This window comes from Ammospiza caudacuta, chromosome 5 (assembly GCF_027887145.1).
Source record: "Ammospiza caudacuta isolate bAmmCau1 chromosome 5, bAmmCau1.pri, whole genome shotgun sequence".
NCBI lineage: Eukaryota > Metazoa > Chordata > Aves > Passeriformes > Passerellidae > Ammospiza > Ammospiza caudacuta.
Window position 1 is genome coordinate 55649839 of NC_080597.1, and position 243793 is coordinate 55893631.

Below are 243793 nucleotides of genomic sequence, written 5' to 3' on the forward strand. Positions count from 1 at the left end.
ATGATTTTCTCTGGAGAATAAATGGCAGTGGATTAATGTTTACTTATTTGAAAATCAGTTGTCTTTTTTCTCATTTCATTGTTATTCTTTAAATACCTACAAACTGCTATTAATAATTTAATTCTGATTCTTACAGGTAATCAAAATGGCATATTTTTATAATTCCATTCTACCCTTTTCAAAACTGGAAATATCTTTGCCATATCTTTGGATGCTGTATCTTCTCCATGTCTTTGGATGCTGTGATTTCTGGAAGAAAATCCAGGTTTGGGAGTTGCTCTAATACCCTTAATGAGGAACTCCCAAAACCGAGAATAACTAAAATATTCTCAAAGCGTTTTGAGCCTAGATTTTTACATCTGTTTTTCATTTTAATTATTTTGACCATATAGAAGAACTAATTTTTTGCTGTGTTTGAAATAAAAAAGACTTTGAATTTCTCTGCTCATTACTTCCTTCCCTTTACTGGTAAGGATTTAGCTCATTCTTTCATTTCACTTTCATTTACTTCTAACATATAATTAGAAGATTTTCTTCTTGTCTGTTTACTCATTAGTCACTTAAACTTTCACATTCCGTTGTATGCTCTGAATCAATTGGATTTTTAATAACGATTTTTAACAGTAATAATGTGTCTCACCTAACTCAACCTCCTGGCTCAATTGCATCATTACAGATTACTTCTACTTTTATTCAGCCCCAGGGACTTTCAGCAGATTGGCTTTTGGTTTCTTTGCAGCCAACACGTTAAGCCTATTCATTTTTGATTGATCACAGTGTTATATACTATGTGTTTTCTGACATTACTACTTAGCCTGTTGCTCGGGTACTTACATGAAAGAGAACAGGAGATTCTTGTGTCCTAAGAAGGTGGTGTTATAGATTATGGTGATTAATCATCATAAAAATCATAAATATACTAAAAATGAAAATAAAAAATGTGTGCTGTTTTGCAATTTTCTTGTTATATGAAAAGAGAAGCTATGTTGAACATCTATTGGCACACACTGGAGAATTACTTTCATTGTAAGATAAAGTAACTTCCTGCACAGTGAACTGGTCCTCTTTCTCTTCTGTTGAGATTCCCATTCCCATGAGGAAGGAAAGCTGAGTGCCTTTTGTATTCTCCTGTGCCCTGGACAGAAAGCATAAGGTCTTGCCTGGCACAAAGGAGCTGAAATAAGTAGACAGTGTATGCAGTGGTGGCCTCTGGGAATGGTTTCAGGACTTTGTATTTCCTAGTTATTTTGTGCCTTTTTGTCAAAGGGTAAACAATTCAAGCTAAATTATTCAGAAGGGATTTAGGAGGTGTTTTCTTTAAGTTCTCCAGAGTTCAAATGTGTGGAGAGAAAGAAAAATCAAGCATTCTGCTTTGGTTTTGTGTTTTTGTTCACTGGTCACACTGAGATCTTTGAGGAGAAGGATTGTATAGATGCCTGGGGTAATCCAGTTCCCCCCTTTCCTGAGTAGTGCTTTCATAGGAAGCCACTCCAAACCACTGCTGGAAGAGGTCTATCTCAAGTCTAGTAAAGGAGACAAAAGAAAAACCCTGGCAGATGAGGAGCCATGATAAAATCTGAGGGAATTTTCTGCCAAGACCAGTATGTTAGAGGTATTTCTCCAGCTAAGAGAAGACACTGAGTACTTTTCAGGAGATGGCATTATGTAAATGCGTGGTGTACTTTAGCAGTGCAATACCAGCACAACACCTCAGAGTGCAGAGTGAATTCAATTTCCTGAAAAAAATACCTTCTTTACATGTAGGTGGAGGAACGTAATTCCCTAAAGGTAGAAATTGAGGTAGAAGCCATCTGCTTCTGGATTCTCACATTGACAATACAATATATGCACACACATAGATGTTTGTCATTTAAACAAAATCTAATTGGTAATTACTAGAACCATGGTATGCCTCAGTACACATAATCTGCATGAAGCCAGAAAGAAACTGTTTGACCCCAATGTAGGGAAGCCTCCCCAAGGACTGCTGGAAATGCCATTTTCCAGACTTGTGCTTCCTGCAGTACATGGCAGCAGATGGCCAGCCAGCACTCTGGGATATGACTGACTGTAAAACAGTGCCTTGACTTTATTCTGCCATCTTAAGGACTCAAAATTTTAAATGTATGTATTTTGACAAAGTTGTGAGAGTGATTAAATGGGAGGTAAGAAACAGTGGAGTAAAAATTGTTTCTTTACAAGAGATTGTGCTCTCTAGAGAGACTAAGAACTTGAGGCTTGTTTATGCTAAGTAACCTGCTGAGCCCATGTGTCTTGATTAGGTTAAATAACACTGAATGTCCTCAGTGGGGTCACCATCCTTCTCCAATATTCCCACAGTGTAGTTTGAGTAGTAAAAGAAATAGTAACCCCAGAAAGCTGTGACCCTCATGGCATACTGTCCCCAGGAGAACAGAGGATGGCTCTTTTGAGACTGGGCATTTTCGTACTCTGGCATCCATCCATGTTGAGCATTATTCCACTTATCTGCTGTTATGCATTGGGCTTAATTCTATGTGATAGAGGAGCATGCCTTTATATTTAAATATTGTGCTGACTGCAGTACAATTACTGTTAACAACTGATCCCAGGAAATCAGTTCTCTTTCAAAGCATTGTTACAGCTATTTTTGTAATGATATTTTTTCATGGTTCACAAAGTTGTAGGTGACAAGTTGCAGGCAGGCACCAGAAGTTGTGAAGGTACTGACTTTTGATACATGAGGTTCAAGTGCACATCCTTGTCCTCTGTCCTCTGTCTCAGCATGATCTATGACACCTTATGTAAGATTTTTCAAGCTAGGACATCTATTTCTGTGCAAGTTTCAGCTACATAAGTGTAACAGACTAGTTTGAAACCTTCTTCACTTTAACCTTATGAAAATAAAATACTGCAAGAGAGTATTACTCTTCTTGGGCCTAAAATTCAGTACACACTTAAGAACCTCACTTACCTGGAGCTTGTGAACAAGGGTGCTCCAGACCCAAATTAACAGTAAATGTAAAGTACTTATGACAGGGCTCCAATACAAAATGTGGCATTGAAAAATAAGGATGAACTTGGTACACAGGAATGTAAATGCATTTAATTCTCTTTATGATATAACATATTGTAGGTTTGAAATGTTTTGACATTGAAAAAAAATTTGAAGAATGTTAGGGATGTTTTCAAGGAAATAATTAAGTCCTAATTTGCATAAAAAGGGATAAGGTAAGGAGAGAGGAAGACCCTGATGACTTTTGAACCTTGAAGTTCTTCTCCATAGGTCAGTGGGCAGAGATGTGAGACATGAGAGCTTGGCTGGAGGTGAGTTAGAATCACTTCTTGCTGTTTCATTTTTTACCATTGACAATTTATTTCCAGCCCTGATATTAAGAATTTAAGATTTTCTTTTGCTCAAATAAGCTTTCATTAATTTTCCCCATCATCTTTCCAGTGCCACAGTTGAGGCCAAGGGAAGCTGGCAAATTTGGCTCACGTTCTGTCTCTGGAGGCAAAGCATGCAAGCATCAGTCTAATATTCCCCCCATGAGGTGCACCTGACATGGTGCTAAATGCTCTCAGCCAGGCTGGAAGGGTCAGCCAGGGCCTGGGAGTGCCAAGCACTCTATTGAAAATGTAGTTCCTGGCAGACACAGAGTACACCCCTGCTTCCAGCACCAGGTAACAAAGAAAGACCCCTCACTGCAGACTCCTGGGGAACCTTTCAAATCAGCCCATGGCTTCAAGGGGAAATGTTGCAGCTTCCAGCACAGGAGAGAGGGCTGAACTAAATTAACCAAGAGCAAATGTTGGACAGTACTGATTTGTGAGACTGTGTTTGAAAAAAATATTTACAAACAGTTTCTGCAAAGTTGATTACTATTGTAAAATATGCAATAGATGGTGTTTTCATGAGAATTATGAAAAGAAACAACTCTTTTGATCTAATAAATTCCAGGAAATCCATTCTTTACTCAATCCTCTGCCCTCAGATGCTGTAAAATACAGGTTTATTCTACCTATTTTGAAAGGTACTGGAAGTTATCTAGTAGTTTTCTCACTCCAGTAGACATTGCAACAATGCAGTTGTTTTTATCAATTCAACCCATAAGGCTTCTCTCTGTGCTGCCAGGCTCATGCCTCAAGAAAGTCACTGGCAAAACCTGCTTGAAACTCTGCTTAAAGCCCAGACCCAGGGTTTGGAGGAGGTCATTAATGCTTAGAAGCTGGCTACCAAGGGAAAATGTTTCCATGAAGCTTTCATGAAGACTGCAGTCTAAAACCTGATATTCTTCTCAGAGTTAAAAGCTAAACAGGATGTGGGGAAAGTTTCTATTTTATCCTCCAAAATAGGTGACAATTGCCCTGATGTTATTTTATAGCTATTGTTGGATTCTTTCTTATGTTGAAAACAAAACAGCAGGTGCAAAAAAATATGAATATATTGGAAGAGACACATACAGGAGTGCATATCTCCTCATGTTCCCATGCCCCTAAAAATGCTTGTATTCCACTCTAATGAGATGTAAAGAATGAGGTTATTACAGGTAACTCAAGGAACTGTCAGGGTATGCAGTCCCATGTTAAGTCAGTGTTAAAATAGAAACTTGAACTCTATATTGTCTAAATGCAATGATGGGAAATGTTTTGGGATTGTCACAAATCAGATATCACCAATACTATCAAAAGGAGATTCTATGTAAGAGCTTATCTGATATTTTGTGTGGTACTATGAAAAAGTGCACATTGTGCAGTAAAATAAACACCACTGCCATTCAAAATCAGGGGGGAAAAGGGGGAAACCAGGCTACAGAAAACTGCAGAGTGTATTGAAAGCACTTTTAAGTAAAGCCTTTCAGAGATCCTAAGAACTGCCAAAACAACCCAACTTCATTTGGAAGAAACAGAAAGCAACTGTGTGGAGAGAAAACCCATGGTACATAGAAGAGATTCAGGTGCAGAACATAGGGCCAGAGTGATGGTAATTCCATCCTGAAATGGTAAGTATCACAAGTGAAAAGGCCTAGCTGGAAATAACAGTGCTCCAGGTACAGGTCTCACACAAGGTCCTAATTAAGCTAAAGAGATTGCCCAAGAGTTTAGCATCAGGAAACAGCTCCAGCAACCTGAGTACCTGGCATGTAATTGATCAAATATTAAAGGGATGTTTTTAACCCAGCAGCAGCCCAGGTTAAGTCATGCACTTGTGAGTTAAGCATGTATCAGTGAAACATCAGAAGCTAAGTTTTGCCCATGAAATACACACTCACAGAGAGGTTCTCATCCACAGAGCAGGCACACACCTACTGAAAGTGGGCAGCCGTGCATGCAAAATCACCTCCTGCCTGTGAGCCCAAAGGAGCTGCTCAGATCCCTTCTGTGTCCATAATGGGGGCCAAAGGAGAGACAGCTTGGATACTGTATTGCTAAAAACTGAAAAAGGTGCACTGGAGCCTGCATAACTCACTGCAACAGAAAGGGCTGTAGCAATGCCTGTGAGGAATACAGCAGAAAAAAAAATTAAAAGGAGAGAACACTGAGCTGAGGAAAATAGTTCATACCCTTCCTCTTTAAGGCTTTTTCTTACAATCCTAATTAGACATGAGCAAATAATTGATTTTTCAGTTTGGTGGCTGAACCTAAAAAATACTTTCTAATGTGTTTTAGATAAACCTGAACTGATCTCTTTTGCTAACTGCTTTGGTTAACACAAAAAGCAGCATTAACAATATTTGATGATGAAGCACTTCTACACTGACAAAGATAATTTTGTATCTGCCTTTTTGTTCGTATTTAGTTTGGTTGGTTTTTCTCTTAATAAATGAAGGAGAGTTTGACTTCTGCAAGGAATGATCAATAAATTTTTATTTTAAAAAATTGAAATTTGATCCCAAAGTTCATAAATTACTTTGATAGACCTAAAACCTTTCCTTTCACATGAAATTCGAATATGAATGCAGGCAAAATGTCCATTATTGAAAGACTTTATTTTTTTTCCCCCTAATTTCACATTACTAGAATTAATTCTGCCCTCATATAAGTGCAGCAATGTAGCTCTCACCACCACAGGGTCCTGAATCAGCAAAGAACCTGAGTGTGTCCTTAATGATAAGGAACCTGAGAAGACATTTGTATTTCTTTTTGAAAACTAGGTCAACTAAAAAAAAAAAAAAATTCGCTAAACATCATTTCAGCAGCTTACTCCTGCACTCTCTTCCCTCTTATAACTGTGCAGTAACTTCCCTGTATTTCCAAAGTCCTCTCTGTGCTGTTGAGGTTCCTGTTACACACTGTAACTGTAACAGCCCGTAAGCTCCCAGTCTGCATTGCTGACTCCTAAATGGAGAATTCCTCAGGGTGATTCTGATCTCCAAGGTCTAGATCAGTTCTTCTGCCACAAGTATTTTTTATCTTAGGCTTATCCCTGCCTCTAGAGCTCTCCCCACACTCATTATTGTGTGGATGAGATCCAGCCATATGGGCGAAATGAGACCCAAGGAAGACTCAGGTGGAGCTTGCAGCTCCTGTATCTGGGTGAACCAGGGTTTCTGAGCATTCCCAGAGTGCACATCTGCAGTTTGAGGAGTTGGGGACCACTCACAGCCCACCATCACCCGAAGAGTTAACTCCTTACCAAAAAGAAAAAACAGGAGATACGTAGTAAGACAGTAATTGATTGTATGAGCAATTGAGGAAAATTGACTGAGTCACTTGGGCAAAATGAGTAAGCTGAAGAACAGGAAGAAAAAAAAAATACATGAAATGAACAATTCTTTAGCAATCTTGGCTGCCTCTGGCATCAACAGTTTCCAGGACTTTTTAAGAGGGATCTTGACTGCCACACTGCTTCAACAAGTTGTCCAAATGACTATATTCTTTCCGTTTCTTTACACTTTTCCTTATTTCAGTTACTCAGGAATTGTAGCTAAAGAGAAGAGTAAAAACATTTCCGTTTATTTAGGATGTGCTGGAGGAACCTCAGTTGAGAGCACTGAAATCACAGCCAGATCCAGAGTCCTTTGTCAAAACCTGTTTTTGGAGAATCCTGTCCCCTGCTGCTGAATCTTTTATTTGATGTTGCCTCTTTTCTGTGCTGCTGCTCTTGGCAGACTGGGCCTCCTCTCCCCTTCAGAGGGATAATCATCATATTCAGTCTGGGAAATCCCTGTTCCTGGGAAAGGGATGAGGCAGTTCTTGCTATCTGCTCTGCCAGCTCTGTGGGTAGTTCCTATTTCTCCTCTCTGTCTATTCAAGTTCAGGTATAGAAGATCTTTCACCTAAGCAGAAATGGTCCCTGCCTAAATACAGACCAATTTAAAATAACTCTAGTCTCTAAAGCTCTCTACTGAAACTACACTGACCCTTTTGGGAGACTCAACACCTAGCAAAGTTTTATATGTGAACACATGGGTTTAAGTGTCTTAATCTGAGAGTTCTAGGTTGACTTTATGAATCTATGGCCTTTTATTTCACAGCAGCTTTACTCTGGCAGGCAGGACAGCCCAAGCATTTAAACCCTGTGACTAGAAATACTTTGAACCTTGAATTTAGAGCCATATAGGCTTAGATCTGAAGACCAGCTAGTTTAGGAAAGCTAGGCTGACAGAATCTAGCCATCATTTCTGAATGTTACAAAATCTAAAATTGTCAATTAGAATTATAGTAAGTAGGATCAGATGAGTTTCTGTAGTGTCCATGTACAATGATCCCAGTGTTGTTGCTGCGCAGTGAGGTTCTCTCAAAGGCAAAGGGTGCATTCAGCTTTCTCACACATAGTTTTTGGAAGGAGGTCCAAGAGACACCTGTCACTGATGCTTTTACTCATCCTTGCAAGTAAGGTCTGAGTCTCATTCACTAGAGATTGTGTAATGACAAAAAATTGTATCATCTTCCCAAGGTGTTTAATACATTTCTCCAACTTCTAGATTATCATTCTGATAGTCTTCACTGGAAAATCAATGCACATAAAATGAATACATACAGAAATGGCAACAGCATTAAAAGAAGCAGAGTGAAAAGACTTTGAAAAAAATAGATTATATCTGACAAAAATATATGTGAGTTTTGAAATGACATTTGAAAAGACATCAGAGGGGCAAGGAAAATGAGGTCTTTTCTACCTGTTCTGACTACAACTCTACTGCAAAAATTTTCTCTAACACATAATAATCGTAGCAAAAATCAGCTTTATAAAGCTGATCAGCTTCACCTTGAATTCCTTCAATATGATGGCAAGAATTTTTTGCAGGTAAAGATACAAGTGAGAGAGGTAAAGACCTTTAGCATGAAAATCTGTGGCTTGTTACAAACAGACTGACATTTTTGTAGGAGAAAATCATAATTAAGTTGCAAGATTCTTTTCCAAAACAGAAAGACCTTATTCTACAAGTGAAAATTACATAAACCAAGTAGTTCATCATGTTACCTTTAAGTTCAACTATCAGTAAATTCAACTCCCACTACCACCTCAAAGAGTTTAAATTTGAAAAATATAGAAATGAAACTAACACCCAAAAACTGTGGTAGGGAAAAGGGTGGCAAGATTACAAGGGCAAATGAAACCATGCAAATCATCAATGAAATCCAGTGTCCTGAGTTTACCCAGACAGCTTTACAGGGTTTGTACAGCCACAGGCTGGTTTTATCTCAGGCTTATGTCAGGCTGTGGCGAGGCAGGGCAGGCTTAGCCCCATGCTGTCCCCCAAACTGGGGAGGTCACTGGTGATGTTCCAGGCCTGCAGAGAGCAGGAGCAGCACCCACACATAAGACTGGACTCCAGGATTCCTGGTGGTGATGGCCCAGGCTAATTGCTGCCAGAAACCCCCATCCCAAGGCTTGGTCTGCCAGAAAGGATCCCTCGGTCCAGCAGAGATCCTCTGCACTGAAGCAGTCACTGAAGAAGTTATGAGCTCCAGGCAAATAAGGTAAGGGTGACAAAAGAATGTTCAAATTTTAGTGAAAAGACATCTATGATCCAGGCAAATTGCAGAGGAGAAAGGAGCTGGGAAAAGAACTGGATAATGAGTTATAAAGAAGAGACAACTCAGCTGCACAATACTAAAAGACAAACATCGGCTTTAGAGGAAAATAAAATTTTGAGGACAGAAACATTCCTGCAAGTCATGGGTCAGTGCTGCCTGTGACAGGAAAGAAGAATCATTCTTGCTTTGAGACCTTGTTCTTGCCCCTAAGTACTTTTCACAGCATAACAGTAGGAAAAAGTTATAAAATGTTCAAAACAGCTGCTGCTGTGCTCTCTGCTGTCTCACAGCATCCTTTGATCACCAAAATATATAAGCAGAGGCCCAGGTTCATTGCTAAGCAACAGGCTGCTTAAACATACACCAGAATTCAAGTGTGTGACAAAACTCCTATCAGTAGGACAGAAGCTTGTAACTCAGTTCAAATTCACATGAGTGTCTTGTTGAAGGGGAATATGGAGGTGGTAATGTGCACTCTCTGCCCAGCACCTTCAATGTCAAAATGGAGGTCACACAAAGCTAAAGCAATACCAGACTTCAGCTGCTTTCTTGACGCTGCTTTTGCACTCAATGATCTTCATGATCTTTTCTAATCTAAGTGATTCCATAATTTGGTATCAGCCATTGCCATTTTGTGTCTGTTGATTCATTTTTTGCAGCAGTTCAAGAGTTTTCCTTGCTCATGAGTTGGGAGTGGTGCAGCAAGAGGGAAACATGCAAACGCAGCACCTGGAGGGATTGCTGCACCATCTGATCCCATTACCACTGTCCTGGGACACCATGCACTAATCTTGCAGCACCAGGAAGGTTTTACAGAACATTCACTCCCACACTGTAATCATGGTTTATAGGTGTTATGGGTTAGAGTTGGAAGAGACATTCCAGATAATCCAGCTCCAACCTCCCTGCCACGGACAGGGACTCCTTCCACCATGTTGCTCAGAGCCCCACCCAACCTGACCCTGAGCACCTCCAGGGATGGGGCAGCCACAACTTCTCTGGGCAACTCTTCCACTGTCTCACCAGCCTCACAGCAAAGAGTGTCCTCCTAATATCTTGTCTAACCCTACTCTCTTTCAGTTTGAAACCATTCCCCCTGTCCCATCACAACATGTCTTTATTGTAAGCTCCCTTCAGGCAGTGGAAGGCTGCAATAGGGTCATTCCAAAACCTTCTCTTGTCCTGGCTGAACAATCCCAACTCTCTCAGCTTTTTCTCATAAGAGAGGTGCTGCACCACTCTAATCATCTTCATGGCCTCCTCTAGACTTGTTCCATCAGGTCTATGTCCTTTCTGTGCTGAAGACCCCAGAGCTGAACACAGTACAGTTCTTCAGGTCTCCTTCTTCTACAAGGCATGGAACACAATTTTTAGATATAAGTATACATGTATATGGGGTTATGTGTGTGTACAAATAACATATGCCATGAATACATTCAGGTATGCATTTACACAGCTACTTACTTTTGAATAAAGCTGCTGAGAAAAGGAAAATTAATGGATCTTGCTGCTGTAGGACTTATTCTTCCTTACCCAGTATTGTCCCTACTATTTGTTACATTCAATTCTCACAACACCATAAAAATGAGTTGGTAAGCATCTAGAACCTGAGAAATGTGGTTCTGTTCAATCTCCCAAATGAATAAATAATTTTAGTTGATGTTGAAAATCTGCAAAGAAATTACTTGCTATAACAGCCACTGAAACTGTGTTAGAAATTTTGGGAAAAACTGACTCATGATATAAAGGTATCACATACATTCAAAGTTATTCTCTTCATGTTTCTAAGGTCACCTAAGGAAAGGTGAAAAAAACCTCAAGAGGCAGTAAAATTATGGCAGTGACAGCCAGCTGGGTTCTGGGCAAACACCTTGATGACTGGGAATGGCACCAAGGCTTTTCCAGCCCCTCTACAAGAAGCAGGAAGAAGAGCAAGAAATACAAAATCTCCCACAGGTGGGATCCTCTGCACCTCACTTCAGATGTCTGTAATGTAAATGCCTATGTTTGAGGTAGCCATCCCCAGGTAATTTCACCTGGAGGCAAGACATCTTTGCATTGCCAGATCCAGGGATCAGCCTGACTCATCAGATGCAAGCCATGTGCAATTTTATAGGCTAATTGTGGTTGCAGTTAATCTGGTTTAACTTTGTTGTTTTAAAGTTTGGAGATCTGTTCACTTGAACCACACCTGTTCAGGGAGCAGTTTTGAAATTTTGCCTCATGCTTTTATTTATTGACATAATGATCATAATTATCACCCCACTTCAGTTAGCAGTGGTTTTGATGTGGCTTCTGAGGGCTCAGAGTTGAGTGTATAGGGAACAATATTCTTTCCAAAAAATGCTGATTTTGGCTTATGTAAAATGCTTCACACAAACATGAATGTCTTTCTGGAATAATCATTCTTTTCTTCTTGCAAGTAAAAGATACATCCAAGCAACCTCAATAAGAAAAAGAGTGTAGCTCTGATCAAAGCTAATCACAGTGTAGTAGAAATGTTTAATTATTTTCCTCTACTTTCAGTGCAATTCCAAAATTATCTAATACTCACTTCAACAGATCTGAAATATATTTCATCTTGATCAAAGGCAAAAAAGTGCATTTTCATGTCATCATTTTAATTGTTAGCCTAAACTAAATGTTAATGTGTATTCTATCACAAAGTTAGAAACAATTATTTGGTTTTATTAGTAGACATGGCATAGGAATTAGCAGTTTAACCTATCCACACAGACCATTTTCCATGTATGAATATGAAACAGCACAAGGAGATGGATGCAAATTTTTCATTTTTCAAGAATTCTGAAATGTTTGGCTCCTTATCCCATTTTATCTCTAAGAATGCCTTGAGAAATGGAAAGTCAGATCAAGTCTGATGAAGTTTTATGAGGGAAGGTAATATTCAGATGCTCTGAAATATTCTGAAATTCAGCTACAATCAATTGGATGAATCATGAAGAATTATTCTTTCTAAAAATTGGATGGATTTTTTTAAGTTGTGTGTCTGTGGGATCCCACTAAAAATCCATATGATTCAAAATAAAAATAAAACTCCTTTAATAATTACTTTTACTGAGAAGGCATAAAAATCCTGTGTTATTTGCACAGAAATAAAGAAAGAGATGATGCTTCATTCAGGTCTTCTCTCTGAATATATCAAAATGACTTGGAAAGATAATAAATTTAAGTCTCAGAAAGATCAAACCATTATTATTTTCTCAGTAATTTTAGAGAATGGGAGTGGAAAATGGGAGTGGAAAATGGGAGTTAAATGGAAGCACTCAGAACAAAGTACTTAGATGTTATCTCAGACTCCAATTATGAAGACCAAAGAGCAAAACCTTCCAGGTATTATTAGCACCACAGGAGATCTTTTTACCAAGCTCATTTAAAACACAGATCTGCTCCTAAATCCCTTCTCATGAAAAACATCTCTTCTGTCTAAAATTTCCCTGAAGCATAAATGTTGAGGCACTGGTGTGCAAATGGAGCAATTAAAAGGAAGATTAAAAGAAATTTATAGAATGTATTTCCTTCACAACTACTCTTATTACTATTCTGAAGCCCCTCAGAGTCTCATTTGATTTTCCCAATGGATTTTTAGTCTTTTTCTAGTATCAATATCAGTCAGGATTGCTCCCTGTAGAGTAACACATCTGTTCTCAGGGAAAAGAAGGCCAGACAGATTTCTTCTAAATCAAGCCAGGATTCGTTATGCATTTTTTCCCTCATGCATTCCTACAGCCATAGGAAAGACATAGCAGGTAAGGTACTCACTATGGAGAAAAAAATTACGAAGATTATAAACTACAGTGAAGCCATGTAGTTCTCATGGAAATCTGATGTGTTTAAATAAGCAGAACTCACTTTTACTGGGGGAAAAAATATTGATTTTTTTTTCCAATGATAATTTAGGACTTTGCCTTTTTTTTCACTGGGAGTAACAAAATAAATAATTGCTTTTAAGATTGAAGTGATCCAAATCAGCTTACAGAGTTAGGGGATTTTTCAAAAGCAAAGGCTTTAGGAGGAAAAATAGCTTTATATGTGCAAAAGAATGGCCTTATTTATTTGAAAATGTAATGGCTTTAATCCTCGAGGACTTACCTGATCTTTCAAATTTCTAAAAAGCAAGCTATATGCAAGGAACCCAGAACAGATCCTTTTTGACTTTAAAAGCCCTTTATATCTCTCACTCTTTTAATTTGAACATCTCTGTTGCTGCTGAAAGAGCTTGGTCAATATGATCTCTACAGCTGTCTCAAATACAACTGGCAGCTAATGGAAATAGACAACAGCTAGGATTTTACTGAGAAAACACTTTCCCAGCTGGATTAACCAATAATAAAAGGTGGCAAAACACCTTCTACCATCTTTTCTGGCCAAACTCCTTCAATCCACCTCCTACAAAAGGTTACAGTCACAGCCATACATGTTTAATTTCTCCTACTTGGGTCCAGATACTGAGACAAAGTGAAACCTTCACCTCACATTGGCTGCAGGAACTCATGTCTGACAGGTGTAAACTTTGAGAACACCTGAGGTTCAGGACTTAGAACCTGCACTTGTCTCCCTGCACTTAAAGACCTACTGATACTGTGGGCTGTTAAATATTTGATTTATATTCAGCAGCCTTATTTAATTGCCTTTGAATGCTCCTGTATGAGCAATTGCATAGTCACTCTCAGACAATTCAACCTGTGGTGGCCAGGCAGTACAGAGGAAAAGAGAGTTCTCCAGCTGGTTTTGTGAACCAGCAAAAGAGAAAAGTGAAAAACCTGGACCATTCTTGAAATAGACTATAAAATATGTGCAAAAGACTTCACAGTATTTAAGAATTAAGGAAAACATAGGAAAAGATAAACTACAGAATAATGCACAAAAATCATTCCAAGAAAAAATACAGAGAAGCAAAGATCAGTTTACCATTGGCACTGCTGAGCAATCCATGGCTAGAATATGGAGTGAAATCACTTTACTCCTTTGTTACTTCTTGAATTGCAGTTCAACTTACGTTTGCTAATCTATTACTCTTCAAGAAAAAGTTACACGACATTGTCTTACATGTCTTGGAAATTAAAATCAATCTGTGCAGTTTGAAAATTTAGGAATATGTTTTCTATCCAAAAGTAACAAAATAAGAATGGTTATCTTACTAAATTCATGGTAATTTACAAGACTTTAAAGAAAATCAGAAGAGGCATTTACCCTAAATTGCTGGATGGAAAAATACCTCAATATTGTTTTAGTTTCAAGACGTGACTAAATCACATTTCATGCTTTCCTATCTTCTAGATAGTTTATTTAAAACTTTCAAGAGTACATTTGTACTTTATTAATAAGATCTTAAAGTTCCAAACTGCAGCTGTATGAATGCACATGTAGTGCACCTTTTTACTGAGCTGTACTTCTGTCCCTTTGCCAGCTGTGGATGGAGCAGCAGGCAGTTTCTTCTCAGGAACTTCTAACCATTTAGGATGGGAGAAAAGAAATATCATGTTTATGATAACACAGAGAGAGTAGTAGTAATTTGTGAGGTGAAACATGACATTTTAAATACACTTCAATTCAAGGCATTTGTGGGTTTGTGGATACTGCTTAGCACCAGACCTGGCAGTCTGGGCTTTGGGCAGTCCATTCAGATGACTGTATTGTTTTAGCCTTTGGAAGAAGCATTCAAGGTAGGTGGCTTCATGCCCTGGACAATAACTTCCAGCTACAGTAAATGGAAGCTGAAAGTGATGTGGTTAACATTTACAGAGCTTATAATAAGGACATGCCCTATGAGACATTGAGATAAACCTCCCTCTTTCCCAAGCACCAGCATGGCTCTCAACCATCCAGCTTTCACTAGCTCCATATCATACTTCTGACAGGCATTGTAGCCCTTGCTCTCAGTATGCATGGCTCAGTCAGTTTCCTCATTTCAGTTCTCTGGAACAAATAATTCTCATTTCCTTTTCAGAGCAAAAACCCACATAAATTTGGATTTCAGTCTACACAACCAGTGAATGAAGTGACACATAGCTTCATGATCACCACAATTTGGCAGTGATCTTCAGAAAGTATTTCTTCCTCCCTGTACTACACTCCTGCATCTTGGCATCATGGAATGACCTGAGTGGAATGGACCTCAAAGATCATCTGGTTCCAACTCTTGTACAAGGACACATCTTACAAGATCAAGTCACTCAGAATGTTATCAAAAATAGGTAAAAATAAAATTCCTTAACACCAATGTAGCATTAAGAAGCAGGCATTCTTTATTCTACCAGATGCACAAGAGGATATGTCCTCTGAAATATCATTCATCCTGAGTACAGAAAGAGCTTCCCTTTACATATTGTATTTTACATACATATTAATTGATTTTCCTGGAATAAACAATAAATATAATAATAATTTTCTTAAAGATCATCAACATATGTTCCCTCCCCTATGCTCACGTGTTCTTCTGTTCTGGAGATCTCTTTGGTAGTCTTGGGTAGTCAGTGATCCCTAAGTCATACTTGACTGTCTAATCAACGGAGAAAAATAAGGCATAACTGGGCTGGATACTCTCCAGTTCTTCTTCTTCCTCAATGCTTAACATCATCCTACAGATTAAGCATTGTGCAGATCCATAGGCCAGTGGTTTATGAAGAATAAATGTTATATTAGTCCATTGGCGAAATCAATTCTTCATCTGGCAACAAGAGCTCCATCCACCCTGCCCTGAAAACTTCCAGGGATCATCCATAACTTCTCTGGGAAACCTGTTTCAGTGTCTCAGCATTCTCATAATAAAGGCATTTTTTCTGAATATACAATTTAAACCTACTTTCTTTCAGTTTGAAGACATTCTCCCTCTGACATATAGTCCTGTCACTATATGCTCTTGTAAGAGGTCCCTTTGCATCTCTCTTGCAATCTTCCTACTGGAAGATGACAATTAGGTCACCTAAGCCCTCTCTTTTCAGAGGGGCAGAATCCCCTCCCCTGACCTGGTGGCCACACTGCTTTTGGTGCAGCCCAGGATACAGCAGGCTTCTCTCAAGGCTCCCAGTATTCCCATTACACTTGTACAAGACATACACCTCCACATCCAGGTGCTCTGCTTTTTGTCTCAGTTTTTACCTTCCCACTGGAATGCAAATACTCTGCTTTAAAAGAGCTAATAGCTCTCCAGCTTGAGGAACTACATATTCTCTAACCAAATTCAGAAGCTTCATTTCCACGGGATTTGCAACCAGCTAGGTGCTGAATTCTATGAATTACTTAAGTAAACTAACAATTCTTCAGTATTCTATTCAAGTCTGCCTTGAGTCTTACCTGCTGCTACAATCATACTGATGTTCTCATGTGACTGTGTTTCTGTGGATGTTACAGTGTGTTGAATTTATGACTCATCTCCATTTTACAGATAGTCAGTATGCACACATACACAAAAATATCTAAAGGTTGTCATCACTTCACCATTTCAATTCTGGTTTATAGGCTATTTGATGTAAAACACAGAAGGCTTTTCTATCATAAATGGTGAATAATACTGACCACAACTAATTTTTGAAGTCTCATCAGGGAAGGAAGGTTGAATCAGAAACTGCTTACTTTTTTGGTGATGATCTAAATGTGTAGCAGGTATTGCTTAGAAAGTGGTGTGAGGTGTAAATGAAGGAACATCCTACTCATTCATTTATCAGACCCTGTGTCAGTGAGATAACGGCATCCCAACATATAAACCATATTTCAGAGAGCATATCAGATTTGACTTGAGTTGATGGCAACTGCATGTGCAAAGTGTGTTCCAAAACTCAGATGCCATGATGCATTCCTAAATCTACTGAAGACCATGAGAGGCCCCTCTTTCCAGTGGAACAGCTACCAAGTCCTATGGCAATTAATATTAAAATTGTACATTTCTCGAGATCAAAAAATTCTGACATTCCATTAGTAATTTTTCCATAAATTAAAATTTAAAACCATCAAATGTCAGAATTTTCCAGCGACCACATTTACTTCCCCAAAATTCACCACATTATGTTCTGCATTTATGGCTTTTTATTCATTTTTGCTTTCATTCTCATTATAGAATGATGACTTGCATCCTGAAAATAGCTACTTGACAGAAGTGCAGCCATGGACATTGAGTTTCAGCCTAGACAGAAGAGCACAGATGTCTGAAGTTAGGCTGGATTACAACTTTTGTCATTCAGACATCATGAGATCTGAGATGTATAAGGCAGGATGACCATTGCCCTGCACAGACTACAGACCATTATCCAGTGATCCTTTCCCTAACCGAGAGAGAGCTGATAAATAACTGGTATTCCACCTGTTGAATAAGCTGAGAAAGCCAGGGATAGGCAAAATAATATAGAATATCATGGATGATATAGAATCCCTTGCTCTAGAACCAAGAAAACAGATCACTAACACCACTACAGTGAATAAATCTGTCTCAAGCATACCAGCAAGGATTGATGTTTGAGTCAGGCATCATTTCCCTAGAAGTTTTGTTCCAGCTAACACACAAAAAAAGCTAAAAATATATACCCTCTATCTAATTATCTGGTTTAGCCTCTAGATACTGTTTGCTGTCTAGATTAAAGACTGATTGCATCTACTGATCTCTCTTTTTTTAATATACATATGTATGTTTATATTTTTATAAATATCTAAGTAGTATCTTGATTTTCTTTTGATCATGGAAATAAATTATGAACAATTACCTCACTGTAACATATGAACACTTGATAAACTCTTACTTTTTTGATAAGAGGCGGCAAATGTAATCTGCTTTAATGTAATATCTTCACTGTGAGAAGATAAAAATAGAAGTATCATACCCTATTTTTTGCAATGGAAGTTTTAATATTTACATCTAGCTCAAATGGTAGCAATTAAAACTCTAGAAAACAGCCCTTAATAGGATCAAAAAGGTCTTTTTCATTTCATTCCTTCAAATGCACATCAAAGCCTCCAACTCCCTGGGTAGTGCCGTTAAGCTGCTCTATAAATATGTGCTTTGTCATCTGACAGTAAGGAACAAGGAAATTTTGGCCAAATAACAGTTGAGCTGCGATGTGAGCATTGCAGAACACAGTACTGTGGGGAAAGAGAAAGTTTTACTGTGAAGGCATCATGAAACTCAGCTGAGGCAAATCAGCTGAAGAATTCCCATCCTGGTATTAAGAAGCCAGGCGTCCAAACACATCTTTTGACTCATGGAATATGAGCATGAAAATTTAGCCCACAGCCCAAAAAAGCCTCTCACAATGTCACCTAAAAGCAGAATTGGATCATATTTCTGCCCTTAACTGTTGGAAACAGTCATGTCTGTCAAGCAACAAAAAACATACTTCTCTTTTAGATCTCTTATGGAGATCCTGTGAGAGCCTCTTTTTGAACCTACCTACGTCCCCTGAAAGGCTGGACTTACAATGAAGTTCAGATCTGAGAGGAAGAATTTTTGCTGGTTCTTCTACTCAAAAGGAAGTATTAATTCCATGCTGTTTGATCTTTAGATGTGGTCTCTTCAGGATTTGAGACATACTGACTTCCATAAATCCACAAGATTTATGTAAAACTTGAGTAAGGTAAAAGATAGAAGTTACTATTCTCTAAAAGAACACCAAATAGGAGTACACATTGTGCTGGTCAGCCAGTTTGAACTTCCTGTGCATGAAGGGCAATAAATAGTTCTGTGCTTGACATAAGTTTTCCAAATAGCACAGAATATCTGGTGTTAAATAAGCAATGGTAAATTATGTTCTACTACACTACACACATGTATGAACAGATTGTTTCATCTATTAAAACAAAGGACAACTAATTGTTTGCATAAATTAAGACTTCATTTGGACACATTGCCTTCATTCCTTTTTCTTTCCAAGCTTCACCATGGTATAACAATTCCTATCACCTAAGGGAAAACAGATTGTTAAAGACTAACATAACATTGTTTCAGACCTCAGCAGAAGCCTAATCACACAATCAGCCTGGAATGCCTTTCCCTTTATGGGTAAATTAGATCATGGATTTCTACACTCTTAGAGCAGCTATATAGAACTTTGAAACTACTGGTCCTAACCAAAGTTTGCATTTATTTGAACATAATTTATGAGGTGCATAGCAATATCTAGATATCTAAATAGTTATCTTTCTCTCTAGCAGAGTAAGAGAATCACCTGCTACAGGGTCTATAACCCTTTCATTGCAAATTGACAGGCATCTGAGATGAGGAAAAAAGGGCAAACTCAACTGATCTCTGGGCTCCAGACACTGGAATAGAAATATCCAACATCCTGATTTAGGTATCTGTTTTCCTTACTAGCTATACCCATGGAATTCAACTTATCACTTAAAAACTCCTGGGGAAATGAAGACTTCCTTCTATCTGAAGAATTTTTTTCTCCTTTCCAGATACTACATTGCAAAGAAGAATTAGGGATTATTATCATGAGGACTTCAGTGTGTATAGATCCAATAGCAAAATACACTCTTCAGCACAATTTAAAAGCCCAGGATAGATTGATTCCTGTGAGCTGGAAGGAATTATCATTGCTTAAGGTAAATCTTCAGAAGTGTTTCAATTACTTAGGCTGTTGAAGTCCCATTTTCAAAAATGACATACACACTTAAAAACATAAATCCAATAGAAGCCTAATCATTATTGTAGCCTAATAGTTATTTCATTGCAGGTGAGCAGCCATAACTGCTATACTTAACCTACTAAGATCTGCATATGAGGCTTAGATGGCTCTTCCTTTGCAGGTTAAGTACAGTCAAATTTTTCTTACTTCCCATGTAGCAGGCAGGCTGCCTATTATGAAGGCCTACTTGACACGTGGCAGAAGATTAAGTCATAGTAATTCAGGATTAGCAAAAATCAAGGGACCTCAGAGCTTATGAATATGTAAATTCAGCTCATGAGAGGTTTTTGACTCATAGCCTAAGCAGAACTTCATCCAGAAGTTCCTCCAACAGTCCCACAGCAGCTTGCTGAATGGATGCATGGATTCATTTTCTTGAAATCTTGCTTTATCCTAAGAAATAGCTATAGATTTTTCAATTCTCTGAAATAGTATTCCAAATGTTCTTTCACAAAGGTGTGTATTTTAATATAATTCCAAAGAGAAAGTTTACTGAGAGCCTGTGACTCTTTATATCCCTTCTTTTCTTTTACCTGTGTCGGGTTACACAAGTTTTCAAGGAGCTGTGTCTCTTCTTGGTGCACACACACACACACACACATGTGTGTGTTACAACTAAAAATTGTGAAGAATGCACTAGGAAAAGATACACTAACGGGTTAATCATCCATCTAAATCTGTGTGTGGGTGGCTAAATAATTCATTTGAAATATAACTCACTTCTCACCCACTCACAAAGGTGTTACTGAAGACATGAATTCTCTTTCATACTCGGGAACAAAACAAGGCTTATTTTTTGGGTTTTGTAAGAAATACTAAAACCAATGTGAGAACCCATCTTCTCAAATACACAGAGTTCCCACAAGCATTTACACAACATCTGCTGCTGTGGGCTGAGGCTAGTAAACAGTAATGTTAATATGAACTAAAGATATAGTATTGCTAATAACATAAAGTAATAATGAGTTTTTACTGCTTAGGGTATCACAAGTGTATAATCTAAGGCAAAGCCTGCTTTTCATCTGGAGAGGGAGAAAGAAGACAGTCACCTTTTTACAGCAGTAAATGTCATGCTTTGTAGAATTTCTGCTTCTCTGCTGCAATGTGATTCTGTAGATATGATGAATTCATTTGTTCTACATCTATTGCTGTGTACCACAGAATGGATGCTGTGATCCAAAACACATGAATGAAGAATCACTGGACTGATTGAAGAACCACTCTATTTAAGTGAGAATATGCTGGATGTAAAGACTTTGTTTTCATTAATATGGTGAGCTTTTCCGTCAAACTAGCTGTAACTGAATATCCTGCTTTAATAAAAAGTACACACTATTCTCTATTTACAGAACATTATTGTTTCCAAAATGCTGCTCCTAGATAGCAAAAGCTTGTAAATCTTTTCTATTCCTGTGTAATAAATTTCTCACTCAAACACACTTTAACGGGAGCAACTTATATTTGTTTTGCTTTTCAGGTAAATATATATCACACGCAATAGGAAGCATGGGTATCATCCTGGCTTTTCCACCTTCTTTTATGCTTTTTAGGTGTTTTAAGTTTAAAAAGAAGAGCCATAATATTCAAAAGATACGGGAAAAACAAATTCTAAACCTCATGGCTTTACCATTTTAGAATTGCATTGATAAATTCAGGAGAATACCTCTGACACACTCTGCTTAGCCTTCACATTTAGGGAAGTGCTAATTTAACTGCATGGAGAAGCAGCCCTGAGGCATTCTCCTTCAATAAGACACTGTCTTCCCGGCAGTCACTGCAAGATAAAAACAAGCTCAAAGTGTTTTTTGCACAAGGGTTGACATAATACAATTCCCCACCATACCTTATTATGGTATCCCTCTCATCTGTTCATAAGGTGGGCACAGTGCACAACTGCAAACCTGACTTTCAGGATATCATTTTCTGGTTGACTCTTTCTTTACTCAGACACTCAGTTCTCCTCTACCTATGCTAATAAACAAGGAAACACACTGAACTATGTATGTAAATGCAGCCCAGACCCTTCATTTTTTATAAGTCCAGCTACAGCACAGATCCAGTTCAAATCTAGCTGGATTGAAAGGGAGACTTTTCACTTTATTTTAGATCAGGGTATGCATCCTGCCTTGGACAACTCCTCTTTCTGTATAAAAGCCCTTCCAATTCCTTTCAAGTTTACTTTTATAAACATCTTTCACTTCTATGAGAAGATATTCTGAAATATTCTCGTTTTCTTCATGCTGTGAAATTACAGTATGTGGTCTTTATGGGCAGTGTATGATGCAACTGGCAAGTGTTAAATGGCTGGCCACCCACTGTGGAATAATAGTGGACGGTAGCAAAAGCATAGTAAAAGTCCATCAAATAAAGGGCCAGAATTCCTTAGACAACAGTTAAAACCCCAGGGATAAAGCAGTCGAGCATCACTTCCTGCTTAAGATAGATGACATTAGTGTCCAATGAAAACAGACCTAGACACACAGGAAAAATGCAGAAGAGATCCTGAGATCTAGATGTGAAGGCACCCCGTGAGCTGCACTTGTTATCTGTCCACAAAACAGTTCATAAATCTGTAATGCCTCCTGTTTGGGAAAAAACAAAGAACTATATAAACCAGTTTATAATTTTTACAGTTCCTCATTGCAGCTGGCTATTTCTAAAATAGATGATCTCATAGTCTGCTGTGTGGCTGCCAGATAGCTTGCATGCAGATAGATGCCTTTGTGCTGCAGACCATAGAAACCTGCATAAAATTGGCCTTCTTTCCTTAATAGAGCTGCATGAACAAAGATGAGTTTGTTGCTGACCAAGAACTGAAAGCTTTGTTTTATAAGACTCTTTGAATGTATTGCACTTTGCCAAAGGGAAAGGTTCTCTATTAAAAAGGAGAAGGAAAAAGAGAAAAAGAGAGAGAGGGAGAGAGAGAAAAAGAGAGAGAGGAAAGAAAGAAAGAAAGAAAGAAAGAAAGAAAGAAAGAAAGAAAGAAAGAAAGAAAGAAAGAAAGAAAGAAAGAAAGAAAGAAAGAAAGAAAGAAAGAAAGAAAGAAAGAAAGAAAGAAAGAAAGAAAGAAAGAAAGAAAGAAAGAAAGAAAGAAAGAAAGAAAGAAAGAAAGAAAGAAAGAAAGAAAGAAAGAAAGAAAGAAAGAAAGAAAGAAAGAAAGAAAGAAAGAAAGAAAGAAAGAAAGAAAGAAAGAAAGAAAGAAAGAAAGAAAGAAAGAAAGAAAGAAAGAAAGAAAGAAAGAAAGAAAGAAAGAAAGAAAGAAAGAAAGAAAGAAAGAAAGAAAGAAAGAAAGAAAGACAAAGAGTGTGCACTTTCTGTGGTGAATATTTGTGAGTAAAGTGGGCTGAAACCCTTTTTTTTTTCTGTTTTTTTTTTTTGAATAGTGGTCACATTTTTTGAGCTGAATAAAAATGAAAGCAAAAGGAACTTTAATTAATGGGATGCCTTTTGATTTGTAGAGCAAAACTGCCAGAGCAGATGTATCCAGCAAAGAGGATTAGATTGTCCCTTCCCTGACGCACTGAAAATTTCTTTTTCCCCTTGTAGTAACCCCCATTGAGGAGAGGCTGTCTTTAGTGTCTAAAATTCAGCACTGCTAAAGAAACTGTTGTATTTGGGCACAATGGGCAGCTCTCACAAGACTAGACAGAATATGTGAGGAGAGAGCTAATATTCCTTTAAATCCAAGGTTGATTCCAGTTCAGTATTTAGAGTAAGCCTAAATAAAAGAGAATTTCTAAGTCTGAGTTCTTTCAAATCTCATCAAATATGTATTAAAGTGAATCCTGAAGCAGTCATGATGAATGTTCACCCTTTTTAAAAGGCTGAAGTAACTTAAAGAAAGAATCTTGAATTTGTTTTTAATTTATATTAAAAGTCCGTCAATTCGCCTACTTCTGAAATCTTTGGCTTAAGTTCAACTTTGAGCAAGGTGGAATCATGGAGTGTGAATGCAACTGATGAACTTTATACACAAAAATTAGGTTTGAGAAACAAATTCCTTAGATATTTGATTTTTGCATATTTTAAATGGTGTTTTTGAAGCTCCAGTTTGAAGAAAAACAGATCTCCACTTCTATTTATTTAACTTCCTTTGCACTAGCTGTGAGATAAGGCATACAATAAAAATTCTTTTTATCTAGTGCTTGCTTAGGTTCATTTTAAATTTCTTCTGTATTGAGAAGATTGCTTTGGAAATACATAACTGGCTCAGTGGTGGACATGCTAAGGTGGTGAATGTACAGAAGCCTAATTTATCCAAAGAGAAGCTAAATGGCTGCAGGAATCAAAAGAAATACCTAATTTTTTTTTCATATATTATATTGCACCTATAAACAACACATATTTACTAAAGCAAATGTGTACACAGAAAAGAGGGGCAATGATACATTTTTAAGTTTACACTGCTTATTTCTTGTCTTTTTGGATCACTCCTGGAATGGACCATGCACAGGGGGCTTCAGTTTACATTTTCCTTCCTTTCTAAGGGACAGTAACTCTGGCCTGCATTTATTCCTGCCTTATTCAAAGGCTAACCTTTCATGAGGATGCATCCCAAGTCACAATTTTGTTACTTACTGCTTGGGTAAGTGATAAAAATTACTTTTGATGCACCATTTCCATCATGTTTACTCGCCCAGAACAGTTTCTACTGCCAAATGTCAAACAAAAATCAAAGCTCAAATGTTTCCTTTTGTTAAAAAAGGCTTCTTCTGGTGCAGAACTTGGCCATGCACTGCTCTCCCACTGGGTAAGTTACTACATTGTTTAGGCTATGATCCTGACAAGTTCAAGTCCTAAGGAAACATTTTAAATGTGTTTTTTCTTCTTGCAAATCACAGTATAGATTATACTTGGCATAGCACTCCTGCTGCTACTGTAGTGTCAGAAGCTTTATATTGGCATCAAAAGTATGTACAGCAGCAGAGACCTACACCTCAACAGTGCACACATCATTGCCAAGGAATCAGGACTTTTATTTAGCCAACTGTGAATCTTGTAGAACACAAATCAAAACAAAACTATCAAGTTCTTTTACCAAACTCTCCAACACCAAGATTTTGGATGGGATCCTGTGATGGTATGACCAGCCTACCATTAGACAAATCATCTCCAGGGAAGGGCTCGCCAATATCAGCTGTTTCCCATGTGTGCCTAATTAATCTACAGTCCCTTTTTTCCACACTTATTTTACATAAAAAACAGTGGGTGAAAATAAGCACATGGCTGTTTACCAGGGATGCACTGCTCTTCCCCTCCCAGCAGGAAATTGCTTGATTGTATTTTCAACCGCTGACCCTTACATCCAGCTTTGTTATGCAAGGGGCGGGGTGGGGGAAAGGCAGGAGCTTGAAAGTGCTAACTTTCGGCAAAAAACAAGATGGGTATTCTATGGAAATTGTATGTCCTCTGGACAACTGATTCTTAAACTGTTCATTCTGAAACTAAAACAAAAATCCAAGATAGGCAGAGGTAGGGATTGCAGTTTATACAGTGCACAGGGGCAAAGAACAAGTACGCAGACTCATTTTAAGACCTTAATAACATAATCACTAACAAAATTATAGCTGTGAAGTGATCGTGTACTAACAGTGTGATAATGATGAGAAGCAGAAATTTCAGGCAGGGACTGAATTTTCTTTTTCCATAGAATTTGCTATATATCAAAGATGCTGTTTTAGTTTACTCCTCTTTCATTTTCAGTATGAATGTTAATGTGCAATTTTATTGGTGGATGCTTCAAATTTTATTTTAATGCAGTATATATTATTCATGGACATAAAAGAAATTGGCTATAAAATTGTGGTTTTGTTTGTTTAGCTGTAAGTATGGCATTTATTAGGAAGCAAGATATAGCTTTATAATATCCAACTATCGAAAGACCGACAAAACACGTCGTCCTTTATACTGGTTTTGTTATATCTATAGTGATAGGACAAAACCCAGCAATTTGGGCTTGTGCATGGAAATTGAATTAGAAACAGAATGTAATATGAATGGGTTTATCACATACACATTTATATAACAGCACTACAAACACTTTACTTGCACTTGCTGTGTAATTAAACTCATGATTCAGCCTGTTTTGTTAAATTACATCCATGCCTACATATGCAAAGATCTGATTCTTTTCCCTTTTTCTTTTAATTCTGGAGCAGAGTAAAGAGGGAGCCAGTTAAATCAATGCTTATCTGTGAAGCATTACACTAATTCTTCAGTCCTTGTATTACTTAATTTTTTAATTACACCTTCATTAGTTTGTAATAAACCCACTGCCCTACTCCATTACCTTAGCTTCACTATCGTGATTTTTTTTAATGTACAGCATTTTTTGCTATATTTACCAATGGAAAGATAAGGTAATGAATTATTTTTCTACTGATAAGTTAACAGTATCTAGTGATAGAGTAATGCAGCCCCTTTATGTGTGCTTCCCCTGTGTGTTTCTCCAAATAATGTTGCTCACTTGTTGTAGTCTAAGTACTAAACAAGATACCTTCTCCTTTAAACATCCCTCAAAAACTTGCCTTGTTGCAGACATCTTTTTATGAAAATTCTTTCCTTGGGATTTTTTTTCCTCCTGAGAAGCTGAGAGGCCTCAGGGACAAAATGTAAACAATGATTGTCTGCTACTGTGGAATGCAACAGGTGGATTGTTGATTGGCTCATTTTGGATGTTTATAATTAATGGCCAATCAAGGCCCAGCTGTCTCGGACAGAGTCCGAGAGAGCTGCCTTTTGTTATCATTCTTTTCCTTTCTGTTCTTAGCTTAGCTAGCCTTCTGAGATGAAACCTTTTCTTCTATACTTTCAGTATAGTTTTAATGTAATATATATCATAAAATAATAAATCGAGCCTTCTGAAATATGGAGTCAAATCCTCATCTCTTCCTTCAACATAAGACCCCTGTGACCACTGTCACATTGCCTTATTTGGTTTCCTTATATTCAGCCTCATCCCAGTCTTATTGCCAGCACTTCTCCATGAAACAAATTCCAGACATTTCAATTCACTTTTAAGTTCAAATCCCATTCAGTTATAGTTCCATCATTTATCTAAAACACAGAATATCCTAATTTATTCTGAAATTACTTGTTCTGCAATTCATGCCATAGCTGCTAAAATAAACTTTTTCTGTAATATAGCCTATTGCTTTTCTTTTGCTCCTCCCATCAAACGCAGTTTTGCAGGGTTTGTGTTTATAGATTGAAAACTAAGAGGTAGGTAAATTGTGTGCTACATTATTTTATTGAGGCACTGTCCTTGATAATTTGTGCCTCTTGCCAGGAATCAGAAAAAAGTTGACCAGTAGGCCTGTAGCAGAGGTGTTCTTGCCTCCTTACTCTCTGTGACATGAGCAAACTAAGACTACCCCTCTCCAGCTGCATGGTCTCAGCACGGCCACCAGAAAGCGAAGAGACATCAAACAGAGATGGAAATGTGCATCCATGGAAAAAACTTCACAGTGGCTCTGGCTGTGACTTTCAAATCACTTTGCAAAGCACAGTCAAGTGTTACCCTGTGAACAGCGAGGTGTCCAGGCAGGCCTACAAAAGCAGCTCTTGAAGGCTGCTGCTCTCAGCTCCTTAGGTAGAGCGAGACAAACAAGAAGGAGGTGTGGGCAGTAATTCCCAGGTAAAGGCTGAGGCAGAATTAGTGAGAGAGTGAAGGGTACCACAAGAAAGGCAAACAAAGCAGGTGAGAGAAAGATCAGAAATGCACTTGTGTTGGTATGTGATGACAAGACACAGAGGAACAAAGTGAAGCTCTTTGCCATGCACAGCTCCACTTAAATACTGCCATAGGAGGGCTAATATACTCTTTGGATACAGAGTGTATCCCCTTGCCCTTTTTAGTGGACAACAAACGCAAGTGAAGGATGTAATTCAGGCATAGATGCACTTCCACTTGGGGCACCTGCCAACAGTAGAAAGGAGCAGAAGAGGAGCACCTCAAAGGGGAAGAGTTCTGTCCTTCTACGCAAAGAAGATCATTTTTGCTTGCCTTCTGCACCCTGCACAGCCTTTTGCACCAAGCAGCTCCAAGGGAGCCGAGCACTCTGGTATCCAGGACACCACAGCACTGCAGGGCTGGTCAGCCTGGAATACGGTCTGAATGAAATCAAATCTTCCTCAGACAAAGAAGACTTGCATTCAGGGTTTCCTGTTTCCAACAATAAATGGCAGTGTATGATGCAGAGGACATGACTGCTGGTTGAGGTTCACAGAGGGAAACAGTTACCTGTCACCTCAGCATGAGGGTAGGAGAGTGTCAAGAAGGTTTTTACAAGCTTTCCTTCAATGACATATCTAGGAAGATTAGTGTTTAAGGGGATAGGTAGATAGCAAAGCTGAAAAGATGTTACCCTGCTTCATCTGTCTTTCACAAATAAAGTTTTATTTCTATTTATGACAAGATCCAATTCTAACATCTTAAGTGTTATTGAATAATGCCCTTGAATTACAAAAAAGTCCATCAAAATCAATTGAATTTTCTCACATACTGAGGTTGAATTCAATATAACCCAGAGTAACAGTCATGGTCTTCAAGAAAATATGATTCATTGTTACCCCCCTCCCAAATAAAAACAAAAAAACAGAAGCAAAACAAAGACCCCCGCTTATCGTACACTTATTATAAAATCTTCTTTTTAAGGGCAAATTATTCTGTCAAATGTGTCTTAAAAGAACTCTGTCATTTTCAAAATTTGCAGTTGCCATAAGGATACTTTATATCCCTGCATGAAAGGTCAAGAGAGATTCTAAATTTGCATCAATTGGCAAAAATCCATGTGCTTCCATGGAGCTGAATCTATTTACATCAAATGCTTTCCTGGCCTTTTGAGAACAAGATTTTATTGTTGTTATTATTGTCATTTTAAAGGCTACCAAGACAGCAAGGTTTACACAACTTTTTTCCTGAAACTTGTGTTTGTAAAAAGAAAGCGCCCTACTTTCTCTTTAGTAATTTTCTAATTAAATCCACATGGAGATAATCGCCACTTTAAGAATAATTGGGTGTATATTCTTGTTCTTGGAAGCATGAAAAATTTTTCAGCAAATACAACATCATGAAATGTCCTTTATAACAGGCTCAATGGCTCTCACAACTAATTGTGACATTATATCACAGGAAAAAGTCCGTAATGCTCCTCAGCAGTGAATCAAAGAAGCAGACATATTAATATATACACAAAATTTATCCTCAAGCTAAACCCTTGCCTCATGCTCAGTGCCTGAATTTGCTGCTGTGCCCACGTTGAAAGGAACAGAATCCACATCACAACAACCATGTTTTATCCAGAATGGATCAGGGGCATGTATGGCTGTTCCTTGGCTCCTGCATATAGAGATTTTGGGATTTACTCCCACACTGCAGCCTCATGGTGTGCATAAAATGCCATTTACTCTGTACAGTACTAACAGAACTGTGTCCATGCTGCCTGTGGAGTGAGGACACCCTCACTGCTATGGCAGGGTTCCTCCTGATGACAAACAAGTGTCTTGCTCTTGGGTTGAATTCAATGCCTGCTCCTGCCCAAAAGCAGGACAAATTAACACTGGTCTGCAAGTGCAGGCGCTCACTTTTAGACAGACTACCAGTTTCCAGGCAACACAATGACCCTTTTTGTTTGGAGGTATTGCTTTGTTAGGTGTAATTGTATACACTGTCTCCACTTTAATCAGAGACACCTACTAAATTATACAGGGAAGCGTTTTACAGAGTGGAACACTGGCACCCTGAAAAACTCCAGCTGTTTCTCTGCAATATTTATTATTCATATGCCAGCCCCATTTTCTGTATGGGGCACTTCACATTGCAACAAAGCAGAAAGCAAAGGTGCTATCAGCTGACAGCTTGCAACTCTGGATCTAAAAGTTTAACTGTTCAATCCCACGCCCTTCAGACTGGTTGCTCCCCACTTAACTTGTGGTTTTGCTTCCTGGTGAATAGTTTACAGTACAGGATTAAACAAACACAAGAAATTTTCTAGTCTAATAATAGGCTACATTTTTCTAATGGAGATCATTACATCTACACAGTAAATTCTCTCTTGTTCTAAAAACAACATAGCTACACGAGGTTGAGAAAAGTGTTACTTTCCATTGACAGCCAAAAGCATGTACCCATGTGTCTGATCCAGTTGTGTTGTTAATGGAGGATATTGGCAGAAGAAATGAGAGATCATTACAGCTCATTGCTATTTTTGTACATGGAACAAACATAGCAAGGAACAATAACAAAAAGGTAGAAGAATGAGAGGAAAAAAATCAAATTCCCCTTTATTTCATTCTCATCCCTGAGTGACTTCTACTCTGGGTGCTGTGGTACTACAGAAAAGCTTGAAAGCCCAGAGTCAGATAACCCATCCACCTGCCCATAGCACCCTGACATCACAGGTTTTAAACAGAAAAAAAGACAGACTGAAAGATGAGCCCAGGTGACCTCCAGCCTATTTGATTTCATGGCACATCATATTGAATGAACCTTCCCAGCACAGTTAAACAAATGATCTCTGATATTTCTCTAGGATATGCTTTATTGAAAACTGAAAAGATTTTCACTTTTCAAAGATTGAAATGAAAGATTTGCACTTTTCAAAGATTGCACATTTAGTGACATCTTTTCGCCCACTAATAAGAGCTTTGCAGTCCAGGTAAGGATGGGTGTAAAGAGGAATATTTCCCATCTACTGCAGAAAATGAGGGATGATTGATTAAAAAAAGCTTGCAACACTTTAATTAAGCCTTTAGGTTTGTGGAATAAAACCATTGGATTCATGATTAACAGCCAGAACACATAACATTCTCTTCAAAGAACAAAGTGATGTACTAGTCAATAACACTGTGGATATTAGAAGAGTGGGCAGAGCTGTGGTAAGTGGGAATTATGGTGCCATATGGCAGCAAAGCCCACACAGACACAGCAGCTGCAAATCCACAGCAGCAGCAGCAGCTGCTGGAAGGGACTGAGGAATAGCAAACCCTCATAAAAGCCCTGGAATAGAAAAAATGTCATGATGTTGGGAAGGCCCTTGCAGCTATAATTCTTCTTAGAGTTCTGAGCATGGGTTAATCATTCCTGCTAGACGCTGCAGTGGAGTGCTGAAGGGTCATGGGAGTATTTTCCTGGTCATGACTCTTTTAACCCACAAGAACCTCTCATCTCTCTTGGTCATGTTTCTGTCCTCTGCCCCTCCATCCTTCTTAAGATATCTACTGTGCTCTTATGTCAAGAAAATAACTTTGTAAAGCCAGTTCTGTACTTAATTTGAAAGGTCCCTATATATAGCTCTGTGATTAGGAGGTGGTTTAGGTGTGGCACACAACAAGCAGTAGAGCAAAGGAGCCCAGAGTCAGTTCTCAACCTCCATTCTTCAGTCCCTCCTGGCTGCACTGACTTGTGGTGAGGGGGAAAGGGAGATACATGCAGACCAGATATTAAAAAACAGCATTTTACCAGACTGTTGCTCTACTCAAATAAACATTGCAATAGATTCTTTTATAAGTACATAAAACCAATTACATTTCTAGCACCACAGACCAAAAAAAGCCAAAGGAAACACTATGGTAATTAAAACACAACACCGCTCCTACAAAAGGAGATTTTTAGCTATGATTTTCTATCTGAATGTTTCCAAAACTTTTAGAAAAGCAGTTTATCTTCAAGAAAATTCCCTTCAAAGGCAAATTCATTGAAACACTGAAGAAGTTGTTCCTCTGCTTAATTAGCCCCATCATAATATGCTAATCAACAGTAAATAACTGTTTTTTAATAGTTACCACTCTATAAGGCCTTTAATTACCCACAACCTTCCTGTAAGTCATAAACATCGCCAACCAAGCAGTAACATACTCAGTAATAGCTCTGAAGTTTCATAAAAATCTTTGGTGATTTGAGTATCTAATTGAAGAAACTCAACCTTGTCCTTCCAAAGCCAGGTACTCAAAGCAGCTCAGCATATTTGGATAACCAGACAAGAGATGGGGATAAAGGCAGGTTTCACCCAATTTTACCAGCAGAGTTTGAATTTTACATAGCTGTTTTTCTCTTTTGCTTAAAAAACACATTTCATTTGTGTTGAAAAAATGTATGTCCCCATTTCATTTTGTATGTAGTACATATGGGAAAAGGCTTCCATGTGGCAGCAGTGATCTTAACAGATGCTCCCCTTTGGGCAAATGGGATTTAATGGAAAAAATGCTGAGCAAGATGCCAGTACCTTGTTCTGATGGAGCAAAATCATTCTGAAATGAAAGTTTTGTTTGTCTCCAGTGTACTTGGTTTATGATGTCAGCCGTTAACTGTTATCCTTCATCATAAGCAATGTTTAATTTCTATGTATTCATATCAGATATAAAAACAGAGAACTGGAAGTTAAATCAGTTATTAAGTACAGTCCATTAAATTGCCAACATAACCCATTAAATGAGAGAATATAACTGCAATTTATTTTTCATCTGTCACTCTTAAGGGAAATGATTGTTGCTTTCTACATGGAGTCATCAGTCAGACTCATGGCTGCCTGATGAACTGTGATGATTTGAACCTAGGAAAAATAAAGAGCCAAGTCATTCATTACTTTCTCTTGTACACCACTTGTAGACATGGTGCCAGCTGCAGGAAAATCTCTCTCTGCCCCACACTTGAGTTGCAATAGGCCTATTATTCAATGCCAGGCTATGGTTTCCTAACTTTTCCGGCATCAGCTTAATAGTAGCGTCAGCTGGGCATCATGCCATGCACATCAGCTATGCCTCATTTACCCTCCTGCTCCCAATTAGCTTGATCACGATGATAAAACCACGAGAAAGACCTTTGGATAGAAGGCACATATTTATTTGGCCAACAGTCTAGTAAAAGGAAGGAAGGATGGGAAACTCATAAAGGGGAGGAAGCATGGATTGTGATCTTGGCTGTTCTGCAAACGCTCTGCGTGACTGCCACTTCTCTCGGCTTTCTCTTATTCTTCTTCCCACAACTGGGATCATTCTTTGCTTTGCTCATGGGAGTTTTCTGAGCCACTCAGACAGCACAGTGGCAAGATTCAGAAATCACTATAAATGAAGGATTCCAAGAACTTTAAGTAACCCTGGTGTTCACAGATCTACGGTTGTTGCTGATGTCTCTTAATCAAAAATCTTTGCTGAATTTCTTGTGATTCTATTTTGTTTGCTGTGATTGCTAGGCCATGAAGCTGCCATCTCAGTTGTAATCCAAAAGCTGAATGTGATTATTTTGGGCAAAGGAGTGAAATTTTCTACTTTAAGACTTTTGTGCAAGATATAAGCCACAGCAATCTAGTTATGAGAGAGAAAGCTCTCTGATTTACTCAGCAAGTGGTGTTTGTGCTAGCACAAGGGAGCAGACACCCCTAGATCTCAGATACAAGCAGGGCTTACAATATGCTGGACAGGAAAGGAGAATTTGCAATTTCCTGCTGTTGAATCCATGGCATTATATGGCAGTAGAAGAAGAGATAATTTAAATGTGAAGATCCTGTGTCTCCCTGTGATCTCAGTTCCAAGGCAGAAAAATTGAGGAAGAGTTGCTAAAAATCTTTCCAACAACTACAAAGAAAATCTTTACCTAACAATCTTAGGAGCTTAAGATTTCCTTCATTTTGATCTTTTGGCCCATTTTCTCTAAGGTGTTGCTCATCCTATGAAAGATACTTTCACCTACATGATTCATGGTCTCCTGAAGCGAGATGTTCTTTTTTGAAGATAATGGAATCAAATTAATATTGTGTGAAGTCCTTCGGGAAATCTGTACCCAGTGTAGTTGTGATGAGCATTCCAGGCTAGCATAAGCACTCTGGGAGTGCCAGCACCCAATACAGAACATATTGCAGCCTCAGAGCATGGAGACATAGGAAGAGATAAGGTAAAGGTCCTGTCAAGACCAAATGTCTGTCCATTACACGTCAGGAAGGAGTGAAAGTCAGCTGCTTATCCCATCTGTAGTTCCTGTCTCTTCCCACCATCATTAAAATGGTCAACTTCAGACCTGAAATGAGTCTTGTTTCCTCATCTGGGCCTCAGACATTAGTCATGTGTGTGTCATTTTGGCTGTGACCCTCTATTCATCAAAATGAGTGACAGTGGAATTGAAAGAGGGAAAGAGAGAGATCAACATGTGATGCCATTTTATGCCATCTGCTACTAAGTATGGGGATGCATATGGGAAAACACTATTAAGAAGGCTTCTTAAAATGTTTACCTACAAAGACCTACTACTTCACTGCTGCAATCTTTCCTAGCAAGAATAATTCTCAGAATGATTATATCCTCTAAAGCTCATGATAGCATTTACACCGGCATTATTTAAAAGGAATGTCCATGTTCCACCTGAACAGGCTTTCTGTGGGAGGTACTGAATAGAGTGTAAATAGCTTACAATGCCTATGTGTACTTGTACGTGACTTTCATTCTCCTGATTCAAAGACTTTGAATTTGTTGCTCACAGCAAGAAGAAATCCTATTATTTAACTTCACTGAAAAACTTCAGTTATCCCTGAAAGACTAAATGTAAATCAAAATCAAGTCTGTGGGAATTAATTTCATCTGCATCATAATAAAAATCTTTGCCTCTGTTCACTTTCATGTTTCTTTGCAAATTGGAACACTAACATATTTTTTTCTTTCCAGCAATCATAATTCCAACCAAATTAAAAATTAACCCCTGCTTTCTTCAACAGTCTTAGGTTCTTATCCAGAAGACTGATTTTTCATATCTGGAGTGTGCTTAGAAACACATTATCTCATTCTAGGAGTCATGTGACCCCATTCCTCTTTAAAGCAACTATCCAAAAGCTATAACCTGTGATGTTTTGGACATGTTCCTAACTTTTCTTGAACAAATTAATAGCATTCACTTCATGTTTGTAGAATTGGCCACTGATTTTCTACATGACTATGCAATTTAAGTTTAAAGCCTGCAGCCAACCATTAAAGTGAATAGATTTACTTTGCTAAAGATAAATAAGGCTATTCCTCTTATTAATGCCCCAAATCTTTATTTTGCTACTGTGCAGAAGATAGTATGTCGGTGGAAAAAAGTACATTTCAGTTTGACCATTATTTTGAGTGCTTTTCATTTTTCCATCTGTAGACTTTCCACCAGGGCACTGCAGCCCCAAGCACTTTGTCGTAATTCCTCAAATAATTAACAAGGAGATCATTTAAACTGAGCAAGTCTCTGAATACACCCATTGCTCTCTAACATGGGAACTTCTACAAAACGGGATGGTTGTGCAATGGCATTTGTACCCAATATTAAGTAATCTGAAGCACCATATGAAGAATATAGCAGAAGTCACTGACAGGATCTCTCCTTGCAGCCAAAAGAAAATGCTTGTTTTCAAGTGAAATACGAAGTGAAAAAAATACTTGCTTTCTTAAAAAAAAAAAAAAAAAAGTACTTTGGTGCCAAACATTTTAGAGATATTGTTGGGGAACAGTCCTTCCTCACATAGAGGTTATCCCTGTGGTGCTGCCAAGTTTAGGGTCTGAGAGGATGATTTGCCAAGTAAGTGCCAGTTGTGTAATATATGCTGTAGCAGGCATGGAAGCAGATTTTACTTTCACACTCGCCTTCTGAATTGGCATTCTTTGACTCTTTTGTGCCAATATTACTCCTCTTTTCCATTCTGTGCCCTCCTATTTCACTGGAATGCCCTTTCCTCTCAAGTATAAGCTGAATGTCCCGTTGTCTGCTAGAAAGCAAGAGTTGCTGAATATGGATTTCAGGAAAGTCACTCAGGAAAGACAGACTGCATTACTTGCTACATACCTTATTCACATGGTAACCCTATCAGGAGTACATTATTCAAAAAGAAAAAAAACACTTATATTTTGTCACATGTAGTTGTCTATCTTATATAATGAGATATTTCTTTCTTTCTCACACACCTCTTCTGTCTGAATGACTGTTTAAATTTTGCTTCAATTTTTTCTCTCCCAAATCTTTATTGTCTTCATATGTATTCCTTTGAGTTTGCAAATTTCCACTGTTTAGATAAATATAACTACCTAAATAAACCTACTCTTCAGTTCTTAACCATATGTTTTTAGTCAAGTCTCTTTAACAACTCCACACAGAGCTTAAGCACATATTTTCAAATGCTGACACTTATGTGTGCCCTCTCAAGTAGTAAAACTGGATTTTCCAAAGACTTTGCAATCAAGCCTTAGTAAGCAGGTTTATGCAATAAATTATAGAAATAGTTGCACAATATTAGAAAGTTTCTGCAAGTTAAAGGCAACTCCTAGTTCAACTGGAACCAGAATCCTGTTTGGTGTATGTTGCTTTAAGTCCAGGGCTGCTTTAGACCACAATGTTGCTCTTCTTTGTTATGGAAGCAGCAAGGATGAGCAGGCTGAACAGGGACATCTTTAATGTCCTTCACCTACCTGCCAGTGGCCAGAGTAGGATATCAGCCTTGCATCCTTTGAAGTTACAGAGGACTCCTTCCAAGAACCAAGAAGGGACTGGAGGACAATAATCACTCTGAGAGTTTGGATTTACACAGAGGTTGCATCAGGTGCTCAGGTCTTCACTTGTCAGTCAAGCAGTTGTATTAGTGAGGATGTAGGCTCTGATCCTGGGGTAAACATTAGGTGTTTCAACTTAGATTGCATCCTTTTCTTTGTGGCAAAATCAAACTCAAGTTTCTTTTCCCTCCTATTTCAGGATGTGTGTATAATCAACTACTGACACTCAGCCAGTGCTTGGTCAAACATTAAATATGACATGATGGGGTGTGGAATCTCTGAGTCATAATACTTTTACTGAATGTGTCTAAGCTGGACCATTTAAACTGTTCCCTAGCTCAGGAAAGACCCCAAATATCAAGATACTGAGTAGAGTATCAAAGTGTTTTGAGTACATCTTTTAGCCAGAAGAAACAGAAGGGACCTCATTGTGTAGGACCTATCAAACCTTCAGGGACTGGTGAGATCCAATTAATACAATTCAAGGGTGGTTGATGCCACTCCAGAGTGACTGCTCAGCAGTCTTACACCTGGCACATGTAGAATTCTTTGGAATAGAACAATTTTGTCATGAGGAATTCTACTTAGGAGATTTTTTCTTTGGAGGAAAATATTAGTTAATTATTTATTAATGTCTGCTACCAATTAATGTCCACAAACATGTCTCCTTTATTAATGTCTATAAACAATAAAGACACCCTGAAAAAAAAGTGGGGGAAAAGACTTACTGAAATGCCTGGACAAAGTTCTTTTTAACTTTCTGCTGAGAGTAATGGCTTCATCTAAGCATATGTCTAAGTAAGCTGTTAAGAAAAAGTGGTTAATACTCAGTTTAGACTCCCTGTCAGATTTCTCCATTTCAAGGTTCATGAACACACAGAAACATACAAGCACTGAGTACAGCATTCAAATAGGGAGAGAAGGGCAATTATTAGAAACTCATTTATTTCTTTGGAAATGCTATTAAAATGTAGGTCACCTCTTTTAAAAGGGAGGAGAAAGTCTGCAGATGCTAATCTTTGGTGTGTTTTGAATCACACTTTCCCTTGTGAAACCCTGGTAGATGCACTTTGCTCTAACTGAAATCAGAAGCATTGCAGATGTAGCCATCTTCTATTCTTTTCAGGACTCTGAGACAGACAGAGTCCCTGAACAAGTTTCTCAATATTTCTGTGTAGAATTTGAATGTACAACAGAACCTCTAGCAGTTTAACTAAATTTGGAGAAAAAAGAAAACCAAACCAACCCAAAACTTACAGGACACATGGGAATGTACTCTTGTCTATGGCAAAATATATTTTATTCTGATTTAAAATAAGTTAGTGACTTACTTTCTTAGTGAGATATTTTATTTCTCTAGCTCTTTCTACAGCAAATCAGTTCTTCTTTTTTAATAACCGTTAATTGTTAACTTCTTTCTTACCATTGTAACAGGATGCTCAAATTATTTTATTCTTCCAGAGACTGCACTTAATCAGACAGTTGGCTATATCTCATTATTTCCATGGTTATATACTCGATTTACTTAGTATCTATGTCTGATTTGTTAAAGTGTAGTGCCATGCATTGGTGGGCTTCATAAATAAAAAAAAAAAAAAAAAGAATACAGCTAGATTTGTGCATTTTCTTTATTTTTGAAATGATTTTGTTTAAATTCATGGGATGAAATAAAATATTTAAACCTTTAAAATACATTTAAATATTTGTAAAACAGGTTTTTCACTGCTAAGGAAACCAACATCTTTCCTGTAACTTTTCTTAGCTAGACTTCATTGTTTAACACCCAGCTCCTTCTCTCTTCCTCCCTTTCTCTTATCCCTCTGTTTCTCTCTTTTTATTTTCCTCTTCCTTGTTTGCATCTTTATCCTCATCATGTTCCTTGCTCTTGTCCTCATCATCCTCTTCCTCTCCTTCTCCCTCATTGACATCTGTTTTCCTTATTTTCTTTCTCAAAGCAGGTTAGACTCCATTTATGTCTAGGACCCATGAAGCTCTCCCAACCTTTAGGCAGCCAAAAAGAGACTCAGTGTGAGCCAAATTAAGAAATAGGATAAATGTCACAAAAGGAGATAACTGTCCACAAGGCTTCTGTGTGCTGACTCTTCCAAAGCTACAGGCCATGCCTGGAGATGACACTGATTTCTGTCTTATTACATCCCAGTACCAAAAGGGAAACTGCACTTACAGCTGGACTATTATTCTCAAAACCTGAAGAAAATTACTATAGGATATATCTAGGTTTTTCTTTGGCTAATAAGTGCAATCATTTTATTTTTTTTTAAGAGTTGGAAGTTCATTTAAAGTTAAATTAATTGGGATGTTAACCACAGAGGTTGCAAAATAATTATTTTAGAAAAATTATGAGAAAATCTACTTGATCTAATGCTTGCTGCTACGGCAGCTGTGCTATAGGCAGCTTTCTTCATAAAAAGAATAATTTATATTTTGCATGCCTGGAGTCTGCTCATGTTATTATCTGAAATGCAATAGTTGAAGCATAGGGAAGTGCAGATGTGAGGTGAAAAATTCCTAATACAATTCATTGGTGTATCTAAGCAACCAAGTGGAGGACTGGATGTGCTGTCTCATGGCCTTCTGAAACTTTACAGTACCTGCCACTCACCAGTGTGGCCCACTCTGACAACAGATACAAAAATGGTAAATAAATTTAATAAATCTGACTTCAGGAGAAGCAACACAATTAAGCTGTGCTTTAGCAAAATAGACCCATCATATAAAGTACTCAAAAGAACTGCTACAGGCTGAGAAGAATAAACTTTCCATCTCTGCTTCATTCACCATGATGGGCCTCTCACTGCTTTCTTCTCTTCTTCAGCCCTAATTTCCCCTCCTCCTTCCCTTTTCAACTCCTAATTCTTTCACTGCTTCCCATTCAGGCCTTGCCCTCTGCATTCAGTTTCTGCTTCTCATTCCCCTTTGCCCGCTACCCGCCCTGCCTGGTCCTTTTTGGGTTCAGTTCTTCTCACTTCAGGCTTTTATTTCTCTGAGGGATTTGAATAATCACTCCTTCTTTTTTATCTCATTGTCATCTCAAAAGGTCTTGCTGCCTTCCACCCTCTCCTCAAAAGGTAGGTTTCCAATGAAAGTATTCATTCCAGACAGGAGGAAAGGGACCTCTGAAACTCACTGACCCTTCCTAAATTGGATGCCCCATTGTGCATCACAAAATTAGGAATTTTTCTATTGTATGACAATGTTAACTTTGTTAGTGAATTTCTTTTTTAATGAGCACATTAAAATCCTCCTTAGCCTTACAAAGACATAACTCTGTCTACTAGTCTATCATTATTAATTTCTATCTCCAGTCAGCTGAGGGTGAGCTTTAACAAGGCTGATTTAGTCATATATTAAATTTTATGTAAAACATCAGGTGAAGGAGTCTTACTAAAGGCTAAATAAGTGCTTTTTTAGTATAAGAATTGGAACCCCAAAACAAGGCTGACACATAATTGACGCATACTCCTGACCATATTTTTAAAATGCCTCTCAAATCTAAAATCTGCAACTGAATGCCCTTGAAGGCAACTGTACAGCTGAGCATCTAATCACACTGCTTGAGCAGAGAAGTCTTTCAAAACTGTGCTTGATCTATATCATGGGTCAGACCAAAGAGCCAGACACAAAAATCAGGTATTCCAGGAAAAAATTACTGTGGTACTTCAGAGTCATAACTCCTGCAATAAATTAAACAACAAGTCAAAAAATAAAATAAACAATTTTGCAGCTATTATCAAAGGCTTCAGCCTTTCACTTTACCACATGTAAAAAAAAAGAAATTAAAGAAAATCCTCAGTAACATAGAGAAGGCCACAAAACAAGAACACCTTGAGCCAAACTTCTTGAAAGGTCAACCATGTAGGCATAATGTATTTAGTCAAGCAGGTCATATATTTTGCTCCTTATGCATTCTTTCAATGGCAAACCACTGCAAGTTTGCTACAGACCTTGTAGCTAGGTGAGGAAAAGTTAAAACATTCCTTTTTTTCTTGCAGCACCCAATCACCAGGGTACTAAACAAGCATTCCAAAATAAAATGAATGCAGAACCATATGGTGAGTTTTGCAGGAAAAAAATCACTCATGCTTCTGTTCTGTACTACAGATGGTTCTGATGGACAGCACATTTTTACTGCCTAGAAAAAATGTGAAGAAAATTCTGAAAATCTATTTATGGAACACTGTCCTTCTATTAGACATAGGGATAAGTAGCCAGAGGGTATCTTTAAAGAATTACCATTTCTGTTTTATATTCTGCTGCATTTGTATTATCTGATCATGCAAATGCCTTAGAAAGTCTTTGAAAAATGCATTCCTGCATCCAGTTTTAAGACTAGATTTTCTTCTGTTACTTTCATCTCACGTCCCAGAATTCTCACTTCTACCTGTAACACTGAGCCTATTGTTACTTGACCTTTTTGAGCATCAGTATGGGTATTTTTTCTTCTAAACTTGGTACATTTGACTTCCTGGTCTTTTGAAGTAGTAGTGGTCTTTAGTAGTTGCCTAGTAGACACATCTGACTCATCACCATATCTGTGGGATGTTGACTAGATTCAAAAAAAGAAATTGTCAACAAAAATAAGTGAAAGATCTCTTTTCCTTTATATTTACAATTCCCATATATCTCAACAGTTTTCTTATTCGTGGATAATGTAAACCAACAAGAACTTTCAGGTTTTCATTTGTTGTTTTCTTAACTACAGGACAGTAATGTCCAAAATGTTCAATCTACAATTATCACAATATTGACAAATTAAATTGTATTGCAAAACATACAAATTTAGATAAAATGTCTCAAAATGATCTCTTCACAAAACATAGGAACATTCATTTAGCAATATAAAGAATCATTCTCATGTCATCTGACTGTGACCATAATATTATGAATTTCAGTCTGCTCTCCATGAACTCAGAGGAAGAGAAATCCAGCCCATTCTCCCTCCTCCTCCTCTTTGTCCTTTGCAAGAATTTAAATAAGACTTCCATATCTACTTTTACCGCTTACATTCTGTTTCACAAATGAGTGGATTAGTGTAAATACAGATAGCACACGGTCACAGGCATTCCTGTTCTACATTCAGTTTCGAGTAGTTTGCATAATTTTCTCTTTAGGGATTCTTACAGCAAGTGACAGGGGGATGGAAGTGTGTTTTTTTACTCCTCAGCCATGAATTCCATCTGTTGTCATGGCACTGAACCCAGTGCTGAATAGCAGCCAGCATTGCTTTTGATGTTCTGTAGGATTAGTAGAGATGTCTGAAGTTATTGTGTAACATAATTCATTGGAATAGCTCTACTGAGCTATATGCAAATGTTGAGTTGCTAGATTAATAAATAAATATGGTATAACACCAAAGTTCACTTTCTGGGGGCAATCTCTTGGACTGGCACTATTTCTCTAATGACTCACATACATTTTTTTTCAATTATTCTCATTTCTATAAAGACAAGTTAAATGTCTGTAACGTTTTGTTAAAGGCAGCTGAAAAATAATATGGCAAATGAAATATAACTGATGATCTGTAGCTTGTGAAATGATGAGGCAAGTTTTATTCTTGTAATCTAATAAAGATATTCATGATTTGGCTCTGCTTTTGACTCTGATATTTTCTACTGAGCTATTGAGAAAGTTATCATTGATCCTAAATTCAGGAGGAGTCAAATATTCAACAATTAGAGATATTATTCAATGCTCAGGACATACAGGTTGTCCTATTTCAGATTCTCAAATCTCTTGACATACACAAAATTTCAGAAAAGCCCATAAAGTTTGGTTTTGTTTTCTTATAAAGATGAGTCTCAGTGCTGTATAGGAGTTTCTTCTGACATTTCCAAAGAAAAACTAAAAGTTGTCAGTCTAACAATACCTTGTCTTTTTATGGATAGACTTTGGGAAGATTTCCAAGTTTAAAACAGAGTTTCTGGTCAAAACAGAGAATATTTCACCTTGGAATGAGCTCAGGAAAAGGACATGTAAAAAGCTTTCTGCAACAGGTAATACCAGGGTAGCACATGAACAGAACTCTATTGGTTCCTTTTCTGTCTCTCAGAAGCCAAGTTTGCTTCTGCTTCTCAGGGAGCAGCCAGGTCATGGGGGCAGCGGCTGGGGGAAGAAGAGGCAGCAGCTGGCATCTCCTGTCCTCCCTGGCCCTTCCCTGCCGGAGCAGCAAGCCAATTCACTGTGCTGTTCCCTGGGGAGGAGCAGTCCAGCATTCCGTCCTGGAAAGGAAGAGCTCAGTTTTGCCTCTGCAGCTGAGAGGTTCTCTCTCAGCTCTGTCCAGGAGAGTGGCCTGGTGGGTGGCTCTTTCCAAGAGAAGACATAGGTCTAGGATGCAGGGCAGACTGTGTGGATTTGGTACCCCACAGCTACAGCCAGTGCCTTGCTCCTGACTGTGCTCCATGGCTTCAATAAAATGTTTTAGAAAATATTACTGGTTTGAAGACCCTTAGATTTATGCTGTTTCTAAACAAAAATAGTTCTTTTTTCCTTAAATTCATTATTTTTGTATCAACTGTTTGCACAGACTATACAGATCTGAGAATGACATTGGACTCTTACAAGTGTTTGGAAATTACCCCAGCTTTTCCACATGTGACCCTCTATGCAGCCAGCTCAGATAGTGTTTATGTGGAATAAATCTACTTATTTCAGTAGTAGCATCCTGAAGCTACTTCAGTGCAAATTAATATGTTATCAAATTAATTAATCAGCTTCTTATTTGAAATACAAGTATAGAAACAGATACATTGCCTTAAAGAACAACAGAAGTCTTCTGATACTCGCCAAGGGAAAAGGATAAGGAAAACAGGACTTCTCAGGATATAGGATGGAACACAGAATGAAAGTGTGCTCTGCTATGCAGGTGGCTTTCACCTGCTGACGTTTTGCCCTCCCTGGTGAGCCAGTAAGGCAAAACTTCAATACATGTAGTGAACTGAGGGAGCTTTAAAACTGCAGCAACAAATGCACAAAAAAAAACACCTGCTGCAGAGTTAATAGAGGTAATTTCTTGTTTATTTTGAGGAAAAAAATAGCACAATTTAGTCTTTTGTGTGTGAACTGGTAAAAAGATATATCTGTTTTAAAAGAAGAAATCATCATGGCTCACAGTACTTTTTCTCCTTTCTGTAAAGGCTTTTCACCCATATCTTCATCTCAGTCTATTAAATGCATGTTTCTTTTGTAGCTGATGTATCAATGTCTGTACAAATGCAGTGCAACACGTGGATGATTGAGAGCAGGCTGGACATTAAATTGGTTTGGAAGAAGCACAGCTTAGGCACTGGTGAGACAGAGCCCAGACTGTTATTTCACCAATACTTGAATCTCATTTTCGTGTGGTGCCTCCATCCCCAGCAGCTACAGCCTGCAGCAGATGTGCAGCATGGGAATGGCATCAGCCTGGAAATTCTGCTGAGCATCAGCTGCAGCCCTGCTCACCTCTCACTTCATCCTCTGGCAGATGCTATATGCTCAAATATTTGCTGTATGGGCTCTGTGTCCCCAGGGCTTGACCACACATCCTTCAGCAGGACAGAGTGAGTACCATAGCTGGAGACAGGGGTGTTAACCCTTGCTTTTCAGTGAAGAACAAACCACTGCTGAAGTAAATACAAATTGCTGTGTCTGGAGATGCTCTGCTCTGTTCTGCTGTGGGAGTCCCTTCTGCTGCTCCATACAGTGAAGAGAGTGGCAGAGGACTGAGAGTGAGAGCACTACAGTGACCCTGGGCCAAGGTCAGTCATGGCTGGTTTTCTGGTTCTTATGTGCACAAAGAAAGGGGAGAGACAGAGAGGCCAAGAATCCAGAGTTCATTTGCAGGTAAGAGTGAATCTCATTGAGGGGAAAAACCTTTCCTGATATCACAAATACCACTCAGTCCCTATATTAAGTATTCTGTGAGGAGCATACAATACAGACACATTTCATTTGTAGCCTGTAAAATTAAAGATTGCCTTTTCACTGATAATTTAGTTCACAGAACACATCCATCGTAGGTCCCAGTGCAGAGGTGCAGCACTGCTACCTGAACATGAGCCCACGAGCAGCGTGGTAAGGAGCAATGCATATGTAGTAGCACCAGGCTGTATCAGTGAAATTGCTTTCATTCTTCACTGTCATAGTCCTGTGTGCTAGACTGAGCTGTCCTTCAGGAAACAGCCAGGCTTGGTTCCCTGTGCCCAGAGGAAAGAGTCTCATCTAGTAAATAAGTGTCATGCTATCTAATTGTGTGAATTTTACTCAGTTTCATTTTTAAGTTGTTATTATCTCAGGTACCCACAGATAAGATATCACTGCAGGAGAAACATTTGGTCCAGGGCCAGAATGATCCTGTCTTATTTAAGGACTCTCCTTGGCCACTAAAGCTTGAATCCTCCTTAAGGAGATCCAAGAGCTAGTCTCTCTTTTGAAAAAAACAAAACACACAAAAGAGTTGTTGAAGCACTGTTTGGGTTTGTTTTTTTTTCAGGGGTTTAGTAGACTCCACTGTATTGTTTCCATTTTATTTGGCTTTACAGTGCACTGAGAGTGTCTTCAGAGACAGAAACCTCTTTGATAAAAGGCACAATTGTCTAATCTGTGTCACTCATGCTGATGGACACTGTAGATATCTTGATATTATGGTGCTTAGTATTGTCAGATGGAACTGAAATATCAACATAGAATTATATTTACAATGAAGCTGAGAGCAAATGGAAATTAATATGTACAGTTAACAGGCTTTCAAAAAGTGGCAGGAAGTCTACTGAGCTCTCTTTTTACAATGTATCAACAGAAAAAGTTTTATAGATAACCTGTTTTCAATAAGCAGAGAGACAGCAAGACAAGAAGACAGAGATCTACCAAAGAAAAATCATTTAGGGCAAGATTATGAAGTTGTTGAGCACTTACATGTCAAATCTCATTGACTTCAACTTCTCATTAGCATGAGAAAGGGTTGCACAGTTTGGCCTTTAGTGAGACAGTAGGCTTAAAAAATACACATTTGTCAACTTTCAGCTGAAGCATCTCACTGATTCTATTCAGACTACCCAGCTGAAAGAAAATTGAATTAAGTACCTGCATGGGAGGTTTTTTCTATGCATTGTGCATTTTCTGAGCATTTGTGCACACAGAAGTGAAATTCTATTCAATTTATAGAATATAACTTTTACTCTAAGATTTTCAAAAAAAGATCACTGTCTGCTGTATTTTATTCCTCAAAAGCTGCTCCAATCTTTCTAAAACTCATTACAACTTGGAATCAGTTGCTGAAATGTGCACAGATCTCACAGATATCCTGAAATATTTCTTTCATGTATAGAGAAACAGCACAAGTATTACCAACAACTGAATATTCTTGGATGAAAACTGCCTTTAATGATTTTGCACAAGGAGAAAAATCTGCTTCTTGACATAAAAATAAATTACAGAAGGCTTTCCTTTACTCAGTAAGAATTAGTTCTTTCCTAAACTACTAAAGATTTTAAAATTACATGATGCACATATGTTTTTTGAAGCCACTCAGGCAGTAGAGGGAACATGCTGATTCAAGAGCTCCTTTTTTGAGGGAATATCCTTCTTCTTAATATCCCTGAAGCTACTATGTAGACCAGACAAATTACATACCAAAGCCTGAATGTGTACTGGGCTAGTCAGACATTTTCTGGGACCTCATCTGTTTCAGTAATCCCATGTTTTAATACATGAACCCAATTCAAGATTATTTTTTCCTCTGAGGATTTCCAGAATCGTTTTGGAAGGTCAGTATACAGGTCCAGTCATTTGTGGACAGAATCCAATCACAGCTAAAGACACAATAATAGAGGCATGGCTCTAGATTAAAACAAAACAAAGCCAAACTAAAAACAAACAAAAACAAACCAAACAAAACACACATCCAAAACCACATAAACAAACAAAAACACAAACAAAAATCAAAACAAACTTGATAGAATTGTTTGTCTATGGTATTTAAGAGATACTGGAGAAAAAACCAGGCCCATTTCAGGGGGGCACAGGTGAGGTTATGTTTGATGATACACCTTTAAATCATTCCACCACTGCTTTGTTCTAGTCTTCCTTGCTTATCACTGTTTAAAAAGAACAGCATATCTCATTATGTATTATTTCTACTGCATCTACTATTTGCCTTTCAAAAACATTTGTTTTCCACATGGACTCCAAAGGCAGAAGGAAGTGACAGCATTTAAAAGCATAAGGGCAGCACCAATTCTACTAACGATTTCAAAGCTCAACAGGAGTCTCCAAGTACTAAAGAATTTTAACCTGTAGCACACAAATGTATTTTATAAAGTACAGGGCATTAGATTTAACCATGAACTCTCAGAAACAAGGGAATTGTACCACTGAGTCTGCTAAAGGCCAGGGTTTCATCCTCATTGTATCCCATAAAAGATCTATAAATACAATCTGAGCCTGAATTTTCCCTCTGTAAAGATTTAAAACTTTTATTTGAATGGAAATTAAGACAGTTTTGGAGGGGGGAGATCCAGTGCAAGAGCACTGTCAATCCCATAACTAAAACATGTGGTGCATTTTTACAGATATGCCCTGGGACTGCACAGGGACTGTCTTACCCACATGTCTCCTGCCCTTGTCATTGTCCTACCTGAATGCTGTGAGAACATTCCTCACAAGGAAGTGGCTATATGGGGGTTATGCAGATAATGGAGGAAATATTAGGAAGAGAAAGGTGATATGTATTTTCAGAGGCCTTCTGATTCCAGGCTTGACTTAGAGGAAGCACTACAAAGCCTATGCCAGAAGGACTGCTGGATTTTACAACAGTCATCTAGTCGTAAAACATCATACACCGGGTATCTGGGCCTTTTACTTTTTCATACTAAAGTTCAGTTCAGAAAAATCCATCTGTACAGAGGAAGAATAATTTTTGTGCCTCCCAGAATAATTTGCAGCAGATCCTAAGGTAGGGCAGGCACAGTCCAATGCTACAAAATTATGTTTTAAATTTGAACTCACCTATATGACAAAAGTGCAGCAGTGTCGCATTTTAAGGCATCACAGTTTATGTTACTGTAGTGCTTCACAGCCATCTGACTAGTGCAGCAGTCAGGTATGCCCTAGAAAAGTGGAGAGGACAAAAAAGCTGTGAGATGAAAACCCTTCGTTATTTAATGCTCTGATTACAGAGAAACTGAATGCAAAATATTTCAAATTCAGTCATTTACTTACAGTGTGTACCAAGAAAATCTGAAACTGTAATTTCAGTAAAAAAACGAGATATTTTACAGCTACAGCACATTCGTTGCCTGTGTCAATTGGACTTAATCCAGCCCCTCCAGATCTGAGTTACAAAAAAATATCATTAAGTTCATTACAAATATGCTTGTTGGTATCAAAAATTGGTGGTGAGACTTACCTACATCCTAATAAAAATCATTGGATGTGTGACCCTGTTTTTGGGTATTCTGATATCTGCATAATGTAAATTGTGCTTTTTCAGTTGATTTGAGCAGTTGACAGAGTAAACCATGGATGCTATTCCAGTCTTTGGTTTAATTGGAAGCTTTCAGTACGTACTCAAAGTATGGGCAAAGAGACCTGTTTTTCACAGTTATACCTATTCTAGTTATGGAGTTTTTCACACTGTTACACACAGCAAGTCCTTTAAGGCTACTTCCAACTGCAGGACAGTCAGAAGATGGGGAGGCCTTCTCAAGACTGACTGCCCAGCTCAGCACCCCTCAGAGTGACCTGGAGTGCAAAGGCAGCTCACACCATGCCAGTGACATTGGTCACAGCAGAAGAAATGTGCAGTTTTGCCCAAATATTTTTTTCCATATTCTTGATTGTTTCTGGAGTCTGAAATCTAGTTTGAGATTACAAAATTCAGAAACAAATAAATAGTGTGGGAGTTTGCTGTACTACTCACAGATAAACACACACACGTACACATACAAACCTCCACCTCTCTCCCCACCCTCCCCTGTTAAAGTGGGTATCTTGCACATCAAAGGGTGAAGGTTATTTTTGGTATATTCAAAAATCACTCAGGAGATGAACAAGCTTATTTGTTCCAAATGATGAAAGTTCAAAGTATTTCATTTATGCTAACAGTTCATTAGTGTAGCCACTCGTGTGCTAATCCTACTTATTAAGCCTCCCTGTCTTCTATTAATAATAATTTAGCTAAATGGGAGATGTTTCAACAAGAGTATTCCTATTTTCATATATAATTATCCTAGATATGGGTATAATATCTTCATAATAATCTTCCTTTTCACAAAGACTTTAATCTAAATAGAGCTTGGAGTTGCCACAAACGACACTAAGTGCTGCACAGGCTGTGTTTGTCTGAAATACTGTTACTGAGCTGTCTCCAAAAATCCCCATGGGAGCAGATTAGCAGTGGTATCTCCCCTGAGCAGACAGAAACCTGTACAGTAGAAAAACACTGGAGTAGAACCCACAAAACCACTCATGCAACTTAATGGGTCTCAGGATCTTCAGGCAAGCTGTGGCAGTGAAGAGGCAGCAAATGTTGCAAAAGTAATGGAGGACCTGAGTTTCCTACTATTGCCTATGTGAGAACTTCAGCTAGGACACAAAGAGCAGCAATTTCCCCCTTCAGCTCTTTCCAGAAGTGAGCTAATTGTCTGTTCCTTGAGAGATGACTTAGACAAGACAGTTAAACCTTGGCAGCCATGGGGCCAGATCTGTTTGTAGGACCTTTGTTCACCTCTGCTACAAGCAGTCAATTTCTTTTACCACCTAAGTAGACAACTTTATGCTTCTCTGCTCCAAGTCCAAGAATAGCCCATTTCTCACTCCTTTTCCTTTAAAGTATCACATCTTTTTTTTTCCCCAGCACATCTTTGTCATCTCATTGATGACATCTCAGTTTCCACTCTCATACAGGGTAGATCCCCTTCCCCACACACAGCATTTACACAGTCAGTCCCCAAACTGCACAGTGCAGAAAGTCTGCCTTTCCTCCATCCTCCTATTTCTGGCTAAATCAGACTACCTGCTTTCTCTCCCAGCTGTCTTACAAGTGCCCAAATCCTGTTCTGCTAAGACCACAGCAGGATGAAAGATACCTCCTCATCTCCACCAGGGAAGAAGGAGAAGGCCAAATAGAAGCACGCATGTTCCTAAGCTCATGGAAGGACTGCATCCTTAACTGTGCATGGACAACAGGCCAGTCAGTCCTGCAGGGAGGTTAGGTACTTACTTGGAGCAAGAGGGAATATCTGTCCACCCCTAACCTCTGAGAGGTGCAGAACTTACCTCAGCCCATGAATCTTTCTCCAACAGCCAGACACCTGAAGGCGATATGGGATGAAACTCAACACCCATGCACTAACACTCCTTTGGGGATTTAGCTCCTAGCAGTTCCTGGAAGGTGACAAACCAGGGAGACTATCCAGCTTGAAGATGATAACTGAGCACATGTACCCATGTATCTGATCACACTCAAGGTGCTTTATGAATAAGTTTCATGCTTACAGCTGTAAGTCTCATCCAAGTCCTGAGGCCAATCTAACAGAACAGTGGGCAGGTCATTGAGGTTCTCAGATTCTCAAATAGCATAAATGCCCATATTTAGGAACTTGGATTGAGCCCTCAGAGGTCTCCATGTATGTTTTCTAAGTTCTCACAATCAAATCCCAATTGAGCCCTGTAATGGCACTCAGAGAGATATCCAACATGTCCTGCAAAGCATTCAGTGATACTTGGTCAGAAAAACCACAGATATTTGGCCAGTTCTCCTTGTCCTGTATTTGGAGCACAGTCATATTAGAGGCCCTTACATTTACATGTCTTTTCTTGCAAAATATAACCTCCCCATCAAGACAATACAACACAGAACAACAGAACCAAGAATTCAGCATGGGTTTTACAAGGATAACCACAAAACAAGGAAGATTACTGATGTAGGATGAAATAAAGTAATCTGGCACTAAGGATTGACTCCAATTTTTTGCCCAAATCATTTTATGCAATATTTCAAAACAGTGAAAGATCACAATAGAAGTCATAATCCTGGAAATCCTATGGGTCTTCACACACTTCTGCTGATTCATAAAGCGAACTGGGAATGTTTCAGTCAGCTTGAACAAAGAAAAAAATACATATTGACCAACTATCTGCTCACACATGCAAGCATGTTCATGCTCCTCAACAGTATTTTCCCAAGCACATTCCCCCACCCTCCTCGATCCTTTCCTTTCTTCTCTGGCCTTCCTCTAGACAATAAACCAACCCTCAGGTATTTTTCCCCATTTGTCCCAATTTTACTATATATGTATTGAAATTTGCTGGTTTTGATAGTTACCTAGGTAATCTTGACCTTACAAAAATTTATTGATACTGTTACCTAGGCACTGCTGACATTAGGATTTCCTCTCTCCAAAAGAGGCCACTATTGCCCACCAATTACTGTGAATTTTGGTCAGCCCTCAACTCATGCAACTTACCCTTAACCAACTGTGAAACAGCCAACCTTTGCAGTACTACTTCTAACTTCTGACAGCTTCTCACTCTGCCGCTCATTATGTCCCACAAGAAAATGCCTTGGGCCACATTCAATTAGTTGAACCTCAAGCCAGGGCTCTGTCATCTCCCTGCATACCTTACACTAGGCTGCTTAGCTTTTCACTTGGTCCCTAATCCTTACCGTAATGATAAAACTTACTTAAGGATTTAGCTTTTCCTGTAATTTAGTTCCATGGACATGTTTACATTTTTCAGATACATTTCAAACTGAGCAAATGACATTTGATAAAAGCATAATCTAATGGCACACCCTTTTATTGCAGTCAGAATATTTTGATGATCTGATGGTAAACACCATTTTTTTTATCCCAGCATATTAAAATACACCATAGTTTCTGTCATCAACCAGGGCCACACCCATCATCATCAAGACCTCTAAAGGTCTCAGCTGTCTGCTAAGAGTGAACCTATAACAATGTAATCCAAAAGTGTCACTTGGCTCAGAGAAAGTAACTCTTCTTTCTCCAGGGGTTAGGAGGTCCCCACAAAAGAGGAAAAGAGGACTGGTACACAATGCTTCCCCCAGGTAACCTGCAACCACTGATGAATCCTGAGTTCAGATTTACTAAGGCTGATGGTCCATGAACATTTAGTAACCTTCTAAACTCTTGTTGGTCAGTCCTTGAACTCTCATCAATACATTTGAAACCAGAACACCGTTGCCAAGGATTTTCACAGGCCTGAATCTAATCACTGAGAGAACTTTGGGGTTGGAGTCTTTTCGAACTTGGCTCACACTGGATTCATTTGCTGCCAGCAGTTCTTCCTGTTGGCCAAGTGAGCAGTTCCCATCTTTGCTCTCCATGGTCTGATCTGGTTCTACAGACCTTGGTCATGGGATGTCTCTCTCTTCCAGAATGAGGAATCTCAGACTCTTTTATTTTCCCCTCAAATGTCTTCCTTCTTGTTCCCTAAACATAGAAGCCATCTCACCTCATCTTTGAGGTGCTCTTTGGAGAAGGTTGCTGCTCTTAAGAGAAGAAAATTTTGGTATTTGAAAGTGTGTGGTGAGGAAAAAAAAAAACCAAACAGAACCTAAGGAGTTTTTAAGGAGAACTTTTTTTCGGTCATAATTAGAAGCATCAACCAAGGAGAGAATTTATAGAATTACATAAGTAATGATGTTCTCTGTTTTATTCTCTAGTAAGGATAGTTTTGCCAATTTTTGACATCTATCAAGTACTGAGCAAGACTCTTCATACAACTGTCTATCATAACCCCAAAGCAAATAGTGATTGGCAAGAGCAATCTCAGATCTCATAATTTTCCTTTAAGATATAGAATTCTTTTCTATACATGTCCCATATGTATTTTTATATATTAAATTCTTTTCTACTTCAGTTACCACAGTTGATAGGTAGCTCTGCAGTTTTAGTAGCAAACTAAGATAAGTCTATGTTTTCTGATATTATTTTGTTCAAATATCAGAAGTTTCTTTTTCTACAACAGAGGTTCTGAGATCCTGAAAGTCTTTACAATGGAATGACTGCCAGAAATGCTTTTAGAATTAAGAAGGAACATTGTTTAATTATTCCTTTCCTTAATTGGGAAACTTGGGCATTTTGTTTCCATGTACTAGAATCCAACAGGTCTGCCTCTGTTTATTTTTCCTATCAATGAAGTAGCAAAATGTGGTACTGTCAAAAGAAGGAGGAGATGTGAATTTATTTTGTGGATACCTTGAATACTGACAAATAGCTGCTATTTTTTATATGGGCTATGGCATCTCAGTATACTTCTGTTGCCATTTTGTGTACTTTTATCCCCAGTTGAATAATAGATTTCAAACATACTTATATTTTAAAACGATGAAAATAATAGCAGTCATAATATGCAAATTTATTTCCATAATCTATTTATCTTCTTATTCCAGCTAAAATTGAAACATATATTACAAATGTGCTTCAATTTGCTATAAGGAAAAAAAATAGGAATAAAATTATAAACATGCATTTAAGGAAGAAAACTTCCCATGCTTCATTTTCCAGCAGTAAACGATTCCTACCATTCAATACGCATTATTTGAAAACTGCTCTGTGCAGCACCATCAACAATGTTTACTGGAGCATGATGATTATGATAAATTGTTCCAGGGAGTTCATATCTATTGTGGTTGTAGGTCAGCACTTGCTGTAAGAAGAATGCCACCAGATTCATAAATAAAAGAGAAAAAAAAAAAAAGATAAATGTGACATCAGCATAGGAAAAACTGTTTGGTAAGGTCTGTGAATATGCCAGCTTGCTTTTGGCTGAATTGACCTAGTAGATCTCAGCTTAATGGCTTGTTCCAGGAAGATTTATTTCTTTATTTATTATTTGCCATTAAATGGGATTTCATTAAAGCCTGCTGCATATATAGGAATGGGGTTTACTCTGCATGACCAACTGTTTGAGTATATGCATGCCTTTAATACATAACTTAAGCATGCACTGGAGTTTTGCATTTTGGATTGATGTTTTTGAAGGTATACATTTGGGGTTTGTGTGTCCAAATTTCCTGCCAGGATGTACATTCTCTTTAAAAGTAGGCAGCAGAAAAAGAGCCTTTTAATCATCAACAGCACTGAAAACAGTGCCTTATTCTGCAGTTACTGACGGAGAGAATTTTCTTCACTGGCACAGAAAATGCCTTTTTCCACTCTGCAATGACAGCTATACCAGCAGTGAGAGCAGGAGGAGAAGGGGTGAAATTGCAGGCACAGCCCACTGCTTGGCTGACATGAAGGACAGGGGGTGCCTTGTGTGTCTCAAAGTGAAGGGCCTGGGTAGGCTGCAGGGGGCTGGGAGAGCTCTGCACACTGCCACTGTCCCCAGCAGCAAGGCAGACCTGGCCTTCCATAGAAAGTTGAGCAAAAGTTAAACGTCCCAGGAGGTCACATTACCTTGTGTTTGGAGACTGGGAGGGAAGTGGATGTTAAATAATTCACTCCTGCTCACTCTTCTTTTATCATTTCAGGGTTTAGATCCAGCCTTATCTGTCTCTGTGGGAAACTACTGTGTTGCTAACAGGTAACCAGGCAGTGGGATGATATGACAGTGTGGTCAAAGCTGTACTTTCTGTTCCCAGTTTTACATTTAAGAATCTGAGCAGAAATTAATAGGAATGTTAAAACAGGAGCATAAAATATTATTTTCATTTCCTCCTTCCATTTCTTTGCTCCATAGCAGAATGGAAGATAACCAAATGTCCCTAGAGGCATATCCATTAGTCTAGAACATAGGAAGAGATTTGCAAGTGGACTAAGAACATTTTTACAACATGGCCATGGCTCCCACAGAGATGAAAATACAGTCAGAAACTCAGCCAGGGGTGCATCTTCCTTTACAGAGAGGTTCTGTGTAGAAAAGACAGAATCAACCTTCAATAAATATGTTGGAAACACTTGTTCATAAGAGGTGTTGAGTAGCAGCAGTGGGTGTCGAGTAGTAGTGTTGAGTGCCACAGAACAGAGAGGTAAATTGTGATCAAACAAATCACAAATCTGACAAAAAACAAATCACAAATCAGACAGCCAAAAACAAGTAAGAAGGAAATGTAGACAAATTTGACTCAGTGCTCATGCATGTATGTATGTGTGTGTGTGTGTACATAAATATACATTAAAAATGTTCAAATTTTGCCTTTCAGTCCATCATTGCTTACTCCCTACACTCAATAATCACTCTGCTCCAATACATAGTGGGGTTAGAAGGTCATTCTTCAGCAGACTTAACAAAGAACAGCTGTTTTGGCACATAAAGAATTAGCTAGTCAGAGACTAGTTTTGCCAAAAGGACAGAGTTGGTAGGGGGATGTGGAGTTTATTTCACAATCACATGGTAAAGGTGGGAGGAAGCAATATACAAGATTTTTAGCCCATAAACCTTTGCTTTGCTTTGCTTTGCTTTGCTTTGCTTTGCTTTGCCAGAAGACATGGTGTTGAAGCCCTTTCCATGGCTGGGCCAGACAGATAACTGTCTAAAAAAACAGATTTAAACCCTCCTTTTTTTAGTGCATCTAACAGTTCAGCTTTTTTCAACTGGTTCTTACAGGGAAGTAAAATAATAAAATCAGATTATGTGAATAGACTTTGTCTCTCACACAACCCTTCCAAGGCTGTGATGGCACCTGGCTCCTGTCAAACTGTCAAGTTTTGATCTTTTTCTGAGAGGAAAATTTATACATGTACTACCGTTTTGCTTAGCTTTGAAAACCAAATTGGGTTACATCTTCTCTTTTAGGAAAGGGACAAAAAAGGGCATTAAAATCATAATTTTTCTTGTCTTTTTGTGTTCTTGGAGGCAGTTGAATTGGGAAAATAATGCCTCAGCCCAATTAAAAAAATGAAAGTAACACTTGGTAGAGTGCAAAAATGGAATTCATTTCAAATATGAAAAAAAATTATTTTCCTGTTAATAGGTTTTGAATAAACTTGAAGCTCTAAAATGCTGAACAAAATTGAAGTAGACAAAAATAGTAGGTTTACTTTCATTTTGTATCTTAATATTACCAAAACAAAAGTTTGAGATTCTGTGCTAATGCTTCTTCATGTAAAGGGGCATTCAATATTAAACACCCATGGCAATAACCAAGTGCTCTGAAGAAAACCAGTATTTTAACTTGACACATCTGACACATTTGACTTCAGCATGACTCCTAATGAATTTGGGTTTTGATTTTGTATCGTGTAACTGAATGATATTCCCAATGATAGTAGTGACAGGATAGCACGTTTTAACACAGCTTTTTAATATTTTGAATGAAAATGTGGGTTTCTCCAGAGAAGAGAAGAGAAGAGAAGAGAAGAGAAGAGAAGAGAAGAGAAGAGAAGAGAAGAGAAGAGAAGAGAAGAGAAGAGAAGAGAAGAGAAGAGAAGAGAAGAGAAGAGAAGAGAAGAGAAGAGAAGAGAAGAGAAGCTGCATGTAAATCTAAACATGGATTTGACAAATATCAAAGACATTATTGAAAATGAAAACAAGAAAAGAAGATAATGCTACAAGAAACTGACATTATTGTGAAAAAACACCCATAAAACACTCAGAGCTAGAAAAAAAAAATTAAAAGCTGAAGGAACTATGGAATGACTCATTCTGGAAATTAACAAGGTTGTCACAATACAAAGGAAACAACAGTATCAACACTGAGAAAAAGTTCATTTAGCCTGACACAAAATGCTGAAATTGATAAAAAGAGACAATTTGAAGAAAATATTTAAGATTGGGGGGAAAAGAAAGTTGAACATTAAAGAAATTTGAAAACAAAAGGGAAGGCCTTTCAAAAGGAGAAAAGTTTTGAACAGTAACTAAACAGGGAACAGTTTCTCATCAAGATTTGCTTATTTTTCCTAAAAGTACAAGTAGAAACATTGTGTACTAAAAAAAAACTTTATTAAAATCTCCAACATATCTACTATACAGTATAGTGAGGAAAATAAGTCATATTTTCATTGCTAAGTCATCAATAAGAATAGTGAGTTTTAAAGAAACAGAAATCTGTAACGTTAGCTACAAGTCCATTTCATATCTGGTTGCTCCTGTGACATGTTTTGGGTTATTTATACCTCATAGAAAAGAGAGAGGAAGCAGTAATACAAATCATGTTTTGAGCTAGTTAATTATTTTCTTTACACATTTGTGTATTTCCAAACTAATTTCTGGGAATTTGGCTTGTCACAGTACAAGCTAAAACATCATGAACTGACAGCTAAGGCAAAGATGAAGCGTCACCCTACCACAGCCAAGCGCTCCCTGCACCATAGACAGCTCTCTCCCCAGCCATTCCTCAGCTCAAGAACCAGAAGGGAATTGTAGAACTTGGCCTCTGTCCTGTGTATTTTCTAAACCACTGACACCCATTCAAAGCAGCTGTAAATTATAATCACAACAGGATATTATAATTTAATTCTTATTCTGGCCAGCTATACACACACACACTGAAAGGCCAGAGATGAACCTTCTAATCCATCCTAATTATCTCTGCATTATAGGCTATAAAACTGCAGATTAGTTGCTTACTGTAGGCATCTGTGGCCATGCTTTAAGGACACTATATTTTGATGTAAATGTTTGAAATTATGGAGAGTCTAACACATTCACTGGTGGTCTGTCTTAAAAGTTTATCATTCACCTCATAAAATATCTTATTACCTACTGAAAGCTAACTGTCAGCATGACAGTTTCAAAATCAGAATCAGTCCAGATTTTCCCTGTGTAGTAATTTACTGTGGAAAACTAGGAAATAGTAGTGCCCTCTGTGAATGCTGTACTTACCCTTCATTGTGGACGTGTTCAAGATGGGTAATTTACTCATGGCACAAATAAAAGGGAATTCTTAAAGGAACCAGTAAGAAAGAAATACACTGACCTATCTAAAGCTTTTCCAGCACATACCTGGGCAGCTAATCATGTTAGCAGCTGTTAAGAGGAGGTCCTTTAGTCTTGTCAGTCACAAACCAGGGAGCAGCTGGCCACAGCTGAGCACCTGGCAATTAAAAAAACTGCTCAAAAGTTGGTTCCAACATGGGTAGAGGAAGAACCTAGAAGATGCTGCAAGTTCATGCATACTTAGAAGCAACACAACCGAGTTACATCTACCTATCATCTTGAGAGAGAAGCCAAGCAGAGGTATAGTCTGAGAGTCAGGCATTACTGCAAGCTCTGGCTTTATACTGTACATTACAATGATATATTGTATATTACAATATATTGTATATTACAATAATACCTATGCATACTGCTATGCATTGTTGTATTATTCTTACTCCTACTGAATAACTAAGCCAGTTGCAAAATGGTGCTGGAGCTGGAGTTTATCTCAAATATATTAACTATTTGTATATAGTATCTTGTCTTCCATATGTGTATCAGTGTGTTTGTGCATGCTTGTCTATGCATGGGTTTGGAAATCACTGTAGCTTTTTCCTGGCATTTAGGTTCATTCAATAAAATTAAAATCAGCTGATTAAAATCTTTAACATTTTCCCTTAGGACAGTCCTAAAATAGTTTTATATTGGTGGAGCTCAGCACATGAAGCTTGTTTCTTCCCATGATGCTGAAAGTCCATTTAACATGAACTGTCATTCAAGTTTTCTCCTAATGAACCAAGCCCTATTGTATTTACACTGTAGTACCCTGGAAGATGCTGACCTTGCATGAGAAGACACACCTGCAAACTGCTTTCCAAATACAATTGACTGCTTGAGCATCTTGGCACTTTCTCTCATAACTTTTGTTCACTCTGAAATTTCTGCTTTGTTTAATGTCAAGATAGCTCATAACATCCCAAAAAGCCAGGCAGAGCAGGTGGAAATTGAAATAAGAGACACACAGGACGTTTGGTTTTGGGGTTTTTTTTTCCTGTCTTTTTTGAAGGACAAGCTGGCAGATGCAGCCCCTGTGCCTGAGGACTGAGAGGCTCGGTGGAGTAGGGTACCTATAATGCACCAAGTGTTTTTACACTTAAGTTGCCCACCATTAAAAGTCGCATCACATCCGTGCAGAATAGGCCGTTTCACTCGGATGCAAACAGTATCACAAACACAGGGACCATTCACACGGCTCCTGGGCTGCGCTTCGGCGGGCCTGGGATGGAGCCGAGGACCGTGTGTACCGTCGAACGCTCCCAAAATCTCTTGTGTTTGTCAGCGGTGTTTCCAGCCCCCACTTATCTTTCCCACGAGAGCTCAGGCCGTGGGAAGGCAGGCGCAGCTCGGAGGGCCGGGCGCCCCCCGCGCCGGGTCGGGGTGCGGGCAGGGCAGGGGGGCTCAGCTGGGGCCCCGCTCCACGCGTGCTGCTCTGCATCCCCCGGCCCGCTGCTCGGCCCGCGCTTCCCGATGCGCGGGACCTGGTGTTTCTTTGCCTTCACGTTTCACTTCTGGTTTGGATGGGTTTTGCTTTTTTTTTTTTTTTTTCCCTGGTCTTGTTTTGACTTCCCGCAAAAACGGTGCCAGTGCCCGCGCCCTGACCCACTTCTCCGTCGGATAATGATATTCCGCGGCTCCAGCCCCTTCCCCCGCTGCCACTCCAGTTCCCAGGGAACACGCAAACCCTCCGGTTCCCGGGGCAGGGAGCAGCCGGCAAACAGCACCTCCTTGGAGGCGGCTCCGCTCCCAGCGCCGCCGTGCCCCGTGCCCGTTCCCACGGCTGCCCATGGCGGGGCGCGCCGGCAGCGGGCCCCGAGCCCCAAACCCCGAACCCACGGCCCGGGGACACCGCTTCCATCTGTGTCCTTCCCGACAGCTGCTCTCCGTGTGCTCCGGGCTGCGCCGGCCGGCCGCGCACCTCGCTGACCTCGGAGACCTCAAGAAGCCCAGAGCCACCCCATATCTCCGCCTCTTATAAAGATCTTGTTAAAGAAATAAACTTTTCTTCCCAAGGCAAGGGCGGGCTGGCGCTGTCTGGGGGGCTGCTCCCGCGCGGGGCCGCTCTCCCTCCGCCAGCGCCGGAGCTGCGTCCCAGCCCTCGACCCCGGGGCCACGCTCTGCCCGCGGCCGTGTGAACCCCACTCCGTCCCCAGGCCCCCGTTCCCTCCCTCCTGCTTTTTCGGAGGGGGGAGAGGGTTCTGTTCCTCCCGCCTGCGAGTGCGCACCAACTCACTCGCCGCGCACACACACCCCCACCCACGAGCGCGCACACACACACACATATACACATCTACACACACTATCACACGCGCACATACGCACTCACACACACACTCTCACACGTGCGCACACACATAAACATATACACACACATACACATACACATATACACATACTCTCACATATCCACACTCTCACATACACAGACTCTCACACACACTCACATATCCACACTCTCACACACACAATATACACACACACACTCACGCACACGCACATACACACACAAACTCGCATATCCACACGCTCTCACACGCGCGCACACGTGCGCGCCCGCCCAGCGGAGCGCGGTCTCCGCCCCCCGTGCGCACACACATACCCGGCGCGCACACACACACACACGCACACATACACACACATATCCACACGACACACGAACAGCCGCGACAGACAGACACATCAAGCGGACAGCCGCGCACTCGCAGCCGCCCGGGCACAGCGCACAGCCCGCGCTCCCCCGCAGCCGCTGGCGGCCCCGCCATGCGCTGAGCGGAGCCGCGGCCCCGCCAGCTCCCAGCGCCGCCGATCCCGCCCGCGGCGTGGGGGCGGCCGCCGGGCGCGGTCGCGGCGCGGAGCCGGAGCCCCGCGAGGGAGAGGCGCAGCAGCCCGCGGAGGCCGGCGGGCGGGCAGGAGGCTGAGACAGCCGGACAGGCAGACAGGCAGTCGGAAAGAGACGAGGGACGATTTGGACATGCTCATTCTCGGGAGCTTGGCTGCCTGCATCCAGCTCATCTGTATCATCAGAGTGGGTGAGTGATCTCTACATGAATTCATCTTCGGGCTTCGGAACAACTTTTCTCCCCGGGCTCCGGTGGGTTTTTGGTCTCTCTGATCCCTTTTACACCGATATGCAGGCGCAGTCCGTGCCTGTTCCACACCGCGAAAAGACGCTGTCAGCCCCACGGGTGGGAGCGTTTCTCCTGCTCCTTTACCTCAGCCGCCGGGCCCCGAGGATGCGCGGTACCCACGGCACGGCCGGCGCTGCTCCGAGCGGGGCTCGCCAGCCCACGCTGCCCCGGCTGCCCAGCGTGCCCCGCCGAGCCCTGCCGCGGTCCGGCACCCGCGGGGAGGGACCGGGTGTGCGCCGGTGACAGGGCGAGAGAGAAAATCCATGGCCAGCGGCGCTGATATCGATCATCTCCGGGGACGTGGGATGTGAGATGTTACTTTAAGGTCTCGCATGAACTGTTCGAAGAGAAGGGCATGGTGCAAAATTTCGCTTTAAAATGACTCGTTCTCCCTGAACGGGTAACGTCAGGGGTTGCCCTAAACCGTGTAAAATATGAATCGGTCATTCACGTGGGACCCCGCATACAGAATATGGATTCATATATAGATGTTAGTAGGACTGCTTACATAACCAAATTCATTTTCAGCTCGTGCAGACCTATGCAACTGGAGTGCATCCTAAAAATCATGCCGTTCCCTGTTACATGATAAGATGGTTATTATAACCAGTGTGAGTCACTTAACGCTGTTAGAAGTGCTTCATCAAATAAACACTAACAGCTTTTGTGGTCGGGTTTGTATCCTGATGGATGGTCGTTTGGAATTTATAGGTTCTAATTAAATAGATTACTAGAAAATACCAGTTGGCTGCTTATATTTAAGTATGAGGAACTTGGGAGCTTGGGAGCCTTGTGTACAAAACCAGCCTTACAATAGGTCTGCGGTGACAAAGTAGTCACTAACCTACATTTGTCACCCAATAGGTGGAGCTGCTTCTGAAACCATGCAGCTCTATAAACAAAGATCGGGGTTAGGTTTCACTTCTGATTTAGTACCAAGTTCTGCTAGTTAGGGAAAACTACTTTTTTTTTCTTTTATGGGAAGAATATTTTTGCCTCTTCAGAAAATACTGTGGAATGATTTAACTATAAATGTCATGAATGTAACTGATTTTCAGTTAAAATATATCATATTCGTAAGGGCATTGATAACATTTTAATGTCACTTTTAAACTAACCTATTCCTAAAAACAGCACCTAAAAAAGGTGCTTACTTCAATTCTCTTACTTCAAATAATTCTCTTATACTATGGCAAAGAATGGTCTGTTATAAAACTTTTGATAAGTTTTAATAATGTCTTACATTGACAACCTGTTTCCTAAAATCAGATGTACTCCCAAGTCTGTTTAAACACAAAAAATTAGCAGGTGCTTTTACAGATATATGAAAATGTTTGAGAACAGATCAAGTATATGATAATATCATCATAATGTAACACAACTCAATTACATTTTGGAAAGAACTTCCCTATTCAGGTGATCCTATCACACTGGAAGCAATGCAAGACATAAACATAATTTTGCAACCTTTTTTGTTCATTTGTTTTGAATAATTTCATTTAGCATCTTATTAGAAATAAGCTGGTTTTATGTAATATAATGTTGCACATATGTATGCTATATTAATGAATTTACAAGATCTGACAGGATGGAAAAAGGTTTTCTACTCACACTCAAGATTTAAGTGCAGCTACTTTTTGTTTCTCTAGACAGATGTACTATTGTTTTCAAACCTGACCTGGAGAGGACCCCCTTTCTAGATGTGATGGATTGATTTGGTTGCAGTGGTGCATCCTTCTGAAGACTGATGAGCTAGACTTGTCAGTGTGTTCAACACTATGATTGTTTCCAAGAATGAATAACCTCAACAGGCTATTAAATTGCTTTAATCAGATTTCATTTGAATATGTTCCTGTTGGATTACCTCTCTGTAACAAATACGCTATGTTTTTTTTTCATACAATATAAAATAAATTATTGCATACCACAATGTATGGTTCCAAGTGTTTGGTGAGAGAGAAGAGCTGGATGGGATTGGCTTTTACCATTAAATATTTCTGATGCAGAAGAAGCGAGACCCAGGACTCTGTGAAAGGATTGGTGATGGAGAGCATGGCAATCTGCCTTTGCATTGTGGAGCCTATGCTTATTAGTGTGAGGCTAGGCAACATGGAGATCCCAGCCTCATTTGCTTGTAGTTTCAAACAATGTTGTTGAGTCCTTAGCTGGTCTGGTACAGAGCTTTATCAGTGGTTCTTTCCAGGGAATCTGGTTGGGAGATTGCTGTTGACATTGGGAGATTCATCAGGGAAATCTGTCTCATATGCGTCCAAAAAAGACAAGGCAGCCAAGTCAGCCTCACTGTTAGAGCAGATGGAGGCAGAAAGTTCTGGGAATGACAAGACAGTGACAGTTCATTCTTTGCCTTACTGAAGAAATGCTTAGGAGCTTAATTCTAATATCCCTGCTGAGTTATGGACAGCACCTTCCTTCACAGTGCTACTGAGGCCAAGGAACTTGATTACATCAAGTACTGATGTAATTATTTATGGAGCAGGGCATTAGCTGAGTTCTCTCAGTGAGTGCTGTTCAGTGAAGTCCAGTGAAACCTGTGGAGTGAGATGCTATTCAGCCACAAGAGCTCATAAGAAATCCTATGCCATTGTTTGTGAACACAAACAATGTGTGGTTAGAGATTTCCTACTAAGTTCTTTCTTTTACTGAGATTAAAGGGAAAAAAACAACCCTATATGGACAATTCACTTGTTTTTTTACATTTTTATTTTAAATGAGAAATTTATGAATCTGTAATCTTCAGCCTGCGTGTACCTCAGACTGAAGCTACTCTTTGAAAATCTGCCCTGGCTTGCTGATGTGTTCCATATAACCTGAAAGTCGATGAGGTGTGTCCTTTTTGTGCCTTTTGTTGCATTGTTCCTATGGAAATAATATCTGGAGCCTTTTCAATAAGTAGACTATTTATGAATCTGTGTAGGCAAGAAAATGTTTATAGAAAAAGGAACATATTTTAACAAATTAGACTGTAATTGTGGTTAAATTTGGGTAAAAGAAGTGTAAATATTTAGGCAAGAGTTAAAAATATTGCATGCTTTCTTTAGCAAAATGTATGGGTAATTTCCCCAAATAAAGTAAAAACCATCTCTAGTATTAGCTAATCGGCATCTTACTGCTGTCACTGTCCAGCCTCAGCCAGGGTTTTACCTCTCAAAATGCAGCTCATTAATCTATGAATTGCTTAATTAGTTGTGTCTCAGTTTAATTTCTCACTATCTAGAAAAGATCTCTTATTTTTAGTTTGTTTCTGGCATCCCTGTGCCATGACGTTACGCACAAAGATGGTAATAATTCCCTAAATAATCTTATTTTTCTTACACAACTGACATCAGGGCAGTATTTCCAAGCTGTCGGGCAGCAAGCACCTCACTATCAACATGAAAGCAACTTCTCTGCACTCTCTACTGGAGGGCCACTATGAAAAATTATGAGACTCTGAAGCAGAGCATCCCTTTGGCTTCCCAAATCCAATCACGCTTGGTGTTCATTCTCATGTCCACACGTTTGGATTAAGTAAGCCCTTAGACTATTAAAGGACTGTGGGATCAGATCCTTCTTTTTTGCACTGATGTCTTATTTTGGAAATATTTTTGTAGACCAGTTATTTGGCACACTTAAAACTGAATTACATCACAGTAATATTAATGTGTATTACTTCAAATGCTTTAGCACATTTTATCTTAAGATTATGTGTTCCTATGGATGATGATACATAGCTCCTGTGGAGACATTTAATCCTGCCGTATCTAACATATAAGAGCTAAAACAAAAACTGAAAATTTTAGAACTGATTTATTTTCTACTTTAACCACCTATGTTGTGGCCATATATATGTTATGCATTTTTTTACCATAGAGATTTATTTATATGTATCAAAATCTAAATATACAGTATGGATTTATTTTAGGGTCAAATTTTGGCAGGTATGAAAAGTGACAAAATTAATGGCATTTTAAAATGAATGTCAGTTTAGCCAAATATTTACTTAGCACACTAGTCATCTGTAGGACATACCTAAAATAGTTATGTAGTTTTCAACATGGAATCAATACAATTTATAAGGAGAGTTTTTTTTCAACTGGATTTGGCCTTACTTCTCTGAATTTACTCTTTTATCTGGATTCCTGGAGAGAAATGAAATAGTGTGTATAAAACTAAGATGGTAATCTTAAAATATTATCATTATAATGTGTATTGTAAATTAGGATTTTAATTTATGAAAATAGGCACTTGCCCATTTCTTAAGGAAGGCTATTCCCTAGATATTCAGTGCTCATCATTTAAGTGGCCACTTCCCACTATGAGATCTCTAATTAGGAATTTAAGGGTGAACAGATTCTGTTCTTTCCCTGACAATTTCAATTCCTCTTCAAATGTGCTGTGCTTCTCAGTATTCCCCGTAGGGCCTGGAAGTCTGTGGCAGTTCCGGAGCCCCCAGCTCCCATTTAACAGCTCAGTTCTCACAGCTTCTTGCACCATTTATGTGGCTTTCCTGTACAAGACATCCTTTGGCTATTCAATAAGCTTCTTTTCCCATAAAGACAAAAGTTACCTTTCTGAATACATGTCAAGCCTTCTGTATTAGAAAGATGAATCTACAGGAAGAAAAGGACTTAGAGTATTAAATAAACAAGATCCACTAAATGAAGGATAGCAAATATTTCAAAGAGGCTGGGACTATAAATGAAACTTGGCTCCTGCAGGTTGTTGAGGAGCTGTTGGCGGCAGAATACTTTTGTAGGAAGGTGTGGTGCAGGTTTCTTGTCGAATACAAATTACTGATGTTTGTCCATTCAGTCATGAGGCTAAACTGGAAATAACTGGAAATTTTAGAAACAAGGTGAGGGTTTATTTGCATCACTGCCTGGTAATTATGGTGCTATCTGATAGAGGTGAAATAATAGACTTTTTAAGTAAAGCAGACAGTGTGTGAGAGTGTCAGATTATTCTAGATGAGGCAGGTCTCTCGAAAACTGCTATTGCCCCTATATGGCTTTGGTTTTCATTCATCCATTGAAAGTAGTTATATTTCACCCTACAAATCAATATTTTTCATTACTGTTTGAAGACCCCAGGAGCTATTGTTTGAGTTAGCTAATTTCAGATCTCATTATTGTGGTGAAAGTCACAAGGATGGTGAAAGTGCCATCCTACATCTGCTCAGGAATGCTTGGCAATGGAACTAGGATGCCTGTGGAACTCAGGTGTCTCAACCCAAAATTTTAATAAAAATTTTCCCTGACTCAGCTTGTACCTTGATGGCTTCCAGGAAGTTTTCAGGCAGCTACAGTTCCTCTCCTGCATGTGCCTTACCTGACCTTATTGTGTGCATCTCAGCACCTCTTTCACTCCGAAGTATCATTGGATCTACATGCAAATGTCCTTTCAGGTGACTTTCCTGAACCTTAATTCAGTAAGGCTTCCTTAAATATCTGCTGACAGAATCAGGTGTCTTGATCTGCGTTGCTACTTACTTGTGTTCAGGACAAAGGACAAGGTTGTGGCTGTGCCACCTTCTCAGGTTGTGTAGCCCAGTCACTAAAGCCTTTTAACCAGACAGTCTAGAGAGCAGGCCTGATCTGAGATAAAGGGATTTGAACCATGTCTTCTGTCTCCAAACATTAGGCTTTGTCAAATCAGAAGACTTTTCATACTTCTTGTGTAATAGGAAGCAATTAAGTTTATTTTTCTAAACTAAAAAAATAAAATAAAATAAAATAAAATTGAGAGGATTCTGGGCAAAATCTTAAAAGAAGGTTGCTAAGCAGTTGGAAACCACATCTATTTCAGGAGTTTTTGGAGCTGGAAATGGAACCTGGGAAAGTTTGCAAGAAAATTTTCCAGCATATAAGTTTGCCTTTTTCTCACTGTTCCTTAAGCATCCACTTCAGGCTTCTGAAGTAAGGACTCTGAATTAGTATGATGCTACAGCAAGACAGGAAGTATGAGTTCTTATGCCTCCTCCTACTCAGTATTTCATTATCTACTTGCTGGATACAATGCATAACTCACTATCCCTGCCTTTTCTCTGGTTGTGCTCTGAAAAAGATCAGATTTTGCTCGTTTCTTTAATAGTTCCAGATACTTATTCAAAGAAGGGAACTCTAGGTTGCAGTTTTGAAAGACTAACCTCTCAAAGGTGAGCAAAGCTTGACTCTTTTTTCAGCAACTCAGCATTTTACATCAGCTGTCCTGGTGAGCTGGGTACCACTTGGGCAAGCCAGTTGCTTGTCACTGCACTCAGCTGCTTAGATCACCTGATGCAGTGGAGCAGCCTGAACTTCAAGGCCCTGGAGCCTGCTGCTATTGCCTGGAATGGGTAATTCTCTTAAAGCTGTCTTGCACTTGAATTTTTTTCTAAGCCAAGGCTGTTGAATACAACTATTGCCCCACAGTTTCAGATTCAGCTGCTAAAAAATAGGCTAGATGTACTTTGGCCACTTGCCATATAAAAAGCACTATCTAGAGTTTTCCAGCATCCAGTTAGACATACAAGGTGACATGTTTGGGTTTTTTACTTCCTTTATGTTTCACTAAATGTAAAGAATGTAGTTACTTTGAAATTTTCTCTGTGATATTGAAATATTAAATATCCTAATGTGCAGGTAGCATTCAGCAACTTATATTTCTATATGAAGCTACTAGGACTTCTCACCTGACCAGTGAGAGATTTCATTTGAAGTTTTTAGGAGCACTATATCTGTTAGTAATTTGGCTGGGAATTGTCGTCCTCATTGCCAAAAAACTTCTGCTAAATATTGGATTACCTGAAGGCTGAAATATAAAGTAGATAACATTTGAAAAGTTATCCATCTTCACTGCCTCATTTATCTGTTTGCTGAGGTAGGATAAAAGTAAAGCAGGGAAGAAGAGGTTAAATGGTAACATCAAAAGGACAAATAAGAGACATTAAAAGCACTTTAACTGTGTTAAAATCATGTTACAAAAAATTGGTCTTCAAAATCCCATAAATTAAGAATGTTGTATAAAAATAAATAACATCAAATGTATCTTAGTGAAAGACAGTTTTGTAAATTCTGTAACAGAATGTAACAAAGAATTCCTGACTAATTTAAAATTTTTTTGTCATGCTAAGTTCTTTAATTAGAACAGATTTTTTTTTAATAAGCTATCCAAACCACATGAAATATTTTCCTAAAGAAAATGGAAGGATTTATTGAATTCATTGAGATTTAGACTGGTTTGTATCATAATGCCTCAGAATACACTTTTCTAAAAATAATGCCATTTTTCAAAGCTTAAAAAAAATCCTTAAAAAAGATAAATCTGTGATGTTCTGCAGGGGCAGCATATACTGAAGAAACAGAAAGCTTTTTGAAAGCTACAGCAAATATTTTGAGGAAAAAATAAGCCTTTAAAATCAGCATTTTAAAAAAGACTTGATTCTTCAATTGCTTTATATGCTGAACTCCATAATTTCAGCAGAAGTTCCCAAAAAGAAAAACATCTGCTTGCTGAGACTAAATAGCTAATGATCAGAGTAACAGCTGGCTTTATAAAAGGGACCTAATATTGCTCTGGGCAATTTTTCTTCTGGCTCCATCCCCAAACTGACCAACTGTGTTTGATCTATTTCTAGTCATTTAGAAAAGTCATTTAGTTTCAAGCGTATTCCAGTTAGTTCTTTCAGTACCTTTTGTTAAGTCTTATTCTGATAGGCATGTCTAAGTATGATTACTAACAAATATGTCAGGCTGGGACTTCCTGAGTGGCCCAAGAGCCTTCTTCCAGCTTCTTGGAGCACTCCAGTTGGTTGTCTGTGATGTGCCATTCCAAATGGTGCACTGGCCACACAACCCATGCACCTGCCATTTGCACAGAGGTTGGGGAGAGTCTTGTCTGATCTGTGCCTACCTCTTTCTTCAAAGCTTTGAGTTTTGGTCACTACCTTTGCATTTCATCTATCTTGCAATGTTGCAGAAAAACTGACTTTCTGTTGGTTTTGGGGGTTTTTCTAACACACTTGAAGTTTGTGTTAAAAAAATGAGAGAAGGTTTTAGAATACCTATACAAGTTTTAGGGTAGCACTAACCCTAAAACCCAAATGACTGTAAACTGGCAATGTGAAAATTTATACTGAAAACTCAGAAAAGGTTCCTAATCATGGGAGTGGGCAAACAGGAGTGTGGCACATCCCTGAGGACATGGCAAAGCAGTTCGCACAGGGAGGGCAGGCAGGGCTGCAGGTTTCTTCCTGCTAGTGGGGTTTTTAGTTTGTTGTTTGTTGTGTTTTGTTAGTTGGTTGGTTTTGGATTTTTTGTTAGTTATGGTTTTTACATGATGAACGACTGCAGTTTGTAAAAATGTGCATAACAAAATAGAACCCTCCAAAAAGGATCCATCTGTTCAGACCCTTGTCTGTGGCGGAGTGTTTGAGCCTGTCTGTGGTACCAGGGGGCATTGGAGGAGAAGCCTGCCTGAGGTGTGAACAGGTGAATGATCTCCTTTCACTGGTGGCTGAGTTTAGGGAGGAAGCTGAAAGACTAAGGTGTAATAGAGAAATTTAAACAGAAATAGATGGGTGGAGTTCAGCCCTTCCATCCTTGAGGGAGGTCCACCAGGAGTCAGAGGACTCCCATGCCTCCCACTGTCAGGCAGTAGAACACCTTGTGGATGGAGGGGATTGGAAACAGGTCCCTACTCTGGAGGTAATAAAACCAACCCAGGTGCCACTTCAGAATAGGTATGAGCTCCTGAATCCAGAGGGTCAGCCAGATGATGGAGAAGAAAATGATCTGCCCAGTGAGCCTCCCAATTATGCTTCAATCTCTAACATCAAAAAGAAAAGAAGGGTGGTTGTAGTGGGTGACTCCCTTCTGAAAGGAGCAGGGGGCCCCATATGTCGAGGGTCTGCTGCTTCCCTGGGGTCAGGTTATGGGATATTACCAAGAGACTCCCTGGGCTGATTCAATCCTCTGATTATTGCCCACTGCTGAAACTCCAGGCTGGCAGTGATGAGATTGAAAAGAGGAGCATCAGGGCAATTAAAAGGGACTTTAGGGCACTGGGTCAAGTGGTTGATAGGGCAGGAGCACAGGTAGTGTTCTGCTCAGTCCCTTTGGTGGCAGAGAAAAACTATGAAAGGAATAGGACAGCTCACATTATCAGCAAGTGGCTCAAGGATCAGTGTCATAAGTGGACTTTTGTGTTCTTTGATCGTGGGGCAACTTTTTTGGCACCTGGCCTGCTGGAACTGGATGGGCTCAATCTCTCTGTTAAGGGCAGAAGGATTTTAGCTCATAAACTGGTGGAACTCATTGAGAGGGCTTTAAACTAGGTTTGAAGGGGAAAGGAGATGCAGCTGGGCTGTCTGGAAGCAAGCCCAAGGGTGGTAAGCCTGGTTTAGGGGTGAAATCAGTACCCCAGCTGAGGTGTGTGTATACCAATGCATGCAGCATGGGTGACAAAAAAGAGGAGCTGGAAGCCATGGTCACCCTCACAGAAATATGGTGGGATGACTCACATAGCTGTTGTGCTTCACTGGATGGCTACAAGCTCTTCGGGACAGACAGGAAAAGGAGAAGAGTTGGAGGGGTAGCCCTTTATTTAGGGGCATTTTGATGCCATGGGTATTAAAACTGGATGGAGTGCCTATGGGTAAGAATTAAGGGGAAGGCCAACAATGCTGGCATGCTGCTGGGAGTTTGTAATCGTCCACCCAACCAGGAAGAAGTGGATAGCTTATTCCATAAGGTGGAGAGTGCTGGAGAATGTTTCAGGATCACCAGCCCTTGGTTCTTGTTGGTGACTTTAACCTACCAGACATCTGCTGGGAACTTAATGCAGCAAAAAATAGGCAGTCCAGGAAGTTCTTAGGGTGTGTGGAGGACACCTTTTTGTTACAGCTGGTGAGTGAACCCACCAGGGGAGGGACAACAAATAGAGATGGGCTGATGGGAGATGTTGTGGTTGGAGACCACTTGGGGCATAGTGATCATGAAATTACAGAGTTCTCAATATTTAGTGAAATCAGGAGGAAGATCAATAAGATTTTTACATTGGACTTCTGGAGGGCAGACTTTGGCCTATTTAGGAGACTTATTCAGAGTTCCTTGGGAAGCAGCCCTTAGAAACAAAGGAGTCCAGGAAAAGTGGGCATGCTTCAAAACAGAGATCTTGAGGGCATAGGAGCAGACTGTCCCTGTGTGCTGAAAGATGAGTTGATGAGGCAAACGTCCAGCCTGGATGGGCAATGAAGTTTCAAAGGAACTTAGGAATAAAAAGAGGGACCTGACCCTCCTTCCAATTGTCTTTGGAAGGAGGGTCAGGTCTCTCAGGAAATATTTAAGGGGATTGCTAGGGTATGTAGGAAAAAAATCAGGGAGGCCAAAGCTCAGTTTGAACTTAATTTGGAAACTTTTGTAAAAGATAATAAAAAATGTTTATACAAATGTATTAATGGCAAAAGGAAGGGTAAGACCAGCCTTTGTTTTCTACTGAATGGGAGGGAACTGGAGATGAGAAGGCAGAAGTGCTTAACACCTTCTTTGCCTCAGTCTTTAGTGGGAAGATGGCTTGTCCTCAGGACAGCTGTCCTCCTGGGTTGGTGGATGGTGCCAGGGAGCAGAATGGTCCCCCTGTTATCCAAGAGGAGGCAGGCAGAGACGCTTGGATGTTCATAAATCTATAGGCCCAGATGGGATCCATCCCAGAGTGATGAGGGAGCTGGCAGATGAGCTTGTTAAGCCACTCTCCATCATTTACCAACAGTCATGGCTCACTGGTGAGGTTCAAGGTGACTGGAAGCTGGCCGGTGTGACGCCCATTCACAAAAAAGGTGGGAAGGAGGATCCTGGTAATTATAGGCCTGTCAGCCTGCCCTCAGTACTGGGTAAGGTTATGGAACAGTTTATACTGAGTGTAATCACACAGCACTTACAGGATGGCCAGGGTGTCAGACACAGCCAGCATGGTGGGTTTAGGAGGGGTAGGTCGTGTTTGACCAACCTGATCTCCTTTTGTGACCAAGTGACCCACCCGGTGGATGCGGGGAAGGCTGTGGATGTTGTCTGGACTTCAGCAAGGCCTTTGACACTGTCTCCCACAGCACACTCCTGGAAAAGCTGCAGCCCAGGGCTTGGACAGGAGCACTCTGTACTGGGTTAGGAACTGGCTGGATGGCCAGAGGGTGGTGGTGAATGGTGCTGCAGCCAGCTGGGGGCCAGTCACGAGGGGTGTCCCTCAGGGGTCTGTGCTGGGGCCTGTTCTGTTCAATATTTTTGTTGATGACATGGATGAGGGTATTGAGTCTTTCATCGTAAATTTGCAGATGACACTGAGCTGGGAGCGTGTGTTGATCTGTTGCAGGGTACAATGGCTCTGCAGAGAGACCGGGAACAGTTGCATAGATGGGCAGATGAAGTTTAATAAGTGCAAGTGCCAAGTCCTGTATTTTGGCCACAATAACCCCCTGTAATGTTATAGACTGGGGACGGTGTGTCTGGACAGTGCCCAGACAGAAAGAGACCTGGGGGTGCTGGTTGACAGCAGGTGAACATGAGCCAGCAGTGTGCCCTGGTGGCCAAGAAGGCCAAGGGCATCCTGGCCTGTGTCAGGAATGGTGTGGCCAGCAGGAGCAGGGAGCTCATCCTTCCCCGTACTCGGCACTGGTGAGGCAGCACCTCGAGTGCTGTGTCCAGTTCTGGCCCCTTCCCTCCTTTGGGAAGGACGTTGAGACACTGGAGCACATCCAGAGGAGGCCACGAGGCTGGAGAGGGGCTGGGAACACAAACCCTGTGAGGAATGACTGAGGGAGCTGGGGGTGTTAGTCTGGAGAAAAGGAGGCTCAGGGGTGACCTCATCACTGTCTGCAATTCCCTGAAAGGTGGCTGTAGCCAGGTGGGGTTGGTCTCTTTCTCCAGGCAGCAGCTGACAGAATGAGAGGACACAGTCTCAAGCTGTGCCAAGGGAAATAGAGGTTGGATATTAGGAAAAAGTTATTTACAGAAAGAGTGATAAAGTTCTGGAATGGCCTGCCCAGGGAGGTGGTGGAGTCTGGACTCACCATCCCTGGATGTGTTTTAAAAAGACTGGATGTGGCACTCAGTGCCGTGGTTTAGTTGAGGTGTTAGGGCGTGGGTTGGACTCTATGACCTTGAAGGTGTCTTCCAATCTAGTGATTCTGTGATTCTGTGATTACAATAGTGGAATCCTGAAAATAGTTTCCAATGTGGGAGCAAAAGGCCAACCTATTTTTCTGGTGGTTTTTACTTTCTTTTTAATTGTAGAGTACTATGTTTTTTATAAGAGCCCGTGGCACCTGAAGCAGGAGAGAGCCCTGTCAATGATCTAGCAGTTCCTGTCAGTGAGTAGCACAGCACAGTTTCAAACTGTGCAAAAAAAAGCAGAGTTCATCTGGCTGTGCCAGCCAGCTGCCCACCAAAACAACATAAACCAGTCATTCCTCATGATGGACTGGTACATTTGTAAGCTGAGGTACTGAGTGCTCATTTAGCATCTCAAGTACCTCTCAGCATTTCAAAATACGTACAGTAAAAGAAAGAAAAATATAAATAGGAGGCTATATATCATAAATACAATATAAAACCATGAGACTTAAAAATTTACATTTTGAGTTTGATTATTGTGTTTAGAGGCTGTTGACCATTTGCTATTTTAAATACGATTACTTGTAGAAGTATAAGGTAAGAAACCTCCTTTAAAGGAAAGTTTTGAAATTGCTCGTGTGGTTGTGTGACATCAGGGGCTAGAGGTAGAATTAAAATATTAGCCAAATCTTGGAGATCTGGCATTGTTCTCACTCCTACACCCGATGCAACCATAGGAGATTTCAGTTCGTTTTATTTCAGTGTCAGATTTTGCATTGGCTGAATTCTGAGAGTATTCTCAGGCTCATCTGCCCATTGCTCATTAATCCTCTTCATGTCCACCTCTCATATTCTCGTATAAGTGGTTTGGCCTCTCTGTCAGCCCCATTTCTCATTACATGCACATTTTGCCAAAGAAACAGGCAGTTACATGGTAGTTTACTCATGTAAAATTACTCCAGCAGCTTTGTCAGGGTTCTGCTTGACTGGTTTCTGCACTCCTTTTAAAGCATAATTCTTACATACCTGATGTAATTCTTTTCCCCTGTTTGTTCCTCCTCCTTTATTTGGCATGAAGAAAAAGGGATTTCTGTTTTGCTTAGTGCTTTCTCTGTATAATTAAAAATTAAGGACACATAAATCAATATGTATTAGAACTAACCAAACATCGGTTAAAAATGTGAATTCCTTATTTTGTTTCTCTTTGAGTTTTATTTTCTGCACTGTTGCCTAATCAGCTTCAAAGGTTTATTTTTTGGTATGTCTTTATGAGAGACAGAAAAGATTTCTGTGTTTAGAAGTTATGTATGTATTTGACCAGTGTCAAGACAGTATTACATTCAAGACAATTCATTCAAGAATACTTAAACTAGAAATTATTCTTTTAATCCATTAGTGAAAAATACCTCCATGAAAAATTCCTAAGGATTATGCAAAGATATCCTTTAATCTGAGTCTTTTTCAGTATTTTCTGGTTTTTGCTATCCACTGTGGGATTTTTAATGCATGAATCAGCAGACAAAGTATGTTTCCATGTGGCAGTAGTCATCTCTCTCTGTATGGGAAGTTCCAAACTTTTTGTGTGAGTGGCAAGACTGTAACACAAAATCTTCTAATGATTTATCTGAGCAGTGGCTGTCCTCATGAAAACAGGGTTTAGATTAGATATTATAAAAAATGTCTTCACTGAAAGGGTGGTCAGGCATTGAAACAGGCTGCCCAAGGGTAGTTGTGGAGTCACTGTCCCTGGAAGTGTTGAAAAAAATGTGGAGGTGGCACTAGGGGATGTGATAAAGTGATGGACTTCATGGCTGGACCTGATCAGCTTAGAGGTCTTTTCCAGCCTTAAGGATTCTGTGATTCTGTGAAAAATGACAGCAGGAGCAGATATGCCCTATTGTTAGGAATATGTGTGAGTCTTACATGACCTGATTAGCTTTTGCAACTATATGTTTGTTGTAGAAAAAGAGATTCAGCATAGTAAAACATATTGCAAGTGCACTTTAGAGCAGATTAAAAATATCCTTATTGCCCTGCTGAATGGAAGAAGACAGGTTCAGCTAAATCTGCTGAAGGCAATAAGACAGTGATGAAAAAGAAATAGTTTCAGGTTACGTGTAGTCAAGTGAAATACAGGAAAATGTATATGGAGCAACCAGAAAATCAAGTCCTGTTTTTGGTGAATAAGGTAATATGAGGTAATCAGCTTTTTCTAATATGATCTACGTGTTCTATCACAATTGTAAAGAGTGCATTTGAACAAAACTGTAATACAGGTTTTCATGGTTTGCTTCATTAGTTAAATAATTCCTTGGATGTGCAAGAGCTTTCCAAAACACATGCAGCCCTGAAATCTGTTGTTCACTTGAAAGAAACAGGAAATTCAACCTACTCTGAGTATGATTAAATCAAAGAGGTTTCATCATCTTGCAGTGGAACTCAAAATGCTGGGTGTGCATAGACTGGGATTCACAGCAGCCAGCATGCACTTTACTGGGACATGCAAGCTTGGGTGGCAAAATAAAGATCAGTGTAGATAGCAAAATGTGAAAAGAATAACTAACTGGGATATGCCTCTCAGGGACACATATTGGGAATAATTATGCTGACACATCTTGTTTAGCTGGCTAGATACATGGAATTCTCAACTGTTGATCTTACTACCCCTAAACCAGCTATATGATGCTGATACTGGACACTTTGCATCATCATCTAATAATACAATATTTGCCAAAGAAACGGGAGATGGCAATCCTAAACACTTCCCACATCCTGGGATTTGAACCACAGCTGTGGAGGGCAATGTGCTCCACAGTATGACAGGGCACAGCAGCTGGGGATGTGGACACTGCTGATGTGTACCAGGCTGAAGGTGGGAATTGTAGAGAAGTTTGAAAGAGAAAGCCTAACTATCCAGTCCAATGGGTGGGATAAGGTGGTTCAGTGCATCATTTCCAGGTGCTAGACTAGATCTTTGCCCTCCCTTCTTCACTGCAGCCCTGCTGCCCTGCTCCAGAGCAGCAGCTGCTGCTGTGTGTGAGCAGCAAATCCCAAGCAGCAAATCCCTGGTCTCTTCCTTCTGCTGTGGCTCCCTACCATCTCCCCCTGTACACCCCCACAGCACTGTCACTCTGTGGCTGCAGTAGGGATCTCTCTATGGAATGGACACCACAGATGTGCATTTGGCAGCCTGTACTGCTGGAAGGGCTGCTGTGCAATGGGCAGTGGGCAGGAAAGTACATTCTGTAGCTTGGTTCAAAGCCTTGGGTCAGCAGTTGGCCCATGCTGGGTTGTGTCTGTCATAAAAGTAGTGATACATAGAATTTCAGATGCTGTCTCTTATCTAGCTGCTATCCAGTGTAAAACCAGCAGGATTTCTATTGTCTCCTGTAGTTTTGAAACCTGATTAAGAATGTTGCTGTTATCCCCTGGTCAGGTGCTCAGTCTGGTACTTATCTAGGTCTTCTGGGTATCTCTGAATAGTCACCTGCTTACCCTGCACCCATGAAGTCCCTGCATCTTTTGGTCTTGGACCAGGTGCTGATTTGTTTGTGTTGCAGAAGGTGAACCAGTTAGACACAAAAGTGCATTGTAACTCTCCCAGAAAAGTGTGTAGCTGTATCATTAGTCTGTGTAAGAAGCGTATGCATTTGCACACCCCTGTTGGAATAACAGGAGGTTTTTCTGCCACAGGCAGGTATGGCAGCTGAATGAGCAACTGTGCAGTGCCCTGGAAGAAAATACAGCATGTGCTCCTTTTTGTAGCAAATCAGGTGCTTTAGATGGCATAGAGACACCAGATGCATTTCCCCAGTGAGTCACTGAGTTTCCCTAAAGCCCTGCATCTCCAAGGCTTTCAGCGGAGGTGAAGCATGTTATGCTGCTCCCAGTACAGTCAAACCTTGAAGGCTTAGTCAAACCTATAATTAATTAATGCTTGTGTTAGGCTTAGAAGATATCTCACTAGATGAGCACTAAGTCTGTTGCTAATGATTTTAAATCTATGAAGCAACTTCCTAAAACCCTTTGAAATTGGCAATTATAATGTTCTGTCTTACATGGGAAAGCTTTGATCACTCCAGAGCAGGAAATAAAGGCATGACTTAAACTGGAGAGATTCAGTGACAGAACAGCAACAAACTGTGAAGTACAGTGGCACGGCAGAGAGCCAGAAGAAGATTTGCTGTTGCTCCTTCCAAAACTCAATTTGAAGTAATTTCAGTATTTCTGTGTTGCATAAATGACTGTGAAAGTCCTAGGAGGTCTGCAGTTGCATGTGCTTACAGTCTGAAGATAAAACTTAATTGAAGAATTTTTGCTTTCATGTCTTGTTCATTTTTTTTAAATTCCTATGCAATTACAAGGCTGCATTCTGACACAGCTCTAGAAGTGAACCTAATGAAAATCTCACTTGTTCTGTCACAGGTTCTTAAATGTGATTTTTTAGAAAAGGTGTTAAATATGTGTGAAAGCCTGTTGTTTTCTGTTCAACAGCAGGAATAATTTGCAGAGAAACTAACTAAACTAACTAGCTCCAGTCTAGAAGCTTCATTTTTGCTGTGGTGTTTTCTGAGAGAGAGCTATCTTCTGTGCTTGACTAATGCTTGTTGTGGCTTTAGCAATGCCATCCACGAAACTATTTTCCTAACTTTTTCAATCTTTAATGAAATCATTAAAATTAAACAGGTTCTTAGGTATAAAACAGTCTGGTATTTGCTTGTAAACTTTTTACTCTTCCTCAAATAACTCAGTTATTAATGTGTAGAAGAGAGAAAATAAGAATATTTTAAGAAAATAAAAATGCATTCTAAAAAGACTGCTTTTAAGGATGTATGGGGTCTTTTTAAGCTACTGTACTGCTGTTACCTGCATATAATAAGTACCTGTTGGAGGCATCTTAAGAAACATTTTACTTACTATGATTAATTGCATAATAAATCCTTCCTAGTGGCTGTTTGATTAAGTGAAAAATACTGCAAGTTGCTTCTTGAAAGAGCAAATATTATTGTAATGGAATATAAATTTACATTCAAGTAGAATGAGGGGGAAAAGCCTCTCTCTCTAATTGCTCATAAGCTTTCCACTGAGGGATTAAATGTCAGCACTGTGCCAATTGATGCAGTACTAGTACACTTCAGACATTTTACAAACATTTGGGAAATTTATAACTGGTCATTGGAAATACAGCCATTTAAAATACACTATGTATTTATTTCATTGCATGCAATATATTTATTTCATTGCATGCACAGATGAATCCTTTAACTGGGCTTTTATTTGTGTTGGATATTTATAATAAAAATGAGATCTCAGGTTACACTGACATGTGGAGATGCTGCGTAATCAGGGAATTGCTACCATTTATTATTTATGTATTGACAACATTTACATGCACCTGTCAGTGACCAGGGTTTCATTGCATAAGGTACCATGTGAACACAGAGCAGTACTATGACCCCTGCTCTAAGGAATTTAGAAATAAAATAACTTACAGAAAGAGAAGCTGCGAGGACAGAGAAAATGGGTGTTACTGTGAAGAAAAAGTCCTATATTAGTATAAAAAGCAGTTGAGTTGATGAAGCAGCAATTTGCCATCTTTTCTAGCTGTTCCTGTGAGTACCAGTTTTCAAAGAGGTGTTGAGGGGGTCTCTCTCAGTTCTACATCTCTAAGGTAGAGGTAGTAATGCTCAAAGGTATTTTGGGTGAACCATGATTATGTTCACATTTCTGAAACTCTTTCAAGAGTGAAAAGGTTGGCTTGAAGTCCCAGGTGACAGGGCAGTGTCCCACTGTGAGGAGGTTGTGCAGGGAGCCTCTGCAGCCTCTGAGCACCGAGGCGCGTGTGGAGGCAGCTCCTTTTGCAGGTCCCTGGTGTCCCTGGTGTCCCTCCCATGCTGTGTCAGCCCCAGGCAGCACTTTGAGGTGAGGAGAAGGATTCACCTGGAGACCTGCTGTATCCTGATGGTTCAGTAGGAAGCTGAAAATCATGAGACCTTGGAACTGAACCTGGCAGTATCAACTCAAGCATGTCATTTTACCTTCTTTGCTTGTTTGCCTTCTGCAAAGCTGAGATGATAAAAGCTGAGATCCTTTCTGACATCGGTTCAGGAACAAAATACTGCATATGTACAAGGTGCAGACATAGTACAGTGTGCACATGGTCATGGGAGCAGCTGAGGTGTGCTGCTTTGGGTGAGAAAGGGAGCACTTCCAGCCTGTGCACAGCCTTCCTAATGGTGTGTGACTTCACTTAGGGGAGACTGGATGGACATTTAAACCTGAACACATGAGTCAAAACAGCTGATCTGAACATTTATCTTGTGGTGGATTGTCTCTGATCGTAATCCTAAATGGGGGTTCTCACCCTGTGTGACCTGCTGCTACCCAGAAACTATGGGCTCCAACAAGATCTCATACCTCATGGTCCCTGAATGTCAGCATGGAGAAATGTGGGCGTATCAGGTAAGCATTTGCTGTGTAAAACAAAGCTCTAACATCTCACAAAAGGGATAATTGTACTGAATGGGGATGCCCCTGATGTTATTTTATCTAATTGCTGTGTTCATATGAAACATGGTAGTACACTGAAGCACACTGAAAGTTTGATTTTCCTCCTGTGTAGCAGTCAGTAAAGCTTGGGTCCATGTGTCATGTTAGATGATAATAAAAATAAGGATGCTCTTTAACCTGTGTGATTTTTCTTCATGTATCATTCTCCATGCTACAAAGGTAGCATGTGAGCACAGGTAGAGAGAAGGATGGTGGCTGTTGGCAGCTGTTTCCCATTAGCTGCCACTTCAGTTCCACAAGGTCTTGCAACCCCCATTTTTCAGGTGGTCCCTGGTGCTAAATGAATGGGTACAGCTTTTCACTCTAATGCCCTCCATTCTGCCTCCTCATGGGTCACCCTGCCTGCCTCTGTGTTTGCTGCCAGTTGCCACACTGCAGTGTCCTGACACATTCCTGTCTGCAGTTCTGGCTTCAGGGAGGTGATGCTCTGTACCCATTAGTTACTTGTACTTCAGAAATAAATGTTGACTTCTAAGTTGTTACCATAAGGCCAAATACTGACATAGACAGAAGTTTTAAATTGCACAGGTGCAGTGGGTAAAATACTACATTTCTTTGTATTCTCTCTCCAAAAATAGCATATCTTAAAAAATTAATTGAAGGACCATTCCAGATTTCTGATGTCTTCTGGCAAATGATATCTTGTGAGGGGAAAGACAGTAAGAAAAGTGGTGGGTCCTATTAATAAGAGGAAGAGATTTAATGGTAGTTTGCAGAATCTTTAGTCTTTTCCAGTTTGTGGAAATCCCAGAGAGATTGAGAGAGTAAATGAAAGAAATGCATGGCAAAGGGAAAAAAAAAAAAAAGAAAGGGAAAGGGAGAATCAGGAAGAAGGCAGTGAAGAAGAGAGGGCGAAATGAAGGAGGAGTAGTGATGGGTTTAGGGAAGGAAGAGACACCACTCCCTGCCCACTTACCTGCACTTCCACACTGCCTTGGCCTTTGAGGTTGGCCTTCAGCCCCTCCTCTCTTCTCCCTCCTCACAGGGAACCCCATGCACTCCCATTCCTCTCCTTCTCTTTCCAGCTCCACATCTGGATGTGAACCAGATTCCCTCCAGAAAATCCTACTCTTCTAGAACAGTTCTTGTCTGAGGGTAGGAGGGAATATTGCAAAGCAGATTCTGGGTAATTGCCACTCACTGCCTGTGGCAAGCATCCATATCTAAGATTATCATATAAATTCTACTTGTGCTACATACAGTGTCAATGCAGCTCAAGTTCTGTGGATTTACTGGCAATATTACAAGTAAATTATTGAAATAGTTGTTAAACAGTGAGTGTTGACAGTACTGTTCAGGCTGTAATGACCACTGTAATCTAAAAACTTCCAAGGAGCTTTATTGTTTTATTGTTTTCAAAGAGAAATGTGTGTTCTTGGGCTGAAAGGTAATTTGGTTGGAGTAATACATTTCATTTATAATGAATACATCCTAATGAAGCCTCCTTGAACATTATGTAAACCCAGGATTTGAGGGTAAAACTCACTTCCTAAGGATGGCACATTGCTGCCTCTATGGACAGGACATTGGTGTGTGTTACAGATTAAACAGGGAATACTGGTTTTCACCAAAATGTATAGACCTTTGGTAGTAACTCTTTGTGAAGAAACATTTGAAGGAGAGTTAAAAGCCTTGGACTTGTAAGGACCATGTTGGGAAGAGTTTTAACATGCAACAGGGAACAGACAGGCTGGCATCGAAGTAAGTTCTGTAAATTTTTTTCAGGGAAACAATATTTAGAAATAAGTTTCAGCTAAATCACACAATTATTTTAATTGGAGAAAACAGCTCTAAATTCTTTTTGATGCAATAACTGAGTACTATTTTAAGAATCCACCCAAGGCTCTAGTCATGAAAGAACATGTGCTTGACTGGGTTGCATTCACTCTGTAAAATAAAACTGATGTTCTACTTGCAGCTCTAAAGAGAAAATCTCCATTTGTTTTCCTCCATGCCAGAATTCCATGATGGCTCTGATGAGTATCCTAGTTTTCCATGGGAAAAAAATCAAAAGAGAAAAAAGCTGTAATTACCTATGGAAAACCAAAATTAAGTAAAGAAAGAATTTGTCAGGAGAAAAGGCATACTAGTGAAAATCTTGATTAAAAAAAATTCTTCTGCTCAGTTCTAAAGTGCGTTCATAGCATTTTATGAATGCTGTGTTAGGTGTTATTATTTTCTGATGTACCTTGTACAACAAATAAGTTTCTAAGAGCAGGGCAATATTGGGGTGCTGTGGTTTAACCCCAGCCAGCACTAAGCCCCAGGCAGACACTTGCTCACTCCCCCATCAGCAGGATCATGGAGAGAATCAGAAGGATACAAGTGAGAAAGGTTCATGGGTTGAGATAAAGAGAAACTAATAAGGAAAGCAAAAGCCCTACTCACAAGTGAGGTTAAAAATTGAATTTTTCCCACCTTTCCCATGGGCTGGCAAATGTTCAGCCATCCCCAGGAGAGCAGGGCTCTGTCATACATAATGGTAACTTGGGAAAACAAATGCCATCACTCCAAACATTCCTCCCTTCTTTCTTCTCCACTTGGTGTACTGAGCATGGTGTCATAGGGTCTGGAACATCCCTTTGGTCAGCTGGGATCACCTGCTCTGACTGTTTCTCCTCCCAACCTCCCATGCACCCCCAACTTCCTTACAAGCCTGGCAGTACAAATAGCAGAAAAGGCCATAGCTCTGTGCAAGCCCTGTCCAGCAACAATAAAACACCTCTGTGTTATCAACCCTGTGTTCAGCACAAATCCAAAACACAGCCCCATGCCAGCCACTGGGAAAAAAATCAGCTGTACCCCAGCCAAAACCAGGACATAGGGTAAGAACTGGTATCCAAGAGCTACTCCTGCATTTAAGTGACTTGCATGCTTAGAAAGAAATTAGAAAAAAGTTAACTTATGCAAGTTACCATATAGCAAGCTAAATTTTAAGAGGATTGATTCCAATTACAGATGATCATCTGCTTTCTTTGATGTAGAAGAATAGCCAAAACACAGCCAAAATGTGACGTAGTCAGTGTTTGCATGAGAATGACCTCTTGAGCATACCCCAATGTAGCCTCTCAAGAACCGTAAACATAGTAGATATTGAGATACCAATAAAATCAAAAAACCCTTTTTCCTACAGTTATATTCTGTTATTACTTTTCCTTTGAGTGCAAATAAGGAGTTCATAAGAAACCATAGGCATTTCAGTGAACTAATAAAATTTGATCCTAATATAAATGTATAGTATATTGCCTGTATAAGAGCAGTAAGCCCATTGTTTTGGCAATAAGCCAGGCATTGCTGGATAAATTAAAATGCAACCCTTTCATCACTGCTTGATTTAGCAATTAGTTGACATCAAACTAGGAAACATGCACTAGGCAGAGTACAGAATGTGATTTCTCCATATTAATACTCTAAATTCTTTTGTTGCATATCTATATAGGAGGCAGGATTAATACTGATAGGATTTCCTCTATTACAAAAAAAAAAAAAGAAAAAAAACCCTGGTCATGTTAAAGTGTTATTTTGCAATTGCATTCTGCATAGATAAGATATTCCTTCAGCCTTAGTACAATTATGACAAAATTAATAATGACAAGCCTTGAGAAAATAAGTGTGTGACAATTAATAAAAAAGTGAGTTAGATATGAGGGTTAGATGATGATGACAGGGCTCAGCCTATAAATCACCAGTGTAAGAGGAGTATGCTGAGAAAAGACAACCATAAAGGCAAATTACAAAATCTAAATGAGACCCTGGGGACTGGGAAGATAATGATGTAAATTTAATCTGAGATGTGGGCTAAGGCACAAATGTATAGGTGAAAAGTGAAGCTTCGATTTGATACAAGAGAAAGGAAATATTTGAGAAATGATCTATGAGTTATATGTGACCTCAGAGAACAATTCATCCATCATTCAGTTAACTGCTGACAGCTTGCTTTCCCTGGGGAGTTAATTTGATGGCAACCGCCTGCCCTCAGCTGTCATTTTTATGGGAGCTGAGAAGCTTATTCCTACCACCATCAGGCTTTTGGCACTCACCTGACACCCAGCACTCACAGAGATGGGTGACTGCCACTCTGGGGCAGAGAGGCCACCAAGAGTGACCAGAGAAATCAATGTGGCCATTCAGGAAGCTCAGGAAGGGCATCTGAGCGCTCTGACAGCTGCGCCATCCCTCAGCCCCTGCCAGCGTTGGTTCATCTGTGGCACAGCAGCACGTGAAGGTGTGGAGCCCCTGCACCACGCTGGCCTTTGTGTGGCAGGTGCATGGGAGCAGCTTATGAAGTATATATAACTAAACACTAGGAATCTGGAAATAGGTGCATATGAAGTAAAAGATGGCAGGAGGGTTAAATGGACAGCTTAAACTTCCAAGCTGCAAAATACAGCAAAACTAACAGGAAGAATTAGGAATGAAAGGAAGAGAAGAAGAAAATGAACTAGAAGAAAGCAAAATGAACTTTATTCTGATTTGTCAAAGAACTTCTTTTAGAAGACTTCTGGGGTTTTTTTTACAAAAGCTCTGGGGGTTTTTTATATTTTAAGCTTCACATACGTGCTAGAGTTCTGATTCCATTTGTTCTGGAAAGAGAGATGAAACACTTGTGTCCCTTCATGAAAAAGTATGATTATTTTGTTTTGATCTTCAGTTCAGAAGTAAGTTTTATCAATGAAGAAATAAAAATGAGCAGATACGCACTCTCTGGTTTTCTGCATGTTGGAATCAAAAGTGAATTGGTTCAGGTATTACTAAAAGGCCACAATCCTTTCATAGTGCTTCAGTCGCCTAAGAAAGCCAAGATACATATATGTAAAATCTGGAATTTACAGTAGAAGGCTAGACCTTATTTAGATTTTTTCTTTCTAATCTCAGCTGTAAGATGTGTTTGATTGATGCTGTGATGGGCCCTTTCCCCTGTTGTGCTTCAGAGTACAAGAAAAGGGAGAGTTAATGCTGATCCATATACTCTAACCGTTCAAGACCAAAGATGCTCCTTTGGGATGAGGATTAGAACTTCTTTTCAAGGCAGACTTTGATACAGTTATCTGTTTCTTGTTGAATTCAGTTACCTATAATATATGCCTCCTGAGAACTTTAAAAAGGCTCTTCTTGCACAGGTTTTATGTAGCCTCCACACTCCTTACTTTTCTAGAGAGTGTTTACTTCCTGCTTCTTCCTTATGCCAGTTCTCTTAGAGTGGGTGGTGGGTGGGGGAAATTTAATTACTCATTTTCTTTTCTTATTTTGCTTTGGTATACTTATGCAGCAGCCTATGCTTTGGAAAGGGACAGTACTCTTCATCACAAATTATATATAACTTCAACTAATCAACATTTGCTTGGAAAATTTGCATTTCCTATATATGAAACCATATATATCTTATATAATTCTTTTTCAAAGAAAAGCTATTTTCTTTTTATGGAAAGACTCACTCTGATGTAAGTCCCTTGAAGCTGATGGTAAAACTGAAGTTATAAGTTAATGATACATAGTACCAGAGAATATTGTGTGAAGTAGGATATAGGAAATTTATTTGTTGTTAGTGATATGGTATTTATGAAAAAAGATCATCTTTTTCAGATGAGTGTCAAGATACTTGATTTCTTTCCAGATTAATTTTCAGAGTAGAATTTAAGGTCCAACTTCAAGATTACCACTGAAGCCCCAGACAGATGTTACTACATATATATGCATGCATGACTATTGATGTCAGTTTAAGAATTCTAGAATTCTCTCACACACAGAATAAAGGGTTGAACACCAATGCCTCTTACTACATTCCCTATTTTTCTTTGCTAAGAAATGTATTTTGTTGTTTGGAAATCATTCTTATACCCTGTATCAGGATAAGCAGATAACTTAGAGCATTAGAGGTGCTTTGCTTTAAAGGAGAATAGGGTAAGAGAAAAATTTCTTTCAGTTCACTTGTGAAAATTGTGTTCAATGTATTTGAAGACATTTTAGATAATGAATTTTTGTGTTCTCTCAGATCATACCTGAACTTGATCCCATCAAAATCTGTGGCAACACTTCCTATTCCTATAATGGAGCTACAGTTTCTTGTAGAGAAGCTTGGGTATGTAAGGGAGACAAGAAGGAGCTTTGCATTAAAACTGTTACATGGTAGTCTGACTTTAAAGTATTCAGGGCTAGTCAAAGAAACTAGCAATTAACTCTGAACTCTGTAAAATTTCAATCCTTAAGTACAAAAGAGAGATCTCTTCCATTTGTAATTATCTTTGTGGGCTTTAAAAAAAATAGGTTCCAGATAAAGAAAAGTATTTACTTGAATTAAACCCCATGAGTAGTGTTAGATGGAAAGATCATTATTATGAAAATATTGTTCCGTTTAAAACGTCAGTGTATTCTGTTAGGAAAAAACTCAAAAATATATAATTTATTATTGAAAATTCCCCCACTTGTGTATAGCAGAGTCATAGGAAAGGTTTTTTAGGAGCAGAAGCTGATGAAAAAGACTTGGAAACCAGAAGAGAGAGGTTTTTGGGGAGGGAAGACATGATGTCAGTTAGCCTTGGATGGATTCAGAGGTGTGGAAGACTGAAGATTAGATGATAATAAACTCAGAAATAGTTTATTATGTCCAAACTGAAGCATTTTGGACAGACTGTGCATTCCTCAGTGCCTTTGGAGTAAGAGACTGTTCAGGTGAGACACTGATCCTCATGCTGTAACATACCTTGACCAGAAGGTTAACCCAACAAAGAATCCAGATTCCTCCTAAAAATCTGATTTTCTCCTCAGAGGTATGTGAAGCCAGCAGGTGTATTGCTGCTTTACAGGGAAACATTTTAGAAAGAATGTCATTTAAGTGCACAGTATCCTACAGTAGGAGCATTTTAATTTGGAAGTCTTCAATCTCCCAACATCTTTTTTTTTTTTTTAAATAATTCCCAATAATGATATATTAACATAGTTACAATAAATCCAGTATCTGGGAGGCCTTTTCGTGGCCTCTTCTCTTTCAGAGTTCTTGAATGCAAAATTGCAGTGATGTCTTATAGACCAAAACTGATTTCAGTGGTGTGTTTTAAACAAAAAACAAAAAACAAAAAAACAAAACAAAAAAAAAAAAAAGGGTCTGAGGAGAACAGAATGTAATTCTAGTTATGGCAAGGTCAGCCAAGCCAGACTGCATTCAGGAAACCTTATTGGTCAAATAAAGAGATTGCATCTTCATTTTGGTTTATGTCTGACAGATGTACTGCTGTGACTTGTAGAGTAATTTTTTGACCTAAAAAGTTCACTATTATGGCATAACAGAGTAGCATTTTATTGTTCATAGGATATTCCAAACTGTTTAAATTTTGCAGCTACTTAGTCTAAGGTAGTTGGATAATGGTTTTTTATTTTAGAGGATCATTTTAAACAGTTACCCAAAATATTAATTTTCCTTATTCTTTAACTAATTTGCAGGTTTTTTTACTGTAAACTGTATTTTAGGAGATAAAAGTAGGTATTGTTTGAAACTCTCATCACAATATTCATGTCACTGAAAGCTTGGCTGCCCATTTTCTCTGCAGACTTATGTAAATTTTCAGGGACCTTGTGTGAATGGAAGGAGTCTGAATTTGTGTCCATGGTAATCTGTTCAATGTGTAGAGGAAGTTACAATGGCCTTAGCCCATGAAAAGGATCAGTTGTTTTCATGGAAAGCAGTCAAGACATGCTTTGAATTCAGATAGTCAACTTAATCAGAGCTGGACTTTGTTTCATAAGGGTTTCTCTTCGAAAGAGCTGAATGCTGGTCACCTGCTGCAATCAAAATACATCATTCATCTGCAAAGGGGCATAAAAATTTAACAGTTAGCTGAAGAATGGATACATCCCTGAAACAAAGGGAAGAAAGTCCTGCAGTAATTTAGAATCTCTACATGGGCATGTAGAAGCATGAAAATGCCTCAGCTATTGGGGCTCATTACCTGCCTTCAGCCATGGGCAGCTGAGCTCATTCTCACTGTGCTTCTTTGGGAATGGGAATGCAGCAGTGCTTGTCCTCACTGCCTTCCTGGCTGTGCTGGGGGCCCTGCCTGGGCAGGACTGGCCAGCCCCAAATGTGGGAATTCAGAGTTGTATCAGCCATCAGAGGACATAACAACAATTCAATCTAGTCCTCCACCTCAGACAAAATGGTTTTGCATGGTACAGCCCTGGTAAGAATAAAATGATTGAAACTATATTTCTCTTTTGTCTTTACTAAAACAAATCCTGTAACATTTGGTGAGTTTTCCCTGCATTTAAATGAAATCACAGTACAAATATTAGAATTATCATTAGGCAACCTATATTTATTTGGCTATTCAGCAAAAATTTAATTTGAAAGACTGACTAATACTTGTCTCAGCTTCATCTGTTTCAGCTAGTGAAAGATCCTTCTGCTTCATATCTTAAATAATCTGCTGCAGAATATTTCCAGAGATTAATGGTAGATTTGTAGGAGGGATGGCTTGCTTCTGCTGATGAGAAGGATGACAAGGTTCAAAACAGTAAATACAATAATGTAAGAAAATAAACAGTTCAGTGTCTGTTATTCATGCTAATTCTTTTTGCAATACCTATCAAGTGCTACTCGAATATTTTCCACATTACCAATGTTAGCTAAATAAATTTCCCTTATTGTTGCATGAAGCTGCATTTCGAGAGCATTGTAACTACATTTCTTGGCCTTCCATGAAAATGGCATTACCCAACAGCTTTACAGTGGGAGGAGGCAGATTTTTTAATGCAGAGCTCTGAATTGGGACAGCAAGGACACCGAGTAATTACCCCTAATCCAGTTTAAGAGCTGTAAATTCACAAAATTATTTTCATAAGAACTAATGTGCCCTGTGTGTCCAAACATCTCCAAACAGTGGGGATGTTTGGACATTAAAACATGGTAGCTGCTCAAGGTGTAAGAGAGAAGACCTTTTCTTTCTCCATGGGAGCAGAAAATAGCAGCAAGGATTTCCTTAAAAGTTGCAACAAAAGATAGGAGCATAGGCAGAGGTATACTGTTAGGGAGTATCTCAGATGTTTTTACAGAGGAAATAGAGATCAATGGCCAGATCAGGCTATTCTGTTGGTTCCCCACATCAAACACCATTGGATAAAGCAGAACTTCTGGAAACTGTGTGGAGGAAAAAGCAACATTAACAATAATAGTCACCTAAATAAAACTTTGTAGAGTAATTGAGTTGAACTGTACAGTGAGGAATCACAGAATTGGAACATTGGAAAATGCTCTTGTCCACAACATAAAGGGACAAACTCTGCAGTATAAGTTAGGCCAAAATCTGCTCTACCCCATTCTTTTATTAGGGTAGTGAAAAACAATATTGTCTAAAACCAGCATTTTCTCTTTGAAGAAAGATTGCAACACAGAAGTAAGCATCATGTGATCCCTGTTCTATAAGGTAGCTGCAGCTGATGGATCTGAGATTTTTCCTCTTATTAAATATATCACTTTACAGTCATGTTTGTCTTCCTTCATCAGAGATCTAAGGGGCACAGTGCTAAAGAGCATCTAGGGACATATTCCTGTGAATTGAAGCAAGGGAAGAGTCAGTCATATCACTTTCTCCAGCAATCCTCTCAAAGTTAATTCCATTGTTTACCTGGACAAAAGTAAATTGTCTATCACAGAACAGTAAGTGATATTTATTTTAAGTTTAAATAGTACTTGTATTTTATTGAGGCAAAATGCTGCCACTGTTTCAAACACCATGGATCATTTCATGTGTGGTATGCAAGTAATCGGAATGGCCATGTTGGGTCATCCCTGAATTCAGTGACAGAAGCCAATGAATTGTGTGACAGAGGCCAGTGCAGATGTTTCAGAAGAATGGGCATGAAATCAGTAGGTAGAAGTTAAATACTCCCCAATCTTTTCTCATATTTCTCATCCATGCTAGGTACCTTTCACAATGTGTTGTGGTAAGACCTAGTATTCCTGATATCCTTACAGTTATTTCAGTCTTCGTTTAACTGTTATCCTGAGCAGTTTCTTGCAGATGTGCATAAAGTGAATCCTTTCTCTGCTTTTCTTACTTTCAGCCTCCTCGTTAATGCCCCCAGGTGTTCTTGTTCTCCCAAAGAGAGGGGAACAGAAGTTCCCAGTCTTCATCTTAGCAACATTCATTACTCTTTATATTTGTTTTCTTTCCAAAACAAACATTCTTAACTTTTTCCATCTCCTTATCTAGAACTTTTCCGTGGCCACTTTCATCAATGCTCCCTCTCACCCATGTTATTGTGCTTTGCTGTTTTCAAGAAGGCAAGTTCAGTACAGAAAGCATTTTTCCAGATGGAGCCATATTGATGATTTTTTGGGGGGATGTTTTAAGGGGCAATAATATTTTTTCTTCACCATTTCTCAAATATTTCCAAATTTAGGCTTGGACTCCAGCTGTACATTGAATGAAGAACTTGATTTAGCTGTCCAGGGATGCCCTGGTCTATCCTATCAGCTGATAAAATTAATTATTTTAATTAAACTAACAAAGTAAGAGCAGAAGTTTGTTTCTGTGCTTTTTTTCAATTACTTTTTGCTGCTACTTTTGTCACAGTTAATCATCATTTGGCATTGTTACACATTTTCCTTGCTTGTTACAGCTCTTTGAATTTCTTGAAACCATAGTCTTACCTAATCTGATTAAATGAAACCTTGGTGCATCACATCATTTTGCCATGTCCTCTTGGATCTTATAACCATTTTGCTGTCTGGAAAATCAGTAGGCATTTTGAAGAAATGTTGCATTGCTATTTAAACTGGAAATATTTTTATTTTGGGGAACTCTTTAAAAAGCTTGTGCATTTAATTACTAAATGTAGGTGTCATTGTACTGTTTTGCCACCCATGCTGTCCCTTGAATGTCAATTTGAATTATGGTGCCATCATCTCTCTTTAATGACTCATCTGACTCATCTGTTCACTGGGTAACCTGTCTGCTGTGCATATTAGAAGAAAGGCTTTGGCTTGTTTGTGTTCAAGAGGTGCTTTTCAGATTTGCACCGGCAGTGTTACTCTAAGCTTTGTCCTGCTGGGCCATTTACCCATTTTAAATGTGGCCATTGATGTCATACTGGCTTGATACATTGTGCTGATTGTTTCATCCTGCTCCTCCTTAGGAATTCAATTTGCTTTTCTTTGCCAGCCTTTGTGACATAGCCACATATATACATGCATTTAAAAAAGTACATTTATACACACACACACAGTCTATCTGTTCTTAAGGCTCAGACTTGTTCTTTTAGAGTCAGCTGCATGTTCCTCTCCTCTCAGCAGTTTTATTTTCCACAAGGCAGTCTCCAGTGCCTAGAAGTTTAAACCTTCCTTGCTCACTCAGAGTGAGTTTTAGCACTCTGTTCATTTTGTCTGTTTGGGCCGGCACCCTTAAATTGAAGCATTTGTAAGAAAGCAGGCAGAGAGAGAGTTTCTTCTAAGGCTATAGGTAAACGTCCAGGCTGTTCCCTATTCACAGCTCTGCATTGCTAGGCGGGATATGTAAGTCAGGCTTCCTCCCCAGCACAATGGCAGAAGTGTCTAAATGGCCCTGGGACAAAGCGCCCCAATTATGTGCCCGAGGAGTGCTCACAGCAGACACTCTGAATCCAGCCTATTGAAGTTCTTCTGTACCATAAAACCTCCATATAAATATTCATAAGAGAGAGGGGGACAGGCAGACATGCTTCACAAGCTGCTAATTAATGCCTTTACCCATGGTTTTATTGCTCTACACCTAAACCGAGGACAGGATGTGTTTATCAAGGGCTTTTGAGGATTTGGGGAGCCTGCAGTGGGAGTTCAGTGTTAAAATCCTCTTCTGGTACTTATTCTTTATCACTGAAGAGCCAAAACCTCTTCGTTCTGTTGGAAGTTGAGATCTGTACCAGCAAAGAGTTTAGGCAGCTGAATTCCCAATGAAGGAGTGACTTTATCTGTCCTGATGTAAATTCACAAGCCTCTTTAGTGCATTGAAACCTAAGTACAAGATTCAAGCATGCTCATGCTACTAACTTACCATACATTTTTAGATAATGTTTCCCTGATTCTGGTTGCTGTTAATTAATGGAGCAATTAATTAATTTATTTATTGGCTATAAAAATAATTCAATCCTGGTACATAAGTAATTGCAGGTTCTTCTAGTTAGGTACATTGTATTTAACTCCTAATGTTTCAGTGTTTAGTTTGTAATACAAATTTGTCTATGAATCACAGTGACATTCCCAGGCTTTCAGATTTTCATTTCAAAGATTTCTCACTATTAGAAAGTCACAGTCAATTTGCAGTTGGTTATTGAGTGTTGACAGCCGACTGCCGCAAGTTTGAACTTTCAGTTGCACTGAACTAATGGGAGACAAGGAGGAGTTCTGCAATTGGAGTCTCAGCTCAAACTGTGTTACACACTCAGTGTAGGATTGCAAGTAACAAGAGGTCAGAACCTCCATTTTGTGGTTCAGTGCACAAATTAAGGCTTTTCATGGAGTGCCACCAGCACCTGAGACCTGTGAAAATGCTTTTTACTGCCTTAGAGAAAGATTGGATTATCTGGGGAGATGGTTACTGCAGGAAGGTGAAATTTCATGTTTACAGTGATTTTTCAAACCATGTTTCTATTATCTTATGGGGCTATTATTTCCACATTTTGGGTCAAATCTTGCTTAACTCATTTTATGGCTCCTGACAGAGCTGAAACAATATGAACTAACAAAATGATGTTGTGGGGTTTTTTGTCTGAAATCACAAATCTGCATTGTCTGCTATTACTGTTATGTAAAATGTGCATAAAGTAAACTTTAGGAGGATGGGTAGGTGATGGTTGTATGCCACTGTATAGTGGTTTTGTGCTCTGTCTGCATTCATATGGGCCTTATATTACTTCTCGTAAGATTTATCGTCCCACTCCAAGATGAACAACACATTGATTAAATACCCATGAGCAAGATACATTGACTATATAGATCGTGCAAAATATCTGATCAAAACATCTCTCTACTTCCCAATATTGTTAGTATCTGAATTCCAAAATTGTCTTGGAAGTTCCAGTTTTGTAGGTGATTGGAACAGGACTAGGATGAGATTCCTATTTCCTTCATGGTACTGTCTTGGAAATACATAAACCACGAGGCAGACTTTGACCCTAAAACTATGTCAAATGGTCACTACAGAGTCGATCACAAGTAACTGAAGAGAATTAAAAACAAATTTAAAAAAAAATTGTGAAGAAAATAGGTTTTTAATTGGCCTGCCTGACCTTATTTTATTTGATATCGTCCCTCTTTTTTTTTTTTTTTTATTAAATCTGTATCAGAAAAGAAAAAATCAAGTGTCAATATTGCTGTAGTTAGGTACAATAAACAATTTCATCCAGGAGAAATCAATACACCATTGTTGTTTTCAGCAATCTGTGAAAGTAAAAAAATTGTTCTGTAGAACAATACACCATATTTGTGTATGTTTGATGAAGTAGGGGAGCAGATATTGAGCATTTGCTTTTTGAAACATGAGTAAAACATGCTGATCAGCAAAAGTCTAGTGTGAGCTCTCAGTGCCTGGATTGTATGAGAGTACAGCAGTGGTGCAGCACCCTACCTGCATGGTGCAGGAGTTGGCACAGCACTGAGGAAAGCCCAGACCATCCTCAGGAACCTCAAGCCATCCCCCTTTTTCTGGTACTCTTATTTTATGTGACTTCCCAAAGTAATAAGAAGAAGCTAAAACAATGTCATTTAATCTGTCCGTATTGACTTTAAAATTTTTTGAATGAACTTCTGAATAGCTGAAGTGAAATGATAGAATGATATCCCACCAAAAGCAGAGGCCATATTGATTAAATCTGGGACTCTGTGTCATTGGTAGCTGTAAAATCTGGATGAGAATTATGGGAACCTCAGCCCCACCCAACAGCACCACACACTACTCATCAGTCAACCCCTTCCAATTGCTGCCATCACTGAGCAAAGCTCCAAGATCTGGGAAAAATTATGGCTGAGTGCACTATTAATTTTTTTTCTGACCTATGTGGCATGTGCTTCTTTTTTTCCAGCAATTTCCTGGTTTAGGTTGTGCCATAGAGGTTAAATTCAATATACATTTCAAATATATTGTAGTGAAATCTCATTTAGAGACAGTACTTGGAGTGTACTTAGAGTCAACAGGTAAGGTTTGGCTTATTCAATGGTGAGTTTCAAAAGGATTTTGTAATTTTATACAGCAGGAGTCAGACTGAAAAGTGACACTCAGGCAAAAGACAGTCACCCAGGTCCAAAGTTACCCAAGTCCTGAAAATGCTGAGAAATACCTGACTTTACAGATACTTCACTTCTTTCCCTGAAAGTCTCCTGACTGCTCAAAATTCTGCTTTAGTGTTTGCTAAAAATTTTTTTAATCGGGATGGCAAGGAGCTGCCTGGAGTGTTTTTCATACCTAACACATATTTGATTTTAAAAATTAATGATCTTTCAGGCATCCTTTAAAAATTAAACATTATCAGAATAGGTTAAAATACACATTTGTAATGTTAAGCTCCATGTAAGCTATTGCCGATTCTAATTCTCCTTTTCACTGCATCCTGCTGGCTTGAAAACTCCATGACTGTCAGGGGACAGGTTCTTCTTCCTCTGCCTGGGGAGAGGTGACTCTGTGGGGCAATTGCTCCTTAAATGCACACGAAAGGCAAGGACAAGGCATCTGCAGGGGCAGAAGGTAACTTGTGCTCATGGCAAGGGGAACTGTGGAACTGAAGGGTAAAAGGCAGCCTAGATTATGTATCAATATCAAGTGTATTGTTAAATATCGTATCATGAATGAGTTTTAAAGTAATTGCATTATTCTGATTATTTTCTCTGCAATCTCCCTTATGCCATTATATTAATAATTCTGCTGAAGTCTAGTAAAAATAGAAAATTATTAAAAAATCATAACACAAACCCATAATTACATGTCTTTGTTTTGACTTTGGTTTGTGTTTCTGGTGTGCCAGTGTTTGTCACATTTTTCTCTGTTATCTCTATCAATCATGAGACAGTTTTCTTTTACAAATGATGTGTTTCAGTGATGAGTTGCAATAAGGAAATGACTAAAGGGAAAGAGTAAACATGAGATTTAAAACATGATGTTATCATAAGGGAGAACAATATGTGTGTGTATGTATTTATGGACCCATTTTTGACAAATCCTTATAGATGAACATTTACACGGACATACTGATGCACATATATAATATAGTTGTTAGGATTTGTCAAAAATGGTAGGTTGTATATTGGTTTACATGTTTTATTTGTTTTGTTTTCATATTGTTCATATATTGGTTATGAAATAGAGACATATTTTAGAGATATACAGCTGCTACTGGGTTTTCATGATGAGCTTTGGAATTTTTCAGTCTTGATGTTGTGGTGTGTAGTTCCCTCAAGGGAGTAGAATGATGTTGGTATTGTTTTATAAAAGGTATGTGGCATAATCCCTAGAGTTATTTGAATACTTATGAGAAAATCATCCACTGCAACCTCTCTATTCCCCATGGTTATTGAAAAATAATTTCATTGGGACTGTAATATGACTGGAGGGATAATGGTTGAGTAGAATTCGCAATTCTTGCATCAAATAAATGGGAAAGGAAAATATATAATAATTAAAGACTTCCTCCAGTAAGGAATAGCTTTCTCTCAATACCCCCTTCACCAGCATCTTCAAAGTATCCAGTCTAAGGCTGTTCATTCAGGTCCCCAAGATGATTTTAGCCACTGAAATATTTTGCAAAAGACAAAAATTTTAACAGCTTGACTTCACAATCCCTACTGTGCTAAAAATGTGTTTATTTCAGTAAATGCTCATTTGAGGCAGCTTGCATATGGTTTACTCTTGAGAGTTCCAGATAAATATTGCCAAAGATTTAGAGCTTTTCTGGTTGGTAGCTGCTAATATTAACAGACAGAGAGTCATTGAAGAAGCATAGTATTTAAAAAAAATCCGACAACGTTCCAAAAGCCAGTTAAATGTGGACTCTGGGATTTTGGATACAGGAGTTAAATTTGTTCTATTTTTCATTGCACTTTTATCACAGCATTTCCTGTTTGCTGGAAAGAGAATTGTAAAAGGTTTTACACTTAGGTGTACAATATAAGAAGCAGTGCTCATATTCTTCACTCTTAATTATATTTATTACAGTACTTGACACATTGTTTTACTAGAAATTGTGATCATTTGAGTTATTAGAATAACTAGAATGTTGAAGAGGATTATGCAAATAAAATTATATTATCTTTACTATAAGAGGATTATGCAAATAAAATTATATTACATTTACTGTTTATGTTTAAAGAAAGTTCAGTTGTTTTTATCTCATTTCTTGTTTGTTCATGTCTGGTCTGGATTTACTTTTTATTTGTACGATTCCATGAATTTACATGTGGTGTTGTGCTAAAAGACTCTCCAGGCATGGGGGAAAGAATCCTGATAGCAACAGAGTTATAAAAGGCTATGTGTTAGAAATCACTCCTTGGTACGTGCTTTTTTTTCAGTATCAATTCCAATATCTATCATAAACACCACCTTGCCTCAGTTCATACATGGGACAATGGTGTAACGTTTTTGGGGAACTACAGTCTTCCTAAGTCTCTCCTGGTTTTGGCTTTGGACATGTTTTAGGTGTTTCAGCAGCAATCTTGTCCTGTAGTTTTGCAAGGCTATCTCATTCTGCAGGTCTTTAAATTATTGATAAATCTTTGTGCCCAGCCCAAGGGGTTCACAGGCACTTAATTTCATTTACCTGTGCCTCTTCAAAGATAAGCACTGGTAAGTACCACTCTCCCATCTAAAAGCTGTCTTGTTACCTTGGTTTCAGTGAGCAGACACTTCAATACTAAGTTGGTGACCAGAGAAGCCCTAAAGTTTGCTCTAGATAATGCTTTATCTGTTGGGAAATGGCTGTGTGGGAGGCTGAACTCTGTCAGACCATTTGGGTGTACAAGATCCCAAGGGGAAGGAGACATCTGACATTTCCTACTGCTTTGCCTGGAGTCAGAGTGAAGGTGGCAGCCCATAATTTAACCATGTTGAGTCATACCCCAGAGTGTCCCTCCCAGTTTCCACTGGCTGCTTGGGAAATTCAGAGCTACTCTAAACCTCAGCATGTAAAATTCCAGAGGAGTAGAACCTAAATTGGTCAAACTGGAGTCCATATTGCCTTTGCATGTACAAATGTGTTGGAAAATTGTGATTAAATGAGATTTATCAACCTTATTTGAATCCATAAGTATTATATTTTTAATTTATGGCTATTCACTGTAAAGTTGTGACAGGTGGACTAAGCAGTGTGCCACTCTGGTGCTTAATAATAACTACTTTTAAATTAAAACAGTCAGTCTTTTTCTTCTACTTTTTCTTCTAATTTTTTTAACTAAACCACAATTTGTGTTAGTAAATAAACACAACAGTGGCCAAATTGTAAGATTTTTATTTTGGCTTTATATTTAGTGTAGAAAAAGTCTCACTTGTCAATGTGTATTGGGATGAGCAGCCTGCACTCAGGTGTGATGGAGGGGACTGACTCTCTTTATACGTACCTGATCACGTACCAAAGCCTGAAATAAGCCTACACACAAGAAACTGTGGGTAAAAAAAGATTTTTAAATTTCACTAAGGGTGGGACAGTTCTCAAGACAGGTCTTTACAGAAGACTTAGACACTTTGTTGTTTAGAGAAAAATACATGACATTGTAGAGGAGGGTTATTAAAGTATTTTTGTGTTGTTAAGAATTTTACAGATGGCATTACAGAATGAAATACATTCATAAGAAAAGGGAGGCCTTACTCTGGCAAATGTAGATCATTCTGCTAACAGGATTTATAGTTAGCTACTGTCTTTTAAAACTTCAAGACTGTTACCAAGTTGGGTTCTGAATCTTCTCATTTCCTCTGTCTGTATAAATTAGAGTTATTTCAGTTGAGGCAATGAAGCTGCAGCATCGTAAGATTGATGAAAGATATAGAAGTGGATTCTGTGACAATCCTGTCAAGGAAAGAGGCTAAAATAAGTAAATTAAAATTGTGTAAGAAGCAATCCATTTATCATCAGATGTGATATTGTTTTACCTCTGTTTAGCGCTCTCAGAAGCAGAACCTGTATAATGAAACTCCATCCAATAATCTATTTAATTGCATTCTTCTCATATTTGACAAGCACTGAGCATCTCTTTTTTTAATTACATTTAACTTCTTTTTTAAAATTTTGTTATTGTGCCATTTTTGCTGTTTGTCTTCTCTGTGACTTCTTTGCAGCAATTTTTTCTGGTGTCTCACTTCTTAGCCACTAGCCATGCACAGATTCTCTTTCAGCTTCCCTGTATAAGCATTGCTGGTACCCCACCATTTAAGTTTGTTCTACAATTCCTAATTCTTCTCCAGTGAAGATATGTGTATCTTAATCTTCAAATAAGCTACTTGCCTGATAACCTGTCTTTGTTAATAACCAGTGCCAACTGACAAGGCAAGTGGATTAAAAGAGGGCAAATATGCAATGAGAATTTGCTAGTATAATCCTCCCAATTTCATCAATAGACTCAGTGAGCCAAAAGTGGTGTCACTGTGTTTAAGAAGTGTTTGTGGATTTCTCCTTCACAGATTTTAAAATCATTTCCAAACTGGTGTAATCCTCTGATATTCATAGCTTTCCACTTCTGCAGTCAGTAATACCAGTGTACATAGCTGAGCTCTCGTGAGGCACAATTGGCTTGAAACAGGAGCCTCTGTGTTCCTCAAAGAGAAGATTATCTCAGTTTTCAGTGATTGCTCATCCTTGCTGCTATTCCAAGAGTTTCTGTGCACTTCCTTGGCCTAAGAACCATGCACTGAATCTTCCCCATGTAAATTGGAATTTTAATACAGACAAAGCCTTTATCTCCATGACTATGCTGCATTGCCATGATCCACTTATACCAGATGAACGCTTATGACTTTAGAATCTATCCTCTTTGCTGTCAAATTAGATCTTAGGAGGAAAACATTGAATGGACCATGTACTCCAGGACCAAATCTTGTTTGTAATCTAAATGCATAGTTCATAATGTCTACCCATTCTGCACATGCAGAACACCAGTGTCCTATTTGTAGATCTCACTAATGCTGACATTACTTAATGTGTCCCAGTTCCCATAAATAAGTCATTCTGGTGTCAGAACCTCATAAATGCCAGCTCCACTGCAGGTGCAACTCACAGGTTCAGGGTGAATGGAGGTAAAACCACAAGGAGGTTGTGCCTTTTTCCTCTTGAGTCTGACAGCTGGTGTGTCTTGACACTGCTATGGCACAAAGGACATAATGGGTAAAATTACAGTATTCTGGGTGTAAATGTCAGTCCCAGATTATGCCTGAGCTTGTATCCTTTGTAGCAAAGCAGCATGTGGAGTGCAGCATCCCCAGACTCTCGAGGACTGTCCTTAGAAACCCTTTTATACCAAGGCTTAGGAGAGGGATCTCTGCTGGATACTTGGAGCTTGTTGCCTCAGCATCTCTGAGAGGAATTTCTCCAATAGAATTCAGAGGTTTAAGGTCCCATTTCCTCTATGTTGGCTCTTTTTTTCTGGTGCTGAGTGTCAAATCCACAGGATCTCCCTCACAGAAAATTCTGTTAATCATTAAAGCTGATAATTTTTCACCTTTAGATATACCTGTTGAGGATTAGAATGTTTCATTCACGGCACTAAATCAAAAAAAACTCAGCTGAGGCCAGTAAGTACAAAAGGAATATCAGACTCATGTCAGAAAGAAGAAAATCTGGTTATTTATACTTTTTAGACAGGAAAACGTATCTCCAAGATCTTATTACTCCTAGCACTATGCTTTAACCAGAGCTCATGTTCTCTCTTTGCCCTTGTGGCTGAACATGAGACAGAGTCAGTCACAAATCAGTCTGTCCTGCTACCCATGAATAGCAGGGGAGCACTTGCCACCATTATTTCTGATTTCATGGGCCTTGGGCACTGGGGCACACACTGTTTCAACAGAATATAAAAAGAAACAAGTCTTACAGCCTCAGACAGAAACATTTGACTTTGAAGTAGGGTAGTAAAATGGGGAGAAAAAGCATTTAATACCTTGCATATTTCCTTAATAGGCATAGAAGGATAACCATGAAACTGTTTAAAACATGATCCCAAAACCAAGATTCCCTGTTCTGTGAATAAAGCAACAATTTATATAAACATGTTCAATCGCTTCCTGGAAACAAATATAATATTTGGTATTTTTTGCTTCATAAAGCAGCACCTCATCCAATAAAATTCTAACTATTTTAGGCACTGGCTGTAGACGTCAGTGTCACAGGAGTCATGCAGACTGTCAAGCTGATCAAACTCAATCAGTATCATGGATTTACGCATAAAAACACAAACTTAACATCAGTTTTGCCTTTTTTTTTGGTGAAGATGTTCTTCCCATCTTCATTTAAATCAAATGCAAGGAATTTAAATACAGTATGTAAACAGAAGTACCTGCTGTCATATATCATCAACAAAAGGGATGTTGATTTGTTAGCTTTAAATAAAATAAAACTAAAAAATAAAATAATTTCTTTCCAGCTGGTCTCTACACTGTTAGCTGTTTAACCTGATGGTTTCCACAGTAATAGAATGCATGGTTGTGTTTCCCAGGGGAATTTACACCAGCAGCTCAAAGGAACAATTGCTGCATGGCTCTACCTCACACTCACACAGCACTTTCCTCCACCACTCATGCTAGCTATGAATCTTCAGTCCCAGGTGAAATTTGCTTTTCTTCCCTAGTTTTGCCACATATTTAAAGTGCAAAGAGACAAGACCAAGCCACTGAAAGTCTCTGCAGATGCAAGAAGGTTCATGGCTGTGGGTATGCTGTGGAGGGGCTGTGGACACACAGCTGGTGAATAACAGAGGAAGGAAGGAAGGTGTATCAACTTCTGACACCTCCTGGAATATTTAAAAATTTTCTGTAAGATTTACTGGGTCTATAAGTGTATAATGCACCAAACAAGTGAACCTTGCCCATTTTTTTCTTATTCATTGAAACTATCACTCCTTGTTCATCAGAACTCCCTATGAAATTTAAAAAGTAGTGGGAAACTCTCATGCCCAGGCCCTGCTTAGTTTGCATGTGACTTCAGGAAGTAAAAATTAGGAAGACAATGGATAAAGGAGGAAAGTGGAGACATTAACTGACAGCTGTGAATCACAACTTACACAGCTTTCTTTTCCATAATTAATTGAATGACCAGGCACAATGCACATTGACTTGGAAATGTGGTCCAAAGACACCTTTGGTGAATGTAAATCCGTTTCCACTGCCCTTACGTACCTGTGAGATTTGAGCTTAGTCAGGAGTGAAAGCTGTGTATTGTTACAAGGGATAGTTTGGTATTTTTGCAAGAGAGGGAGAAGGAGAAGAGAAAAATATTAAATGACAATCACGTCACATGGAGGAGGTAGAAATCTGGTTAAGTTAATAAAACATGGGCTTCATTTAGGTAGCAGAATGTCACTGTAAGACACATAAACATGTAAACTTGCAAATAGGAATTATGATTTAACATCATGTAACCAGTACTGCATTTCTGCATGAGAGAAAAAGAAATTAATGTTATGAAACTGTTTCATTAAATTATTTATTGCAGAGTATGAACAGAATTCTGTGGCATTTTCTCAAGGAAGCAATCCGTATATGTGTTCAACATGCTTGAGGGCAAATATTTGTTAGATGAGTTGCATTGTACTTCTCTAGAACAGTAATGGCAGTTTATATTATGGCTCTAGAAATGATGATCTCAAAAACCATGTATCTGCAATTTACATGCTTTAGTAATTATTAGGGGGCATAGTCATCTATTTGCCCATATCACTCTGTTGCTAGAATTGCCCTAGGACTGGCATAAAAAGAATAACAGTGAAGATTATTCAGTAGTCAGAGTAAGTCAATGAGCATTTATACACTTAGATATTTCTCTCTAGACAAAATTATCATTTAAAAGTAACTAGTACTTAACCTTCTCTCGCCATCAAATTAATTGGTATATAAGTAATATTTTAACTATAATTGTGCCGATGATAGAACGCCATGAAAAGTATTTGAATATTTTAGAATATTGATATTCAAATGCTGAATAATTTTAGAATATTTTATTCATTATCTTTAACATTTATCTTGTATCAACAGTACAAACATGTATCTTGTATCAGTAGTACTAAGTTACAGAAGTCATGTGAAGTCATAACCACACTGAAGCAAAAATTTAACTGTCATTGACATCCTGGTTATCTAGAATGGTTCTTTCAAATGACACAACAAAACAGGATTTCTTCATGGGAGAGTTGTATAAATTTTAGAAGAAGAGAAATTGTTGTGGGAAGGAAGGAAGTGGAGGAAGGAAGTGGCGGAAGGAAGTGGCGGAAGGAAGGAAGTGGCGGAAGGAAGGAAGTGGCGGAAGGAAGTGGCGGAAGGAAGTGGCGGAAGGAAGGAAGTGGTGGAAGGAAGGAAGTGGCAGAAGGAAGTGGTGGAAGGAAGTGGCGGAAGGAAGTGGCGGAAGGAAGTGGCGGAAGGAAGGAAGGAAGTGGCGGAAGGAAGGAAGTGGCGGAAGGAAGTGGCGGAAGGAAGGAAGGAAGGAAGTGGCGGAAGGAAGTGGCGGAAGGAAGGAAGTGGCGGAAGGAAGTGGCGGAAGGAAGTGGCGGAAGGAAGTGGCGGAAGGAAGTGGCGGAAGGAAGGAAGGAAGTGGCGGAAGGAAGGAAGTGGCGGAAGGAAGGAAGGAAGGAAGGAAGGAAGGAAGGAAGGAAGTGGCGGAAGGAAGGAAGTGGCGGAAGGAAGGAAGTGGCGGAAGGAAGTGGCGGAAGGAAGTGGCGGAAGGAAGGAAGGAAGTGGCGGAAGGAAGGAAGGAAGGAAGTGGCGGAAGGAAGTGGCGGAAGGAAGGAAGTGGCGGAAGGAAGGAAGTGGCGGAAGGAAGTGGCGGAAGGAAGTGGCGGAAGGAAGTGGCGGAAGGAAGGAAGTGGCGGAAGGAAGGAAGGAAGGAAGGAAGGAAGGAAGGAAGGAAGGAAGGAAGGAAGGAAGGAAGGAAGGAAGTGGCGGAAGGAAGGAAGGAAGGAAGGAAGGAAGGAAGGAAGGAAGGAAGGAAGGAAGGAAGGAAGGAAGGAAGGAAGGAAGGAAGGAAGGAAGGAAGGAAGGAAGGAAGGAAGGAAGGAAGGAAGTGGCGGAAGGAAGTGGCGGAAGGAAGTGGCGGAAGGAAGTGGCGGAAGGAAGTGGCGGAAGGAAGGAAGTGGCGGAAGGAAGGAAGTGGCGGAAGTGGCGGAAGTGGCGGAAGTGGCGGAAGGAAGGAAGTGGCGGAAGGAAGGAAGGAAGGAAGGAAGGAAGGAAGGAAGGAAGGAAGGAAGGAAGGAAGGAAGGAAGGAAGGAAGGAAGGAAGGAAGGAAGGAAGGAAGTAAGTGGCGGAAGGAAGTGGCGGAAGGAAGGAAGTGGCGGAAGGAAGTGGCGGAAGGAAGGAAGTGGCGGAAGGAAGTGGCGGAAGGAAGTGGCGGAAGGAAGTGGCGGAAGGAAGGAAGGAAGGAAGGAAGGAAGGAAGGAAGGAAGGAAGGAAGGAAGGAAGGAAGGAAGGAAGGAAGGAAGGAAGGAAGGAAGGAAGTGGCGGAAGGAAGGAAGGAAGGAAGTGGCGGAAGGAAGGAAGTGGCGGAAGGAAGGAAGTGGCGGAAGGAAGGAAGTGGCGGAAGGAAGTGGCGGAAGGAAGTGGCGGAAGGAAGTGGCGGAAGGAAGGAAGTGGCGGAAGGAAGGAAGGAAGGAAGGAAGGAAGGAAGGAAGGAAGGAAGGAAGGAAGGAAGGAAGGAAGGAAGAAAGGAAGAAAGGAAGAAAGGAAGGAAGGAAGGAAGGAAGTGGCGGAAGGAAGTGGCGGAAGTGGCGGAAGGAAGTGGCGGAAGGAAGTGGCGGAAGGAAGTGGCGGAAGGAAGGAAGGAAGGAAGGAAGGAAGGAAGGAAGGAAGGAAGGAAGGAAGGAAGGAAGGAAGGAAGTGAGGAAGGAAGTGGCGGAAGGAAGGAAGTGGCGGAAGGAAGGAAGGAAGTGGCGGAAGGAAGGAAGTGGCGGAAGGAAGTGGCGGAAGGAAGTGGCGGAAGGAAGTGGCGGAAGGAAGTGGCGGAAGGAAGGAAGGAAGTGGCGGAAGGAAGGAAGTGGCGGAAGGAAGGAAGGAAGGAAGGAAGGAAGGAAGGAAGGAAGGAAGGAAGGATTGGAAATCTTCTGTTTGCTTTGCTTGTGCCCTTAATATGCTACAATTTTAATGATCTTTAAATTCTGTTTAACCAGTACTTATCATTTGAGGTCTAAGATAAGAAAAAAGTAAATTATTCATCATTAATTAAAACAGTGATTATCTTGTTTGGGGGGATGTCATCAAGACTTCAAGGTCCTGTTAGACTTCTGGTTTTAATATTGTAAATTATGACTATTTTGCAGATTTGGTGTACGGATACTATAGACAACAGCGGAAACTGATTGAAGAGATTGATTGGTCATACACAGGTAAGCAAAGCTGTCTACTGAATGATTTATTTCACTTTGATATTTTTATGTTCATTGTTACAATTTTAGGAGGCTCATGTGTCTGTATACCACTTACCATATGCCTAAGCAACTGCTAAAGTGTAGGAAAGAGAATCTGAAAAATACAGGAACTTTACAATCGGAGAGTATTTTCATCTATTTGGATTCATATTTTAATCTACTTAGTAATAGATTACATCTATTACTTTTGGAAAGAGAAAGTCCGCAACATTAAAACCTCAACCTGAGACCTGACTTATTAGATGAAGGCTGGGCCAATAAATTGTTAGGTGCTTGTTAATCATCTCAACATTATTGTTCTAGCAAATCTGAAAAGCAGTCAGAAAGGCTGAAACAAGGCACATTATGAGGGAAAGAACCTATCCATACACTGCACATGAACTTCTACCCTGTGCTTGTGAGCACTAGAGCATCCTTGCCAAGTCCCACCCTGACTCTCCTAAAACTCAGTCACTTTGTCTCTCTCATTTGCATGACTAGGAAAGATATATCCTGAAATTTTTCATGCCTTATTAAAGAAGAACAATGAAAAATCCACAATTATCTTCTTATGTTCTTGCATATAAGTCCAGTGATTTCAGTAATACTAAGAAGGTAATTTTGTCCTAGGTCTCTTTTGCCCAACATGTAGGAAGTGAATTCTTATGGATGTGTGTAGGCTCCTACATTTTAAATTTCTTAAGCTACTGTTTCAAAAATACCGAACTATGAAAAATAAGGACTGTCAAATTTAAGTTTTTCATAAATTTTATTCAAAACATATTCCTGTAGTTAAGGAAAATTACACCATTCTTTTTATTTCTCTCACTCTCTTTTTCATTTTCAAGACAATTTTTATCTTCTAGTGTAAAACATATCTAACAAGTTTTAAGCCTAGAGAGAATTGAAACAGGCTAGTCATAAAGCCTTCAAAATGAGATTTATAATGAAAACTCCCACTTAACACAGATTGTAGTGCAAAATTCAAGCATAAAATCCATCCATACAGTATTTCATGTTCAAAGTTGGTCCATTTTTTAATATGGTAGTTAGATGACAGCAGGGATAAACCTCCTGGATTCCTGGTGACCAGAGGGCAATCTTTAAAGGATAGCAAATAGGGTTTGTTTAGGATATCAGAGGATAGAGCTCTTTCCTAGGCTGCACATAGCACCCATGCACTGTGCATGGGTGATGCTGCTGCAGCATCAATGGATGGATGGATATTTTGTATGGAAAAATAGCACAGAATTGGCATGTCAGCTGATCCATACCTGCTGTTCCTCTCCCTTAACCTGTGAGATACCTGTGTGTAGTCATCTCAATTCATGTGCTTTGCTCCAGTGATTCCCCAGCTGGCAAAGCCTTTCTCTCCATTCAGACCTGTTCAGGAGCCCTGGCTAAAATCCTGCTGCTCCTGCAGCCACCTGCCACAGCTGCATCCTGCCCTGCCCCTGCTCCTGCCCTGCTCCTGCTCCTGCTCCTGCCCTGCTCCTGCCCTGCCACAGCTGCATCCTGCCCTGCTCCTGCCCCAGCTGCACCCTGCCCTGCTCCTGCTCCTGCTCCTGCTCCTGCTCCTGCTCCTGCCCTGCTCCTGCCCTGCCACAGCTGCATCCTGCCCTGCTCCTGCTCCTGCCCTGCTCCTGCCCTGCTCCTGCTGCATCCTGCCCTGCTCCTGCCCCAGCTGCATCCTGCCCTGCTCCTGCTCCTGCTCCTGCTCCTGCTCCTGCTCCTGCCCCGCTCCTGCCCTGCCACAGCTGCATCCTGCCCTGCCCCTGCTCCTGCCCTGCTCCTGCTGTATCCTGCCCTGCCCCTGCCCTGCCCCAGCTGCATCCTGCCCTGCTCCTGCCCTGCCCCAGCCCTGCTCCTGCTGCATCCTGCCCTGCTCCTGCCCTGCTCCTGTCTCAGCTGCATCCTGCCCTGCCCCAGCCCTGCTCCTGCCCTGCCCCAGCTGCATCCTGCCCTGCTCCTGCTGCATCCTGCCCTCTCCTGCCCTGCTCCTGCCCTGCTCCTGCCCCTGCCCTGCTCCTGCCCTGCCCCAGCTGCATCCTGTCCTCTCCTGCCCTGCTCCTGCTGCCTCTCCGAGCCCTCTGCTGCACAAGCTCCGTGTGCCCCCAGCATTCTTAAACAGCTGACTGCATGTGGGGTCAAAAATTGATATTCAAAGCTTTTGGGGAAGGCTGCATGTAAATCAGGAGCTTAGGGCTCGCAACTGTTTGCAAGCTGAGTATTATGGGATGCTTTGCTGAAATACCAGGTAATTGGTTCTTGGCATAAAGTGGAATACACATACCCAGCTTTCACTAACAAAAAGACAGCCTTTCTGAACACGAAAAAAGTTTCCAGATTTTAACATTGTGATTTGGAGGCACAGAGGTCTAGAGCCTGAAGCATATGGGTTTTGATCTCCTTCATTTATAATAATTTAAATTATTTTATTCCTGAGGCAAGTGATATCGGGTACTGTATGTATAAGTGCTGTACCTAGCACAGGCTTATGGTTGTGAGGCATAGACCAACATCCACGCCTCTGAATGGATGAATGCTTTGCCAGTACTTTTTTTTCCTCAGACACCAGTTATATTCTACTGTCTTATAACCTTCTCACTGGAAGAGTGAAAGTGAAAAATTTCATTGAAAGTGAAAAATTAGACTCAATGTGCCAATGAAGTGTTTTGAATGAGCCTGGGGATCCTGAAACCATAGAGTCTAATGCACCATGGGTAAGAGAGATCCAACTGGCTTGGTAAATTAACCTGAGTCTGAGCAATGTAATTCTCTGTATCAAGTAAGAAATTTCAGATGTATTATCCACATTGGGTCAATATTCTCCTTAACTGGGATGGTGCTGTAAGATGAAAGTAAAATGGAGCTAGAGAGTTTTACCTGCTAAAATCAGCCGATTTCTGAATGTGAAGTTTCATAATAAAGCAATTTCACATGCTGGAAATTAATGAGTCACCATCAGGTTTTGACTCTTGGATAAGCGTATAATGAAGTCATAAATGCTACTGGAAAGATTTTGTAATACTTCTAAGAGCTCTGTTTTAAGCCACGAATAAAATCTGCATTTGCATGCATTAATTTAATCTTTTGTGTCCTGACTTTGCATGTATTTGCATAAACAAATACCATGTTAAAGAACTGGAAGGTACAAGTTCTTGTTACAGATGCATCCAATGTTTCCTGGTGTGAGGGGATGCTGAAGCTAGCCTGTTTGTAAAAATCACCTTATTTTAACAACCTTTGATTATATTTTTCATTAAAGCAGTCATAGAAATTTTTAAAAATGTCATGAATACTTTCATATGGTGTCATACAGCAAAAAGTGAATCCAACCATTTTTTGTTGCAGAAAAACTCTGGTGTACTGTGAAAATTCAATTTCCTTAAATCAGTTACATACTAATTGATAAACAAAGGTAATTTACACAATATTTATCTGTACCACTAACTTTAGTCTTTCACATATTACTTCAAAGCATAAAGCAAGTAATATGAGCTTTGGTTACTTTGTGTCATAGAAGTGAAAGATTAATTTCTTTTTTTTGATGCTTTGCTTATCTGAATTGTTTTTGACAGAAGGAATGATATAATGTTGTTTTCTGGTTCTGATGTTTGGTTTGGTTTTTTTTAACATGGCTGGTTGATAGCAGTCCATCAAAGTCCAAGTCTATAAGTTCACATGTAAAACTGGCAAGTGATATCACAAAAATTTTTTTTGTTTTTGTCCCCAGTGAAATGTCTTTCTGTTGGGTTTCACTCCTGGGATTTTGCTTCTTGTTCACAACAAACCAGTTATGTGCTTTAGGGGGAAAAAAACACAGCTGAAATTTGTTAAAAACAAGAGATTCTAAACAGTCTTCAAGGAATTAGCAAAGCCAAGGGTTTCAAACATTTTTAAAAATTGAATGTTCTATGTAAATAAATACCATAATCAGATCAATGTTCTTTGTCTCACCGTGTAGGAGTGTTATGTTCAGCCTGTGCTGAACATTTATTATGTGATACGCTGTTACACGTTTGCTTTACAAATATTGGCAAATCTGATCTTGAGGAAAGCGTAATTTTGGCATAAACTGATTGGTCTCCAGGTATTCAAAAAACATTTTTATTATTTGCAAGCAGAATCTGAATAATATTTCCCTTTTCTCTGGGGAAAAGCATCATGAATCATAGAATCACAGTGTGATTTAGGTTTGGAGGGGCCCTTGGAGATGATGTGATTCCACCTCAGCTCAAAGCAAAATGATCTTCAAAGCTGAAAGAGGAAAAGTTTGGAAAATCTCCAAAGAAGGAGGTGCTGCAGTTTGGTCAATGTGTTCTGCTGCTATTTTGAAAACATTTCTTTTCTTTTACTCAGCTTCAATATGTCTTATTGCAACCTGTGGCCGTTGCTTCTCGCCCTTTCCTTGTGCACTGCTCAGTACATTGCCTTTACAGAGCAGTAGGCTTCAGCTGAGTTCCCTCTCAGCTTAAGCTTTGGCAAACTCAGGTCCCTCAGCCTCTCCTCACGCATGATGTACTCCAGCCTCCAGACCACCTCAGCAGCCCTTAGTTTGTAAACATCCATCTCATACTGGGTTCAGGAGGAAATCCAAACCGGACCCTGCATTCTCGATGTCACCTCACTGGTGTGCAGTAGAGGGATGGAGTCACTTCCCTCACGCTCCGCTCTTGCTAAGGTAGCCCAGAACAGTGTTTGTCCTCCTGACTGCAAAGGCACACTGCTGACACACACAGAACTCATTCCATCAGGATTATTAATTAAGATATTCAGATTATTTTTAATATCTGATGTTTTTCAGTACTAATGTATAGTGATGGTGCTCTTTTGGCACTCGCACCAATACTTCTTTCAGTAGCAATGCCTAAATGTAATGATTTCTTTGTTTTGCTCCCTTGTTGAACTAATTTAACTAATCTTGTTAAACCTGGAATTGTTACCTTTTTGTGTCTGACTCAACAGCCTCCTGGAGATATTGCCCTTGTTTATTATTCCTGTTACTGTTGCTACACAGACAAAACTTTAGTTGTTGTTTGAAAGGCTAGGTTTGCCGCCCCAAGTCTTATAAATGTGCTGTGATTGCTTCAAATGTTCATTCCTCTAGTTTGGCTCAGAAATTAAGATGGCCTTTGTTTTCAGTGGTACTGAGAAAGCACAATTTTCTTTCTTGCCCAAACAAGAGCTAATATTTTAATTTCAAATGTTCCATCATATTTCAGTACTGAGGAGATTTAATTTCAAAGTCACTTCTCATTAAGTTTATGGAAAAGCATGTTGTTGCTTATGTCCATAACAATGCATGGGTGTTTTTGCTTTTCACTCAGCCTAAAAAGTGAGCAAGGCTCTACTAGCTGATCCACTATCTCAGCTGTGGCCCAACAGAATGATTTTAACACTGGTAGCTAACTGCTTATTCTGTAAAATGTCTGCTGCCTCTGTTACCCAGCAGTTCAGTCCAGGTAAAGTGGAAAATTTGAGTCTTTCCCCTCATGCTCACCCTGTGTCTGTTCAGCAGCCATCTGCTGGAGCATGGACAAGGTGGGGCATGCAGGTGCTGCTCCCTGCCCTGCAGCCAAGGTGAAGGAGAGGCTGTGCTGCTGCGTTGTGCGAGCGTGGGCACGGTGCTCGCTCCTGTGAGACAGCTCCAGCCCAGGGCAAGGGGAGTCTGCAGGGAAGAGCAGGGGCCTGGCTCTGGGCCATCACCTCCCAGGGTGCAGCATGATGGATGGGCCATTTGGTGAGCCAAATCCTGACAGTCAGCCTGTGTGTGAGAGGGGGATGCACCAGCAGGAGCCTGCTGCAAGTGGGAGCAGGGAGCTGCCTGCAGACTGACTGCTTTAATGGACTGCTCTGCCAGACCAGACTGAAAGGTCTCCAAGAGAGCCTGGCCAAGAGCTGATGAAACCTTCTGCTTTCAGTGGCTGGATAAAACTGTGTTCTGCGGAGATGATGCATACCAAATTAAGTTCATTTTTTTTTCCTTGTGAAGTAACTACCATAGCAGTATCAGCATCACTTCATGAGAAGATCTTGTCTTTTTATGACCTCCTGCCAATTACATCATTTTGTGCTTTGTGTTTACTAGGTATAGTCATAACTGATATGCTGTATCAGTTGTGGGTAATAAAGAAAAGCCTATGCTCTTGGGCTGTGTGGGTTCCTTCAATAAATGGTCAGCTTAAGAAATGAAAAAACATACTTTCTTTTATTAACTCATAAAATGGTTCTGCAGGGGTCTTTTCTTTTTTAGTAGATTTTGTACTTCAGAGGCTGTCATTCCTTTTCTTGCATGACAAATGATTACCTGTATTCCTAACCCCCAGATCACACAGCCACTTGTGCTTCCAGTCTTTTGTCACTAAATTCACAGCATCACTAATTAAAAGCCTATTACACTGTTAATGGTTTTTGAAAGCTTATGATTCCACAGCAGAAATTACATAGTTATGCATCTGTTTGCATCAAAGGGACAAGGTATCCTCAAGTGAAAAGCCACATGCTGGCATTTCTGGCCATCAAGAAATTCATTTTAAGATATCTCATTGATCTGAATCAACAGCACGAAGCACATTTTTCAACAGAAAGAAGATGTCTATTCAGTATATTTGTGGATTTTGAATCCATATAAAATTATATGGTTCAGAAGTCTGTTTGCATTAAGCTTTCTTTTCAATGAAGAAAGCTGATCTTTGAGCAGTAGAAAGCTATTAGCAGCAAAGTGGAATTTGTTTAGCTTTTATTCAGTAATATTTCTAGGGTAAACTGAGTGGAAAAGTTTTCAAGGGATTTTGGGGAAGGAAGTAAGAGAATTGGATCCCAAATTCATGGAATTTTCAAAGTTGGATTCTCGTGGGACAGGTCTGAAGAACAGCATATTGGTATTCATATTTGTCTCACCACTGCTAAATTATAGCATTTTCATTTCAAATAATATTAAAGTGATCAATTTGCCAAAGTTTGCTTTGAAGGAACTGAGATTAGACTGTTCCTTCCTCCAGTTCCCTAATGCTATAAACAAAGAAAACCATTTTCACAAAGTGCACAGCAAGTTCTGAGCATCATCAGATTTTTCAAATGAAAAGTTGGCTTCTGAAGTACAGAAGTCTAAGTGTGAGACATTTGCATAGTGTGGCACTGCTGTTTTGCCAAGATCTGTTCAGGGGTCAGAAAGATGTAGAAACTTCCCATTAAGTAAATCCATTTGGAAATTAAAAGCTTTTTTAAGAGTGCTATCTTTGGGAATATACCAAATTCAAATGAAAAAAAAAAATTGAATATCTCACAACAGACTGCAGCCTCTAGTTAAGCCTCTTTACCTTTCAAAATGATCATAAAAGAATACTTTTGCACATACTACTGAGTGAATTCTCATTTACAAGTGCATTCAATCTATGCTGCAGTAGGAAGGTTGTGTTCTTGGGGACTACTTGCTTACCAAATGCACAGATGATTACTTTGAGGTCATCAAAATGATCTGTGAGTTTGTGAGGTTTAGAGCCAGCGGATAATTCTCCCATTGCTTGTGTTTACAGAAGGCCATATTTTATTATTTGCTCCATCCAATAAGTTTTGGACTTCCTTACTGACATTTTTACTCAAAGGCTATTCTGCTGTATTTATAACAGGTTTTGGTTTTTCCTGAAGAGTTCAAACCCCACTCATTTCAGTATGCACAGTTTGATAATACCCAATAAATAATTCTGTGGATTTTACTCACAAATTTGAAGCCATTTCTGATCTTGCTGTATCTCATTAATTCAATAGATATCAAACCCTTCTGGGTAGATATTCCATGTAATGTTCTTTAACCCATAAGAATTAAAGCAGTCCCCCAAAGGGCAGACTTAGAAAAGTCTGTGAGAGAAGGAAGATAAAGGGTACAGTGAAGAATCCTGAGCAAGAGGGGGACCGTGGAATGTTATAAGTTCTTTTCCCACCAAAAAAAAAAAAAAATTCAAAACTTTTCAATTTGAGAAACTAGGGAAACCCATCAATATTTCTGTCTTGGAATAATCAGCATTTGCCACTAGATTTATCAGTTCATGAACTGTTCCCTCAATCATTCCAATGCCAGAATCACAGAATTTCAGTTCTGAGCATCTCTTCCACCTGTGAAAGTGCACAAGCCCTTTTTTTTTTGAGAAGCTGGGTCTCTCTGCATACATATTTAGCTGGTTCTTGCTATGCTTGAAGAGTTGTGCTTCCAACAAACTCTGTAGACATGCTGTGGTGGCCTCTTTCTGCTCCCTTCCAAGAGCTTTCTTTATAGGAGAGACTGTGCCTTGATCTGATATTGCCTGGCATTGATCCTGTTTTAGGAGCCACAGAAACAATTGACTTATCTTCTTTCAGCTTTTATCATAGATGCTGCATTTGAAACCTAAGCTGTTTTCCCTCTGTCAGTGGCTCCTCTGTCAGTGCACTTTATCTGATGAAAACTGTGTTAACAAGAGACGTTTTCAAAGGGTAGTTACGAAAATTAAGGTATTAAAAATGTAAAAGCAGAGAGAGGAATAATGTGTTGAATGCTAGAAAAAGGAAAGAATCATTTACATGTAAGGACTTGGAATTTATTTTTTTTTCCCAACTTCTGATATTTCCTTACATGTGTAAGGAGCCAGTTCAGGGCTTGAATGCATGGCTGTAAACTGATTGCAATTACTTTTACTCCATTAGTGGTATAAACAAGCCCAGAACAAAAAATACCCAATTTTTTTATTACCTCGCATGAGTAACTGAAAGGGAAAATTGAAAAAAATTGTTGCTGGAGTATTTACAAATACTGGGACAATGGTTAATAAATTCTCCTGTTTCGGAACAGAGTGGATTTTCTGCCTGCTTGTACATGTTTTGACCACTTTGCATATACACAATATGATCAATCTCGGTTATATTTCTTCCTGTTGTTTTTCAGGAAAGCAAATATTTATGGTTAAAGTTCTAGTGAGTGAAAAATTACAAACTAAAAGTTTTTTTTTCATTATTATTATTATTCATTTGTAATTTCTTGAAAGCTAGCTTCAAAGTAGGGCTGTGGTGTGTGTGAACAGACGAAGACTAGCACATTACCTGTTTAATCTGTATCTCACTTGCTTTCCAAGTATACAAAAGAGATGCAAAGTGGCCAGCACAAACAGGCAACAGACAATATGTAATATACATTCTTAAGGAGCGGGAACATACTTTAAAAAAGGTAAGCATTCATTTTTTTCAGCTGTAAGTACATACCCACTTCACACAGATTCATTGTCATGGCTAATCTTTACCAACACATTTAGCCACCAAGATGAGATCTGTACACCTGCCAGTCCTAATGTGATGTGCATTGGATCAAAATGAGAGCACTACTTGTTCTCCTCTGTGTGAAAGCAACTGATGATAATCTGTTGCAGTGGCTTGATCACACATCTGAAGTTCCCTTTGAAATCATTTGTTTTTTCCTTAGAGGAGCTGTGGAGCATGTGCTAAAAAGAGCTTTTCTGGATGACTTCCTGTGTCTCCTCACTTCATCCCATTCTCAAAAGAATTTTTTCTATCCTTTCCATTTTACACTTTTTGTCATATTGCTTTAGCTCTTCTCTTAGAGTGCAGCCATTACTTATTTCCCTTTTGCATTACAAAATTCTCCTTTTTCCCGCTATCAAACAATAATGCAGGGTTTTGTTGCCTACTTCTCCCTGACATTTCTAATGGCTCCATGAAGTAACTGTCAGTTTGCCACTTTATCTCCTGTGTTTCCAGGAAAAGCTTCCCTCCCAAGTAACTAACGGAGAGAGAGCTGGCTGAGTGTTTCCATGACTATCCTGCAGTCTCTCCCAGCTGCCTTTCCCTAAATGTCAGAGCCCCTCTCCAGCCTGGTTACCATGGTGCCTTCAGCTGGCATGCCTGCCAGGGTTCACCGAGCCAGCACACCCACGGCACCTGTTATGGCAACGTACCAGGAGGGAGGGCTCCTACCTGCTGTGCCACAGCTAAATAGAACATGTCAAAAGGTGCTTCTTGGTGCATATTCTGTGTAAGACTGGCTCCAATTTAGTGGCATAAAGCCCATTCAATCAATTAAGGGTATTCTCTGTGTCCCTCCGTTTGTGAGGGTAGTGGTACATCTGTGGATGTGTTACAAGTTACATACATAAACCTGCTGGTGAGTGGCCAGCTCAACAGGTCATAAATGTAAGTGCTGCTGGAGAACAGTGAGGTTTGTACTGTGCTATATTCATTAACTATCTTCAATAAAAAGATTTTAAGGTGTTTTCTTTTTCCTTATAATTTATTATTCAATTTCAAATACTGTTATTAGCAAAAGAAACTTTTCATCAATATGGGTTCTTGAGGTGAAAGTCAATACAACTAAAGTATATTCTTTATCCCATTATTGGAAAACACGATTTTTTAAACCTCAGGTTCATAACTAGCAATCTGTTGATAGATTAGTAGCTGAAATAACAAAATCCTTTTTAAAATGACAATGGATTTTAAAGTTTACTTTAAAATTCCATGCAACTGAGTCATATTGTTGTTTCTAAAATTTGCCTTTGTTCTAAATAATAAGCTACTAGTAAGTTTTGTTCAGTCAATTGTTTCAGGTTCAGTTGGTCATATACTCTTAAACAAATGGTTAGGTAGACTGCAAGCACATTTCAGGTGATCATAAAATAAGAGCTCTGAACTACAGTGTACTTTGATCTTTCTCCTCCATAAATGTTTTATAGAAACAAAATATTCTTCTCCCAGTTGCTCAGCTTTAGTTGTTGTGAATGAAGTGGTATTTTCCAGTCCTTTAATTGAATGTTCAGGGTTTTGTTATTGGTACCATGTATGAACCCCCCAACTCCCAACACTGCTGCTACAGGCAATCATGCCATCTAACTCTTAAACAAAATTAATTGAAATCTGTTTTAAGAATATGTGGAATATTTTGCTTCATAGTTTCACTGAAAGACTATCTCAGAAACCCATTCTTGACTTTTCATAAAATCATAGATTCATTTACATTGGAAAAGACCCTTAAGATCATTGAGACCAGCTGTTGACCCAACACTGCCAAGTCCCCCACTAAAACATGTCCCTTAAGCAACACATCTTTTAAATACAGCCAGGGATGGTAACTCAGCCACTTCCCTGAGTAGCCTTTTCCAGTACTGGATAACTCCAATGATGAGGAATCTTTTTCTAAAAGCCAATTTGAATGTCCCCTGATGCAACTTGAGGCTATTTCATCTTGTCCTGTCACTTGTTACCTGGGAGAAGAGACTGACCCATACCTGGCTACAGACTGCTTTCAGGGACTTGAAGAGTGAGGATTTCTACCTTCAGCCTCCTTTTGTCCAGAATAAACACACTCAACTCCCTCAGTTGCTTCTCATCAGACTTGTGGTCCGGACCATTCAGCAGCTTCATTGCCCTTCTCTGGATACACTCCAGCACCTCAATGTTTTTCTTGTACTGAGGGGCTCAAAACTGGACACAGGATTCCAGCTGTGCCCTCTCCAGTGCCAAATACCAGAGGCCACTCCCTCACCTGGTCCTGACTACAGTATTTCTGAGGCAGGCCAGGATGCCATTGCCCCTCCTGGCCACCTGGGCACATGCTGGATCATGTTCAGATGGCTGTCAACCAGCACGCCCAGGTCCTTTTCCACTGGGCCACAGCCTGGAATATTGCAGGGTTGTTGTGACCCAGGGGCAGAATTTGGCACTTTGCCTTGTTGAACCTCATCCAGTTGCCCTCAGCCCTTTGATCCAGCCTGTCCAAATCTCTCTGAGAGCCTTCCTGACCCTCAGCAGATCAGTAATCTGGCCCAGCTTGGTGTCATCTGCAAACTGGCTGAGGGTGCACTTGAGCCCTTCATTCAGATGATTGGTTAAGATGTTAAATGGAACTGGCCCCAGTAGTGAACCCTAGGAAACCCCACTTATGACTGGCTGCCAACTGGGTTTTCCTTCTTTCAGCACCACTCTTTGTACTTGGCCCTCCAGCCAAATTGATTTGGATTTCCAAGCTAGCTGTATTAGTGGACTGTTGAGATAATCTGGTTCTTCTGGTAGAATTGATTGTTTTATTTGTTTATTCTTTGGCAGTATTTGTTTATTCTATTGGCAGTATTTACCTGCATTGATATCCATTTCCTGTTAGTTTTTTAAGTTAAACCACAATAATCTGGTCTCTTGTCCCCCTTTGATTGTTGCACTAGCTTTTTCTGCTCAATTATGTTTCATCTAAAATTATTTTATCTTCAACCAGAAGCTCATGCAATTATCCTACATGAACTGTTCCCAGGACTTTTTGCAGAGACATTAATGCTTCATTATCTTTACTAGGAGTTGCATGATTAGAACTTCAGTACGCACTTGCCTTTCCATCAGTTTACAGCCCTCTGAGACTGTCAGACATGGTCTGATTCTCCTCCTCCCCCATGTTTTTCCTATGTTGAGATTCTTATTAGTAACAAAAACTCCAACTACTGTCTCAATGTATCACTATACTAATTGCATTGTTGAATTTCATGCCATATTTAATACTGTTTTTCTCAAGGTCAGCTGTTCATCCCATATGCTGTACTGGACAACCTTGTGATGGTGCGTTTTCACATGTCATGTCATCAGTAGGTGAAATTAGCAAAACTGACAATCTCTAGAGCTTCTGCACACACAGAGCCTAATACTTCCTATTTACTGCTGCTAACTATTTTTCTTCTTTTCTCATTGAAAAGTACTGAGTTGTTAGTGCTGGGTGATAACAGTGACATGATAATATGGTAACATTTTGGTGTATTTACTGATCTATTCAGCACAATTTAGAAATTACAGATTTTCTGCTTTTCCAGACCCTTTTTGTTCTCTCCTTCCTTCCTTCCTTCCTTCCTTCCTTCCTTCCTTCCTTCCTTCCTTCCTTCCTTCCTTCCTTCCTTCCTTCCTTCCTTCCTTCCTTCCTTCCTTCCTTCCTTCCTTCCTTCCTTCCTTCCGCCACTTCCTTCCTTCCTTCCGCCACTTCCTTCCGCCACTTCCTTCCGCCACTTCCTTCCGCCACTTCCTTCCTTCCTTCCTTCCTTCCTTCCTTCCTTCCTTCCGCCACTTCCGCCACTTCCGCCACTTCCTTCCGCCACTTCCTTCCGCCACTTCCTTCCGCCACTTCCTTCCGCCACTTCCTTCCGCCACTTCCTTCCTTCCGCCACTTCCTTCCTTCCGCCACTTCCTTCCTTCCGCCACTTCCTTCCTTCCTTCCTTCCTTCCTTCCTTCCTTCCTTCCTTCCTTCCTTCCGCCACTTCCGCCACTTCCGCCACTTCCGCCACTTCCGCCACTTCCTTCCGCAACTTCCTTCCGCCACTTCTTTCCTTCCGCCACTTCCTTCCTTCCTTCCTTCCTTCCTTCCTTCCTTCCTTCCTTCCTTCCTTCCTTCCTTCCTTCCTTCCTTCCGCCACTTCCTTCCGCCACTTCCTTCCGCCACTTCCTTCTTTCCTTCCGCCACTTCCTTCCTTCCTTCCTTCCTTCCTTCCTTCCTTCCTTCCTTCCTTCCTTCCTTCCTTCCTTCCGCCACTTCCTTCCTTCCTTCCTTCCTTCCTTCCTTCCTTCCTTCCTTCCTTCCTTCCTTCCTTCCGCCACTTCCTTCCGCCACTTCCTTCCGCCACTTCCTTCCGCCACTTCCTTCCGCCACTTCCTTCCGCCACTTCCTTCCTTCCTTCCTTCCTTCCTTCCTTCCTTCCTTCCTTCCGCCACTTCCTTCCTTCCTTCCGCCACTTCCTTCCTTCCTTCCGCCCCTTCCTTCCTTCCTTCCTTCCTTCCTTCCTTCCTTCCTTCCTTCCTTCCTTCCTTCCGCCACTTCCTTCCTTCCGCCACTTCCTTCCTTCCTTCCTTCCTTCCGCCACTTCCTTCCTTCCGCCACTTCCTTCCTTCCGCCACTTCCTTCCTTCCTTCCTTCCTTCCGCCACTTCCTTCCTTCCTTCCTTCCTTCCGCCACTTCCTTCCTTCCGCCACTTCCTTCCTTCCTTCCGCCACTTCCTTCCTCCACTTCCTTCCGCCACTTCCTTCCGCCACTTCCTTCCTTCCGCCACTTCCTTCCTTCCTTCCGCCACTTCCTTCCTTCCTTCCTTCCGCCACTTCCTTCCGCCACTTACTTCCTTCCTTCCTTCCTTCCTTCCTTCCTTCCTTCCTTCCTTCCTTCCTTCCTTCCTTCCTTCCGCCACTTCCTTCCGCCACTTCCTTCCTTCCGCCACTTCCTTCCGCCACTTCCTTCCGCCACTTCCTTCCTTCCTTCCGCCACTTCCTTCCGCCACTTCCTTCCTTCCTTCCTTCCTTCCTTCCTTCCTTCCTTCCTTCCTTCCTTCCTTCCTTCCTTCCTTCCTTCCTTCCTTCCTTCCTTCCTTCCTTCCGCCACTTCCTTCCTTCCGCCACTTCCTTCCTTCCGCCACTTCCTTCCGCCACTTCCTTCCGCCACTTCCTTCCGCCACTTCCTTCCTTCCTTCCGCCACTTCCTTCCGCCACTTCCTTCCGCCACTTCCTTCCGCCACTTCCTTCCTTCCGCCACTTCCTTTTCTTTATTTCCTTTCCTTCTTCCATGATATCTCAATTTTGAAATCACCTAAACAGTCATCTGTGTTCTCATTCAGATTCTACAGGCACATTCAGTCTCACTCTAACTCCACTGCCTTCATGATCATGAGTCAATATAAAGAAGTTGGCTTATAAAATGTTCTATATCCTAGGTGAAATATCACCTATGTTGCAAGTTTATTTCCTGTTGAAGCATCACAAAATTTCAATGATTTATAGTCTAAAAATAAACGGCTACATGAATACTTAATATACAGTTAGTACCTTTATTATGCTATCACTCACAGATAAATCTCTTTGATAAATTCCTGTGTAAAAAAAAATTATTATTTACACAGGAATAATTAAAATTATTGCTACGTAGGTACAAAATTCTACTAAAACTGCTACTAATTACCTACACTCAGATTTCAAACTTCATTCTTACTGCCTGAACTGAAGCCAACTGAAATCAGTGAAAAAGATATCCTTTAACATGAACTTAAACTACAGTTCAGTCCTCACCAATAGTTATGACCAATTTTAATCACATTAACAGTGGAGTATGTTTCTAAACATAATTTTTATGTGCTGATCTTAGCAATGATGGAGCTGGTAGGAAAAATACTGAGAAATTGAGTGCAAATATTTATTCTACTTTCATTTTGTAAAAAATTACCAAATTAATTTAAAAATTATCGTAGCAAAACTAGGAATATTTGGCAATTAGGTGAGGAATCTCTTCATAAGACCCAGTGACAATTAGCTGTTGCCATGCAGGCCCTCATTATTTTACATTCCAAGAAAAATTACAAGGTTATTACCTTTATTCTGCAAAGTCAATCATCAGTGAAAATTGACATTGAGGTTAAATTGCCATGAAAATTCATATTTGGCACGTGTCTAAGATGAACATCTAAGTTTGTACTTTCCAAAGCTATTGTTTTAGAGCATGGTAGTACGAGATTCGAGATAATGCAAGCAGATACAGCTTTTTCTACACAATCAAGAATGATGGAGATTTTTACAACGTTTATGGTAATGTGAGAATCGAAAACAGTTTCATGAATCCTCTCAAGACATATGCAAGAAATCCCCTTAGATGTGATCTTCTCCACTATTTTCACTAACATCTCAGGTAACAGAAAGGAGGGCATTTGCAAATTCATGGGAGACACCATGCTTGAAGTTGCAAGAATTTTGGGTGACATAGTAAGAATTCAAAATGTAGTTGAGAAATAGTCTGAAATGAATCAAGTACAATTTTTCAATAAATTGATAACAGCAAGCACAAATTACTCCCACCAGGAAAAAAAAATCAAAGATGTAGATGCAAAATGGGTACTGCTCGTTAGGTGGCTGTATGGCAGTTAGCCATAATTGCATCTGAATTAACAATATGTTGTCATTGCAGAAAAGGCAGTCCCATTTTGAGGTGAATTAACAGGAATGATGTATAAGGCATGGGAGGCAATTATTCTGCTCTAATTGTCGCTAGGAATATCTCGGCTGTACTTCTGTATTTATCCTTGGGCTGCACACTTGTATAAAAGACAGTGACAAATTGAGAGAAGGTGCAGAGAAGAACCAAAAAGGATGATTGGTGTCTAAGGAAGCCCAAAATCCTTGGAAGATAACTGAAGGAAATAAGTCAGTGTAGAAAAGGGAGTTAGGATAATATTTTTTAAATATTTAAAAGCTGTCAGTTGCTCTCGATTCCACTGAAGTGACAAGGTTGAATCAGTTTAATCTGCAGATGAAAAGGCTGAGGTGGAATAATAGGCAAATATAACTGTAAGAATAGCTCCATTCAGGTTGCTTAGGAAGGCTGTGAAATCCCTCTTATTGAAGTCCTTGCAAAAAATGGGGAAGACAAGCATTAGTGAGAGATTATTGAAACTGATTAAACCTGATCCTGTAATGAAGGAAAGGACTCAGATGACCTTTCAGTCTTGCACATCTGTGATGCTTTGGGGCAATGTAAAACCCAATTTAATCATCTTCCAAACAGCACCTCACGTCTACGTCACTGCTTAGACAAAGAGAATCTACCAACCATTCCTGAAATTACCCAGATTTTCAAACCTTCACGACATTGTTAATCATTAAACATTTGTCTAAGCAAGTTGTTTTCTATGCTGGGTGATTTCCTCAATTTTTACATTTTGAGGCTGTGGGAGGAGGGGCTGCAGGGAGTATTCCCCACAAAATTATCGGGTTTTTTATAAAGAGACACAGAAAAACGTGCAAGTTTTCTCTTCTGGGGAAAAAAAAAAAGGCACAATATTTCTCTGAAATCCTGACATGTCCTTATTTTGGATCTGGATTCTGGAAGGATGAGGTAGTTTTTATTTTATCAATTCAGTTTCTGTATAAGGCAAGTTTTTCTTGGGCAAGCTCTTGACATCTTGCCCTGACATAAAATATTTGTCGAAATAATTTAATGTTACCTGGGTGATTTAGACTACTGTAATTCTTTTTAATGGAATTGCAGTAGAATCCAGTAGGATGGAAACCTCTGTCTGAGAAAAGTAAATTCTTAAGTCACTCAGATTTGTTTCTGGGGCTTGCCTGATTTGCACCTACAATTCAAATTTAACATTGAAGATTTCATGTAACTCTAAATTAATAACTTTTTGTGGGTTTTATCAATCGCTTACTCTTCCAAAACTTTTGGATGCCTCTTTGAAATCCAAAATAATTTGCTTTTCTTTGGACATTTTTTGCAGACAATTTGAGATTAAATAGATTTAATTTAATTTGATTTCATTTTCTATCTCTTGGACTACTGCAAGCCTGCAGTCAGAGCACTGAAGGCAGGCCGTATTTCCTTTCTTGTGCCACTGAGCAGTTCAGATCATCTGGACTGTCAGCAGCTGGAATGTACTGACTTCACTTTTAGAGGAGCCCGAGGGTTGAGTAGTCTGCATTTGTACTGCTTTTATCCTGTTCTGCATTTGTGAGCTCTGTGGACTGGCAGGGCCCTATTTCACAGAGCCCACAAACAGTTGAGTCACCTGTTCACTCAGCTAGTAGTTTCTAGTGGCTGCTTTGTATTTGCTCTAGCATTCACATTTAATCTTAATGAGACAAAATGAGAAATCAGCTTTTCCAGCCTGCTGCCTCAGAACACCTCCAACAGCTCCCTTCAGCAGTACCACTGTGCATCTCTGGTGCTCACACATTTGCTGTTGGTGAATCACTTTCTTTTATGTCACTCTCTTTTGCTGTCTGCCTAGCTGAAACATTCCTTATCATATTCCCAGAGGTAACTGCACTGGGGTGTAGGATGAATCCATGTCCCTATGAGGATAATGTTAGGTTTCTTCTTTGTGTCATAATGATACTGCATAATGGAGCCAGAAATTTTACCTAGAGATAGAGTAGTTACAAACAAAACTAACCCTGCAATAGCAGATCTAGAAAATACAACTGTAGTCACTTTTTTAAATGTCAGGCTTGCATCCACATAACCTTGCAAAATTTTGAATATGTTCTTTAAAAAACAAAAACCACTTTCTGTTTTCTGAGCAGCCCAGAGCACTGACATGACCCTGTAAATTTTTTGCATGTTTTTATTGTAAACTGGTACATTATAGGAGTACGTGTACGCCGATGCTCCTTTAGCCTAAGATACATTTATATGCAAATTTAGGACCTGATTCCAGCTATGCAATCTCTTGAGGTTACTGGGAACTTAAGACACTGTAATTTGCAGGCCTATGCACTTTGCTGATTTGAAGGAAGAGGTGCAGTCAGGAAAAAATGTCTCTGTCTCTTCCAAAACATCTTTCTTCTTCCTCTGATGTATTTTTATAACCCATGGAGTGACTGTTCTCGTTGTCAGGAATCACTGGGGTACTTTCTGTCAGCAGAGCACAGAAGTGCTGGTGTGTATGAGCAGGGTTGTCTGTCTCTGCATAAGGGCATCATGTTCATCAGGCTCAAGTATCACTTGTCCCCTTCTTTATTTTCAAATGAAGCATCCACTGCTATTAATTAGTTAAAGTGAAATGAAATACACAATTAAGCAATAGTTTTCCATTAGAAATGCCCCTCAGGGATACATTTGGTTTTCTTTTTACATATTTGTGCTCTCCATGTTGCACATTTCACATAAATTTGCAGCTTAGAGTCTGCAAAGTGGCAGGCTCTTACATGAACTGAAACTAGTCTTATCTAACCTTTTACAGCTCCTTTCTTCTTCTCACAGAATGGTGCAATTTTCCTCGAAATCAGCACAGCTCACTGGAACTGAGGTTCCGGATGAAGCTTCCTCATCTCTCAGATTATATAATCTCTGAGTAAAAGGCAAAAACAAGACCTAAATACAAAGACAGAACCTCAGATTGTTCCCTTGTCCTCCTTCCCCTACCCTAAATGCTGAAACCACAAGGTGAAGTCAGGCTTCTTTTCAGCTTGAGAGCAGAGGGCTTTTGCTGCCCAGAGGCCTCAGCAGCACAGCTTTCTTGGAAAGGTTGGGTACTTCTCTCTTTTACTGGTTAGGCCTTTTCTCATTATCTTGGCATAACTCTTTCAGGAAGAATAAACCCAAAAATTCAAGTCACTGCTTCCTCATCCAGTGCTCTAATCCCTAGTGCACTTGCATGGAATATGGTCTGTGGCCATCATTCCCATTGCCATTAAGAGAAAATTGATTGGACATTTGGACTGACCTTTGAAAGGTGCCTGCCTTCAATACAGCCAGTGAAGAGAGAAAGGCAATTAATTTATGAGCACTGGCTCTCCCCTTCAAGTCCTTTTGCCTTGGGCTGTGTGGGATATTTTACCAGATGCGTTGGATACATTGCATTGTGCCCGTGCACTGCTGCAGAGAGATGGCCAAACTTCTGCCCATGTTACCCCTCAGTTTCTTCTTTTTTTTTTTTTTTGAGTAAAACAATGGCATATGGATGCTCATGAGAAAGCATCCTCTAAAAATAGACAGTGTGATGTCAAATGACAAATGTGCTCCTCCGAACCAAGAAATCTGATTTTCTTGGAAATGACTGACCAGGTTTTGATTTTGCAATGAGCATCCTCTAAATGCTCTGCAGGGCAGCAAACCTGCAGTTTAAAACCCAACATCTTAAGCAGAAATGCAGCTTATGCAATCTTGAAATTACTAAATATTTCTCAGAATGTATTTGTATACTCACTTTTTGTTTTTCCTCCTCTGCTTGAATGAAGGTTGTTTTTATATTCCACAGCTCATGTAGGAGGCTATTCAAGAAGTTAGTAATAAAATATTAATGTTGTCATCCCACAGGACATATTGTTTATACCATCACAGATGCAGTTTACATCTCAGATCAATAGAGCAATTTTTAAAAACCTCTTTTGAAAGCAGCAATTGGAGTATGATTATAGTTGTCCACAGTAGTTATATCATACAGCAAATTAGGAAATATATGTCAGGACCCATTATACTAATGGGAGTCTTGTAAGATTTTTAAACAATGTAAGTAGATGCCAGATTTGCAAAGGGATGTCCCTTTTTGATACAATACTCTCAGTAGGGAGGAGAGAACAAAAATATTGTTGACTTGAATATGGCTGTCAAGTTAATGCTTCACAGCAACCCACAACACTAATCACCCTTCCTGAATGCAAGTTCTCCCTTTCTTTAGCTCTCTCATAAGTTATCCCTTAAGCACTCATTAGCCACCGCAGCTGAAAGTTGGCAAATTTGTTTTCAGTGTCAGCTACCACCATTTCAGTCCTGGCCAGATACAAATGAGACAACAGTACACTGCCAATGACACTTTGTTTCCTGCAGGATTTGTAAAGAAACATTTTGTTTTAAAAACCAGTTAAAATGGAGTAAGTTCTTACATATTTGTGCTCCATAAAATGCCCACTGTGTAGCGGGTGAGAACTGTAAAAATTATAATGCAGAGGATTGGAAATTCTCAATCCTAAATGGCTATTTAAATAGCACATCTGGAGAAGGACATCAGCCAAATTTTTAGCCATCAGCAGCAGCATCATTAACAAGGGAACCATTATGGTATGTGTAATGGTAATATTTATCTTAGCAACTGAGAGTTTGTGCTGATATGAAATTAAATTATGTACCAAATTAAAGGTTAGATCAAGCTTTACAATTTTTCAATGGGCTCTACTTATTATCAAAGAGGGAGTTGTCAGACCTAATCTGAAGGGGGGAGTTTATGCAGATATACAGCTGCAGCCAAGTCAAAGGACATGGGAATGCAGAGTGGGCAAGGGCAGGGAGTAAAGCTCCCTTAGTGCTCTGTGTCTGCAAGCTGAGGATTATTTGAACAGTGATCAAGTGTTCTCAGGAGACAGGTTTTAATTAAATTCTGCTCAGCTAAGAAGTTGTACAAGGACACAATTGTCAACAAAAATCCTTCCTTGATGAGACTGAATGCCGGCATCATGAGACCCTCAGAGTGTCCCTCAGTGTTTCAGTTTGGTGGAATAGCAGTGATATTACTGGCTGACAGTGCAGAAGCAAGAACAGTGCTCTTCAGGCTGTGCCTACTGATGTTGCCAATGTGCCTATGGAATATGATTTTCCAAGCTGTGGAGTAGTGTGCTCAACTCATGTCACAAATGAGAGGGGCCCAGGATGGCTGTGCAGAGTACTTGTAATACCTCAGGAGCTCTTAGCTCTGATAGAGTTTATGTAGTTCTGGTGAAGACATTTTCTTTCTGACTTGATTTAACAAGTTTGTATTATTTTTTTCTTTACAAGGTTCAGTGTAATGGGAAAAGAGTAATACTGGAAAAGAGTTATTACTCTGTCTCTCTTGGTCAGTGATTTGGATGATGGGGCAGAGCAGACCCTCAGCAAGATAGCTGATGATGTACAACTCCAAGGAGTGCTGAGGGACCTCATCAGACTGGAGAAGTGGGCTGACGGGAACCTCATGAAGTTGAACATAGGAAAGTACAAAGTTCTGCACTTGGGAAGGAAGTTCCTTAGGCACTAGCACATGCTGGAGACAGCCAGCTGTAAAGCAGCTCTGTAGGAAAGGACCTGGGAGTCTTGGTGGTCATGAGTCAACAATGTGTCCTTGCAGCACAAAAAAAAAGGTTAATGTTGACTTGGGCTGCACCAGGTTGGGTGATGCCAGCAGGAAGGGGGAGGTGATCCTTCCCCTGTTCTCATCCCTGGTCAGGCCACACCTGGAGTACTGCTCTGGACTCCTCAGTACAGGAGTCATGGATGTATGGATGGTGCTCTGTGCAATGTGCTCTGGGAAAGGTGCCCCAGTCCATGGTAGAGGGGTTGGAACTAGATGATTCTGAGGTGCCCTCTAACCCAACCCAATCTGTGATTCTATGATTCTGTGATTAGAGAAAGTCCAGTGAAAACAACAGGAAGAATCTGAAACACAGGAGGTTCCCTTTAAACTTTGGGAAGCACTTTTTTTCCTGTGACAGGAACTGAGCACCGACTCAGGTTGCCCAGAATTATGGAATCTGCATGCCTGGAGATATTCAAAAGCCTGGTCCCAGGCAACTGGCTTTAGATGACCTGATTTGAGCAGGGAGTTGTAAAATGAACCTCAGAGATCCATGCCACTCTCAACTGTTTTGTGGTTCTGTGATTCCAAGCAAGAATCTCACACAAAAGGCAGATGATTACGAAACCAGAGAAGGAAGGAAATGAACATGGCAAGCTAAGAGATGATAAAGGTGAGTGAGTCTCAATACAAGTTTGCAATGGTAAATCTCCACAGAATAAGAGTTTCAAAGACAACAATGAGTCAAAGAACTATTTATCAGAACTGCAGTGTGACAGGATATTAGCAAAAGTACAGGCAATATAGAAAAAAAATGGTTTTCACCAGATCTCCTGTGACTCACAGTCACAAACTGGCACTATTTTCTGTGAAGTCAAAAACATCTGTTCTTTGCAGAAACAATTCCATGGAAACTCTGCTCACTGAATCTTCTAGATTTGATGTTACCCCACAGGGAGGTAGGCTGTACTGGAAACAAAAGATTCTGGGTATTATTCCAAGATACAGCTTTTTCTCATGAAGGGAAAAGTTGCTGTTGCCTACAGCAGAGAGAAATTATTTTCAAAGACTTCACAATTACATATGCAAGAATCTGTCTCTGCATTTTCTCAGAAACTTTCATTTACATAGTTCTTTTGCCTTGCTTTCCCACCCCCAATCTCCCACCTTCTTCTAATGTAATATGTTATTCACTATTTTAGAATTGATGCAGAAGAATCATATAATTTACCTACAGGGTTTTTTTGATCAGTCCTTTAGACTGAAATCTCTGTGTAAATGTTGTGCAAGTTCTTCAAGAATGAGATTAACCTTTTCATACCTTCAAAACTATACCAAGAGCTGAAGATTCAGTACTTGGGCTTCTCTGTCTTGCCTGTATGATATGCCTTAGGTGGAAAATCAGGTGTTCTATCTTCTCTTTAATGATCATAACCTTTTGCCACTTTTCCCTCCCCAATTGTAATCAATGCCTACATTAGTCATCCACAGCTGCCCTAATTAGGGAGAATCATACACAGGTCCTCAAAGAATTAGAGAGAGAGGAGAGACTTATACATTGTGGTGTAGAGTGCACATGGTAAGCAAAAGAGAAATTCTTACAGAAAAATAATATTTCAATAGTATTTCAATATTCAGTAAGTGGTTGGTTTATGCTTTGCATGAACTAGGTGAGGCTTCTTCTCTAATTTTCTCAATTATCTTTCATGTGTCCTGGTTTTGGCTTGGATATAGTTAAGTTTCTGCTTCTTAGCTGCTACAGTGCTGTGTTTTGAATTTAGTGTGAGAATAATGTTAATAACACCCTGTTTTTTCAATTGTTGCACAGTAGTGCTTGCCTTAAGTCAAGGGCTTTTCAGTTTCTAATGCTCTGCCAGTGAGGAGGCCAAGGAACCTGTGAGGGAGCACAGCTAGAGCAGGTGACCCAAACTGGCCGAAGTGGTATTCCCTGCAGAGCATCAGACTCAGTCTATAAACTCAGGGGAGCTGGCTGGGAGCCACTTGCTGCTGGGGAATGGGGTCAGTGGGTGATGGCAAGTTTATTGTGCATCACTTGTTTCTCTTGGGTTTTATTCCTCTCTCTTTTTCTCTCCTTTGTCATTACTGTTATTATTAGTATATTACTTTTGTAATTTACTGTAATTTTCAATTAATCTGTTCATATCTCAACCCATCAGGGTGTTAGCAACATTACTCTTTTTCTGATTATCTTTCCCATCCCACTGGGGTGTGGGGAGTGGGCAAACATCTGCAGGGTATTTAGTTGTTGGTTGGGTTAAATTATGACAATATGCAATCTGAGTTTCTTGTTTGAGAATATAGTAATTAGGCATCATAATTTGATGCAAATTTAGGTCAATAGAGGTTTTGTAACTTTGGTCACAAGAGGAAGATTTTTCAGAATGAGAACAGTCAGACATTGAAATAATCTCCCCAGGGAAGTGATGGACTTCCCATCCTGGACACTTGTAAGATTCAGCTGGACAGGGTGCTGGGCCATCTTTTCTACACTGTGCTTTTGCTAGGAAAGGTTGAACAAGATGATCACTGAGGTCCCTTCAAACCTGGCATTCTATGGTTCTATGATTAAATACTTACAGAACCGTGTCAGAAAACTTTAAATGTGTTCAGTGCTATTTGTTGCCATATTGCATAGCCATTGAGCTGGAATGGCAACTGTAAAACAACTAGAAATTGATTATATTTAATAATTTTTAAGAATTTCTTGCTCTAATTGGAGTTTGATTTGCTACAGAAATATGATCTATTTATATGAACAGACTAATGATACACACACAAGGTGTTTTGTGGCCATCAGTATGTTCTGTGACCAGAATAGCTGACTGTGCACATCGATCTGGTTGTGAGGCTGAGACCTAACTCAAATGAGAACCAAAACACCAGAGAAATACTACAGAAGAAATGGACACTGATTTAGGGTTTATGTGTGCCAGTTTAAGCAACATGAGGTATTTTGCAGTAAGTTCTGTGTAGACTTCTCAAGAGTACAAAGGTTTAGTGTGTCCCATTGTAATAGTGTTGATGGTAGAGAAGGTATGCCTTCTTAAACTTCACAATCCAAAGTTAGGCACCTGCATTAGGCACATAAATAGCACAAGGGGGAGTTATTTTCTTCAGAATACACCGGTTAGCAGAAGGGTGCCTGCTTCAGCCCATTTGTGTCATCCCTGCTCTTTCCCTGCTGAATGCTCCAGCTGCTGGGCTACAAAATCAGCCATCCCTTTCCTTATCTTCTTGAGGCCCAATGATGCTTGAATTTTTGGCCTCTCCATGTCACTCCACTAGCAGAATGAGTGAAGATGACTTGTTCTGCTTCCCTGTTAACTATTCTCAGGCCTTATCATGGAAAATGTGAAATATGGGTGGTGAATAATTTTCTTTTGGCTGAGGAGTGAACCACATTGTGCCAAATACACTGCCTGGCTGTAACTGCTGGGATATTGTGGTAAAATGGGCATTGCCTTGAGTGTCCCTGAAGGGCAGGAGGCACAGCTGCAGGGCTTTGCTTTCCCCTTGGTGCTGTTGGCTGTGTGCTCTGAGGGTCTCTGGGCCCACACCAGCCAGATCTCTGCCTTGGGAAACTGTGGCAAGGGATGATGATCCAAAATGGGCTTTGATTTTGGTTGCTCAGCTTAGTAAAATTGACAGTGTCTTAGGGTACAAACAGTGATAGAATATTTAGGGGAGCTTTTGATGAAAATTTGGCTATCTATGAACTGTAATGTGGCTTAGTCTCTTTACCTTGATTAATTGCAGTTCAGTTAGGTACACAGTGGACATCTACTGGGGAGATTTTGTCCTAACAGCGGACAGACCTGTTTCAGTTATGGCTGTCCAACTCTTTGCAGACTGAATGGACATGATTCTTGTCTGAAAATTTTTATTCTGGAGTAATTCAGTAAATGTGTGTTTTCAAAATATTTAAATTCAAGAGAAGATGTTTCAGGTAGTACAATAATTTTCTTCCTGAGTATAAAAGTGATACTATCCAACAAGCGCAAAAATAAAAGGAGAAGCAGCAATAAATAAAATTTCATTAAAATTTAATCTCCCCCTACAAATCAAGAAGTGTTTGGATTCTTCAGTACTGAAGTTACTTGTGTGCATTCCCTCTGGGGACTCACTAATATACTTTTCGTGAGTGATAGCATAACTCTGTGTAGAAGAAAATTACTGCTCTGCACTGGGGAGACACCTGATGGTTAGGTGATGTTAGTGGGTCAGGAATACCATGTGTTACTCTTGATCCTGCCATAATAACTTCTTGATTAAAATAGATAAACAGACAAAGAGTCATTCCTTAAATTTATTCCACTGGGATAAAGTATGCTAGATCTCTTCCTGCTTAATGGTTTCTTTAGTAAAAACTAAAAATGCAATATTTGCAGGTGTAAAAAGTCTACCTTATATATTTGAACCGTAGGTAATAACAGGACAAAAATAAGAAACATGATCTTCAGGTCCTCTCACTTTCCTATATGTATATGAAAAAATATTTTCTTCATGGAGAAATGACAAAGAAAAATTATTATACCAATCTTCATGGAAGAAGATTTTATATTAGATTGTGTAGTTCTGTGTATTAGCCATGGATTTGAAAAAAAAAAAAAAATAACCAAGTACTAAGCTGTTTAAGAGTTCAGTGAATTTAAATCTAATATTAATAAGGAAATTTCCCTACTCTGAACTTTTGTCATAGGTGGAGTAGGTAGGTGACAGTTTTTATTTGTGTCTGAACACAAGCAATGCAATGAATTCTTCATTTCAGAAAATGTGAACTAAAAAGCTGTGCTCCTAAAAGCAGCCAGACTTTTTAGGTAAGTTTTATCACAAGAAATTACAAGAACCTTCTGGCTGATAGAGATACATGTGAGACCACAACTGTCTAAAGATGCATGAGTTGTGTACCTCTGTCCAGCTGGTGCTGCTGCCATCCTCATTTCAAACATTTTCCATTGTAGTAGAGAATGCAGAAGTTGTGAGGGAAAATCCTGTCAATGGCAGCAAGTTCCAAATCTGAGGTGGATTGCACCTACTGCTGAATAGCTTCCAGCTCTGCGCTCTGGAGAATAACTACTCAGCATTGAAGGTGACTTTGGGAGTTCTCAGTACTGAAAGGTTTTAAAAGATGGTTAGGATTTTTTATACATTTTCAAAGGAAAAACAGAGATCTGCACAACTTGTTTATGTAAAAAGTACTTGAAAGAATTATCAGCTGTGTCATTTACATAATGCCATTATCGCATCAAGACTGGGTAAGATATTTCTCAGTGAAAGAGTTTAGAAGGAGTGTTTTTGAGGATATGATAATCTCAAAAAAGTCCAATCAGGTTATAGTATTATTTAAACTTAACATGAATTATCAGAGGAGCAGTTCTGTATATTCACTGGCTTTACTATGGCAGTTATGAAACTGTACAAAGTTTTTCAACAAAATGTAAAAATAATGAAATTATATTTAGTCCAAATGAAATAATGCCATTAGTGAAGGAAGGTTTGTGTAATGTTAGGAGGGGTTTGATTTTTAACATTTTTCAAAGGATTTTCTTTTATTTTGGGGAGGTAAAGGAAAGAGAATTAAAGTTTTTAGTCATTGTAGTCAAAAACCCTTGCCAAAAAGGATTTTAATTATGAACTATAATTGTCTTTCTAATGCAGAAAATAAAATATGAGGAGCAATTGTGGAGATAAACATGCGTAAGCCATGGCTTATGCATTTAAGAAATCGATATAGCTCAATATAGCTCTGTATAACACATTTCTGCCCATCACCTCATTTTATCCTTACCATTATGCAAACAGAATGTGTATTGAAATTCCCATGGAAGTGTGATATGAAATCTTGCTAAAATATGCTAAAAGTGATCCAAATTTCCTATAGTATTATGTTCTAGAGATATTTAGGAGCTTCATTTTATAAAAATTGAAACTGTGAATATGAGAACCTAGGGAGCAAAGAACCAGAATCAGTGCTATGTCCTTTTGGACATTAGGGTGATTTTTCTGCAGACAGCTTCTGGGACTCCCTGATCAGTGATGCAGTCCAATAGTCTTTTATACTTATATTTGTTTTGCTTTGGTCTATATCTATCTAGGTCTTTGCTTTTTATGATCTTTATGTTATTTTTTACAGCCGAAATAAATGCCTTTTTGCTATTCAGAGTTAAATGCTGACCTTTTTGATGGCTATTTGTGGGAGTTCTGCATTCACAGTTCCACTACTGTTGTTCAATAGTGATGTTTTATATGCTCACAGTCAATCTGATTCAAAGCCCAGAGAACATACTTCTGAATTATTTTTATAATTCAGCAGGCTTTGGATCAGAACTGACGACTGTGGTCTTTATGAAATGTATTATTCTTCTACATAGGCTTGTCCTGACCCAAGTTATTTTCCTAGGGGGTAGCAACATAGTAATGCATGTGTTTGATAACAGGAAAAAGTGCCCCTGTGCTCTACCACAACAGGACTTCTCATGGAGCTAAACAGACTGCTTGTTAACATTTAATGGTCCAAGAGAGAGGGAGGATAGGGGGAAGAAAGCAGGGGAAAGAAAAAAAGAAAGAGAACAGGAGGGAGGTCATACCAGAATAGAAGGGAAAAGGAGACTATATTGATTTTCTCAGTGAAAGCCAATATTGTTAGACCCGCTGAGCTGAGAAGTAGATTATATACTCTATTCTAAAATTCATCATTGCATTTTGTTTCTTTACAACAGTGTGCCTGGAGTGCCTGGTTCTGTCACGCAAGATAATTTCTAAAATACAGTAGAGTCTACTTTGTAATAATGAGGAGAGAAAAGTGAAGACCATCACAGTGACATAATGCGAGTCATTAGACTTAGATGGTGATCTGTACTCCAGCAAAAATGAGGTTTATTGCTGCTGAAGATGAGTTTCATTGTGCTCATCTCCTGGGACTGCGTGAACTATCACTTGTCAGACAGGTGCTAAATGCTGTGCTTGAAGTAGGTTATAGCTTTCTCTTCCTTTGCTCCAGCTGAGAGTCCTTTAAAGTGCATTTTTTAGGCCTGTTAAAAATTGGCACAACCTTTGTGTCTACACGATTTCTTTCATAAACAGCCTTTCCATTTCTCATAAAATGGCACTTGAACGATATGGGGAAGAGGGAGATACCACCATAAGCTTAATTTATGCCCATGTTCACCAACAGAGAGACAATAAACATCCACCTGTCCTTTGTACAGTAGTCATATGTTTAGGAGTAAGCTCTAATTCTAGGAAGTACAGATGAATTGCTCATAGGGCCTCACCATGTTTCAAAAATGTTGCTTTTATGTTCCAAATCAGGGACAGTTTGAGAGGCCTAAGCCTGTGATTGTCCCATTTTATTCTCCCTTCCCTGCTAGCAGCATGTGAAACAGCTGAAAAACAGGTGGGGAGTTGTCTTCTTGTGGAAGACCAAACACTCTCACATGGGAGACCAAATGTTGCCATGACGCATTGACAGCTAATTAAAATCTGTGTATGTTATAGGAAAATAAGCCACAGGCCATGTTTCTTGGTGCTTATTTCTTAGTCTAAAAGTGAGTCAGTTCCATGTATTCCAGTTCTGTTTTCAGTTCTGGTTATTTGTGGTCTTGAAATTATCCTTGTCACTCAACAGTGTTGTATTCAGTTTCCTGCTTTAAAGTATTACTGAAAGTGAAGGAAATAACTGCTACAATCGGAATTCCTTGGAACAAGGTTAGAAGTTACGAAGCCCAGTTAGGGCTTCATATATTGTCAAGAATTAAATAAAGCAGGAAGAAGAATGTGTCACTTTTTATTGGACATTTTCTCATTTGGCATGGTACCAAACTTCCTTCCTTAATACTTTGTTGAAGATATTGCTTAGATCATAACACTACTGTAATTATAAAAAAATAAGTTTTCATTATATATAACTACATGATTCTCTAGCTGCAGCTATATGCAGCAATGACATGAGAATAATGAAAAAGAGCTACCTTAAAAGGTTGACTGAATTTCTCCCATAATCCTTCTCCTAGTCTGAACAGCTGTCCCACTGAGTGCCCTGCAGATGGATCATCTGTGATAATCTGTATTTCTCTAGCACAGAAGTATTTGATTGTATATTTCTAATTAGCCTGCAATGGCCAGATCTTTTAGGCAATGAAAGAAGAGGAACAGCAAACAGTTGCCATTATGAAAGAAAGCTGTCCACTGGCATTCATCCTGCTATGCATTTTGCTCAGTAATTCACTTAGTCTGACTATGAATCATCAGGCTGAGTCCCAGGAAGAAAAAATAACAGATAGCCACTGTATTAATAGGGCTGATTAGTTTTCCACTGTATCTCAACAACTGTAGCTTATTCTATCTGGGGATAATGTGGGGAAAACAAAGCATTTTTTCTTACTTGCTTGGTTTTTGACTGCTTTATTGAGCAATGTCTGTGACTGTGGATATGAAGAAAGCATATAGTTTATGCTCAAAAAACAAGCAAACAAAAATGGAAGAAATAGTCTGAAGATAACAAAATGTTTCACCAGTATTTTCCTGACACAACTTCTGTGACAGATTTTAATAAGAGGTAAGTGGTCTAGGGCATTTTAAATGAGTAGAAGGAAAGATTGAAATGAGAGGGTTCAGCTGACTACAGGTTAGTCCTGTGCTATCTTTCAGGGTATTCTCACAGATAATCCATGTTGATGTGCACGTAGACACAATGCACAAGATACAGTCTAGGTAAGCTGATATTTAGATACAAAAATGATTAATAAGGTGCTAAATGGAATAAGAGATTAGATTATTTGATTTGTATGAATGTGTCTGGTTTCAAAGCAACTAGTATTTTCTATTGATTCTGTTTGCTTCATCTGAGATATTACACCCCACAGTAAGAAAATGTGTTGAATTAATTTCTTTGTCACTGTATGAGTAACAGAAAAAGTCCATGGGATAAATACTAATTTGACTTCTGCTCATTTATAAGCAAGTTACTCTATCTGTGTTGATCTTTGATGTTTTAAGTGCTATTAAATTTTTCTAGATCTAGTCTGTGGGCTGACTCTCTTCAACCAAACCAGCCCAATTTTATTTTTGAAAGCTTGACTGAGATGTTGGCAAGAAATCCAGTGTTGGAAAACCTCCGAGCAACTGCACCACTGAGACAGGCATAATAAATGGCTAAGCCCAAACCTGTAAGCCAAAACTCCTCCTTTGTAGTTACAACTCTGTCTGGACAAGTAATTTCATCCATTAAATTTTCCAATTTTAAGAATTTGTATAAACTTATGAGACTGATCGTGATCAGGTTGTGGGAGTAGTTGGGGCTTTTGGAGGGGAAAAACCCAAAACTCTAAAACCATTCCAATGAAGATCAAGATAACACAGAAGCATTGCCTTCTACTCAGTAATATGTGAAACTAAGTCATCTATTTTTTGATGACCATAATGTTTCCCTAGAATGCAAAGTGTCGTGTTATAGCCTTTGGAATACGAGCTGTCATAACATTCCCAAGACCCATATTGGCAGAATTTCTCTTTGGGCCAGTAGTGATCTCATCCAGACTGAGAACTAAAATCATTCTTCTGCCTTGGAGAATTACAGAGTGCATTGTGCAGCTTTTGTTATAATGATTCTATATTTTAGAGTTCAGAGCAATATTGATTTGGCATCTAAATTACACTTTGTCCCAGTGTAAGTATGCATATCTTTGTGTGGCCTTATTTCTAGTTCTTCATATCTTAGATAAAACATGTTTGCTAAAAATAAATAATTGAAATCACTTAACATTTCAAAGTGATAAGTCAATAACATTTTTTGATAAGGCAAATCCATTATTAACAGTCCACACAAAGGGGTTATCTTTAATCTCCTATGTGTGTCCAATCTATATTTATAGAAGTAATTTTAACATCCTGAAAGCAAATGCTGATGAAAAACACAGAGGAAGAAATTAAGTAGAGGTAAAGAATCCATCTATTTTCTGCTGTCCTTCATCTAGAAAATAAACCCTAGGATTCACATCCATTTTATTAAAGGTCTTCACTAAAGAGCTTCCTTTTCTCCATGCTAAACAGCCCCAGCTCCCTCAGCTGCTCCTCATAAGATTTGGACTCCAGACCCTTCCCCTGCTCTGTTGCCCTTCTCTGGACACACTGCAGCACCTCTATTTCTTTCTTTCAGTGAGAGCTGAAGTAGAAGCCAAAAGGAGAACTGGATGCTCATTGTAGGAGTGAAATCATAGGGACTAAGGTTGAGGAGCAGAGTTAGATATGAACATTTCCTGGAAAGAAAGGCTGGGAAAATTTTCTTCATTCTGCCCTGGACAAGAGTGGTAAAGGTTATGGTATAGCAGGCCTCCATTTAATCTACTTTGTTCGGTTTTATTTCCATTCTTTGTGAATTGCCAGTTACTTTTTCAGATCTGACACCTTTGACAAACATTCTTCCTCTGTGCACTCTTGAAGATATATTGTGCGTATTTTTGTTCTCAGGTTTCCAAAGCACAGTTTGGGAGAAGTCATTTTCAAAGCTCAATTTCAGCAATATTTTTCAAAATGGCTGGCACAGCTTTGATTTATGGTTTCCATCATAACACCTATAGTAAAACAATCTGCTCTTGTTTAAAAACATTCAGTTCTTTCATTTTTACTTTGGTTTTCAGCAAGTTATATAAACTGCAGCAGTTCCACCACCTGCTGCCTAGACCAGATGCATTTATGTTAGCATTTTAGTTCATATCAGGAGTGGACTTTTGAAGCAAATCTCCTGTCTGCACCCCACTTACTAAGCTTTGGTTTGCAGGGTAGAGTTGTCTCACAGTGTGTGGCATGGGTTCATCTCTACTGGTACCAAACAGGGATTGTGTTGCAGAAGTGTACCTTACACCCTTCAGCAGGCAATGGGCATTCAGCCCAGGGCACCAGACAGAGCTAGACTGAGGTAAAACCTTCTGAAAAACATCTGGTATGGACATCTGGTCCTCAACCTCAGCTGTTTCCCTCTATAATGCTACTTGTATTGTTCAGCACTGTTTGCTAATATACACAAACAATATGTGCTCCAGCATTTGCAGAATTTATACATAAATGTGTATTTTGCTGCTCAAATGTTATTTGGGTTATCATGACCAGACTCCAATTCTCCATTCCTTCTCAGACTCCATTCCTCAGGGGATTCCCCTTGTTCCTGCCCCAGATCCGACCCTGACATTGATTTCCTGTACATTTTATTCCATAGTTTTTATCAATGCTGTAGCTACACACTGTCTTCTGGGAAGAGCAAAGATTGCAAATTTTATCATGAGATGTATGTTTGGACTTTATTACACACTGAGTCACAAGTAATGACTACCAAGTTGTAGAACTTAAGTTCTACATACAAAACCACAAAATCAAAAACTATGGAAGTTGGAAGGAGATTATAGTTTCTCTAGTTTTAATTCACTTGTTTTTACTGAACATAATAGTAGACAGTAGAGAATTTAAAGACAAGATGACAAATGCAATGATGTCTTTCATCAAAAGAATCATGGAAGAAATTTTCCAAAAGCACCATAGTGGGAAAAAGAAAATAGTGGTTTTAGTCAGCTCTAATGTCAGTGATGGACAGAGCAGAATAACAGAAATGCATGTTGGAAAAAAAAGATGGTGTTCTGAAGGAGAGACTGCAGGTGGGCTATGGGATTTGGTATGTCAGTGGAAAGAGAATGGAAATTTCTACTGCCTTGGGGCAACTGCAGGAGTCTGAGGAAGTGTTGGGCTTTGCCAAAAGGAGCAAAAGAAATAGAGCATGGAGTAGGGAGTGCAGCTTAAATCCAAGGGACGGCCATGGGCAGTTGTCTCAACCCAAACTGACAGAAACATGTGAGAGAGAGCTTTAAAGAGTTTCCTGCAGCTTGGAAAATCACTGAGCTGTCTGAAATCAGACCTGGAAACTGAAGCCTGTTTGCAACGATGCACAGGGCAAGCTGAGAGTTATTTGTGTTCTTCCTGACCCTGCTTGGAGGCTTTTCTGCTTAAAAGTTAACTATTCTAATTTATTTCTTTTTATTTCTTTCTTGATGTTAAAAGCCTTCAACATTTGTTAGAAAATTCTCTATAGAAGACTTGAGCAGATTAATATCCAAGTGTTGGTTCACTTGAGCTGAGAATATCTTAAGGGACACTTTTGAAAGAGATGAAATATTAGCCACTCTTTTCCTGTGGAAGTGCATTACAAATCAGGATATTGCATTATTTTTCCAGGTGATAAATTAAAATTGACAACTAAAGGACAAGTCTGACTCAAGGAGGACCTGAAAGTTTACCCAATGTGCTGTTTCCAAAGGGACCAGTGCTTGCTTGGTACAGGGCTCAGGTCTCCACCTGTAGGGTGCTGACATTCATCAGCCTGTGGCTTGACCTCCCTTTGGGTTGTTTGACTGTTGTTCCTGCCAGTTCCTTCTGTTGCTACTTGCAGGCAGTAAATGTGTTTGCATACCATCTGCAGTAATTCTGATGCAGCAAGCTGGTAACTGGCTTGACTTGTACTTGTTCAATAATTTAGTTCAGGTTTCTTTCTAGCTGGCTGTCCAGGTGAGCATCTTGTCTGACTGGCTATTGTCATGGTTACAGGACTGGCTGCATATCTTCTTCCCCCTATGGTTTTCTGAGTGCAATAGGAGAGCTGTCCTTGCCTGGAGTACCAGATAGCAAATCTTCACTGACAGACTTGGATGTGGCACACTGGCCTGTAAATGAGCACTGGTTTATTTCAACATATCTGGTAGAATTCAAATATACGCACTGTGTACACTAATATTAGCTCTTATCTGCTACTAAGTGGGAAGTTAACTGAAGTCATTCCATTTTCTTGAATCTCTATCATTAACTCTTGGTTTTAATTAGCATTTTGAAGAATTGCCAGAAATCCCTGTCAGGAAAAATATCTATATGTTTTCAAACACATTAACATACACAAAATATCGTTCCATTTATATTAGCATGTTATATAAACAAAAGATTGTCAGAGCTGATGCTACTCCGTCATACTGATTTGTGGAGTACTTGTCCGTTTCCTGAAAACAACCAATTCTTTGGTGAAGGACATGCTGTCTGTGTCCCCGATGTGTGTCTGGGCTGGCCCCAGTGAGATGGCACACAGCCCCTGTGCCCTGGAGAAGGCTCTTGCTGCAGCACAGGAGCTCCTCTCTGCCGGGCAGCTGCAGAGGGGACAGATGGCAGGAGTGGGAGTGCACAGCCCTCCACAGGCACAGCGGGGCCATGCAGCCCCCCTCCCAGACACAGCATCACTCATGGTCTTTCCTTTTCCAGGGTAAAATCAGTTTACCTTTCCCACTCTGTGTAAGAAATTCTTAAAACATCTCACTGCTTCTTTATATTTAAAAACCTTACTGGACAGATGACTTCATTGGCCAAAAGGAGCATTGACATTGGAATGATTAAAAGTTATTTGGGTAGGATAGTTTTCCAGTAGTTCCCATGGTTTTTTGCATGCTGATTCCGTTCATCTGAAAGCTTTTGTTTTTGCTTCATGTACGTTGTTCATGAGGGTTTTGTTGTTGCTTTATGATTTCCTTGGAGGTTCATAAGAATGTATGTGTGGATATCTAGAGTGCTCAGAGTGTGACTTTACTGCTGAAGGTTGGAATCAGTGGTAGGTGTGCTAAATATTGCTACAGACAAAATCTAAAAATAAGGGCCAGTACTCTGATCTCAGATTGCAAACTGTGTTTTAACATTACCACAATAAAAAATGTATGGATGCCAGTTTGTATTTAAATGTATTTACCCCACATGTTTTGATTTCTAGGAACTTTGAACCAAAAGAACTGGGGCAAGAAATATTCTGCCTGTAATGGTGCCAAACAATCGCCTATTAATATAGATGAAGACCTTACCCAAGTTAATGTGAATCTGAAGAAACTTAAATTCCATGGATGGGAAAAGGAAACTTTGGAAGATACTTTCATCCGCAACACTGGCAAAACAGGTAAAAAAGTCAGATTTCATGTTTTAAGAGGTCTGAAAAGTGATACAGGACAACCAACCAACCAACCAACCAACCAACCAAGGACTTTTACCGAATCATTTTCATTTCACTTAGCTGGTGCATTCTGAATTTATCTATTAAATAAATAAACAAAACAACAGTGATGACAGTAGCTAAATGAAACAGAAATCACACAAACAAAAATTTTTATGTGTGTGGACAGATACAGCCAAAGCAATCACATCGTGACTATCATCCCATCATGGGCATGTCATTAAATCTAAACAGTAAGCTGGCATTTGCTATGAAATTGTGGTAATTATTACTATATATCTAGAGTCTGTAGTGGGTAGGCAAAAATGATTTTTTAAAAGTACGAATAAATTACCTACTCATCTGAAAGCACTTCATGGATGAGTTGGAATTACAAAAAGCTCCGCTTGGGATTTATCTCACCTACACATAGACACATAAAATGTAGAAACTTTCATCTGAATTACTCACATAGATGCTTCCTAACAGTCAAAGAAGAGAAATGTGTGGTTTTGTGTTCTGATTTGTTTTACCAATCTTAAAAATACATTTTAGAAAGAAGTGATTTATACCCACAAGTGCATATTTTTCCCAGCCATGAAAAAAGCTTATGGTGTCATCTAAATTGTCAGAGAAATCTTTTTACTACCACTTATAAGTCCAGGAATGCAGTAACTAAAAGCTGCTTGTTAGAAGAACTGTTCCTTGTTTTGGGCATGGGTGTGGAGGAAGGTATCTCTTAACAACTCTCTTTGACCTTCTACCAGTTCCAGTGGGACCCCAAGATCAGCCTTTTTGGTTTAGTTTAGTTTTGTTTTGTTTTGTTTGATTTAGTTCAGTTCAGTTTAGCACCATCGTTCCTAATTTCTGTTCTTTCTTTCATATACTTTCTACATACCACTACACAAATCACTTACTTCCCTCCTGCCCAGCTGGCTCAGATAAATATTCCTTTGACTTTTCAAAATGCCCCTGAGAAAATGTTCCTTCAAGCCTTTAAAAGTGGACTGAAATTTTTCTCATCTACAGCAATCTGGATATTATATGAGGAACTGCTAAGCTTGTTTAAATGGTCTTCAAAGTTTTGAGGAAAGGAATGTGGGGAAAATGAACTCATTAGTGCTGTTTTATCAAGACATCAAGCAGTTCACAGTTGCTGGAGATGGGAAAGACAAAATATGGGGCTCCAGTCTATCCCATTCTGCTCGTTCTCTCCAGAAGTCAAATGCTCTGTCCCATCTACAGTTTGTGTACAGCTATGCCCAGCTGAAAACCTGTCATTGCTTTTTCCCAGGGGAGATAGCTCCACAGCTAAGGCCATCGAGACAGTCCTCCTAAGAGCTGGTTAAAATATTCTTTTGTCATGTTGCCTCATGATTTGTATATAGAATTGTGGTAAAAATAGGGGGCATGTGTCTATTTTCCTTTTTGTTAGAAACACAGACCCTTTCAGGAAGGTAGGTACTTCCGGAATTTATTTTCTTAGACAGCCAGCTGGTGGCTAGACCAGCTTACTGAGCTTTTAATGTAGTTCTGTGTCTAGTTTCAGATAACAGGAAACGAAGTACACTTCATTAAATCACTATTTTATGAACTAAAGCATGAAATGAAACATATTCTCCATGCTAATAGTGAATTACCACACTTGTTACTTAGTTTAAGTAACCAATTTCCTGTCAAATTGCTTATGAAATATAGAGAAATAAGCATATCATATTTAAATTCTGGCACCTAAAACTGAAATATGAGAGTTGTAGATGCCTTGGCTGGATTTTATATTCACACTCCTTTTTTTCCCTCTTTCTCCATTTTTTCAGTGGAAATTAACCTGACAAGTGATTATTATGTGAGTGGAGGTGGGTTAGACACCATATTCAAAGCAAGCAAGATCACTTTTCACTGGGGAAAATGCAACGCATCATCAGACGGATCAGAGCACAGTCTAGAAGGACAAAAATATCCTCTTGAGGTAAAGTATAGAATAGATTTTGATGATTTCAACAATTTGACATTCTGCGACATTACTACTCTACAAAGTTCCTTTGTTTATCTCTTAAATCTATTTGCAAATATAATCATTCACTTAACTCCAAATTAAGAATAAATGATGCATTTTAGATGGGCAGTGTAATGTGTTAGTGGCATGTTGAGAATGTCTAAACTGCATTTTTTCCCATCCTGTAAGACAGTATTAGATGTCAGTTCTGCCTATCTGACAAAGCTCCCACTAAATGTTAAGCTCCTATGAATTTGGCCCATGTGTTCCACATCAGTTCATTGTTTAAAGTGTAAATGGACTTTTCAAAGTCAGGGCTTTGCTGAGAGCCCATGGGAACTGCTGGGCCTTACAGATACAAAGTGTGGGCTGGAAGGAGCTGGCAGTGGTGTGCCAAGATCCACGTGAGCAGGTCCTGGGTGCAGCCACATTCACAGGCAGCCAGGCCAGTGTTCCTGAGGGAGTGGGCTGGAGGAGAGGAGCAGCTCTTCCTGGGATGCACAAAGGCCAAACTCTTCCCTCAACAGGATGTTGTGTCATCTTCCAGTTCAAAAGAGGCAGTTGTGGCAGGCAACTGTGCTGTTCATCACTCCAAACATTTGGAACTTCAATGTGAAAGCAAAGCAGTAGTGCCAGGGCTGGAGCAGTTCCTGGGCAGTGTCATTTCTTTTGCCTCACCAGCCACCTAAAAATTCCCAACTCTATCTGACAAGGCATCACAGAGAATGCTCTCTTCCATCACCATCTCATAGAAAGCCAGTAGGAGCAGTCACTCCCCCAGACACGTTGGTCACCCAGCACTGGAGGAGATTTTCCAGCTGCATCTGGAGAAAGAGAGAAAGGAGTGCAACAAAACCAATGCTCATGGCAGCAGTCAGATGTGGGTTCAAAGTGCCTGGTAATCTTATTTCACCAATGGTTTTCTACACTTACTGCAAGGCAGATGCAGTAGGGACATCTTGACATATTATTCATGTTTATCACTGATGGACAGACTGATTTCACCAAGTACTCTAGGTCAGGTGTCCACTTAGCTTATTGTATTATCAATGGAAAGCATTGTGCTCCTTGAAAGGGTAATTCCTGCAACTTTAAGTTCTCCAGGAGAGGTTGCTTTTACCTAGCTAATTATTGATGAACTCCATTCTGCATCCTCAGTTAACAGAAAGGAGAGAGGTAAAAAATCCCTACGTTTATTTAAAATATTTTGTTTGGATGTTTCTTCCCTCAAAATGGGAATATAAGCAATTGCATTACTGAATGTTTACAATTTTTTATATATAACATTTGAATATATTTTTAATTGCAGATGCAAATCTACTGCTATGACGCAGATCAGTTTACAGATTTTGAAGAGGCAGTTAAAGGAAGTGGAAAGTTAAGAGCTTTATCAATTTTGTTTGAGGTAAACAAAATATATCTTTGTGTCATTTAATAAGCCTTAAAACACAGCAGATGTTCAAACTGAATTTCTAACTGGTTCCAATGTGTGATCACTGAGTTAAAAAATTTCATCTATCTTTCTAATTTATTCTTGCAGAAAAGCAAATGGGCAAAATAAGTTTGTTTGGCTTTAAATAATCTATAATTTTGGTGGTAAACTGTAGCTTGCAATCCTTTCTCATTAAGCCTGTTAAAATATGCAATTTCTTTTCAACAGATTGGACTAGAAGATAATCCGGATTATAATCCAATCATTAATGGAGTAGATAGTGTTAGTCGTTTTGGTAAGCTTGCCTCCATTTTTTATTGATTACTGATTAACTCAATTCCACTTCAGTGTGATTATGAAACCTTGAAGACATTGAGGAGCATGGTTCTCTATTGCTCAGTCATGTCTATTTTCTTAGAAATTACAGAAGTCATCTGGACAGATGAGAAATGGACAATCACCAATCACATGAAATCCAACATAAGCAAGTGCCAGATTCTGCTCCTGGGAAGGGTAATGCTGGTTATGTATACAAACCAGAGAGGGACAGTCTGAAGAGCACCCCTTTGGAAAAAGGTTTGGGGTGCTGTTTAATGGCAAGTTGAATGTGAGCCAGCAGTGCCCTGGCAGCCAGGAGGGCCAGCCCTGTCCTGGGGTGCATCAGGCACAGCATCACCAGCCAGGCAAGGCAGGGGATTGTCCTGCTCTGCTCTGAGCTGGGGCAGCCTCAGCTCCAGGGCTGGGGGCAGGTCTGGGTGCCACCGTGTAAGAAGGACATCAGCCTATTAGTGCGCATCCAGAGAAGGGCAGCCAAGATTGTGAAAGGTCTTGAAGACAAGGAGTGTCTGAGGTCTCTTTGTTCAGCTTGGAGGAGGGTGCCTCCATCACAGCCAACAACTTCTTTAAGTCGGGTGACAGAGAAGCGTTTGCTGACCAGTGGTAGGACATGAAGAAATGGGATGAAGCTGTGTCAGAAGTTCAGATTGGGCATTAGAAAAGGCCCTTCACTGAGATGGTGATCAGTGACAGCCTGGGAACAAGCTCCCCAGAGAAGTAAGTGATTATGGCACCAAGTATCTGGATGACGCTCTTAGTCATATTGTTTAGTTTTAGGTCATCCTGTGAGGAGCAAGACTTGGACTTGACGATCCTCACATGTTTCTTCCAACCTGAGATATTTTATGTTTCTCTGATTAATTTACCCCAAGAATATTTGTAACAACAGATATGTAAATGAATAAATAGAACTATCATGAGAAATTTGTAACTGTTTAAATGCTAAATCCAGATAAATCTGATTTATTATCTAAGTCTTCTTAATCATACATGTCAGGGTTTTTGTATTGGGTTGGAAGCCAGGTAAGACTGTTGTAACTATCTAAGAAGGGTCTTACAAGAGCAAGACTGTCACTGTTCAGTAGACTCAGAGGAGAGAAATTTTTTTTCAGTAGCTCCTGTGTAAATCCAAAATAGTCCAAATATATTGTATTAGTAATGGTTGCTAATCAAGACAACTTCAGTGTGCACAAAGAGATCTGGGCTATGTTTCTGACTCAGTTTCTGGTGTCTTTGCAGATGAATAAATATGAATGAGCACTGTCTTGGACAGGGATATATTCTTACATCATTCCCATGACTTTAAGGAAACCTTGTCTAAGTTTTCCTTTATGCAATGGTGCTTGAATATAAAAAGCTGTTTTAAAAGCCTTCAAAAGTGTGACATTGAAATCAAGATTTCTTTTTTCCCTCTGGAAAACAAACTCTATTCAACAAATTTAAAAGGGAACACCTTTCATAAGTTACAAAGACATAGGGGGTGGAAATATGAAGTAGTTAAGATTCATTACTTTTGTGTGTCATCTTCTGTGAAACAAAAAGGAGAACTAGTAATACATCAAGACAGATGCTGTCCTACAGCCTTGGAAGGAGCTGTAAAGCTATCAGAGCAAGATTCAAGATACAGCCACTACATGGCACTTCAACAATGCTTAGAATACAATTTTCCTGAATAAAATGCAGATGAGCTCAGGAAATTCAGGTCATAACCAAATCAAGTTGTTTCTTCTGAAGAAAAGCACACAATCTCTCCTTGTCTGTGTCCTTGTCACTCATATCTCTATTGTGCGTATTTGAATCACAGTTGCTGAGTTCTCAAGCTCTGCAGAGGAGCACTCCTGTTCCTTCTAGACAAACTTTCTGGTTTTTATCATTCTTTGTAGGTGTTTGATTTTCAGAATCTAGGCTGTGAGTCTCATTAAAGAGTATTTTAAAGTCCAAAGTTGCAAAATGCGTGGCAGGATTCTTGTTACAAATGAGAAGTTTTATGTCCCCAGGCATCTACATAAAATGGACTTCATTTTTGCTGAGGGACAAATGTGTTAACTAGACACATACCAGATAGCAATGATAGCTTCTGTCTGAGGGCTGATTAGCATTTTGACAGGAGAAATGGAAGGATGTGCTTTGCTCTACACTGCTAAATGTTCCCTCTTCATGAGAAATGAATGAGAGGGGGGGCAAGTCATCTCTTCAACCCTAACTCAGCAGAGAGTCACTGCAGAGAAGAAAAGCATCAATCCCTTGTAGTCAACTGTTAATGCAATTTGCTGTTCTCACCAAATTTGTAAGGAATTATGCAGACAAAGAGCAGAAATCTGTACAGAGCTGAATAAGTAACATACCTGTAAAAGCAGGAGTTAATGTACAGTATGAAAAGTCATTAGATATTCAGAAGCAAGTACTTACCAATTAGGGAGGAACTTGAAATGAGTAACTTTAGATTGAAGTAAGTTGTATAAGGATCTACACTATGACAAGGTGTGAAAAGCAGCATTATTTTGGATGCACCAGACAGAAAAGCAGATAATTCTCACAGACTGAAAAGTCTGCCTTGCTGAAGTTGTTACCATTTATGCCAATTGCTGTTGCTGGACCCTACTGCCAAACGAGCAGGCACAGCTTTCTGTGGATGGACTTCCAGCAATCCCTCATGCTTACTCCCAGCTGAAAAGGTAGCCAGTAAACTTCTGGCCTGAAAGATGTGATATTATTTTCACAGAACTTGTTCTCTTGGAGGAGGTCTTTGCATTGTTTGCTGATTTGTGTAAAGCTGTTGCAGTTTTTCACTATATTATCACCATTTTAAAAAGAATCCTGATCCACAGAAATTTTGCTTCTGCTATCATGAGTAATATTAACCTTTAGACCTAGCATGGCAACTGTTCCCCAGGCAGTGATTTTCTGCAAAAACTCAACAATTTGATTAAATTTGGGGGAGAGTTTGAAGCCATATCATGAGACCTAGAAAAAAGATTTAATAAACTGTTTTATTTGAAATTCAAGAGGGAGACAAAGGTTTGGCACCTTGTATGTAAGCTTACAGTGAGAAAATTCTTCTGAACTAATATACTAAAAATTAGTCCATTTGTTACTGGAATAACTTACTACACCTTCCCAAGTAAACAAAGTTGGGCTTGAGCTATACTTTTTCAAATGAAATGGAAGGCTTCATGATTTATTTGTATTTTAGTCTGTCTGGAAATTAAATTTTGAAAAGCCTCTAAATTATCATGTTCCGATAATGGTAGTTCTTTTGGAGAGTGTGATTTGTATTTATTAATTGCTTTTTTAGTATTTTAACTATCTGACTCTATTTTTCTATTTTTTCAGGAAAACAGGCTGCCTTAGAACCATTCATTTTGCTGAATCTCTTGCCGAATGCAACAGACAAATATTACACTTACAATGGATCTCTGTCAGCTCCTCCATGCTCTGAAACAGTTGAATGGATTGTGTTTAAAGATACCATAAGTATTTCTGAAAACCAGGTAATTTCTTTAAAGTAGTGAAACCAAACAATTGAAATTGCCATGTGTATGGTAGAAGCTCATGGCATTCATTGCCAGCCCAACAACAAAGCTTTTCTTTTATCTAGTCAGAAGTTTTTCATCAGCTGTTAAATTAGAAAGCATCTCTATTAATTGTGTTATCTTTTACATTTTTCATAGTTTAGTACTATAATCTGAGCAATTTCTTGTCTTAAAATAGGATAAGAACATATCCCAGGCTGTCTGGACTTCGAGCTCAGATAAAAGGGAGTACAAAACACTTTCTGGATATTCCCCCAGACACATGGCGATGCTGAGCAGAGCATAGCTCCAACAGCTGAGTGGTTTAAAAATACTTGTGAAGTAAAACATTAGATATACTAATAGAATGGAAGAAAAGTTCAGTGTTATGCAGGATAATTCAAATGTGAGACTTTATCCAGCATCTTCTCCCCAGAGCTTTTGCCTGTTAGCAGAATCTAGTCAAGTTTTGTGGCTTCTAACTTATTTTTTTCCTCTCGTCTTCTAGTTAGCTGTATTCTGTGAAGTGCTTACAATGCAGCAGTCTGGCTATGTTATGCTGATGGACTACCTGCAAAACAACTTCAGAGAACAGCAATATAAGTTCTATGGGCAAGTGTTTTCCTCTTACACTGGACAAGAAGAAATTCATGAAGCAGGTACTTAACTGAATAGTCATTCCTCTCTTTGCAAGTTAAAAGACAATTTTCAGTGAAAGATTCATCCAAGTATGCAGTTACTCATTTTAAATCGTGTAGAAAGTAGCACACTGTGTTATTAGTCATAAATCTATCACTTTGGAGAAAAAAAACAGCAATCATAAAACATGTCAGATTAAATGGAGTGGAAAATTAAATGCTTGTCTTGACCAGGCATTCAGTGAAAATCACATCAGTTCAAGCTTCCTTACAGTGCCCTTTTAATGTGTTTCAGACTTCAACCAAGCTGCCTTTTCAGAGAGTGCAAGAATATTTTGTTTTACAAACCTATTTGGTTCTTTATTGTGTAGTGTGGATGCTTTTTCAATGGAGACTGAAGGGTTGTCACCAAATTAATATCAAGCAGTTTGCTTAGGAAGTGATAGATGGAGAGAATTACAGAAGCCAGATTCTGTTCTCAGTCTTACCTTAAACTTCAGGGAGGTTTGAGAAGGTTCTTTGGCCAAAATAGTACATAAAGCAGTGGGAAACAGGATTTGGCACAAAATATAGGAGTCAATTATTCCTATACTAACAAGCATAAAAGAATATATAGGAAACTTCTAAACTGGAAGCACTGTGTTACTACTTGGATGAGAATACCTGTAGATTCTTTAACTCAATTTCACTGAACTGTGTTTAATTAGACATGAACAGATGACTTAAGCACAGGCTACAGGAGTTCTGCAGATTAGAAATGTGGTTTCATACATGTAATTTTACATATTTATGTGGCCATGTATGTAGACGCACACAAATGCAAACTATGGCATTTGTTTAATGTAGAACATTAGAGAAGCATTTATATTTCTGCCTCCATTTTAAGATAGAATTTAAAAACTCTAGGAATCATTAAAGTTAAATGTTCTGATGTAAGAGCTGTAACACAAATGCCAAAGTCTCTAAGAGTCAATAGGCTTATTCATGTTTAATATTGCATAGTAGTCAACAGAAAAAAACTAATCTTTTTAATCCCTTTAGAGGATGTATGAGAAATGCCAAGACTGATTATTACTCAGGTAGATAACTGAAAAATTATTTTGTGTTTTGAAACCTAGAATCCCAATTTTCTCCTGTTGCGTTCAGTGTAGATTCTCATTAGGGAGTTGGATTAAATGCTTGATTTATTGCTGTAATTAATACATGACATTTCATAAATAGAACTAAGTTTTCTTAGGAAAGCTAGAAGTATCTTATAATTCCATTTTAAACTAATTTCAGGAATTTTCAAAATATTTTCAGGAATTTTCTCACAGTAACATCCCCAACATTTTTGGTGTACAAGCACAGTCCTACTAAGGGCATGGGAGATGGCTCATTCCCCAAACCTGCCCAGTGATATACATAATTTCCCTATGCAATATGTATGTAGCAATTTAAGAAGATTAAAATAGGTGATCCTTACAGCCATGCTTGAGGATTCATCTAAAAAAAATGTTTTGAAATTGTAATGCTTAATCTCCACCAACCTCAGCTGGCATGCAAATCCATTTATAATAAAAATCATAGTTTATTCCTGTAAACCTGAAAACCATTGTGGTGGCTGCTGGGCACATTTGGGTGACTTTCCATCCTCTCCACCCTTCTGGTAAGGCCTTGGAAATAAGTGCTGAAACTTAACTCTTATCTATCTTCCTGGGTTTAGTAAGGTATAAAAAACAATGGGTTCTTAAAATTCAAGACTGACAATATATATTGATAAAAAGTACTAGCCAGCCTGTTTTCCCATGAGAAACACAACCACATAAAGTTCAGTGGCTGTCTCAGTTAAATTCTCTTGTGAGACATGGGGTCAGGACTCGTGCGTTTGTCCTTTCACGTTCCTCAGTGCACGTCACTTCATTGTGAATGCTGAGATTCCCAGCTGTGTGTGGGACACCTCCACTGGCACAGAGTGTGGGGTGCAGGTGCCCGGGCATTGGCAGTGGGGGATACAGGGGGTCTCTGTGGGGAGAGCCCGGGGCTGCCCCGAGTCAGACCCAGGCAGTTCCAGCTGGCCCCAGCCCACCCCTCTCAGGGAGCCGTGGTGGTGTCACCTGCAGGAAAACAAAGCTGCACAGCAGTGAGGAGAGGGGGAGACTGAGAAACTGCTCTGTCACTCCAGGTGAGAGAAGGAGGAAGGGGAGGAGGTGTTCCAGTAGCAGAGCAGAGATTCCCCTGCAGCCCACAGTGAAGATTATGGTCAGGCAGCCTGTCCTGTGGCAGACTGTGCAGGCTCCATGCAGGAGCAGGCTGCTGGCTGTGGCTTGTGGAGGGAGCCCATGCAGGAACAGATTATCTGTCAGGTCTCTGACCTTAGGGAGGACCCACAGTGTAGCAGTCTATTTCCAAAAGACTGTCCAGAGGCTGGAAAAATTAATGAAAGGCTGTATCCTGTGGATGGGACTCCACAGTGGAGCAGAGGAACAGCACAAGGAAGGAGCAGCAGAGGCAAAGTGTTATAAGCTGACCACAATTCCCATTCCATATTCCCCTGTGCCACTGAGAGTGGGGAGGTGGAAGAATCAGGAGTGAAGCTGAGCCTGTGAAGAAGCAAAAGGTGGGGAGGTTGAATTGATTTGTTTTTGTTTCTCACTATCCTACTCTATTTTTATTGGTGATAAATTTCCCCAAGTCTAATCTGTTTTGCCCATGATGGTGGTTGGTGACCAATCTCTGTCTTTATCTTGACCCACCAGCTTTATCATCTTACTTTCTCCCTCTGCCTTGCTGAGGAGGGGGAGTGGTCAAGTGTCTGGGTGGGCACCTGGTGGCCAGCCAAGGTCAGCCCAACAGACACCTGTTGTGCTGCCCCACCTCCATTACAGAGAGAGTGCAGATCTAGAATATATTAAAAATTGCTTTTTGCCACACACTGTAGGGGCCCTGAATATCTGAATGTAAATGAAGTGATTTCATGGCTTCAACCATTGAAAAGTTGAATTGAAAAAATAATCTCAAACATAGATTTAGCTAAAGTAGAAGGTGGGGGGAAAAGCCAAATTTGGGCAAGTTATAAAGGCCCTCTGGTCAAAAACAGCCCAGGCAGCTTTTGGCAATGATTTGGCTGATGTACCCCAGGGATTCCCCATGATGCAATTAAGTTCAGATGAAAATTTCTTAAGTTACATGGGTAGCATTTTATTCCACTGGAGAATAAGCAAAGGGAGATGCATTACTGCAACATGATGTGATATGAAAAAACAGAATCTAAGTATTCACCTGGAGAAAGCAGAGACTTGGCTTCAAGTTTAGCAGGAGTTTGAGTAGGCCTCTGACTTTCTGTGAAATTTTTGCAAATTTTTCTGTGAATTGGTCCTTCAGACTAGTAACAGACTCAAGAACTCCCTTTCTTGCAGTCTCTTTGCTCAGATTTTTCTGGAAGTTGGTATCACAGCAGAGGTACTCAATTAGAGAAGTTGTTATGTGGTCTCCTTTCTAGCCTCTGGAGAAGGAAAATGAGATAAGAGAGAGTGAAGTACTTCTGTGTTACTGACTGGTAGGAAAGAAAAGGGACCAGCAGGATGATTTACAAAGTGACATCAGAAGAAGGGAAGAGAAAACATTTTGGGAAGAAATGGATGTGAAATAATAAGTAAATGATTGTCATGTAGTAATATTGTCAGTCATTGCTGAGATGAATATCAAGAGGAGGAGAACAAAAAGGAAGACGTTTTTCTTGGGAAAAAATAGAAGAACTATTTGGAAAGGGAAAAAAGAAAACAAAGAAATACCACTGGAAGCACCAACCTTGTACCTTTAAAAGTTTTATAATACTGCTCTATGAGTCTGAATACAGACTGAGATTTCAGAACCAAATTCACTCATAAGCAAAAAAGATGAAGGGAGGAAAAAGACTGTAGAGAAGAATTTGGAATATAGAGAAGCATTTTGACAAGAATTTTAAACACCTTTGAAAAGAAATAGCTGAGGAGTGCTTAGATTCATTGAAAAAGAAGGAAATCAGTTTAAATCACCTGTGTTCATACTCAGAATTGAGAAGGACTAGTCTAATGATTTCTCCTTGCCATCTGGTGGAAATGGGAAGGAATGACAAATTTTAGGAATGCAATGGAATGGAATGGAATGTACACAACATTGATTTTTTTTAAAACTTGCTCTTTTTTTGCATCAATTAAAATAATTAGGTGTAATTAATAAAATTATGTATCAATTATATAGCAGAGTAGATCCAAAACACAGAAAGGGAACGCACCTAAATTACAAAAATTAACACTGCCTCTGCTATTAGCTTACACACACAAACACAGAAATTAGGAAAGCCTTGCTGCTTGTTTTCCATTTACTGTCAGACAGAAGCTGCTCAGAACTTCCCACCTTCCTTGGAGAAATGCCTTTGACAAATATTTCGATGGAGTTTGAGTGTCCCCTTGTGTTCAAGTGGCAAAATGCAAAGCTGAAGGACTTTCAAAATGCAGCATTGTCTGCCAAAGCCTTGGGGCATCTTGGTGTTCACTTCTTTTTAGAGAACTCCAAAGGATCTGCACCTGTTTTCTTAGTGAGCTAAAAGGGTTTTTGCTTTCTTTTTCTAGACACTGATATATTGCTCTAAGCACATTACGAGACGTAAAAAATGTTTCCTTGTTTATTCCAATTTAAGCTAAAAATATAATAACAAGCCTTAAAATATAACAACATTAAATGACTGCTGCTAATGCAATACTTAGTTTCTTATTATTTATCTTTTCACTCTTCTTTAGTACTATAAAAAGATTAAAACAGCCTTGAGGGGCAATTCAGGTGATAGGTTTACCTTTAACCATTAAACACAATCTAATGTAGATTAGTCTATTACAGCTAGTGTGAGAGTATGCAGATCTTCTAGCGCTAATTTCATGGAGCCATAAAAATTGAGATTTTTTGATTCCCAGGACAGATATAAGAATCTTTATGTTTAATCATTTATATTTTATTTCTTAGGAACTGGATACTGGTATTTCACAAAATATGTTATAGGAGGCAGAGAGAGGAAATTCAACTCAACTTTACTTGCTTTTAGAAATCTAGCATTTAAATACTGGTTCTGTTTACAATAGCATGGCATTTCAAATGTTTTAGTAGAAGGCTAAAATTGAGGCATACAAAAAGACTTTCATTCGTTTTCTCAGGAAGTATCTCAAGATTTTAGTAGAGTTACTTGTACCATTTGATAATTACCATATTCTTTCCTCTTTTCTTTCTTCCAGTTTGCAGCTCTGAACCTGAAAATGTTCAATCTGATCCAAAGAATTATACCAGTCTCCTTGTTACATGGGAAAGACCTCGTGTTGTATACGACACCACAATTGAGAGATTTGCTGTCTTTTATCAACAACTGGATGGAGAAGATCAGACTAAGCATGAGTTTCTGACAGATGGGTATCAGGACTTGGTAACTGTAAACTCTTCAAGTTTCATAAAAAGGGATGATGGTGTAACAACCCACTGTTAATTATTGTGATGGATTAAACCGTAGCTGGGAGCTGATTGAAGAGAAATTTTTTGGCTGTAAAGCCACAAAGACAACTTAAAACAAAAGAAAAAAACTTGTCTAGAGCAGGAAAAAACTCTACAGATTGCTGCTTTGATTTGCCTATACTTGCTGTGAGCATGTCAATCACAGAGCTCCCTAGCCATAAAACCCAATTGTCAGTTAATAATAACCTGTAAATCATTGGTCATGGATGTGAAAGAATGACCTACACAAGCAACTAGTGAGATTCAATTCAATTGTACTGCTGTAAATCCTAAGTTACTGATTACAGCTTCATGATATTTTACCAATGAGATCTGTTCCTCTAACCCTCTTTAAAGACTCGTCTGATATAGTGTTACCTAAACTTGTGTTCAGTGCTAAAGTTATTTGGTTTATTATCCTCCATGTAAAAAGTCACAAGTTTGGGTTTTTTTTATTTGACTGAAAACCGTTTGTGACAATAAAATAAAAAGGCACACATTATAATACTAGAAGAAAGGAGCTTTGTGCTTCATAACAAAAATGTGTTATAAAAAATTAACATTTTCAAATTCTTGATACTTATTTGCAAGTAAATGATTAAATGTGGTTTTTTTCTTTTAGGGGGCTATTCTAAACAATCTGCTGCCCAATACAAGTTATGTTCTTCAGATAGTTGCTGTTTGCTCTAATGGTCTGTATGGAAAATACAGCGACCAAGTCATTGTTGATATGCCTTTAGAGGATGCAGGTAAGTGGTCTTTTGAGTTTAGAGATCCCTTTTAGCTGAAAAACCTGTATTTCAAGTAGTTTGTTTGCAAACCAGTTAAAATGCATGACTTCAGAATCATGCCAAAATGAAATTTCAAAATCACTGCAGTTAACCTTCAGCATGTCCCTTGCTAATGGTATTTTACATGACATAATTCCTTATAAGCATTACCTATAAAAAACTGCATGTTAATTTTTTTAATTCTAAGCCTATTGTGAAAAGCCCCTGCTTGATTTCAAATCTCACACAAATCTCACAAGTGTATCTTTTAGATATGTAGGGAAATAAAACCATGTTTGGTATTATTTCTCTATGGTTCAACCATCCTCTCAAAATTAATCCACACCACCAAAGTATTAAGGAATCAAGCAATACAACCCCACTATATGATTTATAAGTCTATATTAATGATTTTGAAATTTGATTTCCTATGAATACTTGGAGTTTGATTTCAAAGACTTGTGATGATGGAATTCCCTTGCTTCTTAATGCTGCCTCGCAAAAGAATCAAAAGGCTAACAAACAAATCTTAATGATTTCACAGCCAGATTTGCTTCTTCTGTCTGCTGGTAAATATGGAATAACTTGAAACTGTAGCATGAAGCTTGATCTTATCCTAATAATTCCTTAAATTTAGTGTAAGTTTTAGCATCAGATTCAGTTCCTATGAAAGTGAGTGAGGGCTTTGTTTTTAATTAAGAACACTGTAATTAATAATAGAAAAAATCAAATGTTTTTTGATCATGTTAGGAGCTTTTTTATTTTTAATCTAAGAGCCTGTATTTTGTTGTTTGTTTATGCATTCTGTAAATACGGTTTTATACTTATGTATGTCTGTTTAGCTACAGCAAGGTCATTAGTGATCTTGTGGTGAACTTGGGAAAACAGGCCAGTTTTTCATTTCAAGGGAGCCACGTTCCGTTACAGTGAGAGAGAGTGTGATTCTCAACAATCTCTACCACATGAATTCTGGACTAATAAGGGTAGTAGGCTTATAATAAGGTGGGTTTCTCTGTAGGAAGAGGATACAGCATCAGGTATAGTACATACACATTTTTAATAAAGATTTAACTTGTCTTTCAAACACAGTGCTATAATGTATTTTGGGGTCTTAAGTCAATAATAATGTATTTTGGGGTCTTAAGTTAGTATCTACTGGAATTTTCATATTTCTCTTTAGTTTTCTAAAAAGTCCACAGCAAGGTTCTGACATTCTGCCTGACATTTCACTTTTCTGTCTACCTTTTATTCATTTCTTAGTATATTCTTCCACTTACTTTCCAGAATTTACTGGGTTTGTGTTTGAAGAGTTTTCTCAGATGAGAGTTCATCTACATACCCCACATCCATTTCTACATGGAATGACAAATAAGCAGCATAGTGTTATCATCATTTAACAACAAATCAAGTCAGTATTGTGCTGCCATTCACAGCTATAAAACCTCTGAAAACACATATTGCAAAACAAAGCCCAGTGTAGGTGATATCCAGAGATAAACCATCCTCCTCTTGCTACTGCTGTGTCTCTGCTGTAAGTTTTAAAATAAAAATTTTAAATATATTTATTTTAAAATAATTTTAAAATAAAAATTAAATACTGAAATGAATATTTGCCTGTTTAAAAAAAAAAAGTTTCACTGACATGCTTCTTATCTGAAATGGACACAAAGTTATTAACTCTAATTTGGTTCTTTTCTTTTGGCACTTCCACAGTGATACCTCTGAAAGCATTGCATAAAGAATATTCAGGGAAAAATTCCTCTCATGTAATTAGTATGATTTCTAAGAGTGAACATTGCTCTATAAGTAAGTTTTTTACATGCTGAGTCAACTCTGGATAAAATTTTAAAATAGGAAAAAATCTTCCATTAATTTCTAACATTAATGTTTATTTGCATAATTAATTTTACTAATAATTTACACCTGAATTAACTTTTGCAAATATTTCAAATATTTTCATATTTAATTATAATATACCTAATATTAGAAAACAGATATATGGGAATGTAGATATCTAATAAGAAAGATTTCTTCAGAGCAGCTTGCTGATTACAACTATAACATCAAATTGATTTTGTGATCTGCTTTATAGATCTTGAGGCAAAAGGGGATTTCTTGGAGCTCCTGCTTGGGAATTTATGAAAGAAAAGTTATCTTCACCGTGAAGACATGAAATAAAGTTGACACACATAAAGCATAAATTAAATCTTTCATTTTCAAGAATTACTCTGAGTAATCCAGTTTAATTAAGATGAAATTCACTACAGTCACCTCCAGATCAGTCTTCCTGTTAAGAGCTAGAGCAAGGTGTGAGTTGTGTGGAGCCATTAGATGGGCCCTTTTCCAGGAAGAATTCTGTCCTTGGAGTGGCCACTTCTAATGAGCTGTGGAATTCAAAAAGCTCAAGACTGTTGGTTTAGACTTTCCTTTTGAGATACTTGCAAGAGAGTGTTTCTCATGCCTTCTCCCCACCCAGTCTGGTGCATCCCATATGGTCAGTGAGGGCTCTGCAGGCTCTGCTGATCCACAGATCCAAGGCTCTTTTCTCAGCGATGTTTTGTAAGATGAAGGACCTCTTTGGGGTCTCTGCTTCGGTTTGTGGAAGCCTCAGGAGCTGTGGTGTAATGACACTGGGCAAGGCACCACAGTGGAGACCTCTGCTCTCTGGGTTTTTCCTGAACTCTTCAGAATTGCAACCCTTCTTCTTGTAATACACTGTGTGTGAAGGTTAAAATTGTTTCCAGTTAGTTTCACTGGAAAAAGTTTCACTTAGTAAAAGCCAACAAGTGCACAAATGATGTAGCCACAAAATTGCCACAAAATTTAGGGAATTATGTACAGCACATTTTAATCAGCTTTGATAACAATCCAACCTTTATTTACAAATTTTTCATTTGTTATTAAAATTGGATTTTGAATAACTATGTAAATGTGTGCTTCAACTCTCTAGATAACATCTGTATAAGAGCTGAGGGTTGTGCAGTAGTTTGTTGTGTAGCTAATACTGGTGGTACTTACATGCTTTTGCTGACACAGGAAAGGAAAAATATGTAACTTCCCATTCCTGTTCCTTTGTTGGTGTTTGTCAAAAAAAAACCCTGGCATGCTGGGACATAGCTCTCAAATGCTGTCTCCTGCCTGGCAGCTCGTGCTGTCAGCAATGCTTTGTGAGGGTCTAACTGTGCAACTTTTTGTAACTCATCCTTGAGATTTTTGTCCTGAAAATCACTAAACATCTATTAAATGTCTGATTTAGGGGATGCTTTTTTCTAATTTTGTACTGATAAAAGTAGAAATCTGAAAACTAATTGAATCAAAAGAAACAGGCTTTACTTTTGTTCTTGCCATGCCATTTATGTCATGTCAGTACAAAAATGAAAAGAGTTTATATTGTGCGCCTTATTCTATGATTATAAATCACATTGTTTAAAGAGATTTTTTTAATATTTCCATTGAAAAAATGTAGGGAAATAGTTACATCTCTGTATTTGTTCTACTGTTTCTTAACCTGTCATTAAAATGGACTAGGAAAAGACCTCTACAGAACTCTAACTAATTATTTAATAATTTTAAATTGTATACTATAGAATAATCAATATGTAGTTTCAGAAAAAATAAACAAGCTTGTTCATCAACCTTATGGAGGGTGTGGCTGTTCACCTTGGCTGGGGATGTTATTATGTTTCTGTAATCTCCTGTCAAATCAAAAGCTCAGCAGCAGGATTAACAGAACTTCTGTAAGTGTGTGTCTCTAATACTTTTGACAAATAAATTTTATATTAAATCTAAATTTAAATATTCTTTATAAAGTTCCTGGAGATTTACTGGTTTTGTTAATAAAGAGGTTCTTTTATATATATATATATATATATGCATTTATATATAATGTATGTATATTAAAGCCTCTTCCTTGAGAAAACAGCAAGAAACTGTAGTTTCCTGCTGGTGGAATTTGAGAGCATGTATCCTACTGTATACTCTAGCACAATCACTACAGTTTGTTTTTCTGACTGAGTCTGATTAAATCTCAACTCAAGAATACTAACCACAGAAAAGTATGGATAGAATTCCTCTGTAATAAAAACACATTTCAGACAAGTCTGTTAAACACCTCGTACATGGTGTGGATCTATTATGGGGAAGCATTCAGACTAAATTCAATATTTGATTTGTGTCATTGAGAAGCCAGGGAATATCATTATCTCATCCACCCCTTCCTCCCCTGCACTCCCCTCCCCACCCTCCCAGAGCCTCCTAGGCCTCAGGAGCCAGAGGTAAGATAATTTTTTTATCTATCTAGCTAAAGAAAGGTCAGTTCTGTGTTTGGTAATTTATAGATGTTTGTTACTAAAGGATAATTTGTGAAGATTTTGTGCAGCATTTCTTAGTGGAAATTTGTTTGCATGCTATAACCTACAGATAATGCTGTTTGATCTTATTAGTTTGATAAACTTCATCTAGTGTATGTTGCATATAGCACATCTTAATTTGTTTTGAAAGGTAGATATGGATAGACCAAAGAGAATACAAGTCATAGATCTCCATCTGACTTTGCAAAAAAGAGAAATACAGAGATGGAATCTTCATCCTCGTGTATTGAACAAACTACATTTGGGCATTGTGGAGAAAATGCAGACATGGAGCTGTGTGTGATGGTATTGTTAGAATTGCTCTCCAGGCTAAGAGATTGGCATTTTCACCTAGTGCAAATCAGCCCTCAGAATATGTGCTAGCACTTGTGCGCAGATAGAGTGCTAGAACATGGCTTAGGAGAAAGCCTTAGAAAGGAATGGATACCTTATCCACCTTTGTGGACCAAAGGTGCAATAAGGTGCATTAGTGCTCTGGAAGGGGTGTTAGATTTCCTCACTGAAGAGCTGAGCCAGTTCCTAGCAGAGAGGTCAATGTTCTTTCAACCTGCTTTGAAGCCTCTCTTGCTGACCACCATCAGAAGTATAACACTGCATTTGGCTGAGAGGAGAGAAAGAAAGGCAAGAGACTACTTCTAAATTTGGAGAGATGGATTTTCAGCTGGGTTGTAGGAAATTAATTTCTTCAACCTGTTTCAACTGGTTTTTTATTTTTGAAAATTTGGTAGGCCTCAAAAGCCTCTAGAGTAGTTCTTCACAGAGCATGCAATACCTGTTTATTAGGGACTGTTTCTGGGATGTGATACAACTGGCTTTATGTCTGTACATTAAATCAAGTAGGGTGGGGGATTGAAAAAGGCTGTAAGCACTGGGAAGGGTGAATCTGTTTGGTCTGCCTTGCTGGAAGCATGCAGCCTGCTGAATACTGACTATGATGGCCTTGCTGTTGCTCTAGCACCTAAGCCCAAGCCTGGGTGTGCAAATGGGGAATTTTCTATATGAAAATTATAGAATAGATTATTTACAAGAATATCTTCAGAGCTTTCAGATTTAATGTAGAGAAATAGTTGATCCCCAGACTTACTGTTTTTCTCACTTCTGTATTTCTGCATTAAACTGTATTTTGCATGAAAATGTTTTTGTAAACTTGGCTTTCCCCAGCCAACATGTGGTTCCTCCAAAAGTGCAAATCCAGTGGTATCAAAATAGAGCCAGACAGAACTGTTGTGGCTGAAAGAATGTGCCCTGTGTAGATAAGTGAGCATTGCTACCCTTAGTCCTTATTCCAGGGGGTTGGCCACTTCTCCAAACACAGTCCTACAAAAAATCTTTGACATTGTCTCAATAACCATATTAATTAGGCAGTTGAGTCCTTGCAGAATTTAGAATTCTGTCTGTTTAAAATTGTGGATGATACGGTGTGTATTTTTGTTTTATAGAGGCTGACCTCATTCCTGAACTGAGTCAAGCTGAAGAATATGAGGTATAGCATTCATTTGTTTTTTAAGGATGTATTTAAGATAAATACATTTCAACTAGACTGAAATTATATTCTGTGAAAATTGACAAAACTATGTCACCAAATGAGTATATTATCTGCATTTATGTATACATATGTACGTAGCCTTTGAGCTATATTTCTCCCTGGATAACTCTGGAGATACCTCAGTATTTCTCTGGGGTTGGAGGTACATGGTGAAGTAAAGGATATCACTGAATATTCCTAAATATTTTTCATATGGGGCACCAGTTTACAATCACCCCTCTGTGAAGTCTGACAGAATTGTTCATCAAAGAATCAAAGCTGCCATCCAGTGTTAGGCTTTTTAGTTAAAGAGAAGTTTGATTTCTCCTTACTTGTGATGGTTTTATCATGTAGTAAATTAAAGTAAGGGAGGACAATAGTTGTGCTGAAGAGTGAGATTCAAGTGTGTCTGCCATCAGTGCGCTGTTGGTTTAACTGTTACTCAAAAATTCTTGGAGGTTCATTTGCTTCCTGAACTCAAGTGAGACTTTAAAGTATGGCTCTGTTTTACAAAATTTTTAATGATCCTATGATAACCTTTGAAGGCTTCATATTCAGTAACTAGGTCTCTGGAGTCTCAGGAAGGAGAGATGTACAAATGCCATGATTAAGTTTTTAACAGTCTCTAATACCAATTGTGTAACAGACAGTTACTTCAGTAGGACAATTATCAAGTAATCCCTCAGAATTTTTAATTTATAGTTTCAGTCTATGACCACAATATTCTCACTGCAGGACAAATCCTTTTAGTTAAATAGCACAGCCTGTGCTCACCTGTCTATTTACCCTCCCTTGCATTTGTGGACACTGAGTAACCAGTAGCACAGTCATTTCTCTGTTCTAGTGTATCTAGATTATTATATTGCATCTGTTTCATGCCAGTGAACATCAACTGATTTTTACTTGAACCGAAAAAGTTTGAAAGCTCATACACTGCCTTGCAGAAATAGAAACATGGGCCTGTCCAGTCTAGCCCAGGTTTGAAGGCGATTAGTTGTGGTGTGCTGTCCCTACATTTTGGATATTTAGTTCTTCAAATGAAATCCAAACCTGAGAGTGACATCTGAGGCACCTTATGTTAAGTGCATGAGGGGTTCCTGGTTCAAAGAGGGACTGCAGTGTGAAGCCCAGCTCTAGCCTAGTGGGTAAAGCCCTCTGGTGAGACTGGGTGAAGGCTCACAACTCCTGTTTGTTGAGTGCCTCAGGCAAAAACATACTCAGCAGCTCTTTATCTTGGGTGTATTCCTTCAAAGGCTGTTGCTTTTTCACATTACTCTCCCTGCTGTGCCCTGCTCAATGCAGGAATGGGAGATCTACTCAACCTAAACTATAGTGGAAACTGAGGAGTTGTTAGATTGATAACTGTGCCTATCTCCTGTCTACTGGATGTTTTCTCTCAGCATTATGCTTTTGAACAACAAACAGTGGCATTTCCACCACATTGCCAAGCCAGATCTTTAAAAAAAAACAAAAAAACAAAACTATTTTGCAAGAGGCCCTGTGCTGCTCTCTCTCTTAGGGCTATGTGTGCCTGTCAAATCAGGTCCTTTCAGAAACTGAAAGTGTACCTCAATCTAGATGGCAGAGTTGGGCTGGGACAGGTTCGATTCTGGTGCAGCACTAGATGATGACACAGCACAGAACTACAGGGACTGCTGTGTTTAAGTCAAAACAAAAATGCTTGCTGAGTGAGTTAGGTGCTTCAATGATAATTTTTTTTTTTTATTTTGTGCAGGGAAAGCTGTAGAAGGGATGAAAAGATTTGACCTTAGATCCTCCAGCACTGCCTAAATGCTGATTGCATTCAGGCACATTTTTTTTTTTCTTTTGGATATGTCCTTAAAAGGCAAAACTCTAACACAGATTTTGTGCAAAGTATTGTTATTCATCGTCATTCATATTCAGAAAACAAAGGGTCATAACAGGACTAGGGCACATGGATCACAACACTTGTGAAACGCTGACAGTCTTGATGAGGATCGTGAACTCTTCCAGAATACTCTGATAATTCAGCAGAATTGAGGTCATAAATATATTTTACAAATTATCTTGTTGTTATTACCGTTTAATTACCATCAGGATATTAGTGCAAACCTCTAATGCATTCTGATAGCAAAAACATTTTTTCATTGCAGTGTATACAATCTAAGCTCTATATATTGCATATACAATTGCATTTTATTAGGAAAGAGATTGAGCCTTCTTAATAAAGTAAATAGATATTGTGAGTGATTTTTGCCTCTCAAACACAATTTAAGTAATGCAATATTGAAGAAGTTATTGGGACACAGCATTTTAATGTTTTTATTGCAAATAAGTAATATTTTTCAAGATAAAAGAGGATATCTCTTCTTGCAGTTAATGCTTTAGTTTAAGACAAACAGTCTTCTCAAGTGTGTTTTGCTTTACCCCTCTTGATTTAACTATCCAAGAAAATGTATTATTACAGTTCAGTTTTCTTTCATGTTCAAAGTCTATAAACATTTTTAATTGTCTTCGGCTATGATATTTTTTCAAAGGATGAAGTTGATGAAAAGGAAACAGAGGTGGATGAAGAAACTGCAGTAGCTCCTAGCACTGACAGTACAATGAACCAATTGAGGAGAGATTTTCAGGTGATTACATCCAGCTACAGTCAAGAAAAAGTGCGAACAAAACCCAGTGAAGCCAAAACAAATACATATCTAACAAGAGAAGAATTGCATGGTAAGGATAATGTTTTCAAAGCAGTTTATTATGCTACTTCTCCACCTATTGGTGAAAATTCTGAAGAGGAAGATCCTTTTTCGGAATCCCAAACAATTACTGGAATTCCTCCTCAACTCATTGACTCCACCAAAGGCAGAGAAGACGAGTTTATATATCTTTCTTCAGGCACTGAGCCAACAAGAATAACCACCTCTGGCCACAGTGACGAAGATTTCTTATTGCCTCCTTTTAAACCTCATCAGGAATCTGATGACTTTTGGAGTTCAGTTCCTACCACTTCTTCATCCCAGCTGGTTACAGAGGAGGCCTCCCAAGAAGATGCCCTTCCTTCAGGAAGCCCAGATATCAGTGTGCATGATGTCTTTTCCCAAGGCTCCATTAGATATGTTTCAGAAGTTGTAGCACCCTCAAGCTCCGATGAGCCTCCAAAGCATACTTCTTCCCCTGGTGGAAATTTATGGTTTCGTAACGCTACAGATCCAACAACTCAGTCTGTTGATACATCACCTAGCGGGCAGCTGTCTCAAACCAGTTACACTGATGCTTATGTAGAGGGATTAAAGCCGACTACAGCGCCCTATACCAGCAGCCCAGTGGTTTTACAAGGCACCTCAGATGCGGATTTAGAATTGCCACATTACTCTACCTTTGCTTTCTCCTCTGCTGAATTATCACCTCACTCTATCTCTTCAAGCTCTGGAGAATATGGTTCTGCTTCTGCTGCCAGTGAGGTACTCTCTCAGACAACTCAGCCAGTCTATAATGGTGAGATACCTCTTCAACCTTCCTACAGTAGTGAAGTGTTTCCTCTAGTCACCCCTTTATTGTTTGACTCTCAGATGCTCGACACTACCCCTGCTACATCAGATAGTGATGTGATCTTGCATGCTACACCTGTATTTCCCAGTGTTGATGTGTCATTTGAACCCACCCTGTCTTCCTATGATGATGTACCTTTGCTTACATTTTCCTCTGCTTCCTCCAGTAGTAAAATGTTTCACCGTTTGTATACAGTTTCTCAAATGTTTCCACAAAGTGCTACTCCAGCTGTTGCAAGCGATAAGGTGTCCCTGCATGCTTCTTTGACGTTGGCAGTGGGTGATCCATTAATACAGCCAAGCCTTGCTCAATTTGCTGATGTGGTGTCACATCAGACCACTCATGCTGCTTTGGAGACACTGATGTTTGGTCATAATAGAACTCATATATTTTCTCAAGTTGAACCATCCAGCAGTGATTTAAATATGCATGTACTATCTACAATGTCTGAACTTACTTATGCTTTGTCTGGTAATGTGGGCTCCCTCCAAAGCTTTACTGTTTCCTATGACTCTGCAGAATTTGTGCATGATTCTGTTGACGTATTTCATCAAGATCCTTTATTTAGCAGCTATAACAATGTACTGGTGCATAAGCCTTCCTCTGTAATATCACAAGCTGATACTTTGCTGCAGCCTACAAGCTCTCTATCTAGTGACACGGATTGGTCTGAAGCATACTCTGGTAGTGAGTCCCTTTTGCCTGATACAGATACTTTGACAGTACTTAACGTTTCTTCCTCTGATTTTGTTGATGAGATTCCATATGAATCATCCGGGTTTAGTGATGTTAATAAGATGCTTCAAAAAGGTGATGTTATATATGGAGATGAGAGACAACTGAAAATTTCCTCTTCTTTAAGTGAAATGGCTTCCAGTGCTGAAAGTAAAGTGATACATGAACTTTCTACATCTGTTTCTAATAATGTTGTAATTGAGCAGAATATGACTCTGCAAGAAAGCCCACTTCCTGTTTCTAGCACAAAGGGAATCCTTCCAGTCTCTCTTGCTTTTTCCACTACTAAGATATTTGATCATGATATTAGTAAACTTACAGAAAAGCACCTTTCTGTTCAGCCTTTGCATGTTACAACTCCAGCCTTTGATGACACTTTGCTTAAACCTATGCTTAGTGCAAGCTCAGATCAAGCTCTCTCTGTCCCTGCTTATAGCGAAATGTTATCCTCGACTCAGCTGTACTTTCATGAGACCTCAGCTACATTAAATAACGAAGCATTACTGCAGTCCTCCTTCCAATCTTCTGGCGATGGCACTCTGCTTAACACAGCTGCAGTTGTGCCTAGTGATCCCATATTGGCTGAAAGCTCAAGGGTTCGAAAAGATAGTTCTACATTTGACCAAATATTGCATCAAATGGCACCAGTTACTGCTACAACTGAAAGCAAGCTGCATTCTACATCTGCACCTTCTGTTGCTGATACGATGTCAAACACTTTTAGTAAGCCCACAGCGTCACTTCAAGGTTTATCTTTTTCTTATGAAAGTGAGAGATACGTTTCATCCAGTTTATTTAACAGTGAAGATGTTCAGAAGGTCATGCCTTCGTTGTACAGTAGCGATGCTTCATTCCAGCTGACCAGTTTAGAAAATACAAATGCCTTTCCATCCCCGGCAGCGAATGCTGCAACAACTCCCTTCCTAACAGGTGACACATCATCACATGTAGCTACTCCTACAGACAGCCATATCTCTTCAAGTGCTTTTGAAAGAATTGAGGCTGACAGTGTCTCTTCAAGTTCCACACTTGGTTTTGATCCTGTTCCTATGCCTGCAGTTGTTTCTGGTTCTGATGTGTCCGTTCATCACACTCTTCCTTTACCAAATACACTTACTTCAGTTACAGCTGTTCCTTCCAAAAGTGAGATCCCTGTAACTTTGAATAGGTTCCTGGTTCCTTCTGGAGAATCCTCTGGGTTGTCTCCCAGTGTCATGTCCAGTACTGATCTTTGGTCTTCTGTAGTTGAGGATGACTACGATGAATATGATGATGCCTTCCCTGTAAGTAACTGCATCTCATGCACTTCCCATAGAGAAGATCAGGATATGATAGTAGAGGATGAAAATACAAAGGTAAATAATAACAAGGATCAGAGTAACCTAATTATACGTTCACATTCTGAGAAACCTGAAGAAGAGAAGTTTTCTACTGCTGCATCTGACAGTCAGATAAACCGTGCCATGGACAGACGTAATTATACATCCATACCAACTTTGACAGCAAATGCGATACCTGAGAAGCACAACAACCTGAAAATTTTGGAGAACCATATTCAGACCTCTAGTGTCCAGTTGCAAAACACATCAGAATCTAAGTCTTGGGCTGTTTTGACAAGTGACGAAGAAAGTGGTTCTGGCCAAGGTACCTCAGATAGCCTTAATGATAATGAAACTTCAACAGATTTCAGTTTTCCTGACCATAATGAGAGAGACACTGAAGGGGCAGTTGAAGCAGGTAATTCAGAATTAACTCCTGGATCATCACAATCATCAGCCTCATCTGTTACTAGTGATCACTCATCAGTGTTCAACATCTCTGAGGCAGGTTAGTTATGGATAAGTCTAATAAATACCCTGGGAAGCTGTGAGGGGATACTTTTGTGCCATAGAGAATGAGAAGGTTTATCTACAGATAATAAAGGGAGAACATAACAGTGCCAATGGGTGTGATTAAGGAAGCATTGGGGAACAGGGTTTCATACTGAGCTGGCTATCTTGTGAATGCTACTTCTGGCTACTTAAAACTGCACCTGAAATATTCTTTTGTAAGATGATTATGGTCTGCTTTTGGATAGATGCATACTGTCAGCAGAAGTTGAGTCATGCAAAATCTGATAGCAGAATTGTTTCAGTGCTAATTTTTGCTTTTAGTTTTAAAAGTTTGAGAGGGACTTAGGCTCTCTGTTGAGTTCTTTGTACAGAGAATAGTGCTGCCTGTATGGAAATACCACCAGAGGAAATATGCCTCTGATATTCTCTTCTAAACTTACAGCAGCACATTTTTTTGTGTTTTCTAAGAGGACGAACAAGGAAGAAGATGCTGGTCTTATTCTGATTCATAAAAACATTCATTTTTACTCTGTGTATGCCACTTTCAGATTTCAGTGAGATGCAGATTTTTTGTGCCAGATTTGCATATTCCCAATGTAGAGTCAGATTATCCTCTAGATGTTTATGTTTAATGCGATTTTCTTATTTATTCCTCTTAAATTCAGTGAGAGTATTTGCAACCCATGATTCCAAGGATAAAGTCAGAAGTCAAAATTCATAACACATTTCCTTTGTATTTAAAAATGCACTTTGGAAAATTTGAAGTATTCAGGCACATAATTTTCATTCCTTCTTGTGCTAGAGAATTGAAAATCAAAGAATCAAGCCAAAAATAATCTATGATCTTTGAAAAAAAAACAAACAAGGTTGAATTGGTGTTTTAGAAAATGAAGTGAACTTCTGTTATGTACTTGCATCATCTATAGAGGGCAGTATCATTCAACTAAACCCATTAAGGAATGGCATTCACAAAGCCTGGGAAGGTTTCAGCCCAGTCCTACAAACAAATAAACAGTTGAATTACATAAGGTTGTATTTCTCGTGAGCCACAGAATACTCATATGAAAAGGTAAATTAACACTCTATATAGTTGAGGCTAGAACAATATGAAAAATAAAAAATAAAATTAAAAGAGAATAAAGAACATTGAAATTACTGAGAGTCCTAACAAGGTAGGTGTTACAAAACTGAATTAATAAGTGAATTAGTTCACTGGTAAGTAGCTACCACTTTGAGTAAAATGCATAACATTCCTCCAAAAATAACCAAAAATAGCATTAATATTTCAAAAACTATGTTATTAGTATGACTGAGTGTTGCCAGAAGATACTAGAGTTTACATAATGGGTGTCATTTGAATTTTTATCAATAGTGACTCAAAAAGGATTATACAGTACTGGAGGAGGAGTACAACGGACTTAGTTTGTCTTCTAGATATTATTGAAAGACTCTGCAGTATCATTTCATGTTCATTACTTTTTTTCCAACACACAATGCCAATATTGACTTTAAATAAGCTGAACATTCAATTTCAGCATGTCTAACATGGTCTCCTGTAAATCAAAGACATATTTGCTTAATTAAATTACAAAGAAATGCAGCAAACACAAAAATTAACCTCTCACCTGAGAACTTACTTATACATTGCAATGGATTTTGCAGAAATTGGTGAAATGTCTTTTCATTGCGACCATTACAGAAAAACATTGTCATTTAAACTTTTCTCAGTCTTGTAGCTGTTGATGCATAACTATGCTTGTTCTGAACTAGGATTTTCTCCATAAGTCCTCTGTGGCTACCCAAATTTTCAACTTCTGCTGAAAAACTAAGACAAATTAATAGAAAGAAATGTGCAAAGGATCTAAATACATCAGTTATTAGAAATCAAAGAAATCTGCTATAGCTGAGACTACCTTTTCAGCTGCCATCATTGGAGTGAATGAAGTAGGCAAGAAACCCCCTGTTACAGGAGAAGCCTGCACTTCATTCCCCATAGGAACAATCCTAATAGGATACGGTCATGAAGTTTGAAGGAGCACTGTCATCACACAGATAGGATTGGATTTTATGCTGTGAATTAGTCCAGAGTTGGATAAGCAAGTCTGACTGTTTCAAAGGGATCATATTGTGCTTTCTCATGCATACACATAGTTTTTCTCTGGAATCAATAGGAAGCACCAATTTTAACCTACTCAACAGAAACTTGGAGATTTTTCAGAAGCAATTTCAATTACTTTGCCCATTGAGCTGCAGAATTTAAAGAGAAGTGGTTTATATGGGTGTTAAAGAGTATTTTGAATTTAAACCAAGAAGACATCTGCAAAATTAGAGCCTAGACCTTTTTGCACATAAAGTCCTGAAAGCCTCTAAACTCAAGAAAATGGAAGAAAATAGAGCTGCCTGGAATTCTGTACTGTGTGAAGCCATTTGTTTTTGACATCCTATTTAGAGCATGTAATTTGCTGTCTTTTTTTTTTCCCCCAGATTCAACTCCATTCCTTCCTCTCTTTGTGTAAAAGCTTTTCATTCATGTAGAATTGGTCTCTTGAAATCCCAATGGAGTGCAGATGTTTTCTGTACAGCAAAATTCTGCTCTTATACAGAAAATTCATTGCATTAGGACTGTTCGCAAAAGCAGAAAACATTCTAGGGGTTTAATTCTAAAAAGCACAAAAGTGCTTATTTCTGCATTTTCACTCAAATAATGCTTACAGTAAACTGCACAAATTGAAATAAGTCAGTTATTTTACATCAAAGTAACAACTTTGAAATACTTATTTCTTGAGGTATGACCAAGGCTAAAAATAAAGTATTGGTGTTGTCCACCATTGTGTTTCCTTCTTTAATAGAATTATAAAATATCTTGTTTTAATCTTCATACAGATTCCCATGTCCAAATAGTTCTCTCATCCAACAGTATATGGCTCACAGAAATATGAAACCAAAGCAATATCTAAATAATAGTTTGAGCACCTGTAAAGATGGAGGTGGGACGTTTAAGTGTGGCTCCAGTATAGTTGAGAGAGGCAATTGGATTCAAAGGAAGTGGGATGTATCTATAAGGGCAGAATGGGCAATGGACAAAAATACAGAAAGCTAAACTGCAATTCAGCAAGCACATAAAGACTTTTGAAAGATAATTTTTATATTAACCTGTTAGCCAGAGAAGTGATTTGCATTATATGACTGACAGTTTAATATCAATTCCAATGCACATTCCAATATTATGTATTCAGATTTCTTAACTCATTTGGCTTTCAGCTAATAAAATAGATTAAAATAAAAAAACTTTCTTCTGAATTTTAACAACAGTCTGCTATTCTTACAAAGAGAAGTTTCCACTGCTGGAGGGCTGAGTCACATAAGCTTGAACACTTTGCTTTGCCTTCTATCTGCTTATCTTCTGTAAGCTGGTTTGCAAATGTATAAACTTTCTGCGGTACATAGTAAAAAACAGAGGTAAGTGATATTAAGTAGGCTCATTATAAGACACATTCAACTGTGCTGTGCTTTTCTCAGAATTTAAACTTGGACTGTTTCAATTTTCTCTGACTGCAGAGGCAAGTAATATTAGCCATGAGTCTCGTATTGGTCTAGCTGAGAGTCTGGAATCAGAGAAGAAGACAGTTATACCACTTGTGGTCGTATCAGCCCTGACTTTTATCTGTCTAGTGATTCTTGTGGGTATTCTCATTTACTGGAGGTAAGTTGTATTTTGGTTGATCTTTTTTTCAGTCCTAAAGAGGTATGATTTGAAAAATGTGATGGGCATTATTGAGCTGATTTACAAGAGGGAGACTGGATCATGTCTCTTACCTTGCCTTCATATTGCTCAGTGTCTTAAAAATGACAAAATAAAATGGTTTCTGTCCAAAATACTCAGATGCTTTTTTTTTTTTTTTTTTGCAGAGGGTTTAAACACTACAAATAGTTTATTCCCATATTGATAGACCTTAGTAAACAATAACTCATGATCCATGCCTAGAAACCAAGTGACTAAACAGAGCACTAGGAAAAACCAGAGGGAAAAGAAAAATAGACATCATGGCATGGGACTGTTTACTATCTTTGCAATCCTTTACCCATTAAAAAGGTAGTTATCAATTTAGAATGAGAATCTATTGTCCTCAACAGGACTATGTAAATAAGCAATTCATATGGCGCTGTAGGAGTGTGCTGACGCTCTGTGGAAGGCGGAAAGGGGTTAGTTTAATGATACTATAATAGTGTAACTGTTTGAAGATCACTTCCTGAGTAGCTCTCAGGATGCTCTGTGATTAAAAAGTCATTCTACTTTGTATTCTGACAAACTAAAATTAGCTCTGGTCTTTCAAAGCTTTAGTGGATAACTACAGATGTGTTTCATGTGTACATGTGCTCAGGTTTCCTCATGGATGTGTTTCTTTGTGACTTGATGATTTGATAAGCCAGTAAAAAAAAAAAAAAGTAGGATAAAGGGAATTGATGGTTATTAGAAGTCATTATAACATAATCAGTAAAAGGAAAAAACTTTGTCCACACTGTAAAATAAAACAGATCAGCTAGCATGGCACAGATCTCTTCCATACAGCTGAAATTACTTCCCTCAGAGAGGATAAAAAGAGTGGCTGCATTCACATTGCTAACTGGGGATGGCCTCTGCCTTATGCTAACCCCAAACTGTGTCTAGCATTGTGTGAAATACTGCAAGTTGGTCTGAACTAAAAATGTAACGGGAACCCTGTCAGCCATATGGCAGTATGTGGCACTGCTCAAGGCTTTGGCACTCTCCCACTGGTTCTAGGTAAAGTCACTCTTCCTAGGGACATGCCTGCTCAAGCTCTCAAAACCCTTGCACAGCCCCAAGACTTTCTGTATAGATTGTCAGGGAGGAAATGCCGTGGTGGGGCCAGAAGGGGGAAATAATTGCAAAAACTTCTATTTCAGGGATTGTCAGGAGCCTGATCCTGCTTCCACCGTGCTAACACATAAACTAGCAGCCAGGAACAGGATTTGGCTCTTACAGGGACTGTACAAAGAATTGGGAAGACAGGCCCAAAGATCTTCTTTCAGATGCCTCCAGAACTTGTTTCTTCTTCCTTCATCCCAAATAACCCTGGTTAATCTAAAATGAAAAAAAAAAAATGGTGAAGAACCATTAACTTTGGCTCTTTCCAAACTGCTGACTACTGTAATCTCTAGGCTGTGATGTCAGGATTATGCTTACTGACTTTTCTGCTAGTCTCCTGACACTAGTTTTATGTTGGCCTATCAGGGTGTGTCCCACATGGGGACAGAACTCATTCCATCCCTGAACAGACTAGGCTGGAGAAATAGAGTTCAAGCATCCTTTGTTCCAGGCAAGTGTGCTAGCCTTTGCCATGATTAAAGACACTTGATTGATGAACCTTGAGAAAGATTTCTTCTGCTTTTCAAGGTAGTAGTTAATTGCCATAATAATGGCAAAAGTAATTTCTTAGTTTATGCTTAGTTGGATAACTCTATTCTCCATCCCAGGATTTCCAGCTAACCACCTGCATTCTGAGAATCTTTTTTTGTCATTCATGTTATGCAACATGATTGTTCACATTCAACTTTCAAGGGATTTCATCCCTGATGCTGAGCAGTATTTGAAATCTCTTCTATTTGCTAAAGAAGGCCATGCATTTAAAGACCCAGATTGTACAATGCAGTTCTAGTAATCCTACACGTTACAAGCTTGTTTTTGTCAAATAACATTGTGTTCATTTTGTATTCTTTCTCTGGGAATGAACAATTCTGTAAAACAGGTCTTTCAAAATGAAACAAAAATCCCATTAGCAAGAATATCTTCTTGCCTTGAATCTAATCTTTTCTGTATTTCTTGTGTACTACAAAATAAAATATGGAGCTCTTTTATTGTTAATCCTCAAACTTCTCTTGTCATTATGATAACACCAGTAACTATTTCTTATTTCAGGGGAATGTAACATAAAGACTATGCATCGTAGATAGGACTTTACAGCCCTCTTTCAAAGTTGCTAAAACATTCACCTCTTATTAAAGACTGGAAAAAAAATCAAAATATTGAGTTCATTGCTATGTAGATTTCATTAAGCCTGGAAAATATTAGTAGAAACTCTTTAAGATTTTTCTAATGGATTTCATTTGTTTTGAAATAACTGCTCTTAGATGTTAATGTTTCTTTTTATTTTGCACTTTTTTCCCCCTAATTTGGACCTATTATTTTCACTTATTAAAGTTCATAAAAAACACTTACGTTTACAAGAAGCTATTCTATAATTCTTTTGCAATGGTAGTCCAGAAAAACCATTGGTCTATCTCAGCTGGTCACATAAATGAATAATGCTTTGTGTTGTTCCCACTATTAGCTCCTTATTAGAATATTCAAAAGGTGTGTTATTTGGTTTAAAACCAAATAACTACCAAGAGCAACAAGTTCCAGTCTCTCAAGGTTAAAGAAAGACAAAATTATTTATTTCTTCACTTTAGTGATTTGTATCAGAAAAATAATTCTGTACCATCTGTTGTTTGGGTTTTGGTTTTGGGGGTTTTTTAAATGAAATTGTTAATCAGCGCTTGAGGAAATTCCTCAATCTCTTCACTATCTCATTAGGCACAATTTAAATCTTTTTTTTATAGATATTTATTTCTCTGACAGGGATTAAAACTTCTAATGGCAATATTGTCTAAAGATTGAATAATTACCAGTAGGAAAATACGCCATTTTTAGCTACTCTGGTTTTGTGTATCTTTTTTAATTCAAGCAATTTTCAAGCAATGTAATTTTCCTTTCATTTCTTCAGCATGATTAAGATTACAGTGGAATAAACAAGGAGATTCTTTGCCCTGTTTAGTGGCCTTGCTGTTCAGATAGACTTTTTAAAATAGCATTAGAAAGAATTTTCTGTCCACATCTAGAGTCTATCCATTTCTTTCAGTATCTGTCTATTTTCTGAGTTCTTGCAGCAGAGATGTGGTGGGAATACCTGAATGTACTTGCTCTCTTCTTTTCTTAACAGCTTCATTATTACTATTTTGCCTAATTATTCATATTTGTGCAGATCAGCTTTTGTAATGTTTATTGTAGGAAGAGCTTGGAGAATAGTAACATGGTTACAGCTATCAGTGGGCCTTGTACCATTCAAAGTTCTTTTTCAACAAACATATGTGAATTGTGGTAAAAGACCAGCTCTGATGACACGAACCACAAACTGCTAATGCACTTCCAGGTCCATTTGCATCTGTAGACACACTGAGTATCAGCTGCTTGAATGCAGCCTGTTAGACATCTCATGATAACAACACTTCAGAAATTACCAAGCTGATGACAGACAACACCCTGAGTAGTTATTTGCATTTTAAATTTCCTCTACCACCTTGTATAATTTGAACCATACCTGTCAGAGAATGTTCATTTTCTTAGCCATGATTTGAACTAATGCCTTGGGTCCTGTGATAAGTTTGTGGGAACAGAGTTGAGAACCTTCTCTGAGGATCATTAAACTTGGACATGCAGAAACACTTAAACCAGATTTAACTATACAGAGACCACACTCATCCATCCATAAAGGAAAAACTTTTCAACAGTGTGCCATGTCATAAATGAAAGTCTTAATAAAATATGACAATGAAAATTCCACTTGACAAACACATAAAATTAATTGCAGCTATTTAAAAAATGAATAATTAATATCCATTGAGGATCCACTTATAGATCCTTTGGTTTCACCACATCTTTAAATTATCTGTAAATTTTAAAAAAAATCTAGTAAGTGTTTGAGAATACCTACTGGCAGATAATCCTTGAGCTCAAAAGACACTGAAGTTTTCACAGAAAGAATGATCATGCCTCTAAGACCACTGTGCATGAGCAGGAGAAGCACAAACACATCAGTCCAGGTGGCTCTGGCTGGCAGAGCTCAGCTCCCTGCTGGGTCCCTGGGCAGGATCTCTCTGCACCCACAGCCAGCCCCATGGGCACAGGGTGCTGTGCTCCCTGCCAGCCGCAGCCCCAGCACCAGCCCCGCTCCAGCCCTCCCTGCCCAGGGCAGAAACCAGGGCACCTTTGGTCCAGGGGCCCAAATGCTTGGAAATCTGTGTCCCCCACAGTCTGAGGCCTGGTTGTGTAGTCTCATGTAGCTGCCATTGAAGCGTTCATTCAGATCCAGTATCCCTCCTGTCAGACTGAAGTGCTGCTGCTGCTGCTGCTGTACAGATCCAGACACTGTAATTAATTCAGTGGTTTAGCACTGCCCCCATATATAAAGTGTGTGTTTGAACAAGTGCAGTGTCTAAATTACAAATTACAGTTTTAGGTTGGAGATCTAAGTGCTGAGATGAAAGGTGTAAATTAAATAATCAGGTTATTGAGTGATGGGACCTTTGTCTGGAAGTTTGAAATAGTCATCACTTTTTTCATTAACAACAAGTGATAATTAACAAGATGTGAGTATTAACGTTAGGTTTAGTCATGAAGGCTTTCAGTGCCGATGCAGAAGCAGATGGAGTGCCTATTTATGAGTCTTATTACAGGTTAAGTCAACTGCTATGAATTTGCCTCCTGAATGTGCTAAGGGTGTAATTTATTTTCAGCCACAATTAATTTTTAAAGATTAAAAATACATTGGCTCAGTGAGGGATAATGAGTGTATGGCATAATATGAGGACATTGTAAGTGCAGCTTTAGATGTGAAAGTCATTATGCTAATTAAATTCTTTACAGCTCAATCTTTTCTCAAACAAGTAGGTGACGTTAATCCATAAACGTTACATGTGATGGTTGTTCACAAGCAGTAGATGTTTGGGGGGAAAGACAATTTTTGGGTTTGGAGCTTTCACATCAGACTGTTTGGCATGTTTGGTTGGTCAGTTTTTAATAAACACAACACAGCATTTGCTGTGCCCAGCAGACAGGGCCAGACTTTCCAAAGTGTTTCATGATTTGAAGACTTGGAGACTTGCCTGCATCTCACAGATATTTCACACACACAGTTCTGATACTAACTCTCGAGTTTTGTGCTAGCATGGAGACAGGCTCTCTCACCTCAGCAGCCACTAACTCTGATGCTAGAGACTCTAAAATTTAGAAGGGTGTTCCCAGGTTCCTGCAGAGTGGGTTCTTGGTCTGCATCCAAAATTGCCATTTCTAAGTGAAACCGCGTACATAACAGATAGTATTGCTCCAGATATCTCATGCAAAGTCAAAGTTTCTCTCAAAGTCACAAATACACTTTTAGAGAATTCTAGCTGGACTTCAGATTTCATTGTCATGTGAGTTACCAGAACTATTCTGCATGTCTCAGTTTTCTTTTAGGTAGGTGTCTGCTTTTTCTTGTGTTTTAAGAGAATCTGTATTGTACACTGATAGAAAATTCTCAACACATTCTGAGAATATGGGTATGTTTCCCAGAGGCTTAATTCAAATAAGCTTACCAAAGTCTTTATTATCTATATTAATGGTTCTGGAAAGAATTACAACATCCACATATTCCCTATCTGTTTCTCAAAGTATCTTCAAAATTTATTTCTGTTTATAACAATTATATGAGGGTTTTTATGACTGCAGCGATACAGGAGCAGAATTATGCAGTTTTTATGACTGCAGTGATACAGAATTTAAAATAACAGTGATTACACAAAGTAACAATCATACAATGGCTGCAGCCAACAGATCTGAAGAAGCAGAATCTTGTAAATATAAAATGAGATTAGTATTTTCATGAGGCATATATTTATTTTGGAATTTAAGGATTATGAATAATATTTCAGAGAGATTAAATAACCCAAAGTTAAGATTGTTATTAGCATGTCTAATCATATGGAGATTTTTTAATTAAAGAGGCTTTGCAATGCTTACAGCAGCAGTTAGTTATTCATTCCTTTGAATAGCTTGAATTCTTAACAGATGCTATTCCTATTATCTTCACATCTGGATTATAGCACAGATACAAATAACGTTGTGAGTCATAGTTAAGGTTGGTTCCATTTGCATTCATACTCCAATGTTTTTTGCAACAAAGCTAGCATCTCCTGGAGTTAGAAATCCCCCTGTTTCTGTCTGTCAGCTTAGGGAAGTCCTCCTTGGTTAAGGTGTCCCTCAGTGTTGTGATTACATTATGAAAAGTTGTTTAGCCCCAGTCACAGCAGTTCTAGAGCCACTGTTTTGGCAGTTACATGTTGCTTTTATTGCATTCCCATGTCTGAAGTAGCATCTGTCAATGAATTGCCAGAACTGATCTCAAACATTGCTCCATCTTCAGGCTAGCATCATCACCTGAAAGGGAACAGTAATTATTTAAGGGAATTTGGATAAGTAAGGAAGACAGTGATGTTTTATGTACTTGGAGTTACACAGCATCTACAGTAGCTCCTGATGCAGAGTTTTTTCTTTAGCTGTCACTATGTCTGATGTGTGCTCTATCTTCTGCTTCTGGTATAGGTAAAGATGCATGAACTATGTATTATGCTGAGGTAATGTAGTATCCTCATGTTGTATGCATAATTTGGTGATGTGCTGGGAGAATATTTATATTATAGCAGTTGTATTTGACACTCCATGAAAATTGGTTTTCAAAACCATGATTTTTCTTTCTGACTCAATAATGCCAGAATTCTAAATCATCTCAGCTAATGTTTTGTTGGTTTCTCTTTTTTTCAATTTTTTTGTATATTTATTCCTTTCTAGGAAATGTTTCCAGACTGCTCATTTTTATTTAGAAGATAATACATCACCTCGAGTGATTTCTGGTCCCCCAGCTCCAATCTTCCCAGTCTCAGGTATTTCTGGCAACTGTTCTGTGGATCAGTGTTAACTGTTGGAAGGTGCTGCTTTATATGTGTCAGTAAGAATTCTTCAAATACTATAACAATATATATAATACAATAACTATAAACCAGAGATTTGTAACCTCTTGTACAAATCTGTGTAAACAGGTACACTTGATATTGGCAGACTTGTGTTATTAATGGTCTCTTCTGTAGGTAACTCAGAAGAGAAATATCTTCATTTTGCAGTGTTGCCTCAAGGATGCTGTGTGCTTTGTAGCCATCCCAAGTGCAGCCTCCCTAGAGTGGCTGCTCGTGTAGCCATCTGAGCTGCACTAAATAGCTCTAGAGACTTACACCAGCAACAGACTCTGTTGTATTTCTGCCTCTAATTGGATTTGTCACCTGTGTATAGAACATGTCCTATTCTTTTTACCAGCAGGATGAGGATGTGCCTCATCTGTCTGCATTTCACTTGCAATTACAGCGTGTTCTTATACTTATGTATTTTACTAGCATAATTACTATGGTATAGCTATGTGAACCTCTCATTAAAATAATACAGAAGTTCAGAATATTATTAGCATCTTCTGATTCTACAGCCACCACATTTATTTGGGGAAACTGTTTCCTTTCTTTTCTCAAAGAGTATCACAGGAGCACATGCAGCCTTCCAATTTTTTCAGTCTGTAGAATGAAATAAATTAATTTCATTCATCTACTTAAACCCAAAATCAATTAATTCTGAAGCAGATCCTAAGCCACATTCTCACCTATGAGACAAAATTATCTTGTTCCACAAGTAATATTTTTGCAAACTATGCTATTACACAAGATGGATTTTCATGGAATGACTAAATGAAGAAAATCAACCTTTGTGTGAACAAGCAGTAAACACAAATAAATCCCAAACATTGGGCTTCCATTGTAACTGCATTGTAGACATCTTTAAATGCATCTTGTATGGATTGATGCTATTAGGAAATGCATAACCTATTACTAAATGGTTAAAAAGCAGAGCTATGGCTTGATTTCAGAAAACATGATTATATAAGAATAAGCAGGAATCATAGGAAATCTCTGCTTTAACTCTCCATCATTAACTGTATTGAACCACAACTGTATAATTTTCTTACAATTTTTTCTGAGCAATTCACCTTCGGGGGAAAGTGTTTTCCATTTCATAATTGCACTTACAGTTATTCTGAGTGCCTAAAATGCATGTTTTGAAACTGGAGGTTTTTCTTCTGAAATGGTGATAAATACTAAAGAGAATTTTTTTTTTTCTCAGTGACTGAAGATAGACAACATATTTTATGGAAAAAGCTACAAGCACTGAGGAAATAGTTTTATTTTGCATGCAACAGATATCAAGTGAACAGTTATTGTGTTTTCTATTGCATAGATGTTTCAACAGTATAATTTTAAAATTGCATCTAATTACAGTGTAATACTAGAAAAGAGTGTAAGGCAGGAAGAGTGTTTTGCAACTGCTAAGTTTAATTCTTATGGCTGTGACCAAAAGGACACTCCACAGATCTCATTATATATTTTTTCCTTCCATAGAATTATATGTCAAGTTTTCCTTCCTTTCATTGGCATAGATAGGAGATCTGCAGTTATTCGCAGAAAATGCCATGGCTCTTCACAGCACAATTCAAAGATGCATTTAAATAGTAATGAATTACAGGGTAGGATTCAGATCCACTCTCAAACTCTAAGTAGTTTGAAGTGATATTTGCCATCCAGATATAAAATACATTCATGGGTCCAGAAGTGATTGAATTGGGAGATTTGCACAGGCAAGGAAACAAAACCTAAGATTTGTTTCTCCATTATTGTACTCACTCTTTGCGTCATTTACCTTCCCTTTGGGTTTGTGTTTGCATACCGTTAGGATAAACACTTCATGCCAGGTTTAATCTCCAAAGTGTGAAGATTATGTTACACATTTGTTCAGCTTCTCTTAGGCTTGACTGGATAAATTCACTTTTTGTATTCTGATCCAGTCATATAAGTGGGAGACCAGATGGATCTTAGTACAAATCAACAAATTCTTGGTAACTGAAAGCTAAAATTATTAGGTGTGCTAAATACTGAACATCTGTTGATGTGAATAGCAGGGCCTTGTTCAATGTTTCTGACATTTTGTTCACATATGAAATGATGATGAAATTACAGATTGTGAAATAAACATATTTTTAAACCATGAAAGGCTTTAAAAAAAATCCAACAAAATTATTATTCGGAACCAAATCTCAGTGAAATAATGTCATCCTTTAGCAGATAATTAGCAAACAGATGACTTTGTTTACACAGCATATTTGCAGTAAAGAGAAGATTAAAAGTCTCAAAGGTTTCTGATGTTATTTCTGATGCATATTCTACACAAGTGTTTTTTGTATTTGTCTAAAGTAAAATGGAGATGTTACATTAATCATATTTATTCCTCAAGAGTATAGATGTTTTCTTTGCGAGTAGCCAAAAAGTCTTAAACATAAAACTTTCATTTAAAACTTGAAGTATGAATCCTGATGTGGAAATCTGTGGTCAGTACTACCGTGATCAGACATAAGATTATTACCAAGAGGTAATCATAGAATCACAAGGAGAGCTGGGAGAAAATTCTGTATGGAAAGTAGTCACTAATGCAGTAAAAGATGAAAATTTATTCCTGTTTCTTTTGGATGCCAATGCAAACATGCAAGTGTCAGTTAATGTGAAAATACTGGCTTAATGCTGCTTTAATTGAGTAGGCTTGGGACTCAAAGTTCCAGTGCAACACTGATCAGCGTGGAGCACCCAGACAACTCTGCCTCATCACTCCTACTTTGTCAGTATTATTCAGAGCTGTGCTCTCTCCTTTTGAACATCTTGCAGCAAAGAGCTAATCCTCCCATGTCTCCTTCAATTCACAGGGAATTTTGTGCATTCTTCTATTTACAGACAAGCTCAGCATCTTGCAGAATCAGCTCCTTGATTTGGGGGGCTTACAGACAGAGCAAGACCTAGCAAGGCATTTTCATTATCTTCTTTCCAAATAATAATTTAGAAATGTACAAGTGTTAGGTAACTGTTTCAGAAATGTTAATGGCATCAAAGGATGTTGTATTTTTTTGGGAGTTGTGTATACAAAGTTCATGCCAAGAATTTTATTTCAGGATGTTTTGTGGATTGCCTACATATAAACTTAATTATATGTCACTGGCTTTTTATTCTACATAAATATATTTTTTGTCTTTTCCCACCCCTAAGATGATGTTGGAGCAATTCCAATAAAGCATTTTCCCAAACATGTTGCAGATTTACATGCAAGTAATGGTTTTTCTGAAGAATTTGAGGTATGGCTCTATGATGTCATTTTTTTATTAGCACGTTCAAATAATGTTAAGTTTAAATGCCTGCAAACAAAACCAGGGACATTACATTCTGACTTGGGCACCAATTTCATGAATGCGTGTAAATGTGAGTGATTTGATGACAGTACAGAGTTGATGCATAAAGCCTAGGGAGATTCCTAAAATCAGGACTGGAATACAAATGGGAATGTTTATTATTGTGATAAAATACTGAATAACAGTGTGAATAAACTGTGCAAAGGCAGTGCAATGTATATGGTTTATCAGATAGATCTAAAGCTTTTCCAATACTAATGAAAATTGAATTTTGCAGAGGCTACTCATATTTGCTTGTTCCATTTACAGAGAAAATAAAATGGAAGTAATAATGAGTACAAGTGGCAAGACTTCTGATTAACAGGGGAGCTAATGTAGTCTTCATATGTGGTAGTGAAAGTTTTACAGTTCCTTTCCTAAATTATATGGTTCACAAGAGGTATTTCAAAATGTTGAAACATATGCTGTAATCTATAATGTTACTATCACCATATGTAATTAATGATCTTCATTGTTTTTCCCACTCGGGTATTGCAATCATTTTAAATATGGATATGTTCTAACTTAATTTACATAAGCATTAAAACTCCAAATACCTAATTAAAACTGTGCCATTAGCAATTTTTACAAGAGATTTGTAATAAAATCAGTCAGTTGGGATAGAAACAACTATTTTAGTAGATCTATATTAAGGTAAAATACGATGGCAATGTTCCTGTTGCAAAAACAATAATGAAAGTAAAAATTCAGAGTTTTGCATCTTCAGGTTTTACTTTTGTTTCCCCGGCCAATGTATTGTGATACAGTGAACCAAAAATTCCATGTCCTTCACATAACCCTCTTCATCAGCATTTCTTCTTGAATTCATTTAACATCCAGAATATCCATTTGACTGTGGGACCAAATTTGTAAATACTTGTGAATGTCCAGTACATATTCATACATTACACATGTGCATATGCACTGATGGAACTGGACTCCAGCTTGGCCAGCTGTTAATAAGAGCAGATGTTGAAGGACTGTAGGTAAATACAGTGGATACAAAGTTCTTTCAGCATTAGTCAGTGCAGCAATACAGAAATCAGATTGTTCATTCTAAATGGATATCTTTCCCTACAATTTTACTTTTCCTAAATTACAGCAGTGATCTAAAGACCAAATATAGTGCATGTCTCTGAGCTACAGCTGCAGCATCTGAAATATTTCTGAAAAAAAAACACTAGCATCTGAAATGCTAGTTTTGATTATAACCAAAAAAAATCAGTGTCCTCATAATTTGTTGGAGATCTTTTTTGCCTTTATGGACTACTCCAGAGCTAGTGTTCAGTTATTTTCTCTACTGATAGAGAACTTAGAAGAGGAAAGAACTGAAAATATTGTCTTTACAGAGTTAGCATATATTTGAAGAGTACAAGGGTGGTTCAGATTTTTTTTTTTGTTGGGGTAGCAAGTTTTTTTTTCTATTACTACAAAATAACTCATTTAATATCTATTTTTTAAACCGAGAACAATATTTCATATATGTATTTAAATAGATTAAGGTGATTGACATTAAAATGAATTCTGAAGAGTGTTGGGAGACACCATTAGTACTTTTAGTGATGGCAATGTATTTGCTCTTTAAAAATGTGAACCTTATAAATGCTTGAGTTTCCTGTCAGCTAAAGCAATCAATAAAATGAATTAATTAGTGAGTCTTACAGACTTTGTGCCTGTCTTGTCCAGCCTGTCCCTCTCTTTGCAGAATTGTTGGCTTCACTGTGAGACCGCAGGCAGCCTGAGCGAGGGCTGTAGCTCTGTCTCTCCCCAGAGTGCTGTGAGCCTGTCTGAACTGCACACAGTCCTGCTCCAGGGGAGGTTTTGCAGCTGAATGCAAAGAGAGCAAAAGCATTCCTCAGGGAAACTAATGCATTTATAAGGACACATAAAAATTCCAGTGAACTGTTACATATATAGATAATCTGGCTAAAGTCTGTGATGTTGCTCACATGTACAAGCTTTCATTGGCTTAAGGTCTAACATTAAAGATAGGAAAAGAGATTCCAGTATTTTAATTGGGAAAATTACCTCTTGTTCCCTTTAGGAGTTATGTCAAAATATTCAGTTTTGTTGTTATTATGGATATATTGCATGACCATAACTGTTTTCCATATAGTAAATGTAATTTATATAAACACTTATCCATTTGTTCTGTGCTGTGGAATTTGATTTTTTTTACTTTTTTTGCATTCATTCCCTCATTAGACACTGAAAGAGTTTTATCAGGTAAGGAATTATTTCACTGCAATTTTTTTTAGCAATGAAGTAGTTGTAAAATATCATAGATAATTGGGTATAAGGTTGTGGTTATTTTCATGCTTGCCTATAGTATTTAAAGACATTTTATATATCTTAATAGTCACTAAAGTGTGACATACTTTTTTTTCAGGAAATCCAGAGCTGTACTGTAGATCTAGGTATTACATCAGACAGCTCTAATCACCCTGACAACAAGAATAAGAATCGATACATTAACATTGTTGCTTGTAAGTAAAGGCATCACTTGTTTTGTGTGAGAAATCATTATAAACAAGTACAGATTTATATGTTATTAGCAGGAGCAAAAATACCTCTGCACTGAAATCTCCAGCTATTGATCAGCAAAGTGCTCCTTGGAGAGGAGCTGGTATCAGATTTCACATTTCTTTAAGTTAGTCCTCTGACATTCTGCTGCTTTGGTGAGCATGTGTTAGCAAGATACATTTGTCTTCTGTAATGACCCAAAGGGAATTGGGAGATTTCATGATAATGCCATTAGAAAGCCAAAGAAGCTTTGATTGTCAAAATTAATCCATCTCTGCTTTAGAATAATGGTGATTTATTGTCTCTATGAGCTTCAAAATCCCTGGATATATTTACTGTCAAATATAAACATAAATGTTCTGGCTTTATGTTGTGTTGTGCCTGGCAACAATGTAATACAACAGCTTCATTAGCCAGTACACTTGTTTGCCCATTGCATCACTCTCCCAGATTTTTCTTCTCTGTAACACATCTATTCAGTTTTGTTAATCTCTTTTTCAAGCCATTTCCTCTGGGTTTTTGATCATTTGGTGGCTCAATACTTTTTTTTAACTCTCTACAGCATTTCAACTTTGTTCTGATTACAAGAAAGCTCTAAATTAAATTTATCTTCAGAATTCAGTGTCACTAAAGCTTAATTTAAAAAGTCAGAACTGGGTCAGCTGTTGGGCAGAAGAAGATGTAAACCAGCAACAAGAAATGCCAATCTCTCTGGCTAATGTCTCTAAAGCAACAAAAACTCAGGGATTTTCCTCTGCCGCTGTGTTTCATACCTGGTCATACAAAAGGTGCTAGCCCAGGAGTTGTTTTATTAAAAAACGGTGCAGAGGCAGCTTAGGGCAGCTGAAGTAGCAAGAATTGTCCTCTATGAGAGACTCAAGTGTAGTTCAGACAATCAGTGCAGGCTACAGAACACTTCATCTCCCCCTGATGTAGTTACTGCTGACTCTCCAGATGGCCAGCATTTTCAAAGCCCATTGCTCTCCAGAGTCCACTCTTTTAACTTGGAATTAAAGTTCCTCAACGCTGGTGCCTGCTGTCATTCTGAGACATCCCACTGTGCAGATTTGGCAGTCATGACACAGGACTTATGGAAGACCTGGACACCTTTACAAGCAGCAGCTAGAGGCCATAGGGGAAGCGTGTCATAGTGGCTAAAATGACCCCTGGTACTGCTCTCAGGCCACTAGATTCTGGATCCCTTCAAACTTTGGGTTAATTCATTTTTCCACAAATTAGAATTTTTAATCTGATTCATATCCAAGGAGAGTATGTTTGCATATGTGATTGTTAGTGTATTGGTCTTGTGTATTGTAAAAATGCATTTCATTATTTTTATGAGAAAGAATATAATTCTTACCAAAAAATACTTATTTTCTCCCTTGTTTTACTGCAGATGATCATACTAGGGTTAAATTAGCACAGCTTGCTGAAAAGGATGGAAAACTGACTGATTACATCAATGCAAACTACGTTGATGTAAGTGCCTTTTTCTATCTATTGGCCTATTGATCTGTCAGCCTTTTCTGTAAAAAAAAATATGTATGGAGAGGAATAGATTTAATTCCACAAAAGTATCACAATACTACAGATTCTGTTAAAAAAACTTTTGCAGTTTAAGTTAAGCCTAAAAAGTTAAAGCAAAGGTAAAATGCCAATTCTTTCTTGAATCCATCTTGGTATTGTAGCAGCAGCAGCTTAACAAGGGGAATTTTTAAAGAAAAAATGTCCTTCACATCTGAGCCATTTTAGAAGTATCTAAGTGGTTAATTCTCCCATCTGAGGTAATCTCATGAGAGGAAGATGCCATTTGGCTCAGAGTCTCACCAAGATACCATTAACAGTTTTCATTACATAATTATTTACATGTGAATGATCGTAATTCATCTTTTAAACCACTTTTGCAATGCATGTCTGTGTGTGTCTCCTAATCACTTTCATGTCAATGTTCTGCCTAAGCATGGACATTTGAACATACAGATCCTATTTGTTGGACTGATAAACACTGGCATGACCGTTGTATTCCTATGTCATTTGATACCACAGGGTTTCCACAAAGTCAACAGTTAAAAATTTAAAAGCACTTTAAAGTTTTGCAGAGTCTTCAAAAAATACATGAAATATCGTGTACAGCTCCCAGACTCCTTTTGCTCATGGACAGTGATTTGACAAGTGTCATTTCTGTTATTTCAATTTAGGGCTACAACAAGCCAAAAGCCTACATTGCAGCTCAAGGGCCTCTAAAATCAACAGCAGAAGATTTCTGGAGAATGATATGGGAACATAACGTGGAAGTTATTGTGATGATAACTAATCTCATTGAGAAAGGAAGGGTATGAGTACTCTTGTCCAGTTTTTACTTCTCTAATGTTGGTAAATCTACCTGTAGCAAATTCCCATCTTTCTTTTTAAAATCTGGTTCAGTCAATTATTGAGCAAAAAGCAATAGGTTGTAGTAGTTGCCTGTACCTGGATTGTATACTTCTGGCTATAGAAGTATACAGTTGAGGACTTATAGAATGAAACTAAAGAAAATATTCAATAAATCTTGAAAATACCGTGTTCTAACCACAAAAATAAAAAACATCTTATACTGAAAGAAAGAATACTTGTATATACTACTGTGGGCCTTGTGCCCACATTCTGCTACCAATCTGCTTATGTCCTTGCCATCATGCACTTTGTCAGGGTTGCCTTGGACCCTGACAAGGAGAAGAATGTAGTTCAAGTGAACTTTGCTGGATATTCACTGTCTGCTCCCTGTTAACATCCCATGGTACTCACAGTTCCTTTCCTACTACATGACTGGACACACATTTGTCCAGTGAGACCAAATGAGGTCGAATCCCACCACAGGGTGTGTTTCTCTGGTTATGTGATGGGAGTTCACATGAGGGGACATTGCATCTCCCGTGCCACACACTGGCAGCAATGCCTAAAATGAATGCAAATCTTATCATAAAATCTGTAAGGCATTTCTCAGGTGATATAGACACAGTAATTTCAGATGAGGGCTGACTGGGACTACCACTTCATTTGTAACACCATGCTATAAACAAGCACACTTCTAATCCTCTTAGAGAAGGCTGTATGACTACCCAGCCGAAAGGCTGGACATATCACAGCTCTCTCCTGTATATTCTAGCCTTACACAGGCTCACTCTTACCCTCTCCTCCATATATACTCTGCTCATACTATAAACTAATCAGAAGCCACATACGACTCTACTGACTTGGATGTATTCCTATATGTCCTATAGATCATGGTTTTTTCTTTAGGTTTTAGAGTGTCTATAGAATGGAAAATTCCACAATATTGGACCCTTTTAACTCTGATTGTATGATTTAAACCTCTTTTTTTGAGTTTTCCAAATAAAGAGCATCTTTGAACTGCTATCCCTCTACAGCACAAAATAATTGTTATTTGTTCTCCTGCACAGAAGATCATGTCTACTATAAACTGGGTATATTGACAGTCCCAATACAGTTTCATGTTTTATTCTGCTCTTAAATTTGAACATTTCAGCTTACTAGTTTGACATTTTACAGTTTTTTTCTCTATTACTTATAGAGAAATTTTCTAACAGAGAAAATTTCTTTCTAACAGAGAAAATGTGACCAGTACTGGCCTGCTGAAGGTAGTGAAGAATATGGGAACTTCTTGGTTACTCAGAAGAGTGTTCATGTACTTGCCTATTACACTGTGAGGAATTTTACTCTTAGAAACACCAAGATAAAAAAGGTTTGTGGCATCCTAAAAATACAAGTAGGCAAAAGGAAGTGTTAAAAGATGCTCAGAATATTTTTAAGGCAGTTGACAACTCTTTTCTGCTGTATATGTCAAGATGAATCCTTTACATCTCAGCCAGCCAAGATGCTTGTGAACTTTAGTTAATTTGACCAGATAAACAAACTCAGAAATTGTAGGACCATCAGGGAAAAAGCAGTGACCACATTGGAGAGCTGATGTGGACTTTGACTGCCTGGGTAGCAGGATGATACATTTTCAGAAAGAGATCAACTTGAAGAAAATGTGGGATGAGTTAAATTATCTGCTTTATCTCTCCATTTTCCTTTTTAAAGACATGTGAATACACACTTTGTTTTATTGTAACCAGAACCAGCATGATCTCAGCTCAGCAGGGTGATGTTAGCTACTTTGAGGAGAATTCTGAAAACTTAATTTATTCCAGCCACATAAATGTCTGAGACATCTAGTCTCTCATCCTCTCTGCATAATTAATACATAATATTTGGCATTTACTATCAATTAATTTATTCTGCCTATTTTAGGAACCAGTCTCTGAATGAGATGACCTGCTTTCTGAAGGCATCCCTGCCTCTGAGTTGCCATGGAGGAAGGGAGCTTAGAAAAGCAGCCTACACAAGGCTCCTTACCTTGTAGATCACTAAAGCTGGGTGAGATGGATCCTACTCTCCCTGTTCACTCTGCAGAGATGGGGCAGAGTGGCAGCAAGAGCTGGTGACTCTTGGGAGCAGCTGTAATTTGTTACCCTCCAGTGCTCTTAATCTTTCTCTACGGCTCTCTGAGACAGTGTCAGGTCATTTTCCCACTCAGTGGGCAAGCTGGTAAGACAGAACCACAGGTAATTCCTTCCCCTTCTCTTTGGAGGCTGGGATATTCAGAGCCAGATGTCATGCTTTGAACTAAACAGGGATAGCACTAGTTCAGCAACCATCAGGTATGGAAATAAAATGAAGGAAGATATGGGCTGCTTACATGTGCAATTATTTTTTTGTTGCAGGGCTCCCAGAAAGGGAGGTCCAGTGGCCGCATAGTGACTCAGTACCACTATACCCAGTGGCCTGACATGGGTGTTCCAGAATATTCCCTGCCCGTTCTCACCTTCGTGCGGAAGGCGTCGCAGGCGAAGCGCCACGCTGTGGGGCCTGTTGTGGTTCATTGCAGGTGTGCTTTCTAGTGCTGTAAGGTTCACTCCACTTTTCTTTTGCAGAAGAAAATAATTTCTCAATGGTGGGTTAAGCAAAATTTCACCCTTTTATTTAACAATTCCTGATGGAGTAAGATTAACTTCTTAGCTGATATTCTTATCTGATATTTCTCTCCTTCATAAGGCCAACTAATCAATTGTGCCACTTCTGTAAGTCTGTAAATCTCCATAAACAAGATGATGCTGCTTCTCTGCACTATGTTCTATTTTTTTTTTTTTTTCTTTTGGCTAAACTGCTTTTACTTCTATTTTCTTCACATTTCTGTACTGCTGTCTTGAATGCTATGAGCTTACCAGATACACGTGTGGGGATAATGTTTCATTTCTGCAAATGTATTGTTAGGATGCTTTTGGCTCATGCTTTCTTTGGTGCAGGGATACTCTGTAATCTTAAGAGGAGCTCTGTGCACAAGAGAAGACTCTCTATTCCTGGCTGAACTACAACTGTGCTGTTTTTAACATTTTCTGGGCTCTAGGAGTCATGTGCAAAGGAGGAGCGTTCTGGGGAGCGGTTGAGGTCTGCATGTGCCGCAGTGTGCAGGCAGGCGCTCTGTCAGGGCTCTCTGGAACTGGCAGCTCAGGGAAAATTGGTTAAAAAGGGCTTGTAGGGCCTGGAATGACTTCACAATGCCCATGAAGGACCGGGTTATTGTAAAATATATAAGCAGGTTCTGGTTTTCCACTGTAGTACCTCACCTTTGATGGAACATTTGGAAAGAGAACCTCCTCATGAATTCTGTCCTTCTGGAGCTGACACTGAGAAAGCCAACAGGTAAAGTCACCTCACAAATGCTGCAAATGAAGATATTTTATTTGTGGGACGATCTAATCTGACTGACATCTGTTTTTAGCTTGGAAAATGAAAATTCCATATCTTGTTATTCTGCTGCTATTTACATCCTGGCTGTTGTTGGGAAATTCAAAATTTCAAGTCTGATATTACTGAGATATTGGCAATACATTAGGAGTCAATTGAGTTTTTAAGAAGTGAACGGTGGTAAGTTGTGTGGCTTCAGTCAGACCTCTCACTTGGGTCACAGGTATAACTCACCTCTGTCTGTAGGCAGTTTTGTGGTCATAGTGCATGACCACATGCACTATGGAATTTCAAAGGAATCATCTCATGTTTGAAATATAAATTTTATTTATATTTACAGGCTGTATGGAAGAGACAAATGATGAGATTGATAAAATTTATTTTAGCTATTTTTATTTGGTACTTTTCATGTTTTGTCTTTCATAACAAGTACAGATGGTGTCTGGTAATCTTTGTACTTCTTTGTGTCTAACAGGGTATTAACAACCTGGACCTTTGGGTTTCATATCATACTTATTTAGACAGTTTATTACAGCAATCTGATCTCAGTCTACCTGTGCTCTGTGCCCCCTCTGTGGCAGAAATGAGATGACTGAATTAGCATGTATGGCTGAGCTGGATCTGCCCACAGGGGACCATGCAGACCCAGCACAGTGCTGCTCTCAAGTTACATGTACAGTATACATAATGTTCCTTCATATCTTAGAGGGGAATTACAATTTCCCATATATTGCTAGATAACAAAGACTGACCTCTTGACCTTGTACTTCCTACCCAGATATTTTATAAATTAAAACGTTTTTCTATAGTTTTATGATACAGCTGATTTTATACTATGTAAATCAGAGTTCATAACAGAAATGAGTTGATTAACACTTTCTTCTCCATTTCCCATTGTTAAAAAGGTTTTCAAACATTGCTTGCCATCTTAACTTTGTCTAAGGAGCACTAAGCTTTTTTCTTTTACAGATACACTCTCAACAGTTCTGCCATTTCCTGGGGTTTATCTTTGAAATCTCCTGTACTGTAGTGGGTTGCAGAATGCAACTTTTGCTTTAAAGTGGGGTTTCAACTTAGAAGAATTTGAACATACTAACTGTGCCTAAGTGCTGACATATACCACCTTATGTAGATATACTTGGCAAAGCATCCTAAGGAGTATCAAGGCTCAAAATTGCAGACCTGCAGGAAATCCCTTAGTTCTGTTTCAGCCAATAATGTAAAAATCACTAGAGAAAATTATCTTTAGGTCTATTCTTGCACAAAGAAAAAGATTACTATCTTGAAGATTACTAGCCTCAAACCTTTAACAAAGTATATCGTATAATAAATTCATTTTGTAGAGGAAAATTTTCCGTATGCAGCAGTTTGTTGAAAAAAATATGTGTATGGAAAAGTTCTATACATCAGTGTTTTATTTCAGGCTCAAGACCATTTTTTTGTTTTATAGCGCTGGTGTTGGAAGGACAGGCACATACATAGTGTTAGACAGCATGCTGCAGCAAATTCAGCATGAAGGGACAGTCAACATATTTGGATTCTTAAAGCACATACGTACCCAAAGGAACTACTTGGTGCAGACTGAGGTAAGAATAAAATATAAATAGCATGAGATTATTACAAACTTTCTGTTAGCAGGAGGAGAGATAATACAATCCTCTTGCTGGCACCACCAGACAGACAGAAACCAGTCATCAGACTAGATTTTCCCTTTTGCTTCCCTTGGTTTTATAGACATCCTTCTAGGCACACCGAGAGCAGTGCATTAGAAATTACCTTTCCTTGGGCTCTTGTCTATTTATTAAGGAGGACTCAGAAGGAAGCCTGTATAAATCATGCTTCCTGCAGCAGTGCTTTCTTGGCAGGACTTGTATTTTTGTCATGGAGCTTTGTGAGGAAGCACCATTGTCAGGCATTCAGATCTTCGTTGAACCTCATCAAATAGTTTATATTAGGCAATAAAATATGCTGAAAAAGCTATTTCACACAGAAAATTATATATAGGTGCTTTAAACTGAAGATTATATATAGAATATTGAAAGACCAAGAAAAAAACAATAAGGGCAACAGCAGGGCATTTGAAAGTCTATTTCAGGTTTCAAGAACAGGTGGTTAGATTCCCCAGTGCCTTTCAATAGAAAAAAAAAGTTAATCAACAGCTAGGGCACTTGTTCCAAAGGATGTGAGAGAGAAAATAGAGAATAGCAGTAGGAACCTGGGGTAGGACTGGCTTGAAAATTTTCCTCAAGGCTGTGCTTGCATTTTTACCTCTATTCTGTTAACATAAGATATCACAGGTAGTGAGGATTTGGTATTAAATTGTACATATATAGATGTGTATGTATGTATTGCAAGTGTAATTGTCAATTGTGCTTGTAATGTGTGTACTGCCACTGCAGAGGGACAGCCTTTGCTATAGGGGATCACATTTGAGAAAAACCCTGTGAAAAAATACTGACCACATCAGAAGTGGCAGCTAAACCAGAGGAATCCAGGGGAATCTGAAGGTCATGAGAGCTCAGATGTTTGGCTGTGTTTTCCTAGGAGCAGTACATCTTCATTCATGATGCCTTGGTGGAAGCCATACTCAGTAAAGAAACAGAAGTCCCTGAGACTCACATTCATGCCTACGTTAATGCTCTCTTGATACCCGGACCAACAGGAAAGACCAGGCTGGAGAAACAATTCAAGGTGAGCTCTCTGAGACAATAGTGTGAAAATCTTTAGGTTTGTAAACCTGAATGACTTAAAAGTAGGTATCTCAACACAACTTTCATCAGCTTTCTCTACCTAAAATTGAACTGCTGAGCCTAAATTAAGATTAAATTTATGAAATTAATGCAGTCAATTGGGACAGAATTATTGGCATACTCTTTAACAAGGAATCTACCAAAAAAAATCCACAGAAAAGAGATCATGAGAAATAGGACAGTAAGTAGATTTTGGAAAATTTAATTACATGCCTTTGCAGGTAGATCTCAAAGGTAAAAACAGCAGTCTGGAAAGATACCATTCTGGCAGATATGTCAGACTTCACCTTCAAAGATATGGCTATGGATCTAGGGTTCAAGAATAATTTGAACTGCTAAGAACAGTGAAGAAAAAATATTCTGGTGATGTGTTAAGTAGTTTAGACAGATAACTAGATAACTAAAGTTTAGAGAGACAACAAACCTGCAATATAGGCACCCTTCTGTTTAGTGCAGCTTATGAAGGAATGGCTTTTCTGCAGTTACCTGACCTTTTTTTAACTTCATTGTTTCAGTTACTGAGCCAGTCTAACACACAGCAGTGTGATTATTCAACTGCACTCAAACAGTGTAACAGAGAAAAGAACCGAACCTCATCTATCATTCCTGGTAAGCTTCTTCAAATCCTCAACAAGAACTGAAGACATCTGCATTAGTTTGGAGCAATGCTCTGTAGAGAACATTACAGCCAAGAAGTGAATTATGAATTTCACATAAATTCATAATTTATGTGAAAAGAAAAAGAAAATAGATGGCTGGATAGCATTTTGTCCCAATTGATGGAGCCCAGTGTTATAATTACTGTGAGATAATTGCTGTAAGAGTCATTGCAACATGCTTGTGAATTCATAACTTTTTTTACAGTGGAAAGATCTAGAGTGGGTATCTCATCACTGTCTGGTGAAGGCACAGACTACATCAATGCTTCCTATATTATGGTAAGTGAGTAAATATATTGGTGAAAAACAATGAACAGCTGTTTTCAGAGCTGCCATTTGGCTGATTTAGGGTGGTGCAGTCCTGATTTTGAAAGCTCCTTTCTTCCATTATCACTCTGCCTGAAAGAGTTACTTCCCCCAGAAGTACTCATACCATTATTGCTGGCTTTAAGTTTGGTTAAGTGCATTGCATCTTAACAATCTGTAGAAACAGAAATCACATCATAGTTTTAAAAATTGGTAAAGCTAAATGCTTTATGGAAAGATTTTTTGAGATGAACTAAAAGTCTTAATGTGTTTAGTAGCAAGTTAGTTTTTAATGGCTTTATTGTGGTTTGTCTTCCTACCTGCTCATCTTACAGTGCTTTTGCAGCTGGCATAGCCTAAGATACCATAGCTCACCAGCTTTCCATTATGTTTTTGCTCTCTGGGTTTTCTTCAACTCTTTCCCCCTTCAATAGCTGAGAGGGAGGAGTAAATGCCTCCTGGACAGGCAGGAAAGAGATGATCTTTTAGGTGCACTACTGCATAGGAACGCTCTTTCATGGTGAGAGATTGACCTGAGATATCTGTACAAAATATCTTGCTTGGGAATTTTGCAGATCTTTCAAAAATTCTTTTATTTGGTTAGGTATTCAGTTCTTCTGGAATTATGGATAATATATTTTTATTATGAGTTGGCTGTTTGAGTCTCCTCTGATGCCTTTTCTCCTTTTTTTATTAATTTTTTTTAAGTTTTAAAAATGTTTTCAATGTAATTAAATCTATCATTTTCACAAAGAAAATATTTCAGTGGAACTTTTATATTTTTCTACTACTTGCAGGGAGCCAACAAAGGAACAAGTGTGCAATGCATTTTCTAGATTCTTGTTCAGTCCACTAGAAGCTTCCTTTAAGCATTAATACTTGGGCAGCAATTCCAAATCTGTCAATTTTTTTTTTTTTCAGGGTTATTATCAAAGTAATGAATTCATTATTACTCAGCATCCCTTACTACACACTATCAAGGATTTCTGGAGAATGATATGGGACCATAATGCCCAGTTAATAGTCATGCTTCCTGATAGCCAGAATATGGTGAGTTCTGTGGCTGATTGTTACGAGTTTATGTATGAATTTTATTAGTATTACCATTTTGAAATATGCAGGATATGAGAAAATGTCTTGGATTCTGCAAAAAACAGTTAAAATTAATAATACCAAGCTGAGTGTAAAATCTCGAAGTCATCTAGCAGAAATCTAGAGATCCTTGTCTAGGCAGATTGTGATTGGAATGAAAACATATTGAATCACTCCTCTACAATTTATACAAGGAGGCAAACAGCAGTGTTTGTTTCAGTGTTATCCCACTGAAAAATTGATTTGTCAATTTAAATCTAGATGGTTGGATTTAATATATATATGACACATTATTTATTATGTTGGATTTTGTATTTTAAGAGCTTAACCTTTATTATTTACCTTTATGACTCCAATTTTGGGGTTTTTTTTTCCTGGAGGCTGAAGATGAATTTGTGTACTGGCCAAACAAAGATGAGCCTATAAACTGTGAGAGTTTCAAAGTCACTATGATTGCTGAGGAACACAAGTGTCTGTCTAACGAGGAGAAGCTCATAATCCAAGACTTTATTTTAGAAGCTACACAGGTAACACTTGCATAAACATGTAACTCAGGACTTGATTTTTTAAAGGTAATGCCCACATTTTTTACATTTTCAATGCTAAATTACTGATAAAATATCCATGTCCTAGAAACATCTATGGAGGGAGTAATGTCTATAAGGCAATATGATGACATGATGAATAGAGTGGTCCAACCTCCACAGCAGTGGGGTTCTGCCCCTGGAGGCTGGAGCTGGAACAAGGTGAAGGAAAAGAATAAAGAAAGTCAATCTTTTACAAAATTGATTTATGGAGTTTTTTGTTTGTTTGTTTTTTTAATCATTTAGGATGACTATGTACTTGAAGTGAGGCATTTTCAGTGTCCAAAATGGCCAAATCCTGATAGTCCCATTAGTAAAACTTTTGAACTGATCAGCATCATCAAAGAGGAAGCTTCCAGCCGTGATGGGCCCATGATTGTACATGATGAGTAAGAACTGCATTCTTCTGTTTGCTCTGATGTTTTTCTGTAGAACCATCCTTTCACTGCCTGAAAGCAGCTCAAACAAGGCACAAAGTCTGCACTGAACAGTAGTGGTGATGCCTCTGTTCCAGATGCATCAACAAGAGAAACAGTTTTATTTGATCATACTTCATTTCAGTTTTATCATTTTGATACTCTAGATGGTTATGGAAATCAGTTAAGATTTCATTGCCTTTTACTGAAAGGCTTAACTATTTAGATGAGGCACCATACCATTCTCCAGGTGTTCAATAATGGCAAAAAATAACAAAATGTTGAAACACTGAAGGACCCAAAGCATTTGATTATTAGAGGGTTGAAGAGAAATAAATCTAAGAAGTTGTAGCCAGGTGGTGTGAAAGTTTTTTTAAGCTAGTGCTGGGCAGACTTGTTTCAGATATTGTAAATACCACATGACAGAGATTCATCTTACCATTTTGCCCCAGAATTTTTATTTTTTCCAGCTGTAAAACCTGACCCAGTTTCTAAAGTTTTGTTTTGTTTTACTTTACAAAGGCATGGAGGGGTGACAGCAGGCACTTTCTGTGCATTAACAACTCTGATGCATCAACTGGAAAATGAGAATTCAGTGGATGTTTACCATGTAGCAAAGATGATAAATCTGATGAGGCCTGGAATCTTTACGGACATTGTAAGTAATAAGCAAAATGTGCACTTTTTTACCCTGTGTGTGACATTAGATCTTAGGGCAATATTACTGAAGAATTTTGCATCTTAATTTATGCATGAATTAATCAAAATTGTCTTCCAGAGGTGTTGTAGAAAAAGAAATCTTCCTGGAAAGAATTCAGATGACAAAAAATTGAGAAAAAAGCCAACAGACAAATAGTAACTCTAATCCTGCCCCCAAATTTGCGATTGACTTCAACAAGGATCCGAGTCAGCATATAATATTTCTTTTAAAATACAGTTTTCTCCCCTACCTTTACTGTGCTCCCTATTGCTGTGCTTTACATTGTGTACAGGGGGAGCCATTAGTCAGAAAATAATAAAGCTGCTAAGTAACACAAAAAATTCTGGAGCACAGTGCATTTTCAGCCTGACACATCAGCTGTTAATTAATATTGAGCAACCGTGCCACAAAATAACCATTTGTGCCAACATCCTGAGTGTGCCCTCTTTTCTCCTCCAGGAGCAGTACCAGTTTCTGTACAAAGCTATTCTCAGCCTTGTCAGCACAAGACAAGAAGAAAACCCTTCAGCATCCATGGACAGTAATGGCTCAGCTTTACCTGATGGAAACGCAGCTGAAAGTTTAGAATCCTTAGTTTAATTAGCACATCAAATCAAGCATACACATCACTGCACCACACCAATCACACCTGGAGTTTACCATTATTATTTTCAGTTTTATACTTTGGGTGGGGAAAATCTGTCCAGTCATTATATAAATAATCAGACCCCAACCGTTGCTCAAACCAAGTCATTTCTGTTATCTGCAACTTTACTGTGGAACTTTTATCATTAACAATGTGTGCCTTTTCTTGAAAGATTTCTTGTAATACATGGTTACATTTGGGCTAACTTGATTGACTTTTACAGTGTTTCTAATAATTGAATTGTGGTATGTTTTTTCAGTATTAGGTTTTTTGATTTATCTGGCTTTACTTTTAACTTAAAATTACCATATTTATAGATGTTAGGGAATCCTCAATTACAAACATGTCATGGGTTTAGTATTTGGTTTATTCGCTGTATTTATAACAATTTACATTTGCTAGAAATGCAACTTTTAATATAGTAGAATGTAAATAAGATACTGTTCTACATAACATTCAACGTTTTAAGACTTCAATTAGACATTTAGAATAGTAATCTGATACTTACTGTAAATACTGCTACTTCTGTAGTGATCCATGGACCAAATTTATATTTATAATTGTAGATTTTTATATTTTACTACAGAGTCAGTTTTCTAGTTCTGTGTAATTGCCTTGTTAAAATGATGTAGTCAGTATGTTTTTACTTTAACAAAGTCTTCTGATATATAATTGTGCATCTTAAGCAATTTACCTTCATATAGCTGCATGTGATTTTAACTTTTTGTGGGAACTAGAAATCATATGTTTTGAAATGAAAACTTTTTATGAGACTAACACTGTACTTGGCATTGTTAAATTGTTTTTACCCTGGTATTGCAAAAATAAATATAAATATTCCAGTCTGTGCTTAGTAGTCTTCCACACAGAGTAAACAGTCTGCACTGTCATGCAGGAGAGCTTTTACTTACAAGAACAAGGACTTAAGGCTGATCTGCAGACAGCTGCTCTTCCTATGGAATCCATAAGTTCAGGAGACATATTTACAGAAAACTTTTATGGTTTTTAATCTCTGGTCCTACCCATGCCTACAGTGTCCACATTAGCTCCTTCTTTAGCGTTTCCTCCCACATCTCCCAGTCTGTAAATGGGCTGTCCCAGGTGTCCCAATCTCCTCTGCTAAGACACCTCTGTGCTTTCTTGGCTTCTGATCCTTCATTCAGCTGCTGAGCCCTTTGCTGCCTCCTTTGGCAAGGCAACAGCCAAACTTTGGGAGCAATAAAGCAAGCAGTCTGTGCAAGAACAAAACCAAAATGTTTCAAATTGACCTCAATAATTTTCTGCAACCTTCAGAACTGGCAAGAAAAGATACTGATTGTACCAAGGGGCTGGAAGAGCTTGGAGTAAAATGTTCATTTAAAACTATTGTGGGCAGCAAGACCAACTATCTTCTCACTTTGTATAGCATATATATAGAAATTTTGAAAGCAGAAATACTGTTCTGGAGTAGAATGCACAGAAAATAATGGACCCTGTCTGAGATGAAAACTAAGCATGGCAAAAGACAGGCCTGATGTGAGATGTTAGTTGACTGATTCCTAGATAGGCATGTGTAAGGGAGTTCATTGTGTCAGCAGATAGATCTAGACCCCTCAGCAGTGTGGGACTGAGGATAGGTGGAGCTGCAACAAAGCCAAAATAAATTTAGATTTAGAGGAATCTAAACAGCAGAATCTTTAAAGAATCCTCATACTATTGATACATGAATTGAGCCTGAAGGTCCTAGACAAGGAGATAGACTGGCACAGAATGTCAAAATAGCTAGCGAGGGAAACATTTTCATGCTCTTACCCTCTTTTATTACAAGAAAAATAATCATATAGACAAAACTATGTATCACCAAATCACAGGGATGGTGTAAGATTGGAAGGGACTACTGAAGGTCATCTAGACCATCTAACATAGTGGGGTTCATAAAACTGTGTTAAAATATTAGTGTGCTTGAATTCTCTTTTACCTTTAACCACTTCTGTTTATAGCCACAGCAGTGCAGCCCCAGAGGTTATGTAGTGTTGAATCCATTTTACTCAGGATCCAGCAGAGCTGCGTGCAGGATGATTGCCCTGCCATTCCCAATGGCCACGTGCAGGGGAATGTCCAGCCAGGGAATGTGCAGTGCACATGTTCCACACAGGGAGACACACAGGATGGTAGAAACAGGATTCATGACACAGAGAATAGGGCTAGGATTTAAGAAGGGGGCAGGACAGAAGGCCATGGTCAGACACAGGGCATGAATGGGTGAAGGTACTGGCCAGCAGCCAGCACATACACATGCAAGCACCTTTTACCCTTTTCTCTCCTTGTTCTTGTGCCTTTTACTTCCCTATTCTCCTTAGTGCCTGTTTCTCCAGCCTTGTCTATTTCTTTTCAGGTAAAAAAGGTTCTTACCTAATTATTTTCATGGGTCTTAGCTTTGCTACCCCATACCCAAATGTGAAACCTCAGATGCTGCTGCTTAGATCATCTTAGCCACAATGGTGTTATCAGGTTCCCTGGTACTTCTTAACTCACAAGCTTTTCTTTCCCAAAGGTCTCCACCAGAGCTTGCCCTTCCCTTACATAACTTCCCACCTGTGTAGCACCACAGGACTTTATGGCACTCCTCCTGTCAGCTGCTCATCCCTGCTCTCTCCAGCAGCTTTCTCAGGATCTGGGCAGGTAGCTCAGCCTTGGGCCAGGGGTGCCAGCCACGTGCCTGCAGATACAAATATTCATTTCTTTAGTTCAAAGATATAATTAGTTCATTAAATAATTCAGAGGGAACCTACTTTTCTGGGCTAAAAGATTCAGGTTTTACATTTTTTTTTTTTTTTAATCCTGTGGTTCTTGCCATGGTTGCAATATTGGTAATTCTGAAGTTCAGGAAGAACAGGAATGAGATAGAACTCCTAAGTGCAAGGAAAAATGCAATATATCCCTTATGGAGTTAAGTGCTGTGAACAAATAGGATCTAGAGCTATTTTAAATTGCAGAGTTTGGGGGTTGACTGGAGTTCAAAATGTAAACAGAGGGTGCATTGCCCCAAAAGATGCACTTTTTTAAAGAATTACATATACATGTTTTTCACAGTGTTCAGGCAAAACTTTGGTGCATACAAAGGTATGTAATGGTTGTGCTTTGCAAAATGGATTATTTTCTTTCTCAAGTGTCCTGAGGGTTCCTTATTATTTCTTCTAAAGCACTCAGATTTGCTGACAGACTCCATTTGCACATCTAGGCTAACAAGGACAGCAATATTTTGTATTCTTCTTATTAAAAAATTATAGAAAAAAATTTTGATATCCTAATCTCTAGGGGTGCACATACCAGAAAGGTTAATTGTGATTTTATGGCCAATTGCAAACCATATTCCATAACCTTATTAGCAGATACTGTACTTCTGCACTTCACCACATTAGCATCTCGTGTGCTACTTATTTAGCCTTTTCTTCTGGAAAACTGGCTTGTTGCCTCACATATCAAATAACAAGCATGAAGTTACTTTCTGCTAATGTATTTACACTTTCATATAGCTGTATATTAAAAGTAATTTTTTGACCAATAATTCTGTTATGTTTTTTCATCAAGCATCTGTGGACCAAAAGCAAAAAAGGAATCCTCCTTTCTAAAATCCCATCTTGACATAACTGTTCCTTTCAACCTAAATTTTTTGCAGACATTTTAAAATTGTAATCCAAGGAATCAGCTGTCATTCAAAGTTTCTTGCAGAGATGTTTGTAATCACATTCATCATCTTAGCATGCTGACAAGTTATTTAAAACATAAGTGCTTAACATAATCTCTTTACTCACACATATTGGGTCTGATCTAGAAAAAAAATAAGAATCATAAAAAAATCTTCTATAATCTTCAACTGTGATGGATTATAGATTTTAATAAATGCGTGTCAGTTCCTCTCTCAGACAAAGGCCATATTCTAATTAATTTTTTTCTTATAATCCAAGCCACAGACTCAAAAGACATATAGCCTGCCTATTCAAACTGGGTCAAGTGTGGAGAAGATGTTATGTATCTCTGGCAAAAAGTAAGATATTAATAAACAACATCAGGTTAAGCTTTTTTCTTTACAAAGCTGTAAGTCCAATGTGTGACAGGGAGAACTTGATTAGTGATCTTCCTCCTAAGAATTATAGAAGAGTTGAGAGTTTAGAAAAAAAGAAAACAAGTCATTTACTATCACCAACTTTTTAGTGATTGTGATTTAGAGATTTAATACCTATGGAAAAGCTTTACAAGGATCAGCAGTAAGTGGTGAACAGAAGTCATAAAAATGCATCACTATCAGTACAACAACAAATCAGATAAAAGACTTCAAAAAATTGTTGGACTTCAAAAATCAGTTGACAAAACTTGCTAGCAATGTTTTATCACAATGCTTTGCCTGGCTTTACAATTCTTTGCTGTGTCCTAGGATAATGTGAGTAATTTCAGACAGGTTGAAATTCTCTGTGGTAAATGCTAACTGCAAGGTGAGTTCAGCAAAGTTAAACTCCTTTCTCATTCTGAAGCATAAACAAAGCACAGCTGGGAAGGAGAGGAGCAATATTGTCTTGTTGGGATTAAAAACAGAAACAAAGGCCCCACTGCTCCCCTGGGTCTGAGGTATCATAGGTTACAGCCTTAGTTTTCACTACTTCCCTGCAGCAAGGCCCATGTCTGGCCATCCACTTCTCACAGTTTGTGCTTTGCTGGAGTAGGGTTTCAAAGGCACAAGAAGGAAGAGAAGTGTCTGTCACATTATTTAGCCACATCGTGTCTGACTCCCCTCCATTTCAAATTACATTCTTTCTTTTTGAAGCCTAAACAAGTCAGGGGGAAAAAAAACCCTCTTATGGAATTCTTATGGCTTATGGAATTAGTTTCTTTGTTTCTGGAAAGTCACCACCTGTACACACTAGGTTAGTAGGAATGTATTTGAGATGGTCTGATTTGCACTGATAAATTTTGCCAGACACTCACAGCTGAATTTTTCTCTGTCTTCTTAGTTTTCCAGCCTAATCACAACCACTATAGCCCATTTTTTCCCCTCCCATAAAGAGCTATTTTGCTATGAGCTTACACCCTTTTCCAGCAGTGTCACTTTTGTACTCCAGTCCCTCCAAGGGATATAATTCTCATCTGTAGGAAAATCTGGGGCTGAGAGAGTGTGAAACACAGAGGCAAAGAAGCCAGTCTGAGGGTAATGGGGCTCAAGCACCTTCATCTCAAAAAGAAACTGTGATTTTATATGTCATGAAGATCTGGCATTAGCATAAACTCCAAAATGAAAAAATGAGAGACACACAGTGAAACAATCTGTTCCTTGAAGCCTGATGTGAACAAAGAGTTTAAAAGCCTTTCAGCACAGTGATAGCAGAAGCAATGTGTTCAGCTGAGCAAGGTCCTCAAGCTGAGACAGGCTGTGAGACACCAAGGTTCCATGCTTTCCTGGGGCACAGGGAGATATCACACATCTGCTGTTCTGCAGCTTACCACTTCAGTAGCTGTCCTTGTGCCCAAGATCAAAACATGCTGGGAAAAAATATTTCTTTGGATTATAGCTGAAAATTATCTAGATACAGACATACCTATGTATCTGCATTTATTTATGTGTATATAAATATATAGATGGGCATGTTTAAACAATCCTTGAAGATTCTTCTCCTGTGAGTCTAGCAAGAAGTATGCAGAGGTATTTCATGCACATAGAAAAGTCCATGTGTAGGCATCCTTTCAATGTAACCATCTATGTGAAAAACAAAATCCCATTCAGGTACATCCTATCATTAGACTGTAAAGACGACATGACAACAAAACAATGGAGTTCAGATTTATTTTTCAAGCAATTTCATGTATAAGATAAAATTATCTTTCCAGTAATATGCAAAGAGAACCGAGAAGTATAATCTTCATACAAAAAGATGAGCAATAAATTCATTTGAGTCTAAACATAGAAAACAAAATGCAGCATTGCACTAGGAATTAGAAATATATTGCAATATAAAATGTTTCAAAAATAGTAGCTGTGTTTCTTGATGAAAACACTGGAGTTCTCATTCTTTAGTGCTCCACAAATATTAGATATTTGTAAAAAAATCTGATTTTCATCCCATACTGCATTTCCAAGGCAGAAAAGCAAGTATGGTGCATGCATATATACAGAGGAACAACTCTGTGGTTGTGTATTTGTGGGCTAAGGGAGGGAACAGAATTCTCAAGTAAAATCCTGGTCCCACCAAGCACTGGACTGGAAGGGACCAGCAGGTACAAACATAACTTAACCCTTAGTTGTAGGCCATTAATCTACCTGGAGAAGGAGGAGGCAGCAGAGAGCAGAACATTGCAGGCTCCATCCTTACCCCAGCTGCATCTACCAGCCACACAACAGACCAACAGCCTGTAAGGTCAGTGGGAAGGAAAAGAACTCAGTGGAGACAGGATTTTGTGTGATATATGCATGGAACTGTAACAAAATCCAAATATGACATTACATTAAAAAAGCATTGGTTCAGTAGAAAAAGTCCTTCCCTTTCACAGTAACACCTGCCCTTCATTCTCCCTTTGGCTCCTTTCAGCTAACTCCCTAGCAGCTGCTACTTCATTGCATCTGCACAGAGAAAATCCAAATCCTGAGCAGCAAAACCTGAAGATCAAAACTTGAATTACTGTTATGGCTGCTTTTCCTACCGTGCAAAACAACATCTGGAATTCCAGCCTCTTGGAACTGTGATTACAGCATTGGTTCTCAGGAAGGAAAAGGCATTTATCAGCAAAGTGCATTTGTGAGCGAAGCTGAAAGCAGACAGCTTCCTGCATCAGTATTCAGCTTTAGAAAAGGGAAGCTCTAGGCAGGTGCACAGGTACCAGTGCAAATACAACCTGCCCACAGCATTGCACCTCACAGACCTGACTGGTGAAGTTTAAGCCATGCTTAGTTTCAAGGTGGTATAGAAATCCCTAAGCAAAAGCCACAGAAGCAGGCCTGAAACGAAAGGATGCAATTGGTACTATGTTAAGGAGAACCTGCACTTGGGCTAAAGTTCAGTTGTGGACTGATGTGGCTGAACTGCAGCTAGAGCAGGGCTGACACATGTGACAGCAGAGCACTCAGCAGCAAATGAGCTGGCAAACTCCATCAGGCTAAAGTGACACAGTACTGAGTAGTAGGCATAGGTTCCCAAGTGAACGCTTCAAAACCATGCTAGCACAACAGGAGCTAACTCAAAAAGTGGCAATTTAAACCTCTAAACCTAGTGCATTCCAAAGCTGCATACACTACACAATGTATTCCCTTTGTAACAGTACTTAACTTGGATGAGGCACACAGTGTAAGTGGGAAGAGTAAACATGTCATTTGGAGCATCTTCTAAGCACAGTAACTGTGTTGTATTTCAGACTGCCCTTCGCAGCTGCAGAGCTAAATGTTAATGTGCTCTCTCCGCAGCACAAGGCAACACGTAACAGCAGGTATTTCAATATACTGCAACCAGCTTCCACTCTGTAACAAGAAAGGGTATGGGGGGAAGCCTGCTTTAAATTTTCTTCCTCCTCCAATAAATTTAAATTTACATTCATTATGAAGTGATTAAAAATATTAAGATCTAGGTTTCAAATATTTAAGAACTGAACATTTTCAAGATGTAACAGGAACTTATTTGCTAGTAGTGCAGAATTTCTAAACTATTTTTTGCATATTGTTATTGTGAAAACATTCATGAATACTGCTAAAGTGAAAGGGACAACCTGACTTAGAATTTAAGTATCATGTCCATCTCCATTTTTCTGAAAAATAATTTTTACCACATGACCAATTAAACTTCATCAATGGAGTTCATTACCCAGACTTTTCCACCACAAAATAATCCACTAATAGATTTTTCTTTCAGCTTAAATTTGTCGCAATAATAACCCTATACACTTAGAAGATAAACTCTAATAACAAAAAACAAAAACCTTCTGAGATATTTTAGAAAAGATATAAGGAAAGATCTGATTGATGCTGAAACATGTACATGAAAGCTCAACAATTTTAAGAGGAAAATATCACAACCTGTGAGTATTGACAGTTTCTGCATCAAGCCTGGTGGCAGCTTTTACCGAAGGCAACATTTGCCTATGAAATGGCAGGTGCTGCCTTTAGCTGGTCCAACTGAGATTCTAAAAGGGGAGGTGGGGGAACCAAAAAAAGCCAAAACCTGATTAGATCCACTGCTTTCAGTTACTGTTTGATAATGCTGCGAGTACTGTACATAATGCCTTCTGCCCGAACACGTTCAAGTATTGGCCCATAAACATTCTTTGTCAAAGGCATGACCATGCCTTTAGCAGTTATTTCACCTGAAATAAAGGCATTAAAAAAACAGTGTTAGTCCTCTACCAGGTTTATTTGAGAAAGCTTTGGCAGCTTCACAGAGGGGTTTTTGTGGGGGTTGCTGTGCTGGACACAGCCAGATGGAGGTGCAGGGAGCTGCTGAGTCATTCAGCCCTGTCACATCATCAATTATAATGTATCATGCTAAAGGTTTTGTCTATACTAGTGTAACATTTAATATTAAAGGACTTAAAAGATCTTTGTGGATTAAGCAGTAAATTAAGAGTTGTCACTAAACATCTGATTTATGTGCATCCAAACATGCAGATAAAAAACTGATGTACAGTAGACAGGAAGCATCTGACAAATTAAAAAAATACACATAAATGTACTTAAGAGACACTATATATTTACTTTCTACAGGCAGGAAGATAAAGAGGACTGAAATACTGTTACTGAAGTTGGAATAGCCACTTACCATCTAGAACCATTTTAGCAGCTATGGCTGCAGGGTATCCTACTGTTTTAGCCATTGCAGAATATCCTTTGTTATCCCCATAGACAACCAGATCAATAAATTTGTCTTCCAAATGGCCAGAAGGATGCCTGAGACCTATTTCACTTCTCATAACAATCATATCTCTCTCTCCAGTGCCTAAGAGAAAAGCACACAAAATATCCATTACTTGTATTTCAGTAACATCAAGATGAGGTTCCTGAATAGCCAGGCACTACACACACACAGCATGTATATCAGGGAAGTGACTGAAGGCAACAGAGAAGGACAGAACACTAAGATCAAACTAAAAGTGTAACAGGAAAAGAAAAGGATAAATTGGGGAGGTAGGGAACATCACAATATATTAGAAAACATATCATGAATGTTTATTAATGAAGGTGAGCAAACTAGTCCAATTAAGGCTAATAAAAGATATTGCCTTGTTCCATTCAAACCCATGAAAAAGAATTTTTACATACCAAAGGGCAGCTTCATCTCCATGTGCTTTGCAAGAGCCCCTACAATGGAATCTGCTGCTGGAACCGGTTCATCTCCCAATAAACCTAACCTGGCACAAGAAATGAGGAAGTCTTACATCATTGCCTATCAGCAGTTTCATCTCATTTTTTTATTTTCCAGTTGTTCAGCATACCAGTTTAACAGTGTTAACATGAACCAAAATGACTAGAATTGCAAACATTTCTTTTTTAATTTCTAAACTTTCAAAATCATTGGAACATTTTACCATTCCACTGCTTCCAGCTGACTTTTGTCCTTGTCCAGTTTGCTAAATACAGCTTCTTTAAGAACATGGTGCTCAGCAGGTGACTTAATTCCAACCAGTTTGCACATGAGCTCTTTCTGTTTGAAAACAAAAGGTTCATGAAAGTCTGACATCTGTTCCTACTCCATCTCAATCAAGTTTTGAGAAACAATTACTCTACTAAGATCAGTTAAAATCCAGGACTTCAGAGAAGTCAGGTTATGTGAACTGGGAAAGTGAGAAAGTTTGAGAATTTTAATCACAATAGGTGAAAATAGAGTTTATCTTTTCCTAAAAGACTTTGTACCTCACCTCTCCACTGCTTCCCCCCATATTTTAGTCTTATCCCTTCCTCTGGCAGCAAAGAAAGACCATAGAAACCTGCATAAAGAAGGAACACTAGGAGAATATTAGGATGAAAGAGAAGCCCCCTGGAAAATGACAGAGTGAAAATTTAGAGATAGGATATCTTTCAGTTGGTGTAGAAATGGAGAATGTCCCTTTCAAAAGGAAGGAAACAGACCAATAAGATGAACAAAGCTCTGGCAAAATCCTGTGAGTGTTACCAAAGAGATTTCTCATGATACTTGTGCATATCTGAAGGCCATTCTGTGCCACCTAGGTGCTAATTATTGCTTGCTTCATTCACAGCAAGGTGGATAATGAAAAGAACTATGAGCAACATACGAAATAAGCAAGAACTGCAGAGTCTACAAGCTCATGTTAGCCTTTCTCTTCTACTTCCCTGACAGAGTAGATGTAAAAACATTGCTAAATGTTTGCAGTGAGAATAATGAGTTTATAGCTATTTTTACAGATTACATAACACTTAATACTTATTTACTGAGACTAGAAGAACGGGAAATTCCAGTCGTCTTTGCAAAGAAAACTTGAAACTATCAACTCTAAAACTGAAAGTAGACAAAAAATTATCACAAAATTTAAAAAAAAAATTTAAAAGGAAAAAAAAAAAAGCAATTCCTATATGGCCACCCAAAAAACTCCTGGAGTTTGCTCATCTTCCCAATACTAAATGTTAGTCAGAGACAAGCAAGCCTGTGGCCTCCTCACCTTCTGCTTTCTTGGTTCTGAGAACACTCAAGACATTCTTCAGCTCTTTCCACCCCATACTGAAATATGAAATACCCAGTCTCTACAGAGGCAACAAAAATTCTGATTGCCAAATGTAAGAGCAGCACATCAGAGTCATGTCTTGGCTGAGATAAAGATGAAGTAAGGCACCCAAACTCAAGACAGAAAAGATGCATAACAGAAGATCTAAAAAATGCTTGTACAGAATTTCAATAGAAAAAAACATCAATATCCTTTATGCACAAGCTCTTACTTCTTGATGCCCTGAAAAATACTTTTACAGTGACAATCATGAGCCAGTAATAATTTGGACACTGCAAACTCTGAGCACTGAGGACTAGACTGTGACTAACAAAAAGCATAAGACAATTCATAAAAATATGGCCCTGGCTTTGCCTAGCTGAGGCCTGAAAGCCTCCAATGTCAGACACCCCAACCTGTTCCAGCACCTTATTCCATTCCTGCTGAAGAAAGTTCTCCAAATTTCCAGGAAAAAAAAATCAAAGATCGGGATGCAATAGAAGATTCTCATTGCTAAGTACACCCAAGTCTAGCAATAAGAAAACCATCAATAAACCAGAGGAAAGAAGGCAGAGTAAGCAGAGTAACTCACCCAGGTTAGAGGTGGTGTAGTTGAGCTTAGCAAAGGATAAGGGTCTGGGTTAATTAATCCTAGTTTTACAAAGCCCCCCATGGTTCTGGAGTACCCCTGAAATAAAAGAATAACACCATTAAATATATTAATTGCTTGAAACTGAGGTATTTCTCCTTGGTTTGAATGCAGTGATAGACATAACCACCATTATTCCCTGGGAAGCTAGGCACAATAACCTGCTGTCAGTGAGGTTACTGCCACAGAGCAGGGTCTTCCCCAGCCCCTCTCCACCCTTCCCCACTTTTCAATACTTTTTTTTAATGCTTTATTCTGTCATCAATACTTCCATGGCAAGTACCATTGGTTGCTGAGATCAAAGGGCTCAGCTGGCCAGCACTGGTTGAAATCCCAGCCCATCACTGCAGGGTTGTATCAGCCAGGTGGCCCATAAACAAACTACTGAATACACAGAGCACAAGGCTGAACTCTGCTCACCCAGTTCACACCACTGGGATTGTGTGGACATCACATGGACTGCTTTTAAAGGTAAGAATCCTGTGTGCTTACTTTTCATCTTCAGGAATATCAGACAGACAAAGCAGAATGGTTTAAAAGGAACTGCAAAGGTTGCATTAGGCTGCACACTAAAAGAAGTCCCGACTGATTTCTGCTTACTTCAGTTTGTATCCCATTAACATTCCCACACAGCTGCTGAATACCTGAGAGCACTTACATGCAAGTGACTAGAAACACAAAAAAGGCAGAATGGAGGAAATAAAGCACCCTGAAAGAAGACTAATTAAATTAGGAGTCACTTATTAGGAGCACTATGTTATCAGCTCAGATGGCCTTGCAGTGAGATCCTTCTGTATGACACCTCTTTTAAACTGACTCCATTAGCTATCTAAACTTAATCTCCAAAAGGCACTTTCAGGAGATGACTGGCTCCTCAGTGAACAGCCTGGCTCCTGCTCTGCAGCACAGCAGCACATGCAAAGGGCCAACACTAACTTCTGTCCTGCTCAGTACTCTGTGCAGGCAGAGGTATGGAAACCCTTCCCCAAGCCCTGCCAACCCCAGCCCAGCCCAAAGTGCTGGCCCTGCTGTGGGATAAGGGAACAGCACTAACCACAGGAGCAGCATTCCTGCAGCGCACTGACATCCACCTGGCATGGCACCCTGACACTTCTGCAGTTCCTTGCACAAGCCCATACTACAGAAGAAAGTTTTACCAGGCACCAAATGGAATAGATATTGCCATATTAGGATTCCATTATGAGATAGACATGTCCCACATATTTTTACAATCTCTTCTGAGAAAGAGATTGTATCTAGACTGACAGAAAGAAAGCTATTGCAATTTATAACCCTTTATCCCCCATATTGGCCTTCCTTCTTCCATCTCTTTATCTAAGCAAGCTTCCCTCCCAGAAATAAAGAAAAAAATCCTGTTGTATTGCAACAGAGGAATTAAGACAAAAAGGACATACAACTTCCTCAGGCTATGGACAAATAACAACAACTTAAACCCTAGCATAAACCTTAACAGACATAACACAACATCCATAAAAGCTTTTTCAAACCTTCAATATGGTTCTAGGTTTATTCCATCTTAATGTATATTGACTGAAAAAAATAATCTGACAGAAAAACATCAAAACATTTTGATTCTGCATTGAACATTTAACAAATTAAAGGAAAAGACTCGATCAATTAGAAGGGAAGCACATTTATCTCTCAACATTTTACTTAGCTGACCAAAATTATAAAGCTTCTCAAATTTAAGATTATTAGTTACTTAATGTAAAACTTCTCAGATTAATGGAAAATCATAATTTTCTGTAATACTTTTACACTGTGTTTTCCATGGGAATATAAGAAAACAGAATTATTTAATTTTTTTAAATCTTCTATTGATCTGACACCAGATACAGAGCCAGAATAAAAAGAGGAAACACAGACTATGCAAGAGAACTGGCCAACTGTCTAAAACAAATAAAATTATTTTTCCATTTTGCAGCAAATACCTGTTAAATACACCAGGTAAAGTTACATTAAAAAAAAAAATAACTGCTTTGAATTGTCTCAACTGGGATAATGGGGAGCTCATAAACAGCAAGTGCAAACCTATAAAAGACTTAAATACACATTTTTATTGAAATTGCAACATTCATATCTTGAGGAAAACAATAATTACTAATACTAACACCAACAACTTACTTTGTATCTTAAGGTGCCTCTCAGTAAAGTACGAGCTGTCTGAATACCATATGGCTCTGCATATTTTGTACTGTCTCTGTTGGGAAAACCTTCAAGGTTTAATCCTGGGAAAAAATCCATTGGAGTAACAGAATCCAGTAACGCTCCTCCAGCTGGAATATTGATAATCTAAAGTTTGTGAAAGAACAGCAAATATTATTTTTGTGCAGTTGTATTCAACTTATTTTAGAACAGAAAAGATAAAGTATGCTCAAAAGCAGGAAAAACAAGTTTGGCATTCAAGTGCAAACAAAGGCCCAATCTAAATAAAGCAGTTGCCCAAGCCATTTAATCATACCTGGTGCAGGCAGAGCATGCAATGTGTCAGCCATCAAAGGGCTAAAACAAGCCACGTTCTTCTCACACACAGTTGGTTCCTGCTGCACTTATATTAAAATGGCAGGTTCCCATTTCACTTACATTAAGGCTGTTTTGGAGCATGTTTCTAACTGCACCAGTGTGATGGGAGATTCCACCCATGAGCTCTCTGTTTTTTGGTCAAATAATTTATTATCTTGTTTAGGTTTTGTTTGGTAGTTTTTATATGGGAGAGAAAGCAGATATAAAGAAAATGATGGATGCTTGTTCATTTTTTTAAAAAAATATTAAAATAAATCAAGTGGTATCACATGGATATAAAATTACTGCCCATGTGTGCCTTTACTTGAAGCTACAAAGCACCATGGAAGGAAAAAAAAAAAAAAAACTCCAAAATGGATGAGTAGTTCTCTTACCACTCTCTTCCCAACCACAGCCCTGAATCCTGTTTTCTTCAAGCAGCTAAAGCCCAGATCTGCTATGTAGCATCAATACAAACTCGTTTTCTGACTTCTGAGCAAAGGGCCAAGGTTTACTTACAGAAGAAATACTCAAGCAGTGAAGCCTGCAGCAATGCCAAAAGATAGTCTTGTGTTTGCCAGGCAAGACAGGTGTGTGAAAGAATCCCACACAATGGTCAAAGACATAAGTATTTAGAGGCAAGGAGGGAAAATTGCAGAATTTACTGACAAGCTCATCTAGTGCTGGCATAATGACTCATTCATATGCATGATCTAATTGCTCCTAGCAATGGGTGAACCAGATCAGAAATAGAAATATTTCAACATTTTCCAAGAACCCTTTTCATCTGAAACTTATACTTCATTGCTTTTTAAATAATGATCCAACATATAATCCCTGCATTTCTCCTTTCTTACTTCCATAAAAAGAGTAGAGCACCAAAATGTCATACGTAACTAGCTAAACTTTACAGTGGTTATACAAGGCAGTCTCCTTGACAATTTCAGTAACTACTCTGAGCAAGTGACAGTGGAAATAGATAGTGCTGGAAAGCAGAAATGTGATAATGGCTTGCAATAGCTTTGCACAAATCAATTACAATGTTTACACAACACAGAAGCAGTGACATTTGTAAGGTTAAGTCTAATGACTCCTGCACAAACAGCAAAACAGAGCTTCTATAAAATAGACCAAAAAGCATTTCACAAAACCCACTCAGTGGGTGATTGGTATTACACATTGCACCAAAAGAGAAAGGAATTCAGAGTTCTACTATCCATTGTGCAAGTACAAAATGAAGCTATTTGATTTATTAACACAACTAGATAGACAAGCATTCCCACCTTTGTTTCACAGGACGAAAGACAGGGCAATTAAATAGCAAAAGCAACATCCAACAGGAATGGAAGTTGTGTCCAGAAAAATCAACTCCAATCCATTGCTTTTGTCTTTAAAATAAATTCCTTCCTGGCCACCAGTTTCCACATAGTAAGTAAGTGTTAAGCTAGCAGCAGCTAGGTATCATCATGCTCCAAATATAGTCCTAAGTGATTTATGCAACTGGCTTAGGCAACTGGCTGCCACCAGCTTGAAAGTAAATGCAGCATCTTACAAGTCCCAGTTCCTTCCTTAGCCAAATACCACAGTTTTTATCTGTTTTTAAATGAAAATTTTCCCATTACTTCACCTCTCCATCTTTTAAATACGTAGCAGACTGAACTGTATTCAGCAGCACCCCTTGTGGACTCCAGCTGAACTTGTACCTCAGAGGATTGTCAGAGTGCTCTGGAGCTGGCAGGCCACCGCAGAAAGAGGTGTACGATATAACCTGTCAGATTTATCCACAGGAAAGAAGCAGTGAAGAGAAAATATATCAGGATGCATAGAGATGTACCCATCAGTTCTTAAAATTTCTGGTTTTCCTCAAATGGTCAGATGAGAAGGATCTACAGTGGGGAGGGAAAAACTACAGGCACTGCCCATAAGGGAGAGGAAAAGATACACTGGGGCAGGGCCATCTTAGTTGATGTTCTCACCAAGTGAGTTAATAGCTATGAAATTCAAAGCATCAGAAAAAGTAAAATGTCCAGAGTCTGTTACATGTCAGTGACAAGCTCAAACCTGCATGGTGTTAGAAGAACTTTACTAACATAATCTTGGCAGAACTACACTCCCCACCAACCTTACCGTAGCACCAACTTCTTTCGCCTTGTCAATACATTCCATCGCCAACATGTGATCAAGACCAGGATCCAAGCCCATTTCACTGACAACTGTAATACCAGCAGCTTCTACACTAAAAATAACAGAAACACAGAGCCATCAGAATATTCACTATTGCTGGCTTTTTATTCCATAAATCTGTCCAATCTGCCCAGTGAACCTTCCCCAACACAGGAAATTCTGGGCTCTGTCTGTAGCTAGTGGGAATAAAGAAACAAAAGCAGATATTAAACCCTGAAAAGTGACAACGATCTAAGAGCCTTCTAACCTTTTTTCTTCTCTTACTTCTTTGCACCTAGGTACTGGTGGAAAAAGAATTTTCTACCAGCTAATCCATATACCACAATCTCCTGGACAGTGCTATAATGCAGGAAGGTAGTAATGCAGAGAGCAGCACAAAGCTAGTCATAATTGTCCTGAAGAGCTCCGACAAGGAAGAGAGACTAAAATGCCTGCTATCCAAAATTACAAGTATTTGGGTTTTTTTTTCCTAACAGTTGCCTACAGTCCCAGAGGAGTTCACATATCACCACAAACTGAGGATTTATTTTATTTTCAAAATCAGTTTGTCTTTTGACAAATGAGAAGCGTCCTTTTTATTCTTTTTTCCTGAGCACATGCTATATTCCCAGTACGAATGGTAGGAGAGGCCCCTAAATATCCCTCACTTTCTGCAACACTTAGAATCTACACTGGTAGATTCTCTACCAGTCTACTTTTTCTGTTTTATCTTTTGTAAAGACACAGCATATACAATTCTTCACTTGAATGCACTTCAGATTTTCCAATATTGTGACTCAGAGGAGCACCTAGATTAAGCATCATGCTCGAAACAACTTCCAAGCATATAGTTAGTAGGACAACAGAAACATTAGTTAGAGTTGTCACAAGTTTGAAAATTATACAGTGGGGGTATCAAAAAGAAGAGCATGAAGGAGATTAAGTGTAGATACAATAAACCAAGAAATGAGTTTTTATTATGGGAAGGCAAAGGATGACGAACAAGCTTGCTGGTGGAATATGACAGTACAGCTACTCAGCTTGAATATCAGCCCAGCTCAAACATCTTAACAGGTCTGAGGGAAGAGGAAAAGGCACATTAACATGAAATAGGATGAGGCAGGCAGAAAAATAAATTCCATTATTTAGAGCATTAGCCTAACCAGGTTGTGGTATGCACTCATTGCAAGATGCACCTTTGGGAAAGTTACTTGGTCCTCCATCACAGAAAGAGAAGCAGAAAGAATTTGGAAAGCAGTAATTCACAAGTGTTGCAGGTGCAACAGACTACAAAATATTCAGATAATGCACTAAAGAAGGAAGCAACACCAGGGAGATTCTACTTCCACACCTACCTTTCCTGAAGTTCTTTCATGGCTGGTGTTAAGTAGCTGGCTGTTACCAAGTTCACTTTGTGGTCAATACATTTCTTAGCAACAAAAGGATGTGCTGAATAAGGCAGCAAACTACAAAGGAAGGAGAATCATGCAACATCAAAATTCAACTAGTTATTTATCTTGTCACTGGAAAGGCACTCAAATGTTTTTTGAATGCCTACAAAAGAGCTCAAGTAATAGCTCAAAAAAACAGTCACACCTGCCTTGCCCTGAGCAGTTCCATACCAATGGAAGTGAAACAGTACCCTAGCAGGACAGCGTTGTTGTATGCACTCAGAACAGGGCACTGAACAATAGGGAAGTCATTCTTGAGAGAGCATCACACTTCTCTGTGAACCACAAACCACTGACCTCTTTCCAAAGACATCTTCTAAACAAGCCTGCTGGATGTTTAGAAGATGCAAAACTGTCCTTGAGAAAGCTTGCATTACAAAGATCTTGGTGAACTACTTTGTGAAAAGCACACTCTACATAGAACAGAAGCAACATTCATGACAGCTGTGGCAAAAGAAACAAAATGGCAAGGACAATGAAGTTCCTTCCCTGTATCAATATCTGGAATGAGTTCTTTCTTAATGGGATATTCAGAAGAAATTACCAAGATGCCAGAATTTTGCCTCCTCTTGTGAACATGAAAATTTGATCCCAGAGACACATAAGCTTGTAGATGCAACTGGCCCTTCACATTAACAAGGAAATCCACATAACTGATGAACACTTCTGAAGAAGTCAAAACCCCTTTTAAAGTTCTGATGCCCTGCTACATGAGAAGGCAGCAGCCAGTTACAACTACTTACATACACAAATACCACCCCAAATCTTGGCCATTAAAAATAAGTTTATGTGTTGATTTAGGTCAAGCAGCTAAGGGAAAGAAGCAGCATGACTTAAGGTTGAGCCATCATGTTTTACACAGAAATCTAACCTGATCACAAGGTCATGGTTTTTCACCAAAGAGGACAGCTTTTCCTCATGCTTAAGGACATCCATATGAACTGGAGTAACATTTCTGTACTTCTCTGTCAGTTGTTCAAGTTGCTCCTTCATGACAGATACTGTTTTAAAAATAAAACAATAAACCATTACCTACAGATGAACCTAAGTCTAAAGCACAGCCACGTATAATTGTGCCATATTTCCCAAAGAGAAAGATTTGCATGCATGTTTTCCTTCACTAACAGTTGAAGAAAAATCAGGCATTTAGTAAACAAACATGTTCAGAAAAATTTACTCAATCCCTCATTCCACATGTTTAAAAAGAAATATTTTGAAACTCTTTCAACACACTTCAATAGAATTCCAATTTACAGTCAAGAACAGTTTAATAGCTTAAAGCAAAAACTAATTCACATCAATCACAATTTTAAAAATGACAAAGATAGAAACAATAAGCTTCAGCTTAGGTCAAGTGTGAGCAAAAGGTTCAAACTGACTACTTTTAATATTTACATATGGCTTATTCCTCCCAATCCCAAATACCATATTTTAACTAAATGGGATAAACCCAGTCTCTGTCTGCCCTCACTTAACTACCATTATAAAGAAAGCAGAACTGAAAGAGATCCACACTAACACCACCAGTATTTGCCACTTTTGACTGGTTTCCCTTCCAGCTCACCATGCTGTCAGCACAAGCCAGAGAGAACAAAAAAGGAGTGGCCAAAGAAGACAGCACATGGGGCACAAGCTCCTGGGGAATTAAAAGGCATCAGCACTTACCATTATAAGGAAAGCAGCACTGAAAAAGAGAACGACAGTAACACAACCAGTATTTGCTACATCTGACTAATTTCCTTTCCCAGCTCACCATGCTGCCAGCACAAACCAGAGAACACAGCCAGGAAAAAGGAACAGTCAAAGAAGGCAGCAGGAAGGGCACAAGGTTATGGAGAATTAAAAGCATCTGTGCCTCTGAGTTAGGGCCTTATTCCCTTATGGTCTTTCCACAGTCAGTGGGAAATAAACATTACCAGAAGGTGTTTCTCTATACCCTACAAATCAAATTGTGCTGAAGGAAAAGAGCTAGGCAAAATCATCCACAAATTCAAACTAAAAATATTTGATTACATGAAGGTTTCCCAATTAAAGTTTTCATCATCTGGACGTGAAGTGGTGTAGCCTAACACTACAAAACCGAACATGGCACTTGGACGTGCATTTTGTTTTCTGCACCTACTTGCCTGCTATCAAAACATTAAACAAGTAATATCTTCATGTCCCTTTCCTTCTGTGCTATTTTTGTGCATGTGTGCTGTAGAAACTGCATGTTTTTAAGCTACCCAGATAAGAGGCTATGTTTGTTCAGTGCCTGGCAAAACAGATCTTCCAGTTCACCTGGTTTCCCTTCCTGCTACTGCACAGCAGGGAGAGGATGGAACCTGTGTAGTGACAAGGGGATGGGCACTGCACATTGCTGTAATCCTTCCTTCTTCACCACCTCAGGCAGTGCTCACAACAAGGGTGCAGCTTTCCTAGATTTCCCCTCTTCCTCCCAGTAAATCTTTTCCCAGGGGTTAAAAGTACTATGGTTGTCACCATAAAGGGTAGAAAAGCAGCCAAGAGCCAAGTATGAAAATAGCATGACGAAAAAAAAAATCAATGCAATAACAACAACAATCAACAGCAATTAAACTGTAAGTTCTAAGGGAAACCACTTGCCAGCAAAGTATCTTTCAGGCAATAAGGCAATAGAGCCTGAGTTTTAAATCTGAAGTCCCAGAATCAGGGTAAAGTCATCATTAAGGGTACAAAAAAGAATTATTGAGATGCCCAGCCTGAAATATGCTACAGATAAAACCAAAACAGAGGAATAAACAAGTAGGCATTTGGTGCTCATGGGAAAGTCAGTCTGAAGTTTTACCATCAAGACACTCATTTTAAGGAAAGCAGTTAATTAACTCATACAGATGTCTATAAAAACATTTTCATATTATTGTTGTGTGAGGATGAAAACACAGCCAAAGACCAACAAAGTGACTGACTATCTACAAAACCAATCCTGAGCCCAAAGTGGGTTAGAAGGAAAAATTCTTCCAATTTCCCTATAGGTTACACATGCACACAGTTAATTTCTAACATGGCTATGTCATTTTCAAATCAATTATTTAAATTCAAAGTGCTCACAAAGCTACAAAATCCTTTTCTGCTGTGCACAATAACAAAGATTTCCTTTATCTCTTCTCAGAACCACATCCATTTATTATTTATGAGAAGGGTTCTGCCACATGCTTCAGTAAGACATAATACTGTAATAAAAACAAATTCTTACATACCAACTGTGATGCCAATGTTGGAATCTCTAGTGAGATATTCAAGCACAGGGCCAGAAACATAGCCAGATCCAAGCAATAAAACTCTCTTCTCACCACTCATCTTCAGTAACTGAGCCTGCTCCCTAGAAGGTGTTACAGGCAAAATTTAAAATCACACAGAAGGAAACTGTAATCTGCCCAGGTTAACAGAAGAAGTATGTTTTAGTAAGTCTACAAAGCACGAGCTCTATTCAGACCAAGAGTCAAGTACCCAGCTCCCCAATCCAGGGCTATCTAGTGCTGCTCCCATTCTTCTGCTGCATAACTTCTAGTTCCATTCCTCCAACATAAACATGATCAAATCCATCAACATTCCCATTGCTTCTCTGATTTCTTCTAGCTGTTCATCAAAACTTTCCTCAGTTGTATTTTTCCCAATGGCCAAATTACTGTAACCTGATAACTTGAGGGCCACCAATGTCATGCTGGGCTGTCAGAAAGGGATTCCAGGCTCTGCCTTGCTCCCTTTACATCACAGTAACTCTTAAAAGACACAAAATCATGCTGGTGAAAGAATGTTTCTGTAAATATACTAGGTTCATATTAGTCCATCACAGAAACATGACAGTCAATAAAAGTCAAATAAAAGTTAATGCCCAACCAAGAAATCATTATTGCAGACAAGGACTCAGATTTGGAAACCATCACAGTGTTTCAACCTAACTACTACTACTCTCATAAATAAATTTAAGTTGATCTCCTGTTGACTTTCAATATATGATGTACTCACATTAGATTTTGCATTTCTTTCTGTCAACAGAATTATGCACTCAGCAGTTGTTTAAATATGCTCTCAGAAACTCAGAAATCATAGCAGGAATACACATTTTGGCTGTTTATAATTAGTTTTCCCTTTAGGTTAAATTTGCACTAAGTTGTAAAATCAGGATTGTGAAACTGTCTAACATATGACTACACAGATAAAAATTATTTAGCAAAAGAAAAAATTCTTAAAGCACTTCTTATTTTTGAGAAAGTTGTTCACTGCCCTACTGTTTAATCTAATTAAAGGAGATTGAGGCTTGGCTTTTCTTATCCCATGCCCTGAAAATACATGTCAACACTAGGTCGGACTTTCAAAGATACAGTCTCATGGGAATCTTCATAAGCATCTAAGCAAGATCCTCAGTTTCCCCTTTGTCCACTAAGAGTTTATAGCAGCATTGCAGATTATGCCTCAGACAGAATCCTGACCTGTAGCTGACAAGATTATGTCCACTCTGCTGAAACCTGCTGACCTTAGAAGGGGACCAACCACATGTCTACTAAATAATATTTGGTTCAGATTTTTTGAGGCTTCTCATGGCAGCCAAAAGTCAGTATTTTGGTTGTGATTTTTCATTTCAAAAATGGCCATAACAATGACAGATGATGTAGAAGTCTGCCAGAGCAACACCTAATAGCAAGACAAACCAGAGCACTATTGCCCAACCTAAAGCATGGCAGGAAGTGTCTGACCATCTTTAGGGGCACAAGGCCTCCAATAATACCATTGAAAAACTACTGTGAGTGAAGAGAGTTAAATCAATGCCAACTGCATCTATATCATATGTCTGAAGCACATTCCAGCTTACTGCATCAGTACTGTAAAGCTTGAATTACTCTCCAAAATTTCAGATGTTCCATCCTCCTTTACTCCTATTTCAGAGCTTTTTTAAAAGTCATTCTTTTCAGATAATTAAATGTGAATGGTATGTACCAATGTATCAACTCTCTAACCTAAATTATTACTATAGATTACTGTAAATTTTGACCTTCATAAAGTTTTGCAGATTTGATATTTCTAAAAAAAATGTTAAATCATTATTTAATACATTCACAGAAATTCTCCTAAGCCTGTGATATCCTTTTATATTGCAGGGATTACATACAAGGATTTTCCTTGTCTTCCTCCTATCAGAACATCTTCCACAACTGTACTCTTATGGGCAGTGAAAGAGAAAAATTTCTCTCTATCCAAGCTTTAGGGAACTGAAGTGGTAGGTAGCTTGGAGTGTTGATGAAGGAGAAGTTCTTATATGAAAGCAAGCTGGATTTTGAAATCCAACTTATCATATTTACTAAATATTTTCTAGTGTATAGAATTAAGTCACACTTGGATCAAATACAGTATGTTTACTCTAGGACAGGCAAAAACATGAGCTGCCAAATGACTCATCAAGCATGAGAACAGAATCTACACAGCTCCAGATTATGCCTACTCTCTATAAATGAGTTTTAATAATTCAGTTACAAATAACATCTACATTGTTAATGTGATGTGCCTTTACAGCTGTGGGTGAGAAACCAGTAAGAGCTAAGAAGCAAGTAAGGGTGCAAAGATGTAGATGAGTTTGTTTGGCAAATCTAATGGCACCCAAGGCAGTTCAGCTCATACAGTCTGGCTGTCCTACATCTGAAATGTTCACAGACTTGAAGGAGTATTAGCAATTAGTCTAAATAGAACCCTCAGAAACTAAACTAGATGTAGCATAATACTTTTCTAGAGAGGAAACAAGCCACATAATTCCCATAGGGCCTGAACAAGAGCGCATCTCTATCTAAACATCACACCCTAAGCACTAAAACCCTTCTTTCACTTGCATCACCTCTGAAGTTTGCAAAATAAAGGACAGTATTGTTAGCAGGTGCTGCTTTTCTGACAGCTAAGTTACCAACACCACTGAACAAATGAACATCACATGCAGCACACAGATCTGCAGAAATATCAAAAATCTACCCAAAAAACCCACCCTTGGAAATTAAGTCTCCATGGCAGTTCACAAACGACCATGCAAGTAATTAGGGAGGAAGCTAAAAAAATATCAGATCCTTGCACTGTGTGATGAATAAAAAAAATTATTATTGAGACAGCCTCTTGAAGGGCACAAGTATCGAAGAGCACATAACAAAAATCACTGTGAGCTGAAGCCTCTGAGAGGCAAATAGCACATTACTTAGTGTGAAAAATTCACCCACAGTTCATCATGCACAAGTTCATAACCAGAAGTCCCAAAGAAAATTGGAGGGGTTTGAGATGCAGAAGTCAACACACTGGTTTTAGTGCATAGTGCATGCAGTGCTTATGGTCAGACCTAATTAAATGTTTTTAAGATGTACAGTGTAGCTGTCACTGACCAGGAACATGAACCCACTTACTGTGAAATTAACATTTTTCATGTGTAAACTATAGATATTTGTTAATAGTAAGGGGGCAAGGGGAATGGAAGGGATGGACAGGTTATTTATACTTTTGTTATCTTAATTCACCCTAGGCTACCACTGCACATAACTGCTGTGACAGGGTGGGAGGAAGTGGTAGCTGAAGCTGTAGGTGATGAATATAACAAAATGTCTGAGAGTCTCAGAGTCTCCTCAATACATCCAGCCACAGAACAATGCCACACAGCACAGCACTTGAGCCATACAAGAAGTAACTAGATTCAAGGAATATTCAAGAGCCTTTTGCTTTCAGCCATTCCTGTATGCTGCATCCTTTTCAAAAGGGCAAGGAGTAACAGAGTAAATCTAGCATGTGGCTGTTCTCTGCCTCTGGTAAAACAGTTTTCATAATGCAAGACAGAGAAAAATGACCACTTTCTCAACTTCGATGTAAGTTACTAACAACACATGTTAATGATTTAGGCAATGTGCATGAAGAAATAAGACCATCAACCTGGTAGACATTTAGATACAGTGCAGCATAGATGCATTCCACCAAGACACAAGAATAAGTGAATGTAAAAGGGGAGACAGAATGCAGACAGGGTGGCTTTTTAAATCCTGAATCAAATAAATTTCAAGAGCCTACATTACCTGCTCTCTCTCAGTTTCTGGATATATTGATACTTAGGTGTCAGTGAGCCATTGGATGCGATCACTGCCTGGAAACATATGAAACAGATTTTGAGGGCTTTATGTGTCTGTATATTTCAAAGCAGAGGAAGACAAGAAGGGTGCAAAATTGCAAAACTTACATCTCGAACAACAGGCGAGTAATTCTGTTTCTCAAGAGGTTCTGAGCCTTCTGATACCAGCTGTGGAGATAAGTTATTTCAAATCAGGTCATTTTATTATCAAATATTTCTCAAAGTAAAACATGAAGATTTTGAGCAACATTTAAATGCATGCAACAATACCAATATCTTGTATATTTGAAATACTTATGGCTGCAATCAGCATCACTTGACTTTTAGGAAAATACAGGAATTTGAACAGCAGTCTGACTGTGAGGGATTGTTGAGTGCCCAAGAAAATCAGATGTTTACATCTGGTGCAGGGTCCAGAAGCAATGAATTACCTGCCAGAGCCTGTTTTCTGCCTACAGAAAGTGTTCTTGACAAATCCCTGAGACATCCAGGTCACTCATGTCTCGTTCACATGTTTCCTTTTCAAAGGATTGCCTCAAGACTTCAAAAGTTTTTTTTCTTTTTCTGAAGTACAAAGTCAGTTATGTTCTACAGCAGATTCCTTTTGAATGTATACAGGAGACCAGAAAAGCAACAAACAAGCAGACCAAATTCTGAGCCTTTTACCTTCCTGTCAGACACATAAGCTCTTACCATCTCTTCAATGTAAGGGAAAAGCATATCCCCAAAGTACTCTGTTGCTTCTATAGGAAGCTGAGCTGGCAGATTGTCAATGGAACACATCAGAATCCCCGAGCCTTCAACACTGAAAGAGAGAAAAAAGCTCTTCTAAACTACCTCTTACTACCTGAAAGGCATCACCTTTCACAAGATTTTTTCAATTCAATGTTTCACTCTATAAGTTCCAATGGAAAACAGTACAAAGTAAGGGCTCTCCCACCTGTCATGAGTAATATGCTGGTCAGCATCATACATACAAAATGGGTTGTCAATTGTTGTACACTCAGTCATAAATTCTATAGATCCTCCAGTATCTGCTGAAATGTCACATATGGCCAGAAGCCTAAAGCAATTAAAATAAAAAGGCAGCATTATACAAAGAGAGCATTATACAAATTACTAAGAAACACAGGTATTAAAGGTCACAAGTGAACAGGAGATAAAAGAAATGTGAGAAGATCTATGCAACTTGTAGCCTTCTTCATCTCAACCAATTTAGAAGTCAACAAAACACAAAAAATGGTATCCAGAAATATAATGGAAATTTGGCCCTACTGTAGTCATCAGGTTTGAATTCCTATCAAGAGCATCCAGTTTCATGGAAAGACTGACAGAATCCATTCACCCATGATATTTTCTCTCTATGCCATGTGTGGCCAACACCTCCCATTCATTTTCCATCTACCAATTCCCTCAGGCCATGCCTATGCAGTCCTGCTTTAAACTAACTTCCCATCCTAAAGGGAAGCCTGAAGAGGCAGCTGCCTCCTACCAGTTCACAGATAGCAGGTACAGGTGGAGCATTCATTGGCCTAATGCACAGCCTCTGGCTCCACTGAAGGTTAACTCTTCAACTCTTTATTTGTCATGTGAGAGAAAGAAAGGTGTCAAGAGCTGGCAGAGAAGAGACAAAGACCTGACTCCTCACTAGGATGTATTTTCATGTCCTCCCCAAATCTGTGTCAGGGCTATTAGAGAAAGGGTAGCTCCCATCCCCACTGAAAGGAGACAAACCCTTGATTTGCCCCCTACACTCTATCCTTAAAACTATTCAGGGCTGTGAAGCATTTCCAGTACCTGCTGCAGAAATAAGAGGTGCTAAAGAACAGTTATTGAACTTGTACATGCCAAATGACATGGTAGGAAGAACTTTCCCTGAAACTCTGCTCAGGCATAGAAACTTCTCCCAATACTGGTGCAGCAGGTACATTCCCAAATACCACACTTTTGTTTGTATGAGATTCTGTATGAAAATCAGTGGCAGAACTACCTCTGCAGAAAGACAGCTGATACCTGCTAATCATTTCTACTGTAATGTTTTCAAAAACTCCAAACTGTGAAAATAGGACTGCAAAGCACAAAAGAACAAGAGTGAAATCAATGGGGCACAGTAAAACATGCCACAGGAACAATGTAAAATAAACCGAATTATTTACTATGTACTGAGATGAAACTACCTAGCATTACAAGTTAATCATCGTGCTGCAAAATTGTTACAAGTGAAATGAGTGCCTTACCTGTGTGGTAATTCAGGACAGCCATCCGTTGCACCAGTAGCAGATTTAACAGGCACCAGCAGCTTCTGAGTGTCCTGCCGACTCAGCAAGCGAGGACTATTTTGTTCCCAGTATATGCCATTAATTAAACAAGTTGTGTAGGGTGCAACCTGCAGGGAAAGTTACAGATGCCTGATGTTTTCACCTAGTACTTCAAGAAGGACCTGGTCTAGCATTTTAGGTTAATGCTCTCTCAAATGATGAATATGCAAAAGTGTAGTAAGTACAAACACTCTGTAGAAAACCCCTCATAAAAGAGCAGAAAAGATGCTCACATCAATGTGAAAGCGAGAAATGTAATTTTCTGGATGTTTATCATAGTCTGCTGGATCATACTGTCCATCACGTTTCCTCACAAGATGATGGTGACGACTTAGCACTGTTCCATAGACTTTCCTGAGGTCTGAAGTAAAAAAGAAAAATCAGCTCTTATACTTGGACAAAAAGGATTTCAGTGTTTTTAATCACTATTGTCACTGCATACCTCCAGATCTGGAAACTTCCTTTAACTCATGGGGCTCCACAAACTCACATGGGAGAGCACTGAACATTTCTTGAGCACCCTGAAATCACAAAGAAGGATTTAGAATAACCAGACCATAAATGTCATGTAACACTGCTCACTTGGTGTTTGAAAACAAATATAAAATTTCACACACAATTTGACAGCCCTGCCAGAGAACAGCTCCAGAGATGTACACATTGTTTCACACATACTCCTGCTTACCCAAAACTAAGCAGCTTGGGCATTATGTGCAAGGAATTTACATCATTCCCCACTACCACAAAATGCCTAAACCACAATCCAGTGCCTGGTTCTTATTTCTAATGGCTGAGCAGGAAACCTCAACTCAGTCACAAGAGGGTTTTGCTGCCACTCTGAGGAACAGTTTCTCTTTAGGAAAGATCCCTGAAGCCACTCCTCATCAACCAGGCTGTTCTAAAAGCCAGGAACTACAAGATGACTTCCCCAATGAGGTATGATCACAACCAGAAGATTTTCAGACACATCATCCTTTTGGCTAGAATGAACATACTTGTGCAGGCAGTGATTTTGTTTTATAGCTGGAGCCTTGTTAACTGATAGTTATTGCCAAAACCAGGGGTAAGTCTTTTCCCTATGTCACAAAAAATAGCCCTAAAGTCAAGAACTTGTAAGCCAAGCCAACAATATCCAGACATAAAAACTCAGCAGGTGTTGGAAAAAATAATTCTTTCCTCCATACTTTAATGGAGTGATTAATTTACCTTATGAGCACAGAGTCAACAGTGGAGAGAGAGGGGGAGAGAAATCATGCAGGATGGAAAGGAGAGAGAATTAGTAAGATTTAATCCATGTTCATTGATAAGAAGTTAGCACATCAGCCTGGTTAGGCATGACCTCATATTAAACATCTTAGTTTGTGGTAGTTAAAAATTGTTACTGGCAAAGGAAAATGTGAAGCTCAAGCAAACAAAATGAACCCATCAACCATTTAACCTGATAGAGATCAAATGCCAAGAATTTCTATTAACAATTATATAGCATTTCATTTTGAAGACAATTCTTACCTTAGAAACATTACCAGTGCCCGTAAACACAAATGTTAAGGGCCCCACTGACTTTGGCATCAGTCCCAGAGAAATTTCATACCCGGCATCCCGAACTGCCTGCACAGCCTGACTGCTATTCCTGTAGTTATGTGCCATCCCAATGTGCTGAAATGAAAGGCACAGATCCATCAAGATATTCTCTATATTCAAATACAGATAACTAGCAGATTCCAAAATTTATTTAACTAAAGAAAAATACATAAAAAATACTCTTACCATGAAGGGAGTGTGATGACCCAGAGCTAAAAATCGCAAACCCAATCCATGCAGAATGTTGATCATTCCTGTTGTTAAAAAAAAAAAATAGAAAATTGGGCCATCAGTCCATCAGTCTTAATTACAAATATGCATAGTTAGAAATTGCAGAGATTGACTGAAGCCTCAAATAATCCCAGGTATTTTTCCCATGTTTTTATATTAATACTTTACTTCTAAAGAAAGTCTACATAAAATCAGAGAAGGAGAAAATTAATAGCAGTCCATGACCTTAAACTTGCTCTTGGCCCATTATGCATTAAGGCACCATTTAATATTCAGATATCCTTTTATGAGGTGTATCCACATCACCGGATTCCAAAGAAGGAAATAAAAGAGTCTCCTGAAGAAACAGTGTTAAAGTTCAGTAGAAAGAAATGAGAACCACGCCATACAAGAATCAGATTAAATGCAAACAGTGACAAACAGATATTGTTCAAGCTCTTGGGACTGACAGCAGCCTCTTTTTTATCAAAAGCCTAATCAGTTGATCTCTTGATATTTAGTCTGCTCCAGATAGTTCAATGGACAAACAGGACTTCAAGACAACAGCATAAAATATTAGATTTGTCAGGAATCCACATGACTACTTGACATGTCGTCTCATGAAAGCAGGAGGCACAAACCAGAATGGAAAAAAGCTGTTAAAAGCGAGAATTCAAAATGCAGTTAAAAACACATTGCAAGCCTCAACTTCCAGGAAGGACAGACAACCAGAAGTATTACAGGAAGTCACTTGTTGCAAGCCTGCCTTTACTTTATACACTATACCTGCTACACCAGCCCACTTTCCAAAGGCCACAACTCGCATTCCTTTATGATCAACCATTTTTTCATAGTCAAACAGTCGAATTTCCTGAAAATACACAGCAAACTGAGTATTAAAACTTTCAGTGAATGCAGTCTGTGGCACGTTGCTCTCCCAGGAACTACCTTTTCACATGCCTTTGTCATTCTTTATTGATAGAGCCTGATGGGTTTATATACGGTAAGAAGACAAAGTATAAAAATAAAAACATAACAGCAGCACTGAACTCTTGTTTGAAAGAGTGTCTGCACTGCCCATGCCCTCTTTGCACAGGGCTCCCCAATGTGCCACTCCAGCTGCTGCAGGCCCATTCACATCCTCTGGCAAGAGGCTGCTCATTTCTGCATGAACTGGCTGCTTTCCTCTGAAATGGCCAGACTGCACTCCAGCTTAGTAACTTCCCAACTCTTTGTGCTCAGAGAGAAAGAGCCTCCCTTGAGCACACCATGCTCACAACTTATCTGCCTCATGCACATGAAGAGAGTAACACTGCAAACACAAGATCCTCTGAGCAAGAAATACTCAGTTTCAGGAAAAGATACTGAAAACTGTCCTTGTTAGCCTCGTTTACAAATATGTCTGCTGGAAGTAACCATACTAGGCAGCAAGCTCTTGATCATACTCAAGCATTAAGTTCATTTTCCATCCCATGTTAATTGACAATGATCTTTAACATGACACAATTTACCTGTTTTAAGATTTCATCCAAAAGGGGCATGTTTGCCTCTTGGGCTTTAATAGTGTGAGAGAAGAAGGCATAGTTCTTTTTTGGGATTAATTTGTCCTCTGGAGGTCTCTTCACACCTATTATTAGTGAAGCCTCAGAAATATCTTCTTGAATAATGGCACCTGCTTTGATGTACTCCTATGAAAGAGAAAAATCAAAGAAAATTTTTCTGTGTTTTTTCTTAATCAGATCTCAGCATATTAGCATCTAGAACAGAGGAAAAATAAATAATTCTACCAAGCAGAAACAAGCTACTGCATGTGATACATTCACAAAATTCTTTGATAAAGAGGTATCAAGTATCAAATTGAATTACTATGCTATTATCCTATTATACAAGGCCAAATTATATATTTGTGTGAGTCAAGTACTTCATCTTACATTTACAGACTACAAAAAGGATATTTAACTAAATTTGAAACATCTTGCAGCATTGCAATAATGAACACCTTGTAAGATATTCAAAGACTTGGAAATAAGTTTAGAGAAATCTGAAAAATTCAAAAATATGAAGCCTGGTAACATGCAATTTTATAAAATTGTGTACGTGCAAGTCCAAGATGATGAGCAATTTGTAAGGAAATGCAATAGTATGATCTGCACTTTGATGAAAAAAGCATTGTCTTAATTAAAAGGTGGTATCTGCAAGTAATGACTAATTCCCAACTTTTGTTTCAATTTGCATCTGTTTTCTCAGTTATCTTACAGCAGAGTACTACTGCTGCTACAAAAATTGTAAAAGCTCTCTGTCCTGAAGCTCACAGCATTAAAGAAAAATCTCCTCATTTCACATGAGGAATAGGTTTGAAGCAAGAGTGGAATTCACCAGATTCATCTTTCCTGCTCTTTTAAAAAATAGTGTTTCTAAGAGTTCTTGCATTCTCGCAAACAGAAGACAAAAACACCAATTTTAAGAAATTCCCAAGCTTCTATTTCAAGAGAACCTAGAACTTCCAGGGAGAGTAATGACAGGACATGAAACTAATAAAAACAACTCCAAAAAAACACCATGATGCCAAGATTACATTACAAGGGTAATAGAACTATTCCCTTTCCTTTCCACTAGCACGACTCCTCATTTAGCAGCAAAATTTACATGTTTCTGGGGGTTTTATATGTTTCCTCATGAATAACCTTTGAATATTATTTTTCCTGTACTACGGTGAACAACTGCACTATGATTTTGCTTGTGTCTCCAAATGGGACCTTACCTTTTCATGGATGGCTCTCCGGTTTGAAGGCTGCACCAAGACCTTGTATCCCATCTTTGTCAACTCCTTAACGTGCTTTGGTGCCAGAGGAGCTCTTCTCTCCCACGCATTGACATCCTCCCTCCTGATGGCCAGCACGGACTTACGGTGCTGCCAGCGCTTAGCGTGGTGGAGCACACACCTACCCTTTGTGTGACTAAAGGCTCGGAGCATGGTAAAGCCTGATGGCAGCAAAGACAAAGTAATAAAACAATACAGGTACATACTCAATTCAGACACTGTTGGTACAAAAGTTCTGGTCTCCTCTAGCATCTGCTGTAAAACACAAACCAGACACTTCATACTCTAGTTCTTCATACTGTTGTGAGACATGAATTCAATTTCAGTGAATTTTGTTGCATCTTGGTCTGATGAAGTGTCTTTCGAGACAAATTTTCAATTTTAGTAATTGTTTTGATTACTGTAAAGGAAGGGTTTTAATGTGTTCTATGCAGCTACTTTTAACTGCAGGGCTTAAAAAGAATTCTGGAAACTTAAATTTTCCAATTATATTCATTTGCCACCATAAACCAGGCAAAGACCATCAAAACTTGCATCAAGAACAGTCAGAACTAACAAACATACAGAAAGAAAGCAGAACACAGGCTGTATGGCAGGCAGTTGATTAAAAGAGAAGGACCAGCACTAAGTATACAACTAATGCTTACACAGCCCAACAATGGAAGATAAGATCAAGATCAAGACCTTAACTACTGAGTAGCAGTGAGCATATGTGTGACCAGGAACAACAGGTTTTGCCCTAATACAAATTTTCTGCAAAATGGAAAATCTTCACTAGAACAGATTCCCACTGCAGAGAAAAACCCCTTTATCTTTTATCTCGGTCTCTTCACTCCCAGTGAAGCCTACATGCCACTGCTTATTTCTGCAGGGACACTGCAGGGACACTGCAGTCCAGCATCAGGAGCCTAAGGCCGTCAGATACATATGCAATTAAAAGATGTGAATCTCAGAGATAGGCTTCAAAAATGTGAACTTTGCTTCCAACGCAATTTTAACTGATAATAAATGAATCTCTGTATCTGAATCATTTGGAAAATCCTGTTTGTCCTCATGCCTCAAACTTGTAATATCTCCATATACCTAAAGACTTCAGAGGTCCTGTTTAACTCTAGGCTTGGTGAAACAGAGGGACTAGCACACGAAGGATAGCACGAAGGGAAGCACACTGTCATCTGCAACAGCTCCAAGTGTGGTCTTCCTACCATGACTACATCTGTCCACCAGCAAAGGTTACTGAACTGAAGTTGCAGGTATTTTGATGCTTCTCTTCAGCATGCTGAGAGGATTCTCAAAGCACATAACGATCCCTCTCAAAAAACAAGAAGCCTTGTCACACCATGTCACTATCTCGGCACAGTAAAACCTAACGATGAGAGCAGTTTGTACTAAAACACCGCACCTCATACCCAAGCCTGCAGTGAAGCAAATTTCCCTCATAGAAGATTTGCACAAGGAGAGAAGCGGCGCCTTCCTGAGGGAGTGCACCGCGATCGCGGGTGTCCGGGCAGGGAGCAAACAGCCGGGTGACCTCTGGCAGGCTCAAGTTCGCCCGCCTGCATGCTTCCCTGTGTGTGCTCAGGCTCAGCCACAGCGATATCCACATCCCGTTGTAAAAGTGAAACTAACTTCAGCATTCCAAGCCTGAGCGCTGGGAACCCTCCCCGGCCCCCCCTCCAGCAGCCGAGTGACCGCGGGGCCGCCACCGCCCCGGTCCTGCTGGGAGCGGGTCACATCCCCGCCAGCATCCCTGGGGCTGGGACAGTGCCCGGCAGCACAGCGAGGGGCCTGCCGCCCGCAGGGGCGACGGGCGGAGGGGAAAAATCCCTGGGGAGGAGCAGGGCAAGGCAGAGGGGCGGCGGCGGGCAGGGGAGAAGCGCTGTGAGCGGGCGGGCGGAGGGCATCGGGCAGCGCTCGCTGACGCCCGGAGCGCCGGGCAGCGCGAACCCGAAGCGCAGGGCAGCGCGGACCTACCTCGGGCAGCGGGGTAGCGGAGGCACGGCCGGGAGGCTCCGGCCCCTCCTCCGGCCGAGGTCCGGCGGCGCCGCCGCCCCGCGCCGCAGCCAACCGCGAGGCGGCGGCGGGAAACACCTCCCGGGCCGCCAATGGCCGCCTGCGCCCCCCGCGCTTCGGAGAAATGCACCGGTTATGGGAACTGGGCAGGAAACATGCCGGCCAGCCAGCGGGGCAGGCCAGGAGGAAGCACTTGCCTGAACCTAATGCTGACCGGACAGGAGAGGAGAGGACTGTCTTTGTCAAGAGCTCTCAGCTGTGAATATTCCTTGGGAGTTTGGAACCTTTACCAGGCCACGAGCCTTTCCAATGGAGACGTTACAGAGATAACATACGTGTCCCTGGGTCGTCTCCTATGTTCCATGTTCTGCTTTGGCCACGAGCCTAGTGCTTAGAACACTCTGCTCGAAAGTTGAGGGCTGTTTTCGAAGTCGCAGTGTAATTTGAAACGCTGACTTGAAAGCATGTGTCGAAAGCATAAGCGCAAGCAAACTCGGGTTTCCAGGGCGAGCCTCCTTCAGCTTTTTACATTGGAAGATACTTTCTGTATATGGCTCCTTGTAACTGAAGGGTAGCACATTCGAGCCACCCCTGAATGCCCTAACTGCTGTGATGGTGGTAAGAAATGTTTTAAAAGTTCTTGCTGTCTTTTGTGAGGCCCGGGACATGATCTATGTAATATATGATATTAAATAATTCATGCTTAAAGAGAAAATGTGTTTTTTAAGATTGTAAAATCCAAACGAGTCTCTGACCACAAGCAGCTCAGAGACAGACGTCTAGCTCGGAATGTCGAAATTCCTGAAGGCAGCAAGAGAACAATGCCCCGTTTACCTATCACTAGATGTGGCCAGCGCGATGATGTCGTCTTCCGGGGTAATCAGGAGACACTCCAGAGTAATCATCGCTCGACTGATACCATCGATCGAGATAACAGAAGTCGCCAGAAAGATACATCTGAATACGCAACTTCCCCTGATGTGATCAGCGCCTGCCACTACTCAGGAAACAGCAATTGTCCAGCCCAGCACAGGGAAAGAAACTCTCATGCATGTGCGGGGTTACAAAGGAAAGCGGGGCACCTCTGCCTCAGGCATAAAAAACTGTATAAAATAGCCTCGGGCATGTGTGAACAGAGGGAGTCCGATGCGATAGACCTCGGATCTGTGTTCGCCCGGCGCCGATCCCGGGCTCGACGCTGTCTCTTTGGCTCTGGTGATTTGAGGACCATATTTTGGTCGCAGAAAAAGATAAATAAAATCTTTTCACATTTTTGATAATTTGGCTTTTCGATTGATCATTTATAACAGTCTAGACACCAGTAGGGTCGACTCCTGTACATAAGAAGGAAAGGCTGATTCCTAATGATAGAGAATGCATGGATATATGTAGGGCTGTAGCTCTGGTCAGCTCTGCAAAACTATTTTACAGAACAGCAGCTAAAAATTTTACCACCAAACCATTTCACTTTTAACATATTTCTCTTTGCAAGAACGTTTAGAGATTTCTTCATGCATATATAAAAAAGACTTCAGTTTTAGCTAGAACTCTATGAGGTCAAAGTATATGTTGTGTCATTTGAAATGATTGAGTGCCACGGTACCAGATTTCTGCCCGGCCAGCTCCCGGCACCGACAGCCCGGGTGGGCTGCCCCAGAAAGCCCATATGTATTATACTGTCGGATCCGGGGTGCAGCTGCAGGGTACACCGGCTCTATGGCTCAGGTGGACTGTGCTGAGGGTAGGGACAAGGATCAGGGAGAGGCCTTCTGCATGGTTTCCAAAAAAGCTTACTCCTGGAGGTCCAGAGAGAGAAAACGCAAACTCAGCAGCATACATCAGCCTATAAGGGGGAGGAGGTCCCAGGAGAGGATACAGTCTTTGACCAATTGGGAGAAACTGGGGGTGGAACACAAGGTGGGGAATACAATGTTTAAGCCAATAGGGGACTGCAGGGGAGGAGAATAACTTCAACAAACCAATGGGGTTTCGAAGGATACAAAATTGATAGGGAAGTTTCCAGAGAAAGAGGCAGGCTTGGGGAAGGATTGGCATTCAATAAGAGGAGGAACAGGGAACAGACGGGCAGATCTTTGGGGAGATGGACAGCTAGGGCCAAACAATGCAGGGGGAAAAGGAGCAATCCGTCAATAATAAAATATGCTATAACAGTACAAAATAAGACTGACTGCTAGAAATGCATTACAATTAAAAAACACACTGTGACAATTGAGGTTTGTACATTTTAGTGTACTGATGCTTTCAGAATGTTCTTCTAGGAAATGAAGTTGCAGGCTGGGCCAAAATAGTCAGCACACCAAAGATCATCCTTCTTTAGTCGCAGAGATATATTTGGTGACTCTGGCTTTACCCAGCAGCAAAACCCTGTGTGCAAGCAGGAAGAGCATATCAAATAAGGACGTGGCTGAGATACTGCCAAAATGCCATTTGGAGAGTTGATTTCTGCCACAGATTTGTCATCCCTCTGAATGGAGATTGAGAATTTTATCAGCACCATTTGAATCTCTTCCTGCATCCAAAATAGACCAGGAGAATTGTTTTATATTTGAAACATAATAAGCCCTCCAAAAGTTCCCAGTATGCTTCAAAGAGAAAAAGGCAGCCTAAGGAGCCAGCATGGAGTCATGCTGTGACAATGTAAAGCCAGGTAAGGTGAATCCCACCTGCACTGTGCTGTGTTCCAGGTATGGAAGACTGAATGGCTTAAAAGGAAAAAAAAAAATCTGGAATTCTGTCTTTACAAAACATGCTAATTTGGAATTAGAGCTGTTTTCTGTAATAAATACCTTCTGGTCTGTGTGGATTGTGATTCCATTTGTCTGAAAAACCCTAATTATAAGTTCTAATTCTTACTCAGCTGGAATGCTTTTTACTCAGCACTGTGGGGGAAGTGCTGACTTCCATTATGGTAACAATAAACTCCCAGAACACATAGAGAGAGGTGGGCTTCATAGATTTTGTTCTTAGACTGTCACATATAATTCTTGAATCTGTTGAAGTCAATGAAAAACTCACACCAACTTCTGCTGGAATAGGGCTTCTCCCTAGGTCTCAAGTGAAAAAAGGATGTGGTGTCCTGAAGACATTATTGCAGACTGTGTACCTACTCTTGCTTCTGCTTTAATTCTGGTTTTATACTGCAGAGATCAAGAAGTTCCAAGAAGCTTTCAGGCTTTCAGTCAGAATGAGGCTATTGAAAAACATGACCTTTTATTCAAAAGCCACTACCTGCAGTGGCTGTTGGCTGCCACTGTGAACACTGACCTCCCAGCAGAGTACTAGACGTCACTGAACAGCACAGTGTTGTGTTCTCTACAATCACGTAGAGAGTATATTTACATTCCTATTGCCCAGTGGGGAAAATTGCCTTCTCAGCATCCCCAAAGACCTTCTAATTTTAGTAACACACAAGATGTAGGATATATGTGTTCTCATTTGTAAACACTAGAATTCACAGTGGCATCATTTATGTTCCTGTTCACTGTAAAACTTTGGTTTTTGCATTCACAGTGCATACTCAGACTGCTGCATCAAATTGAGGTGCTTTTTTAAGCTGTTCTCATAATCCTTGAGACACCATGTAAGTATTTTTAAATGGCTCTGTAAATAAACCTAAACGCAGAAGAAAATTATAGGCTGTGATGTCAAGTTAGTCAGCAAATTAGTGAATTGGCTGATTAGAAGACAAGTACCAGGTTCACTGCAAGAAACCACAGCAGGTCAGCTAAAATACCCTGACATACTTTCATTAAAGTATTCATTTAATCTATTAATTAGACTTACTGATGCTCACACCAGTAGGGCATTCAAGTCAATAACAATCTACCATTCATTATAGATCCACTGAATGAATAAAATCAAAACTGGGGCCTTGTTTTGAGAGAATCAGGGGTTACTGCTTGAAGAGTCCGTTAAAGCAATTATGCTGTAGCTGCGTTAAAAGTGCAAACCTGCTTCTTAGGCTCCTTCAGCAAACAATGGTTATCACTGCCCCAGCTCCTGCAAGGGAGGTTTGTCAGAGAGAGCTGAAGTTCACCTGAAAAAAGATCACAACAAAACTCAATTTTTTAAATTTTTGTACCATTAGTGTCTTTATTAATTGAGTTGTAGGAGAATGTGTATTGTTCACATTTTAAAACTGATAAAAATTACACAAAATTATGGTCCAGCCTACAATTCACATTCAGACCAGTGTCAGACCAGATGTTCAGCACTTCTTCACTGAAGTTTTTTTTGCAAGAGTTCCTTATTCTTTGTGGACTTTTAAAATCAGAGATATAAAAATTATTTGAACACAACCGTGAAAATAGTAGGAAATACGCAACATGTGTAGCGACAGGTTCTAGATCAGCAAAACTATTTCTAAAGCATGAAATAAAACAGAACTGAACTGCCTTTAAAAAATAGCTATTTCTTTAATAAGAATACTACTCATTCTTCAGTACAAGTCAGCAGACTTAAACAACACAAGTTGTGTGCAGGCACAAGAACAAAGTGTATAGGGATGGGAAGAGTAAAAGGAGATGTCTGCTTAAGCCTCAACTGCTGATTAAAAAAAATGTGTGCTAGACTATTGTCTCAGTATGGTCGGTTTTGACATCCATTGAGAAGTACATGTTGGAGCAGGTCCTGAAACACAGGGTGTAAGAAAAATTTTACCAAGAAAAACAACCAGATGGCCCAAAATAGATCCTCAACGTACTCCTGCACGTGATCAGAGTGACAGTATATCCAAGGGCCAGCTGGCTTTCAGATCACATCTAGGTAACTTTCCGGGTGTTACAGTAAGTGTTCTGACACCATTGTTAACTGCAAACTAATATACATCGGGGTGAGATAACCCTAATTGTCCTGTAAGTGTGACAAGGCTTGCCTTGCCTTCCCTCAATGTATCCATACAGATTCCTTTCACTCCACCATCTGTAAGAGTGCAGCGGAGACAAAACAGCTTTCCACAGAGAGAATATGAACTAGAACTAGACTAAAAATGTAATGCCATGAAGATTTTCCTATCTTGTTAATCCACCTGTTTTACTATGTGAATTTTATGGCCCAGTTCCTTTCCCCTTGCACTCAATTCCATCTGCCCAGGACCCTGAGACAAAAACTGCTGCTCTTGTGTTACCCTTTAAAAATTACTTTTGTATGACAAAATACATCATAAAACACACCATTTACTGAGGTACATCATCTTTCTGTGTAATTTTCAATATTTAGATCATTAATCTATTGTGGTTAAAAACACTATAGAGAAAATGATACACCCAGTGAGAAAATGGTTAAAAAAGGCAGACCTTTGAGAGAAGTTTTATGAAGATTGCTAATACAGCGAAAATGTAATGTGTTACTAATGTGTCTGACTTTATTTGGTAAATGGAAGAAAACACTCACTTATTAGGGTGATGAGCATGGAGACCAGCAGCATGAATGACATTTACTAACTTGTTAGGAAATCTTTTTGCCACTAAAAGAGATTCTACTAAACAATCAAAAGCAAGGTGCAGAATGCAACTTCACTTGTTAATGGGCAATAACAAAGTAAAAAATTCTTAGGAACCATTTTCTCTCTCTCTTTCAAATATTAGAAAGCAAACCACATTTCCAGAGAATTAAACACAAACTTCACAATCCTTTTTAACAAGAGTGCATTGTTCTTCTTATGTAAGGACCTACAGCTTACATATTTGTTACTGTATGCATGAAAAAAACTTTGCATGCTTTCCTTATAGCAATGCCCCTGGAGACTTCAACCTGTAAGACCCTGAAGGTGAGGATATATAACAAATACACAGTTAAATATACTTCATATGAGCTCTTTGAAGCATTTAACCACGTCCAATCTCCTCCCTTTCCTGAAATACCTACAGACATAATATAGTTAGTCTCTCCTCCACATAAAACACTCAAAAATGCTTCAGTAAATTAGTGTATCAAGTACAGTCATACTGTTCCCTTGAGATCCAAGGGGCACGATTCTCAGTTATATCTGCATCCTTTTAACCACTCTGGAATGTAGTGGGCTTCTAAAACCCTTCAAATGTATAGAAACAGCCCCTCTGAAAATAACCTTTGTTTAAGGAGTTTCTTTTCCTGATGCACTACTGCAATAGAGCTCCAGAGCATCCCTCTGCCCAGAGCCTGTGCGGGGAGACAGAGCAGCAGGTGGGAAGTGGCACAGGAGCGTGACAGGATCTCACATGGCATCTGGTGATCTAGGACTCTGCTCTGGTTTCCAGGCCTCATGCAGAGTGCTTTATACATTTGCATAATGATCATGGAGGGAAAAAAAAAAAAAAGGCAAAAAAAAAAAAAAAAAAAAGCAGGAGCCAAACCTAATGGTGAGAAAGCATCAGTGACACCTCATGACAAGCATCAGTGGGTGACAAGCATCAGTGGGACCCTGTCCCTATGTACCAGAAGGGACGAAAACAGGGCATGAGACACTAGAGTTTGTTTTCCAAAAGAAAGTATAATATAATATTTTGGTCTACAACTGAATATTGTAAGGATTTAGGAGAGTACTTTGCCAGACTTGAGAAACTGTGGAGAGTAGGTGTTTTTGTAAATACATGCACATGTGTGTGGGTGTACAGTGTGTGCATGCAGAGAGTCCATCTTCTGAATTTTATTAAAGTAACACAATCCACCAATTTTGCTTTCCTGAAGGAAATCATGATAATTAATAACAGAGAATTTAGCTGGAAATGATTAGAAGAATCATTTAGTTGGAAAAGGTTTGTGATGATACATTATAGTTTATGTGTGATAACTGACAAGAGTGGCCTTCCTGAATATAGCAGAAAAAATTGGTGTAATAACTGTTCAGAAATAGAAGGGAAAAAATAAATTACCAAAGCCAAGGGTTTTCCTATTTTTTTCCAATGTTCTCAAGAGAATACTTCAAAGATTTTGATAATTCAATTTGAAATAATCTTGCTTCAGAAAAAATTAAATTTTGTTGTTTATTTAGAATTATTATTATCATTCCAAAATAAAATTACTTTGTTTTATAAGCAAAGGTTTTTAGAGTAAGAAATACCTAAATTTTTAGGTTTTTTAAAAATCTGGGATAGCCATGAAAAAACTCAGTAAAAATAACACCAAATCTGAGTTATTCAGGTTGATCCAGATGTCTTAATATTGAAAAAGTAGTCTCTAGAGGGCAGGGAATATTTTATTTAAGTGACAGGTCTTCAGTTCTGCTGAACTGAAGTTTATTCCATGCAATTCCTCCCTAACATAAAGCCAAGGAATTTAATTGACTTTCAGTGAACAAGCAGCTGAGGCAGTGTCAAGCATTACCAAGGGATGTTATGCTCTGCCAATTCCAGTGAGAAAGCAGGGTACTCTAAGAAAAGAGGTAAAACACAAAGGACCACTGCAAAAGAACTTGTTGGAGTGAGTTTCAACTCTATCAGGTTATTCTGCCTTAAGAAAAAAAATATTACTTGAGAAATTTAGAAATACAAAGGAATGTGACTTTTAATCCCTGCATTGGAACAAATTCAATACATAGCATTGGCTGCTGGCTGGCTCTGGTGAAGAGCTCCCTCAAAGGGACCACTGTGCTCTGGAATGAGGATTTGGCAATAGGCAAAATTCTTGCCAGCAGCACACTGCTACATTCCTAGCAAGGTAATTACAGATTGTCTTTAGTGGCAGCCATAAATAGGATTTGTCAAAAACCAAGAAATGCTTTCCATGTGTAAGAGAGAAGGATGCTAGTTCTCAAAACATGTTGACAGATGGGATTTCTTGCCCATTTTCAACCAGGATATAATGTGTATGCTGGGGAAAACATTTCCATTGCAATAGCTGAAAGTGCTGGTATGTATAGCTAATAAAATCCGTGTGCTGCCACTTTGCCAGCCCTTCTCAGCAATACAGAATATTTCCACTTGATGGCACCAAATTTTTTTTAACCTTAGCTGAAAATAATTCTCTAATGAGATTTTGAATTCTGAGGAGATAATCTGGAAAAAAAATTATTTTATGCTTTGTTCTGAGCACATTTCTTAAAATCTGGACTTGTTTATAAAAATTGTATTGAATTTCTTAGAGTGGCTTTTACTCTTCTATGTGAAGAGTCATTCAAACTATGTATTTTTACCCCCCAGTACTTAGAGAGTATCTTCTTTTAGTGAAGAAGGGGTTATGTTATAATATTGTTATAGGCCAGCTTCTGAATGTGGATGAATAATGTATTTTAAGATAAGTTTTGTTTCTGGCCCAATCCTGGAAACTCCACATGCATTTTCTTGTTTCAAGAAAGAAAGGCACCTATTCAGATCATAGCAAAATAACAGGCAATTCTTTAAGGGCTAAGTACCAACTTCAATTCTTACTCTAAATTACCAGTTGCTTATTATTATTAATTACTGACTAGTGATTCTCCAATAGCCTTAAATACTTTAAAACTGTTTTTAAGCTCTGCTTAGTTGTTCTGTTTAGGCACTAGGAATGTAAATAAACAAAAATGTTGTTTCAATCGTTGTCCAGTCCTTGGGGATTTCACAATCTTCAGGCAATGGTCAGAATCATGTACAAGGTACCAGACAGCAATAGACAGTATATTGGATAACATTACAGCAAACATCCATTTCTTGTTTCTCATCTCCTCTTGCAACAGTAAGGTGGGAGAGGCAGGGCTGAGTCCTCTGTCTGTGCAACACCTGCAAGGGGAAGGGAGGATGAAGTGGTCCATGACTAAACCTCCCAGGTGCTACAGTGGCATGAATGATGTACAGAACCATCCATTCAGGTTCTACAACTGCAAACAAGTATTTTAGCCATGTATAATTATATCTGTAATATTTCTGTCTATAAAACAGAGAATGTGGTACAGCATTTGGGGTTTTGAAGGATGAGGGGCACAGTTCTCTCTAGGGAGAGAACAGGGAAGGAGGGGCAGAACAGCTTTGTCCTGTTATCCTTATCCATGATAAGGACATGCCCTAAGCATGTCCTTATCCAAATTTAGGGTATAGGTAAAGGTAATTTCAGAGGCTGCATTTTATGTCTTGTAGGAGCAACTCTGCAATGTGTACTCTGGACAGACATTGTGCACATGTGTAGTAGAAGAGCCCTTGGGATGTGCTGTATTTATTGCTCAGGTGCAAATTGACTGCTTAGTGTGTAAAGCAGGGCTGACACTTCCCAGATACATCCCATTTACCAAGCGCCTGTGACACAGCTTCTCTGTGCATACACTAGTATGTACTGTCACTTAGATGTTCAGATACACAGCATGATTGAAGCTACTGTCACTGGCACAAACAGGCTGCCAGATATCCAAAGGTCTCACTTAATTTATAGGGAAGAGTACTTCTATATAAAAGCCTAGGTAGAGGCTGCTTTCATCTACAAATCTCCCTTCCCTTCTGCTGCCTGCTTTCTTTCCCTGCTTTCAAGGTTCAGACTTTTCTGAGTTGACCTCTGAATTGCTCTTCTGAGCTATAAGATTTAAAAGATTATCCAATAAAACTTGATCATCTACTGCCAGCTCACAAATCTATAATGAGACTGATTTCCTATCTTCAGAAGTAACTTTCAATTTTAATTTCCACAAGATTTCTTTCTCTACTGTGAGAAAGTAAGCCACTTGCCCAGTCCTGGATGTTAAGATTTCCACACAATCTTAGCTACATTTGAGAACTGCTTTTGAAGTAAAACCCCTCTCTTTGAGAACATGAATATTTCATGTAACTGGTGTTCTTGGATCAGGAACTGAACTCAGTCACTAAAACAAATATCTGTCATGGTCTCCTTTTCCTCCTTTTCATTCTAGAAGAGCAGCATGGAAGAAAGCTCAGTCCTACAAACATGTAAGGACAGCACTATTCATTAACATTCAGTTATTATTTTAAGCAAGTGTTCTTTTATAATTTCTGTCTAATAACAGAAATCAGTCATTTCAACTAACTAAAAAAAACCCCAAGCCTTTCACTTTTTCATTTTACTTTATGCTCTTCTGTGTTTTCTTCCCTGCCCATTACTGTTACTCAGTTACTACATGACATTTCTGGTGTTTCATTTTCTGTTAGAACCTGAAAAAATTGGTGAGGAAATCTAAGAGCCTGTGAAAAGAGCATGAGCCTCTTTTCTGTTTCTGGGAAATACTAATAGCAATCATTACAAGCAAGAGCTTTATTAGAGATGAAAAATAGCAGCTGTGAGCAGTATTTCTCTTTCCCTCACACAGAGGAAGAAAACTGCTGGCACCATAGCGCCTTTCCAAGCCACTCCAGCTATCTTGCATCCAGCCCATAGCAGCTTCCCTGGGAGCAGAGATCCTGGCAGGGCACATCAGACCCAGCACACACTCCAGTGCTGCCATTCGGATTAACTATGTGGGGTTTAACTAACAGATGAACTACCCCTGGGACAGGGGTCTGACAGCCAAACTCATTTTCCATGGCTAATTAATCTCACTTACACCCTTCATTTCCTCTGGTTTTTAGGGACCAGCCTTTGTTGGTCATGTTAGTCTTAACTCACAATTAAACCAGAAGTTATTAACATCACACAAAAAGAAACCAAACTCAAAATTACGTTTTTGCCTCCCATATTCAAACTACATTTGCCTGAGTAGCGTCCTGACAACATACTCATGAGTTAGCTCTCATGTCTTAGCAATCATTTACTTCTACTCCACACAAATTCTGCATCATATCATTTTTATTACTAAAAATTATTTTAAATTAGAAATGGAGTCGTGGAGCAAAGAGAAAATTAGCATGCCAATGCCAAATAGTTTTGCAAGTATCCTATGCCCAGCTTCTTTTTGTCACACATACTTTGTGTTTAATTCTTGTTATGAAGTTACTAGGAAATTCTGCCTCTGCTTAGATTCTGTGTTATTCTGGTGTAAGACGCTGCTTGCCTCACTTTTTGTTAACAGATATTTCTGATGTTGTTTTAGTAACCACATTTAAATCTAGGTGCCAAATGCCAGTCTAAGTTTAGAGACATGGTCTGGGCCATTTTGCATCCATATTAATTATAGTGGAAAGCTCAGTAATGACCAGGATACCCCCATATTTTACCTTTCCCAGGTGGGAAGCTAGCTGACCCTGTCCAAAGCAGGTGTAGAAGATGCCCAGCATGTGAGCAGTAGGGATAAGCTGAGACCTTGGGCTCCAGTAGGAGTTAAAGCCCCGAATTATGAGCCAAGGCATGAACTCAGGTCCAGGAAAACATATTTTTAACTGTTGGAACTCAGTGATCTTACAGTTCTTTCCAACCTTATATGATATTCAAGTTTCTAGTTATTCACAGGCCTTTCAGAGTATCTGTCTACAACTCTCCATTGCTCTAAGTGATCTCATCAAGATGTCATAGCATCAGTAGAAAAAAAAAATTAACTGACCATGGGTCTTGTGCAGACTAGTGCCAGCAATGTGTTCTTCAAGGACTTATGAAAACAGAAGCTGAAGAGACGTGAAGTGGAAAGAGTTAATGATGTTAATCTGTGCAGGCTCTGAAGCACCTAAGTGGTCAGCAATCCAGGAAGCTGCTCATTTCTGAAGAGTGTTGGGCAAAAAGACAGAGATATTGGCAGAGCAACGGGCTCAAGTGGCAAGCTCACTGAAGCAGAAAGGGAAAAAATCAGATAAGTTGTTTTTGCCATTTGAGTTTTATTGTTTTGTCCAGAAAAGGCCTTTCATACAAAGAAATGTGCTGTGTGAGAGAAACAGGAACCCACAGAGGCAGCTAGTGAGTGGGTAACCCCGTTATACCTACTAAAACCAAATATATATTTCACTGATAAATGTGACATGATGATGATAAAGATCACAGGAGGATGACACTCAAAAGAAATACAAAAGAAAGCACTATCATAAGACAACTTCATATTAGAAAAAACAATAATTGGAAAGCCATAAAAAGCTATTCAGAAGAGCAGAGAGAAATACTAGCACCAGTTGAATACATAGTATAAACAGAAAGGTCGTATCTGCAAATAATTATACAGATAAAAATGGAGCTGTATGGCACCAGACATTTTAATGTAGAAACAGAACCAAGTAGAAAGGGCAAAGGCATTGCAAATTTTTTAATCAGATGTGGGTTACATCTTGAAGGAAAGAAACATACCGTTAGGGAAGCTATGTACAAATCAACACAAAGCAAAGCATTTTATATTTGCACCCATCACAGACAAAGAGAAAAACATGTCAAAAGCACAAGGCAGTGATTTGTGGTAAAGCATATGCAAATATCTAAACAGATCTGGGAAAAAAAAAGACATTTAAAATAGATGTTTAAATGAAAATAAGATGCATCTGTTGAGAAATAAAGTAGATAAAGTTTAGCTCATGCCATGAGATTATTATATTTTGTAAAGTTTGATTAAGAGGATATACAACACAGAGGGCATAGAAAGAAAATTCTGCCAAAGGAAGTATTCCATACAGGAGGATATGCTTGCAAACAGAGCACACAAAGGTTGATGTGTTTGCTGAAACACCTACTGGTAAAGGACATCTCACAGCTGGAAGAAAAAAATTTAAAAGAGAGGGTATTGCTGTTATTAGCAAGAGTAATTAGTCATAACATTTCTGGGTGTCATCTATTTTCTGAAGAATGCAGAGTATGTGGGTGGAATTGGGTAACTGGTGACTCTGTGCCTACCACAAAGGCACAGGAAGGTGTTACTCAGCCAGCTTAGCCCTGGGTTCTTTCAGCTACAGGCACGTAACCCAAGTGATTATCACTACTCCTGCTATATACAATTGTAAAAAAAGAAAAAAAATAAAAAGCACATCTAAAGTAAAGTTCATGAAATCAGTTTTAGAGGAGATGGATCATGCTCTGGAAATGTTTATTTCTCTTCAGTGACTTTGAGAGGAGTCTGGACAATTAAACTGTGAACAGTTTCTGTTAGGAAATATTAATGCCAGACAAAGCATCAGAAGAAATGCTTTGGAATTATTTTTTGTATCTGTTAGACAAAATAGCCCAAAAAATTAATGTATTTTGAAGTCTTGTTTGTAACACTTGCTTAGTTTGAATGTTTCTAAGTTATTTTCCCTTGCTGCAAGCACTTTTACTCAGAACAGTATATTAAGTCAGGCCCATCACTTTTTATAGGATTAACTAAATGTGACACTAAATACTGAGAAGTGAAGATACTGAAAAATAAATATAGCAATCTTCTAGAAGCTGCTTCGGGCCTGGGTTATCACACCAGATAGCATTAAGAACATGGTCCTGTGTCTAAGTGGACTGTATTGTTGAAGATGTCCAAGCTACTTGCTACTTCTTTAAATTTCCACCCAGTCTTCTCTTCAGCACTTCTCAGAAAAATAGGGAGTGGACTGCAGCCTTGGGCATGCTCTATACACCCAGCACAGGATTTTTTCCTGCAGTTGTGCAATACATCCAACCCTTCCATAGAAACACCACCTAAATTGCATAAGCACATGTGTGCACACTAGCTGCCTCTATATTAGTGAATAAAACATGCACTGAACTTCTTTGCAAGCACTTAACCTAACTTGCAAGAAAACCACAAAAAAACCTGTATTTAAATTATTAAATTTTCTTTCTCTCCAAAATAGAGTAGTTGCATCCAACCTGCCCAGTGGGAATGGTTTCTGATAAATATTAATCCTTAACTGTGTTTGGGAATTGTTTGTCTGGCCCTTATGCTAGTGACTGGACTAACAATTGAGTTTCAGAGCCCAAGAGGGCTCCCCTACATCTATTCAACTGTTTTGGAGCTTGCCAGTATTCATGGTTCTGTACAAAACCTGTACAGAGTTTTCCTTTTGCTAAAGGAGGGTCTTTGGCTGCATGACAGTGTTGTTTGTGAGCAGTTTCTGTTCTGATGCAGCATGGAGAAGGAGAGCTGAGGGCTCATGTGCAAGAGCACCTGACAGAAGCAGGGACTCAGGCTGGGTAGTGAGGGAGACACAGGTCTCTACAGGAATGCACAGAGCTCCGCACCAAGCATCCAGAAAGGACTGTATGGCTACAGACTTGAATGAGTGTACACAGAGTACTTTTTTCCTCTACATGTTTTGTGTGAGGGAGAAAGGGGGTGGGGAGTAAAAATCACCTACTTACGTAAAGGAAAATTATGAGAAAAACAAATTTTTAATCTCGGGTTTTCCCAAAAACCTCCTGCTAAATTTCCACTGTTTGCTTTCAATTACCAGCCACAGAAAACAATTGCTTAAATCTCTGCCCTTCACATCTAAATCAACAAGCAAAGGTTTAGTTCAATTGGATTTCACAGAGATGACAGGATCTGTCAATAACTTTAACAATGAAGATTTTCTCCTGTGTCTAGTCTTACATGCCAAGTTTCTCTCTGCTTAGCTACAGCCTTAGACATGATCTGTGTAATTCCAGTGCAAAAGCCTAACACAGACTGTTCCTCCAGAGCAGGGAGGGGTCTGTTTTGTATTACAGTTTTATAGCTAGAACAGGTGTTCTAGTCCCCCAGCTCATCATCATGAGGAGCATGCTCCTCTTAATTAAGATGGTCTAGCATTCAGGGATATCTTGTTATGACCCACTTTTGTCTTTAATATGGACAAGTAGAAAATGATAGCATTAGGGGTCAGAATGGGATTTAAAAATCAACCCACAGTTTTGGATTCCATCTGTCTTCCTTGACAACAGGTTACTTCACTGGTGTGGTGAAGCTTCAGGTCAGAAGAAACCAATAACAAAATAGCTTCTCAACTCATAGATACTGAATTCTTGTATATTTTTATATGTCAAAGACCAGGAAAATCTCCTGGCTTGGGAAAGCAAAGAAACAAAACAAAAGGAAATTATACTCTCTCCCAAGAATCACATGCACACCAAAAAACTTGAATACTGAGGAATCTTTCAGCAGAAAGCTCAAAGATTACCTGAGTCAGATTCCTAAGTATCAACTCACATTTCAAACACTCCCTTTTACTGGATAATAGCATGTACAATATGCCCCAAGAAAATTAGCAATTCCTTTACGGTGTTATTAGTATTAATAGCTAATGAACTATAAAAGCAAGAGACAGTTGTGGAATTGGGATATTTTTTACAATTGATTCATTCAATCTTAATTTGTTTCTGTTTCACTAAGAAGCTGCTACCTTATTCTGAGCTATGACTGTGGCAATTAGCAGCAGTATCCCACTGTGACTGTGAGGCTGATTGCATGGTACATCTGCAGTGGAATGACACTGCCCAAATATCTACTGAAGAGATCAGACTGCTAACATTGAAAATGAAGAATTAGCAATAAATATTTATTTGGCAGCACATTCTGAAATAGATTAGATAATGGCAACATTTTATGGGTGAGAAACACTGTGTCCCTTACTTGTTATACCCACAGTTGTTGATGCCCATTTTAGCTCAGTTGGTCACAGCACAGTGCTAATAGTGCCAAGGTTGTGAGTTCAATCAAAAGGGCCATTCTTTTAAGAGCCAGACCTGGTGCTCCTTGTCCAGCTCAAGTTATTCTGTGATTTTTACCAATATAAATAGAATATTTAGATTTTTGAAACACACTTTCATCTTTCTCTTTTTCTATCTTCAGAATAGATATTCTTTATATTTGAATAGTAACATAACATCTTCCCCAAACTATTACA

The 243793-nt window shown here is 39.0% G+C and overlaps 2 protein-coding genes across 7 annotated transcripts; one reads left to right on the forward strand and one right to left on the reverse strand.

The window, feature by feature from the left end:
- The first annotated feature begins 59920 nt into the window (after positions 1 to 59920).
- On the forward strand, positions 59921 to 195522 carry PTPRZ1 (protein tyrosine phosphatase receptor type Z1). 4 transcript variants are annotated; one of them, XM_058804925.1, is made up of 30 exons: positions 59921 to 60013; positions 103224 to 103289; positions 138649 to 138828; positions 140679 to 140830; positions 142167 to 142262; positions 142518 to 142584; positions 145959 to 146116; positions 146646 to 146796; positions 152022 to 152206; positions 152894 to 153020; positions 158851 to 158894; positions 161456 to 165026; positions 168590 to 168734; positions 175698 to 175789; positions 179033 to 179118; positions 181601 to 181697; positions 183131 to 183213; positions 183933 to 184067; positions 185342 to 185476; positions 186501 to 186664; positions 187396 to 187479; positions 188975 to 189110; positions 190069 to 190215; positions 190790 to 190883; positions 191139 to 191212; positions 192161 to 192289; positions 192712 to 192858; positions 193162 to 193304; positions 193854 to 193989; positions 194491 to 195522. In XM_058804925.1, exons 1-30 carry the CDS (start codon positions 59956 to 59958, stop codon positions 194629 to 194631), a joined length of 7023 nt encoding a protein of 2340 aa, XP_058660908.1. In that variant the 5' UTR covers positions 59921 to 59955; the 3' UTR covers positions 194632 to 195522. The 4 variants fall into 4 exon arrangements, with proteins under 4 accessions (XP_058660908.1, XP_058660910.1, XP_058660909.1 ...); XM_058804927.1 differs by having other exon boundaries at positions 161456 to 162410; XM_058804926.1 differs by lacking the exon at positions 187396 to 187479.
- A 4967-nt stretch (positions 195523 to 200489) lies between these two features.
- AASS (aminoadipate-semialdehyde synthase) lies at positions 200490 to 228180 on the reverse strand. Of its 3 annotated transcripts, none has more exons than XM_058804445.1 (24): positions 228141 to 228180; positions 226107 to 226327; positions 224857 to 225033; positions 224132 to 224216; positions 223322 to 223389; positions 223064 to 223210; positions 221997 to 222075; positions 221788 to 221915; positions 221474 to 221622; positions 220177 to 220299; positions 219930 to 220041; positions 219345 to 219404; positions 219184 to 219251; positions 215350 to 215471; positions 213003 to 213132; positions 212036 to 212146; positions 210645 to 210753; positions 210145 to 210285; positions 208140 to 208307; positions 205938 to 206033; positions 204215 to 204330; positions 203949 to 204037; positions 203449 to 203625; positions 200490 to 202996 (listed from the first exon to the last, which is right to left on the reverse strand). In XM_058804445.1, exons 2-24 carry the CDS (start codon positions 226317 to 226319, stop codon positions 202878 to 202880), a joined length of 2787 nt encoding a protein of 928 aa, XP_058660428.1. In that variant the 5' UTR covers positions 226320 to 226327; positions 228141 to 228180; the 3' UTR covers positions 200490 to 202877. The 3 variants fall into 3 exon arrangements, with proteins under 3 accessions (XP_058660428.1, XP_058660427.1, XP_058660426.1); XM_058804444.1 differs by lacking the exon at positions 228141 to 228180 and having other exon boundaries at positions 200490 to 202157; positions 202855 to 202996; positions 226107 to 226448; XM_058804443.1 differs by lacking the exon at positions 228141 to 228180 and having other exon boundaries at positions 226107 to 226448.
- Positions 228181 to 243793: the final 15613 nt, after the last annotated feature.

Excerpts from the sequence above, each read along its gene's own strand:
- AASS (XM_058804444.1), bottom strand. The coding sequence starts at position 226,448 with ATGAAGTGTCTGGTTTGTGTTTTACAGCAGATGCTAGAGGAGACCAGA. Across the intron at positions 225,034-226,106 it reads GGAGAGCCATCCATGAAAAG|GAGTACATCAAAGCAGGTGC; the intron begins GTAAGGTCCCAT and ends TCTCTTTCATAG. Across the intron at positions 213,133-215,349 it reads CAACATTGGCATCACAGTTG|TATCTGTCATGAAGGAGCAA; the intron begins GTATGTAAGAAT and ends TTTTTAAAACAG.
- PTPRZ1 (XM_058804925.1), top strand. The coding sequence starts at position 59,956 with ATGCTCATTCTCGGGAGCTTGGCTGCCTGCATCCAGCTCATCTGTATC. Across the intron at positions 146,117-146,645 it reads TAAGTATTTCTGAAAACCAG|TTAGCTGTATTCTGTGAAGT; the intron begins GTAATTTCTTTA and ends CTCGTCTTCTAG. Across the intron at positions 190,884-191,138 it reads AACCTCATCTATCATTCCTG|TGGAAAGATCTAGAGTGGGT; the intron begins GTAAGCTTCTTC and ends CTTTTTTTACAG.